The following is a 288,358-nucleotide window of genomic DNA, read 5'->3' on the forward strand; positions in this document are numbered from 1 at the left end:
TATCCTATACTAGACTATAATATTCTATCCTATACTCTACTATACTAGACTATACTATACTATACTAGACTATACTATACTTTACTATACTACTCTATACTATACTATACTATAGTATACTATACAATACTATACTATACTATCCTATAGTATAATATACTATACTATACTATACTAGACTATCCTATACTATACCATACTATACTATCCTTTTCTATACTATACTATACTATAATATAATATACTATTCTATACTATACTATTCTAGACTATACTATACTATAATATACAATACTAGACTATACTATACTATACTATCCTATACTATACTATCCTATACTATACTCTACTATAATATACTATCCTATACTATACTATACTATCCTATACTATCCTATATTATACTATACTATATTATCCTATACTAGACTATACTATACTATACTAGACTATACTATACTATACTAGACTATACTATACTATACTTTACTATACTATACTATCCTATACTATTCTATACTATACTATACTATTCTATACTATACTATACTATTCTATACTATACTATACTATACTATCCTATACTATACTATACTATACAATACTCTACTATACTATCCTATACTAAACTATACTAGACTATATAATACTATACTATACTATCTTATACTACACTATACTATAATATACTAGACTATTCGATACTATACTACACTATACTATACTATCCTATATTATACTATACTATAATCCACTATACTATAATAGACTATACTATACTATACTATCCTATACCATCCTATACTATACTATTCTATCTTATACTATACTATACTTTACTATACTGTACTATACTATACTATACTATACTATACTATATAATCCTATACTATCATATACTATACTATACTATACTATACTATCCCTTACTATACTATACTATAATATACTATACTATCCTATACTATACTATCCTACACTATCCTATACTATACTATACTATACTATCCTATACTATACTATACTATACAATACTCTACTATACTATCCTATACTATACTATCCTATACTATACTATCCTACACTACACTATACTATCCTATACTATACTATGCTATACAATCCTATACTATACTATACGATACTATCCTATACTATACTATACTATACTATACTATCTTATATTTTACTATACTATACTATACTATGCTATAATATATTATGCTATACTATCCTATACTATACTATACTATACTATCCTATCCTATCCTATACTATACTATAATATACTATACTATAATATACTATACTATAATATACTATACTATACTATACTGTACTATAATATAGTATACTATCCTAAACTATAATATACTATACTATACTATACTATACTATACTATGCTATAATATATTATTCTATACTATCCTATACTATACTATACTATACTATAATATACTATACTATACTATAATATACTATACTATACTATACTATGCTATAATATATTATACTATACTATCCTATACTATACTATACTATAATATACTATCCTATACTATACTATACTATACTATAATATACTATCCTATACTATACTATACTATACTATACTATACTATCCTGTACTATACTATACTATACTATCCTATACTATCCTATACTATCCTATAATATACTATACTATCCTATACTATACTATACTGTACTATACTATCCTATACTATACTAGATATGCTATACTATCCTATACTATACTATACTATCCTACACTATCCTATAGTATACTATACCATACTATACTACCCTATAGTATACTATACTATACTATAATATACTGGACTATCCTTTACTATACTATACTATACTATACTACACTATACTATCCTATACTAGACTATACAGTGCTATACTAGACTATACTATATTATAATATACTATACTATACTATAATATGCTATATTATACTATAATATACTATACTATAATATGCTATGTTATACTATAATATACTATACTATACTATACTATACTATACTACACTATACCATACTATAGTATACTATACTATACTATACTATATAGACTATCCTATGCTATATTATACAATACTATACTAGACTATACTATACTATCCTATACTATATTATCCTATACTATACTATACTATACTATACTAGACTATCCTATACTATACTATACTATACTAAATTATACTATACTATACTATACTATACTTTACTATAATAACCTATACTCTCGTATACTATACTATACTATACTAGACTATCCTATACTAGACTATCCTATACTAGACTATCCTATACTATACTATCCTATACTATACTATCTTATACTATACTATAGTATACTATACTATACTATACTATACTATACCCTACTATACTATACTATACTATACTATACTATACTATACTGTACTATCCTATACTATTCTATACTTTACTAGACTATACTATACTAGACTATACTATACTATACTATACTATACTATACTATACTATCCTATACTATACTGTATTATACTATACTATACTATACTATACTATACCATACTATACAATCCTATACTATACTATACTATACTGTACTAAACTAGACTATCCTATTCTATTCTATACTTTACTAGACTATACTATACTATACTAGACTATACTATACTATACTAGACTATACTATACTATACTATACTATCCTATACTATACTATACTATACTATACTATACTAGACTATCCTATACTATTCTATACTTTACTAGACTATACTATACTATACTAGACTATACTATACTATACTATACTATACTATACTATCCTATACTATACTATCCTATACTATACTATATTATACTATACTATACTATACCATACTCTACTATACTATACTATACTATACCATACCATACTAGACTATACTAGACCATCCTATACTATACTATCCTATACTATACTATACTATAATTTACTATACTATACTAGACTATACTGTACCATACTATACTATACTAAACTATACTATACGATACAATACTACACTATACTATACTATACTATCCTATACTATACTTTATTATACTATACTATACTAGACTACCCTATACTATACTAAACAATACTATACTATACTATACTATACTATACAAGACTATCCTACACTATACTATCCTATACTATACTATACTATACTATCCTATAATTTTCTATACTATAATCCACTATACTATAATAGACTATACTATACTATACTAGACTATCCTATGCTATAATATACTATCCTATACTATACTATACTATACTATAATTTACTATACTGTCCTATACTATACTATATTATACTATCCTGTACTATAATCTACTATAATATCCTTTACTATACTATACTATACTAGACTATCCTACACTATACTATACTACACTATACTATACTATACTATACTATACTAGACCACCGTATACTATACTACACTATCCTATACTATACTATACTATATTATACTATACTATTATAGACTATACTATACTATATTATACTATACTATCCTATACTATACTCTACTATACTATACTATCATATACTATACTATATTTTAGTATCCTAAACTATCCTATATTATACTATACTATATTATCCTATACTAGACTATACTATTCTATCCTATACTAAACTATACTAGACTATACTATACTATACTATACTATACTATACTATACTAGACTATCCTATACTATACTATACTATACTATCCTATACTGTACTATCCTATACTATCCTATAGTATCCTATACTATACTATACTATACTATACTCTAATATAATATACTTTCCTATACTATACTATATTATACTATCCTATACTATACTATACTATACTATACTATACTATACTATACTTTGCTATCCTATACTATCCTATACTGTACTTAAATACTCTACTATACTATCCTATACTATACTATACTATAATATATTATCCTATTTTATCCTATACTATACAATACTTTCCTATACTAGTCTATATTATACTATCCTATACTATACTATACTGTACTGTACTATACTATACTATACTATACTATACTAGACTATACTAGACTAGGCTATGCTAAACTATACTAAACTAGACTAAACTATACTATACTTTACTATACTATACTATCCTATACTATACTATACTATACTATGCTATACTATACTATACTATACTATACTATACTATACTATACTATACTATACTAGACTATACTATACTATACTATAATATACTCTATTATACTATACTATGCTATGTTAGACTATCCTATACTATACTATACTATCCTATACTATACTATACTATCCTATACTATACTATAGTATACTATACTATACTATCCTATACTCTACTATACTATACTATAATAGACTATAATCTACTATACTATAGTATGCTATACTATACTATCCTCACCTTTCATTTCTATAACAAAAAATGTCACATATGAAAGTGACTTCCACGCGACTTGACTAGAAGTCATAATATATTTTTTTAGCCTTAGTTGAACCTATAATAAAATATGGAATTATAGAACAGGCTGGATAATCACAGAGTACCACTTTTTTCAATTAAACCAATACTATAAAGAAACCAATGTTTTAATTATCAAACAAATTTAAATATAAGCCTATACCATTTTGAACTTCTATCATAAACATAAAAAATGGCATCTTTCAATAATGACCACGATACAAGAAGATAAAGTATTTCGTTTATCCTCATTGAACCAAAATGTGAAACTGAAACAGTAGTAAAGCACAGTTATAATTTTGGTCCTAGGTTGTAAAATAATTTTATAAATAGAAATCCAAAATTGACATTACTAAAAATAATGAATGATGAATTTATAAACTAGTTACTTTTGAGTTGTACTCTTGCAATATTGTCTTTATACATTTTCTGTTTCGTTTGGTTTTTTACATTGCAAGGTTATTGATTTATGTTAATTTAATTATTTATTTACATTTAATTTTTATAATTTATTTATTTACATATTTATTTATTGATTTATATTTAGTTTTATTTAATTTATTTCTTTAGTCATATTTAATTTAATTTTATTTTATTTTATTGTGTCTATATATTTATATTTTATTTTATTTAATTAATTAATACCTTTATATATATATATATATATATATATTTATACTTAATTTCATTTGATGTATTTATATTTAATATTTTAATTATTTATTTATATTTAATTTTATTTAGTTTCATTGATTGATTTACTTATTTATGTTTAATTTTATTTATTTATATTTAACTTTATTTATTTTTATTTATTTATATTTAATTTTATTTATTTATATATTTATAGATAGATAGATAATATAATAATAGATTTAATAAACACATTGTGTATATCGAGCATTGTGAATATGTCGTACACAGTTCTTTGTCATTCATCTTTAGCGTAATATGACAGCGGCAATGTTCTTAGTGAGCACTCAAAGAGGTGATATAGCGGGCAATGCAGTCCACAGATTATACACGCACAATCACTGGTCACCTGGTGAAAACCTTTTCTAGTACAGATGCGGTAGTGAAAACCCCTTGTGTAATGGTGACGTAGCTCGAAGTTGGCTGCTTTCCATTCCTCATTGTTCATCGCTGGGGTGCGGAAAAATGCAGGGTCAATTTCTGCGGCTTTCTGTCGTCGTTCGTCAAAAAACTTCGTACTGGCTGGGGTTGGTGTCAGGTTGTAGGTGGCCATTAAATCTTCTATGAAGGACGTTGTTCCTGCCAGCTGGTACACGAGTCGGGTTGGAGCGAACTTGGAGATGCAGAGTGTTCTTTTTATATATCTGGACTTAGCCCTGTCCAAAGTTTTCAGGTTTTGGTAGCTCAGGTACGTCCATATTATCTCAATGGCATATGATGCTACTGGTGCGACTTTGAGTTTGAACAATGCAATTGAGGTTCCGAGTGATAGGGACTTGAGGTTTCGTATCCCCATTGTGGCCTTGATTGCCGCGACTGTTCTGTCCTCAATATGCCTGGTGAACGTGAATCCGGTTACTTGCAGGGTCACCCCTAGATATTTGAAATATTTTACTATTTCGAGGGTTTGAGTTTCGCAGATAAACTTGTCCTTTGAGGATAATTTTCCTCCTTTTCGAAACTTCATTATTTTCGTCTTGTTTTGGTTTATCTGCATGTCGTTGTCCTGGGACCATACGACTAGGTTGTTGATTGCCTCTTGGAGTGAGGTCCTGGTGTTGCTTAGCACAACCATATCATCTGCATACAGATACATTTTCACGTCTTGGGTTGCTACCTTCTGAACCACATCGTGCGTAACCAGATTGAACATTATGGGGCTCAGAGGATCCCCTTGCAATACACCATTCGTTTGTATGATGTCTGGTGATTTAAGAAGACCGTCGCTGATGTTTATTATATTTGTTTCCATGATGTTCTTTATGAGGCTGAAGAACTGATCTTCTGGGCCTAGTATTGCCTCAAGTTTCTGCATTATGGTGTTTCTGTTTATACCATCGAAGGCTTTCTTGTAATCGATGAAGGCAGCGAAAACATGGCCTTTTGGTTTATTTATCGAGTCTTTAATATATTCGAGTACACGTTGCACTGCCTGTACCGTTGACTTGCCAGGTACGAAGCCATATTGCTCTGTTGGTATTACCTCCATTAGTCGGTCAAGTATCCTATTTCGAATGACGCTGGACAACATTTTAAAAGCGGCGCATTCTAGCGCAATCCCCCTGTATGAATCAGGAGAGTCCTGGGATCCTTTGCCTTTGTAAAGCACCTTTATCAGTGACCTCCTCCAAGAGGTTGGGATAGTGCTGAGTTCCATGCACTTGTTATACACAGCTGTCCAGATCCTCACAGTGTACGGAAGGGATTCCTTCATGAGTTCATTCGTTATGTTGTCTGGTCCTGCTGCTTTGCGGGGTTTGCTTCTTTGGACAACAGACCACACTTCTGCTTCTGTTATGCGTGAGTATACTTCAGTTTCAGTGTGATTTCTTCTTGTGTCCTGTTGTGCGAGCCTCGTTCTCTGTAGTAGCTCAGCGTAGTGGGCTTCCCAGGTTTCCATCGGGATATGGGATGCCATCGTAGGTCTTCTGACTTCCAGTATCCTGTATGGCTTACATTCCGCGTCTTGTATTAGTTTCTGTTCCGTTCTATTTGCATATTCTTTTCTCTTTACGTGGAGCAGGTTCACGTACACCGTTCTCTCTTCAATATACATTCTCCTGTTTTCCTGGTTTGGTATATTCTTGAATGCATGTAGTCTTTGAAGGACCTTGTTCCTTGCTGTGTAGCACTCTGAATCAAACCATGGTTTGCTTTTCCTTTTAGTGGGTGGGTCTGCTGCGTTAGTTAGAAGGCATTCCTGTAATATATGTACTGCAGTGTCAAGCTGACCTGATTCTATATGGTTCATCACCCGCTCTTGATCAAGTGTCTCGCTGAAGGATGCTACGTCTAGTGTCCTCGGAGTCCACCTTTGTGCGACTTTGAGTTCCTGTTCTGTGTTGTTCTGTAGCAAGAAGGCCGCCATTACTGGAAGGTGCTTTCTGATGGTGGACCAGGAATTTGTACCTAGGACTGAATGTGTCTTTGCTGTCAATTTATCACCTCGGTAGAGAATAAGATCAATGGCACTAGTTCCATTGTGTGCTATATAAGTGGGTTGATCGGCTTTGTTGACGACCTGAAAACCCTCTTCTTCCATCAATTCCAGAAGGGCTCTGCATTTTCGATCTGGCTTATCCAAGCGGCAGTTGAGATCCCCTGCTATTGTAGTTGGTGTTGCGGGGTCTACGAGCTCGAGGATCGTGACCATACATTCGATCATTTCTTCGACTGTTGTTTGAGGCCGAAGATACATTCCTATTATTGTGATGTCCACTAGTTTGACTATAACTGCGTTCTCGGTCACTCTGGTTTCTTTCGCTTGTCCTAGTGTTGGTTTATAGAAACATGAGACACCGCCTGAAGGTCTACCTTGGTGGGACGGTTTTGCTATTGCGTGGGTCGAGTAGTACCCAGGTATCTGCAGGGGTTCAGGAAGGAATGTTTCACAGAAGACTAAGATATCTTGGTTAAAAATTGCGTTGTCAGGTAACATCCGCAGTACAGATTTGAGCCCCTCAACGTTCCAGGTACAAATTCCTGTTCTAGTGCTTTTCGCTCTTCGGTTATGAAAACAGATAGGGGCGAAAAGTGATACCTTCCGGCCAGAAGTCTTCTGTGTCTATCTTATCCGCTTCTTCTTCTGGCATTCCTATTTTGAAGGCTTTAGATCGGCCGCGGGTTCTTATCTCATGACAAGCTTTGACGGTCATGATGCCTTTGTCTTTCATATATTCGATTATGTCATTTTCTGTTGTTGAGTCATCCAGTCTGCCGATAAACATCCATTTCAGCTTAATGGCGGGCTTCAGTCCGTTCGTTTTGGGGCCGGTTCCTACTTTAGGGGCTGGATATGTTTCCCTGGGTGCGGCTCTTATTCTTTGATGGTTTTCTTGGCGCATGTTGTCCTCTGTAGCGGTTGTAGTTTGGGGGGTGGGTTGCCTCCTTCTTTGGATTACTTCTGTCCATTGAGTTTCTCTCTGGTGATTCTTCTCGTTGTCATCTTTTGTTTCAATGAGATTTGCACTAGTCCTACTGTTCGTGATGATGTCAGTCTCATTTTTTCTTTCCATTTCAAAAGATTTTTGTACTAGCTTTTGGTTGATTTTATCTTCAATCACGGTGCCAAACTTATTTGTAAGAAAGTCCATTATATATTCTATGTTTCCCTTTATGTTTTCCAAGTTTACATTTTCGTTGACATGTGATGCGCTCTGCGAGCTGAGGAGCGTTACTGTTTGTTCAGCTTCTTGCGATATGCCGACGGGTGGCGCGGTCTGTAGGCCTTGCAGCGTATTATTTTGCTTGGCTTCATGTGATGTGCCAATAGATGACGCTCTCGGTGCGGGCGTAGTCTGTCGTTCACTTGTCTGTAGATGGTCTCTTGACATGTGGCGCGCTCTGCGGACTCTGGGGCGTTGCCGTTTGTTCATCTTCTTTTGATATGTCACGAGATGTCACTGATGAAGTCAGCCGTTTTCTCGTCTGTGGCTGCTCTCTCACATCCTCTAGTTCTGCTTGTATTCTTGACGCGCTCTGCGAGCTGAGGGGCGTTACCGTTTGTTCAGCTTCCTCCAGTGTGCCGGGAAGTGGCGCGCTCTGCAGTCCTTGGAGCATACTACTTTGCTTATCTTCATGTGATGTGCCGGAAGATGACGCTGACGGTGCGGGTGAAGCACAGTCTAAGACTGTCTTAGACTGTGGGTGAAGTCTGTCGTTCCCTTGGCTGTAGAAACTCTCTTACATGTGGCGCGCTCTGCGGACTCGAGGGCGTTACCATTTGTTCTGCTTCCTACGATACGCCATGAGATGGGGCTGATATAGTCAGCCGTACTCTGGTCTGTAGCTGCTCCCTCACATCCTCCAATTCCGTTTGTATGCTTCTGATTTTGTCATTTTTCCTACCTAATTCTATTTTTAACTTATTAAAACATTCACGTAGTGTACTCACAGCTTTAACAATGTCCTGCTTCAAATCTTGACGGAGATTCTTGCCTTCCGTTGGCACATTCAGCAAAGATTTAAGAGCACTTTCAACACACTGTTCTATCTGATCCGCCATCTTGACCTATTGTCATAATAAATAAATAAAATAAATTGAAGGCAACAAAGTAACTAAATAACTTAATTATATCAATTAAATTAAATATATTAAGTAAAATAAATTAAATTAGTAAAATACATAAATAAATAATATAAGTAAATAAATTAAATAAATCAATTAATAAATTTAATAAAATAAAATAAAATAAAATAAATAAATTAAATAACATCTATGAAATAAAATAAATAAAATAAAATAAAGTGAATTATATTATTAAATAATGTTAATAAAGAATTAAATATATTAAATTACATAAAAAATAAAATTAATTAATTAAATTGAATAAATAAATTAAATTAAAATAAATAAATAACATAAACTAAAATAAGTTAAACATAATAAATAAATAAAATAAATAAAAAATTAATTCATTAAAACAAAAACTAAAAGAATATATATGAAGTAAATAAAATAACTGAAATAAAATAAAATAAACTAAAGTGATTAAAATTAATTAATTAAATTAAATATATTAAGCAATATAAATTAAAGAAATAAAATACATTATGAAATAAAATAGATTAATTAAATAAAAAATAAATAAAATAAAATGTATTGAATTAAATAAATAACATATATAAATTAAATTAATTAAATAAAAAATTAAATTAATTCAGTAATACAAAATAAAGTAAAATAAATAAATAAACAAAAAAAAGAAAAAATAAATAAGTCCAATAAATTGAATAAAATTAATTAATTATAAAAATAATTAAATTAAATTAAATTAATAAATTAAAGAAATAAAATAAAAATAAATAAATTAGATTCAATAAATTAAATTATAATATATAAATACAAATAAATAAAATGAATGAATTAAGTAATTAATTAAAACAAAATAAATTAATATATATTAAATAAATAAGTAACTTAATTAGTTATTTTTTTAACAAATTGAATGAAATAAATTAAATCAATAAATAAAATAAATACATTAAATTAAGATTAATTAATTAAACAAATAAATTAATAAGCTCAATAAATTCGTAAAATAAATAAATACAAAAAAATAAGTCAACAAATATAAATGAATAAATACATTAGTTATAATAAATTATGAGATATAAAATAAATTATATAAATAAATTTAATAAAATAAATGAATGAATTAATCAACTATTGATTTAAAGAAATTGAATGAAATAAATTAAATAAATAAATAAGATAAATAAATACATAAATTAAATTGAAATAAATAAATAAAATAAAATTAATTAAAATAAATAAATTAATTCATTAATTAATTAAAAGAAATGGATTAAAATAAACAAATTAAAAGAAATGAATTAAATAAATCAATAAATAAAAATAAAATACATTTTATATGTAAATTAATTAATTACAATAAAATAAATCAAGATGAATAAATTAATAACTTCAAATGAAAAATTAAATTTAATAAATTAAAATAAAATAAATAAATATAAAAAAATTAATTAAAATAAATAAATGAATAAAATAAATTAAATAAGAAAATAAAAATAAATTAAATAACTAAATTATAATAAAACAAACTTAAAATAAATATAATAAAATAAAATAAATTTAATCAATTAATAAATAATTAAATTGAAATAAATAAGTTAAAATTAATTAATTAATTAAATATAAAATTAACTACATATATAAAATGAAATAAATTAGACTAATTAAATAAATTAAATTAAAAATTAAATAGAACAAATAAATGGAATTGAAATAAATAACAAAATAAAATAAGTAAAATAAAGTAAATAAATAAATACTTAAAAAAATAAAATAAATTATATAAATCAATGAATTAAATTAAATAAATAAATAATTGAAATAATATAAAATAAAACGAAATAAAATAAATTAAGGTAAATACAGTAAATAAATAAATTATATTAAATATCTTAAGTAAAATAAATTAAATGAAATACATAAATAAATTAAATAAATTAATTAGATATAATATATAAAATAAAATAAAAAAAAATTCAGTAAGATAAATTAGAATAAATGAAATAAATTATATAAAATAATTAAATCAAATTAAATTAAATATATAACATAAAATAAAATAAGTTAAATATAATAGATAAATAAATAGAAGAAAAATAAAATAAATTATATACATAGATTGATTAAAATAAATAACTATAAGAATATACAAAATAAATAAATAAAATAAAATAAATCAAATAAATAAAACAAAATATATAAATTAAAAAAATCAAATCAAATCAAGTAATTAAAATAAATGAATTAATTAAATATTTAAACTAATATAAGTGAAATAAATTAAATTAAATAAGCAAATTAGATAAAATATATTAAATAAAATATAATACATTTATTAAGTTAAATAAATAAATAAACTTAATTAATGAAATAAATCAAAATAATAAAAAATTAATTAATTAATTAGTTAAATAAAATCAATTAAGTGAATAGATAAATAAAATACATAAATTAAAGTAAAATTAATTAAACTAAATTAATAAACAAAAAATAAGAAAAATAAATAATTACTATAAATTGAATAAAATTATTTAAATGAATAATAAGAGTAAATAAGTAAATAAAATTAAAATAAATGAATTAAATAAAAATAAAATAAATTATATAAATAAATAAATTAATTAAAATAAATAAATTAATTGAAATCAATATTGAAACATAAAATAAATAAAATAAAATAAAGTAAATTAATTAATTAAATTAATTAAATTAAATATAATAAGTAAAATAAATAAAATAAAAATAAATAAATAAAATGAAACAAAATAAATAAAATAAATAAATTACTTATATTATATTAAATTAAATAAATAAATGAAATAATTCAATAAATTCAATTAAAAGGAATAAAATAAATAAATAACTAAATCAGTAAACTAAATTAATAAAATAGATTAATTAAATACAATAAATTAATTTAATTAAATTAATAAAAAAATAATTAATTAAATTAAATAAATGAATAAAAGTAAAATAAGTCAAATTAATAAATTATAATAAAAGAAATAAAAATAAATAAATAAAATAAATTTAATAAAATGAATTGAAATAACAAATTAAAATAAAATAGAATAAATAAAATAAAATAAATTAAATTAATTAATAATTAATTAAATTAAAATAAATAAATTAAAATGAATAAATAAATTAAATACAAAAATGAAATACATATATGAAGTAAAATAAATTAGAATAAATAAAATAAATAGAATTAAAATAAATAACAAAATAAAATCAGTTAATTGAAATAAATAAATAAAATATAAATAAAATAAATTATGTAAGTAAATAAATAACCAAAAGAATATATCAATTAAATAAATTGAAGGCAATAAAGTAAATAAATTAATTAATTACATCAATTAGATTAACTATATTAAGTAAAATAAAGTAACTAAAATAAATAAATAAAATAAGTAATTAAATTAAATAAATCAATTAATAAAATTAATTATATCAATAAATAATTTAAATAAATTAAATTAAATAAAAATGAAATAAAATAAATATATAACGTTAACTAAAATACGTTAAACATAATAAATAAATAAAACAAAAATAAAATAAATTATATAAATAAATTAAGTAAAAGAAAAAACTAAAAGAATATATAAAATAACTAAAATAAAATAAATGAAATAAAATAAAATAAACTAAAGTGAATAAAATTAATTAATTAAATTAAATTACATATATTAAGCAATATAAATTAAAGAAATAAAATACATTATCAAATAAAATAGATTAATTAAATAAAAAAAGAAATAAAATAAAATATATTGAATTAAATAAATGACATAAATAAATTAAATTAAATAAGTTAGAATAAGTAAATAAACAAACAATAAGAAAAATAAATAAATGCAATAAATTGAATAAAATTATTTAAATAAATTAAATAAAATAAATTACTAAATAAAATAATTAAACTAAATTAAATTAATTAATGAAGATTAAATAAATTAGATTAAATCAATTAAATTATAATAAATAAATACAAATAAATAAAATGAATAAATTAAGTAATTAACTAATTAAAACACAAATCTAAATCAAATAAATAAGTAAATTAATTAGTTATTTATTTAAAGAAATTGAATAAAATAAATTAAATAAATAAATAAGCTCAATAAATTCATAAAATTAATTAATTACATAAAACATATAAAATAAATTAAATTAATTAAAATAAAATAAGTAAACAAAAATGAATGAATTAATGAAAGGAAATGAATTAATATATTACATTAAATAAAGAGAAAAAATAAATTAAATGAATTAAAATAAATTAAATAAATAAATTAAATAAATAAATTAATTTAATTAAAGTGAATAAATTGAATTAAATAAATAAAAAATAAATAAACTAAATAAATTAATAAAAAATTAATAAATTATATAAATTAAATAATTAGAAAATAAATTAAGTATAATATATCAAAATAAGATGAAATAAAATAAAATAATTTAAATAAAATAAATAAATTAATTAATAATAAATAACTAAAGAATATATAAAATAAATAAATAAAAATAAATAAAATCAAATAAATTAATTGAATAAAAAAATTAATTACATGAAATCTATTATTTTAAACAAATTGCATAAAATAAATATAATTAAATAAATAACTAAATCAATAAATTAAAATTAAATAAATTAAAATAAATGAAGTGAAAATAAAAAATAAATGCAATAAAATAAAATAAATTGTTTAAATAAATTAAATTTAATTAATTAATCATTTAAAATAAAATAAGTTAAAATAAATAAATAACTGAAATTAAATGAAATAAATTGGAATAAAAGAAATTAAAATTAATTAAGTAGGAAAATTAATCAATTATTTATTTAAGGAAATTAAATGAAATAAAAATAAATAAAGAAATAAAATAAATGAATTAAATTAAATTAAATTAATTAAAATAAAATAAATTAAGAAAAATGAAACATAAATGCAATAAAATTGTTTAAATAAATAAATAAATTAATCAATTGAATTAAAATAAATTGAAATAAATAAATAAATAACTTAAATTAAATAAATTAGAATAAAATAAATTGAAATTAATGAAATAAATAGGCAAATTAATTAATTATTTATTTAAGGAAATTAAATGAAATAAAATTAAATTAATAAATAAAATAATTAAATTAATTAAAATAAAATACATAAATAAGACAATATATCAAAATAAAATTAATTAATTGAAAAAGTAAATAAAATAAAATAAATGAATGAATTAATCAACTATATATTTAAATAAATTGAATAAAATAAATTAAATCAATAAGATAAATAAATAATAAATTAAATTGAAATAAATAAATTAAATTATATTAATTAAAATAAATAAACTCATTAATTAAAAAATGAATTAAATTAAATAAATTAAAAGAAATTAATTAAAATAAATAAATTAAATGAATAAATAAAAATAAAATACATTTATTAAATAAATAAATTAATTAAATAAAATAAGTCAATATAAATAATTAAAAACAATAAAATAAGTAAATAAATCAGCTAAATAAATTAATAAAATAAATTAATAACTTAAAATAAATAAAATAAATTAAATTAATAAAAATTAATGAATGAATAAATTAAATTAAATAAGAAAATAAAAATAAATTAAATAACTAAATTATAATAAAACAAAATTAAAATAAATAAAATCAATAAATTAAAATAAAGTAAAATAACATAAAAAATAATAAATGAAATAAAATTAATTTAAACAATTAATAAATAATAAAATTGAAATAAATAAGTTAAAATAGATTAAATAACTAAATATAAAATTAACTAAATATATAAAATAAAAGTAAGTAAAAAAAATAAATTAGAATAAATCAAATAAATTAAATTAAGAAATTAAATAAAACAAATAAATTGAATTGAAATAAATAACATATAATAAAATAAGTTAAATAAAATAAATAATTAAATAAAATAAAAATTAAATAAATCATATAAATCAATAAATTAAAATAAATAAATAAAATAAAATAAAATAAAACGAAATAAAATAAATAAATGAAACACATGAATAAATAAAATAAATTTAATTATCTTAGTAAATAAAATAATTAAATAAAAAATAAATTCAATAAGATGCATTAGGATAAATTAAAAAAAATTATAGAAAAAATTGAATAAAATAATTAAATTAAATTAGAATAAATTAAAAACATAAAATAAAATAAGTTAAATGTAAAAAATAAACAAAATAAAAGTGAAATGAATTATATAAATAAATTAATTAAAATAAATAACTATAAGAATATTTAAAATAAAATAAATAAATGAAATAAAATCAAGTAATTAAAATAAATAAATAAATTAATTAAATATTTAACCTAATATAAATGAAATAAATTAAATTAAATAAGGAAATTAGATAAAATATATTAAATAAAATAAAATAAATATATTACATTAAATAAATAAAATTAATTAATTAAATAAATCGAATTAAATAAAAAATAAATTAATTGATTAAATAAAATCAATTAAATATATAGATAAATAAAATAAATAAATTAATTAAAGCAAAACAAATTAAACTAAATTAAACAAAAAATAAGAAAAATAAATAAATGCAATAAATTGAATAAAATTATTTAAATTAATTATAAGAATAACTAAGTAAATAAAATAAAAATAAGTGAATTAAATAAAAATTAAATAATTTGAAATAAATAAGTAAAAGAATATATCAAGTAAATAAAATAAAATCAATTCAATTACATAAATAAATAAATGAAATAAAATAGAATAAAATAAGTAAGTAAATAAATTAAATAAATTAAATTAAACATAATCAGTAGAATAAATTAATTGATTAATTAAACGATTAAATAAATCAATAAAATAAATAAAGAAATTAAACTAAAATGAATAAATTAAATAATTAACTAAATCACCAAAATAAATTAATAAAATAAATTAATTAAATAAAATTAATTAATTAAATTAAATTAATTAAAATACATAAATTAATTAATAAAATAAAATAAATGAATAAATGAAATGAAATAAATAAATAAAAATAAAATAAATCAAATAAATAAATTATAATATAAGAAATTAAAATAAATAAATAAAATAAATTGAATAAAATAAATTAAAATAAAATAAATTGGAATAAATAAAATAAATAAATAACAAAATAAAATAAGTTAATTGAAATAAATAAATAAAATATAAGTAAATTATATAAATAACTAAATTAAAATAAATAACTAAAAGATTATATCAAAAAAATAAAAGAAATTAATTTATTTAATTAAATAAATAAATGAAATAAAATAAATAAAATGAAATAAAATAAATTGAAGGCAATAAAGTAACTAAATAAATTAATTATGTCAATTAAATTAAATATGTTAAGAAAAATAAATTAAATTAATAAAATACATAAATAAATAATATAAGTAAATAAATTAAATAAATCAATTAATAAATTTAATAAAATAAAATAAATAAAATAAAATCAAGTAAATTGAATGAAATAAAAAATAAAATAAACTAATTAAATTACATATATAAATTAAATTAAAATAATTAAATAACATAAACTAAAATAAGTTAAACATAATAAATAAATGAAATAAATATAAAATGAATTATATAAAATAAATAAAATATAATAACTGAAATAAAATAAAATAAACTAAAGTGAATAAAATTAATTAATAAAATTAAATATATTAAGCAATATAAATTAAGGAAATGAAATACATTATCAAATAACATAGATTAATTAAATAAAAAATTAATAAAATGTATTGAATTAAATAAATTAATTAAATTAAATAAATAAAAAATTGAATAAATTAATTCATGAATATAAAATATTTTAAAATAAATACATAAACAAAAAATTAAGAAAAATAAATAAATGCAATAAATTGAATAAAATTATTTAAATAAATTAAATCAAATACATTATTAAATAAAATAAATAAATTAATAAAATAATTGAATTAAATTAAATTAATTAATTAAGACTAAATAAATTAAAGTAATTAAATAAATACATAAAAATAAATATAAAATAAATAAATACAAATAAATAAAATGAATAAATTAAGTAATTAATTAAAACAAAATAAATTAATATAAATGAAATAAATAAGTAAATTAGTTATTTATTTAAGGAAAATGAATAAAATAAAATAAATAAATAACTAAATAACATAAAAAATTAAATTAAAATTAATTAATTAAATAAATAAACAAGCTCAATAAATTCATAAAATAAATTAATTATATAAAATATATAAAATAAATTATATTAATTAAAATAAAATACATAAATAAGTCAATAATTAAAAATGAATAAATACGTTAATTATAATAAATTATGAGATATAAAATAAATTATATAAATAAATAAAATAATATAAATGAATGAATTAATCAACTATTGGTTTAAAGAAATTGAATAAATAAATTAAATAAATAAGAAAAATATAAATAAATAAATTAAAATAAATAAATGAATAAATTAAATTAAATAAGGAAATAAAAATAAATTAAATAACTAAATTATAATGAAACAAAATTAAAATAAATAAAATCAATAAATTAAAATAAAGTAATATAACATACATTATAATAAATAAAATAACATTAAATTCATTTAATCAATTAATAAATAATTAAATTGAAATAAATAAGTTAAAATAAATCGATTAATTAAATATAAAATTAACTAAATATTTAAAATGTAATTAAGTAAAATAAAATAGAATAAATCAAATTAAATTAAACAATTAAATACAACAAATAAATTGAATTGAAATAAATATCGAAATAAATTAAGTTAAATAAAATAAATAAATAAAATAAAAATAAAATAAATTATATAAATCAAAGAATATATCAGATAAATAAATAGAATAATTAAATTAAATAAATAAATAAGTGGAATAAAATAAAGTAAAACGAAATAAAATAAATTAAAGTAAATACAGTAAATAAATAAATTAAATTAAATATATTAAGCAATATAAATTAAATAAATGAAATACATAAACAAATAAAATACATTATATTACTAAATAAAATAATTAAATAAATCAAATTAAATAAAAAACAAATTCAATAAGATACATTAGAATAAATGAAATAAATTATATAAAAAATAAAATAAAATAATTAAATTAAATTAAAATGAATAAATAACATAAACTAAAATAAGTTAAACATAATAAATAAATAAAATAAAAATAAAATAAATTATAAAATAAATTAATTAAAAGAAAAAAATAAGAGAATATATAAAATAAATAAAATAAAATAACTAAAGGAAAATAAAATAAACTAAAGCGAATAAAATTCATTGATTAATTTAAATTAAATATATTGAGCAATATAAATTAAAAAAATAAAATACATTATCAAATAAAATAGATTAATTAAATAAAAAATAAATAAAATAAAACGTATTGAATTAAATAAATAACGTAAATAAATGAAATTAAATAAATGAAAAATTAAATAAATTAATTCATTAATATAAAATAAATAAAAATAAATACATTAACAAAAAATTAAGAAAAATAAATAAATGCAATAAATTGAATAAATTGATTAAATTAAATTAAATTAATTAATTAAGACTAAATAAATTAAAGTAATTAAATAAATAAATAAAAATAAATATAAAATAAATAAATAAAAATAAATAAAATGAATAAATTAAGTAATTAATTAAAACAAAATAAATTAATATAAATTAAGGAAAATGAATAAAATTAATTAAATAAATAAATAAGCTCAATAAATTCGTAAAATAAATTAATTATATAAAATAAATTACATTAATTAAAATAAAATACATAAATAAGTCAATGAATAAAAATGAATAAATACGTTAATTATAATAAATTATGAGATATAAAATAAATTATATAAATAAATAAAATAATATAAATGAATGAATTAATCAACTATTGATATAAAGAAATTGAATAAAATAAATTAAATAAATAAGAAAAATATAAATAAATAAATTAAAATAAATAAATTAATAAATTAAATTAAATAAGAAAATAAAAATAAATTAAATAACTAAATTATAATCAAACAAAATTAAAATAAATAAAATCAATAACTTAAAATAAAGTAATATAACATAAATTATAATAAATAAAATAACATTAAATTAATTTAATTAATTAATAGATAATTATATTGAAATAAATAAGTTAAAATAAATCGATTAATTAAATATAAAATTAACTAAATATTTAAAATGAAATTAAGTAAAATAAAATAGAATAAATCAAATTAAATTAAACAATTAAATAAAACAAATAAATTGAATTGAAATAAATATCGAAATAAAATAAGTTAAATAAAATAAATAAATAAAATAAAAATAAAATAAATTATATAAATCAAAGAATATATCAGATAAATAAATAGAATAATTAAATTAAATAAATAAATAAGTGAAATAAAATAAAGTAAAACGAAATAAAATAAATTAAAGTAAATACAGTAAATAAATATATTAAATTAAATATATTAAGCAAAATAAATTAAATAAATGAAATACATAAACAAATAAAATACATTATATTACTAAATAAAATAATTAAATAAATCAAATTAAATAAAAAACAAATTCAATAAGATACATTAGAATAAATGAAATAAATTATATAAAAAATTAAATAAAATAATTAAATTAAATTAAAATAAATAAATAACATAAACTAAAATAAGTTAAACATAATAAATAAATAAAATAAAAATAAAATAAATTATAAAAATAAATTAATTAAAAGAAAAAAATAAGAGAATATATAAAATAAATAAAATAAAATAACTAAAGGAAAATAAAATAAACTAAAGCGAATAAAATTCATTGATTAATTTAAATTAAATATATTGAGCAATATAAATTAAAAAAATAAAATACATTATCAAATAAAATAGATTAATTAAATAAAAAATAAATAAAATAAAACGTATTGAATTAAATAAATAACGTAAATAAATGAAATTAAATAAATAAAAAAATTAAATAAATTAATTCATTAATATAAAATAAATAAAAATAAATACATAAACAAAAAATTAAGAAAAATAAATAAATGCAATAAATTGAATAAATTGATTAAATTAAATTAAATTAATTAATTAAGACTAAATAAATTAAAGTAATTAAATAAATAAATAAAAATAAATATAAAATAAATAAATAAAAATAAATAAAATGAATAAATTAAGTAATTAATTAAAACGAAATAAATTAATATAAATTAAATAAATAAGTAAATTAGTTAGTTATTTATTTAAAGAAAATGAATAAAATAAATTAAGTAAATAACTAAATAAAGTAAGAAATTAAATTAAAATTAATAAATTAAATAAATAAATAAATAAATAAGCTCAAATTCATAACATAAATTAATTATGTTAAATAAATAAAATACATAAATACGTCAATAAATAAAAATGAATAAATACGTTAATTATAATAAATTATGAGATATAAAATAAAATATATAAATACATAAAATAAAATAAATGAATGAATTAATCAACTATTGATTTAAAGAAATTGAATAAAATGAATTAAATAAATAAATAAGATAAATAAATACATAAATTAAATTGAAATAAATAAATTAAATTAATTAAATTAAATAAATTAATTCATTAAATAATTAAAAGAAATGGATTAAAATAAACAAATTAAAATAAATAAATTACATGAATAAATAAAAATAAAATACATTTAATATGTAAATTGATTAATTAAAGTAAGTCAAGATAAATTAAATAAATACAATAAATAAAAAATTAAGCTATTTAAATTAATAACTTAAAATCCATAAATAAAATAAAATAAAATAAATATAAATAAATAAATTAAAATAAATAAATGAAGAAATTAAATTAAATAAAAAAATAAAAATAAATTAAATAACTAAATTATAATAAAACAAAATTAAAATAAATAAAATCAATAAATTAAAATAAATAAAATCAATAAATTAAAATAAAGTAAAATAACATAAATTATAATAAATAAAATAAAATAAAATAAATTTAATCAATTAATAAATAAATTGAAATGAATAAGTTAAAATAAATCAGTTAATTAAATATAAAATTAACTAAATATATAAAATAAAATAAAGTGAAATAAAATAAATAAAATAAATGAAATACATAAATAAATAAAATAAATTAATTATATATAATATATAAAATAAAATAAAATACATTATATTAGTAAATAAAATAATTAAATAAGTTAAATTAAGTAAAAATAAATTCAATAAGATACATTAGAATAAATGAAATAAATTATATAAAAATTTGAATAAATTAATTAAATTAAATTACAATAAATTCCTAACGTAAAATAAAATAAGTTAAATATAATAAATAAATAAATAAATAAATAAATAATTAAAAATAACATAAATTATATCAATAAATTAATTAAAAAAATAACTATAATAACATATAAAATAAATGAAATAAAATAAATAAAATAAAATATATAAATGAAATAAAATAAAATCAAGTAATTAAAATAAATAAATTAATTAAATGTTTAAACTAATATAAATGAAATAAATTAAATTAAATAAGCAAATTAGATAATATATATTAAATAAAATAAAATAAAAATATTAAGTTAAATAAATAAAAAAATAATTAGTCGAATAAATCAAATTAAATAAAAAGTAAATTAATTAATTAAATAAAATCAATTAAGTAAATACATAAATAAAATTAATTAATTCATTAAAGTAAAATAAATTAAACTAAATTAATAAACAAAAAATAAGAAGAATAAATAAGTACAATAAATTGAATAAAATTACTTAAATGAATAATAAGAATAACTAAGTAAATAACATTAAAATAAATGAATTAAATAAAAATAAAATAAATTATATAAATAAATTAATTAATTAAAATTAAATAAATTGAAATTAATAAGTAAAAGAATATATCAAGTAAATAACATAAAATAAATTCAATTACATAAATAAATAAATGAAATAAAATAGAATAATGGCAATAAATAAATAAATTAAATAAATTAAGTTAAATATAATCAGTAAAATAAATTAATTGATTAATTAAACGATTAAATAAGTCAATAAAATGAATAAAGAAATTAAATTAAAATAAATAAGTAAAATAATTAAATAAATTCAATTCAAATTAATAAAATAAATTAATAACTAAATCAGCAAAATAAATTAATAAAAGAAATTAATTAAATAAAATTAATTAATTAAATTAAATTAATTAAAATAAATTAATTAATTAAAATAAATAAATGAATAAATTTAATGAAATAAATAAATAAATAAAAATAAAATAAGTCGAATAAATTATAATAATAAGAAATTAAAATAAATAAATAAATAAAATAAATCGAATAAAATGAATTAAAATAATATAAATTAAAATAAATAAATTAAATACAAAAATGAAATACATAAATATAATAAAATAAATTAAAATAAAATAAATTGGAATAAATAAAATAAATAAATAACAAAATAAAATAAGTTAATTGAAATAAATAAATAAAATATAAGTAAATTATATAAATAACTAAATTAAAATAAATAACTAAAGAATATATCAAAATTATAAAAGAAATTAATTAAGTTAATTAAATAAATAAATGAAATAAAATAAATAAAATGAAATAAAATAAATTGAAGGCAATAAAGTAACTAAATAAATTAATTATGTCAATTAAATTAAATATGTTAAGTAAAATAAATTAAATTAATAAAATGCATAAATAAATAATATAAGTAAATAAATTAAATAAATCAATTAATAAATTTAATAAAATAAAATAAATAAAATCAAATCAAATAAATTAAATGAAATTAAAAATAAAATAAACTAATTAAATTACATATATAAATTAAATTAAAATAAATAAATAACATAAACTAAAATAAGTTGAACATAATAAATAAATGAAATAAATATAAAATGAATTATAAAAAATAAATTAATTAAAACAAAAACTAAAAGAATATATACAATAAATAAAATATAATAACTGAAATAAAATAAAATAAATTAAAGTGAATAAAATTAATTAATAAAATTAAATATATTAAGCAATATAAATTAAAGAAATGAAATACATTATCAAATAACATAGATTAATTAAATAAAAAATAAATAAAATGTATTGAATTCAATAAATAAATTAAATTAAATAAATAAAAAATTAAATAAATTAATTCATTAATGTAAAATAAATTAAAATAAATACATAAATAAATTAATTAATTAATAAAATAATTAAATTAAATTAAATTAATTAAGACTAAATAAATTAAAGTAATTAAATAAATAAAAATGAATATAAAATAAATAAATACAAATAAATAAAATGAATAAATTTCGAAATTAATTAAAACAAAATAAATTAATATAAATGAAATAAATAAGTAAAGTAGTTATTTATTCAAAGAAAATGAATAAAATAAATTAAATAAATAACTAAATAAAATAAAAAAATTAAATTAAAATTAATAAATTAAATAAATAAATAAGCTCAATAAATTCATAAAATAAATTAATTATATAAAATATATAAAATAAATTATATTAATTAAAATAAAATACATAAATAAGTCAATAAATAAAAATGAATAAATACGTTAATTATAATAAATTATGAGATATAAAATAAATTATATAAATAAATAAAATAATATAAATGAATGAATTAATCAACTATTGATTTAAAGAAATTGAATAAAATAAATTACATAAATAAATAAGGTAAATATATATATATTAATTAATTAAAATAAATAAATGAATAAATTAAATTAAATAAGAAAGTAAAAGTAAATTAAATAACTAAATTATAATGAAACAAAATTAAAATAATATCAATAAATTAAAATAAAGTAATATAGCGTGAATTATAATAAATAAAATAACATTAAATTCATTTAAGCAATTAATAAATAATTAAATTGAAATAAATAAGTTAAAATAAATCGATTAATTAAATATAAAATTAACTAAATATATAAAATGAAATTAAGTAAAATAAAATAGAATAAATCAAATTAAATTAAACAATTAAATAAAACAAATAAATTGAATTGAAATAAATATCGAAATAAAATAAGTTAAATAAAATAAATAAATAAAATAAAAATAAAATAAATTATATAAATCAATAAATTAAAATAAATGACTAAAAGAATATATCAGATAAATAAATTGAATAATTAAATTAAATAAATAAGTGAAATAAAATAAAGTAAAACGAAATAAAATAAATTCAAGTAAATACTGTAAATAAATAAATTAAATTAAATATATTAAGCAAAATAAATTAAATAAATGAAATACATACAAAAAATACATTATATTACTAAATAAAATAATTAAATAAATTAAATTAAATAAAAAACAAATTCAATCAGATACATTAGAATAAATGAAATAAATTATATAAAAAATTGAATAAAATAATTAAATTCAATTAAAATAAATTCATAACATAAAATAAAATAAGTTAAATGTAATAAATAAATAAATAAATAAAAATAACTTAAACTATAAAAATAAATTAATTAAAGATAATTATAAGAATATATAAAATAAATGAAACAAATTAAATCAAATAAGTAAAATAAAATATATAAATATAATAAAATAAAATCAAGTAATTAAAATAAACAAATTAATTAAATATTAATACTAATATAAATGAAATAAATTAAATTAAATAAGCAAATTAGATCAAATATATTAAATAAAATAAAATAAATATATTAAGTTAAATAAATGAATAAAAATAATTAGTCCAATAAATCAAATTAAATAGAAAGTAAATTAATTAATTTAATAAAATCAATTAAATAAATAGACAAATAAAATAAATAAATTAAAGTAAAATAAATTAAACTAAATTAATAAACAAAACATAAAAAATAAATAAATACAATAATTTGAATAAAATTATTTAAATGAATAATAAGAATAACTAAGTAAATAAAATTAAAATAAACGAATTAAATAAAAATAAAATAAATTATATAAATAAATAAATTAATTAAAATTAAATAAATTGAAATAAGTAAGGAAAAGAATATATCAAGTAAATAAAATAAAATCAATTCAATTACATCAATAAATAAATGAAATGAAATAAAATAAAGGCAATAAATAAAGAAATTAAATAAATTAATTCATTAAACGATTAAATAAATCAATAAAATAAATAAAGAAGTTAAATTAAAATAAATAAATAAAATAATTAAATAAATTCAATTAAAATGAATAAAATAAATGAATAACTAAATCAGCAAAATAAAATAATTAAATAATTAAATTAAATTAATTAAAATTAATTAATTAATTTATTTTAATTAATGAATAAATTTAATGAAATAAATAAAAATAAAATAAGTCAAATATATAAATAATAATATAAGTATTTAAAATAAATAAATACATAAAATAAATCGAATGAAATGAATTAAAATAACAAATTAAAATAATTAAAATAGAATAAATAAAATAAAATAAATAAATAATTAAATTAAAATAAATAAATTAAATACAAAAATGAAATACATAAATATAATAAAATAAATTAAAATAAAATAAATTGCAATAAATAAAATAAATTGAATTAAAATAAATAAATAACATAAAATAAAATAAGTTAATTGAAATAAATAAATATATAAAATAAATTATATAAGATTCTAAATTAAAATAAATAACTAAAAATTATACCAAAAATAAAAGAAATTAATTTAGTTAAATAAATAAATAAATGAAATAAAATAAATACAATGATATAAATTAAATTGAAGGCAATAAAGGAACTAAATAAATTAATTATATCAATTAAATTAAATATGTTAAGTAAAATAAATTAAATTAGTAAAATACATAAATAAATAATATAAGTAAATAAATTAAATAAATCAATTAATAAATTTAATAAAATAAAATAAATAAATTAAATAACATCTATGAAATAAAATAAATACAATAAAATAAAGTAAATTATATTATTAAATAAAGTAAATAAATGAATTAAATAAATTAAAGTAAATAAAAAATAAACTAATTTAATTAAATTAAATAAATAAATTAAATTAAAATAAATAAATAACATAAACTAAAATAAGTTAAACATAATAAATAAATAAAATAAATATAAAATAAATTATACAAAATAAATTAATTAAAACAGGAAAATAAAAGAATATGTAAAATAAATAAAACAACTGAAATAAAATAAAATAAACTAAAGTGAATAAAATTAATCAATTGAATTAAATATATTAAGCAATATAAATTAAAGAAATAAAATACATTATCAAATAAAATAGATTAATGAAATAAAAAATAAATAAAATAAAATGTATTGTATTAAATAAATAACATATAAATTAAATAAATTAAATAAATTAATTCAGTAATACAAAATAAAATAAAATTATTAAATAAACAAAAAAAGAAAAATAAATAAGTGGAATAAATTGAATAAAATTATTTAAATAAATAAAATAAAATACATTATTAAATAAAATTAATTAATTATTACAATAATTAAATTAAATTAAATTAATAAATTAAGACTAAATAAATTAAAGTATTAAATAAATAAAAATAAATTAGATTCAATAAATTAAATTATAATAAAGAAATACAAATAAATAAAATGAATAAATTATGTAATTAATTAAAACAAAATAAATTAAATAAATAAGTAACCTAATTAGTTATTTTTTTAAAGAAATTGAATGAAATAAATTAAATCAATAAATAAAATACATTAAATTAAGATTAATAAATTAAACAAATAAATTAATAAGCTCAATAAATATAAATGAATAAATACATTAATTGTAATAAATTATGAGATATAAAAGAAATGATATAAATAAAATAAAATAAACGAATGAATTAATCAACTATTGATTTAAAGAAATTGAATAAAATAAATTAAATAAATAAATATGATAAATAAATACATAAATTAAATTAAAATAATTAAAATAAATTAATTAATCCATTAATTAATTAAAAGAAATGGATTAAAATAAACAAATTAAAAGAAATGAATTAAAATAAATAAATTAAATGAATAAATAAAAATAAAATATATTCAATATGTAAATTGATTAATTAAAATAAAATAAGTCAAGATAAATTAAAATGAATACAATAAATGTATAAATCAGCTAAATAAATTAATAACTTAAAATGAATAAATTAAATAAAATAAATTAAAATAAAATAAATATTAATAAATAAATTAAATTAAATAAGAAAATAAAAATAAATTAAATAACTAAATTATAATAAAACAAAATTAAAATAAATAAAATCGATAAATCAAAATACAGTAAAATAACATAAATTATAATAAATAAATTAAATAATATTAATTTAATCAATTAATAAATAATTAAATTGAAATAAGTTAAAATAAATCGATTAATTAAATATAAAATTAACTATATATATATATATAGATATATATATGTATATATATATATATATATATATATATATATATATATAAAATGAAATAAAATAAAATAAAATAAATTAGAATAAATCAAATTAAATTAAACAATTAAATAAAACCAATAAATTGAATTGAAATAAATATCAAAATAAAGTAAGTTAAATAAAATAAATAAATAAAATAAAAATAAAATAAATTATATAAATCAATAAATTAAAATAAATAACTAAAAGAATATATCAGATAAATAAATAGATTAATTAAATTAAATATATATATAAAATAAAATAAAACGAAATAAAATAAATAAATGAAATACATAAATAGATCAAATAAATTGCATTATATTAGTAAATAAAATAATTAAATAAATTAAATTAAATAAAAAATAAATTCAATAAGACACATTAGAATAAATGAAATAAATTATATAAAAAATTGAATAAAATAATTAAATTAAATTAAAATAAATTAATAACAAAATAAAATAAGTTAAATATAAGAAATAAATACATAAATAAATAAATAAATAAAATGGAAATGAAATAAATTATATAAATAAATTAATTAAAATAAATAACAATAAGAATGTATAAAATAAAATAAATAAATGAAATAAAATATAATAAATCAAGTAATTAAAATAAATAAATAAATTTATTAAGTATTTAACCTAATATAAATGAAATAAATGAAATTAAATAAGGAAATTAGATAAAATATATTAAATAAAATAAATATGTTAGATTAAATAAATAAAATTAATTAATCAAATAAATCGAATTAAATAAAAATAAATTAATTGATTAAATAAAATCAATTAAATAAATAAAAATATTAAAGTAAAATAAATTAAACAAAAAATAAGAAACATAAATAAATGCAATAAATTGAATAAAATTATTTAAATGAATAATAAGAATAACTAAGTAAATAAAATTAAAATAAAAGAATTAAATAAAATAATTTATATAAATTAATTAATTAAATAATTTGAAATAAATAAGTAAAAGAAGATATCAAATAAATAAAATAAAATCAACTCAATTACATAAATAAATCAATGAAATAGAATAAATTAAATAAGTAAATAAATTAAATAAATTAAATTGAACATATTCAGTAAAATAAATTAATTGATTAAATAAATCAATAAAATAAATAAAGAAATTAAACTAAAATGAATAAATTAAATAACTAAATCAGCAAAATAAATTAATAAAATAGATTAATTAAATGAAATTAATTAATTTAATTAAATAAATGAATGAATGAAATGAAATAAATAAATAAAATAAGTCAAATAAATAAATTATAATATAAGAAATTAAAATAAATAAATAAAATGAATCGAATAAAATGAATTAAAATAACATAAATTAAAATAAATAAAATACAATGAATAAAATAAAATAAATTAAATAAATTAATAAATAATTAAATTAAATAAATAAATTAAAATGAATTAAATAAATTAAACACAAAAAAATACATAAATAAAATGAAATAAATTAAAATGAAATACATTAGAATAAGTAAAATATAAATAAAATAAATTATATATATATATAAATAAATTAAAATAACTAAAAGAATATATCAAGCAAATAAAAGAAATTAATTTATATAAATAAATAAAATAAAATAAAATAAATTGAAGGCAATAAAGTAACTAAATAAATTAATTACATAAATTAAATTAAATATATTAAGTAAAATAAATTAAAAAATTAAATAAATCAATTAATAAAATAAAATGAAATAAATAAAATAAAGTAAATTATATTAATAAATATAGTAAATAAATGAATTAAATAAATTAAATTAAATAAAAAATGAAATAAAATAAATGAATTCAATAAAATAAATAAATTAAATGAAATAAATAAATAAAATTAAAATAAATAAATAACATAAAATAAAATAAATTATAAAAATAAATTAATTAAAAGAAAAAAAATAAGAGAATATATAAAATAAATAAAATAAAATAACTAAAGGAAAATAAAATAAAATAAACTAAAGCGAATAAAATTAAATGATTAATTTAAATTAAATATATTGAGCAATATAAATTAAAGAAATAAAATAAATTATCAAATAAAATAGATTAATTAAATAGAAAATAAATAAAATAAAATGTATTGAATTAAATAAATAACGTAAATAAATGAAATTAAATAAATAAAAAATTAAATAAATTAATTCATTAATATAAAATAAATAAAAATAAATACATAAACAAAAAATTAAGAAAAATATATACATGCAATGAATTGAATAAATTGATTAAATTAAATTAAATTTATTAAGACTAAATAAATTAAAGTAATTAAATAAATAAAAATAAATATACAATAAATAAATAAAAATAAATAAAATGAATAAATTCAGTAATTAAAACAAAATAAATTAATATAAATTAAATAAATAAGTAAATTTGTTAGTTATTTATTTAAAGAAAATGAATAAAATAAATTAAGTAAATAACTAAATAAAATAAAAAATTAAATTAAAATTAATAAATTAAATCAATAAATAAATAAATAAGCTCAATAAATTCATAACATAAATTAATTATATTAAATATATAAAATAAATTAAATTAATTAAAATAAAATACATAAATAAGTCAATAAATAAAAATGAATAAATACGTTAATAATAATAAAGTATGAGATATAAAATAAATTATGTAAATAAATAAAATAAATGAATGAATTAATCAACTATTGATTTAAAGAAATTGAATAAAATAAATTAAAAAAATAAATGAGATAAATAAATACATAAATTAAATTGAAATAAGTAAATTAAATTAATTAAATAAAATAAATTAATTCATTAATTAATTAAAAGAAATGGATTAAAATAAACAAATTAAAATAAATAAATTACATGAATAAATAAAAATAAAATACATTTAATATGTAAATTGATTAATTAAAGTAAGTCGAGATAAATTAAAATAAATACAATAAATAAAAAATTAAGCTATTTAAATTAATAACTTAAAATGCATAAATAAAATAAAATAAAATAAATATAAATAAATTAATTAAAATAAATAAATGAATAAATTAAATTAAATAAGAAAATAAAAATAAATTAAATAACTAAATTATAAAAAATAAATTAAAATAAATAAATTAATTAAATTAAATAAATGAATAAATTTAATGAAATAAATAAATAAAAATAAAATAAGTCAAATAAATTATAATATAAGAAATTAAAATAAATAAAAAAAATAAATCGAATAAAATGAATTGAAATAACATAAATTAAAATAAATAAATTAAATATAAAAATGAAATACATAAATATAATAAAATAAATTAAAATAAAATAAATTGGAATAAATAAAATAAATAAATAACAAAATAAAATAAGTTAATTGAAATAAATAAATAAAATATAAGTAAATTATATAAATAACTAAATTAAAATAAATAACTAAAAGATTATATCAAAAAAATAAAAGAAATTAATTTAGTTAATTAAATAAATAAATGAAATAAAATGAAATAAAATAAATTGAAGGCAATAAAGTAACTAAATAAATTAATTAAGTCAATTAAATTAAATATGTTAAGTAAAATAAATTAAATTAATAAAATACATAAATAAATAATATAAGTAAATAAATTAAATAAATCAATCAATACATTTAATAAAATAAAATAAATAAAATAAAATCAAGTAAATTAAATGAAATAAAAATAAAATAAATTAATTAAATTACATATATAAATTAAATTAAAATACATAAATAACATAAACTAAAATAAGTTAAACATAATAAATAAATGAAATAAATATAAAATGAATTATAAAAAAATAAATTAATTAAAACAGGAACTGAAAGAATATATACAATAAATAAAATATAATAACTGAAATACAATAAAATAAACTAAAGTGAATAAAATTAATTAATAAAATTAAATATATTAAATAATATAAATTAAAGAAATGAAATACATTATCAAATAACATAGATTAATTAAATAAAAAATAAATAAAATGTATTGAATTAAATAAATTAATTCATTAATATAAAATAAATTAAAATAAATACATAAATAAATAAATTAATTAATGAAATGATTAAATTAAATTAAATTAATTGATTAAGACTAAATAAATTAAAGCAATTAAATAAAATTAAATAAATTAAATTCAATAAATTAAATTATAATAACTAAATGAATAAATTAGGTAATTAATTAAAACAAAATGAATTAATATAAATTAAATAAATAAGTAACTTAATTAGTTATCTATTTAAACAAATTGAATGATATAAATTAAATCAATAAATAAAATAAATACATTAAATTAAGTTTAATAAATTAAATAAATTAATTAATAAGCTCAATAAATTCGTAAAATAAATAAATACAAAAAAATAAGTCAATAAATATAAATGAATAAATACATTAATTATAATAAATTATGAGATATAAAATAAATGATATAAATAAATTAAATAAAAGGAATGAATGAATTAATCAACTATTTATTTAAAGAAATTGAATAAAATAAATAAATAAGATTATTAATTAATTAAAATGAAATAAATATGTTAAATAAAATTAATTAAAATAAATTAATTAATTAATTCGATAATTAAAAGAAATGAATTAAAGTAAATAAATTAAAAGAAATGAATTGAAATAAATCAATTAAATGAATAAATAAAAATAATATACATTTAATAAATTAATTAATTAAAATTAATAGGTCAAGATAAATAAATTGAAATAAATGAAATAAATAAATAAACCAGCTAAATAATTTAATAACTTAAATTAAATTAAATTAATTAAAATAAATAAATAAATAAATAAATAAGTTAAATTAATAATAAAATAAAAATAAATTAAATAACTAAATTATAATAAAACAAAATTAAAATAAAGTAAAATAACATAAATTATAATAAATAAAATAAAATAAAATTAATTTAATCATTTAATAAATAATTAAATTGAAATAAATAAGTTAAAATAAATTAATTAATTAAATATAAAATTAACTAAATATATAAAATAAAATAAAGTAAAATAAAATAAATTAGAATAGATAAAATAAATTAAATTAAAAAAATTTAATAAAACAAATAAATTGAATTGAAATAAATAACATAAAATAAAATAAGTTAAATAAAACAAATAAATAAATAAAATAAAAATAAAATAAATTATATAAATCAGTAAATTAAAATAAATAGCTGAAAAAATATATCAGATAAAAACATAGATTAATTAAATTATATAAATAAATAAGTTAAATAAAATAAAAGAAAACGAAATAAAATAAATTAAATTAAATACAGTAAATAAATAAATTATATTAAATATATTAATAATAAATAAATTAAATAAATGAAATACATAAATAAATAAAATAAATTAATTAAATATAATATATTAAATTAAATAAAATACATTATATTACTAAATAAAATAATTAAATAAATTAAATTAAATTAAAATAAATTCAATATGGAACATCAGAATAAATAACATAAATTATATAAAAAATTGAATAAAATAATTAGATTAAAATAAATAAATAACATAAAATAAAGTAAGTTAAATATAATAAATAAATAAATAAAGTATAAATAATATAAATAACTATAAGAATATATAAAATAAGTAAAATAAATTTAATGAAATAAATAAAATAATATAAATAAATGAAATAAAATAAAATAAAGTAATTAAAATAAATAAATTGATTAATTAAATATTTTAACTCATATACATGAAATAAATTAAATAAAATAAGCAAATTAGATAAAAAATATTAAATAAAATGAAATGAATATATTAAGTTAAACAAATAAATAGAATTAATTAATTAAATAAATCGAATTAAATAAAAATTAATTAATTAATTACATAAAATCAAATAAATAAATAGATAAATAAATTAATTAATGAATGAAAATTATCTTTTATCATAATGAATATATCTTAGAACAATATTGATTATTAATTAATTAAAATTAAATAAATTGAAATAAATAATTAAAAGAATACATCAAATAAATCAAATAAAATCAATTCAATTACATAAATAAATCAGAAAAATAAATTAAATAAATAAAATACATAAAGAAATCAAATAAATTAATTGATTAATTAAACGATTAAATAAATCAATAAAATATATAAAGAAATTAAATTAAAATAAATAAATAAAATAACTAAATAAATAAATAACTAAATCAGCAAAATAAATTAATAAAATAGATTGATTAAATAAAATTAATTAATTTAATTCAATAAATTAAAATTAATTAATTAATTTAATTAAATTAATGAATTAATTAAATTAAATTAAAATATAAATTAAATGAAATAAATAAATAAATTCTAATAAAGGATATGAAAATAAATAAGTAAATAAAATAAATCTAATAAAGTGAATTAAAATAATATAAATTAAAATAAATAAAATGGAATAAATAAAATATAATTAATTAAATTAATTAATTAATAATTAAATTAAAGTAAATAAATAAAAATGAATAAATAAATTAAATACCAAAATGAAATACATATATAAAATAAAATAAAATAAATTAGAATAAATCAAATAAATTGAATTAAAATAAATAATAAAATAATTACTTGAAATAAATGATATATAAATAAAATAAATTATGTAAATAACTTAATTAAAATAAATAACCAAAACAATATATCAAATAAATAAAAGAAATTAATTTAGTTAAAAAAATAAATAAATAAAATAAAATAAAATGAAATAAAATAAATTGAAGGCAATAAGTAAATAAATTAAATAAATCAATTAATAAAATTAATAAAATAAAATAAAATAAATTAAATAACATCTATTAAATAAAATAAAATAAAGTAAATTATATTCATAAATAAAGTAAATAAATGAATTAAATAAATTAAATAAAATAAAAAATGAAATAAAATAAATAAATTAATTAAATTAATTAATTAAATAATTAAATTAAATTAAAATAAACAAATAACATAAACTAAAAGAATATATATAATAAATAAAATAAAATAAATGAAATAAAATAAAATAAACTAAAGTGAATAAAATTAATAAATTAAATTAAATATATTAAGCAATGTAAATGAAAGAAATAAATAACATAAATTAATTAATTCATTAAAATACAATAAATTAAAATAAATAAATAAACAAAAAATAAGAAAAATAAATAAATGCAATAAATTGAATAAAATTAATTAAATAAATTAAATAACATACATTATTAAATAAAGAACATTAATAAAATAATTAAATTACATTTACTTAATTAATTAAAACTAAATAAATTAAAGTAATTAAATAAATAAAGTTAAAATAAATAAAATTGATTAAATAAATTAAATTATAATAAATAAATACAAATAAATAAAACAAATAAATTATGTAATTAATTAATTAAAACAAAATAAGTTAATATAAATTAAATATATAAGTAAATTAATTAGTTATTTATTTAAAGAAATTGAATAAAATAAGTTAAATGAATAAATAAGATATATACATTATATTAAAATTAATAAATTAAATAAATAAATAAATAAGGTCAAATTCTTAAGATAAATTATATAAAAGATATAAGATAAATTAAATTAATTAAAATAAAATAAGTACATAAAAATAAATTAATTAATTAAAATAAATGAATTAATATATTAAATTAAATAAATTAAATATATAAATAAAATAAATAAATAAATTTAATTCAAGTAAATAAATTGAATAAAAGAATAAAAAATAAATAAACTAAATAAATTAATAAAATAAAATAAATAAATTATAAAAATTAAATAATTATAAAAGAAATTCAATATAATATATAAAAATAACATGACATAAAATAAGTTAATTAAAATATATTGTATAAGAAAATTAATCAATAATAAATAATTAAAGAATACATAAAATAAATAAAATAAACTTAACTAAAATAAATAAAATAAAATAAATTAATTGAATAAAAAATAAATTAAATGAAATCTATTGACTTAAATAAATTACATAAAATAAATGAATATAATGAAATAAATAACTAAATCAATAAATTAAAATTAAATAAATTAAAATAAATAAAGTGAAAATAAAAATTAAATGCAATAAAATGAATAAAAGTGTTTAAATTAAATTAATTAATTAATCAATTAAAATAAAATGAGTTAAAATTAATAAACTAATAAATAACTTAAATTAAATGAAATAAATTAGAATAAAATAAATTAAATTTAACTAAATAATTAGAAAAATTATTCAATTATTTAAGGAAATTAAATGAATTAAAATTAAATCAATAAATAAAATAAATAAATTAAAATGAATTAATTAAAATAAAATACATAAATGTCAATAAATAAAAGTAAATAAATACATTAATTATATTAAATTATAATAAATAATATAAATAAAATAAAATAAATTAATTGAATAAAAAATTATTTAAATTAAATATATTAATTTAAATAAATTACATAAAATAAATAAATTAAATTAAATTAAATTAAAAAATAAATGCAATAAAATTGTTTAAATAAATTAAATTAAATTAATTAATCAATTAAAATAAAATAAGTTGAAATGAATAAATAACTTAAATTAAATCAAATAAATTAGAATAAAATAAATTAAAATTAATTAAGTGAATAGGTAAATTAATTAATTATTTATTTAAGGAAATTAAATGAAATAAAATTAAATTAATAAATAAAATAATGAAATTAAATTAATTAAAATAAAAAACATTAATAAGTCAATAAATAAAAATGAATAAATACATTAATTATAATAAATTGTATAAATAAATACAAAAATAAAATAAATTAATTGAAAAAATAAGTAAAATAAATATTTATTTAAAGAAATTGAATGAAATAATTTAAATAAATATATCAGATAAATAAATAAATAAGTTAACTTAAATTAATTAAAATATATTAATTCATTAATTAAAACAAGTGAATTAAAATAAATAAATTAAAAGAAATGTATTAAAATAAATTAATTAAAGGAATAAATAAAAATAAAATAAAATAAAAAATTAAAATAAAATAAGTCATGATAAATAAATAAAATAAGTAAATAAATCAGCTAAAAAATTAATGAAATAAATTAATAACACAAAATAAATAAATTAAAATAAAAAAATGAATAAATTAAATTAAATCAGAAAATAAAAAAAAAACAATAAATTAAAAAAAGTAAAATAACACAAATTATAATAAATAAAATAAAATATAATTATTTTAATCAATTAATAAGTAATTAAATTGAAATAAATAAGATAAAATAAATTAATTACTTAAATATAAAATTAACTAAATACTTAAAATAAAATAATGTAAAATAAAATAAATTAGAATAAATCAAATAAATTAAATTAAAAAATTAAATAAAACAAATAAATTGAATTGAAATAAATAACAAAATAAACTAAAATATATAAATCAATAAATTAAAATAAATAACTAAAAGAATATATCAGATAAATAAAATAGATTAATTAAATTAAATAAATAAATAAGTGAAATAAAATAAAATAAAACGAAATAAAATAAATTAAATTAAATACAGTAAATAAATAAATTAAATAAATTAAATTAAATATATTAAGTAAAATGAATAAAATAAATGAAATATATTAAATAAATTAAAATAAATTCCATTTAAATTAAATAAAAAATAAATTCAAAAAGATACATTAGAAAAAAATAAAATAAATTATATTAAAAAATTGAATAAAATAAGTAAATTAAATTGAAAAAAATAAGTAACATAACATAAAATAAGTTAAATATAATAAATAAATAAATAAAATAAAAATAAAATAAATTATATAAATGAATTAATTAAAATAAATAATTATAAGAATATATAAAATAAATGAAATAAAATAAAATGAAATCAAGTAATTAAATTAAATAAGCAAATTAGATAAAATATATTAAATAAAATAAAATAAATTTATTCAGTTAAATAAATAAATAAAATTGATTAATTAAATAAATCATATTAAATAAAAAATAAATGAATAAAATAAAATAAATAAATAAATTAAAGTAAAATAAAGTAAACTAAATTAATAAACAAACAATAAGAAAAATAAATAAATAGAATAAATTTAATAAAATTATTTAAATGAATAATAAGAATAACTAAGTAAATAAAATTAAAATAAATGAATTAAATAAAAATAAATTAAATTATATAAATAAATTAATTCATTAAAATTATGTAAATTGAAATAAGTAAAAGAATATATCAAATAAATAAAATAAATAAAATACATAAAGAAATAATGTTTATTGAAAAAAAGTCTTTATTTTCATTTTTCCTTTTTTTTTAATTCTTTTAACCGATCAATTTTTGCAATTTTATTCAATTTTTCTTATTTTTACATAGTTTTTTTTTAAACTTTTCAATAATTTGTTTATTAAATTAATTTTTTGTTCAAAAGCAAAGGTTTTTTTTTTTGTCTTTTATTTTCAAAAGTTTATACTTGAAAAAATTAAGGGTAGGCCTATTTATAGTTTTTATGGTGATTTGAGTTACGTGATTTGAGTTGGGGTTGTAACGTGAATAACTTCGGGGAACGTTTAGTGTGGGGTAGTTTGGGGTGGGGTAACGTCGAGTAAATTTGAGGTAACTTGGTGTAAATTGGGTAACTTGGGTGTAATTCGGGTAACGTAATGTAATTTGAGGTAACTTAGGGTAAGTTTTTGTAATTTGGGGTAATTTGTGTTAATTTGGGGTTACTTGGTGTAATTTGTGGTAACTTGGGGTAATTTGGCGTAACTTGGGGGTAATTTGGAATAGCATGGGGTAATTTGGGGTTATTTCAGGTATCTTGGGGTACTTGGGACAATTTGTGGTAACTTGGGATAATTTGGAGTAAGTTGGTGAAATTTGGGGTAACCTGGGGTAACTTGTATCTTGAAGTAATGTAGGGTAACTTGGAATGATTTTGGTTTACAGGGTAATTTGTGGTAATTTGGGGAACTTAGTGTCATTTGGGGTAACTTTGTAATTTCGGTTAATCTGGGGGAACTGGGGTCATTTGTAGTAAAATGGGGTAACTTGGGGGTAATTTGGGGAAACATGGGGTAATTTGGGGTAACATGAGGTTACTTGGGGTAATTTGGGGTAACATGGGGTAACTTGGGGTATCTTGGTATATTTTGTTGTGACTTAGGGTAATTTGGGGTATTTGGAGTATTTTGGGGTAATTTGAGGTAACTTTGGGTAATATGTTGTGACTTGGGGTAATATGGGGTAGCTTAGGGTATCTTGGAGTAATGTGGGGTAACTTTGGGTAATTTGGGGTAACTTGGTGTAATTTTTTATAATTTGGGGAAATTTGGGTGTAAATTTTAATTTGGGGTAACTAGGTGAAATTTGGAGTAACATGGGGTAATTTACGGTAACTTTGGGTAATTTGTTGTGACTTGGGGTAATTTGGGGTCGCATGGGTCATCTTGGGATAATTTGGAGTAAATTTGGGTAACGTTGGATAATTTGGGGTAACTTGGAGTATTTTGGGGTAACTTTGTGTAAAATGTTGTGACTTAGGGTAATTTGGGGTAACTTTGAGTATCTTGAGGTAACTTTGGGTAACTTGGGATAATTTGGGGTAACTTGGTGTAATTTTTTATCATTTGGGGAAATTTGGGTAACTTTGTGCAATTTGTGGTAACTTTGGGAAATTTGGGCGTAACTTGTAATTTGGGGTAACTTGGTGAAATTTGGCGTAACATGGGGTAATTTAGGGTAGCTTTGGGTAAGTTATTGTGACTTGGAGTAACATGGGGCATCTTGAGGTAATTTGGGTAACGTGGGGTAATATGGGATAACTTGGAATAATTTGGGTTAACTTGAGATAATTTGGGGTAACTTGGGGTAACTTAGGGTAACTTGGGGTAATTTGGAGTAATCTTGGGTTACTTGGTGTAATTTGTGATAACTTGGTGTAATTTGGGCGTAACTTGTGGGTAATTTGCAGTTGGTAAAATTTTGGGTAATTTGGGTTAACTTGGTGTGATTTGGGGTAACATGCTGTAATTTGGGGTAACTTGGGGTAATTTGGTGTAGCTTGTGGTAATTTGTTGTAATTTGGGATAACTGGGGTAACAGTGTAATTTGTTGTAACGTGGGGTAATTTGGTGTAACTTGGGGGTAATTTGGAGTAACATGGGGTAATTTGAGGTATCTTGGGGTAATTTGGGGTATCTTGGGATAATTTGGGGTAACTTGGGATAATTTTGAGCAAGTTGGTGAAATTTGGGGTAACCTGGGGTAATTTGTATCTTGGAGTAATGTAGGGTAACTTGGAGTGATTTTGGTTTACAGGGTAATTTGTGGTAATTTGGGGAACTTAGTGTCATTTGGGGTAACTTGGGGCAATTTCTGTTAATCTGGAGAAACTTAGGGTAACTGGGGTCATTTGTGGTAAAATGGGGTAACTTAGGGGTAATTTGGAGAAACACAGGGTAACATGAGGTAACTTGGGGTAATTTGGGGTAACATGGGTTAATTTGGGGTATCTTTGTGTATTTTGTTGTGACTTGGGGTAATTTGGGGTAATTTGGAGTATTTTGGAGTAATTTGGGGTAACTTTGGGTTATATGTTGTGACTTGGGTAATATGGGGTATCTTAGGGCATCTTGGGGTAATGTGGGGTAACTTTGGGTAACTTGGGCTAATGTGGGGTAACTTGGTGTAATTTTTATAATTTGGGGAATTTTGGGTAACTTTGTATAATTTGTGGTAAATTTTTGTGTAATTTGTGGTAACTTGGGGAAATTTGGGCGTAAATTTTAATTTGGGGTACCTTGGTGAAATTTGGAGTAACATGGGGTAATTTAGGGTAACTTTGGGTAAGTTGTTGTGACTTGGGATAATTTGGGGTCGCATGGGTCATCTTGGGGTAATTTGGAGTAAATTTGGGGTAGCTTTGAGTATTTTGGGGTAACTTTGGGTAATATGTTGTGACTTGGGGTAACTTGGAGTATCTTGGGGTAACTTTGGGTAACTGGTGTAATTTGGGGTAACTTTGGGTAATTTGGGGTAACTTGGTGTAATTTTTATAATTTGGGTAACTTTGTGTAATTTGTGGTAACTTTGGGAAATTTGAGCGTAACTTGTAATTTGGGGTAACTTGGTGAAATTTGGAGTAACATGGGGTAATTTAGGGTAAGTTGTTGTGACTTGGGGTAACATGGGGCGTCTTGGGGTAATTTGGGTAAATTTGTGTAACTGGGGTAATATGGGGTAACTTGGAGTAATTTGGGTTAAATTGAGATAATTTGGGGTAACTTAGGGTAATTTTGGGTTACTTGGTGTAATTTGTAATAACTTGGGGTAATTTGGATTAATTTGGGCTTAACTTGAGGGTAATTTGCAGTTACTTGGTATAATTTTTGGTAATTTGGGCTAACTTGGTGTAATTTGGGGTAACATGCTGTAATTTGGGGTAACTTGGTGTAACTTGTGGTAATTTGTAGTAATTTGAGATAACTGGGGTAACAGTGTAATTTGTTGTAACGTGGGGTAATTTGGTGTAACTTGGGGGTAATTTGGATCAACATGGTGTAATTTGAGGTAACTTGGGGTAATTTGGGGTAACTTGGGTTAATTTGGAGTAAGTTGATGTAATTTGGGGTAACCTGGGGTAACTTGGAGTAATGTAGGATAATTTGGAGTAATGTATTGTAACTTGGAGTAATTTGGGGTAACTGGGGGTAATTTGTGGTAATTTGGGGAACTTTGTGTAATTTGGGTTACTTGGGGTAATTTCGGTTAATCTGGGGACACTTATGGTAACTGGGGTCATTTGTGGTAAAATGGGGTAATGTGGAGTATTTAGTGGTAACTTGGGGGTAACTTGGAGTACCTTGGGGTAATTTGACGTAATTTATAAGAACCATATTTAATTTGGGGTAATTCAGGGGAATTTATAGTAAGTTAAGCTAATTTTTTTTTTTATATTTATTGTAACTTACAGTTACTTTGTGTAATTTAGGGGAACTTAGGTTAACATAAGATAATTTTGAGGTACAGTTACCCTGAAAAAGAATGAGACGATTCTTGGTCGTCGGAAGTTAAAGTTCTACAGCGCGGTTCACTCGATATCGACGTCACGATATATAACATGACAAATAGTACAAGAATTGTTACAAGGACCACAACAAGGACAAGGACCAGAATAAGGATCACGAATAGACAGCCATTTAAGGCCAGGATTTCACAACATAGCTCGAGTCACAAAATATCATTGCTTCACTGTACCGAATGGCAAATGCCTGCTAAGGGATCTACATTCTGGACTGCTGCTGTCACTGTCTTGTCTCGTTAGCTCATATAGTAGCGTGCCGGTTCCATTGTATAACCGAAACGTCTCGTGTTCGATCCCGGGTAAAACTTTTTTTTTATTGAGGTGTAATTAATTTGTTCAGAGTTCCTCGACTGTCTAATTTGTCGAAAAATATGGAATAATTTATGCCCAATTTCTGGGTCTTACAAGTGGGCTGAACCTCGTCAAAAAATAAATAAATCTTACTTGGAAGTTGAAAGTATTCTTCCTCAAACAAAAATCATAAGAAACAAAAAGAGACATGTTAACTTAAAATCTTGTCCACATGCCATCAGCTTCTATTACAGCTCTAAGTCGATCCGGCATGGATGTCACGAGATTGTGGAATAAGTTCTGATCCCCGGCGAGATCTTCCCAGGTGTCAACAACTTGATCCCACAATTCGTCTCGATTTCGAGGGCGTCGGTGGGCATAGGTGGCTATCCCTCTCTTTTTCAATTCCGCCCATAAATTTTCGATGACATTCAAATCAGGTGGCTTCGGAGGCCAATTAATGATTTCGATCTCGGGTCTCCTTTGAAACCATCTTTGAATGCTTGCAGCATGGTGCACGGGATGGTTATCTTGCTGGAACAGCAATGTTCCTTCGGGAAAACGTTCTCGGGCGGAGGAAAGGAATATATTTTCCAGAATGTGCTCGTAAGTTCCCACATTAAACCGGCCATCGATGCGTTCTATAACGCCAGGTCCATCGTAAGACATCAACCCCTAACACGATATGCTAAAGCGCCCCGATCTTTCACGTCGGTGCACATAGCGCTGATCATGTCGAAGACCATCCTCACGATAGACACGGACAGGACCTTCGTAATCACTCGAGATGATTGTTTCGTCGGAGAAAATTACATTTCTCCAATCGAAATCCACTCGATTGGTAGCGAAGGCAAGATGGTCGACAGCTTGTGCTTCCCCCAATATTTCCATTTGCGCAGCCCTCCGGCTCCTAATACCGCGGTTCCTCAACCTGCTGATCACAGTCTGTGAAGAGCCGGGAAAGTTAGATGCTGCTCTTATTTCGTTAGCAGTCAGAAAAGGGTCCTGTCGAACTGTCTCGAATAAAAGAGCATCCTCTTCCAATGAAGATATCCGCGAACGCCCAGGAATAGGGCGATTTTCGACCTCCCCTAAATTTTGGTAACGATGAACCCATCTCGCGGCTGTACTTCCAGGAACACCGACCAAACGGCCAGCAGATCTAGCCCCATATCCAGCCTCAACTAGAGCTATAACTCGCTGTCTCATGTCACGTCGGTTCGCCATTACGATGAGAAATGAGGGATGACGATAATACTTTAGTGTAGACAATGACTATTTAACGTGATATAGAATTATTGAAATAACAGGCATCTTGCATAGTAAGAGTTAATAAATCAACCCTAAATTAAATATCTAAATAACAGGATATAACAGGAAGTCCAATTGTTGCGAAACTAATCAAGTTAAATCTAATTACATTAAGTAAACAAACCCCAAGTTATGACACCACATTGCTACAGCTGTTAATAAAATATTGTAATAATTACTTAACAAATGACTTAACCTAAGGACTCTAAACCTTTGTAAAAGTTTGTCCATTATTACATATATTTTTTAATTTCATTTTAATTGTTAGTTTTTAATATTATATGCATTTACATTTTATATGTGTGTATAAATGCATTCATTAAATTAACGTTTATAATATTATAACTTGTAATTTTGTATTGTTTGCGATCATTAACACTTAATCTCAGGACTTTGTAAAACTCTATTTCAACGTTACTTAGCTATTTCAACGTTATTTAGACCAAAAAAAATCGTTGTGTAGACTAAGGATCGAACTCGCACTCTTCTACACAACACCCAGAAGTCTTACCGTCTGAGCTATTGAAACGATATGAAAGCTTTCCTTTCTGTGCGGAGTGTCGATCTAGTCATGAAGGTCCATTGTCGATTTAACTACACGATTTATGTATATATTTATCTTTTATTTACGTAATATTATCATATTTTTTGTAGTTTTTGAAGTGAATTTCGGAACGATGCTACTAACAAACCAAATAGCCTGAATTTAAGTAACTCAATATTCATAATCTTGTGTATCAGTGCTCTGGTCTCCGATCATGCGCAGTGTCTTACATCTGAGACTTAGGAATATTCAATCGTCTCATCCTTTTCCAGGGAAACTGTACATAATGTAATATTGGGAAATTGGGTAATTCAGGATAATTTAGGGTAACTTGGGGTACTTTAGCGGAACTTAGGGTGAGTTCGTGATAATTGGGGCAAAATGTGGTAAGTTATTTAAATTTAATTAATTCGCTTATATATTTATTTACTTATTTTGATCAATTACATTATTTATTTATTTGATTGATTTAATTCCTTCCAGTAAACCACTACAGGTTGCCATCGACAAAGAGTACCATGATACAATGCCTTGAGGCTTAGTGATAAATTGTTGTTAGAGTGAAAAATAAACAATTTGAATTATATTGAAACACATGATATTAAACGAAGTAACGTCAAGGAGATGCGAATTAGTCATGGTCCATATGCATGATGCCTGAAAGTAGCTATTGAGCCTTTGAGTGCTGCAATTGTTAGATCTCTTAAAATATTTTTATGCAGGCCAAAAGATTTACAGAAGTCGACTAGGAACCGGGGTATGGTCCCACGGGCTCCTATCATTAGTCCCGTAATGACGAGAGATTCCAGATGGTATTTGTCCTTATAAAAACTGATGGAAGGTTCATATATATTCCTTTTTTCCTCGTGTACTTCTTCTGGCTGGTGTTCGTGCGATTCGAATCTCACAGTAGGGTCTATGATGTAACCTTCAAGAGAGGGAGGTTTAAATGCAATTATGTCGATTCTTCGATTACTGCCCTCACTGGATATGCCGTGTACTTCTTCATATACTGAATAGCCTTTGTTCCTTAAGGCAGTTGCTATTATAGATCTTACTGTATGATGCCGCGTATTTCGTAGAAGTTCACCGTGTGGACAGGCCCCCAGAACATGGGCAAGGGTTTCAACCTCCCTGTCGCAACGTCGACAGAGGTTACTGTCCGAAGACCTGCCAGGTACACTACGCACAGCTGATACGTTCGCATTCATCTTGATTGCTTCCCTCCACTCACTACAGGAAAGACCCTTGTGATTCCGGATCCACTTATTGGCCGGGGTATATTGTTGGTATAAGAGCACGCCTTTGCCTTTATGTTTTTTCTGGCTCCAGTTCTCAAACGCTTTTTCTCTTAATACTTGCCGTACTTTTCGCGTATCTACAGTGCCGTACTTGTCCAAAATATTTGCTGATTCGGTGATATTGAGTTATGTGAGAATGGATGTAATTTCTTGGGATAATTCCCTTGTAGCATGTAGGAAGAAATTATTGGATTTAAGCAATATCTTACATGCGTTTATATTTTGTAAGTATAATTCTGAACAGAATAAACCTAATCCCTTGAATTTTGTGTCTGTATACAACATATCTGTAGGAAGGTCATTAGGCAGTTGCAGTATTTCTTTCAGCACACCCCTTATCATAATATCTGCATCCTCTATGAATTTATTAGAATTTTTTTTGGAGGCACTGTCTGAAATGGATATATTAGACTAGGACAGATTGAGGTGTTAATGAAGTTGTATTTTTGATCCGCTTGTAAGTGTGGTGAAGAAATAAGCAATTCTACATTTTGTTCGTAGTTTAGACAATGTTGAAAGAGGATCAAAATTAATCTCGTCATAGAAATTGACTCCTAGATAGCGAATGAAATCACCTTTTTGCAAACCAGCTATTTCATTTCCAGACGAGATGTGGAAATTTTCTTCAAACAGCTGACCCTTTTTAATACACATGCCTTTATACTTGTTAATGTTAATATCTAGTCCGATTTCATGGAATTGTTGAACTGCGTGATTGAAGAGTGTTAAAGAGGATTTTTTGTCTTTACCAATGATAACAATATCATCTGCGAAGCCCATTACAGTTAATTGATCTTCAGATGGACTTAAGTTAAGGTATGTGAATACCTCTTTTTGTAAAATGTTTATTATAAATGGTACACTTTATTATGTTTGAAGAATTAACAAAAGATGTGGATGTACAGCTGTAAAAAAAAAAAAGTGGCCGCACTCGTGAACAGCGAATATTTTCAAAGTCCACTTCGGGTCGCGGCGATGTTACACGATGCATGTGCTTGTACAGCTGTCAAAAGAAAAAGTGGCCGCTCTCCTGAAATTAAGTTCCCTTCGGGTATCTTCGCTATAATTCGGAGACAGGCGATGTTACATGTTGTTGGACCACGTTGCCTGATATCTACAGTTATAATTGAAGTATTCTCTCTGTGAAAAAAGATTTTATTCTCAATAAAAATATCTTTCGTGGCATAAACAAAACAAATTTACTGGCGTCGGCCTTAAAACATTCAAACAATTAAGCGTTCAAAAAACACAACAAAAAGCCACAATTCAATATTTAGTCTATCTTCCTCTTATCTCGATCATCTTGCAGTCGAGTGGGCATGGAATTGACTAGTCTTTGCAAATAGCGACTGTTCTTAGACACGATATTCCAGGAATTCTGAACATACCCACATACATAAGTGTTCTGTCCATGGGCAGGTCTTTCATTGCAAACCCAGCAATCTCCAATCTTTCCTATTTTCTGCCTTCCTCTTAGTCTCCGCATATGATCCACATATCCTAATGTCGTCTATTATTCTTTTCAACCAGAGACCCAACCAATTACTTTTTATCTTTCTAATCAGTTTCAGCATCATTCTTTCTTCACTCACTTTTTCAAACACAATTTTATTTCTTATTCTGTCTGTCCACGTCACACGCACCGTTCTTCACCACATCCACATTTCAAATGCTTCAATTCGTTTCTCTTCAGTTCGTCGTAATGTCCATGTTCCTTCCCCATACAATGCCACACTCCACACAAAGCACTTCACTAGTTTCTTCCTTAGTTCGAGAAGTACTTGTACAAGCACATGCATCGTGTAACATCGCCGCGACCCGAAGTGGACTTTGAAAATATTCGCTGTTCACGAGTGCGGCCACTTTTTTTTTGACAGCTGTACAAGCAGTTCCAGAACTATGAAAATGTTCCATATCTGCTCCTCGCAGACCAGCGGTAGAGTGCTTGTTTAATGATTCAAAGGTTCTGGGTTCGGGCCTTCTTCAAGTTTTCATTTTATTTTTTAATCGTTCTTTAGCGATGTAAATGATATTCAAATTATCATTTATATCCAGTTATCGTTCTTGATGGATATCACGTTATTTATATTTTGTTATCGTTCTTTAGAGATATGAATAAAATTCAAGTCATCATTTGTATTCTGTTATCGTTTTATAACGATATGAATAATAATAATAATTATTATTATTATTGTATCTCCAATGGGGGTTAGCCCTATTTTACATATGTATGCTAGGGCTATAGTTTTATACACAAAAAAGATAAGCATAAAGAGAAATGGAAAAGAAAATTAAATTAGCTTACGCGATGTAAACAAAACATAAACAATCCGTAAATTAGGCATTGCGATTGCAAAATGAATATCAGTTATCAATTTGAAACATACAAAAATATTAACAACACACATACGTAACACTTCTGTAACACAAATATGCAGCTTTCCGTACCATACATAATAAATTAATACACAATAGTCACACAGACACAATCAAACTATAATTACGACATAGCGACGACATCAAGCATCCCATAACTGACTCACATACATAACAAATCAAGCATCCGTTGCAACACATACACTTCAACATAGTAACCACACTTTTAGAAGTTACAAATTTGGCTCCAAGAAGAATAAATAGGATACTGTTACTAATTACTATTCTTCTACAATTTCTTAAATACATCTGCAATAAATCTGTGAAATTCCGATATGAATAATATTCACGTTTTTTATATTGTTATCGTTCTTTAGCGATATAGGTAATATTCAAGTTATCATTTACATTGTTTTCCTTCATTAGCATTATAAAATAATATTCAAGTTATTTATATTGTTATTGTTCTTTCGCAATATAAATAATCTGTATTTTATGTAAGTAATTATTATAACACAAATAAACATCTTTCTTTGTAAAATAGGTTATTTTATTTAGATAATTAAATACGTACTATATAATATCTTATATTAATTAAACAAACCGATATTTATCATTTATATTGTGTTATCGTTCTTTAGTGATACTGTATAAATAATATTCAAGTTATCTATATTGTAATCGTTCTTTAGCGATATAAATAACATAAATTTAATATTAGGTTTGTAAAAATCCAGTTGCATAATACTGGTATTAGTTTTTCTTCGTGTATTATTACATTATACTATCTTGAACCACAATAAAATGAAAAGGAGTAACGAGGAATTGAACCTGAGACGTTGACATCTAAATTCCGACGTTCGTCCGCTGAGCTACGAGGGCAAAAGTGTGGAAACATTTTCGGAAAAATTGGCCCAATCACACTCTAAGATTTTCTGATGATTCGTAGAAGCTAGTCCAGGATGCGGGAGGCAAAGGCTAATTGAGATTTCCCGGTCTCTGATCGGGTCAAACATCCTGATAGAATTAATATTTAACCCTTGCCGTGACTTTCGGTGAAGTCCGGAGGGCCCAATTAGTCAAATCCACTCTCCTCATCTCCACGCTTGGGTCCCCTGGAATTTAATAAGATGCGAAAGAGACAGTGGTGTGCGGAAAGCAAGGGGATGTTACCGCATTTAGGCCTATCCTTCCCAAGAAAAACTGCAAACATGAACAAAGGAAGCTTTTAATAGAAGAAGAAGGATATTCTGCGGACCTCTGGGAAAAGAACTAAGGAAGAAACTAGTGAAGTGCTTTGTGTGGAGTGTGGCATTGTATGGGGAAGGAACATGGACATTACGACGAACTGAAGAGAAACGAATTGAAGCATTTGAAATGTGGATGTGGTGAAGAACGGTGCGTGTGACGTGGACAGACAGAATAAGAAATAAAATTGTGTTTGAAAAAGTGAGTGAAGAAAGAATGATGCTGAAACTGATTAGAAAGATAAAAAGTAATTGGTTGGGTCTCTGGTTGAAAAGAATAATAGACGACATTAGGATATGTGGATCATATGCGGAGACTAAGAGGAAGGCAGAAAATAGGAAAGATTGGAGATTGCTGGGTTTGCAATGAAAGACCTGCCCATGGACAGAACACTTATGTATGTGGGTATGTTCAGAATTCCTGGAATATCGTGTCTAAGAACAGTCGCTATTTGCAAAGACTAGTCAATTCCATGCCCACTCGACTGCAAGATGATCGAGATAAGAGGAAGATAGACTAAATATTGAATTGTGGCTTTTTGTTGTGTTTTTTGAACGCTTAATTGTTTGAATGTTTTAAGGCCGACGCCAGTAAATTTGTTTTGTTTATGCCACGAAAGATATTTTATTGAGAATAAAATCTTTTTTCTTTCCATTTGCAGCCACAATATCATAATGATAAAGTCATGGCATAATATATTAATGAACCTGATGTTAATTACTAAAATAATCGTAAAAGAGAAAGGAGCCATTATGTATAGTTTGTCTCTCTCAAAAACATTACAAAAAAGAACATAAAAAGCACGTGGTTGTAGTCGAACGCAGGACCTCATGTATAAGAGGCCTGAACGCTACCATTGTGCTATCGAATCACAGAGAGAATACTTCAATTATAACTGTAGATATCAGGCAACGTGGTCCAACAACATGTAACATCGCCTGTCTCCGAATTGTAGCGAAGATACCCGAAGGGAACTTTGTTTCAGGAGAGCGGCCACTTTTTCTTTTGACAGCTGTACATGGATTAACGTCAATTTCATTCATGACAACATTATAATACTGGTTGCCAATGTAAATAGTTCTTTCATGTGGTTATCAATATTCTATATTGGAGAAATAAATATATAACACATTAATTTTATTCTAATGTATTTAATTTTATCAACTTGTTTATTGATTTACTTATTTACATATTCAAATTAATTTAAATAAATTAAATTAAATTTAACTTCATTTAATTTATATATTTATTCATTTATTAAAATTTTTAAATTTAATGGTATTTAATTTAATTTATTTATTTTTATTTAATTTATGTATGCACTTATTTATATATAACGTATTTAATTAATTAATTAATTAATTTACTTATTTAAATTTAATTTAATGTAATTTATTTATTAATTTATATTTAATATATTTAATTAATTTATTTATGGAACTACCTCGCGTACTCCAATCTCAAACGGCTGGAGAGAGTCAAAGCAGCCTACCTGAAAAGAATGCTCTGCATCTCAAAATACAGGCAAAGCAGAATAGCATATATCTTATACCTGGTGAGGTTTAACTTGTCTCAGTAGCAATAAAACCAAGTCCCTTCAAATGAGGGTGGAGATTATAGGAGGGTTGTAAATTCTCAGTATTCCTTTCAAAACCTTGTTATTGTGCAGGCTACCGGAACTCAGTTTCTTGAAAGACAAGCTCAGTGACGGAACTACACATTACGAAGAGAGATATTTTGTTACTGAGTATTCTATTTTGTGCTACAGAATGTATCAACTTGTAAGTGATTTTTACATCCCTTTTAATTTATTTGTGTTATTTGTGCTTTTGATTTTGATGCTCCTAGCTGGTGTAGGCAAACAAGGGAAACCGTTACAGTCAGACGCTAGGGAAATCGTATGTTTGGTGCATAAGTTCTTTGAAGAAGAATTAGACGCACTGAAAAACGGAAGAGAAACAATATCAGTATCAAATGTATTGGGTAGAACGGCGGTTGCGACTGGTGTAGCTAGGCGAACAGTTTCTCGTATTTTAAATCAAAAACAACAGGCGGAAAAAAGTGGAAACGTTTTGTCAACACCAGGAAAGAAGAGACCCAACAGAACACCAAATAAAACTGTTATAGATTCGTTTACCGGTTCTGCTATTCGCCGTACAATTTACAATTTGTATCAATCAAGGTTTTTGCCAAGTTTAGATAATATGAGGGAGGCTCTAAAAGAGGCGAAATTGTTTGATGGTAGCAAATGGACTCTTCGAAAAATATTGAAGAAAATGAAATTTCGCTACGTCAAAAACAATCAAGGACGGAAAATGCTAATGCAAAGGAGTGATGTTGTAGTAAAGAGATTTCATTTTTTGAGGAAAATAAGAGAATATCGATCTTCTAACCGCCCCATTATCTATTTGGACGAGACCTGGATCAACGTAAATCACACTAAAGATAAAATATGGATGTGTGAAAATTCTGAGGGCGACCTAGAATCACCACTACGAGTCCCCATAGGCAAAGGCCAACGATTTATCGTGCTTCACGCTGGATCGCAGACTGGATTTGTACCTAATGGTTTATTGTGTTTCAAATCCAAATCTACACGAGACTACCATGAAGAAATGGACGGGAATGTTTTTAAGAACTGGTTCCTCCCTAACATATCACAGAATTCAGTGATAGTAATGGACAATGCATCTTACCATTCAGTTGAACTAAATAAAGCTCCCGTTTCTTCCACTAAAAAAAAAGAAATGCAAGCATGGTTACGCTATCACAATATTCCGTACGATCCGTGTTATACTAAACCAGTTTTATATGATATTGTTAAAAGATCAAAAGACAGATTCAGAACATACGAAATCGACACAGTTGCTGTTCAACATGGACACACCGTACTGCGTTTGCCACCATATCATTGTGACTTTAATCTAATAGAATTGATATGGGCGCAAGTAAAAAGTTACGTAGCAAAACACAACACTGATTTCAAAATTAGCAAAACTAAGGAACTGTTTGAAGCCGCGTTGGAAAAAATAACACCTGAAAATTGGAATAGTGCGTGTGAACATGTTCGGTATATTGAAGATTTCTATAGGAGCAAAGATGGTATCGTGGATGAGCTCTTGGACAGTTTTGTGATAAATTTAGAAGAATCGGATACAGGTACAGATACAGATAAGTGTGAGGAGACTGACGACATCTCTATTTTCATGGAAGCAGGCCCTTCCGCCACTGGATGTATGGACGGCATCGCTCCATTGCCCCAATCACCATAACAATACAGACATATCTCCTTTCTCTCTCTTTTCACAGTGAGACAAGATACATCACATCTAGTATAGCAGACACAACCTACTTCATAGGGGACCTGATGGCAACTCACAGCCTGGTACCAACACCACAAAGAGCGTATTCCGAATCTCACGGTGAGCAATCCGATGGCATCACGGTGTTCCGAATTCCACCGATGACGTCATTGATGCTCCACCGGTGTCGCACCGGTGCCATCAACTTGCAGAGGTGGTGGCAGTCTCCATCAGCCGCCATCAGCGAATCTGATTGGTTCTTGTATAGGGCGGGAATTAGCAGACGAATAACATCGTGCACTGTTATGTCATGGCGGTGTGTTCTGCTGTATTGTTTGTAATGAGCACAACGTAAAAACAATATGTTAATGGCTTATGAGCGAACATGTCAACGGACCCGTTATTACTACCGGTTCAAGAAATAAATTGTTTATGCTATCTTTTCTTTGAACGAGATGGGAGTACGAAAATTTCGCAAAATTTTGCTAGCGTAGCACAGACAACTTGTACAGTCGCCATGACAGCCATCGATCCTTCCAGCAGTTTTGTTCCTTATTTCGCTGCAACGTAACGTCATTGATGCCACCGGACCGGTGAGATTCGGAATACGCTGAAAGCATCAGATTCCTGGAAGACAGGCGACAAAAAGCAACAGACATTAACCATAGACTCCTCAGCACCCCAGCGATGACGAACAGCGAATGGAAGGAAGCCAACTACCACCTGCGCCATCTGTACAGCCCATGGACTACATCACCGAATATGCCTAACCAAGGGATACCACAGCCCACCGACGGATGTCAGTGCACCGTATGTGGAGGACCCTGTGATACGTATCACATCATCGAATGCAAAGAAAGAACATTGACACTGTCCCACTATGCAAGCAATGCTAACTTTACTTAATCGTACTTATGTACACAGTGTGTTCAATAAATATATTATTATTATAAATCATTTATCTAATTTATTTATATTTCATTTTTTTATTTATTCATCTATTTTATTTATTTACATATTTATATATCTTATTTATTCAGTTATATATTTATTTTCTTTAATTATTTAAATTTAATTTCATTCTATTTATTCATTTATTTACATTTTAATTACTTAATTTATTTAATCAATTAATTTATTTATTTATATTTAATTAGGTTATTTATTTATTTACTTATTTATCTATGTAGTTTATTTATATTTTATTTATTTATTTATATTTATTAACTTTATTTATTTTATTCATTTATTTAATTAATTTAATTTATTTATTCACTTAAATTTAATTTATTTATATTTAATTTATTTAATTAATTTATTTATATTTATTATTTATTTAAATTTTATTTTATTTATTTATTTCTCTTTACTATATTTAATTATATTTAACTTATTTAATTTAATTATATATTTATTTATTTATAAAATTTATTTATATTTAATTAATTCATTTATTTATATATTTTATTTATTTTTTTACTTCCATTTAATTTACTTAATTTATTTATTTTGATTTAATTTTTTTACTTTATATACTTATATTTAATATATTAAATTAATATATTTAAATTAATTAATTTATATATATATATTTAATTTATTTGATTGATTTATTAAATTAGATATTTACTTATTTATTTTTATATTTAAATTTAATTTTATTTATTTATATACTTATTTATTCATTTATTTAATTAATTCATTCATTTAATTATTTATTCATTTATATTTTATTTATGTATTTATATATATAATTATTCATTTATTTATATTTTATTTATTTATATTTAATGTACTTTATTTACTTATATATCTAAGTAATTTGTTTTTAATTAATTAATTAATTTATTTATTTATATATTTATTTGGTTATTTCTTTAATATATAGAATTAATTTATTTTGGTATATTTAGTTATTTATTTAATTCATGTATATATATATTGTTTTTTAATTAATTAATTTACATATTTATTTTCGTTTGCTTATTTTAATTAATTAATTTATTTAATTTTGTTTATTTATTTATTGTATTTTAATTTATTTTATTCAATATCATTTATTTACTTATTTTATTTTATTTAAGTTATTTAATGTATTTATTTTAATTTAATTAATTAATTTTTTTAATTATTTATATATTTATTAATTTTATTTACTCTAATTTCTTTTATTTTAAGTTATTTTATTGTAATATATTTAATTTAAATAATTATATTTAATTTATTTTTTTATTTATTATATTTACTTAATTTGTGTATTTATTTTATTTTATTCATTTATTTACTTTATTTTTACTTATTTATTTTTACTTAAAATTTATCTGTTTTATTACTTCTTATTCATTTATCTTATTTTATTTATTACAACTTAATTTATTTAATTTACTTTATTTTAATTTATTGTATTCTATTTATGCTTATTTATTTATTTTTATATGTTTAATTATTTTATTTAACTTATTTCAATTTCAATATTATTTAATTTAATTTAATTAACGTATTTAATTTATTTATATTATTTATTTGATTTAATTTATTTTATTTATTTATTTCTTTAAATCTATATAAATATTAATTTTATTTCAATTATTTTATTTTATTTATCTAGATAATTTAATCATTTATTTCATTCAATTTAATTTATTTATTTTAATTTAATTTATATTCTTATTTTATTTCTTTCTTTAATTTATCTTATTTATTCATTTTTATTTATTTATTCTTATATTTTATTAATTAATATATTTATTTATTCTATTTTATTTATTTTAATTTATTTTATTTTATTGATTGTATTTAATTTATATAATTTATTCTAATTATTTTTAATTAAATCATTTTAGTTTATTTATTATTATTTATTTTAGTTTATTTCTTTATTTTAATTAAATTCATTTACTTATTTTACTTTTCATTTTATTAATTTACTTCATTTATTTATTCATTTTATTTATTTTAATTTTTAATTTATTCATTTATTTTAATTTACTTCAATTCAATTTATTTTGTTTTATTTAATTCATATATTTTAATTTTATTTATTTACTTATTTCATTTATTTAAATAGTTTTATTCAATTTATTGTATTTATTTATCTTATTTTTTAAGTTCTTTATTTAATTTATTTTACTTCATTTAATATGCTTTATTTAATTTTGTTTATTTTATTTATTTATTTTATTTATGTTATTAACTTACTTATTTTATTTACATATTTAATTTATTGTCTTAATATCTTTAATTTAATATATTTAATTAATTTATTTATTCTATTTACTTTAATGTATTTTTTATTTCATTTTAGTTTATTTATTTCATTTCATTTATTTTTTTATTTCATTTTATTTCACTTATTTTATTTTATTTATTCATTTTAATTTAATTAATTTATTTTATTCGATATTTTAATCTAATTTATGTTTTATTTATTTAATATATTTATTTATTTTAATTAATTAATTTATTTATATTAATTTATTTATTTTAATTTAATTATTTACATTTTATTTATTTTAATTTAATTTATTTACTTATTTTATTTATTTATTTTATTTTTATTTACTTAAGTTATTTATTTTTTTTCTTTATTGTGCTAAAACAGCATGATCGACTACTTAATTTATTTATTTTATTTCATTTATTATTTACTTTATGTATTTGATTTATATATATTTACTTTAATTTACTTTATTATAATATATTTAATTTATTTAATTTAATTCAATTAATTAATGTAATTATTTTATTCATTTATTTATTTTATTTATTCATTTTATTTCTTGATTTATTTAATTTAGTTAATTAACTGAATTTAATTAAGTAATATATTTATTTTATTTTAATTTATTTAATTAATTAATTTAATTATTTTAGTTTATTCATTCATTTAATTAATTTAATTTATTTTGTTTATTTAAGTAATTTAATTATATATTTACTTTATTTTTTATTAAAATTATTTATTTAATTTATTTAATTTAATTTATTTAATTATTTATTTATTTTATTTTATTTATTTATTTCATTTATTTAATTGATTTACATTATTGATTTAATTTAATTTATTTTCTTTATCTATTTTTTAATTTTATTTATTTTATTTATTTAATGTTATTTATTTACTTTAATTTATTTAATATAATTTATTTATTCATTTATTTGTTTATTTTATTTTTATTTATTTATTTTATTTAATGCATTTATTTTATCTATTTAATAATTTATTTAATTAGTTTCTTTATTTACTTATTTATTTAATCAATTGATTTATTAATTTATTTATTTAATTTATTTAGTTTTACTTATTTATCTATTGATTTTTATTAATTAATTTCATTTTATTTATTTATTCATTTATTTTATTTTTTTAATCTACTTATTTTACTTTATTGATTTATTTATTTGATTTAGTTTATTATTTATTTTAATTCATTAATTTTATATATATATATGTATATATATATTTAAATTATTTAATTTAATTTACATAATTTTTTATTTTATTTTGTTAATTAATTTATTATTTATTGCATTGTATTAATTTAATATAATTTATTTAGTTTATTTTATTTATTTACTTATTTGTTTATTTATTTAATTTAATTAACTTAATTTATTTTATTTATTTAATTTACTTATTTCATTTATTTAGTTCATTTATTTAATTTAATTTATTTACTTTATTTTATGTATTTATCTATTTATTTTATTTATCAATTTTTTATTTTAATTCATTCAATTTTATTTATTTATTTAAATTATTTTATTTTATTTATTTAATTCATTTATTTTATTTATTTAATTTAATTTATTTAGTTTATTTCATTTATTTACTTATTTGTTCAGTTATTTAATTTATTTATTTTATTTTATTTATTTCATTTAAGTTATTTAATATATTTAATTTAATATATTTATTTCATTTTAATTATTTATTTATTTACTTATTCATTTATATATTTATTTATATTTAATTTCATTCAATTTTATTTATTGATTTATATTTAATTTTATTTAATTAATTTATTTACATTTAATTTTATTTATTTATTTATATTTAATTTTGTTTATTTATTTATATTTAATTGTTTTTATTTTATTTATTGATTAATTGATTTATTTATTTATATTTAATTTCATTTAATTTATCTATTTTTGCATTTATTTATATTCAATTTTATCTTAATAACCTATTTGTTTATATGTAATTGTGTTAAATTTATTTATTTATATTTAATTTTATTTAATTGATTTATTGATTTGATTTAGTTTCTTCCCGTAATCACTACAGGTTGCCATCGACAAAGAGTACCACGAGAGACAGACAGACAGACACATAGATAGTTTATTTTATTTTAATTTATTTAATTAATTTATTTATTTAATTATTTTATTTTATTCATTTATTTAATTAATTTAATTTAATTTATTTAGTTTATTTAATTATTTTAATTATTTATTTATTTTATTCTTTATTCAATTTATTTATTTAATCTATTTAATTTAAATTATTTAATTATTTAATTTATTTTATTTATTTATTTCATTTATTTAATTGATTTACTTTATTGATTTAATTTAATTAATTTTATTTATCTATTTTTTTAATTTAATTTATTTTATTTATTTAATGTTATTTATTTTATTAGTTTAATTTATTTATTTAATTTATTTAATATAATTTATTTATTCATTTATTTGTTTATTTTATTTTAATTTAATTTATCTAATTATTTAATTTAATTTATTTACATATTTATTTATTTTATTTAATGTATTTATTTTATCTATTTAATAATTTATTTAATTAATTTATTTATTTACTTATTTATTTAGTTACTTATTTAATTTATTTAATTCAAATTTTTAATTCAATACATTAATATTTTTTATTTTTTAAATTTTATTAATTAATTTCATTTTATTTATTTAGAACACTTTAAAAATGTGGACATATTGCAGGAACTAAAAATGGATCCTATAGTTAATATTGTTCAACAATATCGACTTCAGTGGAAAAAACATGTCGAAAGGATGGATCGCACTAGATGGCCTAAACAGATTTTTACTTATGTACCAAGAGGAGTGTCATTTACAGCAATAGTGAATAGCATGTCTGACCTTGAAACGAGAGGTCCCGGGTTCAAATCCTGTTTGGGACAAGTTAACTGTTTGAAATTTTTTTACGGGGTTTTCTCTCAACCCAATAAGAACAAAAGCTGGGTAGCTTTCGGCGCTGGACTTGTAGCCTACTCATTTTGCTGGCATTATCACCTTCATCTCACTCAGATGCTAGGTAACGATCACATCTTCAATTAAAAGTTATTTATTATTTTTTATTGTAATTATTTACAAGACTATAAACAGTGAGATCATTATGTCCCTTTTCGCACTGCATATTGTGATATTTCTCTCTGTGATATTAACATTTTATATAATGAAAAATAAAATTAGTTAGAATCAGTGTCTGCAGCTTCACGCACGTGCTGGTCCCTTTCAATTGGTTTCGGGGGACTTTAAATTGTTACAGCACCAAAATAAGTACGGATTTAGAAAACTGAAACATTGCTCTTGAATGTTGCTTCATGTGTGCAAAGAATACTGTGATGAAACCGACGTCTTTTATGTGACAATCAATTGTAGAAAACCACAAGACTCTGAACATCATCTCCTTCAAGCTGCTGGTGCATGTTGATGTGGTAAGGAACCCTCCACACCGTTGACTGACTAATATCAGATTCCCTAGCAATTCTCCTGGTCGAGTCGTGAGGATTGACAAGAACGGCAGCAATGACATCAGCAGATCTCTCGTCTGTCACATCTATTTTGACTGGTTAGGCTGCAGCTGTCCAGTTGCTGTACATGAAAGTATGCTACTTTGTATTGTATATATTTGTATAGTTTTGGCCGATGAATTGTATATGCTTTAAATTGAATAGTAATCTATATAGCTCTACTGATAAATTGTTTGTATTTGTAATTTGAAGTAGTTTGCATGATATGTATTATCAATTTCTGTATATCACAATTGGTTGAATTGTTTATGCCTTAAATTTAATTAACTTGTTTTGTATTATACATATAGCTCAACTGATGAATGATCGTTTGCATTTGTAAATTTAATAATCTGATTGGCTATGTATTGTATACTTTTAGTAGAGCCATCAATGTAGCTCAGTCGGCAGACTCGCTGGGCTGCTGATCTGGAGCTGCGTTTGGGCTTGGGTTGGATCCCCCTTTGGTCTTTGGTTTCTTCCGAGGTTTTCCCCAGCTGTGGGACTGAAGCCGGATGGTCTATGGCGAATCTATGGCATCAACCCCTTTGATTTGATTACCTGGTTGGGTTTTTCCGAGGTTTCCCCCACCAAAAGGCAACTGCCGGGTAATATTTTGGCGAGTCCTCGGACCTCATCTCATCTCACTACATCTCGCCAAAATGTAAATGTAAAAAAAAAAAAAAAAAAAAAAAAGTAACAAAAAATGTAAAAAATTGCACACAATTGTAAAAATTGTAGAAAATTATTAAATTGTAAAACTATAAAAATTTGTAGAAATTGTAATTGTAATATTGTAAAATGTTGACTTGTTCCACATCTTAAAGCTTCATTGCTCATGTAAGATCTATGGAATAAAATAAATGAATGAATGAATGAATGAATGAACGAGCACAAGACTGACGAGCACTTTGCGGTAATAGACGCTGGGCAGCCCGGAAGCTTCTACGAGATTCGCCCACTATCACCAACATAACAAAACTTCTTGAGTTGTGTAAACCATTACTGTTTGTAGTACGTAGTAGGTATTTGTAATCATTCTTAACTTTTAGATATTTATTTTATTAGTCACAAAAGTAATTGCATAACTTGAAAAATGTACTTACGTAGGTACAGAGAAAACAAAATACTTTCTTCTTAATGTAGGCCTACATTGTTGGGCAATTCCATCTGAGCTTATTACCTGGCTAAGTGCACTGGCCGTACTGTATTGTGGTGACTAAAGGAAATGCTGCTGTGCGAACAAAGGGAAGGGGTAGTTTACTTGTATTCACCCCTCGACGGTGCTGCCGGCCACCAGGTCTAGACTCAGCCATGTAATTGTGCGTGTGTAGGCCTACTGTGTTAACATTAAATGAAATAATCTTGTTTATATTTTTTTCTTGTAACATTTCTCAATATTAACGATTAGCTTCTCGTACGTTTCCTTATGGGAAGATCAGGAATTGGTAAAAACGTTTCTTACGTACGAAGCTGTTTGTTTTCAAGAGCTCTATCAAATGCTATGCTATTTCACCCGACTCCCATTTGAAATTTGAAAGTGATACGCCACTGACCCTACTTCCTGTTAGGGCTCATTGATGAAATCAAGCTCAAGTGAAAGTTCACATGTGGTTTAGTTTAAATATTTTTGTCTCGGAAAATTTTAATGCACTAGTTTTCGAAATAAATGACTGTTACGGGTGGTCTGAATCACCCTGTATAAGTATATTTTAATACTAAACATGTTTCTGTATCCCAAAACATTGCATTCATTACATGAATTTTGATCCCTTCTACAAGAGTAAAAATTAAAGAATATTTTTAAATAGCATAATTCTGAAAGAAGAATGTATGATGTAATGTGGAAGAATAAATTAAGCGAGTCTGATTAAATTTACGTACTGTAGCAGAAGAAATTAAAATTAACGAAAGAATACAATTTAAAGACGAAATACCAATAATACCAGCACTGTACTCGTGGGACTACAGATCCAAATTTCTATGACTAGAAATTGTAAATCCTTAATTGTATTACATTACATTGCTTCTACTCACTGTTATGCATAATGTGATTTTATAGCAGTGAAAAAGCTGAAAAAGTAATAAACTTTGGAAATCTAGTTATAAATCTGTTGAATTCTAACAAAACTCTAGCAAAGTCACATAAAATAATCAGTAATCGATTTATTAGTTCACATTTCTAGTTACATTAGTCATCCAAATTAATCTGAATTAAAATGAAAAGTTTACAAGTAAATATGATGAAAGTACAATAATAATTTTTGTGCGAGATCGTGCGTATTTGCTTGGTTGCCGCACAAAACCAACCCACGGAAAGTCTAAAATTCCACATTCAGTATTCCCAACCTAACACACATAACAATTTCCCTCTTCTTACCGCTTAAGTGACATATTGATTTTACTGCTTAGGCTTTTAACATATTATTTTTAGAGACGTTCAATATAGTAATAATTATAAATTGGAAACTTACCACTGCAATTTCACCTAAATTGCACTGTTAATTATTTTTTTAAATATTTACAAAAATTAAGTAAACTCTACAACTCCACTAAAGTTACTGCATTCGTGATGCATTAAGGAAGCCGTGAAAAAATCAACAAGATTCCAGACTCATCATAGACTGGGGGAAAAAAAAGTCAGATGTATATCACGGCCTGCTGGAGTATAGTAAACAACACAGAAAACATTTTAAAGCAACAATGTTGAAGATAGATATTTTTGTTTTGTAAATTTGCCGTCATTGAACAGAAACCAAGATGGAGATTTCATTGCAACTAATTAGAAATTCCTCTTTCAGGTATGTAATAAACGATCTTCGCACAAAATAATGTACGATACACGAGCGGTATGTTTTCTTTCAATTCTCGGAAATTCTCGGAAACTTTTCCTCTAACATGAAAACTTCAACATACCGCTCTTGTAACGCATATTACTGTTACAGTCCATATGTACATTATTCTTAATAAATCAGTCTGCATTGTTATATAATCAAGATCATACATCATACATCCACTGGTTTAGTTGCACGTGAACGCATCACAATGCCATTCCGAAAAATAAAAGTGTATGCATATCGGAACGTGAGGATGTCAAACTTGACACCCAGTACGAGTTCATTTGGCGATTGCAAAATTGATCAGCATAGTTCCTGCAAATATTCCTTCCAACTAAATCACTGCATGCTTCAATACTTACTGGTATTGTGATGCAGACATTTCAGTTCGCACTTCCAGTACCTCGAAAATTGTGATTTGTGTATTTCCTAGTAAAATACTGCTGTAAAATACTTGAACAAACAGGCACCAAAACCTTTGATAATGTACTATTTCGTTATTAGAATTTCATACTTCCAACTAGTAAAACAGCGTTGGAAATAATTTACAAAACTAATATGTGATTTTCGACATATGACAATATTTCACTACATGTGTGAATTACAATATGATGTACATTAGCAATACCTTTTCCAGTCTTTATCTAAGCGAATTCAACGTTTCTCTTACTGGTATGAAATTTAGTGCATCTTTTCCAAAAATATAATATTTTCAAAAAGAGGAATGTGTGTGAAGAAAACTATGAATCACTATATTACTGAGATAATGTATTAATCAGACAGTGCAGAGGATTTTACTGAACGTTAAGCATATGTCAGTTGCAGGGGGGTCTCTCCCTCTGCATGCCAAGGACATGATGTCTTGTCACTGTGTAGGGACCGAAAATCCGCTGTCTGGTTGCGACATACAGACGGAATGATCAAATGATATGAAATCTAAAAATATTATGATAACAGTTATAATGAGAACTGATGTGAATGAAATTAATAATGTATAGTCAGTGGCGACTTGCTTTATTGAACATATAGCAGAGCATCATCTCCTTAAATCGAATCAATCTTACTAATGTTAATAGAATACACACCAACTTATGCTACACATTACGTAAGTCTTTGAAAGACACTAGAAGAGCAAGTGCAATTGTGTAGTTCTCTCAGAGGCTCAGTTCAAATGTGCCATATTCTTCTATTCCAGTCCCTAAGCAGAACAGAATGAATGTTACCTACTGACATTAAGCGGATGATGATTCAACACCAGACATTTAATTCCTTGGTCATGTTAGGATGGCACCAGACCATCACTTGACACAAACATATGATAAAGAATACATTCCAGGTTATTGTGCAACTAGTTCAGAGTTGATATCCATAGTGATATTCCACAAAAACAGCGAAAAAAACAAACACAATAATAATGATGATAATAATAATATGAATTTATTTTTATCGCTGATATGGTGCAGCTCACTATACGCAGGTATTGAGTACAACAGGTTCCTGAATAAGGATTGCAGCTGTTTGAGTTTTAAAATTTCTAATTGTTCAACAAGAGTTCGCAAAACAATCCAAACTATTGAAATTATGAATTGGATATATACAAATTGTCGTTTTTCTGTTATTATTATTATTACTAGCCGTACCCATGCGCTCCGCTGCACCCGTTAGAAATAAATATAAAGTAATTACATAATTAAAACAGGACATTTGATCCAGGGAACATTCGTGTTTGATAGAAGGATAAATCGTTTAATATGTTACTTAATTTAAATTGCATCCAAATAATTAAAATGCGATCATTTTGGTCCAGAGACCTCATTTGGTGCAATGACAATTCTTTTAACATGTTTCTTAATTTTTATTACATGCAACCATAGTTTAATGAAGACTGACATCATTTAGATTTAATGTGTATACTTTATTTTACTTGTTATAGGTTTCCATTGAATTATGGTAATAACTTAATTTTAACCCTTGTTTTCTACGTATTCAGTAAATGGTGCTTGGCCCACTATGGTACTGAACCCTTCAAATAACTTAAATTATAATATATAATATTACATATTATATTATATTATATTATATCAGAAGTTACTGTAATAACATTATAGCATTATGTCCATCTAGAGAAACTACACTTTCCAGTGGTGAAATAATAATTAATTATACAAATCGGTTAATTTAGTTTCCGATATTACTTCATACAAACACAGAAACATTCGCTGTAGGCTATCTTTCATACCTTTCGATTGTTGCTGTCCAAGGCCCCTTATAGACGAAACCATTTGTTTTTTAATTCATTACACGGCCTTAGATGGCAGTTATTTTAATTTTAAAACTCATTTATCTCATTAAATATCAGTCCTATCAAATTTTTTCAAGGAATAAAACTTATCGCAAATTATTTTTAAAGAAACTTTTGTTATGTAACATTTTTCACAAAAATCAATAATAAGCGAGATATTTCGATTTATTTAATTCAGGCCCCCTTATAACCCCCCTTTTAAATAATGTATTTTGAATGCCATATAGCCTAAAATCTAAGTTACAACGAACTTAATTTATATTCCAATTTTCATCGAAATCCGTTCAGCCATTATCGCGTGAAAAGGTAACAAACATACAGACACATACAAACAAAAATGTCAAAAAAGCGATTTTCGGTTTCAGGGTGGTTAATTATATATGTTAGGACCAATTATTTTTGGAAAATCGAAAATTACCAGAAAAATTTCGGCTACAGATTTATTATTAGTAATAGATTATTATTATTATTATTATTATTATTATTATTATTATTATTATTATTATTATTATTATTATTGATGCACTACCGAATTTCTGACCACAAGATGCCACTGACAAAGAATTTATCATAGCAATAAACACAATTTAAGAAACCCATTACAGGTACTATCAATTTCTCAAATTCCATAAGATGCTATATATTATGATATACGATAATGACAAGAGATTCCATATGAATGTGAAATGTTTCAGAAATACGTTAAACATAATGAATATGAAGCTTTAATGAGGAAAGTGCTTCAGGAGAAAATGTCCAAATTTATGAATGGGAGTAGCCCCTAATGTTATCAGTCTTATACAGAAGTGTATGTATGAATTAATTTGAGGAATCTTATTTCAAAATAAACTTTACCCTCTGAATCTCTTTTCGGCTGTTCAGATGTGAAAGTTATTCTTGGTGCTAGGGGATATGTTACAATTCTGGCTGACAAGAACAGACACTTTTTTCACAGAAAGATGATGGACAATTTTATTGAGAACCCTAGGACCAACTTTTCCAACACTGTCTTTGTCCTAGATTTTATTTTAACCCATTATGAGTTTGTGGTAACACAAAATTACACCATTGGAAACATTTTTCAAGCTCCCTTTCAAAATTCTGTACATTTTTGCAAAATTATCCACGGATCTAAGTAAAAGAGATTTCAAGCTTTAAAATGATGTATTACACAATTGTCTTTCACTCACTTTATGTCTGGTCTCTTCTGACTGTGGCTTCACCCCTAGCCAAAAGTGCCATTGTTTTGGTAGTGCCGGTTATTTGGGTGCTGGATATGAAGGATTTTACTGTATATAGATACAAGCTTAGATTAGATTAGGATAGATGGGATGGATTGGATATATCAGACAGACAAGCAGATATAGATACAGATATAGGTGGACGGGCAGGCAGATAACAAGAGAGAGGGGAAAGTGAGTGAAGAGTTCTATACTAAGTTTAGTTAATATGTAAAAGATACATTATGTTGCAATATTTAGTTTTATTCATAACACCGTTCTGCATGGATTTTGTTGTTTTGAAATAAATGAGCGTTTCTGATTCACAATTTCACACTGATTGCAAAAATGAAATCTGTTTTCGCGTACCACATCAGAATATTTTACAATTCAAAATGTTATGTTTTCAATATTTTTCGTAATATAGTAATATTACAACGTGCTTGTCGTTTGTTAAAAAGGCACGACAGCTTATAATTTAAACTTTATTACTTAAAATGTGACATAATATATTTTATTATGTTTGTATTTGATATTTATTAAAATCTACTGACTGTATCTGCCCTTAGGGGATGTACAAAATTGTACCCTTTCCCTTAAAATGAACCGAAGTTAAGACATCCGTTGTTTATTCTTGGAGATTTTTATCTGTCTGCACCCAACGTTATCTATAGACAGGATGTTGAAATGTTTAGTGTCTCAGGTCATAAAAAATTATGAAGGAAATATTTACTTTTAGAGATTGCTATTGAAACTAACAATGAATTAGAGAAATGACATAGGGTCCCTGCATATATATATATATATATATATATATATATATATATATATATATATATTTATTTATTTATGGAAGTGCAATCCAGCTTATGAGGCTACAGATTTCCTTACTGAGATAATAAACCTATCCCCTTTTAAAAGTTTTAAAATTAGAGGTTCAATTTTGTGTTGTTGGTTGTCATGTAAAAGTGAAGTGTGTAAGTTCTCATTTTTCTGCGAGAGTACGACATAATAGTGTTGTTTCATAGAAATGTCGAAACATGGTTGTGTAAATGATCCAAATTTGTTTTGCTATATATGTGGGTCATATACGTCAGTAAAACAGAGACAGAATATAACAGCTTTTGTAAAGAATACTTACTTTCAATATTTTGGCATTAAGTTAGGAGACCAGGACAAATCTTGGTGCCCCCATAAAGTATGTCGTAGTTGTGTTGAAGAGTTGAGAAGTTGGAAAAATGGAAAAAGGAAGTCATTGCCCTATGATTTGGAGGGAACCTACAAACAAGAAAGATATTCTATATCCTAACATTCCCTCTGCCATTCGGCCCATACCTCATTGTCGTGATATTCCCGTTCCACTACCCCCTGAATCAGATACATTGCCATCTGGTTCCAGAAGCACTGAAACTGAATCTCCATGCATCATACTTACGAACCAGGCAATACTGGTGATGATAGATGTTTTAATCAAAGTGAGCTTAATGATTTAGTGAGGGATTTAAATTTGCCTAAAGAATCAGCAGAACTATTAGGTTCTGAGTTAAAAGAAAAGAAAGTATTGGCTGAAGGTACATATTTTTCATGGTACTGGCATCGTCAGAAGGAACTTGTCCCTTTTTTTTTGCTGAAGAAGAAAATTTAGTGTATTTCCAAGACACCCTTGCCATCTTAAAATTTTATAACATATACTATAATTCCAAAGAGTGGAGGTTCTTCATAGATTCTTCTCAGAAAAGTCTTAAACGTGTTTTGCTTCATAATGGAAACATTGCGGACTATTGCTGGATATTAAAAAGGGACTGCTCTGAACAACATGCAAGGAGGTCAAGGAGGACAAAATTTGAAGTGCAATATTGAGGTAAGGTTATGAAAGTGCTTATAATTAATAATTAATAATAATTAATGATAAATTAATGACAAATAGCAAATTGTGGCCTAGTTTTTCTCACAAAAGTCTTGTTGAAAATAATTTTTATGACGTTTCACAAAGCTATAATTTCATTTCTAGTTATTCATGAATTGTCTGAAAACCTGATGTGATGGGGAAAAATGGAAATTATTTTCGAATTCAGTTCTGAAATGCAGAGTGGTGTAATCATTCTTATAACTTTCCACGTGTCTTAATGAATTCCTCACGATTTGTCAATAATTATGCAGCTCATTTATCGTCTTGGATAATCGGAAGTAAGACATTATAAAATTGTAGCTGTACTTTTTTTTATTTATTACAATTACAGTATTCTGTTAAATACAAAGTTCCATTCTTTTACTTTAATTACACATTTCAATCCTCTTCAAAACTGTGAAAAGGAATACTTCAGAAACAGATTGAACATCCCTGTTCCCTCCATCACTGGCTGTCCAACCATTAGACGGCTTGTAGGCGACTGCAAGTCATCTCGTTTCCCTGCAAAAATGAAAGTATTCATAATTATACAACTAACATTAATATACTGTATGTGGTAAAAACAGCAGTACAATACAGTAATTTCTAGTACTGATGATAATCAAGGAAATAATTAATTGTAGTAACTATTAACAGATTATGATGGTTAATAATTGGTAGGCCCACTTTGTACTTCAGACAGAGATACAGCAGAACCTCTATTATCCGTGCCAATGAAGGGACTGACTCAATGGTTAATCCATACCATGATGAGAACCGATAAGCTAATACATTGAATTGGATCCGTCTATGCTTATCTACATAACAAATAATAAAGTTTTCGCACAGGCTTCTGCGGCTGGTGTACATGGTGTGTGGATAAGCTTCGGGGCTTCTACCGCCACCAACACCAAAATAACGCGGTGGAAGCCCCGAAGCTTATCCACACACCAAATAATAAGGTTATTTGTCACATTTTATTAGCTTGAACGTTTTCGGCTCCAAGGAGCCATCTTCAGAAAATTATGCCTGAGAAAACATATAAATAAGAACGATGAAAGAGTAATGGAACGGAGAAAAATTCTCTCCGGCGCCGGGATTTGAACCCGGGTTTTCAGCTCTACGTGCTGATGCTTTATCCACTAAGCCACACCGGATACAACTCCGACGCAGGTTAGAATCGTCTCAGATTAAGCTCCAACTCTTGGATTCCCTCTAGTGGCCGCCCTCTGCACTACGTCGTAGATGTCTATGAACACAGGACCGAAGTCCACACATGTGCTGAGGTGCACTCGATATGAGTGACTAGTTGGCCGGGATCCGACAGAATAAGCGCCGTCCGGTGTGGCTTAGTGGATAAAGCATCAGCACGTAGAGCTGAAAACCCGGGTTCAAGTCCCGGCGCCGGAGAGAATTTTTCTCCGTTCCATTACTCTTTCATCGTATGATGAAGCAGAATATCTGCATGGAAATATCATATGTACTTCGGTACATTAAAATAATATATATAAATAAGGGTTGGTACATACGTGTTATGTGATACAATGTGAGCAATAAGCAAATTATGAGCCTCTGCTATAAACAATTATGAACTCCAAAGTGATTAAAAAGTAGTTAAAATAAGATAAAAGCTTATATAAGCTGTGATCAATAAAATATTAAAATAGAAAATGTTGTTCTGATTATAATTTGCTGAACCATCTCAGACAAAGGCTCCAGCATGTTGTCTTGAATGGAGACAATTCAACTGTAATACGGAATAAAATGTGACCAAAATAATACATGCATAATAGGAAATTACAAACTAATAACAATGAACTGTACTTATGTAAGGCTTAACAATGTTGAATCCTATACAAGCTTAATATAATATCTGGTTACAAGCTTCGCGTACCGAATTATGGACGGAACAGTTGCTATTAATCTGAGTAATGTTTATGAAATGATTTAAGTGGGGTTTAATAAGTTATAAAATAATTATTAATATGTCTAAACAGCGTTATCTTGGGTTATAATGAATGAACAAACTTACAATCGTGTGTGTAGTAACGGTGGTTCCGAAGCCTATGATGGTAGAGAGCCAACTGTTGGGTGCGCTTCATTTACAGGTATTACTAAGCTTAGGTAGCAGCTGACGGTGGAAGGGGGGGAGGTTGGTTATAGGCTGACAAGCAGGCACGTGGGTTGTGTATTCAGATTGAAAAGTGGGATATGCAGATTGGGAACTTGTTCATTCAAAAGCGATATTTGCCCGGGCTATATGAAAGTGTTCAGCTGCGTTGATGTATGTGCTAGGGAGAATAATGTGCAAAGCCTCATTTATATTGGTTAATTCATGGCCTTGCTCGATCAGATGGTTGGCGAACTTAGACTTTCTCCTGTTATGCTTAAAGTCAGCAACATGTTCGCTGTACCTTGTTCTAAAGTTTCTACGAGTCTGGCCAATATATTTATGTGAGCAGTTCTTGTATTGCAACAGGTATATGCCTCCACTTCGATTTTATCACTGGTGTTGAGCTTATTTGGAATGATGTTATTTCATTTGTTATTTGAGCAGAAAGCTATGCCAATGCCGTGTTTTTTTTTTTTAAATTACTGAGTTGGTTAGAAACTTTACCGAAATATGTCATACTAACCCATTCTTTTTTTTTTTGGTAGTAGGGGGGAAAGGGAGAGAGGGGGGATGGAGGGGAGGGGAGAGGGAGGGAAGGAAGAGCGTGGGAGAGGGGAACAGGGAGGGTGGGGAGGGGAAGATATAGGGGGAGATGGGAAGAGGGGAAGCTATAGGGGGAGGGGATAGGGTGCGAGGGAGAGAGAGTGTGTGTTGGATAATCCGCTGATCAGTTAATAGGGTGACGAATAATCGAGGTTATACCAGCGAATACGGATTATAAAGAATGGACACTTAGCGTCGGTACCTTTGATGTAGCCGGACCGATTTCAATGACCTTCAAGCCAGCTAGAGCGTGAGATTCTGCTTTCTCCCTAGAGTTGGCGCTGACATCACACCAGCTAGCAGTCGACACAGCGGAAATATAACACATATAATTAATACATCTAGGTACATTATGTACTCAAAATAAATTGGATCCATAAAATAATAAATCCGTCATTGACTGTAATGTCTAGACTCTAGAGTTCCTTTATAAAGAGAGTTGAGACGTTGACCCCAACAACAATTAAAATATGTAATGATTTGATAGCGCTGAAAATGGAAAAACAAAACTCTTACGAGAAGTAAAACCATATACCTATATTGTATTATACACAAATATTAAACGAATTCGATACTTAATTTTATAATGTATTATATTATTTTATAATATAATTTATTGTATCTGAAATATAAAATATTATTATTACAACTAATTTGTCACTGAGAAATAAGGAAAAGCTGTTAACTTGAATTTATTTGAAGCAAAGCGTTACTGGATTATGCAATAAGGTAGGCGATGTTTGGATCCTGTGGCTTAATTCTATTCTCAATTATTATCTCAGCGTATGCTCGATTACACTACCTCTAGCACTTGAAAGTGGAACTAGCCGCTGGCGCACAGAGAAACAAAACACAGGAAAATTCGCTCAGTGTCCATTCTTTATAATCCCTATTCGCTGGTTATACTGTAAACATGAGCTAATTACTGTACTTTTGAGCATTGTAACACGTTTCTTTTTGATGTGGTTCTTGAAAATTTATTTCTTGCTCTTGATTAGGTCCGAAGTAAATTTTATGAATAAGAAAACTATGACTTTGTAAAAAAAAAAATAATAATAATATACATATACCCAAATCCCTTTAACCTTTTCGGGGAATCAGGAGGGGTGAGCGGTGTCAGGGAAAGATTTAAGGGAAGGAAAGGTAAAGGGGAAATATTAAAGTGAAGTTTCACATTCTATTCACCATAGAATACGATTTAAAGCAGCAAATATTGCAGGAAAGCGTAAGAACAATGAAATAATGACCCACAGAAATAACTCAGACGTTACATTATTTCACTCCAAAAGTGTAGGAATGTATAGATGAATTCAATGTGTGAACTGTAATGGGTATTAAAATACTGGCTTGCCTCGTGTCACAGTCCTTCTCAGAAAGTTCACCGACGCCTCAAAAGACATTTGCTGCAGAGGAGACACATTATGTTCCATTTCTTTTCTGCTGAATGGATCATATTTCCCACTGACAGTCATGTAGTCTGCCACCAGAAGCAAGTGTCGTGGATCAACAGTGATGCCATACACTTGGAACACATCTTGGATTTCCTTAAAATAAATATACAATTTAACAATTGAGTATAACAACATTATTTATTTTTTGGAAAAAAAAAAAATACAGAAAAATAAACTGAGCTGTTTCAATTTGCGTACCTTAACTATTACTCTTCTAGCTGCTTCTATTCCGAAAGTCTCTGCCATTTTGTGGACATCATTTGTATAGAGTCGGTTGAGATCAAGAAGTTTATGAAATTTATACATTTCCTGAAAATTAAAAACATCATACAAAATCAGTAATCAGTTAGAAAAAAATAAGACTTTTTTGCTTGTAATAAATATAACCTCAGTACATTACAATACTCGTATTACGGTACCAATCTGAAATATCTGATAAAACGTTAGCAGATGGTTAAGACCGTCAGATCTTCGTACTGGAAACCTGAGCACAAATCCCAGCAGAACTTAAGGTAGGTAAAAGCAGTGTCGGGGCAGGTTTTCTCGAAATATTTCTCATCTCCCTGCCAGCATTTCATAATCTCTCGATAAAATTATCATTAATATCAGTGTGAAAAGTAAAATGAAATTAGTATACTATATTACTTTCACGAAACATCAATCCTATAGTAAATCTAAATGTTCCATACAAATTCACAGAGTTGCTAATTTGTGTCATTCAGGTACGATGTAGTGAACTGTAATCTCATATGTCATTTTTTTGTTAAATATTTACCTATATGACCAGCCTTCCTCTTGCAGGAATACATGTTGAAATGGATGACCAAATATTAAACAATTCGATGGCTTTCTTCATATTATCTTGTTTTCCGATGCTTCATCATCTGCTATGGTTATCTAGCATCTGAGTGAGGTGAAGATGATAATGCCAGCGAAATGAATCCAAGGTTACCCAGCATTTGCTCTTAATGGGTTGAAGGAAAACTCTGGAAAAAACCTCAATCAGGTAACTTGTTCCAACTGGGATTTGAACCAGGGCCCACTCGTTTTTTCCAGGGTTTTCCCTCAACCCATTAAGATCAAATGTTGGGTAACCTTGGATTCATTTCGCTGGCATTATCATCTTCACTTCACTCAGATGCTAGATAACCATAGCAGGTGATGAAGTATCGTAAAAAAGATAATATGAAGAAAGCCATCGAATTTTTTAATATCTGCCCATCCATTACTCCAGAGAGGTGGACATATTGTCTTTCTTATATGCACTTTCAAACAATATGATTCAAAATATTTTACAATAAAATTTCCTCGTAGTGTATAAATAACCATCTCTTATTTACTGACTCTGGTAGAGCTTACAGCAGCATTAAACAAATTTTATTTGGACAGCTCTGTATGAATATGGTGCCTCTCACAATTATTAGAGACACTCAAATTTCGCGACTCTCGAAAATTTAAAAACATTGCAAAATGATGGGAAACGTATTTTTAAGTAATTTGTAATATATTTACATGTATTTCGACACATCCGCGATTTTTTTTTAAATTTGTCTCTATCAGCAAATTTCTACTTTTACTCGAGAAATTGAATAGCACTAGCAAAAAATCGTAAATTAAAGTCGTTATTCCCCTGCATTTTTTCTTCCTCCCCCCCACATTCAGCAATTTATTAACAAATCAATCAATCAATCAATCAATCTTCTTAATGTATCCAGCTGTTTGCTGACAACATAAAGTCCAATATAGTCCACTGTAGTCTATTCAGTTGTTGTTTTTCACGAGAAATAAGGGGTATTTTGATTGGTGTTCATTATAGATGCCTGTTGCTAGTAGCCAGAGTTGGAGTGTAGTCAATATATACTGTCAATATATACTGCAGGGGTTTATGGATGGAAGTATAGAAGAATGTGTTCCAGATCTTCATTTTTATTATTACACCACAGACAAGTAGGATTATCAGAAATGTAAAATCGGTGTAGGTACCTGTTCTGGCTCTTGTTAAAAATGTTTGAATATGTCTGGGCAAGTTTTTGTACATTTCCAGGTCATTTGTTCCATTTGATCCATAGATTTGTAAAATGATACTTTAATGAAGCAAAAGCACTGGATAGAGATATCACTTGAAGAGGTCTTGGTTGCAAATATGTTGCCTGTTTTGCAATATTATCGACTTTCTCGTTTCCAGGTATACCACAATGACTAGGTATCCATTGAAATGTTATTTCCTTTTGGAGTTCTTTTAGTTTACTTAGTTGTTTTTGAATTGGAATAATTCTATGTGCATGTAGGTTTGGTACATATTTAATTATATTAAATATAGCCCCGTTGGAGTCGGTAAGTATGCAAATAGATTTTTCAGAAATTTGAGTAACACACTGAAGAGCAGCATCAATAGCTAGCAATTCAGTGTCAAGACTGGAGGAGGATGAACATGGTATGAAATAACTTTCTTGATATTTTGGAATATAATACCCTGCTCCTGATGTCCCATTATTATTCAGAGATCCATCTGTATAAATTTGAAGGTGATACTTATTTATGTGCTGCAGAGTAGTTCCATGGCATCTAACTTAAGAATGTATGGAGGATCATTTTCGGAATGATTTCCTGGAATTTGTATGCTTTGTTCTGGAATCTGGAAGTACCAAAACAAATATGTTGCCGCTATTAACAAAGTATCACGCCAATATAGATAAAATGCCACACTGACTCAAGCAAATTAGTGCTGACCGTTCCGTTGGTGATGTAACGACGATATCCGTGAATACCTGAAAGTGAACGCTATTTTCATGATGGTGTAACGAAAATATATGAGAATACCCGAATGTATAAAACTACATCTCGGCTCGCATGCCCATTATCTCCTTATCTCCACGCACTCCAGTTCCATTCCAGCAGTATAAGGAGAAGATTGATGTAGTACATTCATTATGCCACCGAAACTCAGTTTAGATGAACGGATCAAACAATTCTCCCAAGATGGAATGAAGAGGTCTGGAAATAATATTACAATGCTGTGCAATAAGCGAGTGCATGGAAAGCTACTATTTCTTTTTCCCCTTGCATACTATTAGAACTGTGAACAATACCTGTTGGCATACTGAGCTCTTTTAATTCAGGTATAGATGATCACAGAACCCAAGAATTTTCCTTTTCACCCAAGAAATTTAGGTGATTTTATTCAAGAAATTTGAGGCTCCCTAACAATTATGTATGATTAAAGTTTGCATAGAAGATTCAAGATGTAAAATTAAAATCTATCATTAGACGAGTATTACCCTCCAATAGTCGTCCTCAGTGGTCTAGTGAGTAACATGCTTGCCACTGGAACCGAGGTTTGTAGGTTCAAATCCAGCTGAGAATAATGGATATTTAAGGATGATAAAAATCTCTACTATGGCTTCCTTCAGAAGGAAAGCAAAGCTGTGGGTCCCACATGAGCCTCAGTCCGTTGCATCTCCAAATAGCTTATGCCACAGTCCACATGTCTACGTCCTCTTGGTTTGTCTTGTAGTCTGTCATCTTTTATACAGACATGTGGTTCATCCATTACCTTTTTGGAGTATTGTTGTTGTTTGGTCAACTGTCTGAACCTCACAAGTGATACCAAGAAGGCACCACTTATGAGGCAACTAGGCCAGAAGATAATGGAGTAGGGTAGCCAGTTCCTTTCACCCTCCATTGCATATATCACCCACAAGCTACATATTACACTAGTCAGACTTCAGATGTATACAAATAATTGTTCTTCCTCTGACACACATCGTCAAGTGAAATGTACCATTTGATAATAGACGTACATATCAACCAGAACCTCAATCAGAGGATTTGAAGTATCTGAGTATTAATAATCTCCCCATAACTAACCTGTTGCAGGGATAGTCTGCCTCCTCTCTGCTTGCAGCCAGCTGCCGAATTATTAACCCTAATCAGAGGATTGCCTCTTTCACCTCAGTTTAATCATAGAGCCATTGAGGGCTTCGCCCTCATTATCCCAGTCATGGGATCACGTAACAGGGCCCTTAGATTCAAAGTAAGGTTACCAGACATCCCTGTTTCCCAGAGACAGTCCCTGAATTTTGCTTTCTGTCCCTGGATTTAATAATTTTCCCCCAGATATACCCTGATTTTCATTGTTAATTATTATTGATGTGGTTTAATGATTCTTGCACATTGCTGTGATAAATTTTGCTAATGCACCTTTGCTGCTTTTTCATGATACCGTAATTAAAACTGAAGGTGAAAAAGTAACTGCAGTTGAGTCAAGAAGGTACATTTATTCAACTATAGTAAAATCCTTCATAACCGGCAATATCGAAACAACATCACTTTTGGATAGAGAAAAAAAAAAAAAACTAGATTTTAGTTTCGTTTAAATGGTGAAGGAAATAGTTCCTTCAACATCAGTCTTCTCTAGTGTCAATATGGCACCAGTTGTGTCCTCGTTAAAATCGAGGGCTGCAGTTGATGAGTGATGGTAAAGTAGTGATTGGCAAGTGTGTAACAAACATATCGCATGTTCTATGAAATCCCAGCTTGAACTACATGTACAAAGTGGTCAGCATAGAAAAAACCAACAAGAAGAAACAAATACTTTGAACACAGATGAAGAATCCTTCACCTTCAAGTAATCCTTTTAATAGAGACTTATGCAGTGCGATCATTGCAGCCAATATTCCATGGTATAAACTTGAAGTGTCTGAATTCACATCTTTCCTGCAAGCAACATGTTCCTCATCAATCAACACTATGCAACAATTGTCTGCAAGTCTGCTATGAGCAGTGTACAACATAAGAGAGTACATAGGAAATGCTTTCATATGGGTTGCTGTTGATTAAATTAAATTATGGTTTATTTAATGATGCTTGCAACTGCAGAGATTATATCAGCATCGCCGGTGAGCTGGAATTTTGTCTCGCAGGAGTTCTTTTACATGCCAGTAAATCTACTGACATGACCCTGTCGCATTTAACCCATATATGCCTGAAATATTTTTTTTGCAATTTTTGTGTATTTTTCAAATCTCATTTAATGCAGTATATAACTGAAGTATTTGTATGGTGTCTAAACATTCTAGTTGTAACTGGTTGAGCTAGAAACAGGTGTCCTTTTAAAAGGACAGTAGGCATATGAGCATACATTTTGAGGAGTAATTGTATACTATGCTTACATGAAAGGAAACAATGTAATTGTTGTAATTTACAATTATTATTATTATTAACAAATTATTAAGTTGTTACTTTATTACAGTTTATTTATTATTACTACTAATATTATTCTGAAGAATGATGCATTGTAGCTGAATTCGTTTTAACTCTAGAATGCTTTCGTTATTGAATAGTACCGTATTGCTATTGATACGTAAAAATAAGTAATAGGCGAAAAGAGTCTTGGAAGTTTCGAGGAGGAAGTTATATTGGGAGAGAAGTGACGATACATATAATGAAGCAGTTGCTGTGGCAATGTCGAAAGACAGGTTTCAGTTCATTTCTAAAATCTACATTTTTATGATAATGGCAATTTAGATAGAAAATAAGACGTCTTCTAAAAATACTAAATGAAAAACAATAGAAACTTATGTCCGTTCAATACCTCCCTCCAGAACATCACCAGTCCTCTACTTGAAAACAGATCTTGCTGTGCAAATCTGGATTTCAGGTATATCTCCCTGTAAAGCAGACTTGAATAATTTCAAAGGAAAAATTGTTCCGGAGCCGGGTATCAATCCCAGGACCTTTGGCTTAGCGCACCAATGCTCTGCCAACTAGCTACACAGCAACTACACCCGACACTGTCTCAACTTTTCCCTTCATATCCACACACCTCAGCGGACTGACAAGACGCCAGAAACCCAATTTTGAGTGCACACGAACTCTGTGTGGCATTTGTAGGCTGCATTATAGTGATATATCTGTATTTGAGATGAAATTTTGCCCGTAGCATAATTTTCAAACGTAGATAGCATTTTATGCAGGGAAAATCCACTAATATTGAAAAAGCGAAACAATTTCAAAATATATGAGGATTATGCCTACTGTCCTTTTAAAAGGACACATAATTTTTCGTCATTGTCATGTCGCAATGAATAGATATTTGGAACGCATTATGGTTTCACTTTATATTTATGTTTATTAGGAGTCATTTGGGGTGAAGAAGGGATAGTGACGCGAAACATACAGCCTCTCCTATCCAAATGCCATCCTCACCTTCCCGTGGTCCACCCTGTTTCTACCAACGAGGAAATGGCGACCGAGTCACAGCGGTATAACTGTTTCATCAAATGCAGAGGAAATGCTGCATTACAAGCCTGTCCAGAGGCTAAAAGTGGCAGCCCCACTACTGGACTACCTAACGATAAGGCTAGTAACCTATCTTAGGGAAAACTACATTACTTTCAAGCCTCAAACAAGCAGTATAAGGATAGATAATTTGATGACAACCCAGAGCAAGTCAACGGTTAAACGAAATTGGAAAAAACAAAATATGTTCACATACGCTACTTGGAATGTTAGAGGGATCAATCATAAAGAAGAAGAACTAGATGAAATATTGAATAAAAAGCAGATTAAAATAGCAGCAATAACAGAAACAAAAAAGAAACTAAAAGGTACAACTGAAACAAAAAACTACATAATCATATATAATGGTGTTAATAAGAAGACAAGAGCACAGGCCGGAGTAATGATTTGGATTCATAAATCAATAAAAAACAAAATAAACAATTATACATACTGGAATGAAAGAATATTAGAAGTACAACTCCAGATAGGAAGAGGCAAACTAACTTTCTTTAGTCTTTATGCTCCAGAGGAAGGAAGAGTTGAAGAAACTGAATTGTTTTATGCCCAGTTGCAAGAAATTTTGAATAAAGTAAATAAAAATAATTACATATTATTAGCCGGAGATTTAAACGGTAGAATAGGCAACATCGAAATAAAAAATACCATAGGAAAATTTGGAGAACCTACCATAAACAATAATGGAGAAAAAGTAAGAGATTTTGTATTATACAATGAAATGAAAATCATGAATTCATTTTACAACCATAAAGATATTCATATGTATACATGGTCAGCACGTGGCTCAAAATCTATCATAGATTATTTTATAGCAAATAGAAAATTATCCGAATTATTTTTAGATGTCAAGGTCTTCAGAGGAAGTGACATTGGATCAGATCATTACCTTGTATTAGCAAAAGTGAGATATACACCAAGATGGCTACATTTAACAAAGATAAATGCCCCCAAAAAAGAATTAATGCGTTACAAAATTAGATTAATCCATGACGACAGTGTACGCTGGCTTTATCAAAAAAGACTTGAACAAAAAATGTTAGAAATACCTGAAGATGAAGACATTCACAAAGAATGGGAAAATATTAAAACTCAAATATCACAGGCAGCCACGGAGAGCATCGGAAAATATAAGGCTTTCACACAAAAGAAAAAATTAAGATCTTGGGATGATGAAATTAAGGAGATCATAAAAAATAAAAATATAGCTTATAGAAAATACCTTCAAACAAAATCCGTTAATGATGAAATAGATTATAAACATAAAAGGGCGATAGCTAACAGAGAAATTAGAAAACGACACAGGCAATCATGGAAAGAGTTTATATCTTTTTTAGAAACTGACATTTATAAAATGAAACCCAATACATATAAAATTTTAAAATACATGAACAGAGACATAAAGGAATCCGCCAAGATAAACCCTTGCCCCAAAATAGAAACATTCCTAGACTTTTACAAAAACTTATGGAACAATCCTACTTTTGATTCAAAATTCTGGGACACAAAAAACCCAGATGAACAATGCATTACAAAAGAAGAACTACAAGAAGCATTAAAGAAGACGAAAAATAGTAAATCACCTGGAGAAGATAACCTAAATTCAGAATTGTATAAATATGCAGGAGATCTATTTCAAGAAAGATTACTAAGATTTCTAAACAGAATATATCTGACTGCCACTTTACCGGAAGAATGGAAAAATAGTGTAATTATTCCCATATATAAAACAGGAGATAAACAGAATGTTGAAAACTATAGAGGGATTAGTATCCTCAACACATGTTATAAGATATTTAGTAAATGAAAAATTAAAAAAATTTTTTTAAATGAAAATGATTTTAAATGAAAAATTAAAAAAACATGCTGAAACTTTCCTTCTGGAGTGTCAAAATGGCTTTAGAAAAGGAAGATCATGTGTAGATCCATTATTTAGTATCAAACTATTGTTGGAAAAAAGAAGAGAATTTAATTTAGAAACCCATATAGCTTTTATTGATTTTGTGAAAGCTTTTGATAAAGTCCGAAGAGACCTTTCATTTGACATATTACAAGAAAAAAATATTCCAAATTTGCTATTCCAAAATATAATAGAAATCTACACGGACAGCAAAATAAGTGTCAAAATAAATAACTGTATATCCGAAAGAAAATTAGTTAATAATGGAGTTCGACAAGGTTGTCCACTATCACCAACTTTATTTAATATTTATATAAATGAAATTATTTTAAAATGGAACCAAATCTACACATCAGGAATCAAAATAACCAGTGCTCTAACATTAAATACCTTACTCTATGCCGATGATCAAGTCATAATTTCCAATTCAGAGGATAATTTACAAAGAGGATTGTATACATTAAATGAAATATTAAAAGATTTTGGGATGGAAATTTCAGCACAAAAATCAAAAGTAATGGCATTTTTAGGACAAGACCCAGTGAGAAGTAAGATAATACACAATAACCAATGCCTCGAACAAGTGCAAAATTTCAATTATCTGGGTTGTGAAATATCTTATCAAAATGAAAAAGATGTGAACAAGAAAATTACCAAATTTACACAAATTCTAGGAATAATAAACAATACATTAAAAGCTAAATTAGTACAAAAATCTACAAGAATAAAAATATATAATACACTAGCATTACCCACCCTTCTATACGGAAGCGAGATTTGGACATTAAAGAAAAAAGACATGAACAGAATCAAAGCAACGGAAATGAAATTTTTCAGGAGAACAGCAGGATATACTCTTTTAGACCGAAAAAGGAATGAAGAAATTTTAGAACAATTAGAAGTAGAGTCAGTAGAAGAAAAAATCACCAGATACAAATTCAATTGGCTAGATCATGTAAGAAGAATGGAAAATTCAAGAATCCCAAAAATTATGATGCAATATAAACCTAGAGGACATCGTCGACCAGGAAGACCGTTAAGAAGACTGCTAGATGGGGCCGAAACAGGTCTACAGAGTCCTAATTCGTGAAGGATGATGATGATGATGATTAGGAGTCATTTGATCTACAACAATTTGTAAAATAATTCCGAACTGTAAAAATATTTAACATTCTTATCTGACTTGCGTCTCAGATGCCATAGCTGAAATAAACGAACAATTCTCACGTCCACATCTCAAACTCAACGGTGACCAGAACTCTCATTACCAGTCTTACCACACCTAGCAAGCCTCTGATTAAGACCAGTAATAGTGACAACTGTGAAAAAGCAAATGCGTTAACTGTAGAGAGGGTAATTTGAAACATTGACCACTGTCCTTTTAATAGGACAGTAGGCATATCTGGGTTAAACACTCTTAAGTGCCATCGACCTGGGCTGGAATCGAACCTGCAACCTCGAGCAGAGAAGGCTACTGGCGCCGACTGGTTGCTGTTGATGAAACAACAAATTCTAAGGGTCGATTTATTGTGAATCTTGTGGTGGGGAAGCTAGAACCTGACAGTGCCTCAAAGCTGTTAGAGAGCTGGACTATACAAATCACTCAACTATTGCGAGATTTGCGAATGATGGATTAAAAGTTCTGTGGCCAACTGGAAGGCAAGAGGAGAAGGTATTATAGTCGCGACGCTGTTATTCCCAGCGTGACTCCTCCTCTTTCCTTATGTCTTTGGAAGTGAAGGCTAGGTAGGTAGTATCGTTCGCCATTTTTGTTCTTTCGTTGCCGAGCTACCAGACGAGGAATCTATTTGCCACACCGTTAAACATTATCATGTCGTAGCTCCTATGATAATAAATCGAACACAATGTAATTCAGCAAATAACTGAGTGGCAAATAATGTCCTCGTGTGCTTTCTGTGAACGCCAACAAAAGAGCCAAAATGGGGGGCGATTATATTAAGTATTTATCGAGCCTTAGGAAATGCATAACGTCATCATCAGCGAATAATAAGACGTGCACATTTAAATGTAGCCAGAAGTAAGAGCGACGGGACTATAGTGATGTATTCCGATATGCTTAAAAGCTGTAAGTGCTCTTAAAGTGTTTACCCCAATGTGCTTGACCCACAGACTGGAACGTGTTGCTGAAGATATTAGAGCTAAATTTACACAAGTGAACAGTGACAAAAACATATTTTCTAAAAGCCCCACAACAAGTGCTACCTTACAAACAGCAGTTGCCAGAGATACTACTGCCCCTGGAACCAGTGTTAAGACTGTTGTAGATTCTTTTGATCCTGAAAGTGCCGCATCTATTTGTGAATCCCAGACTGCCTTCAGTGACTCCAAAGTGGTCTCCTCAATTGCCTACATCAGGGCAACTTCAGCTGGCTTCCAGAAAGAATCAAATGTCTAGAAACATCAGGACTTACTCTGCAAGATTCTATTGGTGTCATAGAGAATGCTAAGTGCTGTGCATGAAGAAACTGTTGCAAGTGTATTGAGTAAATTGCAAAGTTTTGAAAAGAAACCCCGCCGAATTCCAACTGGAGATGATGTTGATCCACCAAGGACATTTCTCCAGGTAAAATTCCTCTCCTAAAATTTGCCCTAGCTACATCATGTGACGTAGAAAGATCTTTCTCTGCATATAACAACATTCTGAGTGACTAATGTCTTTCAATGACCCCAGAGAACATAGAAAAATACATTATTGTTCACTGTGCTACAAAATTTAATGTATAAACGTGTTTTGAGTGCTGTAACTAACAAAATAATAAGCTTGTATTAAATATGTGATATTACATATTTTTCTCATTTTACATATTTTACAACATATTTCACTGTTTTTCACTACATATTTACATACATATTTTGCTAAGTGATACTACATAAAAATCCCAGCTCTATTTATAACCATCATCATCTACACAGAACAGACAATATGTCTGTCCAGATTTAGAACAGTTGGGATGACAATACTCTCTTTTTTTTTGTGCGCCCTGATCTCTTCTCTAGGGATGTAGTACAAGACTGCTCTTGGGATTCTTGTCTGTTCATCTTAGGATGTGATCACTCCATTCTTTCATGCAGCTCTGTACTCGATTTTGAAGGACAGTTATTGAAAGTCCCCATTTATTTATTTTTTTAATGTTCAGTCCAGCAATGCACATACATCTTTCAACTTCTTTCTGCTGATTGTAGTTGTTTTCAACCTTTAATTCTCAACACCCAGCTATCACAGATGCAATGTAGAACTAGTATAGCTGTGATTTTATAACATTTTAATAGAGTCTGTTTTTGTATTTTCTTAGATAATGCTTTTATTGTTCCACAGATCAACTGGAATTCTGAGAGTTTATTTTCAAAATTATATATACTCACATATACTGGTTGTTACAATGTCAATCATATCTTCTGATTACCCATCTGCTGTTCCACTGATCCTCCTCCAGATATAGTTCTAGCATAGCACACCTAATACCAGTGGTTTGCAAACTTTTTAAAGGTGCGACCTACTTTTGGGTGAGACATTCGTTTGCGACCCCCATCCCCCCTTTATCATACCAGTAATTAACCCATTTGAAAAATACAAACGCCAGTAAGATCGTGAACAACGATAATTACTCAAAACCAGAGATACACCCAACTTTTAATGTGTCAATACCTGCAAGACGAGAAATTGCAATATACAAACCTATTTTTTGCACGATCGTGTTTTTTGCTGTATTTACAGCTATTGTTGTTAGGCCTTGAAAGTTAGAATTCTCACACAAAAACTTGTTGCTAGGGAAACCATTCTTCATAACAAAACTACACTGAAATAGACCCATTACAGTGCACTTATCGTTACTTAGCTGCAATTACAGTGCAGTTTTGAGAAGACTTTGGAATAATAATGCTCTAAATTTTCAATGCAAAATATAAATGTATTGTATTTGCAATTTTAAAAATCTGAACATGCAAAAAATGTTGAACAACATAGTCTGTGAAGTGCATTACAAAATCTCGGAAACTCGCTCTGCTCGTTTTTCAGACTTCACCTCGATTTTGTAAAAAGCACTTCCCAAACCTGTATCGTAATGTAATATTTCAATTCTTTTGGCTGATACACTGATACACTTAGAACACTTGAAATAGTAGTTTGGAAAGCCAAGATGTTAGCATAACAGCCAAAGATAAAATCGACGGATTTATAAGGAAACTTGTTTTCTGGTAGACATTACTGGATAAAAAGAACATTTATTCATTCCAGCGCATTAAAGAAAAGAACTCGAGGAAAACTTAGCTATATATCGTATGACACGACAAATTCTTAGTTAGTTTTCGTGGACATACAATTGACTTTGCACAATTTTAAACAACAGTTCTTTTAATATCTTCCGGAAGAAACTCAAAACAATCATGACAGTGACAGATAGATACTGAATCCGATTCTAACAGTTGCATTCAGTTGGCTGGGGGAAAAAAAAAAAAAAAAAAAAAAAAAAAAAAAAAAAAAAAAAAAAAAAACTATTAAAATATGTGCTTACTGATGGAAGGTTAAAAGTATAATTTTTTGATAAATTTGCAAACTCGTATTTATGCACAATAAGTTTCCAGTCTATGATTTCTATCAAAACAAAAGTGAGAAAACTCCTTGAAATTGGAAATGATACAATTGGGTGAATATTGAATACAGAGCGAAGATTTGAGAAGCTACTTTCTCAAAAACAGACACATTTACAGCACTAATTATTTTTTACTTTAGCTATACTTAACTACTGAAACTTTTTTAACTTTTAGGCTCTGAGGATGGTGTGAAGAAGCACCGAAAGAGCTGTAAGCCGCACAATCTTACACAATTAACACGAGTAAGATCGCCATTTAATCAATTATTTATATTCAAGTGTTAAAAGTAGTGTACGAAAGATTCAACATGGATTTTTTAACTTTATTTTCATGTTAATTTTGTTTCTGAATACAACATAAATGTGTTAATAAGGCATTTCTGCTTTATTTTCTAAAACATCTCGCGACCCCCTCAACTCTTTACACGACCCTACAGGGGGTCGTTGGGAAACGTTGCTTTATACCATCCCTCCAAGTTGTTTTTGATCTTTCTCGCTTGTGCTTTCCATTCCAGTATGCTTCTCTGTAGTTGTTGCTCTTTGATCCCTTTTAGGTGGGCATACCATTGTAATTGTTTCATTTTAATGTAGTCCAAAATTGTATCATCTATATTAATATTTTGTTCAGAGTAATCCTTAAAAGGACAATTCGTTGGCTTTCTCACTTTCTTTGCCTCATTATAGACCATTTTGCCGCAAAGCGTTGTCCAGGGTGCATTTTGTGCCATCAACAGGAAGACATGGACAGACATCATCTTGCACAATGCCCTGCTCTGAAATCCTCCAAGGAAGTCGACCGCTACTGGGAAGCCAGAGCCCGAATGTTTTTTATTACTTACTCTGTAGTTTTGTTCACCACTTTCTTGTTTTTCGCTCAGTCAATGATAGTAAATATCATGCACTAGCCATTAGACAAATAAATATTCATTTTTTGTTTGATGATTGTACTTCTAATTTTATCTCTTCTCGCTAAATGAAGTGCTCTAATGCTCTGTAGCAAGTAATTTTAATTTTGTTCTTTCCGTTAATGGCCAAACTTCTGCTCCGTAAGTAATTATACTCACTTTGGGCTTCTTAGTAGAATATTATTTTACAATAAATAGCAAGCTGGCCTATCGCCTCAACTCCCAACTTGGAGGGCCAAAATTAAAAAAAAAATTATGTTTATAATAATTCAAGGATTTCTTTTTTTCCAAGGAAAATTTATTACTAATAATTTATTACTACTAATTATAATTGCCACTGAAAACTATTACATTTGTTTTTCAGTTGAGATTTTAAATTTGTATTTCAGTGCTATGAGGCACATCCATAAAGTAACTTTCCCACTCGTCCCACAGCTAGCAAACCATATGTTGCGCAAAGCGACTGCGTGTACGTGATAGAGTAATGTCCTGGCATGGCGCATGCGCTAGCGGAACTTCCCGAGTGCTCTCAGTAGCTTCATTGCATTGGTTGAAGATGGACGTTCCTATTCCAGCTCCCGCCGCTTGTGAAGTGCGGTCAGTGATAAAGTTTTTGAATGCTCAGGGCATAGCGCCGATTGAAATTGATCATCAGCTGTGCCAGGTCTATGGGCCTAATGGCATGAGCAAGCAGATGGTGCGTTGCTCCACAAGGTCGTCTGTGATGATGGTTGGCCTCCCACTGCGCTCCTCGTCATGCACATTTTGGCGTCCTGCTGAAAATTGTCTACAGCAGCAATGCACCATGTGCTTGTCCATAGACCTGGCACAGCTGACTATCAATTTCAATCGGCGCTATGCCCTGTGCATTCAAAAACTTTACCACTGACTGCACTTCACGCGGAGGGGCTGGAATAGGAACGTCCATCTTCAACCAATGCAACGAAGCTACTGAGAGCACTCCGGAAGTTCCGCTAGCGCATGCGCCATGCCAGGACAGTACTCTATCACGTACACGCAGTCACTTCGCTCAACATATGGCTTGTCAGCTGTGGGACGAGTGGGAAAGTTACTTTATGGACGCGCCTCGTATTTTATCAAGTATGTGTAAAATGTGTTGTCTGATGTTGTCAGTATTATTTCATTGCAGCATCTAAAATATTATTTAAGTAAAATATATTATTTATTTTTACTTGTATTCCTTTCCTGAAAGAGAACCCTTGAATGAAAAGAGAATCCAATACAAGAATAGTGGTTGTCTCATGTGAAAAAAAAATTACACTTAAGAAGAACAATGAAAAAGCACTATCACATAAACCTTAAAGCAGGACGGGCATCAAGTGGTCTACAAAACAATGCCAGGATGTGAAGACAATTAAAGAAATAAAAGAAGAAAGTTAACGAAGAATTTACACTATAAAAAAATTAAAATCTATACTAATAATAAATCTGTAGCCAAAATTTTTCTGGTGATTTTCGATTTTCCAAAAATAATTGGTATTAACATGTATAATTAACCATCCTGAAATGGAAAATCGCTTTTTTTTCATTTTTGTTTGTATGTCTGTCTGTCTGTCTGTCTGGATGTTTGTTACCTTTTCACGCGATAATGGTTGAACGGATTTCGATGAAAATTGGAATATAAATTAAGTTCGTTGTAACTTAGATTTTAGGCTATATGGCATTCAAAATACGTTATTTAAGAGGGGGGTTATAAGGGGGCCTGAATTAAATCGAATTATCTCGCTTATTATTGATTTTGGTGAAAAATGTTACATGACAAAAGTTTCTTTAAAAATGATTTCCGATAAGTTTTATTCTATGTAAAATTTTGATAGGCCTGATATTTAAGGATATACAAGACTTTTAAAATAACAATATTATAATACATTTTCACCGCCGCCTCAGATTATAGTGTTATTGTTCCTGCAATAACTCCTATGTGAAACACATAAAATTCTGAGTAGGAAGAAAAGACACATTTATTCATTCCATGGCAATGGTACATAGGAGATCGTGAATTCTTACATTTTCAAAAGAAAGAAATATAATTACATATCACTATATATGCTGTATCACTATTTAAGTTATTTGAAGGGTTCAGAACCATAGTGGGCCAAGCGCCATTTACTGAAGACGTAGAAAACAATGGTTAAAATTAAGTTATTACCATAATTCAATGGAAACATATAGCAAGTAATATAAAGTATACACATTAAAAATAAATGATATGTCAATCTTCATTAAACTATAGTTGCGTGTAATAACAAATAGGAAGCATGTTAAAGGAATTGTCATTGCACCAAATGAGTGGTCTCTGGATCAAAATGATCGCATTTTAATTATTTAAATGCAATTTAAATTAAGTAACATATTAAACGATTTATCCTTCTATCAAACACGAATGTTCCCTGAATCAAACGTCCTATTTTAATTATGTAATTACTTTATATTTATTTCTAACGGGTGCAGCGGAGCGCACGGGTACAGCTAGTAAGTAAATAAAACTAGTATCAAGGTGTCTAAAATAAATCGTATATGAGTAAAAATAATGATCAATTCGAAGAAATTAGTGCCTGTTATAAAACGTATGAACCTTTGATGTTACATTTCGAGAAGAATGGATTGATCTCCAGTCTCTTGATGTTATACAATAAGACATCTAAACAACGATAAGGCCTCTTGGAAGCATTTGAATGCACTTTACTGCATAGCTGGAAGGGGGAGAAGTCGGACACATAATAATAATAATAATAATAATAATAGTAATAATAATAATAATAATAATAATAATAATAATAATAATAAGTTAAGGCCACGGCCTTCTCTAACACTCAACCAGGAGAAGCACGATTATTAAAGGAAAATACAACGCCAATTCTATCTTTAACTCAGTATGTCATTTGAAAAACACACAAATTTACTAATTTAATCATATCTTATAAACATCACTACAATTTTTACAGTACCTGAAAATTTATTCCCTCAGTCTTCAAAGTAAGCCGTTGAGTTTCTTGGTTCACATATGTGATTGCACGCTTAATTAGGGGCACTTCCCAGATGACGGACTTCTCAGAAACTTCTGTCAACAGGTTTGTTAAATCAATTCTTTTGTATTTCACTGGTAACTGCAAAGAATAAATTCATTACAATTGGCTGAAATAAAATTTACATTATTATCTAAGAATTACATATGAACAGCTGAGTGGAAAAAACTTGCAAGCACCAAATTTAAAGTTTTACAGGAACATAAAAAACACTTCATGCGTTTTTTCAACAACCTCCTAGATTCTACTGCCTATACTGGAGGTTGTACTTCCATTTTCAAGCAACAGAGTTCGCTACAGTATAAAACAGAGTACGTGAAACTTGTTTCTATTAAATACTGTATTAGGAAAAAAAGTCGCAATGTTTTTCCATTCTGGTATTCATATAGAAAATCTTGAAATAATTTTTCTGTTACATTTTTTTATATGATAGATAATTCTTTATTTTAAAGTCCCTTTTCAAAAACAGATATTATTCAGAGATGTCAGGATAATGACAATGGCAATATTAATTGAATAAAACAAATGTAATACTTACAGCAAACTTCACTTTACACCAGAGTTCCTCTTCAGAGTCATAATCATATTCAGTCACACTAGATATTGAGCAGACTACTGCCTTTCGTCTGGCTTCATATTCAGCTGATACTTTGGCCTCTCTCTCTCTAAACTTGAGCAAAGAGACATGAAATGCTATTTTCATATTGTTTGTAAAGGTGTATTCTAATTTGTTTTTAACAGTGTTCCTTATATAATCTATTGTTTATGTATAAAGAATAAACGTGTCACATGCAAATATAAAACACTAATTTCTACGAAAACAATAAACATACGAAAAAATACGTGCATCAAAACCAAGTTGTAATGTAATGTAATATATATTAACATTAATGAATATCTTGCTCTGATGGTATTTTACATTTAAATAACTAAAATGCTCTCTCAATTAATATCACTCAATAAAAGAATTGTATTCCAATGGATACCATCCCATTGTGGAATCCTGGGAAACGAGAATGCGGATGCTTTAGCAAAGAAGGGCAGCACTGCTACTTACAGACCTGTTACTAAATCTACGTATTACTCAGTGAAAAGATTTATTAAATCTACATACTTAGACTTCAACAAACAAAATTTGATAACACACTCTCAAGGGAAAAAATGGAATTCTATGCATCATAATTCACAGTTAATTCCCGATTTACCACGAAAATCGTCTGTAGCTGCATTTAGATTGGCAACAGGCCATGATTGTTTGGCCAAACACCTGCATAGAATTGGAATATATCAGTCCCCTAACTGCCCATTGTGCAACTCAAACCAAGAAATCGATTCGGAACACCTCAAAATCTGTGCTTCAGTGGTTGACCATGATAATATCTTTGAAAAATATTGGAGTGCAAGAGGTCAAATGACTTTATTGTCAAACGCCTGGCATTAGAAAACAACAACAACATTTAAATTTTTTATATAAAAACACAAAGAATTTCTTTTTTGTCCAATGGCAGGGCCATATCTGCATTAATTATTGTTCTGCAAAAATGCAAAGGAATGAATTACAAAATTAACTTTTATTTCATTGCTGTGTATACTAGAAGAATCAAAGGAGCCTGCAGCACAATAATTAACTTCCATTTCAGTTTCATGTGGCGTGCGAAAATTATGAAAATATTCAACAAGAAAAAATTATGGGCATAAATGAGTTAACATGTCGTTACTTGTCCTGGCTTAACAAGTGTGCTCATAGATGTCACTAGTGCCGAAAAGCATAGACCACTTAGCTCATCAGAGACTATCCAGAGTGCACCATCCACATTGCACTTGTAATGCATGGTGACAATGGTGAATTGTTGGGATGTCACCAGATTCAAATCCAATGCTTTTCTATCTCTAGGGACATTTGAAATCCATAGTCTATGCAACTCCTGTACCTAATGCTAAATACATTTGAACAAATAAGAAACACTGCAGATGTTTTCAAAGCACGGAATGCAGGATGAGGCCACTTTGAGCAAATTTTGTAATAAGTATTTTTTAAACAAGTTGCTTAATAGTATCATTTTTACTGTGAGTTTGTTAGCATTAAGTCTGAAATTAAGCATTTTCAGGACTATGCTTATATGAAAGTTTTTCAATGTTTTGTTGTTAGGAATATAATCATCATCATCATCATCATCAATAACTTCAAGGTTTAGGCCGATAGCCTGTTTCGCCTCCAGAATTTTATCTGTCAAACTGGTCTCTCCAACGTCTCTTTGGTCTTCCCACTCGTCTTCTTCGTGTAGGTCTGTAACACCATGTTCTGAAAGGTATCCTGTTGTTGGGCATTCTTGTTATATGGTCGTACCAATTATTTCTATATTTTTCAACTATAGTTATTACACTCTCGATATTCAGTTCTCGACGTATATCTTCATTTCTCTCATGATCCTATAGTCTAAATCCTGCTAGTGGCCTTAAGAGCCTCAATTCTTCTCTGTTGGGCTCTAGTCAGAATCCACGTTTCTGAACCATATAACAATGTCGGAATTGCCAGTGTCTTGTAAAATTTGAGTACAGTTTTTCTGTCGACTTTATTTACGAGTGTACGTTTAATTGTACCAATAAATCTTAAAAATTTATTTAACTTGTTTTCTACGTCTGTGGAGGATATGTAAGAGAGCTCGCATCCAAGGTAAGTAAAAGAATTTACTTGTTCAATCATCTTATCCTCTATTACAATATTAGTTCTTATTGTATTATTTCCACAGAAGCCAAATACTTTAGTTTTCCTGTGTGATATTTTTAGATTGTAGTTATTAGCAACAATTCTTAACAGATGGACTGCTCTCTGTAGATTGTCTTCAGAATCAGCCAACACCAACTGGTTGTCTGCGAAAAGTAAGTAATCTAAAATGATATTATCTATAAAATAATGTGTTTTGAAATTGTTTTGCCATTCTCTTACGGCTTCGTCTAGGTACAAATTAAAAAGAGTAGGTGATAAGGGACACCTTTGTCTGACCCCTTGGTTAACTTCTCGCAAGTTGGTGGTAATCTTGTTGATATTCATTTTGATTTTTGTATTTTTGTACATACTTCCCTTATTAGATGCTCAGGAATTCCTTTCTTTTTTAATATCATCCACAATTTTGTTCTGCTAATCATATCAAAATTGTGGATGATATTAAAAAAGAAAGGAATTCCTGAGCATCTATATAATATAATATGTCCCCAAAATATTTGACACCAATTTGCATACACTCTGTATAATATCGTGCAGTATAACATAGATGTGACAGCCTATGAGGGCAAAGGCCTGCCAGCCAAATGCTGGCTGCCTCAGCAGAGGTGAATGTGTACAGATACAGAATTAAAAACTGGGCCGAGTCTTGGTAGCTGTCCTCCTCTATGTAGACAACAAGCTTCGCAACACTGTCCACAAGTAGCATACATTTAGGCGCTCTTGTTTACTGCACATCTGGAACTTGGTAAAATTAGATGGCCCAAATTTTATTTCTGGATCTATACAACTTTCAGCTGTTTTTTATTTGCTCTGGAGGTCTTGTTTTGGACCTCGCAGAGTGAGGGTGACTGTTGAGTATTGGTGGAATGGTGATAATTAAGAGGGAAAATGGGGGGAACCCCCTTGCACCTGCTTTGTCCACCACAAATTTCTTTACGTCTCAGATGGGATCGTAATCGGGTTGCTACAGTGGAAGACACAAGGCCACAACATGTTTTGTTTAATATAATATATTAAAGTTATATCCATAACAAGAGGATTATTATCACAAAGATTTTGATTCTCATATGTTCTATTTCTTATTTTTGCAGGAAGTATACTAGTATTATTCATGTATGTCACAAGACTCAACTGTTCAAACCTTGATATCTTGTAGTGCAGTGGTTCCCAACCTTTTCCAATGATGTATCACTATTTTCAATTTAGGATATTAGCTCTACCACCAACCAAATTTATTATGGGAAAATGTCATATATTGTTCTCAGCGTCATAATTTCATTTCCTATGCTACTATACCAATAATTGCTTTATTTAGGCATGTTTAATTAAGAAACAGCCCCTCTTCGAACTTAATCAATGGAATGCTCTATAAAATACACAGAAAAATGCATATAGGTCTAGCCCTACTTGTTACATAATGGTAAATGATTAAATACTAAAAAATTACATCATAAACACGTAGTATCCCTGCTGATGCTAACTAAAATAAACAAACACAGTTTCAGTGTGAAGGTCGTGCTTGTTAGCAGAACACAACTTCTTATGCCAGGTTTCAATTGAGTTAATTTCAGTCTTAAATCAGGTTCAACATTCAGCTTATTCCTGTACTTACTTTTAAAATAAATTAGAGGAAAAAAACCACATTCACAAAAGTACGCAGTTGTGAAACCATAAAAAGTTTTACAGCTTTTTCTGAGATGACAGAATATTAATTTCCTGTTGCCAACCAAATAAGGATTCTGGCAAGGTGTCGTCAACAGAAAATGGGTCACTGAAGTCACATATTATTGAAATCATTTAACTTAACTGTTCATTGTTTGAAACTTTGAAAGCAGGTATATATTTTTATATTTTATGATAATTCAAATATTTATTTCACACTGTGTTGAAGTGTCACCCAGCAGTGACTCATATAACACCAGTAGTCAAGAACTCGAGTTACCAGATATCTGCTACAGAACAGGGCATATCAAAAGTCCGGTAACACTTTCAATATTTTATTACACAAAAACTACAAATGATAGCACTTTCAAACACACGTCAGTTTAAAGTCAAACTCTCAAATACTACCGCATAGTTGCATAATTTACCGACAGTTGGCGTTAGTTACAACAATGGCGAATACTGGCGCTGAGCGAGCTTTCTGCATGTTACAATTTCATACAAACAAGAGTGCTACCAATGTGCAACGAAAATTCCGGACCAAGTATGGAAAAGAAGCACCAAGTAGGAAGGTAATTTACCATTGGTATCGTAAATTTGAAACCACGGGTTGCTTGTGTCTGCAAAAGAGGAGTGGCTGTCCCAGGGTGAGTGAAGCGAGCGTTGAGCGAGTCAGAGAAGCATTCGTAAGGAGCCCAAGGAAATCAGTGCATAGAGCATCCCGTGGGCTTCAACTTCCTTCAATGACTGTGTGGAGGCTGGCTATGAAAGCATACACACTGCAGCTTCTGCATATGCTAAATGAGGATGACAAACGCAAGCGCTACGAGTTTTCTTGCCAGCTACAACAACAGGCAGCAGATGACGACTTATTCAGCTGCTTAATTTTCAGCGATGAAGCGACATTCCATACAAGTTGGAAAATTAACAAGCACAACTGTCGTGTTTGGGGTACATAGAAACCTCACAGAATCATTGAACATGAGCGTGATTCACCAAAGGTGTATGTTTTCTGCACGTTGTCACAACGAAAACTGTACGGACCTTTCTTCTTCATCGAGGCTACTGTGACTGGACATTCATATCTGGACATGTTGGAGCAATGGTTGGTGCCTCAACTTAGACAAGATCTCGATGACGATTTTATCTTTCAGCAAGATGGAGCTCCGCCACATTTCCACAACGCAGTTCGTGCTTACCTGAATACGGAGATGTCTGATCGTTGGATAGGACGTGCTGGAGTAAGGGACAGATGTTTCATGACATGGCCACCAAGGTCACCCGATATGACTGCATGTGACTTTTTTCTATGGGGGTACCTAAAGGACCGTGTGTTTGTACTGCCTTTGCCACGTGATTTAGAGGAACTAAAAACCAGAATTCGAGAAGCTGCTGCCACGGTCACAGAGGATATGTTGAAAAGGGTATGGGAAGAGTTTGATTATCGTTTGGACATATGCCGAGTCACTTGTGGTTCACACATTGAATCTCTCTGTAAGGTGTAAACAGAACTTTGAGAGTTTTACTTTAAACTGTGTTTGTACCGCCTTTGCCATGTGATTTAGAGGAACTAAAAACCAGAATTCGAGAAGCTGCTGCCACGGTCACAGAGGATATGTTGAAAAGGGTATTGGAAGAGTTTCATTATCGTTTGGACATCTGCCGAGTCACTCGTGGTTCACACATTGAATCTCTGTAAGGTGTAAACAGAACTTTGAGAGTTTGACTTTAAAATTACGTGTGTTTGAAAGTGCTATCATTAGTAGTTTTTGTGTAATAAAATATTGAAAGTGCTACCGGACTTTTGATATGCCCTGTATATTTGAATCATGTAATTTTATTTTATCATTCAGCAACATTCATTTTATGTGTCCATGTTCATATACAATCTAGTTTTAAATATTTTAATATGTAATCAACATGTATAATGTTTCCACATGAAGTATTCATATTCTTGTATTGTTAGGTGTTCTGAAGATGGCAGCTTATGCCGAAAATGTTTATAACTGTAAATGTTGTAATATTTTGCTAATTATAGTATTGTGATTTTGACGGACATACCTGTACAATTATTCTGTACTTCTGCTTGATACAATATTCACACATTTCAAGATTTAATGTAAAATGCTTTGAGATAACATGAAATCTCAATTACCGATATTTTCAGCTACAGAGCAAAATAATTTGAAGTATGTACAACATAAGCACAAAATGAAAACTGCTTCTATATGCAGAAAACTTCAGTTATGGAGCTTGCACTGAGCATGCATACACAAACACAGACATGAATACCCACATATGTATATGGAAATTAATTATACTTACTGCATCGGAGAACAATTCATGATCTTCTTGTTCATTATCACTTCCATGTTCCCATTCATTTGAATATTCTCTCTTTATCTTAATTTCATTTTCATTTTCATCATTTTCAGCCTCTTCATTTTCAACTGTAAAATAGTTATGGAACTACGTATTATGTATATTATTATGATATGATATAACATGATATATGATACGATATGGTTTATTCTCACATTAATTTCTCTGGTCCAGCTGGCCCTTTGCATTTCTGTAATTGGGCCAGATCTCCGGTTGGGAGCTGGAAGAAGCCTTAATATATTGCAATGGAATGTCGGTGGCCTAAGTTAGATAAAGAAAACAGAATTGTCGAAAATATTAAATGATGAAAAACTGGACTCTTTTGTATAGTAGAGGCTAATATATTATCAGAAAATAATATAAAACACTATGAGATAAAAGATTACACAATTAATATGCTTCCAAAATCTAGACAAGTGGCCAGTGGGATATTAGTTGGAACACACAAAAAATTACCTCTAAATTAATATTGTAAAGAATATCTCACAAAAAGATAAAAGTGAATTAGTTAAAATAGATGTTTGGAAACATAACAACCATATAAAGGTGTTTTGTGTATATAACCCCCGCAGAAGAAATTACAGAAAGAATCACTCGATATCCATAACAAGACTGTCTTATTAGGAGACTTTAATACCAATTTTGATAGTGTAGAATATAATGATTGGAATGATACTGGTAAAATTATCAAAGATTTGATTAGTTTCAACACTATTGATTTTAATTTATTGTGGTGGCAGGCCGAACATTCTAGTTGTGTCTGGCCGCATCTCGGGAGAAGGAAGGTGTGGGAAAGTGGAACACGCGACACAGAACATTCCAGAAAATCGTGATAAATAAATAAAACTGCGGGTGCCGACGGAAGCCAGTGTGTGTGAATCAGTAGCGAGAGGGGAGTCAGCCTTGGCAGCGAGTGAGGTGGACCTGAGTTCGAGTTAGTCTTCGGAGCAGTTAGTCAGTAGTGAGAGAGAGTCACCCTTGGGCAGCGAGTGAGGTGGGCCTGAGTTCGAGTTAGTCTTCAGAGCAGTTAGTCAGTAGTGAGAGAGAGTCACCCTTGGGCAGCGAGTGAGGTGGACCTGAGTTCGAGTTAGTCTTCGCAGCAGTTAGTCAGTAGTGAGAGAGAGCCAGCCTTGGCCAGCGAGTGAGGTGGACCTGAGTTCGAGTTAGTCTTCGGAGCAGTTAGTCAGTAGTAGAGAGAGCCAGTCTTGGCCAGCGAGTGAGGTGGACCTGAGTTCGAGTTAGTCTTCGGAGCAGTTAGTCAGTAGTAGAGAGAGCCAGCCTTGGCCAGCGAGTGAGGTGGACCTGAGTTCGAGTTAGTCTTCAGAGCAGTTAGTCAGTAGTAGAGAGAGCCAGCCTTGGCCAGCGAGTGAGGTGGACCTGAGTTCGAGTTAGTCTTCAGAGCAGTTAGTCAGTAGTAGAGAGAGCCAGCCTTGGCCAGCGAGTGAGGTGGACCTGAGTTCGAGTTAGTCTTCGCAGCAGTTAGTCAGTAGTGAGAGAGAGCCAGCCTTGGCCAGCGAGTGAGGTGGACCTGAGTTCGAGTTAGTCTTCGCAGCAGTTAGTCAGTAGTGAGAGAGAGCCAGCCTTGGCCAGCGAGTGAGGTGGACCTGAGTTCGAGTTAGTCTTCGCAGCAGTTAGTCAGTAGTGAGAGAGAGCCAGCCTTGGCCAGCGAGTGAGGTGGACCTGAGTTCGAGTTAGTCTTCGGAGCAGTTAGTCAGTAGTGAGAGAGAGTCACCCTTGGGCAGCGAGTGAGGTGGACCTGAGTTCGAGTTAGTCTTCGCAGCAGTTAGTCAGTAGTGAGAGAGAGCCAGCCTTGGCCAGCGAGTGAGGTGGACCTGAGTTCGAGTTAGTCTTCGCAGCAGTTAGTCAGTAGTGAGAGAGAGCCAGCCTTGGCCAGCGAGTGAGGTGGACCTGAGTTCGAGTTAGTCTTCGCAGCAGTTAGTCAGTAGTGAGAGAGAGCCAGCCTTGGCCAGCGAGTGAGGTGGACCTGAGTTCGAGTTAGTCTTCGGAGCAGTTAGTCAGTAGTGAGAGAGAGTCACCCTTGGGCAGCGAGTGAGGTGGACCTGAGTTCGAGTTAGTCTTCGCAGCAGTTAGTCAGTAGTGAGAGAGAGCCAGCCTTGGCCAGCGAGTGAGGTGGACCTGAGTTCGAGTTAGTCTTCGCAGCAGTTAGTCAGTAGTGAGAGAGAGCCAGCCTTGGCCAGCGAGTGAGGTGGACCTGAGTTCGAGTTAGTCTTCGGAGCAGTTAGTCAGTAGTGAGAGAGAGTCACCCTTGGGCAGCGAGTGAGGTGGGGATGTTCAAGACCAGTATTGAATACAACTTATGAAACCACAAATTCTTTATGAACGTGAAAACTAACTTACAGCATCAACAAAAACATTGACAAATTAGAAGTGACATAATATAATGCTATGATATTAATTACTGGTGCAGTTAAATCTACCTCAGTAACAGCAATGCAAATAATAACAAAGCACTATCCCATAAAAGAGAAGATACATAAAAGATCACTGTTGCAACATGAAAGAATGGTAAGGTTACCACATGACACATACTCGACAAGCTACCAATTCAGGTTCAGAAAATTGAAAACGCGAAATGGGTTTCTAGAGGCAATCCAGAAACTTATACTTATATTTAATTTTAATTTAAAACCAGAAAAGTCCCTATTACATAAATCACCATTACAATGTGACAGTATAAATTATAATACAAATTTATTTAAGGATTTGAAGAAGAAGAAGAATCGTCTACACTTTAATAAATAAAATAAGTTGCTCTTGAAACTATAAATACATTCCAGATGGCTGCAAATATCTAAATGATGAACCAGCCGAGGCTGGGATATATTCCAAATTATTCAATTTTTATTTGTCTACAGGGAGTCCTTCTACTCACTTTGATTAGAAATTGCGGAAATCAACAGGGCATTAACACAACTTATTTATTAAATTAATATGTTCAAAAATGCTGTTATATTTAGCGGCTCAATGTCTGCAATCCAAGTCATAGCTTCACTCAATACTCCTATAAATTCCAAAATCGCAGAAATTCAATCATTCATACACATACAGGCAAATCAAAATAAAACCTGTATCTGCAATGGATTCCTACCCATTATGGTATTATGGGCAATGACATTGCAGATTGTTTGGCAAAGAAAGGAACTAGAACATTACAAGTACCCTTGAAAAAGATATCTTATCACTAGAGCTAGGATTCGTATGTAGTAAAGCTAATATAAACATGCAAGCCATGCCCCCCACTCCTCATACTTGCCAGTCTTGTCATTCAGTACTTCCATTAGTTAGCGCTAAGGGTCTTTAATCCTCTTACAAAACAGGGGGGGGGGGGGGGTTTAAAAGCTGCCAGTCTTGTCAACCAGGTTTAAAGCCTTCTTAACAGGCATCACACTGACTCAACAATACTCGGCGTCGTTCTTAACTCATATAAATCCTAGCTCTACTTATCACAGTGTCAAATTCTTCATACACACAATTTCAAAACAAAATTCTAAAGAAATTTCAAGAAAACAGTAATAATAAATCTTGTTCAGTATTGCTTACTGAGAAAGAACATTTATACCTGATTCTCCTCAACATGATGCAGTAGCAAAATTTCGAATGCTAACTGGCCATGACTGTGTAGCAACACACCTGTGCTTAAATGCGACAGGCTCATGTCACTAGATTTAGTGGCATGTAAAAGAACTCCTGTGGGACATTATTCCGGCACACCGGCGATGCTGATATAACCTCGGCAGTTGCGAGCGCCATTAAATAAACCATAATTTTAATTTAACTCATAACGAACAGATTATTTAGTGCAGATAGAACATATTTCTTTGGAGCTATTCTGAAGAACTGTTGAGTCTTTCTTTGTAAGTTAATTATTTTTCTCGTTACTCTGTCTCCTGTAATGTGATGGAATGCTTTGCAAATGAATGATCTTTTAAAGGCCCTGTTTTATGGCTTTGGTGAGAAAGAAGCTCCACTGTAGCTATTTGTAAGCAAGTAGAAAAAGTCATTATCAGTAATAATACTTGCTATTTATTTTGAACACTTCAACTCATTTAGACTCACTACAGTTTCTCAATAATACAGCAAAATGTCTATATGTTTTGCACTTCTTTTTTCACACTTCTGTTTCCTTCTGAAGTCCTGGCAAAATTCCTATACTTTCTATGTTAATTTAGTTTGGTTATACATTTTTGTTTATGCCTTTTCTTACACGATCATATTTTAAATCTCAAGAGATACGGAACTTGATTTATACATCCTAAATCAATTTTGTTCGAAATTAGATTTGCTGTGAAAATACAGCAACCCACTCTGCAATTCATGAAAACTCGAAGCTGCCCATGCTTGATCTGCTGTTACATTTCGTAATGCACTATGACTAGTCATTTCCCATTGGCTAATCCGTGATGTCGGAGTGCGTTTCCCCTCTTTGAGCAGAGCTGGTAGAGCGCGTGAGGGAGGGTAATGTTGTGTCTCTGCTATTTAAACATTTTCATCCCTTCCACTGCCACTCCCCTTACTTTGCTCTTTTACCTGCGCTTCCCCTCCTAAGACGCTCGAGAGCAGAGACATGTGACGTTACAGAGCTAGCACAGAAATGTATGATGTAAATGAACAAGTTATGGAACAGTTATCACAATCTGAGAGCATGGCTTATTCCCTGTGGGCAAGCAGTCCAAAAATAATTGACTTTTTTATTGGTAAAATAGTCACATGGGAAGAACAGGGTAAATCAATTTCGTAAAATTTTCTGGACTGCAGTTAGAAATGTAATATATATCAGCCAGTTTTGGTTCTAATCAGTAAGATTTCCTACAAATAACCTTACATTCTTCAAGAATATGTGTTATAAATTTGAGTATGCCTATCATAGACTCAAAGATGGCGTAGCTCTAAAATTATAAATTTGTCTTGTGAAAATTTTGCTAAATTGATTTAACTCGTTTTGCCCATATAGTCTTCAAATGCTATTTCAGTTGTTATTAAATATCATTTCATTTATAAGTTTTTCTTACTTTTGTGTTTTTTTTTTCAAAACATTCCCCCCCTCCCCATAAAAACGTATAAATGAAATCTGTATTAAGTTTTTGAAAACTGAGAAACTAACCTTCTTCTTCTTCTTCTTCTGGTTCTTCATACTCTTGATTTTCTGTATGTCTCTGTCTAGTGCGAGCCATTGTTGCATCATCATCATCACCCTGAAAAAAATTAGAACACATCTTTATGTTAAACACTCGGCAGGTATGATGTATTCATTCAACTGCTCCATTAAAATTACTGCGCTGTGATTTAGAAATATTAGAAGATGATATTCTTATGGATTCATTTTAGAAAAAGAAAGGTGTTTAAAAACTTGGTGTACTTGAAGAAATGAAATAGTACTAATTACTCTGGAAGGAATGTTTTGGGCGAATCATTATCTTTCAGGAAATGCTGACTAATGCAAGAAATCAAATGTTAACTACTGGTCACAATATTAGTTATCAAATATTTTAAGTGAGTGATTTACGTGAACTTCTATTTACATCTCGTGCATTAGACATGACTGCATTAGATATGATATGATAACTATAGTCTAAAGATCTATCCAAAAAGATCCAAAACTTTGCAGTGTCTAGCAAGTGGTACATTCTAGCAATGACTTTCATGAGTTGCTATATTATGGACCGTAATTCCCCGCAACTATGGTCCACGATACAATCATTCAAATTTTGCACTCTAAAACGTGGTACCTCGTTTATCCATATTTTTGCTATACTGAATTTGAAGTTAAGTCACTGCAGCTATCTATGACTGGTCTACGATACTTCTACAATGATCTTTGAATGGTTGTATCGTGGACCATAGTTGTGAGAAATTACAGTACATATCTTTCTTTGTTTTTACACCAAGCCATTTTAGTGAGTGCAGATTTAACATATAGTGACTTTTCTGCTATTTAAAAATGTCTGATGTAGGGTAGTACATGAATGTTTTTTTTTTTTTTTTGGCAGGTACTTGACTGTTCGTCATTCACCCATATGAAGCCAGTTGTGTAAACCATTTACAGAGAGAATCATTGTCCAGAGTGTCCTACGCTACACCAGTGATGATGGAGACTTGTTAGAATCTGTAAACTGTGTTTCATTCTATATTAAGTCGCCCATATTGTCGTATTTTTAGTTTTTAGCTAATTCGTCAAGAAAAAAAGTAATATAAATAAATCTGCCTAGTCAAGTGAATAAGAATTAAAAAAAAAATCCCTCCAAAGTCATTATATTACTCTCTGAGTCTGCTTTAAAAAGACATGTTGTTGAAAATCCTACCACTAAATGTCTCTGAGCAATGTTCTTCCAAAACTAAGAATTTTATGAAAGTACGATAAATTTGATGCTCTATAAAATGAAAAGTGATACTAGTTGGGGATATTTTAACCCACCATTAAGCTTGTCCAGTGAAGGCCTTTCAATGACAGAAGCACCTTACTTTTCTTTAAATGTGAGGTCAAATTTTCTGAAATTTTCTCCTATTTCATATGGAACAGCCCATAGTATCTCGTTTATCCACATTTTTGCTATACTGAAGTTTGAAGTTAAGTCACTGCAGCTATCTATGAATGGTCTACAATGATCTTTGAATGGTTGTATCGTGGACTACAGTTGTGAGAAATTACAGTACATATCTTTTTTTTGTTTTTACACCAAGCCATTGTAGTGGGTGCAGATTTAACATATAGTGACTTTTCTGCTATTTAAAAATGTCTGATGTAGGGTAGTGCGTGAATGCGATTTTTTTTTTTTTGGCAGGTACTTGATTGTTCGTCATTCACCCATATGAAGCCAGTTGTGTAAACCATTTACAGAGGAAATCATTGTCCAGAGTGTCCTACGCTACACCAGTGATGATGGAGACTTGTTGGTGTGCACAAGAGGAACTGGAGCTCCCAGAGAAAACTTCTACATCACCTCGAACACGGGTTTGACCAACACAAGTTATAAATCAGTGCGTACACTGGGGATCGAACCCAGGTCCAGCACTCTAGCCACTAGATCACCATGGTGGTGACTAAGTGTTTAGTGCTGCATCAGATGTATCAGTCTACAAATGTGGATAGAAGACAACCCATGGTTAGGACGACCTTCCTTGTTAAATAGCTGACGAGATCTCAATTCAAATTAGAGAGACTAACAAAGCAATTATTTAGTCACAGCAGGACACTCTCTCAGGCCGGCATCTCAAAAATGTTTTTTCTGCGATTTTAACAAAAAATTTGGAAATGTATTATGTTGCAACAAAATATGAGTCATATATTTTGAATAATAACAGTAGCAGAACTGTGCTATGCTGACGTCAGTCAACAATTTCTTATTGAAGGGGTTGTTTACAAGGACAAGTTCAATGACATCCTAAGAAACATACTTCATGTTTGTTCTGTTTTTCCAATTAACTCTTTACATGAATCACGATTTTCTTCAAATTTAAACTTCGAAATCTCATGATAGCATTAATAAGTTTATTCGAAACTATTAATAACTGTGGCCGCCATTTTGTTACTGATATCGTACATTAAGAAGTCTCAAATGTCTGGTCAGTAGCTAAGTAAGGGGGTGGATAGATATTTCTTTTTTTATTTAACCGATATTAATCATATTATTATGTATGGAATTTTTGTTTTCAACGCATACAGATCTGTGTTAAATATTATATTAATGGCTCCTGCTTCATGAAAGATTCCACCAAAGCCAGTAAATCAAGAGTAGCCAAGTAGTTCCCTTTATTACATGAACATTGACTTTCCTGATGACCTCTGAACAGCAATTCCTGAATACTTCAATGACAAGCAACGTCTAGTAATCTGCTGACAATTTTCCTATTTTTTTTTAAACCATTTCATTGTGTTTAATGGCCTCTGAAGTGGCATGGTTGATACGGCACCACCCTAACATATGAAATTTCTCGGCGCACTTTATATGATTCCCAGATGCTGCGTGTTCTTTAGCTTTTTTTTTTTTCGAAATTGTTTATTGTTTTTCTGCGCCAAGAATCTTACCCGTCAATGCCAAATATCAAACAATAAAAACACATTAGCTTTTGTTCATGACCTTTACCAGTTCCACACAACCACTGATATTTATTATACCAGCTTTTCTGAAATCTTCGAACAAATTTTCCGTTCTCTTGCGATAACGTTAGGTCTGCCGTTTCTCTAACGTTTTTCTCGTTACCTTTTGTTCTAACAACAAGGAGGAAATATCATTGTTAAGTAAATACACAACTGAATCGAAGTCAGGACTGTTAAATTCAGAAGTCATTAGCCTATATCCTGAATAAACACACAGATTGCCACACGAGAAAACAAGAATTACACTTTATATTTTATCAGTAATTATTCACTATGCCTATATAAAGCAAAATTATCACTTAGGGCTATCACTTTATTATAACACATTAGCATACCCTATTAGCCACCTTGCTCTCATGTTTCACACTGTACTCGTACTTTGAAACTTTCTAAATAAGAAACTGTTTGTTTCCATTATAATACTGTAACTAATATTGGCGGGCAAGAAAAGGCATGTACAGTACCTGAGGGGTCTGATGCTATCATTTCAGACCTTCTGGTGAGTAATAATTATATTTTTCCCGGCCAAAGATCAAAAATACTTTTGGAATAGATCTTGTATATCAAAATATTGCAAGAATTTCATATACAAATTTGGGCTCTATCATTAACATATAATCTTTCAAGCACATGAAAAATGTTAGTAGCTACAACCCACATCATCAGTGAAGAACTTCCTGTATCCTATTTCCACAGCAGTATAAAAATAAATTTCTGAGGTGTGCATCTATACACTAAAATTCATTATCCCTAATAACTTGTGAAGAACATGTGGAAATAATTTGTATGAAGCCGTTTGATTTAGAGACAGGGTCCTAAACATATGACAAAGGATTCCACATTTATTTTTCTTCTGAAGCCATTTAAAGGATTTTATCATCATCTTTAAAATGAAATGCTCTGGACCGAGATTGAACACACAGGACTCAGATTTAATGGCAAGCGCGTTGGCCATTCAGTCACCACAGATGATAAAGAAGTCAAATGTGAGAGATTACATAATTAAATGTTACCGGTACTCATTGCCCCCAATTTAGACAACTGTGAAGTTTATCAGTGTGATAATATGTAATGTCAACATTTACAACTCTCACTGAAATTAATTTATACTGCACTTTTTCCATGCACAAAACTGTTTGTGTCTTACCCCTTCATCTTCGTCAGAACTTTCATGCTCTTCTCCTATTCCAGCATTCTTAATTTTCCTCGTAAAGTCAGGGTCCACTTCATCTTCCAATTTTATTTCAGTTTCGTCAGCTTCATTCTTAAAGGACTTTTCTGCTGTTTCAGCTGCACTTTCAATTCTAAAATAATAATAATAATAATAATAATAATAATAATAATAATAATAATAATAATAATAATAATAATAATAATAATAATAATAATAATAATAATAATAAATTTATTTCATTATTTATTTATTCATTATTAATATTAATCTGTTAGTCATCAGCGGTTGGCCAATGATAATCCAGCACAACTGAGACGATAATAATGCAATAATACAGAATAAATTGAAAACAATATTTACAATGATGACAATAATAAAAAATTTTATAGGCCTACATTGGATTAATATTATATTGTTAATTAATAGATACAAGTAAAACAATGCCAAACAAAAAATGAGTCGCTAATCAGTGATATGTTGTAGCATGAAAATACCATAAAAATTACAATAAAAAATTGAAGACAACTGTTTACGAGAATAAATAAAAGATTATGTAATTGTCAGGAACAAACTAAGTCCATACAGTGAAAGGATCAAATTCGCAGCCATGCATGTTCGTATTTTTAATGCATCTGGAAACTGGTGAAAGAAATTTTGAATTCTATTATAGAAAAGTTTGTGAGCTCTCATATCTTTTGCAGAATACGTAAGATAACGTTTCTTAAGGAGTTACAGGATATATCACCTTTGAGGACCTTGCAGAATAGATAATCGAGCTCATGGCGTCTAGCATATAGGCTTCGGCAATTAAGGTAAACGCATATTATCTCGTAGCTATACCCAGAGTTAGTGGGCAGAAATCTGAATCAACATAAGGATATGAATTTCCTTTGGATGAATAATAATAATAATAATAATAATAATAATAATAATAATAATAATAGTAATAATAACAACAACAAGTGTACATATAATACTTATGGTTGGGTGCATCAACATCAGTTAAGAATTAAAAGTCCTTAACTTGTGACTCAATGCTCGCTAGGCCGCATATACATGGGCGCGCAACAGCAGTACAGTGGCGCTGCATGTAATGCGCGGAGTAAATTGTGCAAGTGTTGCACATGATACAAACCACCTGAGTAGGACGCACAAGCCTCGAACACATTTCTAGTTTCATTCTACTCGCATGATGGACGACCATGGAAAACGAGAAAGCTTTGCTAACTGCTATTTGCACTTTGGTAACATAGCATACATTTTCCCGGCAACTTACTCACTAGTAATGAGTGCACCTCTGTACACAGTGCGTTGGACATTGTGCCACTGTCACATATTCCGTGACACAGTACATGAGGGTGGGCCACCAAAGGAAAACTGGGAGGAAGAACTTAAATTGAGGGGATTTGATCTGACACCGGAACTGGAATCCGGTGTGGCTTAGTGGATAAAGCGTCAGCACGTAGAGCTGAAAACTCGAGTTCAAGTCCTGATGCCAGAGAGAATTCTTCTCTGTTCCACCCAGCCTTCATCATGTGGTAACGCAGAATTACTGCACGGAAATATCACATGTATTTCGGTACATCGTTATAATATTTATTTTATAAGATTAACAGCTGACATGACATCTCTAATTTACTTCTCAAATATTGCATACTTCAATCCATCATCAGAAATGACGATACAGTGAACATTCACCAGTCCACTAGTAAGTAGTGACTCATGCCAAATGCACAAAAGTCTGAAGCAGGAAATAAAAGATCTAAGTAAACGAGTATAAAAATAAATTAAATTAGTGCTTACAATGTAGCTTTTATTTTCAATATTTTCTTCATGGCATAGAAGATCTCCTTCAGAAACTTTTTCTCGACATGCTTCAGAATTTCTGATGGTTTCACAGAAAATTTGGACTTGTATACTTCACGTGGAAGAAACTGCATATGTATCATATATACTTGGTTCCTGAAATAAGAAAATGAACAAATTACAATACTGTATTCATTCTCTTGACACTTCAGTTTCAGAAATTTAGTCAAATTAATTCACCAGTAGCAGGTGTAAGATCTGGGGTTTTCATGCATGGTGGGCACTGCCTCATTTTATTTTCTTTTGCTGCTGTAATGATTCTAGGTCAATGATTCTCTAAGAAATGAAAAGATCACGGGGACCAACATTCTGGTCTATTCCTCCTTACCTCAAACCACTGAATTTTTATTTAACAGTCATTCCACATCAAATCGCAAACTGACAAAGTATGACCTTTTCATAAATGGGCGAATTTTTTTTATGAATTCCAGGCATCAAATAAAGAGATCCATATTGTTTATTTCCACAGTTATTTACTATTTGTGTAGTTATGACTATTTGAAACTACGTGAAGTATGTGCGCACTGTAATAAGATCGCTTAGTACTCTTGAGTCTATATATAGTTGAGATTTTGGGTTCAGTGCATTTGAAATATTAAATGCAATACTTTTTAAATTATTTTTCTTTCAAATTAAAATGATTACATTAAATAGCATAGTTAAAAAAAAATACAAACCTATTCCCTGATGTATTATCTGTAACTAGAGCATCAAAAGTGTGGGATATGCATACATACATTTGCAACAATTTATTTTCTGGATGCACGTGCTCGCAATACACCACTATGGAATTATTTTCATACATGTGTATGCGAAAAGACTGGCCACAGAAAATTTTACGAAATTAAGTTGCGTATAATAACTGTCTGCACCTCTACAAAGTAGATCATTGCTTCTTAGCTTGGAAAACACTCACCTCATTGGTGGGAGCCATGAAAGCCTACATTCGAAGACAAATGATTAATACCTTAAGAAACAGTAAACATCCTATCTGAAGTTATATTATTATTGCCAACTCAGCTAGAGGGGAGCCTGCTTTTTAATATATTGCATAAATTATAATTATATCCACTGGAAGGCTTTCTATCTGAATGTTAATTTAATACCATGTACGCCATTTAACCACTTTAAGAAAAAGTATGCATGGTTAGACTATTTATTAGTGTTTTATAAATGTGTTTAAATAATATTTTTCACCATGTTCAAATGTTTGTTTGTTAGTAAACTATCACCTGAAGATGACTTGAAAGTAAGTCGAAAATATTCGTGACGTATATTAATATTGTATCCTGATGTAACAGAATTCATTTCTGCCATCTTAACATGATAAGTGATTGAGTGAAAATAAAAACTGATTTATATGATATTATTCATTATGCTGCTGAAACTCAGGTTAGATAAACGGATCAAACAATTCTCCCAAGATGGAATGAACAAGTTTGGAGATAATATAATGCTGTGCAGTTTCTGCAATAAGCAAGTTGTGCGCGAAGCTACTATTTCTATTGTCCCTCACATACTAATAAAACTGTAAACAGTACCTGGTGCCATATTGAGCTGTTTATTCAAGTATAGATGATCACAGAACTCAAAAATTTTCCTTTTTCATCCAAGAATTTAATTATTTTACTCAAGAATTTTTACCTTTGTCACTCAAGAAAATTTAAGGGATTTTATTCAAGAAATTTGAGGTCCATAGTTATGATTAAGAATGTGACATCACATCATAGTCTGTCTTTCTTGTTAGTCACAACTGCAACCGTGGTTTGCGTTGTACAAGTTCACAGCTGCTTAACACTTTGTTATGAAGAGAAGAACGGTATTGGACATGAATTATAGTGAATGTAATGTAACTAAAGCAACGATGGACTTGCTGTGTGCGGCATAGCAGTATGATGTCACACGTTCAGAGGTATGTTGCTTGGAAACCATTAATTGTAGAAAGGTCTAGTTTGCTTCATTGCATGTTGTTTAGAATATATCATCCCAGAATGTGATTTTGAGTTCAGTACTCCTTTAAGACTTTTCTCTCAATGACAAAATCCTATTTTTGAAAAAAACATCATATTAAAACTCCTAAGAAAATCCCAAACACTTATATTTACATAGTCCATGTAAAATTCAAACATCTGGAGCAAGAATAAAAATGGGACACACAGTAATAGAATTATCCCGTTTAAAATGACTTCACATTACAGATGCTCAAAGAAATGCAACATCAGCATTTATGAAACACAGTTCAACCAAATCTTAAGGTTGACGCTCACTGGCACGAACCGACCGGAACGGAACGAACCGGAAATATTCTGTGAGAGACGTATGCATGTATTTTAAACGGTAAACGCTCACTTGTCCGAACGGAAGCAACCGGCTGCCGGTCCTGACGGACAGGGTTCTCGCGACACGACCCTAGCGGAATTTCCGATGACGATCGGCTGCTTTCGTATGTCTTCGCTGGTCTTCGGAGAAAAGTGTGTTGGCTATTCTCAGTACTTTCCCACTCAACATGTGCTGGTGCGTTGTCCAGACAGATTATTCTTAAAATGGGTGATGAAAAGTTAATTTTAACAGTGCTAATCGCGCTTCTGTGCTGATTGGCCTTCGAAATGTGATGTTTCCCTTCATTATTTCAGATGCTAATAACAGATGAAATTTTAAACATTTTTCTTCGCTCATACGAAAGTACTAAAAAAAACCATTACTCGATCTTTACACAAATGTGGGCAAAGATGGTTAAATTAATCAAAACACTTTTTTATATTGTTATGACTAGAGCCCGGATTGTATGTAATTACATATTCCGTTCCTACATATGTAGCTATAAGGAAAGCTAAAAGTTCGCGAATCGTATTAAATTTAAATTCAAATTTAAATATACAGAATAAAGAATATAATTACAAACAAACAAGACAAATAGAAATAAAATAATACCATCAATATAAAAAGGAGATACAGTAGTATTAACAAAATTTGAGACCGAATGAGCAGCGCTCGTGTTCGATCGCAGTTAAGATATAATATTAATAGGCCTGTAAGAGAATATAAAATAAAATAGGAAATAAAATTAAAATTACAGTTACAGAAATTATATAATACAATATTAATATAAGAGAAATACAGAAAAAATAATAAAAATAAATAAGTAAAATAAAATAGGAACTAAAATTTAAATTATAGCGCCAATGGAATTATATAATATAATATTAACACTAGAGAAGAATAATATCGCACGTGAAAAGTAGGACAATGTATAAATTATAGAATACAAATATAATATAGGTTGATTAATTCATACACATAGGCTATAAATTTATTTAATCAAATTGAAGATATTAACACGTTTCTAATTTTCTTGTTATATGTTAGTGGGTTACATGTTAGAAGTTCTGGGTGTAATTTAGTTAAAGCATTGTACAACCGAGGGCCAAAATTTATGCTATGCTTTAGACCAGCAGATGTGAGACATTTAGGTTCTATTAATGTTGAATTAATATTTCGTCTTGTGTCATAATTATGTGTCTGTAATACAAACTTATTACGATTTTTATAATAAAATTTTAACAGCGTATGCTTATAAATTTGTTCAATATTGAATACATTAAATTCAGAATAAATTAATTTAGTTGGATAATCGAAACGTTTCTTCAAACAAATTTTAATTATTCGTTTTTGTAGTAAATTTAACGAACTAAGATTAATGTTTGTACTTCCACCCCAAACAATTATACCATATTGAATGGTAGACTGAATAATGGCCAAATAAACATTTCGTAGAATTCTAATGGGTAAGTAGCATCGAAGATTAACGAAAGGGATCATTATTTCGAAGTTTTAAATGTTTTTACATATTTTGGTGCATAATAAATATTTTGGCATATATTATATATTTTAAAATATTTTGAAGGATATTGCATATTTTGAAAGAATATATACATTTTTTCACTAATTTTCTCTCTACGTAATGATTAAGTTATTTTTAAAATTGTTTATGAAGCTTATCCCTTCGTCTCTAGTGCATAAATATAATTTGATAATTGAAAATAATAACGTATTCTGTCAAAAAATGGACATCTCTTTGCAATGCTAATAGTTTGTATCCCTTGAGAAGTAACGGTAAAGTAGGTACAAATACCAATGCGAATGGTAGTAGTGAAGGAAAGAATGAATCAGTTGCTCTAAAAGAAAACAATAGTTTTTTCTGTTTTTTTAAGAAACTTATTTTGACATCAGGTAATATAATAGCAAGCCTACTGTCATTCGCATCCAAGTTAAAAGACTGGATTTCAATTGACGATTCCTTTACTAAAATGGTAAAATCGTGCAGTCCAAAGTGTGTGACAAACGCATTGGGTGCTCCATGAAGTCACAATTAGAATAGCATTTAAAAATTGAACTTCATGTGAGAAATAAAAAACGTGCTCCGTCGAAAAGAAAAAGTTCTTCTTACACAAGTGGTGCTGAAACATTCGTCTTCTACAAGTGAATTTAATAAAAATTTGTGCATGGCAATGGTTGCTGCAAACATATACAGTGGTATAAACTTGGAGTTCCAAAGTTCCAAGCATTCCTACGCAAATACTGCAACTTCAATATTTCTCATGAATCAACACTCCGGAAAAAATATTTGAACTCCTGCTACACTGACACAATGGAAACGATTAGAGATGGACTTGATGATTCCTACGTATGGGTTGCCGTTGACGAGACGATCAATCACCGTAGAAAATATGTAAAAATATTCAATTATTAATTGCGCCTCCAAACAATGAGGTTCAATCACATGTGCACCTGTAATTTTTTATTAGTGTGCACAAATACATCTAATAAAGCTTAGATTTTAAATTACCAACTTTCTTTTATTTATTACATATTTATCTACATACTTTTTTAGCTTCATATTTATGTAGTCTACATAGTTCTCATTTTCACATTACATAAAATCCGGGCTCTAGTTATGGACCCATATTTTCTTTTTTCCTTCCTCATCAGCTAAAGACTGAGTAAAATAAAATAATCTTCGGAACTACTATCCCACTCCATGTTTAAAACAGACTACCTGTCGACTGTACCGGAATATTCCGAGCAGTGAGCGTCAGAGCTTCCGCGGAAGACGGACTGCTGTAGATTTCCGTTCCGGTCGGTTCGTGCCAGTGAGCGTCAACCTTTAATCATCTGAAAGCTCTGAATACACAGAAGCTTGGAAATAAAGCCAAGTAGTAATTTAATAAGAACCAGTGCCAGATTTCTAACGGAAAACAGTAAGTTTCGAACCTGTATTTATAGACTTGATAGAGAGAGGTTATAACACAAGTAAACGCAAAGTTTTATCAGATGACGATTACTGAAAGTCTATCTGATACCTTGAGAATAAGTATAATCATAAATTGGTGAAGAAGTTTACAACGATTACAGACTAACGAGAATAACCAAAATAAAGTATTAATCAACGTTTCTAACGTATTTGCTGATATCTCTAAAAACGTGGTCATACATTTGTACGTAGTATTTTATAAACATTGCGTACTTGGTGAAAGAAAGTAGTATGCAAAAAAATTGAAAACAGCTTTAATTTTCATATACAGCAATTTGTTCAGCATAAATGTTATATACATTTTCACTTCTTACCTTTCAGGAAAAAGTTCAATTTTGTCCTTTACATCAATGTACTGCAATATGTCAGACATTGTAACTCTACACAATTTCAATTTCAAATTATTTTCTTTTTTCTCTAGTTTATGTATGTCAGGAAGGAATGGTATGTCCATATTTGGAGTCTTCATATTATGTGATGCTGTCATCAGCAACTCTCGCAATCGAGGTATACCCAATGTCACATTCATCTCACCACGACCAGCAAAGTGAAATGTGTTCAGAGTCATTTGAGTGGATGGCTCTCCGATGGACTGAAATAGAAAAACCATGTGTATTTATAGACTCCTTATGCAGACAGATTGTATATTTAAAATAACTTACTTACAAATGGCTTTTAGAGAACCCAGAGGTTCATTGCCCCCTCACATAAGCCTGCCATCGGTCCCTATCTTGAGCAAGATTAATCTGATCTTTACCATCATATCTCACCTCCTCAAATCCATTTTAATATTATCCTTCCATCTACGGCTTGGCCTCCCCAAAGGTCTTTTTCCCTCAGGTCTTTCAACTAACACTCTATATGAATTTCTGGATTCACCCATACGTGCTACATGCCCTGCCCATCTCAAATGTCTGGATTTAATGTTCCTAATTATATTAGGTGAAGAAGACAATGAGTGCAGTTCTGTGTTATGTAATTTTCTCCATTCTCCTGTAACTTCAACCCTCTTACTCCCAAATATTTTCCTAAACACCTTATTCTCGAACACTCTTAACCTCTGCTCCTCTCTCGAAATGAGAGTTCAAGTTTCACAACCATATGGAACGACTGTAATATAACTGTTTTATAAATTCTAACTTTCAGTATTTTTTAAAGTAGGCTGGATGACAAAATCTTCTCAACAGAATAATAGCACGCATTTCCTATATTTATTCTGCGTTTAACTTCCTCACAAGTGTAATTTATAAATAATAATAATAATAATAATAATAATAATAATAATAATAATAATAACAATAATAATTTATTTACTAATATTTATTGTGCTGTACAACAGCCTGGAGCCAACAACAGTTTAGCACAAGATAAAAGTTAGCACAAGATTTACAATACACAAGGAATTACATAAACAGTGCATAAAAATAATTATTAAAATTAGAGACAAATAAAATAACCAATAATGACAAAATTAATAGATAACTGCAAAATACATGATACAGAATAGCTAAAAAACAACACAAACGAATGAAACTGAAATGAGTGTGATTTTAACGTGTAAACTCAATATAAAAATAACCAAACAGCAAGCTACACATTAAACGGATCCGAATTAATGCAACATAAATTGGCAGCTTTCATGCATCTGACAACTGGAGAGATTTCGGCTTATAGGTATAAACAATTTTTTGAAATCTTAAATCATTCGAAGGGGCCCGAAGGTAGATATTGCTTATGAAGGATTCACAATCAATATCACCCTTTACAGCCTTACAAAAGAATAAATAGTCAAATTCAAGATGTCTAACATAAAGGCTAGAAAACTTATAATATTTACAAGTACTCTCATAATTGAAAATAGATGAATTTGATAAAAACCTGAAAGCAAGTAGGGACATAAATTTTCTTTGAATGATTTCCAATTTAACCAATTCAATAGAAGTAATAGAATTCCAGACAACAGATGTGTATTCGAGTTTAGATCTGATTAATGTATAGTATAAAATTACAATAGTAGCTGGAGTAGAAAAAGAATAAGTCATAGACCTTATAAGTCCGAGCATTCTAATGGAATGATTATAAATATATTGGACATGATTATGAAAATGTAATTTGGTATCGAGTATAACTCCCAGGTCTCTAATACAGTCTTTCCTTATTATGTTGATATTATTAAGAGTATAATTGAGGACCGTTTTTGCAGAACTTGCTAACTGCAAAATTTGCAAAATTGAGATTTTGATGGATTCGTTAACATAAGGCAGGCCTCTACATGAGGTTCAAAGCATCTTAGTAAAATTGGGTTATTTCTCTTCATTGTAGCATGTCAAAGTGTGATCGTTTTTTCAAAACTTGCTTTCTGCTACAAGTGAGACATACAGCAAAACTTGCTTACTATAGTGTTTTGTCTCTCCTGTAAAATTTAGTTTTTTCAGTTAGCAAGTTTTGTAAAAACGGTCCTCAATTATTAAATTTGAGAGAAGTGGTTTTTCTAGAGAAGGAAATGACTAAAATTTTCGATTCATTAATTTTCACTCCATTACCAGCAGGCCATAGCTCAACAGCGTTTATATCATTCTGCAAAGTTACGCAGTCTGCCAGACTATTAATTTTGCGAAATATTTTCAGGTCATCAGCAAATAAAAGGCAGTTAGAACTTAGTCTAGTACTGGTATCATCTATAAATAATAAAACTAATAGAGACCTCAAAGTGGAACTCTGTGGAAGTCCGCATAAACTAATATATGGATCAGAGTAAGAATTTCGAAGTCTAACACAGGATTGTCTATCTTTTAAAAAATTTTCAAACCAGTTCAGGTAGTTAGTGGTAGGATCAAAAGAGTTTAATTTACTCAGTAACATATTACGGGAAACAACACCAAATGCTTTGCTAAAGTCAAAATATATGGAATCAATTTGACCCTGAGTTTCAAATATAGGCATAGCAAAATTGAGATATGATACTAAATTAGTAGTCGTAGATTTCCCGTTTGTAAAACCATGTTGGGCCGAATTCATTTTGTTTTTCACGTAAAAAGAAATATGTCTTTTAATTTTTTTTTTTTTTTTTTCAAAATTTTTGAGAAGTTATCAAGAATGGAAATAGGTCTATAATTACTTACAATAGCTTTATTACCATTCTTAAATATGGAAATAACAGATGCTTCCTTTCAAAGAGAAGGATATTTCCCTGTTTTCAAACTCAAATTGAAAATGTAGGTTAAAACAGGTAGGCCTATAAGAATTTCAGAGCATCCTTTAATAATAAAATTAGGGATGCCATCCGACCCATAGATTTATTAGGTTTGACATTTTTTATGGCCTTCCTGACATTCTCACAAGATATTACAGATAGGGGTAAAAAGTCATTAATGTTAGAATAACAACTGAGAAAATTAGAGTTATGACTGATCTGAAATGATTTAAATTGACTAGCAAATGCATTGCAATGACTCTTTGATCAGCGATGTGAACCCCATTAATAATAAATTCATTAGGAATGTTTTTCGATTTCTGAAAAGATTCTACATATTTCCAAAATTTATTAGGCTCTTTTTTAAACTGTCATCAATGGATTGTAACCAATTACGTTTATCAGAATTAATCAAACCCTTGACTTGTTTTCTACAGTAAGAGAAAATTTGATAGTGTTGATCAGATTTATATTTTTTTAAATTTCTATGTGCTTTGTTCTTTTTCTTAATGAGTTGATGTAGACTGTTTGAAAACCATTTAGGATAGTGCGACATTTTCACAAAGGTAACAGGGACAGCTTTAGATATAGCATCATTTACAATTTTAGTCAGAGAATTAGTAGCAACATTGACATCGGTAGTAAGATATACCGTATACAATCCCAAACAAAATTGTGGAGAGTGGATAAATACAGTGATAATCACCTTGAGAATAGTTTAATGGGTGATGAACATCTTCCAAAACTAGTGAATGATTAGCAAGATTAACTGAACAGTTACAGACATTTGTAAAAACAAGATCAAGAAGAGTTTTACTATTTCTCATAAGATTAATTGGTTTAGTCCAAGAAGACAAGAAAAGGAATGCCGGTATAAATCCTGAAACTTAATTTTAGCATAATAATGAATATCATTAAGAATGCAACCATGCCAGGAGCATTGAAATCCCCGAGGATAACAATTCTAAAGTTGTGGGTATCAAGATTGTTTTCTATAAAATTTAGATAAGACTTTACATGTTTATGATCTGTATCGGGTGGGAAATAATGATTTCCAATTAGCATTTTAATTTCAATCCAAATGCATTCATTAACGAATTCTAAATCATATCTCCGACGTATAAAAGGTATCCATTAAGACACCCCCACCTTTTACTTTGTTGGTAACTTCAAATAATCTATCAGCACGAAACACAGTATAATTGTTAGGAAACAAATTTGTATTAACAACAGATTCGGATAACCATGTTTCAGTGAGACAGATTGTGATATCATTATTAATCACTATATTTTGGAAAATTTAATCACTTTTCATATTAAGTCCACAAACATTTTGATAAAAAAAATCTCAAGATGACTATAATATATATATATATATATATATATATATATAATGATATACTAATATGATATGCATAAGTAATCACTTTGTGATTCAAGATGATGCTCATCCTGTCGGATTCCGGCCACTTAGTCACTCATAATGAGTGCGCCTCTGTACATAGTGCATTGGACATCTTGCCACTGTCACATTTTCTGTCATACAGTACATGAGGGTACGCCACCAAAAGGAAAACTGAGAGGTAGAACTTAAACTGAGGGGATTCGATCCGGCACTGAAACTGGAATCTGGTGTGGCTTAGTGGATAAAGCATCAGCACATAGGGCTGAAAACCCGGGATTAAAATTGTATAAATCACTAGCCTCTCTGACTATCCTATATGGAAGTGAAACTTGAAGAAGAAAGACTTCAGTACATTAAGAGCTGCAGAAATGAGATATACAGTACGCACCGAACAGCTGGATATACTCTACATGCAGCCATTAGAAGAAAAACTTTTCAATTACAGGAAAAGATGGCTCCAACATGTCATGAATGCCACCAACTCGGATACCTAATGTTGCATTGTATTACACTACCAGCCAGAAGGAAGACGTCGAATTGGCCATCCACGAAAACAACTCTTACAGTCTATACAGACAGTTCAGCGGCTTCTAAGCGTCACCATGGCAACTGCCCAAACTAGCCAATCAGAGACCATGACAACAGGCCAATGTTGCCGACTGTTTCGCAGAGAGTACGTGTTTTGTTTGGAAGTGATGAATCTTCGTTACTGTGTTACAGCAAGTATTAGTGTTCTGTCGTGGCTATTGTTTTCGTAGATATTTTGTTGTTGATGAAGGTAGAGTTAGTTTGAATTTAGTTTTAAATTTAATTTAGCTGTGAGTGTATTTGTAACATGACTTATAGTGTCAGTGTGTTTCACTTATACAATGTTGCAAGACATCACTCCTGCAGTTAGCGGCACAAAACGAACCACGGGCTCAGAGGGAGAAAGGAGTGCTACAAGGGACAGCAAGTGGTCTAGAAATAACGGAAAAAGTGCTCCTCTTACAAGTCAGGTGAGAGAAATGGTTTGTAATGTGCAAGACTATTTCGAGAAAGAAGAGACAATGGCGGGCCTCTTATCCTGTACAACAGGTGGTAAATAGTACTGCAGAGGCTCTCAAAATAGGAAAGAACACCATCGTTACAATAGGAAAGGAAAGATTAAATTGAATGAGCAAGAGGATGGACCTTCCCGACTGGAAACCCTGGGAAAGAAAATGAAAGTGGAAAAGTGGATAACAAATCAAAGGCACGGTCACACATCGCTACTTTTGCAGCGCAACTTTTGTACTGCAGCTGCAATAGTTGTGTCTCTGTTCACACGTAAGCCAAGAGTAGCGCGCTGCACGCTACTTTTCGTGCTGCACAACCCGAGTGCTGCAAAAGTTGCAACTGGAGGTTGCGAGTCTGTTCACACACAAGGCACTACTTTTGCAGCCGCAGTCATGCTGCAGGTTTCCATCTCCGTGTTGACTTCTCAATATACATTTTGTGGTTATGTTCGCATTATTAAGAAACTCATGCGAAAGCTTACTTATCTATTATTTGCTTTTCTGTCCTAACTAGTATTCAGAAAGTGGCATTATTTTTACTATAAAGCTTTTAAAAACGCCTATATACTTAAATGATAACCAATAGTATATTCACGTAATCAATGTTGGCAACCCTCCTGTTTGGAACAACGCTATGGAAAGTTTAAAAAATGAATTATATCGTCAGCAATTATGCTCAGACTGTGTTGTGTATTTAATAACTGTTACAAATAATTTATTTTCATCACATTTAACATTAAAATATATTAAAACAATAAAAGTATCATTGGCACATTTGGGTGGTAACACTGGTTGCAACCGCAGCAAAAGTTTCAACAAAACCGATATCAAAAATGCTGCGGCTGCAACCCTGAGAACCCTGTTTACACGTCGATACTTTTAAGCTGCACGCAGCATGGAAAAGTAGCGGGCAGCAGGTTCGGCAGCCGCTACTTTTCAGGTTGCACCATTGTTCACACGTCACAGTACAAGAGTTGCGCAGTTTTTTGTACTGCATCGCTGCAAACGTAGCGACGTGTGACCGGACCTTTAGATGTCTTTCAGGAGAATGCAATCTGGCGGCATGTATGTTTATATTACTGACGGGAGGGGCAACCTAAATTACAAAAGCTGCAAATTTTGCTTTGAGATGCGGATGTTTTTCACGGCAGTGTTTCTTCCCTGCACACTGTCTTAAAGAATTCAGGTTTCAAGTATAAAAAAATCAATGGTCGTAAGGTATTAGTGGAGAGAACTTATCGCTTACACAGTATATACCATAATCGCATTCATTCATATGTTTATTATTATTATTGTTATTATTATTATTATTATTATTATTATTATTATTATTATTATTATTATTATTATTATTATATTAGTCTGGTCAAAGACTACCGTATGATACAAATTTATGAGTTTATGATTTCATGTCAGCTGCTTAGTTCCGACACGGCAGATAGGAGGCGCAAAGAGCCGCACTGACTACCGCATAACTTCACAACGTCGCTCCCTTTCCGCATGTGCAAGCGAGAACTGTCAATACCTTTCTAGTTTGTATAGACTGTAGATCCTGTCTAGCTGAGAGCGAAATAGGTCAACTTATGGCCTGAATTTGTGTTCGGTGAATGATGATGAATGCTATATTATTATACAAGAAACAACTTACTTGAGCAGCCAGAAGTCCGACGGGTTCCCCTGGATGTACGTGAGAAAGCATGGATTTCACAGACATCAGATGCCGGAACTCAGATTTCCTACAACTGTGACTTTCTTTCAAATAATCATCCATGAGACTGTCTAGCTTCTCTGTTATAGCACCGAAGTCACGGTCTCCTTGGAACTCTGCACTCACAGGATCAGCACATCTCAGTGCCTTGTAGTTATACCTGAGATTGAAACACAACAAGCTTCAATTCCATTTCAATCCTTACAGCAGACAAAAATCATATTTGCCTAGGCCATGTTTGGAAGCACGCATAATTGTATAATCTAATATTACCGTATATATTCGTGTAATAGACGCACTTTGTTCCATAATTTTTGGATTAAAAATCCAGGGTGCGTATTATATGAAAGGAAAAATTCTGAGTAACTACCTGACAGCCCACGTGATAATCACAGCAGATTTCGACATCAGACATTTCAGTAATATTGAAAATGATTGATTTTACAGGCCCAGAACAAAATTCAGGTGGCCCAAATTTTGTTTCTGGGTCTGTATGACTTGGAGAGCACCGACATATCGAATGCTTATGAGCAATAACAATGTGAAGTGCGTAACGTACGAAATGAATAACAAATGTAGCACAGTATAACCAGCGAAGAGGGATTATAAAGAATGGACACTGAGCGAATTTTCCTGTGTTTTGTTTCTCTGTGCGCCAGCGGCTAGTTCCACTTTCAAGCGCTAGAGGTAGTGCAATCGAGCATACGCTAAGATAATGATTGAGAACAGAATTATTGCACAGGATCCAAACATCGCCTACCTTATTGCATAATCCAGTAACGCTTTGCTTCAAATAAATTCAAGTTAACAGCTTTTCCTTATTTCTCAGTGACAAACTAGTTGTAATAATAATATTTTATATTTCAGATATAATACATTATATTATAAAATTAAGTATCGAATTCGTTTAATATTTGTATAATAATATAATATAGGTATATGGTTTTACTTCTCGTAAGAGTTTTGTTTTTCCATTTTCAGCACTATCAAATCATTACATATTTTAATTGTTGTTGGGCCCAATGTCTCAACTCTCATTATAAAGGAACTCTAGAGTCTAGACATTGCAGTTAATGAAGGATTTATTATTCTATGGATCCAATTTATTTTATTTGAGTACATAATGTACCTAGATGTATTAATTATGTGTGTTATATTTCCACTGTGTTGACTGCTAGCTGGTGTGATGTCAGTGCCAACTCTAGGGAGAAAGCAGAATCTGACGCTTAGCTGGCTGAAGGTCATTGAAATCAGTCCGGCTACATCAAAGGTACCGAAGCGAAGTGTCCATTCTTTATAATCCCTATTCGCTGGTATAACCTAAAACTGAATACAAATAAAGCAGAAACTAGGTATAAAATGTAATGCGGATTTATTTTCCCTACATATTACTGTAAAAAATTGGGGTGCGTACATTATGCAACAGGACCTATTACATGAGTAAATATGGTATTTGCAACTGCTAAATAGATAGAAAACAATGAGAACATTTTTAGAAACTAGTTCAAGCAAATAGCTACTCGTACTTTGTGTGCAAATGCATGAACATATATACTCTGCATGTACAGCCTACTGATGGTCATTTCAAATTATCCTTCTTACTACCAGAAGTAAGGGTGACTAACAGTCACTTGACGATAACATTAATTGATTCGAAAACCATGCTAACTTGATATACTGCTAAAATTCTGGACAAACAATTAGAATAAGGAATAAGTTGCAGAAAATTTTCAATTCGTACTGATTTTATCTACCACCTACTGCTCCCACTTCAACAAAATCTTTTGTTAGGCAGCAAGTGGTCGAATGCCAATACATGGACAAGTCCATACACACTTCCCTATGCAGGCTGATCCCACTCCACACTACTGGCACTGGTCTGCATTTCCCTATTGCCATTGGATATGCATTCATATTAAAACACTCTACTCCACATCTCAAATTTGTAAAAATCACTTCCGAATACATAATAAACCTTACAGGACTGAAAGAAAGTTACATTTTAAATGGTTCACAATACTCACGTTTCAATTGTATCAATATCGCTCTCTCTCCAAAGCTTGCACATAGTTTCAGCAAATCTTGGTCTTCCTGTTTCCTTGTTCAACTTTGTATACTTTATGATCTTTCATATCAGCAGAAAACAATAAAAATGGACTAATTCTATGTTTTTGGAAAGGATTTCCATTCTTTTTCTTCCATTTACGAATCTGAAAAAAAGAAAGCGGCACAAAGTGAAGAAAAAAAAAATCATGAGAAAGTAAAAGAAAATCAGAGGAGTAATGACTGATGTCTATAAAATATTAGTTCATGTTACTTTTATAGGAATAATTAAAATCAATTTTCTCTACAAGAGAGTAGTGTTTCCATAATGGCCTTGTAACAACCTACACCCAGGCCACTGCAACATTGCACTTGGCAGTTTAGTGTTACGTTGGTAACGAGAGACGTGACCTTGCCACAGTGACCCTCACTACACAACAGCTGACTTAAATTATGCGGAGTTTGCTATTTTGCTCCGTTAAATTAAATGGTAATTATTATGTGACTCATTCTTTATTACTGTTATCTTGGAGAGACCTGAAGTTTTTTTTTATGTCCGCTGTATTAAATTATCTGCACAAATGGAGGGATGCCCATATATATGGACAAATCCCATCACCTGCTCATAAAATTGAAGAATCATTTGCACCATTCTGACGCCTGACTATTTACGCATGGATTCCCACTACATGGGTTACCATTTTTGAACACCTTTTTTCTTTGCAACATTTCACACCAGTGCTACAAATTATTTATAACTTTATAACACTAACAAACAAATCACGCACATGATAGTAACACTATGTAACATAAGCAAATCGACAACACAGCAGTGCTCCATGTGGCAACATGAGCAGCTGATAGAAAATGCTACGTTCTGATTGGCTCAGAAGGCTACTGCATAGCATTCAATTTTTTCATAAGAAGGATTGCCAACCCAACTGTACGGTGTTCGCCAGATTTGTTGACATCAATCTTGTATATGCTGACGAAGTATTTCAACAGTGGGAATGGGTTCTGGGTACACAATTTCTTTCAGATAGTTCCACAAATAAAATTCCAGAAACGTGTTCAATGAACTATATCCTAACAAATGGATAGGACACGGAGGACCCACTCGATGGCCTTCGCGTTCCCCAGACTTAAATCCACTGAATTTTCATTTGAAAGAGTGTGGCATTCTACACAACAACTGTACACTTGCATTCAAGCCACAGGGAGTCATTCTGAGCATTTCTTGTAATGTTACGCCTATCATTGCTGCAACAGAACTGTACTGATAACTTGGAAATGCGGTACAAATGGACACTGTTCATATAGCATTTTTCACTGTTTTAGTGTGTCCTCCCCCCTGGTGACGTGGGTCCCACATATTAAGACTCACCCTATGTATGTAAACAGAAGAGAGTCTTGATTTTTGCCAAAGAATCACATAATAGAGTGGTTGTCCAGTAATTTTTTTCCATCCCTTTTAATTGTGATAAAAACAGATGCCAACCCCAACACATACTGGACTGCTTACAATAAAAAAAAGTACAGAATCTTCTCAAAATAAATAATGGACTAAAAATGTCGAAGCTTATGAATCTGATCCATAGACTACAGTGTAACATGAGCAACAACAGCAGTAGCAGCAACATTTCTTTCACACTCAAATGTCTCATAGCTATAAATAAGATTATAAATGTATTTAAGTTTGCCAATTTATTTAAGTACCGTGCCTCTTGCTTCTTCTGAGATATTTTGCAAAGTGCTATATTACAAATAAAATTATTGCTAAATCAGGATAAAACAGTTTCAAATAATCACAGATTTTAATGCTCTCAAAACTAACTTCAACATCTTAGAAAACATATTTTTTCCAGTTTATTTCTATTCACAATATTAACTCCTTAACGCTCTACAAAACCTCTGCATGAATGGAATCAAACCTAATATGTTGCTGATGAACTGACATACAGTAACTATAGTAAAACTAGTTGTATTTAGTTAAGAAATTCGAGATTCTCAGGTTAATATCTGGATACTGTGATAAAATAAATTTAGGATTTTTTAGGTGAATAAATGTTTTTTTGTTCGTGATTACTTGTCAATTAAGTTAAAAATTTTAGACATGATGTCTCCAGCAAAAATATCAAATTTTATCATCATCATCATCATCATCATCCTTCACGAATTAGGCCTTTGTAGACCTGTTTCAGCCCCATCTAGCAGTCTTCTAAAAGGTCTTCCTGGTCGACGATGTCCTCTAGGTTTATACTGCATCATAATTTTTGGGATTCTTGAATTTTCCATTCTTCTTACATGATCTAGCCAATTTAATTTGTATCTGCTGATTTTTTCTTCTACTGAGTCTACTTCCAATTGTTCTAAAATTTCTTCATTCCTTTTTCGGTCTAAAAGAGTATATCCAAATTTTGTATCGCATAAAAATACAAATTTTCAGGATAAAAATATGCAACAAAATATTTTCTGCAGTGATGTCTTAAGCATATCATTTTAATAGTGTTAAATTGGTAGTAGATGAAATGGACAAAGACTTCGTTCAAAATGTATTGAAGAAATAAATCTCCATGTATTTCTGCTAATTTGAGTGTCTTATCCAACTCCATTAAAAACTAGAAGAAATAACAAACCTCCTGAAAGAAACTGTTAAAAAAGTACACGATACTGAAAGAAAAATATTTGCTTAGAGATTAAAAAATGGCAAGTTTAAAAACAAAACGGAAAAGTTTTAAAAAATAATCCAAACTTGTGTTTAGAAAAAATATTGAATTTGAAATTATGAGCAAAGTTGCCCAAGCTCTAGAATATCAACAAGTAGACAACGAGAACCTGAGAGTTAATGTCTGACATCCCTCTTCTGAAGTACGTTAGACTGACTTCATTTGATATAGAACAGTCGTTTTCCCAGTACCGACTGTGTTCTGTGACAATCAACAGAGATTTTTAATGGATAATTCGGAGATGTCATGTATTGTGAACTGGAACTCCAAAGACATTTCAGCAATAGACTGATGAGGCATGGTTAGTGAGTACCCAGGCTTTTACTCGTATTTGACTAGGTTAGGATTTTTAGGTGTTAGGATATTGAACATTATTATGCGAAAGATGAAAATATTTTTAAGGTTTAGCAAATATTTTTTAATTTTTTAACACATAAAAAAATTAGTAATTCTCAATTTTTATCACCTAAAAATCCTAAACCCAATCATAACACTGACATCTGAAAGTAAGATTATTTATTTTCCAATGGCTAGAATTGACGATCAAGTCATTTTCCCTCTAGCTTCCCAGTACAAGCTAACAAGGTCCCCAGTCTGTTGTGCAGGTGGATTTCAGGCTGGGCAGGACAGGAGGTGTTGTTTGTCCATGATTTGGTCAGGGTTGTTGCACAACACATCTGTTGGAGTGGTATATGCCTACGGTGAGCCAGGCAGTCATGTCCTGACATCAACCTAAATTTTGCAACAGCTTCCTTGCGGCCTTCATATTTTACTTCCATTGATAGTTCATCAATTTTTTCTCATGACTTCCCTCTGGCAGCTGTAATATTTTCTTGCGTGTTTTCCATTTGAAATGCTTTCTTGATTTCTTCAATCTTCCTGCAGAGGTTTGATTTGGAGTGGATTATTGTTTGGATTTTAGTGCCTTTTTTGAAAAGTTGATCTGCCATTTCATTGTCAAATAGTCCAACATGTGAAGGTGTTATTATATATTGTTGTATATAATTAATTAGTTATATGATATAATTAAGTCTGTATATGAAAATCAAAATTACCTGTTTTTTTCGCTGTGCTATGTCAGCAGTAGTTTGTTCATCATCCAACATTTCTGACGAAAAATTCTTAATCACTTTATAATTGTCTGCAAGAAATGGGATTTGTTTCTTCTTCAGAAACTGGGCTTTCATGACATCTTTCCCATCTTCACCATAAGCAAACTAAAAACAGAAACGTAATATCTATGTACATTCTTGTATTCCATGTTGCACTTTCAATGCAATTGGAAAACAGACAAGAATAATGATAAAACAAAAAACTGGCTGAACATGGACGTGCTTTTTTTAAATCTCCACATTATGTTTGAACTTCATAAACAGCAGTTATTATTTAGTACTTATGTATGACACGTTGACATAAAAACTGTACACACACGTACAATATACAGTACGTAGGTGAGTTAAATGAAAAACTAAAAAATGTATGCAGACATAAAAACTGCCATCCACACATATATGCAGATGAGTAATTAACAGAAAAAAAATAATATTGAAAAAAAAAAATGTTGTTCTAAATTCAGGAACCATTTACTAAGAAACTACTTAAGATAAAGGGCTGAAATTGTGTATGCTAATGTAAACTATATACTTCAAATAAATGGACTGCTATTTTTAAATATTTAATTCAAGTAGTGAAAATGTGGAGAGACACATCATATTTTTATAGGACAAAATAAACGTATGGACATTTGTCACATTGTCCTTGTGTAATTGAATAAGTACTGTTTTTATTTCCCTCATTTTTTCAAATAATATGCTTTTGACAAAGGGCGAAACTTTTGAAAAATGTGAGATTAAAAATTTTTGTAATAGATGTTCCTAACTGTTGACAATCGCAAATTTTCTTTTCCAACACACTTTTCTTTCTGCCATGTCTATATTAAAACAATGAAAGATAATTTGTTTCTGTGGCCAGCTCACAACTCACCAACATTTGTTTATCACACGGTGTATAGGACATTAGTCTGTCTTTGATAGAAACAGAAGAAAAAAATATCTTATATATTCATATTTATAGGCGAAAATACTGTTAACAGCACTACCGAGTTAACAGTCATTGTGACTCAGTGAAACATACATCTGCATATATATATATATATATATATATACAGTATATGTCTGTGGATCATGTTATGTTGAAATGTACAAAAGCTCTGTTATTAAAGCAAAATAAACAATTCCTAAATTCACTGGCGAATATGCCCCAAGCACTAATGGAAAATAGTAATGGTTTGTCAAGCATGCAGCAAACATCTAAGTGCAATTTTTATGCGTAACTTAAGTTTTGTATACATTGCACAATCTTCAATAAAAGATGCCCCTTTCCTAGTAGGCAGGCAACACATTCAGACCAACTTGTTATGAAGAAGATTACAAGGAAGCAATGACTTCGAAAACTTTTGCATCAAAGCTAACCCCGAGTACATGAGCTCTGGAAAGACATGTGCAAGGACTTGATTTCAAAAAATGCATTTCGGAATTTCTTTGAAAAATACTGCGAAAAAAAAATTTCAGAGGAACCAACATTAAATACACACTTCATTCAAAAACAAGTTGTAAGTTATTTCATCAAGATAACCTCCCCCCCCCCCCCCAAAAAAAAAAAATATATATACATATATATGGTGGGAGTGAAATAACCCTGCAGATTTTTAGAGTGAATAGCTCATGTTGCATGTAACAAAAAACTGTAATACCAGATTGGTGGAGAGTTCACAGTTTTCTCAGAAAAAAATGTTTTTTCCTAAATGTTTAACACCCTCTTATTTGGTAACTATTGCGAATTGGATTGTAATTCTTGTCCATACTGATAGAAAATCTAATAAAGAATCATTTATCCCTCTGTCCTATTTCAATAATGTGGGCGCTTTTCGAGTAAATTTAATTAAAAAACCACTGATCGATGCATCGCAACATTGTAGCTAGAGAAGGGAGCGTAATATAGGTTTTCTATTCATTCAGCATACCCTATCGTCCCTTTCAATCTGCAAGGTTATTTCACTTCCACCCTGTGAAACCTGTTCAAGACGGAAGTGACATGGTCCTAATTTTTTTTCCGTTGTGGATAGGTTTCCGTATTATTCAGGTGTGACATTAAAATGGAATATTTTGTCATTCATTTACATGAAAAACAAAATGGCATACCGCAACTGTAAGAAGTACAAAATATTCCATTTAACACTCATCACATTAAATCAGCTTTGTGTCACTTATTCCGTTCGTGAATCATCTTGATTAAAATCTCATTTTCTGTATAAATGTTATCGTAACTCCCTCATTAGTCATTAAACATTACTAAAGTTTACTAATCTCATTCTATTTAATATCTAATACTGTGTGCAGAAATACTGTACTGCATATCACTGCACATTATTAATTAATTGGACTAGGAGCCATCTATTACAAGCCTTGAATTCTGGTTTATTTAATTTCTTTCCCAGTTCAATAGCTTGCTTTGCAGAATAGATCCAGAAATTGGCTTGTTCTTTGAAAGGTCATGAAGAACCCACTCTCACAACAGTTCATTTATTTCCACATAAACAGTTGCTTTCTGGTTCCTATTGTGTCACCAATATTGGCCGCACACCACTCACTCATTATGATTTTTATTTTTTAAAGTGTCACACCTGAGTTTTCCACAACTGTACTTCAATGTTATTTCACATAGACTTCGTTTCTAATTTTCCTTTATCTCGATAACTTTTACTTCTTCACTTAATGTTAATGCCACATTTTATGCAACTTTTTTTTTTTACTTGGAAATCACTACACTTGCGCTCTGTTTAGCTACGACAGTATACGGGTGTGAAGTGTTGAAAATCTTTGAAGGGACTCATCTGCCTAGTCAACAGAGTAATAAAATTTATCACTGACAGGCCAACACACCCTCATATTATACCCTCTAGAATTTTACAAAGAAAACTTGTTTTTATCTTAGTGACCTACATATTTCGTATAATCCTTGAAATTACTCGCTGTTTCAAAATATAGTTACAAAATATAGTGTGTCCAAAATATTGTTTCCGTTCTGAACAGTAGCAGATAGTTTCCGTTTCCGCGTTGGACAGTTTCCGTTTTATTCAGGAAAAATTACACATAATACATACAAATTTCGCCGGGACCAATAAATTGTTTTGAAATAGACAGGATTCCGGATTATTCAGGTTCCGATTTGAACAGGTTTCACTGTATATACATTCAATACACTTAACATGACAATACATGCATATTTAAATCTTAACTCTAGAGACCACACTCTTCCAATAAGTACCATAATGGCAAAAATCTAATAGAAAATACTCAACATTAAAACTAAACCATGGCTCCAGAGCAATAGTTACAGTCGATAGCATTAAGGTAAGAAGTAAAAAATGCGTTCATTTCTTCAAGATCCAATTTAACTGTGTTGGGTTGGGCCTAAAAAATTGTCTGGCAGCAATAAAAAGAAGGAAGCCGTGGAGGCTACTGAATTGTTACATCAGCTAGAAAAATTTGACACCTTATTTTATTTGGTATTTTTAAACGATATTTTTGCTCTTGCAAATTCATTATTGGAAGCACCTCAGTCTCCAAAAATGGATATTAGTAAATGTTCGTCCTTCATTAAGGCAATGATATAAAACTTTTCAAAGCTCTGAAACGAAGAAAAATTCGACAATCATGTCAAGCAATACACTTTGTAATCTAGCAATTCTATCCATTGAGAGGGAGAAAAGTTGGGATTTGTTGAAGGATCCACCATCAGCGATCGACAGATTCATTGCTAGGAAATCTCAACAGCTCCAGTTCACCTTATGAAGCGTTTGTGTAGATATGCCTTGCATGATTGTTTATCATAATTTTGCATGTTATTAAATGAGACTTCCGAGAATGAGTTTCAAGAGAGTTGAAGGCAGCGGCATTGTCAGGAGATGGGTCAGGTACTTTCTAAAGCCTGCATATCTGACCCACCCAAAATAATTAGTCTGCCTATGCCACTGCTTGTGACCAGAATATTGTACGAAATGGAAATATAAAAATTGAAAATTATCCTCTGAAGAGGTGGAAAAATTCAAATATCTTGGAGCAACAGTAACAAATATAAATGACACTTGGGAGGAAATTAAATGCAGAATAAATATAGGAAATACCTCTTATTATTCGGTTGAGAAGCTTCTGTCTGCTCTCAAAAAAACTGACAGAACTTATAAAACACTTATATTACCGATTATTCTGTATGGTTGTAAAATTTGGACTATCACTTTGAGAGAGGAACAGAGATTAAGGGTGTTTGAGAATAAGGTGCTTAGGAAAATATTTGGGACAAAGAAGGATGAAGTTACAGGAGAATGGAAAAAGTTATACAACACAGAACTACACACATTGTATTTTTCACCTGACATAATTAGGAACATTAAATCCAGACATTACAATGGATTTGAGGGAGGTGGGATATGATGGTAGAGACTGGATTAATCTCGCTCAGGATAGGGACCGATGGTGGGCTTATGTGAGGGCAGCAATGAACCTCCGGGTTCCTTAAAAGCCAGTAAGTAAGTAAGTAAGTAAGTAAATCCAGACATTTGAGATGAGTAGGGCATGTAGCATGTACAGGCGAATCCAGGAATGTATATAGAGTGTTAGTTGGGAGGCCAGAGAGAAAAAGATCTTTGGGAAGGCCGAGACATAGATGGGAGGATAATATTAAAATGGATTTGAGAGAGGTGGGATATGATTATAGAGACTGAATTAATCTTGCTCAGGATAGGGCAACAATGAACCTCTGGGTTCCTTAAATGCCACAAGTAAAATAAAAATTATAAATTATGATTTATTTAACGACGCTCACAACTGCCGAGGTTATTTCAGCATCACTGGTGTGCCAGAATTTTGCCCCACAGGAGTACTTTTACATGCCACTAAATCTAGGGACATGAGCCTGTCACATTTAAGCACACTTAATGCCATCGACCTGGCCAGGATCGAACCCGCTACCTCAGGCACAGAAGGCCAGCATTATACGAACTGTGCTACTCAGGGTGACACCGTAAGTAAGTAAACCTGCCACAAAATGTCATCCTTACTGCTATCCATGTTCTTAGAAACATAGCACTTTTTGAAACGCTTCACAATTGACTCACAGCCATCCATGGTGTAAATATGTAATGGATCAGTAAGTGTCCACTTCGTTTTTTCCAATTTGCTATTGGCTACTGGTTTCAGAGCACGGTCCGTTTAAGCAATAGTCTTCAACCATTCTAAACACCCTGGTGTTCTATTTCAAGCACAAAATGGTTGCATGACTGAGGAATTTATGGTTGACTGCTTTAGGTTTGTTGTAAATAAACCCTTTAAGGATAACATGCGCAGAGTATATGGTCAGTTAGTATAGTCTCCACGTCCTATAAAGTAGACTTCTTTTATCAACAGTAATCTCACTAGACGTTTTGATTTATCTAGAGAAAATCAAAACTCTAGTGGGATTTAATTGACTATTACACGATTAGAAGAAAGTATATAAAGATTAGAAGTAACGAAGTACTCCAGTACAATAAAATATTAATTGACTTACGAAAATACAACTGTCTTCAAATGTATTATTGTACCATCTCAACATTACAAATATTACGCTAGATGCATGCTAGATGGCAGTAGTGAGCAATGCCTTCTCGTCGAGAAGTTCTCGATCTATTATACACGATGGCAATGTTACTATACTTGAGAAGGTCTATGTTGGCAGAGCTACCTGATGTCTTGGGAAGGGTCAGGGAGGGTGAGTTGAACTAATCCTATGACACAAACACTTGTATAACAGCACTTCCTCTTTCTTTCGTCCCTCTCCCTCATCAGCACATCTGGAAAGGTTGTCAGTGGTGGATGTTATTACAACTATGCGTTAGCGACATTTTTCAGTGTAATTTGAGAAGGTGCCTATAATCATTTTATAATTATTAAAATGTTAGAAGTGTTGTGCTTTATATTAGGTCTACTTGTCCTAGTGTTCGTGATTCTTGGTTTAGGAATAAGAGGAAAGAAACTGCAGTCTGACGCCAGGGATATAGTGTGCAATGTACATAAGTTTTTCGCAGAGGAGTATGATGCCTTGAAAGTCGGAAATCCTACAATAAGAGTAGTCGAAGTAGCGAAGCGAACTGCTGCTGCATGTGGAGTATCTGAACGCACTGTTTACCGTATTCTAATTGAAAAGAGAGAAGCAGATGAATCAGAATGAAAAGTGTCAACTCCGGGCAAAATGTGGCCGCAAAGAACTCCCACGAAAACCAATACAGACTCGTTCACTGCGGCCGCCATCAAGAGGCAGATTTACTCCTTGTATAAAGGTGATTTCATTCCGAGTGTGGAAGATATTCGTGATGCTCTCGATAAGTCTGGGTTATTTTCTGGCAGCAAATGGTCGGTATGGGAATTACAAAAAAACTTAATTTCCGTTACGCTAAGAATAACTTCGGATGGAAGCTTCTGCTAGAGAAACCCAACATAATTGCTAAGCGATTCCATTTCTTAAGGAGGATGCGCGACTTAAGAATAACCGGCCGCCCTATCGTTTACCTAGCCGAAACATGGATAAACATTAATTACACGAAGAGCAAAATTTGGGGTATGTGACGATAGTGAACGTGCCCTTAGGAAAAGGGGGATACTTATTATTGTGCGTGCTGGATCTTCCTCTGAATTTATACCAGGAGCCTATCACAGTTTTAAGTCAAAATCTACCAACGATCCCTATGAGGAAATGAACGCCGTTAATTCCAAACATTGGTTCGAAAACAACCTCCTTGCGAACATTCCACAAAACAGCATTATAGTAATGGACAACGCCTCTTACCATTCTGTACAGTTAAATAAAGCTCCCACTTCTGCATCTTCTAAATCAGACATGCAGTCTTGGTTACGTCAGAACAACATAGAGTATGACCCAAAGGCGACAAAAATCGTACTGTACGACATAATAAAATTAAATGGTAAGGTACGAACTGGATACCTTAGCTCAAAGTGAACCATACCGGCATACCGTAGTACGACTGCCATCATACCACTGCAACTTTAGTGTCATTGAGTTCATCTGGGCACAAGTGAAAAATGATGCCGCTAAACACAATGTATCTTTCAAATCCAGTGAAGTTCTAAAATTAGTTAAGAAGCGTTGTCCAAGATCACGCCAGAGAATTGGAAAAATGCGTGTGAACATGTTAAAAGGGAAGAGAATTTTTATTGGGAAAGGGATGGAATGATTGACAAGGCGGTGGATCGTTTCGTAATAAGTTTGGACTCTGATAGTGACAACATGAAAGTAGAAGAATCCGCCACTGCATATACAGATAATTTCATGGAGGGTTTCTGTCTCTTGCCACCATCCCCCCCGCAGAAGACCGGTCAGCCACGGAGTGAGTGAGAGGTAAGAACTATATCTTTCTCTGTCTAAATTTCTCTGCCAACTAAAGAATTCTATACTATAGTCAAGAAGGCTTTGTTGATTCAGTTTCATTTTTATTAAAATGCAACATTCCACTTCAATTATCCGAATCCCAGTAATCAACGTCACTTGACAGATGATTTTCAATAAATCTTAATATTAAACAATCTCTGATACGTGACTATCCATAATATCATATGGCAGAAGCTATAACATAACCTAAATAATATACACAAGTGTTAGAAAAGCTTTAATTAACGATGATGACATAAAAAATAAACATGAATAATTTTAAAAGGAATAATTATTGAATGTACAATTTTCAAATTTGAATGTGGTTGGTGCTTCAATTGATGTTATATTGGACGTGTGCGTAATAGAAGTGGAACTCGTTGATTTAGGCCTACATGGTGTATTCAACTTATTCAGGGTTTCCGAATGGTGCTCTTCATTTATTTGCAAATCGGATTTCAGAAGATGCACAGGTATGATAAGTGATTTTTATTAATTCATGTTCTTGAATGCCAATGCGAGTCATATTTGAAACTGCTGTGCATCGACTGGAGTGGTTTGTAATTTTATATATATATTTTTTTTTTTGATGTCCAGAGCAGCGCAGTTTCAAATGTTGGCAAACAAAGAAACAAATGCTAGGGACGCGATAAAATTAAACAAATGCTAGGGACGCGATAAAATTGTGCGATAAGCGGCCATGATTGGTTGAAATACGTCCTTTCGTACCGTTTTATTGGTCAAAAGTAGTATGACGTAGTAAGAGTGTAATAGTCACTGAAAAATGCTAGGCTGCGATTACAATATTATAAGAATGGTTTTCACACAGCTGTTTCTATGCAAAAACATCGTAATAGATTTGGACTCATATTGTAATCATCATTACCAATATCATTTTACTTTTGAAGGAATGAATGGTGACTGCTTCTCATTATCATACCTGCACTACAGTGCCATCACTGTCTCTAACTGTCATGTCGTAATGAACTACTAAACCTTCCAAATGTTTAACTAAGCATCTTTGGAGATATCCACTCCTACTGGTTTTCACAGCTGTATCAATTAAACCCTGAAAATAAGAAATGATTGTGTTTAAATACATACATGAAAACAAGTATCAGTATTTCCATGAATACTGTGAAATATTGTGGTTAAATACATACATGAAAATAAGTACAGTGAAACCTCTCATTTACGGACATCAAAGGGACGTAACAATCTGTCCGCATCTGGGAGGTGTCCTTTATTGGGAGGGAGGCTTCCCAATCGAACAGTAAATTCATAATATGCATTATATATCCCTCCACGCCTTAAATGAAATGTATTACTGAAGTTTAATTCTAAATACGGTCTACTGTACTGCAGTAAATTCTTTGCAACTTTGAACTACAGTAGATAAGACCGCAAAAGGAAAATACAGTACTGTACTATGCAATTTTATTCTAGGTCTACAGTTATGCAGTACTGTAATTTACAGTTTTCAACTTAACCTTTACGTTCAGGTGCCACGTCTCTTGAAACAGAACAACTGATTGAAGTGAAGAGAATAATCCTACTAACCCTATCATGTGTTGAATACAATTTCACGATCGCGGAAGTCTTGGACCCATCAGACAGGTTAAATTTAATGACTTTGTTTATCCACCCGCTTCCAGCTAAGAAGGGGTAGCCGGCTGGGCTAGTGGTAGCCTATGAGACCCTTATTGTCTTCTTTCACGTTAAGGAATTTCTGTGCAGTTCTCAAAACTACATTTTCCATTTTTGTAACACATTAGGTCTTCAAATCCAAGTTCTGTCTGCAGTCAGGAGGTAAAGCAAGTTTTTGGGACTGTGAAACAGCTGTCCGTGTCCGTGTCTGAGAGTGTCCGTAAACGAGAGTTTAATTTATCATTACTTCTATATTATTTCAGTTGGGACATAAAAATCTGTCCGTATTTGAGAAGTGTCCATATCTTGGGGGTGTCTGTAAGGAGAGGATTCACTGTATCAGTATTCTCATGAATACTGTGAAATATTGTGGTTAAATACATACATGAAAACAAGTATCAGTATTCTTATGAATACTGTGAAATATTGTGGTTAAATAGATACATGAAAACAAGTATCAGTATGCTTATGAATACTGTGAAATATTGTGGTTAAATACATGAATGAAAACAAGTATCAGTATTCTCATGAATACTGTGAAATATTGTAGTTAAATACATACATGAAAACAAGTATCAGTATTCTTATGAATACTGTGAAATATTGTGGTTAAATACATGAATGAAAACAAGTAACAGTATTCTTATGAATACTGTGAAATATTGTAGTTAAATACATACATGAAAACAAGTATCAGTATTCTTATGAATACTGTGAAATATTGTGGTTAAATACATGAATGAAAACAAGTATCAGTATTCTTATGAATACTGTGAAATATTGTGGTTAAATACATACATGAAAACAAGTATCAGTATTCTTATGAATACTGTGAAATATTGTGGTTAAATACATACATGAAAACAAGTATCAGTATTCTTATGAATACTGTGAAATATTGTGGTTAAATACATACATGAAAACAAGTATCAGTATTCTCATGAATACTGTGAAATATTGTGGTTAAATACATACATGAAAACAAGTATCAGTATTCTTATGAATACTGTGAAATATTGTAGTTAAATACATACATGAAAACAAGTATCAGTATTCTTATGAATACTGTGAAATATTGTGGTTAAATACATGAATGAAAACAAGTATCAGTATTCTTATGAATACTGTGAAATATTGTAGTTAAATACATACATGAAAACAAGTATCAGTATTCTTATGAATACCGTGAAATTGAAAACAAGTATCAGTAAAACAAGTATCAGTATTCTTATGAATACTGTGAAATTGAAAACAAGTATCAGTATTCTTATGAATACTGTGAAATATTGTAGTTAAATACATACGTGAAAACAAGTATCAGTATTCTTATGAATACTGTGAAATATTGTGGTTAAATACATGAATGAAAACAAGTATCAGTATTCTTATGAATACTGTGAAATTGAAAACAAGTATCAATATTCTTATGAATACTGTGAAATATTGTGGTTAAATACATACATGAAAACAAGTATCATTACTCTTTGTCCCTTGTGGCAGCTCACGAATAGCGAGATTTCTAAATTCTGTAACGGTTCTTTCAAACTGCTCTAATTTCTGTTGTAGCCATGACAGATCAGTGATTCTTTTTTTTAAAACTGCTGAATTTAAGTTAGTGCATGGCCTGTAGTAAAATGTAAGGAATGACGTTTGAGCCTACCTGGGGCCTCTTTAAATCTGCAGTGTTGCACTAAAATGCTTATTTCTCGAAAACCATGTATCAGTTTTACATAAAATAAACACATTCTTAACCTAAAAACCTAAAGAATTAAAGTACAAAATGAAGTCAAATTTAAAAGTGACAAAATTGATCATACCAGTCATACCTGAACTGTTGAAAAAGGCGTAAAATGAATAAGAAAAAAATGTGTCACGTTTATAATACCAATTTTTTTATCCGTACCTCTCTTCCAGCCATACAATGGAAAAAAAATTCCTGTGGCTTGATACCAGTCATGAACCTGCCATCCACAAATCCTCCGGCCCTTGGCGACGTGTTGTAGCGAGGAAAGCTTGGGAGTGCCTTGCCTGACGCCATGTGCGGAGGCCTCTTGCCTTCCAGTTCAATCTGACCCAGCAGGCAGGAGATCTGCATAGCATTCACAGCTGAACCCTTGGCACCAGTCTGAATCATAAGCTGCAAGTTATTGCGGGGAAATCTCTTCAAAAGCCCCCCTGGAATGCACGCCCTATAGCCAGAACAGATTAAATGATGTTAGCACATTTTAAACTTTTTTTTAACCTGTATTTAATTTCAAATTGTAATTTCATTAACATACAATAGTTACATGCTGCATATCAGTGCGGTGTGCGGTGTCTGCTTCCTTAGGGTAGGCTTTTCCTTTAGAGAGATAACTCAATGTCACTACTACGACAATATTTTATAATCCAGCTTTAGAAGTATATTATGTATTACTTACTGACTTTTAAGGAACCAGGAGGTTCATTGCCACCCTCACATAAGCCCGCCATTGGTCTCTATCTTGAGCAAGATTAATCCATTCTCTATCATCATATCCCACCTCCCTCAAATCCATTTTAATATTATCTTCCCATCTACGTCTCGGCCTCCCTAAAGATCTTTTTCCCTCTGGCCTCCCAACTAACACTCTATATGCATTTCTGGATTCGCCCATACGTGCTACATGCCCTGCCCATCTCAAAAGTCTGGATTTAATGTTCCTAATTATGTCAGGTGAAGAATACAATGCGTGCAGTTCTGTGTTGTGTAACTTCCTCCATTCTCCTGTAACTTCATCCCTCTTAGCCCCAAATGTTTTCCTAAGCACCTTATTCTCAAACACCCTCAACCTATATTCCTCTCTCAAAGTGAGAGTCCAAGTTTCACAACCATAAAGAACAACCGGTAATATAACTGTTTTATAAATTTTAACTTTCAAATTTTTTGTCAGCAGACTGGATGATAAAAGCTTCTCAACCGAATAATAACAGACATTTCCCATATTTATTCTGTGTTTAATTTCCTCCCGAATATCATTTATATTTGTTACTGTTGCTCCAAAATATTTGAACTTCTCCACCTCTTCAAAAGATAAATTTCCAATTTTTATATTTCCATTTCGTACAATATTCTCGTCACGAGACATAATCATATACTTTGTCTTTTCGGGATTTACTTCCAAACCTATCTCTTTACTTGCTTCCAGTAAAATTCCCGTGTTTTCCCTAATCGTTTGTGGATTTTCTCGTAACATATTCAAGTCATCCGCATAGACAAGCAGCTGATGTAACCCGTTCAATTCCAAACCCTCTCTGTTATCCTGGACTTTCCTAATGTCACACTCTAGACCATATTATGTATTATGTTCATTAAATTATTCTAGCAGATTTCGACAATGAGCACAAAACTAATCAAGAAATAACACAACATTTTAAAGAATTGTATATTGTTTACTTGAAGGAAAACTCCATTCTTTCCTTTTGCTTCATAAGCTCATTGATACCATCACTGTAAAATGTTGCAGAATTTTAAGTGCTTGTAGCTTCTTCTTCTTCTCTACTGACATCAAGGCTGGGTTGTTCAATCTTTCTTACTCTTGAGTCGATCGTTCAAGTGATTTCATTCGACTGATGCTAATGTGTTGGTTATGAACAAAACAAATGATGTCAACTCATACAGTTCAGACTGCTGTGTGTAGTCGCTTAAATTTCAGTTCATGAGGATATTTACCACGAATAATTTTTTCATATTGATTTATATTAAAATATTGAAAATATGCCACCTATTTTTTATGTTTTAATTTCACATCCACGATTCTGACATAGGCTTTCCCACAGTTACAATTTCGCTTTTTCATTGAAAGAACGGCAATCAAATGACTTTTTCAGGATTTATTCTATTGTGTACTTATTTTAAGTCATTATATGACACTCACCCTTCAATTTACACTTTTGCATCAATAATGAAACATTATTCACTTCTATTTTTACATACCAATACTCTTGGAATTAGAAATCACTGCCAAAGCACATCTGCTTAGCGCCTACTGGACCGACATAACAAACCAAATGGTTGCATACAGAGAGTAAGCAAGCCAACGAGGCAAGATAGAAGACAAGAGAAAACGAGTTGCGGCATACATGATCATGGTTCTGATAGCTGACCATACAGTAGAGCTCGTTGCATTGCCTGCAAGACAGCGCAAAGTTAGACTAGCTTTGAAAGAAAAAGTAATTTATGTAAAAAAAAAAAATGGATATTTATTAGCTTCTGAAGCTAGTAATATCTTTAAATAGAATTTATTGTTAATATTAATAAAGCCAGGTTAGGTGCAGCATACATAGCCTATCCTGAATGAACGCCATTGCTGTATGATTTTTCTGCTGTGTCTTATTCTGTCTGTTAAAGTATCTTGTATCAGGCAAGATATGAAGACATTTTAGACAAACTAAAGTTGCATTAACAATTTGTATATAATTAACATATCAACTATAATGGTCAATCACAGAATACGTATATGTCAGCACAATTTCAAAACAAATTTTATAATACAAGCCCACTGGAAGAAGTTATAAAAATGGAACAGAGCTATACACATTACTAGGCATCTATATGACAGATACTGTAAAATACCTCGTAACCGGCACCCAAATATCCGGCAATACCAAAACAATGGCACTTTTGGCAGGGCAAAAAAAAAGTTCAAATCTGTCACATTACTACAGTCTGGACTGTCAGTGTTGCCACATTAGGAAGTTCGCACAAACTTTCGTTTTCAGTGAATATTCAAACATAAAATTTGTTTATTATGTGTTTTGTGTATTGTGTGATGTGTTTTAACAAAAAAATCTACACAGTTTTTATGTTTATTTAATTATGTTTGGGCTGTCAGTGTTGCCACATTAGGAAGTTCGCATGAACTTTCATATTCAAACCTAAAATTAGTGTATTATTTGTGTTGTGTCATGTGTTTTAATAAGGAAACTCCACACAGTTTCTATGATTATTCAGTTATGAGCAAGTGATAGAGAAATAAGCTTCACATGGCTCCAGTTTCAACATTTGGCACCATGAAATACGTACATATTGGTATTTATTCAATTATCCAGCAAAATCTTGTATCCGGAACTAGCCTGGTGCTGGATATGAGGGATTCTGCTGTAATGATAATATGAAGTCCCTTTATGTGTTGCTGGAAAGGTCATGGTAAAATGATGAATTGGTAGGATGGCAGTCTAAATGGGAATAAAGCAACTCCACCCCAACTGTAATCCTTGCCCAAATCTCCTTCTTCGATATAGGCATAAGCCTGCTTTTCTTTCCAACTTATATACATAATGTATATATTGATAATAATACAAAGCTTTCTAATATATTCTCTTTGGTCATCCTTGTTCCCTTTTCCTTCCTAGCATCTTTTCCCCTTTTTCTGAGGAGGGCATGAAGGCTTGCACCTCAACCTGAGGCATATTGTGCCATTCATTATGGAAGTCGTCAGAAGTACACTGCTGTGAGTATCGCGATTCACTGTTTGGAGCCATGAATTTAGCTACAACCCCCACTCTGATGGACTCAGAAACTTCTGTCCCTTTGTGACTTCAGTAGTTTCCTTTGCTAGATGTTATCTGTATGCAAATAATGGTACTACCACAGTCTAGTATATACAGTCACGAAGCTTGAGTTGTTGAGGGTACTAGGAACAAAAGACTGTGCCAGTACTATTCCGTATTGTCTGTGATTAGGTGATAGTAGCGATCCCAGTGGTTAGCAACTATCTATGGATGGATATTCCCTACGTATCAAGCTTCGTGACTGTATATACTAGACTGTGGTACTACCTCCCTGCTGCATCCTATATATTGACCTAAAGATCATGTTACTGTAGGTATCGTGATTCACCATTTGGTGCCATCTATCGATTCAGTCGCACATCACTCATGTCCAACAGTCTGTTATGAAAGCCTCTCCAGCCCCCTGGGACTTATGCAGCTCCCTCATCTGTGTGGAAATAAAAGCACTACATCTGCTGCACCTTCGATCAGCCTGAAACTACTGAAAGGTGATAGACCATTCACAGATATGACAATAGTCACTATGTAGTGTAGTCTTATAATGGTTGTAAAAATCTCATTTGAGTGGAATTTTATACTTTGTATTCAGTATGTAAGTCTGACTGCGTACAGTCATGAGTAATGTTACGCAGAATATAATGTGTGAAGTAATGGGAATCATTCATCTGATGATACTGCAATCATTATGCGTAATGTTCGAGATGATTCATCACCTGTTAGTTTTTCCTATTGTGACAGCGACGTGAGATTCGAACTCACGACCAGCGTCCCGCATGAAAGCAGATCGCGCAGGCTCCACGGAACATTGAGTGACGTCGCGCGGTGGAGAGAAGAGAGAGGGTGTATTACGTCACGCGACGAGTTTGCGCGCGCATCTGGTGCTGGTAGAGAGGAGAGGCCCCTGGATTTCTCTGGAATGCCATCTCTAGAGACGGGTGGAACCTTCGAGGCTACGTCGCTGTAGTTATAAATTACGGTCGCGAAGGAACGACAGCAGTTTCAGAGTTTTCAGTTATTCAGTCAGTGAGAAAGCCAGAGCAAGCAAGCCAGTCAAGCCAACCGGAGTTCGACTCGAGTGTGCGTCCGCATCTGCGTCAGCATCCGAAGGCCTGAGTTCGAGTGCAGTGGATCGCAGTTGGAGGGACCTGAGTTCGAGTGCAGTGGACCGCAGTTGGAGGGACCCGAGTTCGAGTACAGTGAACTGTCTCTGAAGGTCTGTGGTTCGAGATACTGTGGACTCGAGTGACTGAGATAGAAGAACTGTGAACTGAGAACTGATAGTTCTGATTTGTAAATAGTGCTTTGTAAATATTAGTTAAGATTAACAGTTCATTGTTGTTCGTACTAGTCCAAGTAAATTGTCATTGTCGTCAGTGGAGTGCTATAACGAATACTGTGTTGAGTGAAAATCCAATTGTTGACGAGAGCGTTAAGGTGAATTGTAGAAAGGAATTATTGTTGTGACGAATAAATTACATTGTTGTTACTAAATAAAATTCACACTGGTGTCAGAAGTGGGATATTATCGACAATGGAGAACCTACAGCAGATCCTGCAAGCCATCGCAGAAATGAAAGCAGAAATGAACATGCACATTAGTGAAGTAAAAGATAACATGAACAAGCACATCAGTGAGGTTAAGAACGACATAAGTGATGTGAAAACGGAGATGAAAAGTGACATAAGTGAAGTGAAGGGCGACATAAGTGAAGTGAAAACGGAGATGAAAAGTGACATAAGCGGAGTGAAAGGCGACATAAGCGGAGTAAAAGATGACGTCACTACGCAAATTGAAAGCGTTTCAGCCCACGTAGATGGAATTGTCGCCATCGTGAAAGACGAACTCAAAGCCGACCTTGACAACCTAAACAAGAATTTTACAACTATAAACGAGGCAGTAACCGAATTGAGGCAGGAGGTAGACCATTTCGACGGCAAAATCCGCGATCTCGAGCGCCGTCAAGAGCAGACGAGCGAATTGCTGGACAAGACGAGTGAGGTGATGGAAAAACATGCTGAAGAAAACAAGCACATCCTCGCGTTGGTGGATCGCCAGGCTAGAGAACATAAACAGATAGTTGCCGAGGAGGTTCGACGTGCCATGCAAGATGCGGCCACAGAGTTGAGGACTCCATATAGTGCCCCTGCGGAACCATCGGCTTCAGCCAGACATCACAACGTCAAGACGCCGAAGTTCGACGGTACGACGTCTTGGGCGATATTCCGTCGCCAGTTCGAGGCCATCGCAGAGCACAATGGGTGGACACCAGCAGAGAAAACTACTCAGCTGCTGGCCGCGCTTCAGGGACAGGCGTCGGAGATTCTTCACAGCGTTCCAGAAGATGGGACAGCCGCTGAGATAATGGCGGCCTTGGAGGGACGTTATGGTGACCATCAACTTGCGGCAGCGTTCAGGACCCAACTGAAAACGAGGGTCCAACAGTCAGGCGAGTCCCTGCAAGAATTCGCGATGGCGGTGGAACAACTTGCCCATAAGGCCCTCAGGGGCCTACCTAATGATTTCATCGCTGGAGAGGCGGCCTACACCTTCGGCAGCGGAGTTCAAGACCCGGAAATAAAACAACAGCTACTCTTAGCAGAGCATCGCACCATCAACGCAGCTCTGGCGGCGGCCCTCAGGATGGAGGCAGCCAAGTTGGCGGCGGGAGTCTCAACACCGCACTGGGTCAGGAGCGTCACGGCGACGGATGCTGGGGGGCGCCAACCGAAGCCACCCGAGCGGCAGAGGAGAGGAGCGTCAACCTGCTGGTCCTGTGGCAGACCAGGACACTTGAAAAGGAACTGCGACCGATCTGACCACAAGCAGGAGAGAGATGTGGCCGACGTCGAGGAGCGCCAACTGTCAACGGAGCGGCGGAGACGACGGGCGCCCACCTGCTGGTCCTGCGGCAGACCGGGACACCTGAGAAGGGACTGTGACCGATCCGGTCACAGGCAGGAGAGAGAGGTGGCCGACGTCGAGGAGCGCCAACAGTCGACGGAGCGGCGGAGACGACGGACGCCCAACTGCTGGTCCTGCGGGAGACCGGGACACCTAAGGAGGGACTGCAACCGCCCCAGCCACCGGCAGGAGAGAGAGGTGGCTGGCACCGAGAGGAGTCAACAGTCGCCTGAGCAACGGGGACGGGTGCCCACCTGCTGGTCCTGCGGTGAACCTGGGCACCTGCGGAGGAGTTGCGACCGACCTGGCAACAGTCAGGAGAGAGAGGGGGCCGATGCTAGGAGGAGCACGTCGGCGCCATCATCACCGTCCCCTCGGCTCGTCCTGGAACCGGTCGACAGAAGGTGCGACGATGGGCTGATTGCTGAAGGACGGATAAGAGGCCGTCCATGCAGAGTACTGGTGGACACCGGGGCGATGCTCACTATCGCCAGACCAGACGTCGTGCGTGGCCTACCTGGGAGGACGCTGCTGCGCCAATACGAGCTACGGACTGCTTCAGGCGAGAGCTTGCCCATCCAGAGAGAGGTCTTCCTGGACCTGACCTTGGGGAAGAGGAAACTGGAGATGTGGGTGTTCGTCGCCAACATCACCAAGGATGTCGTCCTGGGACTCGACGCCATGCGGTTACTCGATGCGACGGTGGACATCCGGCGCCGTATACTCCGTCTTGGTCGGGATGAAGTGTTCCTGATGGACGCCGAGGACCAACCCGTGGCCAGCGAGCTCTCCTTGGAGGGCCAAGGGGAAAAGCAAGATGGCGCCCACGCAGTACGAGTATTGCTGCCCAGCCTAGCCAAGGATGGGGTGGCACCACCATAAGGAGGGAGCAGCCGGAGGACCCCAAACGTTGGACCGACTAGCATCCTACCAAGGGACTGCCCGAGACGAGCAGTCCTAAGGAGGGAGCAATGTGACAGCGACGTGAGATTCGAACTCACGACCAGCGTCCCGCATGAAAGCAGATCGCGCAGGCTCCACGGAACATTGAGTGACGTCGCGCGGTGGAGAGAAGAGAGAGGGTGTATTACGTCACGCGACGAGTTTGCGCGCGCATCTGGTGCTGGTAGAGAGGAGAGGCCCCTGGATTTCTCTGGAATGCCATCTCTAGAGACGGGTGGAACCTTCGAGGCTACGTCGCTGTAGTTATAAATTACGGTCGCGAAGGAACGACAGCAGTTTCAGAGTTTTCAGTTATTCAGTCAGTGAGAAAGCCAGAGCAAGCAAGCCAGTCAAGCCAACCAGAGTTCGACTCGAGTGTGCGTCCGCATCTGCGTCAGCATCCGAAGGCCTGAGTTCGAGTGCAGTGGATCGCAGTTGGAGGGACCTGAGTTCGAGTGCAGTGGACCGCAGTTGGAGGGACCCGAGTTCGAGTACAGTGAACTGTCTCTGAAGGTCTGTGGTTCGAGATACTGTGGACTCGAGTGACTGAGATAGAAGAACTGTGAACTGAGAACTGATAGTTCTGATTTGTAAATAGTGCTTTGTAAATATTAGTTAAGATTAACAGTTCATTGTTGTTCGTACTAGTCCAAGTAAATTGTCATTGTCGTCGGTGGAGTGCTATAACGAATACTGTGTTGAGTGAAAATCCAATTGTTGACGAGAGCGTTAAGGTGAATTGTAGAAAGGAATTATTGTTGTGACGAATAAATTACATTGTTGTTACTAATAAAAATTTACACTATGAATACAAAGGCATTCATAATACAGTACATTCAAACATCTATGAATGCGAACCTTATTTATGAACCATCTCTAGAATATCAAAACAATTTATTTCCATGATTATTCCAAAAGTGTATTAGGCAATTAATGAAGTTTTAACTTTTTCTAATCACTATTATTTGTAATAATGTATGCATCTAATTCTCTTGACTTTGCAATAAAGTTGTGCTTTTCAATATTTTGAGTCTATGAATGTTACAGATGTCTATATGGTACATATCCATCTCTGTTTCCTGATGGCACAGAAGACCATGGTGCAAATTGATAGGGAGGATACCAGGGATTGTCCCTTCTGGAGAATTTGGTGTCTGTTGCTGAAATGACAATAATTTATCCCTGCCAGGGACAGCATTTATCTCCTTTAGGTGCCTAATTTATAGTTCCTTAGACAATAAGATATATAAACAATTATTAGATGATTTATTGCAATGTTTTGAATTAAGATGTACATCTTCAGAACCTACTCGAATTTTTGTAAATAAGAACAGTCATATGTCATCGTCTAAGATTGATTATATAATTACTAACGCTTTTGATAGCTCTTACACAAGTTGTTCAACCTAATCGTGGTGACCATCTGGCTTTAATTTATAATATCAATCTAGCTAGTCAAATGATTCCTGTCGAATCGGAAGTAAAAAGTTTTAGGAAAATAACAAATGATGGTTTAACTGGTCTAAGGTCTACTGTTGATGCTTTAGATTTTGATACGATGTATAAATTGAATATTAATGCAGACAACTTGTTTACTAAATTAATGAATATGATTACTGGTGCTATTGATATAAATTTACCTATGTTGACTGAAACTTATACAAAAAACAAATACCAAAAAGTATAACCATTGGATTACTCCTGAGGTTTTAAAATTGAATGATGAAATTAGGAATATACTTTTGTTAACAAACAATTTCCATAACAATCTTGATTTACTTCAATTATATAGAAACAAAAAGAAGGCTTACAAGAAATTAATCTTTAGTGAAAAAAGTAAATACTTTGATCAACTTATTTGTAATTCTTCTAACAAACCAAAACAAATTTGGAAACTGGTAAATAGTAAATTAAACAGAAAGAAGCCTGTAGAATGTATTACTATTGTACATAATAATGACAGGGTATCAAATAAGACTGATGTTGCCAATGCATTTTGATTGTATTTTTCAACCAATGTGGAGGATGCACTGAATGAATATTTTGGTCCAAGCAAATCTACGTTATGCACCAAATCTTTAGGAATTAATAATAGTTTTGTTTTCTATGATACTGATGCTAATGAGATTGTTAAAACAATTCAATCGTTAAAAAATACTAATAGCACTGGTATTGACAGTATTTCCTTGAAACTATTAAGAGTGATCAGTGACATTATTGCATCTCCTCTAGCCTTCGTATTTAATCACTGCATTAATAATGGAGTTTTTCCATCATTATTAAAAACTGCTCTTGTTAAACCAGTTCATAAGAAAGGTGATTCTACTGATGTAAGAAACTATAGACCTATATCATTGTTAAGCACGATTTCTAAAATATTTGAACAGTTAATATATAATAGAATGTTACAATTTTTATTGAAATTTAATTTAATTACTCCTGATCTACATGGTTTTCTCCCTGGTGAATCAACAGAAACTGCTCTTTACAAATTTAATAACTATATTTATGAAAACCTTGGTGAAGGTAAACATGTAGCTAAGGCATTTGATAATTTGGACTTTAATTATATATGTATAAAATTAAAAGCCTTAGGTTTTAGAGGTACATTTTTAGCATTTTTAAAATCATACTTGTCTGATTGAAAAATATGTGTAAATATTAATGGTATTCTTTCTAATGAGTTTTATATAAATATGGGAGTCCCTCAGGGTTCTGTACTTGGACCTCTTATATTTTTACTTTACGTAAATGATTTGACTAATTATATAAAGGAAGGTAAAGTTTTATTATACGCAGACGATACTTCTATTACTGTTTATTCGGAGTCTTGTAATGATTTGATAAGTAAAGTTGGCTATATCTCAGTTCAAAACGTGGTGTGATTATAACAAATTAATTGTTAATATTAATAAGACTGTATGTTTAAAATTTGTTAATAGACCCATGAATATAAATTTTCCATGTCAGTTGGGGGATATATCGACCCGAAGCCAACACAGTACTAAATTTCTTGGCATAATTATGGATAATCCATTGACTTGGAATGAGCATTCTGATTTTATTGCTAAAAACCTTGTTCTGCTAATTTTGCTGTATTGCAACTGAGAGCTATACTAAACACCAAAATATTGATTTCAATTTACTATTCACTTGCTTGACAAGCATACTGAAGTATGCGGTATTGGTCTTCTTTAGGTTTTATTATGATACTCTCTCTGATCGAAGAACGAAGATATTTCTTAATGAAGATTCTCCACGAGCATCAGCTATTTTAAATCAATAATATAATTAAGCAATTGCGATCGTCTTCTTTTCTTTTCTAGCAGTAATACCAATTGTATTCCACTATGGTTTAACTTAACCGAGACTCTGTAATACAGCACGTAGAGTTAAACTCACGGTTAGGTTTAACATAATCTTTATATTAACCATATTTACAAAACCGGGCCTTAAACAATCATCCCTATCAAAGGAGGTAAGCACAATAACACTCAGGCTGAGATGCAAGCCATCAGACACTCCTCTGTGACAAAAAAATACAATGAAAATGGCTGTATTACAGATTATTAAAATTTAATTATATGCGAATTTGGCCTTCACTCATTAAAAACATTTACTATTTACAGTATTTTCAGCATATTTATTACAGCCAATTTGATGGGACAAAAGCACAACGATGTTACAATGGCCTTCATGTTTCAAGCCATACTCTCCCATCAGATTTTCACTGTACTTGTTCCTCTAAGATATCCAGATACTCCAGCACCTCTCGCTCAGACTTGTTCTTCGAGTCCTATTACTAATAACTTGTTCCATCCCTTTTCCATTTACCTCGTGTTTGCTTATTTGTTCTTCAGATACTGTTACGAATTTTTTTTCACCTAATCATATTTGTTAATTTGTTATGCACACAGTCACTGGTGTTTATGTCAGTGGCAACTATAATGACAGCAATAGTGATGGTGGTAATGTGTACACACAAGCCTTCAAATCTATTGTGACGGCAGGCCGAATATTCTAGTCGTTCCTGGTCGCTTCGGGGAACTTCGTGCGCATCCGGCAGAAGGGAGGGGGCGCGAGGAGGTGGCGCGGCACGTGGTGAAGGGAGAGGGGGAGAAAACCGACTGCGACGGACGTAAAGGAAGTCTGGAGTCTGAGTGATGGGGAGACCGAGAATCGCCCAGAAACAGAAACTTCCAGGGTCGAAGGTTCGCGAAGTGTGATTTAACTAATAAAAATCGAGCAGCCTTCGAAGAGAGCCAGTTCAGTTTAGAACAGCGAGTCAACTTGTGAGGCAGCAGTGAACGTCAAGGAAGCCAGCCTTCGAGACCTGGGTTCAACTTGAGGAGGACCGCAACTGTGACAGTGACCACGGAGTGCGGCGTATCCAGAAGTCTTGAGTTCGAGTGCAGTGGACTGTCTCTGGAAGTCTTGGGTTCGATATACTGTGAACTTGAGTGAATGAGCTAGAAGAACTAGCTAAGGCAATGAACTGTGAACTGAGAACTGACAGTTTTGCGTTGTAAATAGTGCTTTGTGAACATTAGTTGAGATTAGCAGTACATTGTTGTTCTCAATAATCCAAGTGAATTGTCACTGTCGTCTGTGGAGTGCAATAACGAATACTGTGTGTGCTGTGTGGAGTGAAATACCTATTGTTGACGGGAGTGTTTAAATTCAGTTATAGAAAATCATTATTGTTGTGAATAAAAGTTACATTATTGTTTGAATTAAAAGTCACACTATTAATAAACGAAAGCTACAGTGTTTCAGAAATATCTCACTGAAACATACCTGTTTATTTTATTTGTGTAGTCATCAAGCAAATTCTTATATGAGCCATCAATAATTGCTCTTCCTATGGCTTTGTCCTGATACACTTCATCCATTTTCTGATTCATCTCTTCTCGTGATGTTGTTTCTGGAAGGTTAAGTGCAGTTTTCACAGCAGTGTCACCTATCTGAAAATTGTGAGACATATGTTCATTAAATAAAAATTATTTATATATAAAAAAATTATACAATCTTTGAAAAAAAATCTTTTATACTATAGCATCAAATGTAAGAGTGAAGGATTTTAACATTCATTTATGGAGACGACTTTGTACAAATTCTAAAAATCCTAAAATATAAGAAAGATGAAACAAGAGGATGCAAGAAAACATCTTTAAAAAGCTATGTCAAATTTTATATTTACTATTTTAACTGTTATATTTGCAAAACTTTTCATATTTACATTATATAAAAAAAAGTTAATTTATAGCTCTACTGATGAAATCTGATCCTTGTTTCTGCATCATTTTCCACTTTTAGTTGAAAGGAATACTGTCACAAAGTAAAGTAAAACTTACATTTCTAGCATCTCTAATGATATTGGACCTCCACTTTTCTGCAGCATCCACAACAAGAATGTCTTCAACACCAAGTGAGAAACCTTCAATTTTTAGAAAAGCATTGAAAAGCTTTGCAAACGAATTCAACAATGCACCAGAATATGTTCCACCATACAGCTGGAAAACACAATGAAATATAAACAAGTTTCTATTAACAAAAATGATCAGTCAAATATAAAGCAAGAACAGTCATTTTTCACCATTCAAAAAGTTGTGAAGTAGCATTATACACCTAAGCTTGCTGTGTATCTTCAAATCTCCTAACAGCACAGTTTTTATTAGCATGGACACCATTAACTAGTTGGATGTATTCAATACCGTTACTAGAATACAACTACTAGATAATTCATTGATAGTTTTCGCCCTTCCTTCTGATTTGTAAAACGAATTCAGTCAACTATTTTCATATTATCGCACAATTTGAAAATTAATTATACAACAATTTGAATTGCATGCTTTTGTTGTAATCATACGAGGGTGGTTCGATATGTAAGGCACAGATCCGACTTATATCAACATATTTCACAAAATCTGGGGCAGGGAGAGGGGAAATAAAACAAACATTCCACACAGTCACCATTAAGATTCAAACAAGTTCAAACATTCCTTCATAGGGTTTTCCTGTCCAAGGAAAATTAAATAATGCAAAACTCCAGTTTTCAATGTGTTTTAATCCTTAAATAATTTTCTGGATAAGAAGTTCTTGAATGGACCAAAGAGGTGAAAATCTGATGGTGCCAGATCAGGACTACGAGGTGGATGCAGCAGAAATTCCCACTTGCACTTTTCCAAGCTTTTGCCTGGTTTGATGTGAGGTAGTGCACCACCATGCAGAAATCTCTCACGAGCATGTAACCCTGGCTTATTCAATCAATATGTTGAGAGTGTCACAGTATGTCACCATTGAAGGCCTTAAAAATCCTAGAGTAATCGCAATTATTATCACAGAAGTAAACACTGAAATAATGAAACAATTGTCTCTAGAGACAATTAATATTAGGTACCCTCCACAAAACTGGCTTCATTTATACACTGACGGATCCTTGATCTCCAGAGAACAAGGTGCCGGTGCAGGTGTTACGTGCTGTCTCTTCTCACTTTATAGATCTCTTGGGTATGGAACAACAAGTTTTGATGGTGAAATCATTGCAATAAGTGAAAGTCTCAGGAATCTTCTATGCCACATCAATAAATTTAGGAATGCAGTTATATTGTCAGACTCCAAAGCAGCTATTCTATCAATAGTCTCTAAACACACACCTTCATCTCAAACAGCAGAAATAACTAAAATGCTCTCTCAATTAATAACACTCAATAAAAGAATTGTATTCCAATGTATACCATCCCATTGTGGAATCCTGGGAAACGAGAATGCGGATGCTTTAGCAAAGAAGGGCAGCACTGCTACTTACAGACCTGTTACTAAATCTAAGTATTACCCTGTGAAAAGATTTATTAAATCTACATACTTAGACTTCAACAAACAAAATTTGATAACACAATCACAAGGGAAAAAATGGAACTCGCTGCATCAAAATCCACAGTTAATTCCCGATTTGCCACGAAAATCGTCTGTAGCTGCATTTAGATTGGCAACAGGCCATGATTGTTTGGCCAAACACCTGTATAGAATTGGAATATATCAGTCCCCTAACTGCCCATTGTGCAACTCAAACCAAGAAATGGATTCGGAACACCTCAAAATCTGTGCTTCAGTGGCTGGCCATGATAATATCTTTGAAAAATATTGGAGTGCAAGAGGTCAAATGACTTTATTGTCAACTGCCTGGCATTAGAAAACAACAACTTTTTTTTTTTTCAGATGACTGAACTTCGAATTTCTTACATCACTGAAGCGAACTCTAAACCCATGTTTCATCTCCCATAATGCTGCTTTCCAAAAAAGGGTTTTCTTCCTCTCAGTAGTAATGGTAGAGATTTTGCAGTGATGCAACCTTTCTTTTGCTTTTGTGTTCCTCAGTCAGCAATTTCAGAACCCAGCACGTGGATACTTCACATAAATTTAAGCCTGAGATTATTTCATGAAGAATCCCCTTTGGAATGTTCATCACTGCTTCAATTTCACGGACTTCGATTCTTCAAATGTCCCTTATCAAACCTTCGACAACAGCACACTTGTCATCTGTATGCAAGGTTCCTGGCCTGGCCCTCTGTTGCTCTGGACCATCATTCAGTTTCATTTGATCATCTTGAAATTTGTTGCAAACACACACGTACTTACTTCTTTTCAACATAAAATGTCTTGCCCATAAAAGTCACTAACCTGCGATGATATTATAAATTTGTGTATAGATAGAGAGCAGCTGCTATGGTGAAAAATTTTCAGGGGCAGGAAATTTTTAAATAACAAATCTATGTCTTAAATTGGAAGACCACTATTATTCGTTTCTTAATATATGTTGAATTAACGTGCTATCTAGACTACAAGAAGAGTTTCCAATAGTCGACTATGGAAACTTGTGTTTTTCGACAATTTTCAGTGCAAATAACACCTATTATTCATTTGTAGCACTATATGAACAGCGTGTAGTTATTCAATTATCTACAAAAATAAAATGTAGATGTGGGAATTTTCAGATAATTTTAAGATAACTGTAATTTGCAGATAACTGTGTTTATAAATGATAGTGGCAGCTGTTCTTTTGTACACATGGGACAGTGGATAGTTGAACACTCACACTAGGTCACATGTGGGAGAGATCAGACTGCGGCATGTTTACATCTTTCAGCTCTCCACTGCGCCAAGTGCTCAGCAGAGCACACCTTCTCACGGCTGAGAAGATAAAAAAATGATTTGCGCACAAACATAACTCAGAACTACCTCACTAGCTATCATCTCCATAGAGGACAACATTTTGGAGAAAATGAGCTTGTCCAAATTCAATGATCAGTTTGCTCAGCAGAAGATGTTAGAAAGCTGTATATTGTCATACAGAACTCATAGGGTTTGACACAGAATATGTCTTTCCCCGCAATGGGTATGGGAACCTGTTCCAGTATCCGTGGCGAAACAAAAAATGACAGAATTTAAAATGCTTCCTCTAACAAGACTATCTGCCACAGCCAAATGCTAACGTTATTAGTAGTTAGGCCACGCAGCAATGTAACTTGTGTGATCACAACCAATGTTGCCATCTTCCCTTGTTACGAGCATGAGAGCACAAAAGTTGTGTGTAAAATGAACAGTGCCACGCAGTCTATCTCAACACTGAGGGCAGCTACAGATGTGTGCAACCGCTGGTTTGATTTGTAATTGCGAGTTCTGCAATATTAAAGTGATAATAGACATGTACGATACACTTTGAGAGAACTACAGTGAAAAATTTGTTGTGAACTGGGACTAATTTCAGAATGTTTCCTTATATGAAGTGAAAATATATTGTTGTTCAAATGCCTAGATGTTTGGCAATGAAGCCATTAGTCCTCTTGCACGCCAATATTTTTGAGGTATAGAATCTTCTTCTTGTATTGCACAACATACAAAAGGGAGAGTGAAGCGAAAATATGTTGCATGCTTCACATTCATTACTTCTGTTATCGTATCTTCCATTAGAAAACCGACACGAAAATAAAACATTCAAACCAACACAACTGAGGTGGGTAGACGCAAAGAGGTGTAAGTGACATTTTAAAAAAATGATTTACGTGCCTCCAGGGTAAACTAAAGCATTTAAAATTTCAGTGGTAAAGGGATGTCTTTTATCCACATTGCACATTAACATTTAAAATTGTTGTTGTTGTTGTCTAGTGCCTTGCATTTGGCAATGAAGCCATTAGCAGTCGTGCTTTCCAATACTTTTGAACTGTAGTTTCTTCTGATCTTAATGCTTCACAGGTCTTCAAGTGGTCTTCATTCATTTCTGCTGGATCGTTACACAGGATACATATTGGTGAAGCTGAGATACCTATTCTGTAGAGATGACTTGCTAGACAGTCATGATTTGTCAATAGTCTGAAGGCTGCAACTGCTGTTTTCCTTGGTCTCTGGGGGATTATATCTGGGTTGGAAAGTAGTGTAATCCATTTTTTGTCTTTAGCATTTGATTCTATTTCTTGTAGGTATGAATGAGAAAATTTTGTAGTGATCAAGCGTTTTATTGAGGAATATGAGAAATTAAATTTAGACTTTTGTTTTATTGTCGTGCCTTTCTTGGCAAGTGTGTCTGCGGTTTCATTCCCTATGACTCCACAGTGTGCTGGAATCCATTGGAGATGGACAATCTTATTAACTTTTTGGAGTTGTGTTAACATTTTGTAGCATTCTCTTATTTTTGTTGACTTCTTTGTAGCATTTGAACATATTCCCTGAATTGCAGCTTTAGAATCTGAAAGAATTACTGTCTTGTTATATTTATTTAAGGGAAGATTTAATAATTGGCGGAGAGCAATTAAAGTTCACAGAATTTACGAAAGCTTAGTAACTTTTAATCACATTTCTAGAAAATAACGTAAGTGCACTTATACCCCTTTGCTTCTGATGCCTCAATTGTAATTTCTTTCCAGATAATAGGCGACATATTCTGTGTGCTGGCATAACCCTGCCAACACAGTGGAGAAATTTTTTATTTCAACTTTTATCGAGGATGAAAGTGGAGGGGCAAATGTTAAGAAAAAAGGGGCAGGATATTTTTGGGTTCCTACAGGTAACAGAATTGTAAATTCGCCACTAATTGTCACTCTGATTTTATCATTCTGCTTGCTAAATCTGGTAACTATGCGCACTTCAAACTTGAAACACTTTTCAGCCATATTTACATGCAAAATTCAGACTAGTGGCTGGAAGACAACATTCGCGTGGTTATTACTCCACTTGCTGGTAAATGCACAGGTAATTTATACCTTTCATATTGAATCAACTTTACAGACTCTTTTCTATGCATGAACAGTGGAGGCCAATGCCAAAAACAATTTTCTCTGCTGTACAAATACTGTGTTGTAGACTGGGTACTGCACTTACTCAGACAAGAAAAAAATACATAAATAATATTCCTGTGGAGTAACGGTTAGCCTTCTTGGCGATGAAACGAGCGGGCCTGGGTTCAAATTCTGGTTGGGACAAGTTACCTGGTTGGGATTTTTTCCTGAGGTTTTTCCTCAACCACTCGAAGCCGAACTGCTGGGTAACTTTCGACGTTGAACCTCGGACTCATTTTGCCTTCATTAGTATCAGTTCACTAATCATCTTAACAGTTTACAGGTTGACAAGGAGGACATGGCGGATGTGGTCCAGGATCTGCCTATAGGAGACATCTGTCTGCGGGAGCTGCACATATCCAGTGAAGCTACAGGGACTTGTAAGCGGACTGTGGGCAACCGGGGTAGTGTAGCACCCCTGGATAGATGGCACCTTGGTAAGTTGTGGAATCGACTGCTACATGTTCCTCTGGTTAAGGATGTAACACATTCAAGTACATGAATTGCGAACAGATGCCATCGATCTGAGGAGACCGCAGGATAACATCACAGGAAGGCGGAGGATCAGTCTCCAGTCAGGACTGGATGCTGTGGATGAATCGATATGATGAACCATGCAGTGAATCACACGTTTGAAAAGCGATCCTTAATGGATTCAACAATCATTCCAACATAAGGAGGCTGCTCAATAAGCCCAAGGCTGTGGTGCTTGCCCGCGGGCCCTCTTTCGAGGAAAAAAAAAAGTAATATTCCTAGCATATGAAAACATCATTCTGCCAATGATATGAAAAATCGGAGCAAGGTTCATAATTCAAAATAACACAGCACAATTCTATCTACACTGACTGGCCAAAAAAGTGGATCACTTAATTTTTTTTTAAGAACTACAATTTTATAGCTTATGCTTTATTTTTACTGCATCCTGAAAAAGGCATATTGTAAATTGAAGTAAATATGTATCCTGTGCACTTCAATTCCATCATCAAAATGTTTTTGTTATTTATTTTTAAGTTCGAAAGTGTTGTAATTTATGCAAAATTTCAAATAATGCATTTCATTAAGTTAGAGGCAATGGCTCACATTATAACATATGGTTATGCCACTGTGCGCGCACCTTGTGTGTTGCAAGCTCTAGTGGTGATGACGTTCTCCATTCATAATGCGATGCTGACCACATTTCCTGATGGTTGAAAGCCCACTTCTCCAACAATGCTGCCTACGTTTCGTTCAGGGTGTGGAAGCTGCAACGTCGGACACTTTGGTCGAGCTTATCCCACAAGTGTTCAATAGGATCTAAGTCTTGATTGCGTGCTGACCAATCCAGAGTTGGTATCCTGATGTCACGTAGTGAGGAGCATGGGAGTGGACACTGTCATGCATAAGAATGAAATTTTCACCAGCGAAGAGAACAAAGGGGATTACATGGTCTATTAACACATCCATGAGCATTCAGAGTGCCTCCATCGATGAAAACAAGCTCTATTTGGGCCTCAAACTGATATTGCCCCATACCATGATTGAGCCGCATACAAGCGCCGTTCTTTCGGGGAAGTTTCAAGGCGAATATCACTTCCCACACTTCCTCCATATTCTCTCTTTATCATCAGCTGACCAGAAGCAAAATCGCGATTCATTCATGAACAGAATCATTGACCACTGGTTCATAGTCTAGTTCCAGTAAACAGTAATCATGCTGCTTGGTGTTGGAGGGGGCTGTGGAGAAATTGCTGCTCTTCTTGAGCAGCATAGTAAAGCATTGAATAGAGTTAGCTCATTTTTATATTTTAATCTCACTTTTAGTCTCATATCATTACATCGTTCATAATATTGTTCACATGTGATGACTTGCAAAAAAAAAAAAATCCATGATAGTATAAGTATATTTTAAATGTTGACATTTGGGGTATCCACAATTGAACATTATAAAACTATGCAAATCAAACTTTCAGATAAGCTCCCTGCATAATATATACGTCACTGTGTACGTTAACAGAAAACCACAATTCCAAGTCACACAGAGTTTGTGTGCACTCGATGTGGGTCTCTGGCATTTCGTCAGCCCACGCGAGTTGTGTGGATATAAAGGGAAAAGTTGAGACGATGTCGGGTGGAGTTCCCGGGTAGCTCAGTTGGCAGAGTGCTGCTACGTTCAACCAGAGGTCCCGGGATCGATACCCGGCCCCGGAACAATTTTTCTCTTGAAATTATTCATTATAAAACTAATTCATATAATTTTTAATAGGTTTTATACCCATATGATAGTAAACATGTATTGTATGTGTAGATTGTGTAGATAACACTGAGAGTATTGATATTGTAAAATGACAGATTGTATCTGATGATGTTGACATGCTCAACGAAAACGTTCATACATCACACAACTTATTATGTAAAGGTTAACACCTAACAAAATATATAAAGTAGTAAAGTCAACGACTGAAAAAATAAATTTCTGACATAGCTCTTCTTGAGGTCAAATTGGCTTCCTGGAGTCTTTGTCTAACATTATTCTCAATCACAATGACGATGATTTCTGGCCTAGACCACAGTCGTGCGGAGATGTCGCAAGACACAGAGAATCAGTAATCTGTTATCCCTGGTGGACGTAAACCTACTACAGCCTGATTCCAGTCGTCTATGGCAAGTACCCAGTTCACAGAAATGCCACAGGGCATGTTGAAAGACACACCGATAGCATTAGCTTCAAAACGAATGATTCATCTACCCACAACCAAAGCAACAGATCCAGCAAAGTCTTTTCGAATAAGAGGCATCTTAACTTATCAAATTCGAAACAGTAACTAAAGAAAAATATTGACTTATGACAGAAAATGTGCCTGACACACAATGATAATTCATCAATAGGGGTTACTGCACCATTGTTTTATTGCTGGTCTCTGTTGTAAAACCATGAAGCACCAGTCTGGTAGAAAGTGGCTCATACCGAGACATCTTATCATCATATTCATCTCCAAAAATGTTGGATGCATCTTTCCTTACTCATAAAACATATTCAATTTAATAATACTCTCTCTAAATTGGTGGTTTATTGACGATGAATCGGTTTTTACACAGTGATCCACTTTTTTTTGCCGGTATAAAACAGTGGACACTCAATCTGTAATGCAACAGACTTCAAATAATGTTGTATCCAGTTCCTGAAATCGAAATGAGAAACAACATTTAGCCCTATTAATAAAATATCAGACAAGTGTTCAGTCCTTCACAGCACTCGATTGAATGCCTGTCCAGAGCAATAAGCTAACAGCTCGGGTTCGTTACAAGTTTACTCATTTTAGCCTCAGACTGGAGTTGGAGAAATGTTGTAAGACTTACACATTCTGATAATTTGGCTTACCTCGAACATGCAGTGAATCAAACTGTACGGAGTGGCACCATAATGAGCTTTGTCCAGAACCCCACATAAAAGCTCACCATCTCGAATTATGACTTCTGCTTCTGACATTGTTTTCGGATCAGTAAACGGGGTTCCTCCAGCTTTCCACGATCGAGGTCTCTTCACTGCCCATGCCTATCGTGAAATGAAAGTACAAAGATAATCTTTAATGGGGGAAAACTAATTACTCATATATGAAGCAATTTGTTTCTAATATCTTAAAAAAACACCCTCTGATTTAGGTCCTAGCTGATATGTACTTCTATTATCAGGCAGCACATCTCACGTGACGATATGTGTCAGAGAAAGAACAATTATATGCATCTGAAGTCTGATTAGTGTAATATGTATCTAGTCAGCGATGTATGCAATGGAAGGGAAAAGGAACTGACCACCCTACCCCATTATCTCCTGGCTTAGTTACCTCATGAGTGATGCTTTATTGGTGTCACTTGTGAGGTTCAAACCTGTCTTTGGGCAGCTGACTAAACAATAACATCTTAGAAACTCGTATACAAACTATTTATTTTTTTACTTCTGTATTTTATTACTTAAAATTACTGTTCGTACAATATTAACATTTCAATAATTTATTAAACATTACATCAGCAGGAAGTTATATCTGCTCGCATAATTTGGGTCCCTGCATACTTTGCACACCTTAATTTTTTACAGATTATTTTGTTTTTGCTCTGCACTGATATTAAGTACGGTATGAGTTTTACTTTGTGTAAACATCGATTTTACTGTTTTTAATAGGTAGTTTGCCAGTTGCATGAAGGGTGCATCAATCAATTATCAATCGATTACCTACGGTGATCTAATTAATTATAGACTATTGAATTGATCATAGTTTATACATTACATTCACTATAATTACAATTAATTTAATTATTGCTAGACCAAGATTATGAAAACTTCTTATTGTTACAGAATTGAAATGACAGAACTTACCATACTCTCATACACTAGAATAAAAAAATTGAGATCAAGGCCTCCGAAAAAAAACGCGGATTTCAAAACATAATCACGAGAATATGAAATTCATATAAGAGAAATATGTAATCAGTGATTTACTAGTTATCGTACCATTGGCTCCAAACTATATAGATTTGATTACGCCTGAGTTTAGTGGATTTATAGGCAAGATGGAGAGTATAATTATAGCAGATGAATAAAGGCGAATTTCTTTGCCCAGACTCGCTGGTACTACATTTAAACTCTTGGTAACAGATAACATGTCGCATTGGAGAGCACTCTACTAGAAAATGGGAACATATGAATTCATAATCTTGCTGTATAACGATTCTCTCGAACATACTACTTCGAGATCCTCAATTGAAAAAAAGTCAATCATATATAAACCAATCAACCATGAGAGAAGTATTGCCTATCAAAATCGTTTTCATAACAAAGACGCTATGAAGGAAACCGTAAGTATACAGACTTCACAGACTGTACAGGAGACCTCAGCATGCGGAATTGGTAAGGTAATTTGACATATAAAACAAGCCAGGGGATTCGAAAAGTAATGGCAACACTACATTTATTTAGGTTTTTTTGACATTACACACTTCAAATACAGTCCCCTGCAGGGGCGAATGCTAGTCATGAAAGTTAGGCTTGCTCTTTTATTCATAGAGGAAGATCGGAGGATATAATAATTCATAATTAATAAAAATAATCAGACCGACATAAATAATTTATTTTATAATTATGAAATCATTATGAGTCATGGATCATATTCGCTTATCAGATGTAGAAGTTCGATATGATATAACAAACATGGCCAACAAAACAGTTTATTTAGTTTTTTTGACCCTGCCAACCAATGCACATTGTTGTATTGAGCTGCACTGAACGAGCGCACATATTCTCTATAATGTCTGTCTTCTCTTGAATAGTCCTTCGGGAAAATGGATTTAATAATAAGGTTTCAATGACACACAATTCCGAACTCATTGCAATACTTCAAATTAATGTTTAAGAATTAATAATACATGCAGCAGCTAACACATGCATTCCGCTCATACAATTACATTGCACAGCACATTCCCGCTGTCAATACTGCTCTGTGTAACGTTAAATAGGCGTTGGTGTAGCTCTCGGACCAGAGCTTCAAACAACACACAACAGGACGGACCAAGGAGGAAGGACTTGCGCACGCATCATATTCTCGCTATTTCCACATCTTTCCTGTAGCTCCAAGAAACGAGCAAGCGTTGCGATACTTGCGGTGTGCAACCTGCAGATGGTATTACGCCTATACAGTATTCCAAAAATCAAAATAAATTTTAATGTAAGTAATCCCATTTTGAGAAATACACATTCTACGAAAATATTGGGCTTGCGCAGCAAGCATAGCATGCCCTGAGAAATCGCCCCTGGTCCCCTGCCATGTTGCCAAATCTTTGAAAGACGATGGATTTCATCTGCAGCATCATTTTGTGGAGCTCTCTCTCACTGATCGATCTAAAGCTCTTCGGATGTCAACTGTTGATTGAACGCGAATGCCTCACTTCCACCCAACTTGCAATAGTGCAGTGTGGTTGGACTACTCTCCCACAAGCTTCTTGTAATGCCATAAAGCGCTGAGTTGCATTTTTCCCTCTTGCAACTTATATTTTTATGATGCATCTTCGTTCATACCTACTGAACATTTTAGGGCGGTATTACTTAATACAAATCAGAAACAGTCCCTGTATTCACAAAATGTGGTTACTTACAGACTTTTAATATTCCACATTTATGCAACAATCGCTCCTCTATTATGCACTAAAAATTCCGATGCTCACTGCTAGGAGTGCTGATTTACAGTATTGCTGCCATTACTTATTGAATGTCCTCGTATATTTCTTTCATGTATACGTATAATATAAAACTACTTCAACTATTTTACGCTTTAGATTTAAATATTATACATATATCGGTGGCGTGGTGTGAATATTATTACATGGTATTACTGATGGACATTAATCAATACAATTTAACCCCTAAGTACGATATTACTATAACTTTATTTAGTTACTGTGACATTATAGACTACTTGTATTGAATTTCGATTCGACGATTTTTCTGTAAGAAGAGATCTATGATAGGATCATTCAACATTGGCCCTTTCTTCATGTTCAAGAAAAAGAGATATTTCTACTGACATCAAGTATAGCCCATAGTCTATTCTTTCCTCAGGTATTTCACTGGTAAGTATCTATGTATATGCAGCCGAGCACATCCCGAACCTCCTGCAGGATGGCAGTATCAACAATTAGAACAGAAGATCAATGTAAATGAAGACTGGCCTGCTGCTGCAATGTGTGAAAATTTAAAATCATGAATTCACGAAGCTGATAAAAAGCCTCTGGACCAGGGAGTGAGAAGTAAAAGAAATCTAATTGGATGACATGGAAAATTCTAGAGGCAACAGAAACGTAACAATGAACCTATAACTCAAAATGTGGAGCTGATCTGGGCTGTTGCAGGAAGTGTATTAATTACTAAGGAATGGTAAAAACAGGAAAATTATGTTACAAGACAGAACATACTGTGGGATTTGGAAAATCAAGACATGCCTGCAAAACAGTTACAAGAATCTGTGTCCCCAAGTCCTAACACCGAAAAGCAGAATTAAATAGGCAACCATTGCTCAGTGATCCAAAAAGACGAAAAAACCGGCAAAAATCAGAGAGGCAAAATTATTTACAAAAATCACTTCAAAACGATTTTTTAGAAAGAAGTGAAGAGTATTGCATGTTTTATAACCAATATAAACCATTTCATACTAGACTACAAGTCCTGTAAATTATAGGCTAGTACCACATTTTATTAATTTCATGTTATTATCTATATATTAGTATACATTATTTTCATACTGCATGTTGCAATCCATTAACATAGAGAGATTGCTTTTGGGTGGCTTAAACATTCCTTGCTATTTGAATAGATCAGTTTTCTCCACTTCTGCATTTTCTTCTTCCTCATCGTCCTCCTCCTCTGAAGATGGAAGTTCTGTTGCTATTCTAGTAGATTCTGGTGCATTCATAAGATTAACGACATCAGTAGAGAGTGATCCCATAATTTTCCTTGGAAAATGTCTGACAGAAGACATAAGGGGTCGGATGTTAGCAGAAGCCTTCGAAAAACATTCTGATTTGTAGCAGTTCTGGAAATTTTTCTGAAGTGATGTTCTTTGTATGATTTTATATTTTTGTTTGTTGCGTCTTGAGCTTCATTTAACATCTGATCAATTGGAAGAAGGGCAGCAGAAATGGCCGCTGATGCATGTACAAGCACCTTGTGCAATGATGCTGGCATGTAGTACCAGGGGTACTTCACTACAAAAATACGCGCAGTTTGTACGGCACATTCTTCATAATCTCCCTCATTGATGTCACAGCCACATGGCAGGTTCTAAAATTTGTGGAAAATCTTTCAATTGGGCACACAACAACCTGTGCAGCTCGATCTACACTGTAAGAAATGACCGAGCTTGTTCCCTCGTGACCCCAGACTTCAGGTTGGTCCACAAGTAAGCCTAGTTCAACTCTTAATCCAACCTTTATGTGGGTTTTTCCCGTTTTCTATATTATTTTTGTCTCCTTGCCATCTTATTTGCCACTTCCTAACATCAAGACGACAAATTAAGAATAGATTTACATTTAAAAAGTCTAATCCGCGCATTAAGTGTAGGCAGGCCGAATTAGAGCAGGTTGGCAGTTTTTGTTTTCATTTTCACCTATTTTTCCTAGTTATTCATTTGTCAAGGGTTGGCTCCACAGATGTAACCTGATTCTATCAAAGAGGTATCGCTTATAGCACTGCAGGCCTTAACACTGATCATCGTCATAACAAGAATGTGTCTGAAGGTACGGTCACACGTCGCTGCTTTTGTAGAGGTGCAGTACAAAAAACTGCGCAATTCTCATACTGCGATGTGTGAACAACGGTGCAATCCAAAGAGTAGCGGCTGCCAAACCTACTGCTCGTTACTTTTTCATACTGTACATAGCTTAAAAGTAGCGACGTGTGAACAGGGTTCTCAGGGTTACAGCCGCAGCATTTTTGATATCGGTTTTGTTGAAACTTTTGCAGCAGTTGCGACCAGTGTTGCCACCCAAATGTGCCAATGACACTTTTATTGTTTGGATATATTTTAATGTTAGATGTGATGAAAATAAATGATTTGTAACAGTTAGTAAATGTACAACACAGAGTATATTTGCTGATGATATAATTAATTTTTTTCTTATTTTTCATAGCGTAGTTTCAAACAAGAGGGTTGCCAACATTGATTATGTGAATATGTTGGTTCTCATTTAAGTATATAGGCGTTTTTTAATAGCTTTATAGTAAAAATAATGCCAATTTCTGAATATTAGTTAGGACAGAAAAGCAAATAATAGATAAGTAAGCTATCGCATGAGTTTCATAATCCAAAACTCTAATGTGAACATACTCACAAAATGTATATTGAAAAGTCAACATGGATATGGAAAGCTGCAGCTAGACTGCAGCTGCAAAAGTAGCGCCTTGTGTGTGAACAGTCTCGCAACCTTCAGTTGCAACTTTTGCAGTATTCGGATTGCACAGCACAAAAAGTAGCGTGCAGCGCGCTACTTCTGGGTTACGTGTGAACACAACACACAACTTTTGCAGCTGCAGTACAAAAGTTGCACAGCAAAAGTAGCCTTAATATGGAGCTGTTGCCCTGTATTTTTAGTAACTATTGTTGACTACAGTGTAAATATCTGGTTTTCTACCTAGGCCATTTCTTCTTCTAATGACAAATCAGTTGTTTCCTTTTTCTACTGCCATTCGATTATCCCCTTATTGTCTACCTGGTGCCACCATCATTATTTTAGTGCAAGTTTTTCTTTCTTCCTCGATCGCTTATTGACGTCATCCTTGCTTGCCGCTGCAGCTGTGCTGGTTGCTGGCCTCTCTTCCTGGTCGCTGTAATTCACGGACTGTTTCATTCCATTGCTTGCTATTCTTTCCTGTGTGACGACCTCTCCATCTTCTAATTTTCCAAATAGTTCTCCCATCGTATATTTTACTGCAATGCTCCTTATCTCCTCTTTCGGGTCTCTTTCTTTCATCTCATCAACATTTGTCCCTATCTCTGCATGGTTAAAATTTTCCAAACAGAATTCCACACCAAACATCTTCCTATTTATCTTTAAGTTATATGCTATCTTGTATTTTAGTTTTTTGAATGAAGCTGCAATTTTGTGTGTTAGTATTGTGAAGCATATTAAAACAATATGAAATCCACAAACACACAATAGCACATCCATAACATATACTTAATACGCAATTACAATTCAACAAACACACATTATTTGATCTAATAACACACAAAATACAAACAACCCCCATCGTCATACGAACCACAAACGACAGTGAACACTAAAAAGCAAGACCAGCTAAAGTCTCAGACATGACAGTACCACAGTCTACTAAATATAATCGCGAAGCTTGAGGTGATTTTTTGCAAATCTCGCGATAAAGCGCTCCAAGCGGTTAGCAACTAGAAACAATAGACTGTCCACGGTCGATTTTGGATTTAGAGTGGACTGAGTCGTATTTCCATCGAGTGCTAGGTCGTTGCGTATTTCGCACTGATGCTCCTGAAGAAAAATCCTAACATCTATTTCTTATTTTACTTCTAGATGCAAAAAGTGGTTAATAAACAGCAGGAGGGAAGATCTAATGACAAAGAATGAAGCATATCTTTATAATAATATAAAGTTTTGCTTTCTTCATTTCGAAAACACACAATTTATGAATGAAAACAAAAATAAATTAATCTGGAATGCTGTTCCAACTTTATTTGATGTTTCAAATAAACCTGCAGCTGAGAAACAAAAGCTTTGCACTAATTCTACGTCTGTATCAGCTGATTCCTTGAATAATTCTGTGGTGTTTGGGTAAAGGGAGATAAGTCATAAAAATGAGTTCGGAGATAAATGAAAATTAAACTTGGAACCCGTATTACAAAAATTTTTCTACACAAATAAAACACATCAACTGCTAGTATTCTTTGATTTTTGCACACTCACTTGTGTAATTTAACTTGTGTGTTCATCTGGGCAAACAAAAGTCCACCTGGACAAAAAAATAACTTATACTCCTTTACCCGAACACCACAGAATTGTACATTTTCAGAAAACTTAGGCCTATTTTTTTTTTCAAAGGATATGTTTAATTATAGCTGTTAATTTTGTTGTTATTTTTATTTGTTACTTTACTAGAGACGTAGAAAAAGTAAGTCTGTTACAATAAAATTTATTGATCACGTTTTATTTCCAATTCTGGTGTGATTATTATTGCTTAACCTCATCCCACTTTGTTAACTACGTAAGCCTACACTACAAGTACCGGTACACATAAGTTACTCCATTAATTCATATTTCCATTATTATTGTTATAAAGGGAAATGCAAATTAATATTTATTGGTTTCATAGTTAATTATCGCTATAATCTCGAATGAGTGAAGCGATTATAGTAAATTTCAGTTCGTTTTGCACAAACAAAAATAATATTAACCTATTTCTTGCAGGTATCTTCGGGCCCTATTCATAGACATTCTTAGAGCGGGTTAAATAGCTACTTCCGGTGGATGATCAGCGAACTAACGTTTTTCGTATTCATAAACTAGTGTTAGCGATAATACGTGTACTAAGATACTAAGAGGGGTTTAGCTGGCTAAATTTTAGCCCCCGCCGGTAGGGTAGTTTAGAGGCCGACTAGCTTAGCAAGATGGCTGTTATGATGCAGTGAATGTGGGTTATGTACGTCGAATTCGTGATGTGAGACGTAGGAGGAAGACGTACCTACCGAGATTGGACATATTTAGAAAATATGAAGTACACAACATTAGTCAGGCTTCTGTAAGCCGTATAATAATGAATGTGTCAGTAGCAATCACTGGACTTGCGCCTCGTTACGTACGTTTTCCTAGGGAAGAAAAACGAATAACACTGCGAGAAAGTTTGACGACATCGCGAGATTTCCTCAGGTAATTATATTTCATGATTTGAATATTGTATGTGAATGCTTTCTTAGAGAAATTTGTACTGTACCGGTACCATATTGGTACAGTAGGCCTATTGTGATATTTCATCATTTTTAGGTTATTGGCGCCATAGATGGCACGCACATACCCATAACAAATGTAGGAGGAGAACTGTCACAAACATATATCAACCGAAAGGGATGGTATTCTCTATTAAACGTTCAGGTACGTTCTGTAAATGAAATTACAACCCGTAAGAGGTTATGTAGACCTAGGCTGAAATTTTTGTGAAACTAGCGCTGAGGTAGTTCCGATGATTTCGATACTGAAAATCGTTGAATTTGTGAGATATTTTTGTAGAGATGCAGTTGGTCATATATGCAAGGCATTATAAAAGCCTAACCTAATCTATCACAGATTCGTATATGCAAGGTGTATAAGCAGAGTACGAAGAGAACCACCTCAGTGCTAGTTTAGCTTTTAATAACTTTATTTACATTTTAGATAGTAATGCATTATATTACATTATTTCAGTTAAATGGTACAAGAAAAAGATTTGTAATTTGTAATTCTCCAGAAAAGCTACACTGAAGAAGACACAATAAAAAATCGCCTCAATGTTGTTGCCCCCCCCTCCTTCTAACTAATTACTAATATAACATGCGAGAAGTCCAGGGAGAATTATTAGAGAAATGGTGTTATATTGGTAATAAGTGGGAGTGTGGGAGCTACAACAGTGCATTACAGTATGTAAGTAACAGTACCCAAGTAACTATTAAACGATTTTTATGTTGAAAGTATTTGTGGCTGCTGACTAAAACCACATGTTTATTTGGCCTACTGTATATATGTCACGGAAGTCAGTGAAGCAAAGATCTATTGTTCCTCCTTCAATGTAGCTTTTCTGGAGAATTACGAGAAGGTCAAGCAATACATCAACATAATACATAGATGAGCAAACCTAAGATAAATTTAACTAATGTCATCTCTTTGATAAAAAAAAAAAACAGCACCTTTCTATTGCTTCATATGTTACTGAAGGCCTTACTTATGAAAAGACAAATATTTTGTGAAACCTGATAATTCATTTTATGTTACTGTTTTTATCACAGCTCTTCTTTGTGGTGGAGTCAGTGGTAATTATTTTTACTTACAGCCTTGCCAAATGACCTGTTTCAACTATAACTTTTATTTCTCTAGAGATGGTATGTTTTCATTTCTTTCAGGTGTTTTAAGAATTTGTTGTTTCAGTTTGTTGTTGTATTTCCTTTTACACTCCATTTTAGACAGTCTCTTCTTTTCTAACACTATATGGTACTGCTTGCATACTTGAATGTAACATTTTTTCTTTGCTTACCACATTCTCTCTTTCAGGTAACATATGCAGGATAAGACTGAGGATTTGCTTTTAATTTCTCTCGAAATTTCCTCACTCTTTCTCGGTTTAGTGATGCTGAAGATGAAACTATGAAAAATATTATGGGATCATAATGATGGATTCATAGAAATATGTTTCAAGTTTATAGGTTAACTAGCTACATGTTTTAGGTTACTTTTGCAAAGCATAAAGAAAATCCAAAGTATAGGCGTAGAATTTAAATTAATTACTGGAATGTTAATTTTTGCGTTATGGGTGAGACAAACATTATATAAAAGTGTTGCAATTTATATTGTGATGTCTTAACTTCAGAGTGGCATGCTTACACAACTGCTGTAGGCTGTTAGCAGCTCTAAATATCAGATTGAAAAAATCTCAAAGGATAAAAACTATTGCTTAGTTAAAAAACTTCAAATTTTTTACCAAATTGCACAAAAAAAAAAAAGGGCTACATTTCACTTATATGAGTGACAAATCACATTCGTAGCTTTAATTTGTGTACCCACATGAGTTTTTTTTTTACCAGTTTTAATTTTTTATAGAAATGTCCTTTATGAAATTGCTAGTTAACAAATATATTACCTTATTCATTTAAGGTTATAAGTGATGCAAGTTTCCAAATTCTGGGTATAGTGGCACGTTGAAGAGGAAGTGCCCATGACTCTCGCATTTTCAATGAGATTAGAATTAAGAAGCGATTTGATCAGCATAAATTTGGACGCTTCATTTTGCTGTGGGATAGTGGTTATGGTGTACACAAATATTTGTTAATGCTTGTAAAGTGAATTATTCTACTTGGAATGCATTGTGTATTTTTGTATAAGCTTAACTGATGAAGCCTACATGCTATAATTCATTAAATTTGTTTGATAAAATGTCTAAACTTGTAAATTGAATTAATCTGCTTGCTATATACCTAAATTATTGTGTAGTTCAACTAATTGTTTATGCCTTTAAATTGAATTAATCTGCTTGCTAGTTATTGTCTTAATTCAATTGCCTATGTATGAAAATTTAATTGAGCTGCTTGCTATCTTTTTATACTTTTTTATATCATTTTAATTGTTTTTATATCTATTTGCAGCTGCTCTCGGGCTTGGGTTAGATTCCTGCTTGGACTGATTACCTGGATCGATTTTTCAGAGGTTTTCCCCAACATTAAGGCAAATGTTAGGTAATATGTGGCGAATCCTCGGCCTCACCTCATCTTGCCAAGAATTTGTGTAACTCTTGACTTTTTCCACATCTTAAAGCTTCTATGGAACACAATAAATTAAATAAAAAAAATTAAATATTGTGTTATTATTCTAAATGATCATGGACAGAATCCAATGAAAAGTAAGGGAGAATGTTAAACTTTTGTATACCACATAATGTAACTGTGTACACCAATCACACTATTACTTTCTTATATTATATGTTTTTTTTTATTGTTTAAGTTTGAAAGAGTATCATTTTGTTGGAAATTATTTCATTCTAATATCTAAGAAAATATAAGATACTATAAGTTATGTGAACTGACTGCACAAATCACTGGTGTGCACTTTGTATTTCATGTCAATTTTATTTCTTATGAATCACTTATACATTCGTTTCTTGGGTTGCTATACCTGCAATATAACCTCAATTTTTAATATTCGAATTATTATTATTATTATTATTATTATTATTATTATTATTATTATTATTATTATTATTGCAGCAGTCCAGTACTGTTTGTATCACTGAGCGAGTATCCCCAGCTTAGTTTGTGCAGTTCATTTTTGAAATGTTAAAAAAATGGACTCCAGAAAATTACAATTTACAAAGAGAGTTATCTTCAGCCTTAGCCACCTGCACACGTTGGGAGATGCAAGATATGTCCGAGAAATAGGGATGGGAAGTGTAGTACAGAATGCCATGTGAGTGCAATGACCATTCAGACACTACACAGTAAAGGTGTGCATAAATTGTAAAGAAATTATTTAGAAAGAAAAAAGAGAACTGTTAATGATAATTTCTTTATAATATAAACCTTTCCTCGATAAAAGAGAAGTAGTACCAATTTTTCATAGGGCATTTTGTAAACCTGTACTCATTTGCAAGCATTTTCTGGGGTATACATGTAACCAGATTGGTGTAGGCCTACATTTAGAGGTTGGTATACAGAAAGTTAATATACATACTGTACCGTGTCACAAATTACTTTCTATGCTTCCTTATTTATAGAAGTCACTGAAAACCATTATAGTCCATATATTAACATCTTCGTCAATTCGAAGTAAAACAAAAAGTTGAAGTATGTATAACATGGAATGTTGCTAATAAACTTATATTTGAATCAGTAATTTCTGAAAGGACTTTATTTCAAAATCTCATCTCCATAAAAATCGCCTTACTGCAGGATTAGGGCCCTCTGAGAAGTGCTGTGAATATTGTGAAGCCTGCATAGATCTGAATAAAATACATGGAATAATGCCTATCATCAGAAAGGCGTATTCAAGTGAGAATATGATAGCGTTCTAAATTGATTTTAGCAAAAAGATTGGATAAAGTCCTTTTAGAAATGACTGATTTAATTATAGAGTTACTGTCTAATAAAAAAAAACTCTCACATAAATTACTCCAAGTATAAATAGTGCATCCAGTGCTAATGCCCACACGTCACTGAAACAGATGGCAGAATGCGATTATTTTTTTATAGGATTTTATGATAATATACCTTTCCATGACGTACAATAAGTTCAATATAAAAATATTTGATTTTAGGTACTGGCACCATAGATAGCACATTCTTAAGTCTTGGAGAACTTTCACAAATAAACAACAAAGAAAGGTTAATATCTGAGGAGAAAAATTCGCTCCGGCACCGGGGATCGAACCCGTGTCCTTGATTCTACATACCAAGCGCTCTGACTACTGAGCTACGCCGAATTCAATCCGCAGCACCAGATGGAACCCTCCTCCTTCAATATTTCCCTTTGTGGCCTGACTCCAAGTTAGGCATATATGTTGACGTTTATGTCCAATGTCAACTGCCATTATACTAGGAGCGCACTCAGTTGAGTGACTTGTTTGGCCGGGAATCCGCAGTTAACTGCACAGTAATCTGTACATAAATATGCACTGCAGCTATGAGAATATTATAGACTTATTAATTGTCAATATTACAGATATTATTCTGCAGGACAAATTAATAAGTTTATAATATCAAAGAAAGGAGTAGTATAATGGAAACTCAGGGGTTCTGTTAATTAAATTAAAACTCGTATGTAGGTTTAAACTTCGCTTCATACAATAATTTTATTCATATTTTGCATATTCACTTATTTCTAAGTTACAAACTATTGTACATTCTAAGGACAAAGGGGGAAAAGCCAAACAAAGCATATCAACATAATACAAGAATAAGCAAACACCATTACAAAAAAAAAAAAAAAATCGTTTAGCATAGAGTGAGAGTATTAAGAAAATAAATATAGACCTTTATTTTTCTCCTCATTCCTAAGTTCCATATTCATTTCAGGTTGTAAGTGATGCAAATTAGTAACTTCTGAATGAGTTTCATGCAAAAATACAGACGAGTCAACAGTAAAACGATCACAAGAAATGAGTGAAGCATTGCAGATTTAGCCCTGCATTGGAAAGAATCCTGCGACCAGATATTTACTCTAACATACAAGCTACATTTATTCAATTTACCTGAAGGGGTTAGGTACAGCTTACAGCAGTAAAATTTTGCAAATATTCAACATTTTTTCCACCATTATTGTATCTTGTACAATTATGAAAATTAGTACGTGTAAAACACTGTCCTTCTACTATATGAAAAAAATATTTTTACGATTGGATAAAATATTTATATATATATATTTTTTTTCTAAATTCAAAATGTTGACAGTTCACTGTGCAGTGATGAAGCATTTCCCTCATAACTAAAAAACTATCCATGCAAAATCATATCTCTACGTTTGATAGACTGTCTGATAAAAAATAAATTCATTTAAAGAAGTGGTGAAATATAAGTATTTTCTTCTAACACAAAATAAAACAAAATATTATTTATTAAGGAATGTAGTTGAAAGAGCATGATATTGTAAACATGAGTTTCAGCAATGTAATAAAAGAGAGAACATTACACTAAAGTACTACATTTCCAGTTTTTGTCCATTGTGCAACTCAAACCAGGAAATGGATTTGGAACACCTCAAAATCTGTGCTTCAGTGGCTGACCATGACAATATCTTTGAAAAATATTGGAGTGCAAGAGGTCAAATGACTTTATTGTCAAATGCCTGGCATTAGAAAACAACATTTCCAGCTTTTCATGAGGCCCTCCCCCTATTCTTTTCTTTCTAATTGTGTTTTCTTAACATTTCGATTTCTAATAATAATTTTGCTTTTTTCAATTCATGGATCAATTCATTAGAGACTTCCAAGCCTAAATTAAAGACTCTGAATTAAATTTCTCTACTAATAACACCTTAATTACATAGTTATAGACATACGTGTAACTAAATTGCTTTAGGTAGGCACTTAAACCTCCATCAGGGAATATGTTCCAACTCAGGAACTACAGGTTCGATGAATGATGAATCCAGCAAAAACAAAAAAATAAATAAATAAATAAATAAGTAACCTGTCTTATAAATCAGCAAAACTCTTAACCGACATTAAAATAAGAAAAAGGAACACACACATATGTATAGAATTCCACTAAACAACAATGTGAAAATAAAAAGTTGAAAACACTACTAGAGCCCAATATACAGTAATACTAATAGTCCTCAATCTGATGCAGTTGCCCCATTCAGCTTAGAAACTGGCCACAACTGTCCAGCAGCATATCTCCATCAAATAAACTTGTTACACTCATAACACTATGTAGCATGCAACAACACAAATATAATAATGAACGAGGAATACTTACTACTCTACACCAAACTCCAGAAAATGATTGGGAGAGAAGAATTTCAAGTTCCTATATACTGCTGGGAAGCTGCAAGGAAATGAAGTAGACAAGAACTCAAGAAAATTTCACTACTAGTGCTACTATTACCATCACCACCACCATTACCACTACTACTAAGTTACATTTCTAGTTCTTTCATTTGTCCCAGATAATTTTTAACTTTGCATTTAATAATATTTTATTTCTAATAACAATTTTGTTTTCTGCAATTCATAGAACTTCTCATCACGTTTAATTTTTGGGCTTCATGCTTAGGAGGAACACTTCTTCATACTCTGTCATTCTCGACGATCTTGCAGCAGAGTCCTATGGAAAGACGAAAAAAATGTTACTCATTTGCATACTACTGTACACAGAAGACACTAATTCTTATCAAAACTGTGAATTTTTTTAATTGTCTAAGTTTGAAAATTTATCACATTGTTTGAAATTATCCATTTGATCCAAACAGGCAAGAAAATTTAATTTTCTGCAAAATGTACTATGATTCAAATGCATCCCACTTCATATTCCAGATCATAAATTTTAATTGTTATGAAGCACTTATACATTAATATGTTGGTTGGGTTGGAATAACTGTCATACAATGTATCACTCAATTTCTACTATTCAAATTAATGTTCCCTTGTTTAACCTTTTCATATTAGTGATACATTGTAATACTATTGTTGCATTTAGTATTTATGTCTTAATACTAACTAAACTGTCCTTCATTAAAGAAAAATAGCCATAATTTTTCATCATGTACACAGTTGTAAAGTCCCATTCTGACCCAATGGACTGCCTTGAAATAATATACAGTACATTGCATGATTATTATAAACCACAAAAAAAGTAAATTAAAATCATCAGTACCAGTTGCAGAAGACACAGCTCTGCTGGATACATTAAGAAGATTGATTCATTGATAATATTGTAATCATAAATAGGCCTAGCAATATTCTTAGGTATGAATGAGATCTTAAAACTTACCTTTTGTTGATTACTGTAGAGACTGTTAACGCCCATTCACCTGGGATTGTGGAGACAGGATTTATTGCAGACATACGTGGGATTGATGATGATGATGGTGCAATACTGACATCCTGAAATAAGCATGTATTAATATTAAATGAAAACGTAAACATAATACTTATTGCATTATATAGATCCTACATCAGCATTGCAGCTTTGAAATGTGGAACAAGTAAATTAAGCAGATAGCCAAAATATGTTCATTAATACATAGTAAGTATTTAAAACATAATTAAACTATGCATCATTTTGCAAAAATGAATATAAAGCAATTTTGTTCATTTCTTTTCTAAATTTTTCCTCTTGACCCATCAAAGCTTTAAGATAATACATAAACAGTGAACGTTTTATAACAGCTGAGAATAATAGAGGTTAAATGGAAATCTAATTTGTCTTGTATTATATACACAGTGTGTTTAATAAATCATAATATTATATTATGGATGTTTTGATTTCTGACATGAAACATCATGTAGGCTATTCAAAGAAAGCCTAAGGTGGAAAATCTTTCTTGCAGTCCTGTCATTATTCTTAGGGCTTTCTATTGTAACACAATAAGAGGTAATCTATGTTTACATCACCACAACTACAGATTACATAGGCGTATGAGGTTTTGTCTTTTCAGTGCTGTAATAAATATAAGTTTGATATATATTTTATAAATCACTTACTAGCGTTCTATAAACACACAAGATAATGAAATTTTATAGCTGACCATCAATTTGGATTCTACAAATTTCTTATGCTTATGTAGGTAATTCTAACCTCAAATAATGCTATTTCTTTTGACGAAGTAGAAAAGGATATCTCAGAAATCTCTAGGCGTTCCTACTGCCCTTTAAAATAAGGTCACAGTTTTGATAATTCTTGTACACAAGATATTAGGCCTACGTTAAGGTATGATTGATAATTGTGTGGGTTGACATCAGATGTTTGTGGCCCAATCCCCTACGGGTATTTACAAAGCCATATTATCCAAACTGCATTTATGGTAGTTGAGTATAGGCGTAGCTTGCATTTTCACGATTGTTGTGAATTACATTTTACTAGCATTATCAGCTATATTCCTATAAGATATATTATTTACGTTATATTAATTAGGCTACCAAGTACCTATTCAGAGTAGCCTTAGGTGACATAATCATACCAGAGCCACATTAAACATTTACCATGAAGTAATAGGCCTATCTTACTTACAAAAACATGTCCTAAGAACCAAAAACACATACCTCATATGTTAACATTCCATATCGTTTAGTAGGCCTACGTCATCAATGTCGGGAGCAGGGCATCCTCCACCAGTTGTTTTTAGTTATTTCAAATAAAAGTAAATAAATATATACTGAATTAGAATAATTCACTTTTTGAAGTCCAATATTTCATAATAGTTACGTCTAGGCCTAACCTTAAAATATTACGTATAATATTATAACATTTCTACTTACATTTTCGACATTTCTTCTTGTGTAGTCGAATTCCCGCACGCTGCCATGTATATTTCTTGCTTTTTTTTACCACAGAAGAAAAAACAAATAGTTTATTGTAGTTTAATATCGCCAATAACCTCACAAATAAACAGAAACGATCCGGAATCGCTTGCGTCTGAGCATGACAATTGCCAGTCTGCACATGCGCAGTAGCATTTTCAGCATCGTGTAACAGTTTCCAAAGCTAATACGCCGACTAATGTAGCCACTGATTAATCGGCGTCTCTGAATCCTGTAAAAGTAACCTGACTATAACCGGGGCTAGTTTAGAACGCTCGTAGCATGGGCTAGCGCGATGTCTATGAATAGGGCCCTTCGAGTTTATGGTGGAATTTAATATACTTCATTAAAATAATAAATTAACTTTATCCATTTAATATTTCAATAATGGAAGGAAGGTGTTAATTTTTCCAAAAGAACACGACAACGAAAGTGTAACATTTTGTCATCTGCTATACTAAAAGCCAGGTTATGAACCGACTAAACCAGAAGCAACGTTCTGTTGCTCTCTTTCTGAGCTCTGTTGCCACATAGTGGCGTGAGATTCAAAGCTTCTTCAGCATTTATCACCGATATGTTTAAAATAACTACTGTATATAGTTCTCGATAACACTATCTACAATATTAGTAATTAAAATTACTGTTTTTAAGAAAGCACGAGCTAATGACGCTGGTACGAAATGCGACTCGTAATGCATGTGGTACTGCAAATGAACTGGCTACACTGTCTCCGTGATTCCATTGCCAGATTTTCGTTAGCAGACGACATTTTCACGCGAGGTCCAATGAAAAGCTCTGTTCTCGTTTTCCCCTCCACCCCCCATACTCAACGTGCCATCACTGCACAGGCTACCCCTCTAACCCGCACTTTCCTCTCGCCCTGCCAACTACTTCCTGTTTCGTCGGTTCATAACCTGGCTTTTAGTATAGGAGAGATCTGTGATGATGAGGCGATAGTAGCGATCCTAGTGGTGGGCAACTATGCATGTTTGCATTTTTACTACATATTGAGCTTCGCGGCTGTATATAATAGACTGTGACAGTACCATCTGTCAATAAGATATATTATTAAAGTTTTAAGTTTTAATAAAGTTTTATATTTTATAATAAGTGTTAAAGTGAACATCAGAGACAAGCAAAAACTATATCCGATGGAAATGGATGGATTGCAAAGGAATTGCCTAGTTTCTGCATTACAATGAATTTGAAATTATGTAATAAGAGAAAAGATGAACCAAAGAGAATCAGTAGCTGAATGATTGGGAAGTAAAGCTCTGCAGTAGTATCAAAGGATGCCAGAACGCAGATCTTGTCACGGTCACAGCAAGGATGCAGGAAAGACAAAGACCTGCATCAGCTGAAGAGAAGGAATTGCCAAGGCAATACGGGAATGTAATCTTGACGAGGCCAATGGAGTGACAGAAGCCTCTGATGTCAAGCAATAAAAGGCAAACAGGGGCAAGTACAGTAACCATTAGAACATGATGGTGCATTGAGCACTTACAATGGACAGTACACGTACCTGGTCTGAGACTTTTGATGAGGAAGTCAGAGTAAGTCGGTGCTGTCCCTTAGGCACGTTGTTTATAATTATTGTAGAAATTATTTGTTTCCCAGACCAAAGAGGAACTGGTTTCAATATGGCTGGTGACAACAGCTTGATCTCGCCCTTCTGATGCCCCAGTCCCTGGAAGACAAGCTGCTGGTACTCTTCTCTGCAACACAGATTCAATGTTTGTATGTAATGTACATTCCGCCTGCTAGTCTGTAGGCTACAATGGTATTAATGTTGAACTTCTGAAATACATAACATCAAAAATAAATACAATAAAACTTGTTCAAAGTGGGGGGAGGGGGGGGGGAATTATTTTCCGCATTATACAAAATTTAAACACGTAACTATCTACTGTATTGTATCTCAAGGAGTCACGCCAGACAACACTCTAGCAGTAAGTTTAACTGTTCTTAGGTTTACATTTAATCTTTTGTGAAAATTACAACTGCCAAGCACTAATTTATATTACATGAACATTTTATCAATATGAGAATTAAACAGTATTCCACCATTAGCAAGAGAAATTGTGCATTGTAGAATGAAAGAAATTAGACCTTTACGAATATAGATTAAAAAATGAAAACAATGACATTTTAAGGAAGCAAAACTCCATGTAAGATAGAAAATAACATTACAGAGCATGCAGCAAATGTTCATCATCTGGTTTTTAATATATCACAGCACCTCAAACAAGATGTTAATATGGAATTAATTATACATCAAAGAATATGTGGAACCAAGAGGAGTAGAATAGAAGAGAGGGGCTCAAGAGGCGGATTAAGTGTAATCTGTCAAGAAGCTTCTTTTTACCAGCAGTGGAGCGCCACATGCACAAAAATGGCGGTATTTTCAAATGACTTCCTGCGCCGGAAATAGCGGGAATTTCAAAATACTTCTTTGCACATCCCCGTTACATTCATATTAACATGAATGTTTGAAATGTAACCATCCCTATTACAATTCCTTTTTTTTTTTTTGTTTTAAGATCTTTAGCCAGAAACCTTTTTTTGTATATTACAATACCATAAGTGTTTTCAGAACGAGATATCTCATGAAGTAGAGTAGTAGAGGTAGGAAATGGACTGTGAAATTGGAAATGATTTAGACATGACCAAGCAAATCTGTTATGTTGGAATGTATCAGATTTATTTATTAACAATATTTCATTTTGTACATAAACACAAAGATCTTTATTGAAATTAACTGTTTGATGTTTTACTGTAATAGAGAAAAGATCGTGAGCTCACGATAGGTACTATATATATATAATATTAACAACATAGTAGTAAATGTTACACAAAGAAAAAAATCATACCTAAACATTCTTAACACTCTACATATTTATTAATGAAGTAATCTCTGCTCTTTGAAGTTAGCTAACCGCTTAATTTTCTGATATTTTCAGATATACTACCATTAGTTATTATTGTGTTGTAAGGAAAATAATTTCAAATTACCCTTAGTAGAAATTGGAGTCTACAATGCTGTGTTCTTATTGTCTCCAAATAAGTAGCTATAATGTGTAAAGTCTTCTGGTTACATTGAAGGCAATCATGCACAAATATTTTTTTTAAGATTAACACTTAATGACATTATGTCAGTTTGTTCATGAACTTCTACATTACATTTTGGACTATATGTGGGGAATATTGGAAAATATTGTATTCATTAGTGTAACTTTGTGTTCAAACATTACGAACATTAGTGTTGTGGTTAGTTAATTTAAGTTCCATTTCTCTGAGAAACACAAATATAACAAACTGAAGAAATAAAATCATACACAGTACATGATAAACATAAAATTAAAACAATAAAAATTAATATTTAATGACATTATGCCAGTTTGTCTGTAAACTTCAACATGAAATTTTAAGCTGCCTGTGGGGAATATTAGAGAGTAGAGTAAGAGAGTTAATGGGTTTATTGCCAAAAACTCAGCATTTGTTGATTTCAGTTAAGTTGTACAGGTTTAAGAATTCCAACGTATATGTAGCACCTACTACTGTATTTATTTCCTCAATGGCATAATTTGTCATTTAATATGAAAATATTCTAAATTCTAGTGCAGAATACAATAACTTTATGTTCCAACATTGCGATTATGATAAATAGAGTCTACAGTACATTTCACAGGCTTTGTTGAAATATGCCAACAACATCGGTCCTGTGTTTGATATTATGATGTTATTTCAAGAAAAAAAAATTATTATTGCCTTGAGTTACTTCGTATTGTAGTTAATTTAGGTTCCTTTTGTTTGAGAAAAATACCAAATCATAACAAGAAACATAATGTAACAAAAATACAAGAACAATACAAAATAGCAATAAATAGCAACTAAAATTAAACATGCAAAATCTTAAATCAAAAATACACAAAGAAAACATACTCATTTGGCCACAATACCACAGTATCAGTAAATGTGCACATCACTTTTCTGCATCCAGTTTCACAAGCACATTAGGTGCAAAACTTCTCACATCTGCAGTTCTCGTTGACATGAAGAAGAGGAGTGCCAGCGAAGATAAAGTTGTATTTGAAAAGTAATGTTAATATTATTTTACATATACAATCCTGCAGACAATCCTCTGGTTCATGATTTGTACAGGAATGTCCCTGGTTAACAGAATTCAAATGTAAAGCCCTTAATATCTACTTACACAGTACAAGTGAAACAGAATTGTTAGAAAATTATCGAGTATTCCTTGTAAAGCCACTCTTATACGAAAGTTTGCCTTATATACAAATGATGTTGGGTTTTGTGAGAAAATACTGGATAAGCTAAAATATGCTTGTGACAAAATGAGTGACATAGATGAGCTGTGCTGTCTCATATGCGATGAAATACCACTAAAATCAGCTTGGCTTGTAACAATAATGATGATTTTGTTGATGGGTTTCAAAGATTTGAAAAACACTTGTCAGGTAAACCTGCAAATCAGATGTTTGTGTCTATGGTGAGTGGTCTATGTCTTTATTACAAGCAGATAATGAATTACTTCTTAGCAAATTCTGCTACTCATGGTATATGTTCAATAGTGCAACACGACATTAAGCCATTTAGTTGCTGCAGACATTTATTGTTTGTCAACACTGCTTTTAAATATATTTCATCCCACATAAGGCAACCTACTTTGTCAGTGTGAGTCATCTTACTATAGGCATTCCTTAGCATGTTGAATAATTTGTCACTAAAACCAACATCAGTGGTATACTTTCGCAAAACTCTAAGCAATGTAGCCTTAGAAGGGAAATTTAATAACTTCCTAATCATTCTATAGGCACTTGGGCTCTGTAAATAAATATTAAGAGCCTTTGCTTTCAATTCCGGTGACCACCGAACTCTCTGTACATACCTTGCATTTGAGGAGACACAATTTTTTACCAATTCATATAATGGCCCGGGAACCTTCTTCCTTAAAGTTGCAAGGGCAATGTCAATCTTCAGATCTCTCTGTGTGGTCTTGAGGACTCTTCCTCTCAGATGATGCAGTTGTACTCGAAGACTGCAAATTTTCCTCCTCTTCATGTTACTATCGATGTGGCCGTGGTTTGCATTTTTGGGGACTCCCCAGCCTCTTCTCACTGCCTCTCCTCTCTTGGGGGGTCACCAGCCTCTCTGGCGGGGGTCCTCTGTTTCTTCCCGTACAAAATAAAACAACCAAAAGGTTACAATTATGAACTGACAGCAAGAGTAAGTAGTCCTGTACCACCAAGGATAGAGGTTACAATTGAAGCGTTGGGCCGAATAATGGTTTATGTTACAATTTTTGCCATTATACTTTATCTTAGAATGTTATCAAGTTATTTCGTTTCAGGAACAGATTTGCGGAAATTCTTTCAAGATGTGCTCACAGCTTGCTCTTGATGTCAGAAAGGAACTGTTTAAAATGTGTTACTCTCTTATAGTCAACATTTAAAAACTGTGTTTGTCATTGTCTTCATTATTATTCTGTTCATAATGTTACAAACTTCTCCGATGTGTAATATGACTTTCAGTAACACACAATCTATACTTTGCTTAGTGTACAAAACATATTGATGGAATAACGGTGTATGTTGCCCGTCCAATAGTAAATTATTTAGGAGTGGAATGACGATGTAACATTTTCGTTCCTCCTGCCCAGTTAGCAGATTGCAATACAGACCATTATTCGCCCCAAAGCTTTAATTATGGGATCTACTTAGCCTGATACTTCACTATTTGTGTGAATGGCTTTTCTTTATGTATTCATTCACAATTTGCAATTACGACAGAATTTATAGGTATAGATATGAAGCACTGAAATTGCATAATATAAAAGGCTTGCAGTTACTTAAGTAAGTTACCTTGACCATTGGAGATAGCTTCAACTTTGCAAGGTATAGCTCCCGAAAGCTGTTGTGCAGTTTGTTGGGCTCTTTAACCATCAGATCTTATATGCCCAATGCTTCTAGGCATGCCTTGCATCTGAAAAAATTGAAATAAAGTGTAAAATAAATATAAATTATGAGCACAGGAAAACCATTTCATGGCACTTAATAAAATCACTTTGAGAACCAAGAAAAATTAAAATAAACTCCTCCAGTCAGCTTCACGTTAAAATACTAATTATCTCATCATTTCTATTGTAGGCCTAATTTTGGTCCAGGAAAAAATTCGTATTTAAAGACAACATTTGTAAAAATACAATGTAGGCGAAACAAAAAATAAAATAAAATATAGGTGGATAAAATATGTCATAAAATGGTTTAAGTATAAGCTACATCATCATAGCTCACTGCAGCTGTTCCCTTTCACTTTATAGGCTATTAGAGTGATTTTATAAAGTGCCACGAAGTCACGTTCCTGTGCTTACGGTAATTTCATACACATATACAGTATAGCCTATATAACATTTAATTATATCATAAATAGACTTGTATTATTATTATTATTATTATTATTGCAATTTATTATTATAAATATTACTATTATTTTTATAATAAATGTTATAAATATGTAAAGGTCTCAAGTAATAATACCACGCGGGGAATATTCAAGGAAAGGGTCTATTACTCTATTTTTTTTCTATTGGAATATTGAAACTCCGGTACCAAGCTGCACACGACACGACGTGGTTTGCTGCAATTTTATTGGTTATATTCAGTGTTTGAAATAACTTTTTTTCTCCCGTGCGTGGTGCGCAAAACAGCAAAGTTTCTCTTGCACTGTATAAAAAGCTTCGAAAATAAAAACAAAAAATGCATCTTCTATATATATATATATATATATATATATATATATATATATATATATATATAGAAATAATAATAAAAGTCTGTTAATATGTAACTAGATGTTACATATTCTGTATATGTGTGTATGAATTAATATCTGATAACCTAACCTATATAATTGAAAATGATGCACGTGGCTAGCAAAATTTACAAGTATATCAAATTAGTTATAAGTGATAACATTGCTATATATTGTAAATGAAAACGCACCTCTCACTATCCCAGGTATTTTGAAGAAACATTTCGAGTGGTGACTACTCTTCTTACTTCCGCAGTACGGATATTCGCATTTAATTCGTCCGGCCATCCTTCCCTTGCCTAGGCAAGAAAATTCAATATGTCTTCTTCTTCAGTTCTTGAAAGACGGCAAGAAATTGTTCCAGGACTAACAACTTAAACCAAGAGCACGCAAGTTCATTCTCCATTTCCAGGAGTCTAAAATCAGTGACGGAATGTTGGTAAGAGGCGATGTTAGCGCTCATCGTGGCAGTGCCATAGAATTAACAGCGATTAACAGGGAATAGATACGATTGACCCCTTCTCTTCTATTTCTACTCCTCTTGTGTGGAACATATGAAGAATATATAAACACATTTTGAAAAGCACAAATGAGAATGTTATACCTATGCTGACTTGTGTGAGCTGCAACAAACACAAAGAAAGGAAAAAGCTAATTAGGTGATAGAATAGGCCTATAACGCTTTTATATATACAAAACAAACAGAATTGCGTATTTTCCATTTACTTGAGTGTATATTAACAAACAGAAACAAGACTGGTACACACATATTTTAAAAATGTCAACCGAGAGATACACCAAAATATTACTAGATTTCAAACTCATATGATACTGGCACCTTCTGGCCACATGGAAATTGAATTCTGTTGAAATAGGATACAGGCTTAAACCTCTCTTGAAGGAAGAAACAGGCTTAAAGCTATGAATTATATGCACTGATAACATCCTAGTCAAAGTAAGTTCAGGACAATTTGGCATCTTGAACAGTGGCAAAGCATGCATGCACCATGCAATTGTTTTAATTTCTCTCAAGAAAGTTGGCGTGATTAGACATTATTCCTTATATTATTATTATTATTATTATTATTATTATTATTATTACACAGCATAAAGTTCTATTCTTTAACTTCCAAAATGTAATTCTGTAGATTTACCAGTATATTTATATTTGAAATCCACCCGCTGTTAATTTAGGCACTACGGGCCGCATTCATAGACATTTTTAGCGCAGGTTTCCAGTGGATGATCAGCGTTTTTCGTATTCATAAACCAGTGTTAGCGATAGGATATGATTTGAATTCTGTACTAGTAACCAGAGGATAGCAGGGGCTAGCTTAGTACGCTCGAAGCGCGTGCTGCGAAATGTCTATGAATAGCACCCTACTAGACTGTCCTGAGAAAATAGGCTATAATTTGCTTTTCCTCAAAGTTCATATGTTGGAAAGGTTTCAATTTATGTTTTCCAATGTAACAACACCTTGTCACAGTCACCCATGTTGACATTAAACAAAACAACAAAATACAACTTTATCTTCTCGATGATCTGAACGAAACTTGAGCACTTGAACTGTCACGAAATCATGCTACACTGAAAGCTAAATTGTAAAAGGTGCGGATCTTTGAGTGGTGAATAAACTATGTCCATTTGCTATTATGCTGAAAAATATCACTGTCAGAATAACCATAAAAACGTAAGGTCAAGCAGGCAGAAAACTGTGTGTCAGTCCGTCACTGTCGTATAGCATGCAGATTTACACTCTGCCTTTACGGCATCCGAACTGACAGGTATTTCACCCTAACACATTCTTTGTCTGCTCAACGCTTGTATGAGATCTGTGAACAGTAATACACCCTGAGGCTTCAGAAGGCATTTTTGTCAAATGCTGGATATAGGCCATATAAATTATATGCAGTCTAACCTGATTAGATTTAAAGTGAATACAGCATTATTTAATATTTGCGCGGAAAATAAAACAAGAAAAATAAATATAATAATAATAATAATAATAATAATAATAATAATAATAATAATAATAATAATAATAATAATAATAATAATTCGAATTATAGGTATTGTGTTTTTAAAAATAATAATAGGGCATGCTCTGAATATTTGCCACTGATCTTGAAATGAAAACGAGAAAAGTGATATGTTTCACACTGACTCTAGGAAATTATTAGTTTACTCACTTTACAAAAAATCGTCCTCTAATAGACAGCAGTACTCCTGCCACAATATGGTCTTGAATCAAGCCACTCAATGGCGTTCCATCTTTTGGAACCAGGTACTGATTATTTACACTTACTGAAAATGAAACAAAATTCAGAAATGGAAGCCAAATGTACCTGTTTGGGACGAAAGAGCAGGTGCAATTCAAGCAAACTTTTAAGAACATAATTTCTTACAACCAGGGTCGGATTATTTACTGCGCACAAACTTTGCTTTTTTAATCTTTCAATTGACCATTACAAAATATACTAAACATGTTTCCTTGATTCATTCAAGGACATGCTACAGAGTCAATGGCATAGTATGGTGGTATCAAATATCGAACACTTGAGAAGTAGATCAACGAGTACTCTTGTCTGGTGTCATCTTAATTAACACAGTTTGTGTATCGGTATGCAGAAGGATGTGTACTAATAAGATCTTAATCACTCTCACTCTTTCCTACAGTAAATCGTTAAGTTGTCATGGTGATACTTGTTACCAAGAGTTGAGACTGAAGAATAATAGTAGAATTGGATACAGAATTTTGTCTTTATTCGTCATTATTTTTGAACAATTCAATCTCCAATATAAGTAAATCTATGAAATGGGACCAACAACTCTACTTTCTTAATCAATGGAAGTAACTATGTTTTGCAATTTTATCCACTTAAAAAACTACTATGTATGGGTTTGAACTTAGGATACATAGGTCCAAAGGTAATTCTGATAACAAGAAAAGTGTTAAAATACATTTTATGATCAATTTCAATGAATACTTAGGTAATTAAATATAGAAAGTTTTAAAAAAATCTAATGTCACATACAGACACAAGTAATGTAATGCATAACACCCTAGATCATATATGTAACAGATAACTCATCGCTATGTTAAAATCGGTAACACTTTGAAGAGAACAACCGCCAGGATCGCCACCTGTCCGCCGTAAACGAACACGAGATGGCAGTACTGTTGCTAATGCAATTCAAATGGGAATTATGATGTGACTCCTTATGTAACAACTAGATGGCAGCGTAGTAAACCTGATAAAAGTTGTTAACGTCAAAGCCTATAAGGCCGACCTATCTGTTACATATATGATCTAGGATAACACGTAATATAAAATGAATTTGTGCGGATGTTGCATTAGCACACAGGGAATGTTATTGCAAATTACTGTCAGTTCAAGCAAACATGCCCAATATACAAGTATTCAAGTATGTTACATGGCAGTGAACAGTTTAATAGCCTTCCTGTGGATATAAAAAAATCAAAACTTACGAATATTTAGGATCAAATTAAAGAGGTACCTAATTTCTCATACCTTCTGTTCTGTAGATGAATTCATGACATTCAACAATGCTGAACGTATATTTTTATCTTGTATTAAGTATCGATACTAACCCCTTGTGTTGTATTAGTATAATGTAAAACCCTTCTGTATATACAAGGGCATTCGAAAAATAATGGCAACATAGTGTTTCTCCCTAAATTTATTCAGGTTGCTTTTGGCATTACATACTTCAAATAAAGACCCCTGCCAGTCAACAGTACATTGACAAACCCTTGGAAGATGATGGACTCCATCTGCAGCATCATTTCTGGATCTCTTTTTCACTGATCAATCTAAAGCTGTTCGGATGCCAACTTTTGATTGAAAGCAAATGCCTCGCTTCCACCCATTTTGCAACAGTTCGGTATGGTAGGACTTTTCTCCCACAAGTTTCTGAGTTGCATTTTTTCTTCTTGCAACTTGTGTTTTTATGATGCATCTTTGTTCATACCTTACTGAACATTTTTAGGGCGGTATTACTTAATACAAATCAGAAACAGTCCCTGTATTCACAAAATATGGTTACTTACAGACTTTTAATATTCCACATTTATGCAACAATCGCTCCTTTATTACATACTAAAAGATTCCGATGCTCACTGCTAGGAGTGCTGATTTACAGTATTGTTGCCATTGCTTACTGAATGCCCTAGTATTTCAACTAGACTTTCGCTATGGAATAAGTACTATTACGAATTTTCTTTCGACATATTCCATATTCTAGCTGTGAAGCGATGGAATGTAAAAAATACAATACAATTGTAACTATGCACCTGACAGCTTTGTGTAATGTAGATAGTGAGAGACCCGATGTTGTCACAATGACCACTACACAACAGCAGAAGAGTCCTTTGCACAATTCTGATGCCTTACTATGTAAGATGCTATTGCCTTTATGCAAAGGATTCTCAGTCTGTGAGTCATCACTCTCTGAACAACATCTTTTTTTTTTTTTTCAGGATTTCACAGCAGTGCATGTCATAGTAACAACATGAAGCAAACTGACAACACAGCAGTTGATAGAGTATGCTACATTCCTATTAGTGGAGAAGGCTACTGTGCAGTGTTCAATTTTTTCAGCGTGGGTATATTTTCGTGTTGATGTATTCGCGAAGTCTGAATGTACATACTATTACATCATTATATTCCTTTATTTGTATTCAGTTCTAGGTTATACGGTGCTATATTTTTTATTCATTTCATATTATTACTGCTCCTTGATATATCAATGCTTTTGAAGTCGCACAAGTCGATTTTCAATATCAGTTCAATGTTCGATGTCGAAACAGCTGTGATTATCACGTGGAATGTCAGATAGTTATGATTTTTTTCGCCTAAAATTTTTTCCTGGCATATAATACTTATGCCTGGATTTTTAAACCAAGAATTATGGAAAAAAGTGCGTCTAATACACGAGGAAATATAGTAGTGGCTCTAATACTCAAATTATTGGCCAAGCAAACATGCCCAATATACAAGTATTCAAGTATGTTACATGGCAGTGAACAGTTTAATAGCCTTCCTGTGGATATAAAAAAATCAATTATTTATTACTTACTTACAAATGGCTTTTAAGGAACCCGGAGGCTCATTGCCGCCCTCACATAAGCCCGCTATTGGTCCCTATCCTCAGCAAGATTAATCCAGTCTCTATCATCATATCCCACCTCCCTCAAATCCATTTTAATATTATCTTCCCATCTACGTCTCGGCCTCCCCAAAGGTCTTTTCCCCTCTGGTCTCCCAACTAACACTCTGTATGCATTTCTGGATTCGCCCATATGTGCTACATGCACTGCCCATCACAAAGTCTGGATTTAATGTTTCTAATTATGTCAGGTGAAGAATACAATGCGTGCAGTTCTGCGTTGTATAACTTCCTCCATTCTCCTGTAACTTCATCCCTCTTAGCCCCAAATATTTTCCTAAGCACCTTATTCTCAAACACCCTTAACCTATGTTCCTCTCTCAAAGTGAGAGTCCAAGCTTCACAACCATACAGAACAACCGGTAATATAACTGTTTTATAAATTCTAACTTTAAGATTTTTTGACAGCAGACTAGATGACAAAAGCTTCTCAACCTTATTGTTAGGTTTCGTAACTAGCTGTTTTTTACGGTGATGGGTTGTTAGTCCTTCGTGCAACCCCCAAGCTGGAGGACCACCCACGACTGCTTATTCAATATATTCGCAGCTACCCTCCATATCCATATTATTTATTACAACTAATAAATAAAGTGCTTGGAAAAATTATTTGAATGTATAAATAAAGTGTTTCGAAAAATTATCTGATTGTTTTCTTTTAAAATTAAATGCCAAATATACTTCTGGAATATGTTTAATCTGTGTGAAGAATGGGAAGCTATTGACTGATATGAGTCAAGTGAGGGGATGATAGAGGAAAGAAGAAGGAAAGAGAGGGAGAGGAATCCAGGGTTGGGATAATAGGAGAATAAGTAGAGTGTAATGGAAGAAGTCTTGACGAGTGCAAGTCCAAGTGTAAGTTACGAAAGGGAGTGAGATGAAGAGAAGAAAGAAGAAGTCGAGAATATAAGAGAGAAGAAGAGCAGAGATGATCCAAGTCCAGCGACCATAAGAGACATTGATAGGGTGCGAAAAACTAGAGGAAACTTGTAAAAACAGTTCAGCGAATATTAGTTAAAGAAACAGGGATGTGTGAAGTGTAATAAGTGAACTAGAGGAGATATCTGACATAGTCTGAGGTATTGATGCCATCAAAAATGTGATAATTAGATCAATTAGTGTAACTGAAGTGGATCTGAGAATAAGATAGAGGAATAAGTAGTGAAGTGTTAAGGAGAAAATGAATAGAATAAACAGTGAGAAGAAAAGTAATGACGGTAGTGAGGCTAATACGAGTTAGGAAAAAATAATACTGAGTGTTTCATGTAACTGAGAGAGGAAGAATATGAAAAGTGGAGGAGGTAGAAAGTGAGCAAAAGTAGTGAGAGCGAACGGAAAAAGTTATCCAATAAAGGGGAAAAAAATGATTAATTTCGAGGGAAAAATTGTTCCAGGGCCGGGTATCGAACCCGGGATCTTTGGTTAAATGTACCAATGCTCTACCAACTGAGCTACCCAGAAACTCTACCAGACACCGATCCAACTTTTCCCTCTATATCCACAGACTTCAAAGTGGGCTGACAACCTCGAAATTATTCAAATCAACTTTACAGGGAGTTATACCTGAAAGCTTAATTTGCATAATACACGTCACTGTTCGTTAACAGAAAACCACAATTTAAGTCACACAGAGTTAGTGTGCACTCAATGTTGGTTACTTGACGGTTGTCAGTCCACTTTGAGGTCTGTGGATATAGAGGGAAAAATTGGATCAGTGTCTGGTAGAGTTCCCGGGTTCGATATCCGGCCCCGGAACAATTTTTCCCTCAAAATTATTCAAATCAACTTTACAGGGAGTTATACCTGAAAGCTTGATTTGCATAATACACGTCACTGTTCATTAACAGAAAACCACAATTTAAGTCACACAGAGTTAATGTGCACTCAATGTTGGTTGCTTGACGGTTGTCAGCCCACTTTGAGGTCTGTGGATATAGAGGGAAAAGTTGGATCGGTGTCTGGTAGAGTTCCCGGGTTCGATATCCGGCCCCGGAATAATTTTTCCCTCAAAATTATTCAAATCAACTTTACAAGGAGTTATACCTGAAAGCTTGATTTGCATAATACACGTCACTGTTCATTAACAGAAAACCACAATTTAAGTCACACAGAGTTAATGTGCACTCAATGTTGGTTGCTTGACGGTTGTCAGCCCACTTTGAGGTCTGTGGATATAGAGGGAAAAGTTGGATTGGTGTCTGGTAGAGTTCCCGGGTTCGATATCCGGCCCAGGAACAATTTTTCCCTCAAAATTATTCAAATCAACTTTACAGGGAGTTATACCTGAAAGCTTGATTTGCATAATACACGTCACTGTTCATTAACAGAAAACCACAATTTAAGTCACACAGAGTTAGTGTGCACTCAGTGTTGGTTGCTTGACGGTTGTCAGCCCACTTTGAGGTGTGTGGATATAGAGGGAAAAGTTGGATCGGTGTCTGGTAGAGTTCCCGAGTAGCTCAATTGGTAGAGCGTTGGTGCATTTAATCAAAGGTCCTGGGTTCGATACCCGGCCCCGGAACAATTTTTCCCTCGAAATTATTCAAATCAACTTTACAGGGAGTTATACCTGAAAGCTTGATTTGCATAAAAAATTATGTGCATTGAACAAGTAATAGTAAGGAAGTATTATAAACAGTACAACATTGGAACAATAAATGAAACAAATAATATAATATGGTAATGTAGATGAGAATGTAGAAAAATTAGTGAATATTAGTCAGAGAAGAAAGGGTTTAAGATAAACAGAAAATTAGGGATAACAGTAATGGAAGATGACGATGATAATAGAGACGGATGAATAGAATGTTTGTGAACAAGAGTAAGGTAGACAGTGTAGCATAGTATTCGGGATAAAGAAGGTGAAGAGTTGAAAATACTGTACAGCATATCAGAAAGGATGGAGGAAGAAAACAGACTGAAACAGAGTTGAACTTTAGGTAATGGAAGATATGGGGAGATATAGATGAAAGGAAAAATATTTTAGGATATATGATTGAATATACTCAAGTGTCGTGGTGAACCGTATACAAAAATCTGAGGGAAACCACCATCTCTAAGTCGTATGATAATAAATATGAATAGAACTTGTTATATTGCCTGCACTGAGCGTGAGTGTCTAGCATCACATATATCGCATGAAAATTTATAACTCTGAACACTGCACCATCTGCAAGGACCAAAGCACTAAAATGAATGGAGAACATCTCTTCAATGCCGAAAACTGGATCCCACTCTCCAGAAGACGAAGAACCTCTCAAAACTGTACTGGAATGCCAGAAGACTCATGGATTGGTTCCTTATGTCCCACCAACATAGATAAAAACAACATATTGCCTGTACTTGCTTTTATGCAATTCGAGTGAATAATAATAACTCGGTAATCAGCCAAGCACAAAAAAATTAAATAAATAACAAAGACAAAATGTTCCGATATTCCGAAAAAATTTCACAAATAAGGTTCCATGTCACACATGTCTGCACTCATAGACGTCCACACATACCATGTGAGTCAAGGACAAGCACTTCTGTGTTCCGGAAAAAACTGACAGCTAATGGATCAGCTCAAACTGTTAGTGAACATCCAGATAAACGATTCCTGTTACATTACTCATGCCTGCACGTGACTCAAGAAAGCTGTGTTTCTTACATAACATATTATTTTAAATTTGAGTGGAGTTATTGGAGCACAAAGAAAATTTCCTGCATTAAACAGTGGCACCTTTTGACAGGCAATAGCAAGTGTTAAATCTATAACAGAATACTACAGTGCTATTTAAAATTAATGAAGAGGAAAGCTGTAATTAATCATGAGATTATTAATACATACAAATATTGTAGGCTTCACTGCGAGCAACTTCGTTCTGGGGAAAATGAGCATTCATTTCATCACCATCAAAATCAGCGTTGTAAGCTTTGCAGTTTGCATAGTGCAACCGTATAGTTTTCTCTCCTTTCAGGATTCGTGCAGTATGGGCCATGATGATGGGTCTATGTAGAGTAGGCTGCCTGTTTAGAAGTAACACGTCTCCATTGCACAGATGTCTGTGAACCTACAGAAAAACAATGTAATAGATTATATAGTTCAAACAAATGCTATAGAACACACAAAAGTATTTTAGATTCAAACACCTCATGTCATTATTAAACACATTATTATCAGGAAACGAGAGTAAGATCAATGTTAAAAATAGCCTATATTATACAGAGCATTCACCTACGGGTGAGGCCAGGAAAGCGGCATGTACTGATACACCGCTTTGTGCAAGCAGTTGTTGAGACACGCTCCATAATCAAGGACATCAAGGTCGACAAGTTATCAGTTGTGAGCCAGATGTTGCAGTATTTAACACGTACAGTGCAGTTTCTTGACACAGTTGCTTAAATATTCAGCATTGTGTAAAATTTCTTAACAATGCAAAACGCAAAATTAACGCTTGAACAAAGAGTTTTTATGTATGATGCATATGTGAAAACAGAGTCATGTAGAGAGGTGCGTAGGCAATTTGAAGTGAAATATCCGGGTGCTCCAGTTCAGGGTAGAGAAACTGTTAGATGTCTTGTTAACAAATGAAGGACAACAGGGTCGATAAATGCTACAATTCCTAAGCGAAAACAAAGAGTACTGACGGGAGAAAAAATTGATGAAATCAGTGCATAATTTACACGCTCTCCTAATAAATCTCTAAGATGTGTTTCACAGGAAGTTAGTGTTTCAAAAACATCAGTCTTTACTGCTGCTAAACTTTTAAAATTAAAACCCTACAGACTATAGTATAGAAAGCGGAAGCTTACGGATAGACAATTCCAACAAGCGACACCGCAGGCAGGCCGCTTTCCTGGCCCCACCCGTAGGTAAACGCTCTGTATATTACCAATCTGTTTCAATTTTTGTATTTGGAACATGCACACATAAGTATTTTTGATTCAAACACCTCATGTGATAATTTAACACATTATTATCAGGAAACAAGAGTAAGATCAATGTTAAAAATAGCCTATATTATATATTACCAACCTGTTTCAATTTTTGTATTTGGAACATACCTACTTAATTTTATTCCCTGAACTTCTTCAAACATTATGAAACACTTCACAGAACGAGAAAAAGAAATATTCTGAAAAAACAAACTCATATTGTTTGCTTTTATTTTTGTGAAATAAGTCATAAAATCAGTAATTAGAAATCTATAAAGTAAACGAGTCTCATTGTAAGCCAAACATACTTTGGTTCAAACCAGTAATTACAACAATTAAAATTATTATTAGGTAAAAAGGTAAAGGTATCCCCTTTGTATGTCAGTCATGAAGTTACTTGGGGCGTGTCGAGATGCTTTCATGACCTTGGTACTGGAATGAGGTGGTGTGATCAGAATCATGCTCCAACTGCCTTCACTTTTGGAAAAAATCTTGTACTCAATTTGATAGAAGGGTGAATGAACCTCAGGACTGATCTGCAAGTTTAGGCAACGAGAAAAATCTCGCCACCACTTGGAATTGGACCTAGAACTTTCCAGTCCATAGTCAGTTGCAAAAGTATTATTAAGATCTATTAAATAAAGGACCAAATGTATACAATTAAGAAATTTTTCATAACCTGACACAGTAAAACTTCATTTATACATTTTTATGGGGTCTGGAGAAAAAAAAATGTATGTGAGGAAAACATATAATTAAAATGACATTCAATAACATATGAAATAACATTTAAAGATTTTATGGGAAAAACAAGTTAAGCCAATTCAGTAAAATTTCCATAAAAGAAATTTAGAACTTCACAATTAAGCCATCTTAGTCTAAAAGAAGAATCTTATTCAGAGGCTTGTAATGCCCCATTTTGATTATTGCGATTCCTTGCTAACTAATGTAAGTTCACTCTTAGCTGAGAGACTACAACGTGTTCATAATGTGTGCATACGATTCATCTGCAATACTCGTAAATTTGACCATATAACACCTTCCCTCCAGTTACTTTCATGGGTGCGTCTGAAGGAACGAAGAACAATACATTCCCTGTCTCTTCTGTTTAGAATCATGCATACTTCTACTCTGAATTATCTGTTATCATGCTTTCATTGTCTTACAACTCTTCGAAACCGACATCAAGCACTTCTTTCTATCCCTCATCATAGAAAGTCTTTATATACATCTTCCTATACTGTAGAAATACCTCGCCTCTGGAATTCGTTACCTAATGACGTCAGGGACTGCCGGACTTTATCACAATTCAAAATTAAATTGGAAAATTTTGTCTTAGTTAATGTTTTTTAGGTATTGCTAGAAGTATTGATTTGTGTTTTTTTTTTTCCTTTTCTTTTTTAACCTAGATTAAAATTGCAAGTTTCTTGTGTATGTTAGTTAATTAGTTAGGATACAATTTATTATGATACTTAATCACTCATTTAAAGTTTGTGTGACTGCAACCTGTGTATATTTTTGTGTGGCTTTACTTTGTTTATAGTGTTTTTTTTCTCTCTCTATTTCTTGTGTAGCTTTACTTTGTATATAGTGTATTTTTTTACTACACCAGAATAAATAAATAAATAAATAAACAAACAAATACATAAATAAATAAATAAATAAATAAATAAATCTTTGAGTCTATAATACGATCCTCAAATTTATAACACGATTCTCGAATAATATAAATTTATTTGTAGGAAATCTTAGTTGCTCAGAGCCACAACTCCAATCCAGGCAATTTTACAATACTGACTTACCTCGTTCTTCCAGTGTGATCTCCATTTAATAACATGTGATTATTTTACAAACACGTCAATCATTTTGGATTGCTAGCTCCTAAAGAACAAACCATATCCTCAAATTTTGATAATTGTTCCATAATTTGTTCAATTACATCATGGTGTTCACAAAATATTTCACTGTTTCCAAAGCAGTAACGTAGGTGCACAAAACTGGGGGAGGAAAGCATGGGCAGTTTCGAATTTCTGCATCTTAACAATGAACACACACTGTATTTTTATGGCAAACCTAATTTCGAACAAAATTCATTTAGAATGTTTAAATGATGTTCATTATCTTCTGGGGTTTAAAATGCGATTAAGTTGTATAAAGATTCGTTCCAACAACAGTCAGTAACCATCCGTAACTACTGTAAGCATGCGCAGTACAGAAAAGACATTCCAACACACTCCAAACCAATTCTGAACCGGAAACATGTACTTCAGTTGAACGTTCCAACAAACTTTTGACACGGATCTGGAGCGATCAGAAGTAGTTGGTGCACTGAGGCATGTACTGTCTTGGACATGTGCATATGCTCACTAACGTCTCCTGGATACTGAAGAAAGACAAGATCGACTGCTTATGTCTTTCACATCACAATTTAGAGGTTAAGATGGAAAATGAACTGCAAATAATAAAAAGGATAAATCGCAATATACTGAACGCCGGTAGGGTAAGTTATCCCCACCCACATGAAATGTGCATTCAACACAACACTCGTCTATCACGTAGTGTGTCTGATGAGCTAGTAGGGGAAAAGTGGAAGGGGCCATGGGCCATCGCTATATTGCGATTTGCCCAATAAAAATTAAAGATTTAATTTAAATTTTCACCAAAAAGAAAGAGAATGAAAATTATTTGGGTAATGAAATAGTTAATTACATTTTTTACCTTACAATCTTTTTCTTATCTTTTTATATAAAATTATCGAAATTTTATTTTTTGCAATTTGAATTAACTGCAACACGATAATAATCAAGCAGCCCATTCTCAGGCAAAAATTACAGAATCTCTGGTTTTAGTATGTGATGATCTGAAAAAGTGTTTCAACATCATTCACTTCTATTTCAATCCCATAGTAGGTACCTAACCAGCACACGTGCATAAGATGATACAAGGTTCGTACATGAATTGATACATAAACTACTTGTTGGAACGAACTTTAAGTGTAAAAATTGTATAAAAGAAATGTGTAACCAAAATAAATTAACGTGAAAAGTATAGGAATTTTGCTGGGACTTGAAGAAAAAAAAAAACATTTGAGTATGAAAATTATAAAAAAGTTTTCCTGTACAATTTAGTGTTTATAAATTGGATTTAATGAATTTCGTGCAACCACAAGCGACATTTCTAAAGTGTCAGAAGAGGTAAATTTGCTCCAGAACACTATACACACCACTTTCAACCTCTGGGAGTTGTGAGTTGAATCACTCGGCGTCAAGAGGCGTTTTGCAACACTTTCTCGCTGGTTAGAGTTGAAAGCAGACAATCTTATCACAGAACCATCTTCATTTTAGACTATCACAGCTCTGAAAAGGAGCATCATGTAAGGCACTCTTTCATAATCACACTGAGTTAATTATATGTATTTCAATTTGCTTCACAACAGATTTTCCACAAACTCATTACTTTATTAAGAAAAAGGAAACGAAAGTAAGTGAACTCAAGAATCTCCAAAAAGAAATATTATTTCAATGGATACCTAGCCACTGTGGTAAGTTGATAAAACTGCATAACATGCAATGCATTTGTAGCCAAGACCTTTGCAAACAGTACCTTTATCCAGTATCTTTACTTCAATCGACTCTCATTTTATAAATGTATGATAAAGGTAAAGGTATCCCCGTAACATGCCATGAAGGCACTTGGGGGGCATGGAGGTAGAGCCCCATGCTTTCCATGACCTCGGCACTAGAATGAGGTGGTATGGTCAGCATCACTCTCTGACCGCCTTTTACCCCCGGGAAAGACCCGGTACTCAATTTTATAGGAGGCTGAGTGAAAGTTTGGCAACGAGAAAAAATCCTGTCACCACCTGGGATCGAACCCCGGACCTTTCAGTTCGTAGCCAGCTGCTCTACCAACTGAGCTACCCGGCCGCCATACAGTAAATGTATGAAACAATAATAAAATTGGTTCTCTTCTAACAAAGACACAATCTTGAAGGCCATACAAAAGAAACAAAATTAGCTGTGACATGTTACTTATCTTACCCTGGATGCTTATTGGGCCCATTGAGCACCATGTTCTGTAACTCTGCAACATTCCATCCCGTGACAGGCACAGGATATGTCAGACATTTGGCAAATTCCTCGGGAAGACCAATTTCATCAATGTTTAAACATGGATCTGGAGTTATAACAGAGCGAGCTGCATAATTTACTCGCTTCCCCATCATATGCATACGAATAATACCTTCTTTTTTCTCAATAATCTGTATAAAAAAAGAAACAACATATCTGTATAACACTTTATTTTGAATTGACGTGTTAGAAAAAAACACACGCACACCTGCCCACACACAAAAACTGAAGTTTCTCTCTTGATTTCGCCACCTCATAGTCAACAGTTTTTTGACTGTCCCATAAATGCTAACTGTCTAAGCCCGACTAACAGACACAAATGAGCACTTCTGACACTTTCATAAAGTCATCATTCACATAGCAAATTCATCCATGAAAACTGTCATCATCGATGGAGATATTAGCAGCAGCAACAGGAGTAGTACCATTCTACTTAACGATACTTCCAATTCCAGAGGCTATTCAGCATTAAAGTTCAACTGAGAGAGAAATAGCCTATAAATTTTGCCTGAACCCTGTATTAGGGAAAGAATTTTCTTGTGTGTTGTATGTAAATCTATGACATAGTCCGTTCCCTCTAAGAGGAATCTGCGCTAAGGATTTTATTGCCTTTTAAAATCCATTGCCCTTGGCTCTGTCAGAACCAACGAATCCTAGATCCAACTACTACTACGGTAACCACAAAACCACCAAAGACGACGAAATTTATGTTTTATTTATCTGGATCAAAGACGTTGTAGTTATATATCTAGACACGCAGGTTTGTGCGACGTCATGTTTTGGGGGCAGAAGCACTTTGTCAAGCATCAACATATGCAGATTCACGTGTTCATTTGTGTTGTTCACTTTCAATAGAGTGTTGATTTGTGTTGTCTACTTTTAATAGTGCATTAAAGTTAAAGTTAATTGGAAGTTTAGTCTTTAGCATTGATGGAGTACATTAATAGCAGTTTCTCATAATAAAATTAGTGTATTTTAAAAATGCGTAATATCTTCGAAGCGTGAATGTGTTCCTACAAGTTAGAGATACATGTTGCTGATGTGTAGATATGTTATTGTTTAATTATAGACCTACGTCTAAGTACTGAATTTAATTGGGTGACTAGTACCATTCTTTATGGTGAATTCGTCTACGTTTAATTGTAGGTACACGTACAAGAAAGGAACTGGAAGCACTTCATCAACACAAAGATTCATGTGTTCATTTGTGTTGTTTATTATTAATAGTGTGTTAATTTGTGTTAGTCTACTTTTAATAGTGTTTTAAAGTTAAAGTCAATAGAAAGTTTAGTTTTTCAGTCAGTGATGGAGTACATTAATAGTCATTTCTAACAATTAGTGTATTTTAAAGGCGTGTAATATCTTCGAAGTATGAATATGTTCCTACAAGTTAGAGTTACGCGTTGCTAATGTGTAGGTTTGTTATTATTTAATAAGTACTATGCCTAAGTAGTAACCTACAAAACATTTATTAAATCCATCTCACTGTACAACTGTGGGATTTTGTTAACTGCATCTCAGCAGATTATCAACTGACAGAATAGTGCAAGATGAAGCACTGGGGCTCTTAATATGAGCAATAAAACCCACTGGAAGGTGACACCTTCACATTGTGGGATCAATGGAAATGAACAGGCTAAAAAGGAACAGAAATCTGTCAGTTATCAAATGCTAAACTTTCGTACGTATCTTCCAAATTGAAAAGAATTATATAAAATAAGAAATCAGGCAACATCTAAATGTCAACAGTGTGGAGGGCGCCAAATTTCCACCCAGACTTCCAAAGATCACAAGCAGTGACTTTCTTCAGGTTACATACAGGTCATATCTATCCTGCAAAACATTTACAAAGGCTATCCATCTATTCATCTGACTGCATCGATGTAAAGAACCAATCAGTACTATACAATGGATAAAGAATATCCCTTCCAATATCCAGCCATGAAGAAGACAGAAGGAAGCAGCTATCAACAATTGACAACACACTATTGGGGTGCAAGAAGGCAACCCAGCTGCTGAGCTCACATACATTTCATTCCGTACTTTTACAACAAATTTATTTATTCTTCCTTTGATGGAAGTCAAGTCGCACTTAAAAGAATTTTTCTGCCTAAAGCTCTATGGCCCTCAACTGATATTCAATCAATGTACCTTGGATTATGTGCAAATCCAGTGAGCACTCTATCACCAAAGTCAATTATTTGTTAATGAAAATATTTATACTTAAAAGACTCTATTAGTTAATGGAGAACTACAATAAATGACTAAATTTACAATACTAACATCAACAATAAGCTGTGCTATCTAAAATAAAGCAATAAAACATGATAAAAGCACCCCACAACAAAAGAAAATGAAATGTGTCATGCAAAAGAGGCTTACAAGGAAAGGATTACTAATATGGTTTCAATTAAGATAAAATAACTGAAAAATCTAAATGACAACTTACAATATGTAATGACACATGCCAGCAATAGCAATGAACTGATGGAGTCATAACAGTTCTTGTCAATTAATTAATAATTCTGTGCCTCAAAAGCAAAATGTGATGTAAGGCAAAATGTGATGTATCACTTCTTGCAGTTCTTCAGGAGCGAGCATTTAAAGTTTGAACAACTGCATGAAATCATTGCAATCGTGTTTCATAACAAAGAGTTAGAAAGAAAAATAATAGATATATGCATACCATCTTTTGTCACAATAAAGTTATCGTCAGGATGCACAACATATCGTAAAATATCATTTTCGTCAAAAATTAACATATTTGCCTTGGAACCACAGAATTGTGGGTGTGAGCATAATAAAAGCAAACTTGTTGTAATGTTTTACCTGTTTTAAACCAGGAGGAATTTTCAATCTATTTGCTGCCTTATCCATGTCATTATCCATAAGATTATTCACATCAATTTGCAAGACATCCCAAGCAAAATGCAGCTTCTCTTCCAAGGTGTTGCCACGGAGATCTTCCACTACGCTCTGATGAAGTATTGAGTTAAATCAAACAGAATATCAGTAAAAAAAAAAAAAAAAAAAAAAAAAAAAACTGCATTTACAATTACATTCGATAAAATGTACTGTATATCTGAAGAAGTGCAATATAAAAATACGAAAAATGATCCATTTTGAATCTTGCATACACTACTTTTAACACCTGCATATAAGTAATTGATTAACTAGTGGAACTTACTCATGTAAGATGGTGTGATGATACACTGAAACAGCTGTAAGCCGCACAGACTTCCATAATTAACACGAGTAAGTTCCACTAGTTAATCAATTACGAAAAATGAATTTTAAAGCGTGGTATAGAGAAAATCAGATTCAGAAGAACTCTGCCTAACAGAATGCGAAGTGAATAATCAGCTACCAAGTGGCTTCTATGTTGGAATTGTTTGTGATCAGTCAATGCCATTTGGATAAACTCAATGGTACATGACTCCAAAAAAATTGTATAAAAAAACTTGACACATAACAAACGTGGCGGTGGTGGTGGTGCTGGGAGCAGACAGGGTAGTAAAATAAGAAGGGAACAGCAGGAATAGAAAAAGGAATTGAGTGAAGGAGGAGGAAGAAGGCAGGGAAAGAAAAAAAGAGAAAAACAGTAGCAAAAGAAAGGGAGAAAAAAGAGCTTTTACCTGTCCTTCTCCTGTTAAGTTTTCTGTGTTGCCATCTCGCACTGCTTTCATCACATGTTGGACAATTATGGAATCTTGAAGAATGGCTTTGAGCGTCTTACTTTGTGGATGTTCTATTATCTTATCGTTAATAAAATTCACCTGGACACAAAATTGGATTTAAGCAATATTTTGTTTAAATGTCTCTCTACCATTACTGGAAAAAGGCTTTTTAATACATATTACAGCAGCTAATATAATTTCTTTCAAAAAATGAACATAAAATAATAACCTGAGATTTTCTGAACACTGTGTTTTGTGCAGCCTTATGTTAATTAGACATCGAATGTTTAGATGCTAAAAAACAGGTTTCACTTAAAAATGTCAAATAAAGAAAAAAAAAAAAAGCATTAAAATTTTACAACCTTCCACAGCACACAATATTAGTGCCAGCGAATTTTAAAGCTATTAATAACTAATTAATTTTTATTTCCATAGGTTGAATTTTATTGTAGGAGGAACATGCTGAAAGTAACAAGTAAGAACTTTTTATTGTTGAAGCAGCAAATACAAGCTGGTAAGCTGTGGAAAATCAAATAAATTATTTTTTATTTAAATCAGATATGATTATTAAAAATGTTCTGGCACTTTTCTAATGAAGTTAACATATGCATTAGGTAGTACATATCCCTATATTTCTAAATGTGCTATTTTAAATACTAACAACGTTCATTGTTTTTATCATTCACTTTAACACTTGAATAAAACAGTGTCAGGACACTGAAGATGACACCACACCAGTGTTGAAATGGGGCCTGTATGTCATAAAGGTACATTATCTTTTAAAAAAATTGTAACAATTTTAACGTTTTAATTCTAGAAAGTTTCATAGACTAATAACATTGCTTAAAATATGTCTTCATTATGTTTATATACAATTAAAGTTACAGCAATAATAAACTATCCTTCATACATTAATACTTGCATCACATTATTAGCTTAGCTCTGGGCAAGATATTATCTAAAGTTAAATTGTTATTCTATAAAAAAATGAAACTATTTAGATAGATTATTATTATTATTATTATTATTATTATTATTATTATTATTACTACTGCAAAAAAATTAATCAAAAGAGTGTATCACATTGTGTATAACATTTCCTTAGAAATACCAATCCGAATGCTTTTTCTGTCCTTAATTTAGGCCTAGTTTAAGTTTGGGTGCACTATTCAAAATGTCGTAAAATTCTTTATGCTCGACCATGCCGAAATGTAGTAATTATACACTTGGTAGCAGCCCTTTAATGGACCTCATTAAAGTACACCTATTCATTAAAGTTCAGGTGTTCCACAAATCAAAAAACACCATTGTAGCAATATGAAAGCACAAGTATCAATTATTCTCGGATATGCAATCGAAAGACAACTAGTGAAACGTCACGGAGGCTGGAAATCCAATACTGTCGCAGAAGGTTAAGTTCTGTTACTATAATAATTAGCGTTAATCGTAAATAATATTCAAATAAATTCAATTTGTCATCTCGTTTTTCAATGTCCAAATCAATTTCAAGGTTATATCAAGATTAATGTTCATTTTACTCTCTAGATTATATCAAGGTCAATGACATTTGTTCCTCGGAAAAAATCAATACTTTCACGTCTGCGCACATCTCACAATTTACGAGATATTGCACAAGGTCAGTTCTGCTCCCCAGTCAGATAAGAATAACATGAATACTTATGAATAATTTCAAGTTAGAAATATAGTCGAGCATAAAAAGTCGTATGAAACTTGCTTATAATGGTAATTAAGACGGTCGTATGAAAATTATGAAACTCGCTTGCACTTGTTTCATAAACATACTCGCGTCTTAATTACTACCAATATAGGTGCGTTGCATAATGTACTATTCCACACTGTTGATGATGCAATGATTGTTACCAAATAAAATTGAAAAACTACATCTTTTTCAGATTGTTCTATCACATTGGTGAATATAGTGAAAAATAAGTTCCACCAATCATAAACACTCAATGCTATGTGACCCCTTGAAAAGTGGTAGGTTGCCTTGAAATTTTAAAATCAAATTGAAAATTTGAGAGCCAAAATTACCCTACACTAATTCCTGTCCTCGGTTTTTTCCTGTAAGGTATAATTTACTGGATTCTTTGCTATCAACATGGGGGAACTTACCGGTATTAAGCAAGCAGCCAAATGGACATCAACTATAGTCAGGGTGCGAATTAAAACTTCAAATGAGGGGGATAGAAAATATCCTACATAAAATTAGTATTATCCTCATTCGATACGGCTCAACGCTTGGTCGCACTGAGTTGCATCTTGATCATAATAATAATAATAATTATACCCATGAGCAGGTTTAAGATAAGATGTGTAATTCCTAAGTTATTTATTGTTGTGAGCTTGTCGGTAATGATAAATACATCAATATTATTTTTTTGCTTACTTTATACTGTACTTTATAAAGTATACTCATATTAAAACAATTATATTCTGTGAGGGGGATAGAAGTTATCTCTGGCAGGAACGTAAATATAAATTTATGAGAGGGAGATAACTTTCCAACAGGGGCGGAAATCCCCCCCCCTCCCCCGTTAATTCGCACCCTGTTATAGCTGAGTCATCATAGAATTGTATTTCCTCACAACTTCACAATAACTGAGTGTTCCCAATTTATCAACAAGTGTTTTCCAAATAAGTACACAAAGTAAAAAAGGCAATTGATGACCATGAAGAATTTACACCAAAAATGGAAAAATAGGGAATATAACACTTATAGCCGATTTCATCAAGCTTTACTATGTTTTTAATGATTCATTAATTTATTTATTGGTTCATTAAATTATTTTTATAGCTCACCAAGCATCTTTAGCCCTAAAGAACCAGTAAAGCTATCGCATCAGTTTAGTGATAGAAATTGTTTGTATGTATGTATGTATGTATGTATCCAATGCCTACCCACTTCACTTTACGTGATTCGGGTTCCGCATATTGCGGATAGATGGCAGGACTGTGATCCATTTACCCTAGTTGCACACCACTTTGGTGGGCCACAATGTACATGATGTGTATCTGTGGAGAGTTATGTCGTGTACTAGGGTGAGAGTATGTGTAAGTGTAGTGTCTGGAATGAATGATGATGATAAAGATGAGGAAGGGAGAAGGGGAAACCTGGTGCCGGCACGTAGCCAACTTCTGTCGAATAGCACCAAGGGGCCGTGAGGCTTAATATCCCCGTCCGACGGACGAATCACTATCAACAAATAATGACATATGCCTTCTCTTCATATGCACTGCGGAGAGATTTGGGATTTAACCCAGGCATATTGGTGCAAAATCCAGTGATTAGAAGTTGTGCACTGCCATCTCTCCTAGTCCCGAGGTAGAAATTTTACATTTTCGCCAGGAATCGAACCCGGGCCAGCTAGTCCGTAGGCAAACACACTACCACAGAGCTAACTTGGCGGACAGTGATAGAAATTTCTGTCTTTAAATTTTTAATGGTTCATTAGTTGCAATCAAAAATGGTGGAACGTTTCGACGCAGAATTGTTACATCTGTAACTGCTCGAAAATCAAGAGCCAGATGGAGAAATTTTAACTATTTAAGAAAGGATCATTTTGAAAATCTGAATGACACAAAATTTCACGAAAGATAACACATCATGAAGATCGTTCATTTATTTATTTATTTTATTGGGTTATTTTACGACGCTTTATCAGCATCTTAGGTTATTTAGCGTCTGAATGAGATGAAGATGATAATGCTGGTGAAATGAGTCCAGGGTCCATCACAGAAAGTTACCCAGCGTTTGCTCATATTGGGTTGAGGGAAAACCCCAGAAAAAACCTCAACCAGGTAACTTGCCCCGACTGGGAATCGAACCCGGGCCACCTGGTTTTGCAGTCAGATGCGCTAACCGTTACTCCACAGGTGTGGACATGAAGATTATGGTACCGGTACTCAAAATTTTAGAAGAAACTGATCATAGGTTAGAATATCATCAGAATGACTGAGACAACGCTGAAACTAGTCAATTAGGTAACATACAACTTAATTTTTATTTCAACACATGAAAGTGGTTATTATAACTACGTCATTCATTTAGTGTTCTGTCCAAGGGCAGGTCTTTCACTGCAAACCCAGCTTTCTCCAATCTTTCCTATTTTCTGCATTCCTCTTTGTAAATTCATATGATCCATATATTTTAATGTCGTCTGTCATCTGATATCTTCTTCTGCCCAGAACTATTCTCCCATTCACCATTCCTCCCAGTGCATCCTTCAGTAGGCTGTTTTTTCTCAGCCAATGACCCAACCAATTCCTTTTCCTCTTCCTGATCAGTTTCAGCATCATTCTTTCTCCACCCACTCTTTCCCACACAGCTTCATTTCTTATTCTGTCTGTCCACTTCACATGTTCAATTCTTTTCCATATCCCCATTTCAAATGCGTCTAGTCGCTTCTCTTTACTTTGTCGTAATAAATGTTAGTAAATTAATACACAATGTACATTCAAACATAACGAAACTTAATTGGTATAGTAACTTCCATTTATTAGAATTAAATTTACGCACACAGGTTCTTGACCCTACTATCCGTTTCGAAAGGAACCTAAATCAGGCCGCCGAAGTTGATATTGAGAACAAGTCTATATATGAACCTTGTCTGCCTTATCTTTCTCAAAAGTACAATGTCCCTCTTAAACAATGGTCTGTCATTGGTTTGCCGTTTGGCAGTAGAGGTTCTATTACAAAATTCACATGGAATTATCTTAAGGAACTTCACATTCCTTTTGATTATGTAATGTCTATTCTTATAAATATTATCAAGGATTCTCTTCAAATATTACATCATCATCTCTATTTCAATTAATCCACTTATATATTTCCCTTCAACAATTAACTTTCTTTTTTCTTTAATGTTTCAAATCATATTATGTTGTACATGTTTATTGTATCCAGGATCCTTATGGTCACTCAAATTCTTTGAGCTGATTTCTCCAATGAATATATAAAATAAATACAGCATATTATGTAGGCATTAAGTTTCTATTTTCTTTTTCTACTTTCTTTCAGCTTTGCAACTGTACTTCATACTACAATAAATGCATGAGTCTCTTAATTTTTTTTCATTTTGGACAATAGATTTCAAGAATATTATCTATACCTAATTGAGTTCATATAGTATGTATCATTCCTCCCTCAAATGATGCGACCACTGGAATCAGGAATGCAACAATTACAACAGCTATAACAGCAGCAGCAGGACTATTAATAATAATAATAATAATAATAATAATAATAATGATAATGATAATAATGATGATGACAATAATTATAATAATAATATAATAATAATGATAATAATTATAATAATGATAATAGTGATAATGATAATAATGATAATATTAATAACAATAATAAAAACAATAATAATAATAATAATAATAATAATAATAACAATAATAATAATAACAATAATAATAATAACAACAATAATAATAATAATAACAATCATAATAATAATAACAATAATAACAACAATAATAAAAATAAAAATAATAATTATTATTATTTATTTACTAATATTTTATGTGCTGTACAACAGCCAGGGGCCAATAACAGTTCAGCACATGATAATATCATTACAAGAACATTAATAATGATAGAAATTACAATAAAAGTACATAGGAATAATTATTATTAAAATAATGGCAATTTAAAATATGACAACTGAAAATAAAGGATGGAATCTTATATATGAATATAATACGAATGATAAGAAATATAACGAGAATACCCATAATACAATACATATCTAAATAAAAGACATAAATTAATAACAACTGCCATAAAACTCCAAAAGTATATGCTACACATTAAATGGATCCAAGTTTAATCCATGCAAATTAGCATATTTTATACAACTGCTGACCAGAGAGAGAGATTTAGAATGTCTATTGCAAAAAATTTTAGCAGGAATATGAAGAGTGATATTGCTGAAGAAGGATTCACATCAATACCATCCTTAATGATTTTACAAAAAAATAAATAATCAAGATCTTGATGTTTGACAAACTATAGCAATTACAATATTTGCAGTTAATCTCATATTTATAATCACTGGAATTGGGTACAAATCTATAAGAACACAAAGAAATAAATTTTCTTCGGATATTCTCCAATTTATCCAAGTCAGTAGAAGTAATGAAGTTCCATATTACAGATGCATATTCAAGCTTGGATCTAACCAATATATAGTATAAAATTAATAGACACATAGCAACAGAAAAAGAATAAGTTATAGATCCAATTAGACCAATAATAATAATAATAATAATAATAATAATAATAATAATAATAATAATAATAATAATAATAATAATAATAATAATAATAATAATAATAATACTTTTTCCTTCATATTCCATATTTTATAACTGTGTTGCTTCATTGTTGGCTCATATGCGAATGATATAGCAGGTAACAAGTTGCAACATAGTAGGTTGTGGTTTCATGAAAATGTTGTTGTTGTTTTCTAATGCCAGGCGTTTGACAATAAAGTCATTTGACCTCTTGCACTCCAATATTTTTCAAAGATATTATCATGGTCAGCCACTGAACCACAGATTTTGAGGTGTTACGAATCCATTTCTTGGTTTGAGTTGCACAATGGGTAGTAAGGGGACTGATATATTCTAATTCTATGCAAGTGTTTGGCCAAACAGTCATGGCCTGCTGACAATCTAAATGCAGCTACAGACGATTTTCGTGGTAAATCGGGAATTAACTGGATTATGATGCAGAGAGTTCAATTTTTTCCCTTGAGATTGTATTATCAAATTTTGTTTGTTGAAGTCTAAGTATGTAGATTTAATAAATCTTTTCACAGAGTAATACGTAGATTTAGTAACAAGTCTGTAAGTAGCAGTGCTGCCCTTCTTTGCTAAGGCATCTGCATTCTCGTTTCCCAGGATTCCACAATGGAATGGTATCCATTGGAATACAATTCTTTTATTGAGTGATATAAATTGAGAGAGCATTTTAGTTATTTCTGCTGTTTGAGATGAAGGTGTGTGTTTAGAGACTATTGATAGAATAGCTGCTTTGGAGTCTGACAATATAACTGCATTCTTGAATTTATTGATGTAGTATAGAAGATTCCTCAGACTTTCACTTATTGTAATGATTTCTCCATCAAAACTTGTTGTTCCATACCCAAGAGATCTATAAAGTGAGAAGAGACAGCACGTAACACCTGCACCTGCACCTTGTTCTCTGGAGATCAAGGATCCGTCAGTGTATAAATGAAGCCAGTTTTGAGGAGGGTACCTAATATTAATTGTCTCTAAAGACAATTGTTTCATTATTTCAGTGTTTTCTTCTGATTTCAGTATTTCTTCTGTTAAATTTAGATTATACTCTAAAATAGTCCCCCAATTGGATCTCCAGGCGGGGACTACTTTAATGGTACAGAATCAACTAAACATCTTACAATGGAATGCTGGCGCCATAACATCAGCTAAGAAGACTGAACTAGCCGATATACTCTCAGATAATAATGTAGATATCTTCCTTATTCAAGAAGCAAACCTTAATGCTGACCAATTAAAATATTTTGATTTTTAAAGGTTTTAGTATGAAACTGTTACCCAAAGGTAGACAGATCAGTAGTGGAATTCTCGCAGGCATATCAAAGAAATCAATCACAAATTTCCAAATCACGAAAATGTTGTGATATATGTACTTGTGAAATATTCACTGAACCCACTTATTTATTTGTAATGAAGCATTACTAACTGTTCATTAAATGTTAAGAAAATCTGGTTGGTGAACAGCTCGCATTTTAGTGAATTGTTATATATTTTAATGTTCACTAGTTAATACACTGGTCAAAAAAAGTTAAGCATAATTAGGCATATAACGGTTTTTATTAATTAAAATAAAATAGATAAATTATAATTGGGTTTCTTGGTTCCACAGAATAAACTTAAAAGTAGAAATACACTATTTGTTTACAATGGACTCAATATGAAATGAAAAAGTTGCATTGTTTGGAAACAACGAAAAGATAAGGTAAGTTGAAATTCGTACATCATCAAAGAAAAGGAAATGGTGCTTTCAGTACCCTGTTTAAAAACGCGTTGGTCCTCCACGAACCCTGAGGCAATCTTGTATGCGAAGGGGCATACTCAGTACCAACGCATCTAAGCTCTCTCGCAGGCATATCAAAGAAATCAATCACAAATTTCCAAATCACGAAAATGTTGTGATATATGTACTTGTGAAATATTCACTGAACCCACTTATTTATTTGTAATGAAGCATTACTAACTGTTCATTAAATGTTAAGAAAATCTGGTTGGTGAACAGCTCGCATTTTAGTGAATTGTTATATATTTTAATGTTCACTAGTTAATACACTGGTCAAAAAAAGTTAAGCATAATTAGGCATATAACGGTTTTTATTAATTAAAATAAAATAGATAAATTATAATTGGGTTTCTTGGTTCCACAGAATAAACTTAAAAGTAGAAATACACTATTTGTTTACAATGGACTCAATATGAAATGAAAAAGTTGCATTGTTTGGAAACAACGAAAAGATAAGGTAAGTTGAAATTCGTACATCATCAAAGAAAAGGAAATGGTGCTTTCAGTACCCTGTTTAATAACGCGTTGGTCCTCCACGAACCCTGAGGCAATCTTGTATGCGAAGGGGCATACTCAGTACCAACGCATCTAAGCTCTCCTGAGGCAAATTGTCCCATTCTTCCAAGGCAGCATTCCTGAGTTCTTGAATCGTTAATGGGTGATGTGGACGATTGGAAATGGCTCTCCTGAGAAAGCTCCATGCATGCTCTATGCAGTTCATATCCGGTGAGCATGCTGGCCAATCCATTCTTCGGATCCCATGTTCTACCAGACACACTATGAGCACGATGAGGCCGAGTATTATCGTCCTGTAGAGTGAACCCTTCTCCTACAGTCTCTGCAAAACCACTTACTATGGGTTGGACGATGTTGTTCTCATACACGGCACAGTCATGTTTCCCTCTATTGAAACCAGTGGTGTGCGACGGCCAAACATGACACCTGCCCAAAACAAGATTGAACCACCAAACTGTTGGTGACGTTCCATGGTCATTGAGGGAATATTTCGTTCCCCTGTTCGTCTCCATACGCGAATAGAGTTGTTGTCAGGGTGTAGGCCCATTCTCACTTCGTCTGAAAATAAAGTTCTGGTCCATTGGTCTCGTGTCCAATTCTCATGTGCTCTAGCCCATCTTGCACGAGAACCCCTGTGATGTGGACGGAGTGCTGGAGTCTTGAGTGGTCTTTGAGCATACAACCCTATGTCATGAAGTCTACTGCGCACAGTTTGGCTACTTACAACAACACCAGTGGCTTCGCGCAGGTCATGGCGCAGAGTTGTAGTTGAGGCTATAGAGTTCCTACGTGCAGATAACCTTACATACCGGTCCTGATCTGGTGTTGTTTTGCATGGATGGCCCTCGCGAAGTCGATCTGCTATTGACTGGGTTTCCTGGAACTTTCTCCACAGTCTGGAGACAATACTCTGATTCACATGAAGGATGTTAGCAACATCAACTTGTCTCATGTTTTGTTCCATCAAAGTGATGCGGTCTGCCATTGTAAGGGTGTTCCGAGCCATTGTACTGCACTATGAAGCAAAACGACACTGATTGAACTTTGCTCGAATTACAGACTTTGTTTACTGCACTATGAAGCACTATGAAGCAAAATGACACTGATTGAACTTTGCTCGAATTACAGGCTTTGTTTACTAGCCGTGATTTGGACGTTACCTAGTGATGCAGAATAAAACAAATGAAAGAGTTTGAATTGGTAAACATAATACGTGCCACATAAAACCAAAAGAAACATAAATATCAGGTATTATTGGGTAAACTGGAAATATGCTTAACTTTTTTTGACCAGTGCATTTAATTTGGATTGATTTATTGAAGCTTCGTGAAATGGGGCATTAGGGTACTTAATATTTAAATGATGCATACATCTTAGATTTTCAAACTGTTAGTTCATATAAAACACGCACTTGCCTGAACATCCAATGTCTATTGCTAAAACGTAAGCAATTTTCACACTGACTGGCACCAAACAATCCACTTTCTTTGTGCGTGCGTCCATACCATGATATAAATCTAATAATTGTTAAGAAATTAAAACATGTGACAGTGGAAAGCATAATTTTTCAGGAGGAAGGAAATAGTACATTATGCAACGAGCCTATAATGATAGTAATTAAGAAGCGAGTATGGATATTTATGAAACGAGGGCAAGCGAGTTTCATAATTTTCATACGAGCTTCTTAATTACCATTATAGGCGAGTTTCATACGACTTTTTATGCTCGACCATATTTCTAACTTGAAATTACCAATATTCAGATGTATACATTTTATTTGTATCTGACAAGATCGGAAGTGACCTTGTTCTAGGTCGTGAATTGTGAGATGTGTGCAGAAGCGAAAGTATTGATTTTTTCCGAGGAACAATAATGTCATTGACCTTGATGTAGTCCCGTTAAACTTGATAATATTATAACCTTGATTATTGAATTCGACATTGAAAAACGAGATGACAAATTGAATTTATTTGAATATTATTTACAATTAACGCTAATTATTATAGTAACAGAACATAACCTTCTGTGACAGTATTGGATATCCAGCCTCCGTGACTTTTCGCTAATTCTCTTTCGATTGCATATCCGAGAATAATCGATACTTGCGGTTTTATAACGGTACAAAGCTGACTTGTCATTGGCTGAACACATGTAAGCTGAGTTATCATTGGCTGAAGACCTGTACTTTAATGAGTAGGTGTACTTTAATGACATACATTAAAGGACTGCTACCAGGTGTATAATTAGTACATTTCGGCATGGTCGAGCATAAAAGTAATTAAATATCAATAGCCCTACACTGATCCTTGATGCAGTCATCGTATTCACCAATGTTTTCTACCGAATTATATAATATTCTTCTGTAGACCTATTGATATTTAATTACTTTTTCCTTCCTCCTGAAAAGATTATGCTCTGTACAGTGGATATAGGTGGTTACATAAAATTAAGAATGACATAATACAGTATTCAAACAGCAAATGACTTCCAAGAGCAGCTTACTGTTAGAAAGTGCTATCAATTTTTATGAAAGAGGTTAAGTAAAATTCTTCTGACACAAGTACAATTATTTACTTACTGGTCTCATTTTGGGTGGTGGAACAGGAATGACTGTGAGGAACAAGGCATCTGTTGGATACTGTGTATCGCAGTATTCCAATACTGTCAACAGAGCACACATGAAATTCTTCTCATTCTGCCACAGCTTGCGTAAATGTGTTCTAAAATGAAACAATCACCATTTACATAAAAATTAATTAATTCTTGAATATATTCCAACCACTGACCAACTCAAGAGGTTACTCAGGGAGTGGCACGAGGAATGGTAAAATTTTCCCATTAAAAATAATCCTAGAAAATTACAAAATACAGTAAAAATATTAATTTTTCTCGTTCCTGAAAACTGTAGAATTTATTATAGGAAGCAATAATCACTACACTGTTCATACAGTAAATTATGTTCTAATCTGTATGCTAGTTATATTCAACTATTCATAAGTTTTTCTGCATGCTTACTTTGCATTGCAAAACAGAACCAAATCACTATCTCAAATGGACAGTAGAACATTTTAAATGTACCAGTTATAAATATAATTGCAAATATAAATCTTCAGTTCTTCACCATCATTATTTGACACATTTTACTTTCTAATTATACGGAGTACAGTGAGCAAAAAATCGATTTCGAGATTTCATTTGATCTCTTTTTCAGCATCTGAGATACCGAAAAATTAATTCTGGATATGTCATCTATCTGTCTGTGTATAATAATTTTTTCTGAATTTGAGGACAAACTTTGTCCATATTCTGTACACATGAGTACGCTTATCCAAAAATGATGCATATGAAATACAATAATTTTCAATAAAAATTTGTTTAAAATCAACAATATAAGTTCTACAGACCAGATTTTTGGTTTGGTCGTTTGTGCATTGATAACTTATTTACACTACAAGAAAAAGAAAAAAGAACCGATTTGTAAAGATAATTATTGTGCATTTATTGACCTTGCATGCAATGTTCCCAAATCGAGATATGATTTGTCTTGGAAAAATAGCCCATAACACGTTCATGAAAATTAAGGAAATATGGGATAATGCAGAACATATTATTCTGCATTCTTTGGTAATTCATTTTGGGAGCACATCTCCCTGCTCTGCTGTGTTCATTCTCGAAGGAAGTAAGGCCTAATAATGATAGATGATGTTAAACCACACCAAACTGTAACTTCTACAAAATGAAAGAGAACCTTCTGCACTTCACGAAGATTTCCTTTTCTAACGAAAATCCTGCCTGTTGACAAGTCCAAAAAAATGAAAGTGTGTTCTATCAGACAATCCTGTTTTACTGAGTATGTCTGATTAGTCTGGTTTAACCCTACAGAACTCCATGCAACTCCTTCTTAAACTGCACTCTGCTAGTCAAAGTGATAATGCATGTCGTGCACAGATTACACTTTGTGTATTTTCAGACGTTATGTTCGTCCAATGAGAAACACAACACTTGTCTCTTACTGAGTGTGTTAAATGCCATTTTCTGACCCAATGTAGCATGGTATTGCGAGGAGCTTACTGTATTGAAATATAAGCTTCAAGCACGTGTCTGTAGCCCTTCCTAATGGCTACAGAACAAAGAGCCTCTTTATGGCACCTAAAACACGACATTAACTGCAGTAAAACCTCGTTAATCCGAACTTCGCTTAATCTAGATAGGAAAAAAAAAAATTGAAGAATCTTGTTTTAAAACTTACTTTTATACATTAGAACTGTGGAACTACAATAATGTACTACATTGTATGTATTGCTTTACATTTTGCAGTACTGTATAGTGTATTTAGCCCTATACCCTTTAAATACACTATAATAAACATGGTTTTTGCTATAAACGGAGTTTTAATGCACTTTCTACTGTTCTTTTAGGTTATTTCAGTCAATCTGGACCTTCGTTAAATCGGTCAACTTGCCCCACCCCACCAATTAGTCCGGATTAACGAGGTTTTACTGCAGTTCCCTGTCTGAAAACACACCTGTTGGTAAACTTGCTGGTTTTTTAAACATTATATTTCAAGTAGTTTGAAAACTAATTAAGACTGTCACGAAAGAATGTGATTTGTAAATGGGGTCGATCACGGACTGTTGCAATGAGACATGATAACATAACAAAGAGGTTGTGTAAGGTGCATCATCACTCAAAACACTAACCCAAACAGAGTAATGGAAATTATGGCCAATCAATCAGTTTCTGTTACTGTATTATAATGCTGTATCAGTGATGTGCTGTGTTGTTGCTGGGAATTCAGGCCTAAAATGTCATAAGGTCAACAGGGGATACCCGTTCATAATGTAATACATTCTTGTAAAAATTCCACATGCATTCTATGCTTTATGTTAAGTTATTAGCTTAAAATAATTTCTATTATGTCATGTGTCAGTCAATATAAATACATGCCTCATTTTCCAGCACAAACATAGAACCGATCAGAAGTTGGGGAGCCGGAAGATTTTGTGGTATGTTTGTTGATATGCAGAGTCTTTTTGTACAGAATGAGGATTATGTTAAATTACTTTAATACAGTTATTTTGCATAAAGAACTCGACACAAACTTCTAAATTGTCAAATATTTTGAAACTGACTAAGCAGCCATCCCTTTTGACCTTGCAAACTGATGAAAGCAAGAAAATCTAAAATTACTGAAATTACGGTAATTTCAAATGTATCACAACTGTCCGTAGTATCCTATAATATTATATCGTCGCCTGAATGCAAGAACTAGGTAACTTGATTTTTCATATTTTGTGACATTGCCTATTTACTTATTTATTGCACTAAGGAATATGTCTCGTTTTCTTTTACCTATTTGTTACATTGGAAAATAGATGTCGCTGGTATCGTTCAATCAGTTACCTAGGTCCTGGATTACATTTTGTGCGATTTTTGCTATGCTATAAAAGAGGTAACTAAAAACCGCAAATTTCGAGTTACCTAGTTCTTGCATTCAAGCGATGATATGAAAGTACAGCCACAAAAATAATGATTCAAACATTTTAAAAACATAAAAATTCAGCACCAGCATAGGGTATATTACTCTGTTTAAGATTTGGGAGGGAAAAAAACAAAGTGATAACAGAAGAAAATTAAATCTTATCATTTATGTGTACCTTGATTCATCTGGTAGAATTACAGTTGTAACGAACTTCCCCCTATTTATTCCACTAGATGCTTGGTTCCTGAAACAAAAACACCATCATGTAATCTAAGAGGAATCAAAATTTATTTTTCTGGATGAAAAGTAAAAACGTTATTCATATCACACGATCAAAACATATAAAGATGTTTACATTAGATTGAAAGGATTATAACAACCCAAAAATATCACTAATCATTCTCATCAATATCTTAATCCCTGAACCAGGGAACTTACAGAGAAAGTAAATACGAGAAACCACTGACACAAGAAGTCAGGCTGTGTACCCAAGGAAAAATTCAACTGTATCATTAGTCACACGAGAAACCACAAAAATAACAAAGAAAATTTAGCACAGCCTTCGAGAAACACAATTACCTGCTTGAATGTACAAAAAGATGCAGAATGCAGCTCTTTCGTATCAACCAACATTAATGGCGAGTTTACAGACAGGAAAGAGGGAACACTTGGTAATGATTCTTATGGATTTCTTCTTAAAAAAAAATGGAGCACATAACAGTAGCAGTAGTAGTTACAATTAAAAAAAAAAAAAAAAGATTTTCGGATGCACAGTCTTACCTACATATAGCTACTCAATTAGTATAACAATACAATCAAAATTTCCAGTACCAGCTAGCCTTTAAAATGAACTTGTAACAGAAGCTGCATGGAATATAGAAACTAACCAGCAACTGTAACAGAAAGACAGTTGACTACACATTCAGATAGTCTAAATTTTCTTCATCAATGATTATTAGCTCCGAAAAAAAAATCATTTGACAGAAGACACACATAAAAACAAGCCACTCGGCCGGGTAGCTCAGTTGGTAGAGCAGCTGGCTACGGACTGGAAGGTCCGGGGTTCGATCCCAGGTGGTGACAGGATTTTTTCTCGTTGCCAAACTTCCAGAACGGCCCCGAGGTTCACTCAGCCTCCTATAAAATTGAGTACCGGGTCTTTCCCGGGGGTAAAAGGCGGTCAGAGCGTGGTGCCGACCACACCACCTCAGTCTAGTGCCGAGGTCATGGAAAGCATGGGGCTCTACTTCCATGCCCCCCAAGTGCCTTCATGGCATGTTAGGGGGATACCTTTACCTTTACCTTTTACTAGATGGCTTTTAGAGAACCCAGAGGTTCCATGGATAAATATATAATAGGATGCGAAACTGCGGTCAGCACCATCTGGCAATGGGGGGCTGAAATAAGATGATCAGCGTCCAACGTCGTAGGTGGTGAACATTAGAACTATGTGTTGGGTACATTACCCAGAGTTCTCTATTTATCCGGTTGAGATATTGCTTGAGGACTAGATGAGGAGCCAAGATGGCAGACAGAAACTTGCTAATAAGTGAACATAAAGTGATACGTGTGTGTATAAGCAGTGTATGTTAAACAGTGATGCTTATGGACGTTGTAAAAATAGTGTTGTTGAATGTATTGTAAAGTAATAGTAATATAATAAATTGAACTATCTACGTAGTTCTTGCAGACTTTTCCATTGCGCTGTACAATAAATACCCAAAGAATACAGTCCCAATTATCTAACCTTTTGCTTTATTTTTTTGTCTGTGTCTGGTTATATTTTAATTGGGTTGTGTAAAATAGATCGTCTCTTTTATCTTCCTGTTGGCTCCGGTAAGAATTTTCAGTAGAAGATGCTGTGAGGAATAAAAATGTAAATGTTTTATTTTAAATTGGGTTAGTTTTGAATATCGATGAGGGTGGGAGGGAATACTTTCTGCACAGTTTAACATTTTCGTCACCAGGTGCACTGCTAAATGCATGGAGTAATTAGTTACTCTTTTCGCTATTTGGTGCGCTGCTAGATGTAATAACGCCCCTCCCTCTAACAGGTGGCAGCAAGATCATTTTCTACAACAGCGCCTCTAGTATGTGTTACAGGAAACTGTAAGTTTTGCATCCTATTATATATTCATCCATGGAGGTTCATTGCCACCCTCATATAAGCCCGCCATCAGTCCCTATCCTGAGCAAGATTAATCCAGTCCCTACCATATCTCACCTCCCTCAAATCCATTTTAATACAGTGCAATCGAAAAGTCCCTCCGCAGCTCTGTTAATTGTAGTAACCCTTAGAAAATTGGCATTCCCCCACTCATTCCAGTTTGACAGCCTCACCCCCCAGTCCGCTGTGTGCTGCATGATAGCACCACGGGCTACACAGCATTCCAGAGAGACTTCTCGACTGCGCTGTGTTATCCCACTAGATGTAATGAAAAACAGTGTTACAAAATACACTTGACAAAACGGTAACAGACAACAGAAATATTTATCCTATAACACTACTAATTTATCCACAAAGAAAAGCCATATTACAAATATAAACTTGACCACTAGAAAACATATACAGTAAGTCAAATTGTTGGGTCTGAGAAATAAAAACGGACAAAAAGAAATTCATGTGAACTCTCCGAACACAACACAGGAAAAGACAGGATGCTGTAACTGCTACAGCAGTGCCAGTTGCAATCCACATAAACTTGTCAAACCAACAAATTCAAGCAAATGTGAAAACAGATTTAGTAAATATTTATCTACTCTAATGAAAATTTCAATTCTAAATACTCTTCTCTAGCATTAGAAATTTCAAAACTGCTATCTATTAAATTAAATGTCTTGTCAATGAAGTGTAGTTATGTCACAATTAAGGAGAAAGATCATGATGATGATGATGATTATGATTCGCTAATATGTTTTCGCGGGATATCAGCCGAGTTAAGATTTTGGAATGCATTCCAAAATCTTAACTCGGCTGATATCCCGCGAAAACATATTAGCGAACCAACGCCGAGAAAGCCTCAAATCATACATGATTATGATTAATAATAAGACAAAAGAGAGGAAGGAAAAGATGAGGAGGAGGGAGAGAAGTAAGATGAGTGGAAAAGAAAACGATGAGGGATACTCTAACAAATAAATTGAAATTGCAGTAAAACCTGATTTTAACATTCTTTGAAAAATATTGGAGTGCAAGAGGTCAAATGACTTTATTGTCAAATGCCTGGCATTTGAAAACAGCAACAACAACATTCCAGTTTTCAAAGAATAATCTAGTAAGTTCCAGTCAAATTACCATAAAAACAAAGTAATAATGTAATTGATTCTCCTTTTAAGAAAACCCGATTTAAGGGAAATCCTGCTTTTCAGGAATATTTTTCAAGTGGATTTTATGAAAACGAAGCACAAAATATCGACCTGGCTTTCAATAATCAATAGTACCAGCTTAGCAGTCTCAATTTATGGCAATGCAGTGCCATGTGGCAGCATTATTCTTTATCATTGCTTACGGTCTTGCTTTGTGTTGCTTTCACAGAGTGGTCGCTTTGCTTGCTTTGTTCTCGCGAGTTGTGTGGATGTTATGTTATGTTTTTGTTTAACGACGCTCGCAACTGCAGAGGTTATATCAGCGTCGCCGGATGTGCCGGAATTTTGTCCCGCAGGAGTTCTTTTACATGCCAGTAAATCTACTGCATGAGCCTGCCGCATTTAAGCACACTTAAATGCCATCGACCTGACCCGGGATCGAACCCGCAACCTTGGGCATAGAAGGCCAGCGCTATACCAACTCGCCAACCAGGTCGACGAGTTGTGTGGATCCTGTTTCCAAGTTCTTTTGTTAGTTTATGCATCATTATAATGACAACTAACTGGAAGAAATTAACTATCGGACAGAAAGTGAAAATAATAAGGGATGTTGAGGCCAATCCTCAAATAACACTATAGCATATGGCAAAAGGCATGGTTTGCCAATTACTTCATTATGGGGAACAATGAAGAAGAAGAAGAAGATGAAGAAGAAAAAAGACATTTTTCAATGCTTATTTTCAGTACGGTTCAGGTTCAACCAAGTGAAAAAACATTTGTGCCTACCACTTGAAGAGTTACAAAAATATAATAATGAAGTGTATTGTAAATAAAATTGTAGGCCTAATTAAATGATTATAATGTTTGGTACACAACACACGTGTCAGTACTAGTTATTTTAGCCTTTCCTTTCCATTTTATGTAAGCCCCTTTTAACAAAAACTCCTACTTAAGGACGAGATTCGTTAAAAAGGGGTTGCTTGCTTTCAAATTGTATTAGTAATTATAAATCCATTCTTACCTTTCTGTTTCTGTCGAAGCTTTCTGGACTTTGATCATCAACTTGTTTTGGTACATTGAGATTTTCTTCATAGGCGCCTTACAATTTGGGCAAGCCTTCAATTCATTTACAGATTTCTCTACTGCATTAACAAGATCATTTATTATGAACTCCACAAACTTTGTACGTGAACGTGGTTTTTGAACATTTTTTTCTGAAAATGAATAAGCTATCTTTAGGAGACATACATATACTCATACATAAAGATAAAAAAATATGCCTGATGTTCATGGATATGATTTCACTGCATCAAAATTCAACATTGTTATTTCAAAGAAAGGAAGAAAGGGTTAGAAAAGAAAAAAAGAAAGAGAGAGACTACTCAATGAGAAAGGTTTGCCACCAACCTTGTAATTCCTATTGTTACAAAACAACTAGTTCATTTTGACAATTTATTCAAGCATTGCTCCTCCTCTGGTATTACGGTTTCAGGATTGACCCGAACTTAATTTTTATCTTCCTTACATCTCAGTCGGCCACTTCACAAGGATATTGAAAGCACAGATAGAATTTGTTTCAGAGGTCAATATTTCGATGCTTTATCACTATTACTGTTATTACTCACAATCATGAATTTTGATATTTTATTTGAACGTATTAGTTAAAGAAGTGTAGAAATATAAATATATTTATATTTTCAGGACAAATGCATGCACTGTAACATACATAACGCACACCATTTATTCTCCTGTGCTCAGTTCAAATTCAGAACAGATGTGAAATATTACACCAATATATAAAATATCACTGCTGCACCTCCAAAATCCACTATATACATTTAAACAGATTTTTCTGGAGAGAGAAAAAATAAACATGATCACTTTTAATCACCTTGATTTTCAAAGCTACTTTTGGTACGGTACAGTTTCATCATTTTTCATGTAATGATTGAATGTAGCTTTGAAATTCAAGGGAACTGAAATTGACAATGTTTTTTTTCTTTCTCTTAAAAAATCTGTTTAAATGCATATAGCGAGTTTTGGAGGCACAGAGACGATATGCATTCTCTCCTCCAACTCCATATTTCTCTAACTCAACCAACAGTATCTTCTACGACTTTCTCTTCAAACAAGAAGTAACATCTCAAGCAAGCACAATTCAAAAACAAATTTTCATATCTTTGCTTTATGCGAACTAAAACTTTAAAATTCACTTAAGAAACACAGAATAAAAATATTTAGAATCAAAGTTTTAACAATTTCAACTATACGTTAAATTAAAAATTGAAATAAGTTACTTTAACATAACAAATTTTTTGATAACACACGATTTGATACAATTTATTTAACACCTAGAATCACAACTGTACTTTGCTTACCGTCACTGTGCCTGTACACACTACTGTGTGATTGGAAGTCGATTTTGTGGGGGAGTAAAAAACTTCACAAAAAATTGGTTGTGTGTATGTCACTGTGCTAAAGTAAAAAAGGGAAAAACGCTGGAGGAGAGGGGTTCGATCCGGTGCTGTGGATTGAACTTCTGTGTAGCTCAATAGTGAGAGCGCTTGGCACGTAGAACCAAAAACCCAGGTTCGATCCCCAGCACAGGCGAATTTTTCTCCTCTAATATTAATTATTACCATAACAGATGTATTCTGTAGGACCAAAAAATAATAATCTTTAGTAGATTCTTCTAGCAACAGTGCATATTACTGTACAGATTACTGTGCATATTACTGTGGAATCCCGGCCACCAAGTGACTCAAATGAGTGCGCTCCTTGTATAATGGCAGTTGACTTAATAAAATGTCAGCATACATGCCCAACTTGGAGTCAGGCCACAAAGAGAAAAACACTGGAGGAGAGGGGTTCGATCCGGTGCTGTGGATTGAACTTCGGTGTAGCTCAATGGTGAGAGCACTTGGCATGTAGAACCAAGGACCTGACGCTATGGACAGTACTCTATAACAGAGTCGCCAGTATGAAAGAATAATTCCGAGCCTTTGGCATGAGACGAACTCGATAGCTCAGTGGTAGAGCACCTGACCGGAGAACAGGAAGTCGCAGGTTCGATTCCCGCTCGAGGTTGTGAAATTTTTCTTTCATACCATGGCATGATTGTGACTATAATTGTATTTAATTCATCAATATGTCACATCAACGGACGTATATACGTCATCCAAACATTGTAAGATGAAGATTAAATTTTTTTTATATTTGCAAGAATATTTCCAAGACAGAAAATGTGACAGTGCATTATCTCTGTGACAAAAATAGCAAATTATGTTGCTGCTGTTCTTACATTGGAATGAATATTTTGAAAAGAATCATAATAGGAAAGTACCTACAAAATCTTAACAAATCAGCACTAATCAGGATTTCAGCACAACAAGTAACAATGTAATTTTCTAACCACTGTTGAAAGCAATCTTAATTCGTAGACCATAAAATTGTTTACCTGCAAGATTTTGTAACAATAAACTGTTTCATCAGAGATCGACTCGGTCTGACCCAACTCTAAAGAGACTAAAATTGGTTCACAAGACAATTTAAATGGCAAATTAACGAATATTCCAAACTCAATATTGAGAGCTGAATTATTTCTGTTCTAATGTGTTCTGACTTAAATGCTTCAATGATTCTGTGGACTTTTCTTTGCAGGAGAATCTACATAGTCTCACCACAGTCTAGTATATACAGTCACGAAGCTTAATACTTACTAAATATGCAAACATAGACAGTTGAAATGTGCATCCATAGATAGTTGCTCACCACCAAGATCGCTACTATCGCCTCATCACAGACTCTTTCCCTAGCAGACCATAAAATGTATTGTATGTTCTTTTGAAAAAATTAACGCCTTCCTTCCACTATTGAAATATGAAATATATAAGGTTTATATATTATTTTCATAAAATAGCCTATATATTCTATAAACTCACCTTCCTGGATCTTTCGGAAGAAGCATAATCTAACCTATTTTTCTTACAATTTATAGTACTACAAACGTCTCCTTTCCCATATTATTATTCAAATTATTGTATTTTAGCCATTTACAGTTATTACAACCGATAACGAAGATTTCATAGTTTACATAGCTTTTCACAAAAATGCGAAATATGGCACAGTCAATGCCTTTTCAATCTAGACCAGGCCGTAATCTTTGTTCGGGTTTTCTACTTCAGCGTAAGAGCTCAGTGAAATATTATATTATAACTTTATTGCTCATCATTGCTAAGCTTTATTTAGTGTAATGTGTCCATAAGTTCCGTTTACTTCTTGTTGCATAATATGTTGCAGAAATAATTACAAAACTGTGTTATTTTAATATGAAGAGAATTTTACATGTTAACATAATCTGTTCGCGTCAACATTTCAAGTTTAGAATGGAAAGTATTTTGAGGTTTAATAAAAAAGAATTTATATTGTGATTTCAATTTAGCACATCTACCTTCCCTAATTTTAGACAAAACATTCACCATACCACTCCTATGAAATTCGTGTACGTACAATTGTGTTACTTCGTCTCTTAAGCAGTAGATAAATACAATTCAATTGTAGTATTAAAATACAGACAAATCGACTGTCCGGGGTATCTCACATGACATTACGCTTAATTATAATGTATGATTGCGAATTTAGGAATATAAGTTAAATATAGTAAACATAACCTATAATTTTCATATGAATGGCAGGGCATTGGAGATCACTAAATTTAGACAGAAAGAGGCAACTGGTACAGTAAACATAACCTATAATTTCAACATATCTAAAGATCCGTGCGGTGCAATTGAAAATTATTGAATCGTGCATAAATGAATGTACAAGAATTTCGCGACATTTAATCGAAATAAAGGCAGGTATTACACATACGAACAACGTAATTTTCACACAATAAATAATATTACATCTTAACTCGCAAGTGAATTATGTCTGAAGTGTCTCATAATCATTGTTTTAAATTTTATTAATGGCATTACACTACATTTTAGAGAAACATATGTTACTGTTTATGCATTCCAACTAATTTATATGGTTGAAACGCCCCCCTTTGTGATCGGGTTAAGAGAGTTACATGGTCTGCCTTACGGCCTGTATTAGATCATGATGGCTGTGGTACAGTCTATTGTTCCTGATACTCACAGCACTCCAAGCGGCTAGCAACTATTGCGAGAATTGCAAAAAATCATCCCAAGCTTCGTGACTGTATAGTAGACTGTGGTCTCACTGGGCTTCATTACAGATTCCTCTTTCCCCTCCATGAATAAAGTTACAGTGATTTTAAATTTTATAAATAAGTATACTATGAACAAATCATTTATGAAAGTAAATTTAAATGAAGGACAACTAACTTTTCTTCATTCTGCTATAGTACTCTTGCAATCTTTCTTCCACCAGAACTGTAGTAGCTTCATTTACTACATTCGTTGGATTTGAAGATGAAAGCAGATCTGCAATGACTTCTTCCACTTCCTGGGCTTCAGTGATAAGACCATCATCAAGAAGTCTTAACTTTGTTACGTAAAGATGCTTAGAAACTCCTGGAAAATAAATTAATGCTTTATGTAGTTACGTAGAAATATAAAAAATCATAATTATCAGTATTACTATGAAGATAAATTCAATAAGTGCCCAAAGGGAAATGATCCTGTATCCAAGAAATATCAATTTTCACTTTCGGAGATAATTGTAATGAACTGAAGCCAAATACTATCTTTTTTTTTTTTTCGTACCTGAAAAACAGACTATTATTTGTCAAAAAAAAAAAAAATACTCCGTGTGCCGTTCATATAATACAAAGTCAAGATAAAGTAGTCTGACATAATATTGTCTATTTTACAGGAAAAAGCCTTCATGGTTAGCAGTAACTGTAGTATTAGCAGCACAAACAGTAGCGGTGGTGGTCATTAGTAGCAGCAGGAGAAGTAGCAGTAGTGGTGGTGGTGGTGGTAGCAGCTGCAGCAGCAGTACTAAGCAGTAGTAGCAGTATTAACAATAATAGCTACAGCAGTGGTGGCGTTGGCGGTGGCGGTGGTGGTGGCAGTGGCGGTGGTGATGGTGGTTAGCAGCAGCAGTAGTAGTAGCAACAATAATAATACATGTGTTCTTTTGATTATTCTTATAACTTAAGTTTATTTTACAACATCGAAATCATTACCTTCAAAGCACAGTAGGGAAGCATGAAAATAACAGTTCTAAGGTAAATGAAAAAGTACAAATCTGAAGTCCATACTTGAACACTTTCATGCACAGACCTATGTAAACCTACTTGTTGCAAAGTATGGTGCTAAGTTCATAAACTTTGCCTAGGGATCCAATGTAAAAGCAAAACCATATAAACACATCTGGCTATTATAACTTAGTTTGCAATTCGTTTTTAAAGAAGATCAAGAGTGTTACCACGTTCTCTCAAAAACGGTGATGCACCTTCTTCTTTGATAATCCACATAAGATTGGTTGCTAACTGGGAGGCAAATTATTGATGCAGAATATGTGTAAAAATTAATAATTTTAAAAAGTTATAATAGCCATGTGTGTTTATATGGATTTGTTTTTACTTTTGATCCCTAAGCAAAGATTATGACCAACCCTGCACATAGTAAGTCATTGTATTTAACTGAATATATTAGAGCTACATGTAAGCTAATCTACTACTAAAAATAGTCTACATTACCGGTATATATTGAAATATACTGATCCTCTCAAAACAAGATTGATGTTGTTGATGTTTTCTAATGCCAGGCATTTGACAATAAAGTCATTTGCCCTCTTGCACTCCAATATTTTTCAAAGATATTGTCATGGTCAGCCACTGAAGCACAGATTTTGAGGTGTTCCGAATCCATTTCTTGATTTGAATTGCATAATGCGCAGTTAAGGGATTGATATATTCCAAATCTATGCAGCTGCTTGGCCAAACAGTCTGTTGCCAATCTAAATGCAGCTACAGACGATTTGTGTGGTAAATTGGGAATTAACTGTGGATTATGATGCAGAGAGTTCCATTTTTTCCCTTGCGATTGTGTTATCAAATTTTGTTTGCTGAAGTCTCCATTTTTTCCCTTGAGATTGTGTTACCAAATTTTGTTTGTTGAAGTCTAAGTATGTAGATTTATTTTATTTTATTGGGTTATTTTACGACGCTGTATCAACATCTAGGTTATTTAGTGTATGAATGAAATGAAGGTGATAATGCCGGTGAAATGAGTCCAGGGTCCAACACCGAAAGTTACCCAGCATTTGCTCGTATTGGATTGAGGGAAAACCCCGAAAAAAACCTCAACCAGGTAACTTGCCCTGACTGGGATTCGAACCCGGGCCACCTGGTTTCGCAGCCAGATGCGCTGACCATTACTCCACAGGTATGGACTAAGTATGTAGAATTAATAAATCTTTTCACAGAGTAATACGTAGATTTAGTAACAGGTCTGTAAGTAGCAGTGCTGCCCTCCTTTGCTAAAGTATCCGCATTCTCGTTTCCCAGGATTCCACAATGGGATGGTATCCATTGGAATACAATTCTTTTATTGAGTGATATTAAATGAGAGAGCATTTTAGTTATTTCTGCTCTTTCAAATTATGTTGTTGTTGTTGTTATCTAATGCCGGGCTTTGGCAACGAAGCCATTAGCGTTCTTGCTCTCCAATATTTCTCTGTGGTGGATCCATCAGGTAGAACTTCACAGGTTTGTAGATGATCTTCAGTCATAGCTTCTTCTTTGTTGCATAGAGGGCAATTTGGATTTGTGTAAATTCCTATTTTATTCAAGTGTTTGGCCAAATAATCGTATTCTGTAAGCAGTCTGAATTTTGCTACTGCAGATTTATGTGGGATTTCTGGAATAATTTCTGGTTTTTTTCTTAAAATGCTCCATTTTTTATCTTTGGCTTTGGTACATAGCGCTTGGTTTTGCTTGATTTTATATTTATTTTTAATTAGTCTTTTGATGGATGTAAAAGGTAGGCTTGTATTTGTATTCTGAATTAAATTGGATCCTTTTTTGGCAAGAAAGTCAGCAGTTTCATTTCCAGTAATTCCGCAATGTGCAGGTATCCATTGCAAAATTATCTTGGAGAAATCATATTGAAGCAGTAGTAAACAAATCAACAAAAAGACTTCCAATTTTAAAGAGATTAGCTGGAGCCAAGTGGGGTAGTAATCGGCAGACTTTGAACATCACGTACAAAACATTCATCAAGCCAATACTTCTCTACAATGCGGAGGTATTAATTACAGCAAATAATTTCAACCTGAATCGACTAGAAGTATGCCAAAATCAGGCCCTGCAACTAATAACTGGTGCAGCAAAATCAACCCCAATCACGGCAATGCAAGCCCTAACCCAGAACCTCCAATATATCTCACTCTAGAGAAGCAGGCACTAACACACCATGAAAAAATGCTGCGGTTAACAACAACAAAATGGGAAAAAAGACTGTTACAACCAACCAAGTTGAAAACACAAACAAGTTTCCTGTCCAAAGTCACGGAAATAAAAACAGAATTGAATCTCCCTAAATCTAAAGAAAACATTTTAACCAGAGAAAACCCTCTAACCTTCGAACCAATTAATATTCAGCTAGATTTAGAAGAACCAGTTACAAAATCTGAAACTTCCAAACCTGTACTAAAAGCGCTGGCATTAGAAGCTGTGAACAACAGATACCCACCAGAAGAATGGTTACATATCTACACAGATGGGTCTAATATCGATAACAACTCAGGATCAGGAATTACGTGTGCGTTATTCTCATTTTATCAACCAGCAGGACATCATATAACAAATTTTGATGCGGAAATAATGGCTATTCATATCTCACTCCAACACCTACTGTACAGAATAGATAAATTTCAAAATGCTGTCATTCTCTCTGATTCTAAAGCAGCACTATATGCAATAAATTCATATAAAATGATGTCAATCCAAATTAAAGAATGTCACAAAATGATCCAACAACTTCAAAAACTACAGAAAAGAATTCAATTGCTGTTTGAAATTAAGACGTGTGTCTAGAGACTATTGATAGAATAGCTGCTTTGGAATCTGACAATGTAACTGCAATTTTTAATTTATTGATGTGGCATAGAAGATTCCTGAGACTTTCACTTATTGCAATGTTTCTCCATCAAAACTTGTTGCTCCATACCCAAGAGATCTATAAAGTGAGAAGAGACAGCACGTAACACCTGCACCTGCACTTTGTTCCCTGGAGATCAAGGATCCGTTGGTGTATAAATGAAGCCAGTTTTGTGGAGGGTACCTAATATTAATTGTCTGTAAAGACAATTATTTCATTATTTCAGTGTTTACTTCTGATTTCAGTACTTCTTCTGTTAAATTTAGATTATACTCTATATTTAATAGAGTTAAAGGATTTGGTTTAATTTGTAAGTTTTCTTTTAAATTCGGGATGTTGATTTTCTCTTTTAATTCTTGAACCATGGATATGAAACTTTCAGTTTTTAATCTACAGAGAGGACTGTATGAATGCCAATTGTTTTATGGTAATCTGATTAAATTTTTCATATTGAATCAGTGGTTTTTCTTCTGTTGTCATTTTGATGCTGTTAATATTAGTGAGGAATCTCATAGAATCTATTGGAGTTGTTTTGATTCCCCCAGTAATGAGCCTGAAAGCTTGCTTTTGAACATATTCTATTTCGTTTATGAAAGGTGAAGTAATTAAAATTTCTCCACAGTACATCAGCACTGGCTTTATAAACATTTTGTATGTAGTGTTCAAAGTACTCCTAGAGCATCCCCATTTCTTTCCTGCTAGTCTTTTCAGAAGGGAGAATCTTTTACAAGCTTTTTCAGAAATATATTTCAAATGGGTGCACCCATGTTAACTTACTGTTGAATGATTAATTGATATGTATGGTTTTAACAGCATGTTGTACGTGTACATTTAAAACACTAGTGAAAGTTTTGTTGTTCTGAGTTTATGTAAATTTTTTAATAGAGCCATTAGATATAGTTTGCTTTATAAAGCATAGTTTCTCCCTTCCCTCCGCGGATTTACTCATTCTCCCCTCCTAGAGAACAATGTCTGAATTCGAGATTACTAAGAAAGAAGACAAGACTCCAAGTCCATTACTCACCTTTAATTCGGAAGTTATGGCAATTCAAGCATGCCAACTTGAGAATATTATAGATTACTTTATGAAACAATGAATTAATTACTGGAAGAGGTAGTTCTATATGTCCAATGTGACCAGGACATTTGTACACATTGTTCGAACAAGTCGTGCACGGATCGCTGCTATCACTTACAGGCCCTGCAACATAAAAAAAATGCATTTCTTATGTTAATAATGCTTGTTAAGTGGCAACCCCACTACTAGACTATCTATAAGATCTGAGAACATTTTATTAAGTCTGGAAAACGAATACAAGTGAATTTTATTGTATTATATATTACACTCTTCCACATATTGTAACCAAGATAAAAACAAAACACATCCGGTCCCTATGGAAAAAACTTAAATCTTCACTTCTTCACTACGTATTGAAACTGGATCCCCTAAAATTGCATCTGAATATGCACTGAGTTGCCAAGAAAAGTGGAATATAGTTCTTATTTTTAATTTTAAGCAATTGTATTGTGTTCCACAGATCGTATATCATAATTGAATACCTCCACACTGGAATAGGGGTATAAGTACGTAGGGAAACAATGAGTCATATAACCTTATTCGGGGGGGGGGGGGGTATTCAATTGTTGCTTTGAAATTTGGAACAAGTAAACAAAATTATATAAAAATATACAGGACGGAAGTAATGTACCTGCGTAGATTTTAACAGCTTTTTGAGTACAACAAAAAATTAATGAGAATCTTAAAATAAGAAACACATAGGCCTACTAACCTCTAAAGAAATCAAAATGACGAAGGAAGAATTTAAAACACGTGCAAATCTTTGCAAAAGTAAAGGCAAGTAATTTGATAGGTGACAAAGAAAAAATCAAAAACAGAAGATCGAATACTTCCAAAGCTTATGAATTATACTAGTCTGGAATGTGTCTTAGCAGCCCCTCTAATAACACATAGTATTGAGATAGAAGAAGGAAATGTAGAAAATCCAGAGAAACTACCTAGGCCTACTACAGAAGAACTACAGAAAGTAGTTATCAGCACTAAAAAATAATAAAGCTTCAGGATATAATGAAATTCCCTCAGAAATATGGAGGAACAGACCTCCTGAATCTTTTGCATAGTTTGGTAGTTAAAATATGAAACATAGAACAAATTACCACAGACTGGGAGAAATAATGCGTCCAATCTACCAAAAGGCGATAAGCTCAATTGTGGCAACTATAGGGGTACATCCCTGTTCCTAAAGTTTTTACGAGCATCCTGAGAATGAGACTCGAATCATATGCTAAGACGATCCTAGGGGAATAACAAGCAGGATTTAAGAAAATAGGTCAACACAGTGAAATTGATAATGGAAAAATTCTGAGAAGGATGTATGGATCTATTTCAGATTTTCGTGCACTTCCAACAAAGCTTATGACTCAATTAACAGAACCCAGATTAATAAAATCTTACAACAATTTCAAATTCCTGAAAAGTCAAGCTAAATGAAACAATGACAGAAACTGTCTCATGTGTGAATATTCAAGGAGAATGTGGAACTTTATTTTTCAAGTGAACCAAGGATTAAATTAAAACAGTACTATACTGGCCCCAGTACTATATTGGAATATGTAATTACACCGCACCCTTAAATATAAATCTCTACAAACTGTAGACGACTCAATCTGATGGGCTGTAAGTTACACACATTTCATGCTTTTACTGTGTTTCATACCTAACAGTCCGATGTGCATACTTACCCAGTGCGGGATCATAAAGCCCACACTTCAATGGGTGACCAATAGAATTGAATGACAATGGAGTTGTTATCTTCAACACACTCAGTTTCTCAATTTCTTCCGGTGTGAAGAAAGAAAATGTTAGTCCTGATACAGTAAGATGTTTCACCGATTGATCTTGCATTGTGTCAAATCTGCAATGAAAATGTTAGTTTTCTTCTTTATACATTCCAAAATTTTAAGATAGAATGCATAACTGTCTTTCGTGTTCCTCTTCGAGCTCCTGTTGTAGTTCGTTCAACAAGGTTTGACAGAAAATCCTTACCAGCAATACTGTTCATAAATCGTTTGTCCATAGCAGCCAATTTACTTTCGGATTAAAATTTCTATAACTCCTTGCAGTTAGTAATAGCCTATTTCAAAGGCTACATTTTCTTAAATAAACAATGAATGATGGAAGTTGCGGGAAAAAAAATCCGGGTTTTCTATAGCACGTGACACTGAAGGATTTTTTTACAAAAAAAGTGAAAAAATGGTCTAATTTTCAGAGGGAAGATAGTTTGGAATGTGAAAAAATCATACAGGACGTCTGTTGACTTGTAAACATTCCATTAGGAAATGAGTAAAAACGGAAATAATTGATCAGTGTCCACAACTTACTTACTTACTTATAGCTTTTAAGGAACCTGGTGGTTCATTGCCACCCTCACGTAAGCCCACCATAGGTCCCTATCCTGAGCAAGATTAATCCAGTCCACCATCATATCCCACCTCCCTCAAATCTATTTTAATATTATCCTCCCATCTGCGTTTCGGCCTCCCCAAAGGTCTTATTCCCTCCAGCTCCCAACTAACACTCTATATACATTTCTGGATTCGCCCATAAGTGCTACATGCCCTGCCCATCGCAAATGTCTGGATTTAATGTTCCTAATAATGTCAGGTGAAGAATACCAATGCGTGCAGTTCTGTGTTGTGTAACTTTCTCCATTCTCCTGTAACTTAATCCCTCTTAGCCCCAAATATTTTCCTAAGAACCTTATTCTCAAACACCCTTCATCTCTGTTCCTCCCACAAAGTCAGAGTCCAAGTTTCACATCCATACAGAACAACCGGTAATATAACTGTGTTATAAATTCTAACTTTCAGATTTTTTGACAGCAGATTAGATGACATAAGCTTCCCAACCAAATAGTAACAGGCATTTCCCATATTTATTCTGTGTTTAATTTCCTTTTCCTCCCGAGTGTCATTTATATTTGTTACTGTTGCTCCAAGATATTTGAATTTTTCCACCTCTTCGAAGGATATATCTCCAATTTTTATAGTTCCATTTCGTACAATATTCTGATCATGAGACAATCATATACTTAGTCTTTTCGGAATTTACTTGCAAACCTATCGCTTTACTTGCTTCAAGTAGAATTTCCATGTTTTCCCTAATCGTTTGTGGATTTTCTCCTACCATATTCACGTCATCCGCATAGACAAGAAGCTGATGTAACCCATTCAATTCCAAACCCTGCCTGTTATCCTGAACTTTCCTAATGGCATATTCTAGAGCAAAGTTAAAAAGTAAAGGCGATAGTGCATCTCCTTGCTTTAGCCCGCAGTGAATTGGAAAAGCATCAGACAGAAACTGACCTATATGGACTCTGCTGTACGTTTCACTAAGACACATTTTAATTAATCGAACTAGTTTCTTGGGAATATCAAATTCAACAAGAATATTATATAAAACTTCCCTCTTAACCGAGTCATACGCCTTTTTGAAATCTATGAATAACTGGTGTACTGTACCCTTATACTCCCATTTTTTCTCCAATATCTGTCGAATACAAAAAATCTGATCAATAGTTGATCTATTACGCCTAAAACCACATTGATGATCCCCAATAATTTCATCTACATATAGAGTTAATCTTCTCAAAAGGATATTCGATAAAATTTTATAGGATGTCAACAAAAGTGATATTCCTCGAAAGTTATTACAGTTAGTCTTGTCCCCTTTCTTAAAAATAGGTACGATTATGGACTCCTTCCATTGGTCTGGTACAATTTCCTTTTCCCAAATTGCAAGTACAGGCTTATAAATTTCGCTAGATAATGCCCTTCCACCCTCTTGTAGTAATTCTGCTGGAATTTGATCAATATCTGGAGACTTGTACTTTTTCAGATTTTCTATCGCAATTTTGACTTCAGAAAGTGTGGGTTCGGGTATAAATGGCTCAGCAGTTTGTATTTGAATTCCGTCCCGATCATTTCTATTTGGCCTATGTATATTTGGTAATTGTCCAAAATAGTTTTTCCATCTATTCAGGACTGTCTGCAAGCAAGTCACCATTCTCATCCTTGATCACGTTTACCTTTGCCTGATATCCATTTTTAAATTCCTTTATACCCTTATATAAATCTCGAATGTTTTTATTCTTACTATTTGTTTCTACCTCATTCAGTTTTTCCTTCAAGTAATCTCTCTTTTTATTCCTAAGTGTACGACTTGCTTCCCGTCTTTCATTGAAATAATTATCTCTATTCTCCTCAATTGGGTCCTGTAAGAATTTCAATTTTGCCTGTTTCCTTCTATCTACTACAATGGAACAATCATCAAACCATGGTTTCCTTTTCTTAGTTTCATGATAACCTATGCTCTGCTCAGCTGCAATTTTGATATTATCTCGGATATTCTCACACACGTTATTGACATCTAACTCTTCCTCATCTCCGTCGGACGTTGCTAATATGGCAAACCTATTTGAAATTTCGACCTGATAATGTTGCTTACTTTCCTCGTCCTTTAATTTCAGAATATTGAGTCTGCTAATATTAGCTTGTAGCTCTACTCGCTTGGCTACTGATAGTCTTTCTCTTAATCCTCCAATCACCAAATAATGGTCAGAATTACAGTCTGCCCCCCTGAAAGTTCGAATGTCTACTATACTAGTATGTTTTTGTTTATCTATCAAGATGTGATCTATTTGGTTGTGTGTCATTCCATAACTTAAAAATGATTATTTAACATGTGAAATAAAAAGGTAGAATACGTCAAAATGAACGCGAAATGCATATTTCACTTCACTTAGTATATGCAAAGCATACAAAAGCCTAAATTAACCAAACCTAACCTGTTGCAGATTCGTATATGTAAAGCATATTAAAAAAACCTAAAATAACCAAAGCTAACCTGGCACAGATTCGTATATGGAAGGCATATGAAAACACTAACCTAATCTGTCACAGATTTCCGCACTGTAGAACTTAGAAAAATGCAAGTTGGAAGTTTCAGTGTTGCGTGCTATAGAAAAGCCAAGTAGCCTATCCAAATTTAAAATTACTGTAAAGATTTTCGGATAAACGAATGACGGTAGGCCTATCATTCGTTGTTGGAAATAGCATAGAAAACTGTTACAAATTTGTGATGAGTTCTACAATGAAGTTAAATTAGTGTGAATAGTTGATGTATTACCCCAGATCACATAACAGATTGATCACTCTTACGGGCTTTGAAGGCAACAACTTTCACTATGCTGCCATTTAACGACAGTAAAAGAAGACTCTCATTTGAATTGCATGGAGCAACTATACTTCTATCTAGCGGTCGTTACTAATCGATCTTGGTGGTTGTTCTCTTCTTTATGTTACCGTTTTTAACATGGGGATGGCCAATCTGTTATATACATGTGATCAGGAGTAATACTTACAAACACCAAGATGCCCTCCAAAAAATGAAAATATATTTAATTTTTCGCCTTTGATTATTTTTGGCGTTTCGTGGCATTCGAACGTCGTAGTTGGTAGTACTTTTCTGGTAGTTTTCATCCGCACTTTACCCCCAAAAATCACAAAAACACACAAAAAAAAAAAAAAACATAATTTATCACCTTATCAAATAAAATTCAATTCTCATTGACGTCTTCATCGACAACCACTTCACTTCCAGTATAAATGACGCAGGCTTTGAGGCAATCTAACAAAAAACTAAACCAACACTTTGTCGTACAGTCAACTTTGCATAAATAAACCACGTCTTTACACTAAATGAAATTCTCTTCGAACACTTATTACACCTTAACATCTACAGAAAATTCAGTAAGTAATTTCTTTAAACCACAGAAAAAACAGTTTTCTCCTAAACATTCAACACAATCCTTAATCACCAGCGAAAGAACTAAACCAAAATCGACACAAAATTTAATAAATAATTTCAGAACACGGATTCCTTCCTTTCCCTCTTACTTCAAAGTTCCAACCTTGTGCACACAAAATAAATCATTGGCACTGAAAAGTGCCTTTTCGTAAGCATGATGATGCGCATTCGACAAATGCAGACAAATCTACAATGTAACATCACTCACGTCAAACAACCAGGAACAACTGACAACATCATTATCCATTAAAAATTAGTGAAAATTCTAGAATAAATTACAACTATAACCAATCAAAGCGAAAGAAAATCATAAAATGACAAACTTTCAATAGCTTTAGCCATCAGACACAACATAACACCACTCACGTCAAACAACCAAGAACAACTGATAACGTCATTATCCATTCAAAATTAACGAAAATTCTAGAACAAATGACAACTATAACCAATCAAATTAAAAGAAAATCACGGCGACACTTTTTAAACAAAATAGTGGTATAACTCTGGAAGGTACACATATAAGACCTATTCAATTTTTTAACTCCCTATTCTGGGTGTTCCTTCAAAAGTACTCGGATATTCAAAATGATACGTTTATCTTTTAATATTCACCTTCAAATTTATAACTTCATATTAAACGCCTGGTTAAGATAAAATATTTTCAATGCAGCAGAACTTTTGACATGCAACATTATAGGTTAGATTTTCAATGGACACAATAACTACTTATAAAATAAAGACTTAAATTTCTGTAAACTCGACCTCGTAAGAAGAGTAACATGGAGAAGTTACCACATACTTTCGTATCTAAAATATACATAGCATAACTACCATTTGATATATTACACACCAAATACACACGTGTTTACGTGCCCTGCTAATACTTGTTTCGACTCGAATCTTCCGATCAGTGTTGCCAACTCAGAATTCCATTTACCGCTGCACAAGCTTAAAAAAAACCGCTAAACTGTACTTGAAAAACTCCAGATTTTTCTTAACACATCACTTCCATATTTAAAATACAAACTATACAGCTTTAGGAACTGGAGAATTTTATAAAAATATAGATTAAATTATGGAAAGTGTTTATCACTTCTTAGGCAAAATCTGAATATTTTGCATTCAATATCACCTTAAATCATCGAGCTTTCGAACTATCACTGGCAACTTCTTCCACTCAATCTTTCAACACATATTCTTTATTATTATTATTTTTTTTTCACATCTCTAAACTTTTGTACGTGTGGTGTTTTACGCGGCATATTTCCTCAAAATTGAATGAATTAGGTCAAGAATAATATTGTACTGGACACTTCGGAAACAATCACATTCACAATCACGCCAGTTCAAAATCTGATTTCACACTGAGCTGGAGACGTGTCTGCCAACAATGAGTCTGGTTTTAAGAATGTCTTAGACAGAATGTCTTAGCCGAGCCCCTACAGCCGAGGCTGCGCAGAAGTTTAGAGTAGGGACAAATTGAAGCTTGCGTCCGCCGCCATCCTTTGGGAGAAGCGCCGGCTAGCAGACGGCTGCACTATACAATGCTGAATGTTTAATATATATGTTTGGTGTCTCTAATAAATCAATCTGAATGGATAAATGAAAAAAAAATCTTATTAACATTTAAAGCGACCACGTTAAAGAATTAATCAAGCTTAGTTACCGTTAATTTGACATGAAACGAAAGAAAACTGTAACAATTTGATACCGTAACTAAAGATGTTGTATAGTTATTTGACAACAGAAATACAAATGCATATTGTAGTCATAGTTCAGATGAAAAGAAAATTATTAGTATTAACTATTATTAACAAAACACTGCCTGTATAAGACGTTACTTTGATGTGGACGAGAAATGAACAATTTCGCTTCCATATCACATAATATAGACCTACACCTGTAAAATAGAAACATGTACCTAATGTTTTAGTTTGAAATTTAAGTAGGTCTACCGTGCAATACCTCATTATCACAGCTGTAGTATGAAATAAACGTCACATGCATGAATTAGTCAATTAGTCATATACGGTAATAGAACTCATGCCTAGTGTACAGAACATCTTGCCTATTGATTTATTGTTATTATTATTATTATTATTATTATTATTATTATTATACCAACTACTAGATTATTTAGCATCGATGGAATTGATGATAGCGAGATGATATTTGGCGAGATGAGACCAAGGATCCGCCACAGATTACCTGATATTCACCTTACGGTTGGGGATATAAGAAAAAACCCAACCAGGAAATCATTGGGTATCGAACCCTTGACCGAGCGCGACTCCAGACCGACAGTCCTTAGCCCACTGAGCTACGTCAGTAGATCTTGATGTACTTTTATGGTCAGTTTAATAAGTTTAAAATATGATTCTCGGGAGGAATCTGGGATCCATTTTCTAAAATATGTTCCTATAAGTGTAGAAATATTGTACAAGTGTTCTACTTCTGGAGCACATTGTTTTCACACGATGTAGGAGTGGGTGGTAATATGCCATTGAACTGTCAACATCTGTATAATCGCTCTTTCACTTAAGCGGCATATTTCTATAATCTCAGATGATTGGATGACAAGACTCCCATTATTCTTTCGTTAAAAAAATAAAAGACATTTTGTTTACTGCTGGTAGGCTACGTACCATAAATTGAGTCATTAGATTTATTACACCATATTTTTCTTAATGATTTAATAACTAAGCTAGCAATGAACACAATCACATTTTGACAATATTGTGTCATTGAGAATGATGTAAGAATGAGGAATTGCAATCGATGTCTGCAGTAGAAGAGTCATATCGCCTCTGATTCTCAAAACACTGAGGATTATTATTACAGTGCGTTAGGTGTTTGGAAAATACCATTGGGCATAATTATAGACATTTTTAGCGGACATCCCTCTCTTTGTAACATAATTTAAATAATTTTTTTACGTATTTTCTAACGTATATAAAATAACATAAGTAAAAATATTCCATGTATTGGGTCATAGGAAATAGAAATAAACTAATGTCTATTTATGAGCAATATAAGGCGTTTGTATTTAAAACAATGTTTAGTTACAATATTTAGATTTACTTCTGTTATTTTATATTATACGTTAGAAAATACGTAAATAAGTTTAGCTATATTACAGTGAAGGAGGAAATCCACTAAGAAAACGCCTATATACTCAATTGTATTTTCAAAACTCCGAATGCTTTATAGAAACAATCATTCGTGCTCCCCAAACATGGCGTCGCGCGAACCTGCGCGAGAGGTTTCAAATTTGTACACGACACCAGCGCCAATTGTGTGTCTAGATATATAACTACAACGTCTTTGGTCTAAGCCCGGTTCAGACGGTGCGTGTTTCTGTGATGGATTCCAAGGTGGCTGCGCGGATGGGTCGCCTGCGTGGTCACTCACCGGAAGTAATGCGCTCTGGTGGCTCCGTGGATGGCTAGCTTGCTGGATTTCGAGGTTAGGTTCCTTGCTATTTTTCCTGCGTGCTTCTGTGCTGGTTCAGTGTTACCAAAATAGTTGTTTTCCAACAAAATCTTTTTTTATGTATTTCTTAGTTTCTAAAGCCTGGTTCAGACGGTGCCTGTTTCTGTGATGGATTCCAAGGTGGCTAGCAGGCTGGGTGCCGTGGTGGCTACGGTGCTGGGTTCCGTGGTGGCTGCGGTGATGGTTTTCGTTCATACGGAGCGAGCTGCCTTGCATGCTGGATCCAAAGAGTTTGAAGTATTACAAACTCTTTGGCTAGTTTGGAAGTTGGAGATGCTGGCGCGGTACGATTTGTAAACATCAAATATGGAAGCTGTATGTGAAGCTGTACGAAGAAGACGTTTAGCAGCCTTTGCTGTTTGGTAGCTTTGAACGCTGAGGAGACGGATCAAATTAAAAAGAGTAGAATGTGGAGCCGAAAATGGTTACTGCGTAGAAATACGGGCCAAGATGTCTTAACAATGCTGTTTGTATAGCACATAAACATGTTTCTTCTCTGTACGCCTCAATTAAAGTTCTAACTTGGTTTTGGTCCAACCGTGGGAATTCATAATCAAAATTTTCGACTTGCTCTCTTAAGGGGAGAGGATGGTATTTTTCAAAACTCTTTTTCCTATTTGGTGTAAATTATTAATTTTTTGTATGTAGAGAGCTCATAGCTGTGGCAACTCAACCAATTAAAAATATTTTGAAAAAAAAAATATACCCAATGCAGAATTGTACTAAAACCGATATATCTAAACCGTTTTCAAAGATAGATTCAAACAGTTTTTGCAATGTATTTGAAAAAGTATGTTCTACAAACTGTCTGTAACAGAATTTTGATATTAGTCCCTACGTTGGTAAAATAAACAATTAAAATTTAATAACAATTTTCTGATTTCCTTTCTTGCAAACAAACGCACGTATTTTTAAAATGAAATTAATTAACAAAATTCTGTTACAGAGAAAAGTTTCCTAATAGTCTAAAGAATGTGTGTTCTAAATATCATGCATGTATCTTTAATAGTTCAGAAATTATATTCATTTTGTCTGGCAATGTAGCAAAAAAAAAATGAAGTTACTGGAAACCAATAAACGCGGGCGTGTGATTTAAAAATCCATAGCGCAGGAAGTTTAAAAATGACGTCTCAACATCCGATAAGGGCACAAATACCCACAAAATGTTATGCAATGTATTCCACACATATCAAAGGGTATTTTAAAGAAAAAAGAAAAAACAATTTTTTGAAAATTTAATTTACCGGAAACAACAATAAAAGTGGGCGAATGATTTAAAAATCCATAATGCAGGAAGTTTAAAAATGACGATGCACACATATCACAGGGTATTTTAAAGAATTTTTTTTTTTTAAATTTAGTAATTTTTCATAAAAATACCATCCTCTCCCCTTAAAATAGTAGCTTCTGCAACCTTCCCGAGGTTGATTCACACTGTTGTTTTCTCGCTCCCAAGGTCCCAGAACAGTCTAGATAACATTCATGATAAATAAGAAACTAACCATAAGTGGAAAACAACTAAAATTCTACATTAACAATAGTAAATGTTGCAACAAAGCAATTAAACAAGAAGTTTAAAACAACTAAAGTTCTATATTTGATTATTCTCTCCTTAGAAACTAAGAAATACATAAAAAAAAAGATTTAGTTGGAGAACAACTATTTTGGTAACACTGAACCAGCACAGAAGCACGCAAGAAAAATAGCAAGGAACCTATCCTCGAAATCCAGCAAGCTAGCCATCCACGGAGCCACGAGAGTGCATTACTTCCGGTGAGTGACCACGCAGGCGACCCATCCGCGCAACCACCTTGGAATCCATCACAGAAACACACACCGTCTGAACCGGGCTTAAGTTATCATAAATGAAAGTAATTAGTTCATTATCTACGCTTTATGATTAAAAATATCAATTTATTTACAAAAACTATGCCTACATGATTAAACTAAAAGTTTACGAATGTAGCATACCATTATTTGTACAACAATGGATGAGGCAGGAAATGGACATGGTTGTACGAAATCGAGTTATAAAACATTGATATTTTATACTTGCACAATGAAAAATTGTGATAATACCATATTAATCTCTGGTTTATGATTAACTAATGTTGTTGTCCGCAATATAAAAACAATATAACATCTTTACAGAAAAAAAACTTAAAAATATCCTCTCCTTTCGCCGGAATCATCAAAGAACGCCAAATAAATAGCTAGCCGCTGGCGGTAAAATTCTGTAGCTGACCATAGTCCTGAAAACACCAGATTTAGCTACAAAACCGCTGACTTGGCAACACTGCTTCCGATTAAATCCTGAGCAGCGTCGCCAACGCAGAAGAATGAAAAGCCGCTAAAATTCCCTCGAAAAAAAAAACAGCAGAATCCGAATAAAAACCTCCAGCATCCATGCGTAAATATTACTCGACCAAGGCCAGGGGAGTCCTGCAGCCCGGAACCGTGGCGCTACTGCTCCTGCGTTCGTAATACCCTATGAGCTACTGCGCACACCGACGCGGGAGCGGTAGCGAATGCGAAACCAGGGGGATGCAACTTGTATTGAGTTATTTACAACCAGAGTCCGTGGATATCTACGGACTGTGTTTACAACTGCAGTTTACAACCAGAGTCCGTGGATATCCAGAGTACCGCAATCGTTTGAGCCGGCAAATGCCGACAAATCCGCCATTGTTTGTCCAGCGCGCGCTATGCAGTATACAGTTGCATAGGGAAAGAATGCAATTTAAATATGAAAAAATGCAATGCTACTGTATTCAGAACTGTTCACAGAGAACTGAAAAAAGCGCACATTTGTTTTCTCTGTGACAAAGTGAAAGAAATAAGGAAAAAGGAAAGAAGTGACTATAAATATAAAAAGGAACGATCCGCTACCTAAGCGAGCATACATTGTGAGATTAATGAATGACTGTATTTTTATATTTATTTTTTCAAAATTTGGGCCCCAAAATATTTTTATAAAACTAATCTAGAATTTAAGTTGATTCAGCAATGATATTTCTACATAAAACAAATGAAAGTCACGTACCAATTAGTATCAGTGTCAAATTTTTACCATCTTCTCCCTTTCAAATCAAGCATTTCTGAATTTGATCCTATTTGCTATTTGCAAGAATGACAAAATGTATTTGTGAAGTTCTGAATTTGTTCTTGAGACAAGATTGTATTGTTTGGCTCGATTAGAAAATACAAAGACCGTGGAAACTAGAAACCCTATTAAGGTTAGACTGATGTGAAATTTCAATTTTCTAAACTATTCTAAGTAGATCTATGAACTTTTGTACTTTTAATTTGTAATTTTAAATTGTGCAAATTTAGGTTTCCAAAAATTGCTACTATTTTGGCCACAATTTTTGTCTACATACGTGTCAGACCTTCAGAAACGAAACTTACTATACAATTTTCCTCTTTATTTTACTAAAAAATAATTAAACATATTTAATGCACTAAAAGTGTAAAAACAGAAAAATTCAACTCGAGCATAAAAAACAATATTAAAAAATACCTCTTCTGGCTGATATGCATATAGATATAATCAGGCAGTACATCTCACTTGACGATATGTGTCAGAGGAAGACAATTGTTTGTAAGTATCTGAAGTGTGATTAGTGGAATATGTAGCTAATCGGCGAAGTATGCATTGGAGGGGGAAAGAAACTTGCCACCCTACCCCATTATCTCCTGGCCTAGCTTTCTCATGAGTGATGCCTTATTGGTGGTACTTATGGGGTTCAAATCTGTCTTCGGACAATTGACTAAACAACAAGAACAAAAAAAAAAAAAAAAAAAAAAAAAAAGAGTGTTAGGTATAATACTGATAGTAAGTTTTGTTAAGAACATATTCAAAAACCTCTACAAAAAAATCATGCATGTAGTACAGAATCTGTAGAAAGAGTAGCATTTTTAGCAATGCAAAATTTACAGAAAATTAAAAAGGAGAAAATTGACTTCAAAAGTTTGGGATAATAATAATTAACCAGGTCTCTGTCTTGTTTATTTTCTAGGCATTTTGAAACATGTAGAACTATCATATTATATACAGAACTTATCCTTATATACGCTACCACGCTGTGCACACCTAACCTACATAGTAAATAAAAAGGACTAAAAATTATGTAATCTTATGAAAACACTATAATAGATAAATATTATTTACAAATCACTATGGACTATAGACACTATTATAACACTAACAATAAAACTGTTAGAAACTTGCAAATATTTCTTGTATCACAAACAAAAACCAAGCATGGAAAACACGTTGTTATGGCTACTAGCAACAAGTGGAATTTTCCTTTAGATAAGAGTTGTGCTCTCCTTTGTAACTGAATATCTTTTAAAGGAAAGCAGCCTTTGAAGTACGTAGGTCTAACACCTGTTGGATTCTATGAAGAAATATTTCGAGAAGTCAAGAAGCTACACTGGCTCAATCGGAAATCTAAGATATAATAAATAATGTATGAAATATAGCGTAATTTCCAAAATGGTCGCAGAATTCAGAGTGGGGGTCGTGGACGGAGAATTTAAATTAACAGTCAGAGCTCGCAGCCTTTTAAAAATGTGACCCTAAACAGCTGATAGACCGGTCGTATGATCATGAAAATTGGCAGAGGGCATCTTTAGACCATAAATGAATTTGTAAAGATAAAAACAAAGAAACGATTTTCTTACCAAAAAATGACAAAATCTCACATCAGTGTATCCTTGGGGACATTATAATGAAATTACTAACTTCCATACTTTTAAAGCTAAACTCACAAAATGTTTATCACTAGTATTCTGGTTGATAATAACACATGTACAAACTTTCGTCTCTCTCTATGATAAGTGGTTTGCACTTTATTAATAACTTAATTATATAGTGTATTGCTTAATGCAAAAAGTCCCTTGCGTCACAATTTACATTATTTTTCATTGATATTCACTTATAAGATTCTGTATATACCTAGAAACAAACATTACTATTGGAATTTTCTGTACAGCGAATGGGTAAATTACTAGGAATTTTTATGACTATTAATTTTTTTCATTAACTAAAAAATTCTAGCAATTTACTTATTAATTTTACAACAAAACCTTATAGTAAGCTTTGATTCCATGTATGTAAGGAGCCATGTAAGTGAAAATCACTTAAGAATAATGTCAATTGTAGTGCGACTTTTTATATAAAGCGGTTCAATATTTTAATAAAATAATTAATAAAATGCAAACCACGTATCATAGGCGGATGCAATTTTGTACACTTGTCACTAATAAGCAGATATACCAGTGATCAAAATTTGGTGAATCTAGCTTCGTAAGTATGGTAGTTATTGGTTTCACTGTTGTGAACTCTTAAAACTAATAAACTTCGAGAAATTTCAGTATAGTGTGCCCTTATATGCGGAAGCCGGAGAGCTTGCACGAGGGATGCAGTTGGAAATGTTTAGATTTATTGTTATTTTATTTGCAAAATTGTTGTTTCCATTTGTTACTTGTAATTTATTAAGTTCATGCTGCTGTGATGCTTATGAAGGAGTATATTGAACACTTAAATGCGTATTTATGCTGTAATAATTATTAAATGAAGTTTTTATACATTAGTATGTTGACTGATAATAATGTACTATAATGTGAGAAGATCCTTTAGACGTTTTTGCCCTTCAAATTAAAAATATCTGAGTTTTACTTCAAATATTCCTATCCGTAGCGTGTTGAAAAGGACTAACAATGGCGGCCGACTCGGTGATTGCGCTACTCTGTATATCCACGGACTCTGTTTACAACATGAACTGAGAGACATCTACCGATGGTGGTAGGCAATAAGTCCTCGTTCCTTCAATAACTCCTCAATAGATGGCAACAAATCGAATTGTGCGTCGATGTTTTGCATAGACAAATACAGATGTTTTGCGTACGCTCTGTTATTTGTCTATGTGCGAAACCGACGCGAATTATTGTGAGTACAGCGGGATTTGAATCCATTCACACAGCAGCAACACAATCCCGCCTAGATGGCGGGACTGCAGCGTTCTACCACAGTCTAATATATATTTCAAACTACATCTGGTTCATTTACTTTGGAAAATTGACTGTTTTCATGTATGATTTGAGGCTTTCTCGGCGTTGGTTCGCTAATGTTTTCGCGGGATGTCAGCCGAGTTAGGATTTTGGAATGCTCCAAGCTTTCGACTGCTATCTTAGCAGCCATCTTCCAAGGAACTCAGAATATCTACAGGTAGGCCATTCCGGGGGTATGCGTTATCATTGAATCCAGTACTGACTGTAAGGTTGAATGATCGTCCACCTCTGCTTCGGCATGTGGACGTGAGGCCAGCAGCCGGCTGGTCCGTCTTGGCCCTTCATGGGCTGTAGCACCATGAATTTAATTTATTTGACTTTACTTTTACTAATACTAACTATGAAAGCTAACTACACGTGAACCAAAACAGAAGAGGCATGATAAGAGCCTGCCATCCTAGGAGCAAGCTCACGTTGAGCCCGACTTACATACAAAACAACACACAAACTTGCTTCTACTGTTGGGTTAAGGGGAGAGGATGGTATTTTTTAAAACGTTTTTCCTATTTGGTGTAAAATATTAATTTTTTTATGTAGAGAGCTCATAGCTGTTGCAACTCAACCAAATATAAATATTTTGAAAAAAAAAAAATATATATATATATATATATATATATATTTGGTGGCTCAATTTGAAAAAAATATACCCAATGCAGAATTGCACTAAAACCGATATATCTAAACCGCTTTTAAAGATATATTCAAACAGTTTTTTGCAATGTATTTGCAAAAGCATGTCTACAATCTGTCTGTAACAGAATTTTAATATTAGTCCCTACGTTTGTAAAATAAACAATTAAAATTTAATAACACTTTTCTGATTTCCTTTCTTGCAAAGAAACGGACGTATTTTTTAAATGAAATCAATTAACAAAATTCTGTTACAGACAAAAGTTTCCTAATAGTCTAAAGAATGTGTGTTCTAAATTTCATGCATGTATCTTTAATAGTTCAGAAATTGTATCCATTTTTGTCTAGCAACGTAGCAAAAAAATGAAGTTCCTGGAAACCGATAAAAGGGGGCGTGTGATTCAAAAATCCATAGCGCAGGAAGTTTAAAAATGACTTCTCAACATCCGATATGGGCAAAAATACCCACGAAATGTTATGCAATCCATTTCACACATATCAAAGAGTATTTTAAAGAAACATTTTTTTTTAATTTAATTTACCAGAAACAACAATAAAAGTGGGCAAGTAATTTAAAAATCCATAACGCAGGAAGTTTAAAAATGGCGACTCAACATCCGATAAGGGCACAAATACCCACAAAATATTATGCTATGCATTCCACACATATCACGGAGTAATTTAAAGAAATTGTTTTTGAAAATTTACTCATTTTTCACCACAAAATACCATCTTGTCCCCTTTGTACGCTCTTGCCTGTTCACCAGTCCCAGCAGGTCAGGCAGGCTGAATGTTGCCGCATGCACAGCTCTAGTGGGCTTACGCATTTCGCAACGGGAGAGAGGATGTTCATCACAAACCTGGAGCTGGAAGACCGCAATCGGCAAATGATGATGTGCATGTGAGCACTGCTGGAGCACCTATGAAATGTCAGATGGAAGTGGAATTGGGAGAGGAGTACATCGAAGATGCACCTTATCACCTACTCTGTTCAACATCTATTTGAATGATTTAGTGAAGAACGGTTTTCAAAACATGGGAGGAGTGATAGTAAGAGGCAGAAGAATAAAGTGTATAAGATTTGCTGCTGATATGGCGTTGTTAGCTGAAAAGGAGATGATACAAAGGGATATGCGACCGGAGCTAAATGACAGCTGTGAGCAATATGGGATGAAGATAAATGTAAATAAGACGAAGATCATGTCATAGGAAGAAAAATAAAGAAGATAAACTTGTGAATTCTAAATGAGACAGCACTGCAAGTGGACAGCATCAAATATATCCCTTGTTTGATGTTGAAAATAATAACACGTCATAATAAAAATGAGTTTGTTTTCTGGGAAGCAATGTTTTCTTCTTTTCATAATGGGTTTTCTGATTCTCATCACATAAAACAAAGAAAAAAAATTGAGAAACTTTCGGTGGCCCGTTCCCCCCCCCCCCCCCCCCCCCCGGAGAGTGTAGTTGTTCATTATTGCAGGAAAATGACTTTCAGATTTCACTTGTTTGTGTTTTTTATGCAGTGTGTACTAATAAAAAGAATCCATGTAGTCTTCTTTTCATTAAATTTTTAATATTTCTGTGCTAGATTATGTTTCTACCCTCAAATTAGAAACTCAATGTATGCTATTGATTAACGAATAATTACACCTCTAGCTATAGTCCATTCGTGCTTTCAATCATGACTATATGATTGGACCATAATTGGGCAACTCAGAATACAACTATATACCAATGCTTATTATTTCTTTAACACTTGTAATTAAATAATTTGAAACATGTGTATCAGTAGTCTACTTATTTAATACACACTTACAAGAGTCCGAAGCCAAAATTTCACTTAATCTGGAACAATAGTAATGAATATACAAAGAAAAATGTGGACTATAGTTAGAGGATACTACGGTACTTGTAAAATGTAGAACACTATTCGTAACTTTAATTTCACTGTGTTTACGATGATTAAATTGCTTAATTTTTCCGCCCTTAACACTTCAGAGCGTATCAAACATTGAATGTGGTCCTCCTGTCCACAAAAAAAAAAAAAAAAATGTTCTTCCCATTCTTTCTTATATAATATATATATATATAACATATTTATTTATTTTTATTTATTTTTTTTTTGCTTGCGAAAGCTCCTTAGAAAGAGACATGTTTGTTGCGTTAAACGATACCTATCCTCATACGAAACGATACTGAGAAAACGATCAATACAGCATGTCAACCATCCCGTAGGGAGGGGATAGTTTTCAAGATTCGAACCGAGTGCGACGTCTGGCCATACCTGTGTAGTCTCAAGTTTCGTTCGCGGAGAATACGATTGGACATATTCTCATTCTGCGCATGCGTGAACTCTGCCGTCTGCTAACTCACTGATTTGCTGTATGTCCTGTGTGGGTTGTATTCAATGGTAGTATAATATTCTTAAATTGTATTTCCGTGTATTTTGGAAGTGAATTTAAACTTGATTCAGACGCAGACACACTTGATCATGTGCATGCAAGGCATGGAAGGGACAGCATGAGAAGGGCCAAGTGCAGAGAGTTCTGTTACATAATATAGCTTGACCGTGTGGCGCGTGACTTGCACGAACATCATGCAACACGTGACAAACCGTCTTAAGCACGCTCGACAGTCCAGTTGAGTCTCTCTGTAGAGTGGTTGTGTTGACGTTACTTTCCGTGTAATTCTTCAGTTGTGTTGGTGAAGTGTTTAGATTTAGGAGTGGTGTGTTGCATGGCCTTCGTGCCACGTGGAAAACTGGAGAAAGACGGGATAGGAACCAAGCTGCAGTCTTTCCAGCGACAAGAGTTACTACATGAATTTTTCACATGACATTTCCAAGCCTTACCGGGACTCGAACACCATGACAGGCGGATCTTTAACCACTCAGCTACCTGAGTGTCTGTCTGCACAGGCCGGCCGCCTGCTTGCCGTGAGCTCTATACCGAACTGGGAACACCACTGCAATGCTCTTTCTGTCTGAAAGCGTGATTGTAGAATCACTGCGACGCCATGTTGGAAGTGCTATTTCTCTCTCTTTCTAACTAATGTGTATCAATCAGTCTTTCACGGAGTTCATGTTTTATAGGCGCAATAAAAATAACAAACATGCATAGAAGTTGTATGATATTCGGTTGTTCAGAAAAACAAAGAATGAAAGCTGGTATCCATTTCCATAATTAGACCTAAGTTTATTCTGCAGAAAACCGAAAGTAAACGAAGCGATACTGTAGGCTTAGGCTAGTCATAATTCGTTTAAGTAATTTTGACCAGGTAATATATTCATTTTCCGAGGTGTAATTAAGTAAAAGTTTGTCCTGTGAAACTGCCGTTAACTGAGGGAGTAAGAACTTGCAGTCTTGCGACATTTTATAAATGCACGAACACTAAATCGCGTTAGAAATACTCACACAGCTAAATTAAATTTAAAACTAAACCCAAAATAATGCTACCTCCATCAAAACAAAATAACTACGAAAAGAATAGCCATGACAGAACACCAATAATTGGTGTACCACAGTAACGATGATTCAATTCTTCCGAACAAAACAGCTGCCTACCACATAACGTGCAAAAGTCGCGACTTGTCAGGATGGACTCTGGGTGGCTGTTTCAGCGGTTGCCATGGTGACGACTTGAAGCTGTTGCAGTAGTCCTATACTGTATGTACAAAAACCTGGTTTCTATTCACAAAAACTTGAGGTTTAAAATGGGGTTCGAAACACTTCTCTGTACCAACGAAAGTTTTTATGAACACTGTCCTACTTTCCTACGGATCGCATGAAGCTTTATTAAGGGTAACTATCTCGTAACAAACACTGGAGCATGGAATCTAAATATTTATACTTCATAATTTGTATAAAATACTAACCAAAAGATAAAATTTAAATATTTAAATAGGCCATCCCCTTTTGTAAATAAATAATGAATAAACAGTTCAAAAGCTAATAGCTGTGAGCAGTACGAGATGCATACAAATGCAAATAAGACAAAGACCATGGTCGTAGGAATAATAATAAAGAAGGTAAACCTGCGAATTCTAAATGAGGCAGTAGAGCAAATGGATAACTTCAAATAATTGGGGTGTACTACGAGAGAGAAGCTATGTTGGAAAGAGTGGGTGAAGAAAGAATGTGCTGAAACTGATCAGGAAGAGGAAAAGGAATTGGATGTGTCATTGGCTGAGAAGAAACTGCCTACTAAATGATTCACTGAAAGGAATGGTGAAGAGGAAAAGAGTTCGGAGCAGAAGAAGATATCAGATGATAGACGATGTTAAGATATAGATCATATTATGAGGAGATAAAGAGGAAGGCAGAAAACAGGAAGGATTGGAGATAGCTGGGTTTTCAGTGAAAGACCTGCCCTTGAGCAGAACACTGAATGAATGAAAGAGTTCAATTTGAAATATATCTTGCATTGCGAGGAATGACGCTTAGTACGGTTAAACGAAGTACTTCACTAACATATCGTTAAACTTGGAGGTACCCTGGGATGTCGAATAACTCTTGTATATTTTACAACTGGAATGTTAACTTTATACACGAGTAGTAGGCCAATACCACAAAAATTATAATAAACTCGTTTGAATTAATGGTATCTTTTAATAATAGAACAAGATGAAAACGAGTACAAAATACAGGCCTAATGTTATTATGGCTCCTCTATTTTCGTGATCCAAAAAGATTCCATCACAATCTATCTGAGGAAGCCAAACTGGAACAAACAGACCAATTAACTAGTATTTCATAATATATTATCTCTCTTACACAAACGCAGAACGGGTTAACGAAAATTCTTAAACGTTTGGTCTGACTGGTTTCTTCCAAAGATATCCTCAGACGTGGGGAGGATGCCGAGTGATCTATAGCCTCACCTCACTTCATCCGCGTTTGGTCTGATTACGTCGTTGGTTTTTTCCAAGGTTTTCCCCAACCATAAGGCAAATGCCAGGTAACCTGTTTGCGAATCCTCGGCCTCATCTCACATCTCGCCAAAAATAATTGTAATCTTGTAAAATTTTGACTTGTTCCACATCTTATAGGTTCATTTCTAATGTAAGATCTATGAAATATTATATATATATATATATATATATATATATATATATATACACATACATACATATATGAATGCATGAATGAATGCCACATTTGTATCAGTAACTTAAGCGGTGTGAAAGCTACACTATGAAAACATGGACTGCTATGATCTTATAACCCAACTTTATGCTTTGCAGAATATAGTTTCCAGGCAACTGTACGCACACAATGTAGTCCTACTTATCTTTGGTTTTGGAAATAACCCAGTCATACCACGTTGCATTTTACCATACACACCCATACATACGCACGCACACGCAGACACGTATCCATGCATAAAATCTGAAACTAGTAAAAATTCGAAGATAAATAAATTAAAAAAATTTACTGTATTATACCTCTTTATTTAACTTCAAAGAGCTCTATTTTTAAACGGTTGTGTTACATGCAAAGAAATGCATACATGATACTGAACTAACATTCTTGTTCTATCATTTATCATAGTTTTAAATAGCTAAACTAGCACTGAAGTAGTTCTCTTCGTACTCTCGATTAGGCCTATACACTTTGCATATATCAATCTGTGACAAGTTACGTTTGGTTAGTTTATGCTTTTGTTATGTAGTATATACCATCAACCAAATATCCACAAAAATCCCTTCCAAATTCAACGATTTTCACTTCCGAAATCACGGGATCAACCTCAACCCTAGTTTCACCTTTAAAATTACCAACGCAAGATTTTGACAAACAATCATCTATAGAAAATGTCAAATATAGTCTAGGCTATAACAAAAGTGTGTCACTAACCTTTCAACTCGTGAAGATATTCTCAGGCTGTACATTTATCCGTATTCCCAATATCCAACACAAAAATTAATCCACGCACTCAACACTTCACCGGTTACAAACAACCATGAACTACACATCTGCGATCCCCACTCGAAATTAAAATGAGGAGCGTTCGGTATATCATCACTCAGCGGTACCAATAGTGTCATGCTTCTAATAAAACAATAAAATTGCACTGCGATGCGCTTAGTACGTCCATGTGAAGCAAATTGGTATATTTAGAGCAGTTAATTCCATTTATGTATGTTCCTATTCCTTTACTTATTAAATATTCAAGAAAACGTGAAAATTTACTAAGTGCCTGAATTGTTTTCAAATACATTAAGTTGGGCATATCTTTCCACTCCCTCTACTCCATTCCATCAACCAATGAGGAGCAACTTTATACTCACTCTGTGTTCTTTTTCTTGCAAGTAAAAACCGTCGCGTTGCTTACGAATAATCAGTAAAAACATACACAATGCAATATTAGAAGTGAAGCTTTAGCAAATAATTAACAGATTAACCCTATAGATACACAACTTTTAAGTGAAAATGTATTTTCTGGGCATTTATTCATTACATTTAGAAGTATAAAAATAAAATTGTTTCGTAGATACAGCGAATAACAGAATTATTCTGACACTTAATATTCCAAATTTTTATGTGTATGTTACTAAACATGTTTGCAAAAACGCAGAAATTACGCTTGCGGTTACGTCAAATAAACCAATTTGCATAACATGGACATAAAAAGAGCCTCCTAGTGAAATGGTATGTTGATATATTTATATAAAAATAAAAAAATATACAATTTACTGAGTAACAAATATATTCGGACATTCCTGTTGGTCCTATTCTGTACACCCCTGTTGATCACTTACATTACACAGTAGGTGGAGGTACCGATTTTCAATAATATGCGAGAGTACTTAGTCTTACTTGTGCTGTCGTTTCAGCAAGACGGAACACAAAATGGGGCGTAAAGGCAAGCAAACAACATTTAATCAGAGGCAGTTAGTGATGTTCCATCACGAAAAAGGGAAAACCATTCGAAACATTGCAGATTTACTTCAGATGAATGAAAAGTACAGTGTCTGACATAATTCTCAGATATAAAAACGAGAACAGAATAGAGTTGAGAAAGCAAACAGGTCGCCGAAAAGTCCCCACAGACAGAGAAGAATCTCTTATTATCAGATTAAAAAGAACCCTCGTATAAGTGCCCCGAAGTTAGCTTCTGAAATTGAATCGGCTACGGGTAAAAAAGTGCATGTCCAAACAATTAGAAGGGTAATACATAAACGGGGCTACAACGGAAGAATAGCACGAAAAAAGCCTTATGTTTGTGAAAGGAACAGACGTAAACGACTTCAGTTTGCTAAGGAATATGAAAATAAAGGCGTAGATTGGTGGGAAAAGGCTCTTTTTCCTGATGAGAGCAAATTCAATGTTTTTGGCAGCGATGGTAGACAAATGGTGTGAAGAAAGCCTAAGGAGAAAATGAAAACCAAGAATTTGCGAGCTACTGTTAAACACGGTGGAGGAAATGTGATGATATGGGGGTGCATGTCAGCTTCTGGGGTTGGTGAATTGGTGTTCATCGAGGATATCATGAAGAAGGAAGACTATCTACACCTCCTGCAACATAATTTAGTGAAAAGTGCAGAAAAGCTTGAAATTTAAAAAGGAATTTATATTTTACCAGAACAACGATCCCAAGCATGACTCCTATATCGTACAAGAATTTCTGCTCTACATATGCCCTAAAGTGCTTCATCCTCCTCCACAATCGCCGGATTTGAACTCTATTGAACATTTATGGGAAGAACTTGACAGGAGGGTTGGATCAAGGCCTATTTCTTCTAAAGAAGAATGGGTGAAAATTCCTATAGACATAACAAAAAAATTAGTAGACTACATAGCATGCCATGCCGAGTGAAAGAGGTTATTAAACAGAAGGGTGGTCCTACAATGTACTAATAATAACGAGCTGGAATAATATTATTTGTTTTCAAAAAGTGTCCGAATATTTTTGTTAGTATTAGAAATCAAATGTTTTCCTTTATGTTTTAATAATTAGAAGAAAATTAAGTTAATTGGAATTGTGTTGAAAATGTTTATATGAAATGCGATGCTTTTAGGAAAAAAATAAGAAAAGCTTATTTTTATATATTTATATGTAAATATATGTCATTGAATTGTTAGTTGACGGATGTCCGAATATTTTTGTTACTCACTGTACCAAAACAAACAAAATAATAAGATTAGCTCAATTCAGAGATTAGAGAATACTTAACATATGAAGACCAATTCTCTTGACTACAAAAAATTCCATGAGATTAGTCTACGTGTGTGTCTGTGCTATGCGACACGAAGTAACTGGACATGCAGACTTACAAAATAAAGAATAAAAATAGCAGGCACGTAAACAATGCCAGCACGACAAGATTACAGTACGCCGGCATCTCAAATGGCTAACATTAGTCGTCTGACTTGCTCAACATTATCATCGCAACTATTAATAATAACGAAATAATATCAGTATTATTATTATTATTATTATTACTACTACTCAGAATTAAACTTTCCTCGTTTAAGGAGGCTATCCCAAGATCTTCAAGCCCACTGCTGTGGAGTAACTGTTAGCATATCTGACCGCGAAACGAGCGAACCCGAGTTCAAATCCTGGTTGAGAAAGGTATCTGAATGAGATTTTTTCCAGTTTTCCCTCAACCCATTAAGAACGAATGCTGGTAACTCTGGGCGCTGGACCCTGGTCTCATTTCTCTGGTATTATCATATTCATCTCACTCAGACGCTAGATAATCATAGCAGTGATAAAGCCTTGTAAAATAAACCAATTAAATAAACAGATCCTGAGTCATTTTATACGACCCTCTTCTACTACCAAATCGTACATATTAGCATGTTTATTTTTATAGTGGCGCTCCACATTATATTGGCCATGAAGTACCGCATATCAGGCATCTCGATCGTTCATCTATTTTAAGAAAGGATTTTTTTTTCCAATCTATATCCTGGGTAAAGGAACTTGCGCGTCTCCTCTCCAATCTGGATTGTTCGAATCCATATTATTAGAGCGATCGGTGTTCAGAAAACACCATTTGGTAATTATATACTCTAGGAGTTTTCTTAGCCAACATCCGCCTCTTTCTATATTTCTATAATTTAAATAAGTTATTTGCGTACTTTCTAACGTTATAAAATATCATAAGTAAATCTGTTTCATTTATTCGGTTATCGGAAGTACAGATATAGTAACATATAGGCCCACGTATATTTATGAACATTATAAAGCGTTTATATTTGAAGCAATGCTTAGAATGTATTAGGTTTACTTCTGTTGTTTTATATAACTTAAGTTAGAAATCTCTCAATTAACATCACTCAATAAAAGAATTGTATTCCAATGGATACCATCCCATTGTGGAATCCTGGGAAACGAGAATGCAGATGCATTACCAAAGAAGGGCAGCACTGCTTCTTACAGACCTGTTACTAAATCTACGTATTACTCTGTGAAAAGATTTATTAAATCTACATACTTAAGACTTCAACAAACAAAATTTGACAACACAATGTCAAGGGAAAAAATGGAACTCTCTGCATCATAATCCACAGTTAATTCCCGATTTACCACGAAAATCGTCCGTAGCTGCATTTAGATTGGCAACAGGCCAAGATTGTTTGGCCAAACACCTGCATAGAATTGGAATATATCAGTCCCCTAACTGCCCATTGTGCAACTCAAACCAAGAAATGGATTCGGAGCACCTCAAAATCTGTGCTTCAGTGGCTGACCATGATAATATCTTTGAAAAATATTGGAGTGCAAGAGGTCAAATGACTTTATTGTCAAATGGCTGGCATTAGAAAACAACAGCAACATACACGTTGGAAAATACTTAATCAACTTTTTTAGTTATATATTACAAAAAGAGGGAAAGTCCGTAATGTACTACGTCCGCCACATCACGAATCTCTCTATATTCCCTGGGAGCTGAATGCCCCCAGTAAGCAAGCTTGTTCTAAGGCAGTATTGTCAGAGTTGTAAGCTCCGAAACCGGTAGTGGAGCTAGAGACGTCCAGTCGGAGTGTGAACTTGCTTATGTCTGTGGAAGCACCGGAGCACGCAACGAGTTATAGTGGAGCGCTCCGCTCCGTTTAGGCTGTGTCAGACAACGCTGTTCTAAGGCATCATGCCTGAACTCGCGTTACGGAATGAGCGCTGCGTAGAGTCATGAAATTTCGGCCAGTGTATGGGACCGGTGCTACCCAGCAACGTGATGTGTTTTGGGAGCTACGATAAGTAGCGAAATCCAACTGATTACGGAAATCAACTATAACAGCTGAGGGGATCAGTGAATTTGGGGACCTATGATAGGTAGCGAAATTCGGTTGCGGGAACTAGCTATAACGGCTGGAGAGATCATTAAGGTAACCACACGACTGGTTCAATGATCATTCATCAAGCTGAAATATGTGTACGTGAGGTCAGCAATCTGCTGATCAGCCTTGGTCCTTCATGGGCTGTCGCGCGCAGGATCAATTTTTTAAATTTTAATACAGATATAGGCTAAGTATATAATAAGTAGACTTCCAAATTGAGACACATTATCTCTTAAGTTATAGGCCTATGCACACAGGATACAACAGTGTTTGCAAAGCAACTGGCAAGGCAGTCATCTGCTCTCATAATAGCTATACATACCATGTCAGCTGGAGTTGGTGCAATACGTAATACAGGACACCAAGAGGAAAAAATAATCTTTCGCATAAATATTATGTTGCAGAGAATACGATGCATTATCATTCTGCTTAGGTCTATAAACAGTTCTCTAGAACAATACTATTTAAAATAAATGGTACTTCGTAATAATAATGGTAATAATAATAATAATAATAATAATAATAATACTTCATTATCTAACAAAATATCAGAACATGCATTTATAATGCATATGAAATGTTAAAAGATTGTACTATTAAAAACCATGTAATGTTTAAAATAATAATAATAATAATAATAATAATAATAATAATAATAATAATAATAATAATAATATCACGAGAAAATCTTCAAGCAAAAATAAAAAAATGAAATAGTGTAAGTTCTTACAGTCAATTACTTAAGAATATTACATGCATTGAACCTTTATGTTATTACATGAAGTAATATTTACAAATTATGACAAACGTTTTCACCAATAAATTTGGCATCTTCAGGTCACATTAAAAACATATTAACATAAAATGGACACTTAAGATAATCCAGTTAAACACAATCGTTAAACATTAAAAAATAGTATAATAGGCAGTCTGAGCAATATGCCATTAAAATACGTGTAGCAGGATGATGTAACCTAGATATAGTGGGATATGCTGATGACACTGTATTAACATAGAAGTGTACATATCGAAGAAAGAAGGTATGACAATCTTCAAGTTTATGCAGGTGCAGTTCCCAAAGTGATGTAAATATGTTACAATATATAGGATGATCGTGTTGCTGTTTATGGACGTATGGAATTAAAGCCCTGTAAAGTATAAAAGGGTATTGTGAAAGAATTTTTTAATAGAAAATTTAGAAAGGAAATCTGTAATCGTCGCGCAAATGTTGCTAGGAATACAATGTAGCCAACATATCTTGCAAATTTGTAATCGCCGCACATCTGTTGCTGGGAATACAATGTAGCCAACATATTTTCCACCAATCAAATTTTTAACACAGACTTAGTAAATAACCCCTAGCCCGCTCACTGGCGCTAGTGTTATGCTCCCAAATTGAACAGCCGACGAGTGGCCATTTGTTTGGTAGAGCTGAATAAGTATGGTTCTTTCGTGTGCTGACTTTAATTACAGCAATGCACACGGATGTAAAGATAAAGAAGGAAGGAATGTTATATTTTACTGGCTAGTTAATCCATAATTTCTGCGACGAATTTTTCTCCATATTATATCCATATATTTTTCTGACAGAGGAAACTTGAAGCATGAAGAGTCGCATGGAAAGTACAATAGTTTGTCTTCTGTAACATAATATGGAGAAAAATTCGTCGTAGAAATTATGGATTAACTAACCAGTTAAATATAACAGTCCTTCCTTCTTTATCTTTACATCCGTGTGCATTGCTTCTGAGTAAAGATTAACCGAAAGTGGATAGGTGCAAACCGCAGATACAACTTCTACTGTACAATGAATCATTCAAAATAGTTGTTACCTTTCAAACTACGTTATTACACATTGTTATTATCCTTCATTCACTCCATATCATTCATTTTCTTCAAACAGCTGTTGTTTCAGTGCATACGTGAACAATTATTCACCGAATTTAAAGATACCGAAACTGCATGAATTATAAAATGGTATTTTTTTAATATAATGGTTGAAAGTAATTCTTGTTAGTAATGGATTAATGAAGCATTTTCTTCTACTGTTGCTGCTGCTGTTGTTCCCACTGCTAATAATAATAATAATAATAATAATAATAATAATAATAATAATAATAATAATAATAATTGTGGTGTAGTGGATATTCTTTTACTATCTTCGGGATTGTGGGTGGGGTCCTTGGACCCAAGGAGACGAAATAACGTAGAGTAGAATTTCTAAGTTGAGTAAATAAATGTAAGATGGTTTATTCTGGTATATAATCCTGGTACTTCTGTCACAGGATCACAGATGTACCTCACACAAGCAATGATACAGAAAGACATTATTTTCCCCTTTACACTGATATTTATAGACTAACTCTCAAAGTCACCCAAGGATTAGATCAAAGTACAATTCTGATGAAATGATCTCAAAAGTTTCGTGGAGATCTTTCGAGAGTGTTCTATCAATAGCTGATGCAACATACCGACTCAGTATCATCACTGTCTGTGATTCAGGGTTCGATATTACGCTGGAAGAATGATTGAATTTCGTAAGAATATATACTAAGTTGAATCTGGTTCTCTTTTTTTGGTACCTCATTCACAGTAGATTTTATGAATTTTCAGGACGCAACATTGCAAATGGAAATAACCGACCTGAGATACGGCTGTAGGCTTCCTGAAAAGTTCATCAATGCATCAAGTACTGATCTAATAGAAAGTTACAGAGCACTTCCGGACTCACAATTCGCAAAGCTGAAGAAAATTGCTGCAAGAATAATAGCCATGTTTGGAAGTACATACTATAAGCCTGTGAGCAGGCATTTTCTGTTACGAAACTTCTAAAAATTCAACAAGATGGAGAATGAGTGACAATAATCTGAGAAATAGTTTGTGTATATCTGTTGCTAATAATATTCATCCCGACTTCAAGAGCATAGTAAAATAAAAACGAATAAAAAAAAAGTGTAAGAACAGAAAGGATCAGTCAAAACACGGCTCTCGCCTACAGTGACAACAGTACCCCTGTTGGATAGATAACCGCGCACATCATATAAGTCTACCGACATGCCATCTGTACCACATAGTCGTACGGGTGGCAGGAACGTTGGCATCACTGCTGTATTTGAATTGGAGAGTTGCAGAACAGCGCTTATATCGGTTTGTATTCGACCGGTCACAGAACAACCGGCGAGGGTGAGCATCCGACCGAATATCCGGATTTCAAGCGCTTGTGTCTGATGTCTTGCTGGCTAGACAGAACCACAGATATATAGGACAGAACACCAAGTGCACTTCATCATACAGGAACTCTGATGATATTTTGTAACTACGAGAATGGAGTAACAATTGAAGGAAATTTACTTTTAAATGTGTTAGCTTCAAATAGGATTATATTTGATTGGACACTTTGGTACATTTATCTTCAACTAATGGACACCGGTAACAACAAAGGAAATAAGCGTAATGCATAGAGGAAGTCTGACATGTAAACAAATACAAGAAGAAAATAAATTACAATTACTTACAAAATAGAAGAGCAAATAAGTAGGCCTACTATTGTAACTTTTGTAACGTTCATACTTCAAACTCAAAATGCTTTGGCTGCCTCTGAAAAAGTAGTTGTTAATATAGTCTGTCTTTTAATTAATCCAAGTGGATGAATTATTATTTCACTAATAAATCAATTTTAAGGACATAAAAAGTTATTAGCGAAAAATAAAAGCACCCTCAAGCTCTAACGATTGCAGCTTCATGATGCGTGCTGTTCAATACCTGGACTGCTGAATAAATGAATGAATGATGAATAAATGAATGAACGAATTAATTAATTAATCCAATCAATCAATCAATCAAACCGACAGGGAGAGAGGAGGATATATCAATCGAAAGGTACACGATGATAATCGCGTCCTTCCAACGATTCTTGGAACTCAATATTATCTGTCTTTCATGTTCCAGAGCCGTCCACCCGAGAAGCATTTGGACATTCGTTAAACCGAACACTGGACTACTCCGCGAGACGGAAGAGCTTCGCATACTGTCTACAGCGCCGGGCGTTCAGTAGCAATATATAAATTATATTTTCCCTCGAAATTATTCAAATCAACTGAAAGCTTGATTTGCATAAAACACGTTACTGTTCGTTAACAGAAAACCACAATTTAAGTCACACAGAGTTTGTGTGCACTCAATGTTGGTTGCTTGACGGTTGTCTGCCCACTTTGAGGTCTGTGGATATAGAGGCAAAAACTGGATCGGTGTCTGGTAGAGTTTCCGGGTAGCTCAGTTGGTAGAGCGTTGGTACGTTTAACCAAAGGTCCCGGGTTCGATACCCGGCCCCGGAACAATTTTTTCCCTCGAAATTATTCAAATCAACTTTACAGGGAGTTATACCTGAAAGCTTCATTTGCATAATACTGAGTTTGTTTTGAGAACAAACTATAAAATTCGCAAAAATCTAAACAGATTTTTAATATTTTCCGAAAGAAACTAAAAAATACAACAGTCACAGATGGATAGTAAATCCATTTTTAGACAATTGCGTTCAACTGGCTAAAATATTATATATATTTATAACTTTTTATTTACGCAAAATAAACTTCTCGTCTGTGATTGATATCAAAACAAAAACGAGAACTGATAAGCAGGCATATTTCTGCAATAGTATTATTTTCACTTTAGTGTATAACTAGGTGTCCTCCCATAAAAAGTGACAATCTTAAAAAAATATATACTAATATATCATTTCTACTAATTCATTCTGTAATAAAATATATTAGGATATTGTAAGAACTGAAAACAAAATTATGGTTTACTTCTATTTTCATTGACTTTATACATAGGTATTTGAAGTTGATGGTCGGTGTATGACGGCTTTAGGAAAAGTCAAATTGGCATACCTATCCAACTTCCCATAACTTACTTACTTACATAGGCTATGGCTTTTAAGCAACCCGAAGGTTCATTGCCGCCCTCACATAAGCCCGCCATCGGTCCCTATCCTGTGCAAGATTAATCCAGTCTCTATCATCATATCCCACCTCCCTCAAATCCATTTTAATATTATCCTCCCATCTACGTCTCGGCCTCCCTAAAGGTCTTTTTCCCTCCGGTCTCCCAACTAACATTCTATATGCATTTCTGGTTTCGCCCATACGTGCTACATGCCTTGCCCATCTCAAACGTCTGGATTTAATGTTCCTAATTACGTCAGGTGAAGAATACAATGCGTGCAGTTCTGTGTTGTGTAACTTTCTCCATTCTCCTGTAACTTCATCCCGCTTACCCCAAATATTTTCCTAAGAACCTTATTCTCAAACACCCTTAACCTATGTTTCTCTCTCAGAGTGAGAGTCCAAGTTTCACAACCATACAGAAGAATCGGTAATATAACTGTTACATAAATTCTAACTTTCAGGTTTTTTGACAGCAGACTAGATGATAAAAGCTTCTCAACCGAATAATAACACGCATTTCCCATATTTATTCTGCGTTTAATTTCCTCCCAAGTGTCATTTATATTTGTTACTGTAGCTCCTAGATATTTGAATTTTTCCACTCCTTCGAAGGATAAATCTCCAATTTTTATATTTCCATTTCGTACAATATTCTGGTCACGAGACATAATCATATACTTTGTCTTTTCGGGATTTACTTCCAAACCGATCGCTTTACTTGCTTCAAGTAAAATTTCCGTGTTTTCCCTAATCGTTTGTGGATTTTCTCCTAACATATTCACGTCATCCGCATAGACAAGAAGCTGATGTAACCCGTTCGATTCCAAACCCTGCCTGTTATCCTGAACTTTCCTAATGGCATATTCTAAAGCGAAGTTAAAAAGTAAAGGTGATAGTGCATCTCTCTGCTTTAGCCCGCAGTGAATTGGAAAAGCATCAGATAGAAACTGGCCTATACGGACTCTGCTGTATGTTTCACTGAGACACATTTTAATTAATCGAACTAGTTTCTTGGGAATACCGAATTCAATAAGAATATCATATAATACTTCCCTCTTAACCGAGTCATATGCCTTTTTGAAATCTATGAATAACTGATGAACTGTACTCTTATACTCCCATTTTTTCTCCATTATCTGTCGAATACAAAAAAATCTGATCAATAGTCGATCTATTACGCCTAAAACCGCACTGATGATCCCCAATAATTTCATCTACGTACGGAGTTAATCTTCTCAAAAGAATATTGGACAAAATTTTGTACGACGTCAACAAAAGTGATATTCCTCGAAAGTTACCACAGCTGGTTTTGTCCCCCTTCTTAAAAATAGATACAATTATGGACTCCTTCCATTGTTCCGGTACAATTTCCTTTTCCCAAATAGCAAGTACAAGTTTATAAATTTCGCTATATAATGCACTTCCACCCTCTTGTATTGATTGATTGATTGATTTATTGATATAGTTCACAAGTACAAAACTTAATAATATAAGAAAAGATCTATAAACAAATGTAGTTCTACATACTAAATATACAATTTCCTAGACTCATTATTTTAACGCAAATCTCAATAATTTATTGGTTCAAACTTGCACTTACGTCTGGTTTTAGTGCATGTTTAAACCAATAATGATAACCATTAAGACATTAAACCTTATTTATCTGCTCCTTTTCACAATTTAATTGTATTATTTAGGTCTTACATTACATAATAACTTATTATTCCAAAAAAATGTGATCAGATGTCGACATAATGTAAGTCATGAACCTAAATTAGCTGACTCGATACATTCTATATGTAGGTTAATCTTTATTTCTTACAATATTTCCTTGTCAGCAAAAACGTTTGCGTAACTTCAATGAAGACTATCACATACCAGCTTAAACACAAACTTGCCAAGTTGCTTACATAATCAACCTCAATTTAGTTTCATAATTGTGTCTCATGTACTCATTATCAATTCATTACTATTATAATGCCTACTAAATGTATTATAAATGCAGTATTATTGAAATAAAAACATATTAGTAAAGCAATTTATAAAGTCAAAATTATCTTCTGAACCTTCACTAAATACGAGTAATATAGCTATCGGAATACATTAATAACTACCTTAATTCTCTATTTTCAATTTTTATTATTTTAAAACTTTGACGTAATTCTATCTTATTTACAAAACCTGTCTGCTTATCTAATTTAATTAATAATAAGTGTTTCTAATTTTAGGAAAATTCCCTCTTGTATTAATTCTGCTGGAATTTGATCGATACCTGGAGACTTGTACTTTTTCAGATTTTCTATCGCAATTTCGACTTCTGAAAGCGTGGGTTCGGGTATAAATGGCTCAGCAGTTTGTATTTCAATTTCGTCCTGATCATTTCTATTTGGCCTATGTACATTTAGTAGTTGCGCAAAGTAGTTTTTCCATCTGTTTAGGATTGATGGAGAGTCTGCAAGCAAGTCACCATTCTCATCCTTGATCACGTTTACCCTTGGCTGATATCCGTTCTTAAATTCCTTTACACCCTTATATAAATCTCTATTGTTTTTATTCTTATTATTTGTTTCTACCTCATTCAGTTTTTCCTTCAAGTAACCTCTCTTTTTATTCCTAAGTGTACGACTTGCTTCCCGTCTTTCATTGAAATAATTATCTCTCTTCTCCTCAGCTGGATCCTGTAAGAATTTCAATTTTGCCTGTTTCCTTCTTTCTACTACCATGCAACAATCTTCATCAAACCACGGTTTCTTTTTCTTAGTTTCATAATAACCTATGCTCTGCTCAGCTGCAATTTTGATACTATATCTGATATTTTCCCACACGCTATTAACATCTAATTCTTTCTCAACTTCGTCGGAACTTTCTAAAGTGGCAAACCTATTCGAAATTTCGACCTGATAATTTTGCTTAGTTTCCTCGTCCTTTAATTTCAAAATATTAAATTTGGTAATATTAACTTGTTGCTCTACTCGCTTTGCTACTGATAGTCTTTCTCTTAATTCTCCAATTACCATCACCGTAAAAAAAAAACAGCTTGTTACGAATCCCTACAATAAGCCTCGGAATAGAACTGATTCTCTGGCACTACCACAGCAAAGGAATAAGGTTTTGAGTTTTTGAGATCCAACTTCCTATACAACGTCAAAATTGTATACTTTATATAGGCCTACACGTGTTGTTGTACATAGTTTTAACTCATCACTCAAGCAATAAAAAATTGTTCAGGTAAGTTTCTTTCCTATGATAGCAATTAATAAGTTAGTAGACTATGTATTAGTGTCACACCCAAAACGAAAAATGTGATTAAGTTAAGTTTATAACCTAAAATTAATAAGTTTGTTAAAATTGGCAAAAGTAAGGCTAGAAGTGAGTTTATCACCCCGAAAAAAATGAAATGTCAAACTTTTTAAATGTTTCTTACCATATATTTTCTGTCATACCCGTAACAAGAAAGCCCAGGAGGAATGAATTGTTGCTTGCCTTGTTGTGCTATCCTCATGTCAGTTGGCCTAGGTTGGCCTAGCTACCTAGACCTTTGAAATGACTCTCTATATATTTTTATAAGCGTAGAAAAGACTCTTCTTTTTTCTTTAAATTATAAATCTGTTTGTTTAATGCTACTTTTTAAAAGGTCTCTGATATTCTAGGAATTTAGTCTACGGATTTAAGCATAAACTTAAAATGTTTTGTTTCGTTATTAATCGTAATAGACTCATTGCAGAGTAGGTGATGTAGATTTATTCAATAAAGTCCCTACAATAATGCAACTTGTCGTGGATATTTCTGCGTGTAGATGCCTCCTGTAAAAGAGTCGTTGATTGGAGGAAGAAAATAATGGCTGATTCGGACTTGAAAGGAACTTTCATATTGACAGGAAGAAAAAGGGATGAAAAACAAGAAAAAAGTGAATTGTTATCTAACTCTAAAAAGTTAAAAGATTAGCGAGCAAGAGACAATGCTCGTCAGAACAAATGTCCAGAAAGAAAAAAACTTTATTCCATGCAACAGCCAGCTTAGCGAGAAATTTCGCCATGGGTTGGTATCAGTCCATTCAGTTACTCAGAAAGGCTGTCAGCAGTGTAAGTCAATGCTCGAAAGTCCATCGAAGCAGCAAGCTGTTCTCATGAAATAAACTTCGGACGTTAACATGTGCTTTTAAAAAGACTGAAAGCAGTAAGCGTAGGTCCTAAAGAGCTATTAGAAAAGAACAAATTTAACTTGCTTACAACTTTTATTGCAGAGGTGACAGTTACCAGGCCCCGGGGAAAAGAGATACAAAGTCTGTCAAAGATCCAAAAATAGGCAAGTGACATATTCTCCAGAAGAAATACATGTTTGTCATTGCGTCATTTGCAGAATTTGTGTAACAAAAATGACGTCCATCAATTCACACCCTTCCCATTGTTGCATTTATAATGATAGAGTTATAAAATTCCTAACAGTGAGTAGTTACAATACTAATGTAGTAAAGGTCACAAGAATTATTTCCTTTATGTGAAATATTTCACGAGAATAAAATAAAATTCTTATAGTGACGTCTAAAATGCCGTGTCCATACTAGTTAAGAATTTAAAATGGAGCATGATTATGTTCATATAAAGATTTGTTTAATAATGTAATTGAGAAAAAAATTAAAGAAACATTTGATATTACCTATCAAAACTTCATTTATGTCTGATTTTATATATCCTTAAATATGATTGCATAATTACTCTAGACCAGTAAATCAGTCAGGTCTGTTACACCATTCTGTTCCTATAGATACAAAGTTGAAAAATAAATCCTACAGATGTCAGCACAAGCCATGATGATGCACAAAGAGTCATCTTGATTATACCACAGTCTATTGTATAGAGCTACCAAGCTCAATACGCAGGGAATATGCATCCATAGATAGTTATTAACCACTAGGATCGCTACTATCGCCTCATTACAGACAATGCGAAGTAGTACCGGCACAGTCTATTGTTCCTAGTATCCTCAACAACTCAAGCTTCGTGACTGTATATTCTAGACTGATTATACTGCTATGTTCACCCATTTTAATTTGGCGATTTTGTGTGCCATAATTTTGTTTTGTGTTTTAGTCTAAGCGTGCATTTTTACTCTGTCAAATCTGTTTGTGTTGTGTTTTCCACAAATAACAACATATAAAGTCAATATCAAGAGGACATATTAATATACGTGTGCAGTAAAATTCCTATTTTGAAGATTTTTAAGCAAAAAATTTCAGGTTATGACATGCTTATGTTTGCTTTGTCATGTCTGATACCTGTCAGATTTGTTACTCCATCTCACGTCCGTTACATTATTCAACCCGGAAACTCGGGCACAAAAGAACAGCAATATACCGACTGCGCCACCCAAAATGACTTTTTTTTTTTTACTATTAGTCTCTTAAAGACGATAGACAAAATGATAGGAAGTGGAAAGTGTTGGTGGAATGAAAGAGGTAAATGGGAGTACTCCGAAAAAATACTGTGCAATGTGTATTTTTTTCCACCACAAATTCCATCCAGACCGGAACAGGATAGAAGGCCAGCATGGTAGTACTGTAGCCATAGACGCGGCATTGCAGTTCTAAACAGTGGAATGCAGCCATGTGAAGTCTGTGGGTGGAGATCACATAAATTAATATGCAGTGACAAATAAAAGCTATTTCTTTCAATAATATTCATGTTAAAAAAATTGAAGATGAAATCTGGATTTACACATTAAAGCTCCTAATCTCGTAGTTCACCTGCAGTATCTAGCATTATTCTTCAACAGTGAAATAATAATAATATTACGAGAATAAAATACAATCTGTGTGACAATAGTAACAACATATTTAATCACTTTCAATACATTTTTCAACTTTCTGTCATCCATCAGATTTTAGATCATCCTGCTCTTATGTGTTCTTTAATACACTGTGCTAATATTCTGGGCATGAAACACAATCGGAATTATTATTATTATTATTATTATTATTATTATTATTATTATTATTATTATTATTATTATTATTATTATTATTATTATTATTATTATTATACAGTATTATTACTAACAAGATTGCATTAAATTTTGGCATTTCCATGTTTTTGGCCTTCAGAATTCACATAAATGTTTTAACACCGCCTTGTACTTTCCCATACCATACAGCCGTTCTCGAGTTACGAAGCACAGGTCACTTCAACCAATCAGACAGCCTTGTCGTCTACGAGCGGCTTGAAAACATAGGCTATCTGCTACTCAGCCTGTGAAAAACGACAGTGCAAGTGGCACGGCCTATAATAACAATGAAAACCAAGCCACGATTTTTTCTTCGATTTTGCATTATCTTACTTCGAGTTCAATAGACCTCCTCGAACATCAATATGCAAAGACAATTTTCAAAACCTTATGGCATTCTCAACCGTAGCCCTCAGCAGATTTTCTCAACTCTATGGTGCAAGGATAACCCATGGGTCACATGCGACGAGCGTCAACACTACGTTTTTCCTTCATCTAAGACAGCCGTGGCTAGAACGTGACTCGCGAGACATTGTGGCTCGCAGTGATAGCTGTGCATTTTGCTTTCTTCTAACCTCCACCAACCCCCACCCTCAAACTCACTGGAGTCAAACTCCGTTCCATTTGTATTTGTCTCTGACCTGCGAGTGACATATGTCTCTCTCGAAACCATGTACGAAAGTTCCAGGTAGGATGGGAGGACGCATTTTTTTGTTGTCAATATGATGAGAATATTAAATGTATGATTTGTTCACAAGTATTACGAGGAAAACGGTTGTATAACATAAAACGGCATTATAACTACATGTTACTGATGAAACATTAAAAGGTTGTGTTATTATTGTTGTTGATATAATAATAATAATAATCATCATCATCATCATCATCTCTGTACGTCGACCCTTTTTCAGCAGATGTACGAATAATGCGGTTAGCTCTTCAATTTTAACTCACAGATTTACAATGTGATGTCAAATGAAAGCTAGATGTAAGGACTTAACAAATGTTGACCTTTCAAATCTTTGCCAAAAAATAAATATCCGAAGCTTCGTTCTTTCGCTTGCTCTGTTGAAGCCATGTTCGCTACAACTTACGTTTGTGAAAAATTATTTTCAACAATGAAAATAGTAAAAACCAAATTTAGATTACGAGTGACAGACAAATACCTTCGTGATCAACTACGACTGGCAGTGAGTGACATAATTCCTGATTTTGAAACTTTGTCGCAGAGACATTCTGAAGACAGTTAATTTTAGGTTGTGATATTGTTCATTTATTGTTCATTTTTTTCTTCGTTACACGTACTAAACATTAGTTTGTAGTCTTGTACTGTATAAAATTATATTTAAGTGCTTGACGTAAGGAAAATGAAAATCCGTTAATAAGTCAAACAGTTACTTCACTTCCCCTTCGGGTGTCCGCCTAGGTCAGCGGAAGACAGTTTCAGACTGTGTGACGTTTGTGGAGGAAGAGCACTTCCCTCATTTCGTGTGACGTCAGGCGAGAGCACGTAATGCAAAGTTGCCTACATAAACGGCGTTTCTTTGAGTTAAGAAAAGAAATAGCATTATTCATGACTAGTCTAAATCAGCCTGTCCCCGAGTTTTAAGAAAAAACCTGAATTTGTGACTTGGCTTTCCATGCGGATTTAACAGATCACTTAAACGATTTATATACCTCACTTCAGAGCAAGGGTCTCATCGTAACTGATATATACTATAAAGTTGAAGCGTTAAAATTGTCTTAGGCTCTATGGATAAATCAACTGCTGGCTGGAAACTGTGCATTTTTCAAAGTTATCGCAAGTGCGTGGTCCGGACATGTCTCTCATAAGAATATGTGCAAATTATACAAGATCTTCTTCGCCAGTTGAGTCGAAGTTTCAAGATGTAGAACAGTTTCTACTATATTTCAGCTCTTTGCAACCCCTTCCTAGCAGGTACCAATTGGACTGTTAAATTTACAAAGTGACGATTTGTTGAAGGACAAATATAAACACAACAAGGACTTGGTTGACTTTAACAGGAATTTCTACCAAGCCAGATTCCCGAGATTGTATGCATTTGCTGCACAGGTATTATGTATGTTTGGTTCGTATGGTTGTATGCGAACAATTTTTTCTGTTATGAAACTTGCTAAACCTAAATCAAGAAGTACCTTGTCAGATCACACCCTAACATGCAGTCTTAATTACATATTGCCCAGCCATTATGTCCCAATATTGATAAATTAGTTAAAGAAAAAAGAAACAAGAAATGCAGAAAAATGTCAACATAATTAATCGTTCTGTGCCTTTTTCCAAATTACAGAGAAAAGGAAATGTAGTTTGTATGTATTTTTTCATAAAATACAGCAAAGGTTCATTTATTTCTAATTATTTTTAAACGCGTTGTGTGATTGCAGTCATTATAAATAAAGGCTAGCTTGACGTACGAATGAACGGGCATAATAAAAACTTGTATTATTTTACTATATATTTGTTTCGCCAAATTAACTGAAATGAAATACTACGTGACTATTAGATACAGGAAAGTGTCCATCGTATGAGACTGTCTTTGCTATAGATTGATTTTCGCATAATATAGTAGAAAATGAATTATTTATAATCGGTACACAAGATGTTCAATTGAGTTAACATTACAATTGGGATATCCAGGCATTTAACTGTGATATTAACGCAGATCACTTTTATTTATCGCCTAAATCACTGCTACCTGCACGCCAAATACCCTCTCCACCCCCCTGCAAACTGCTGTCCACATTTCACAGACCCTGCACAGACGTCGAATGCGAGACGGCAGAGCGGAGAGAGGTGACGTCACAGTGCTGTATCCTGTCCTGGTGTGGCTATGCACGTTGCAGGTTACACAGTGGCTCGGCGCACGATTGCGTTTTCGCCACCTCTGATCTAAGACAACACGTGACATTAGGACGGGATAAACAGCCTTGCCTAGGCGGGATCTGAAAGTCAGCGAATTCTATTCCATGCTTGAAGTACCGAGCATTAGCTGCTGCGTACACCACGACTAGCCCGGAGAATAAAATAACTTAATCAAAAACAATATTTTGTACATTCTTACTACAGATTTGACCCTTAAGACGCATGTAGCATTCGTCATTCATAGTCGTCTCAATACACCTTTCTTAAAAAACTAGTCCACACCTGTGGAGTAACGGTTAGCGCGTCTGGCCGCGAAACCAAGTGGGCCGGGTTCGATTCTCGGTCGAGACAAGTTACCTGGTCGAGGTTTTTTCCGGAGTTTTCCCTCAACCCAATATGAGCAAATGCTGGGTAACTTTCGGTGCTGGACCCCGGACTCATTTCACCAGCATTATCACCTTCATTTCATTCAGACGCTAAATAACCTAAGATGTCGATAAAGCGTTGTAAAATAACATAAAAAGAAGCTATTCAATGAATAGCACATAAAATATTATTGCATGACTGTTATTCAGTCGCATGGGAAAACGCAATTACTAGATAATGCTAGGTTTACACGGCGACAGTTTAGAGCGAGAGAAGATCTAAAGTATCAGGAGAGCTCTCTAAAGGAGTGTTTACACGGTGACAGAATATAGCTTCTCTAAACCCATTACCGAGCTCTCATGAGATTTATATAACTCTAAACTCTAATGTTACTCTCCGGACCGTTTACATGGTGCAGACAGTTTAGAGTGTGAGAAAGTGTTACGAGCATATAGAAAAGAACAGGCTGGTCAGTGCGTTTAAAACTATGGCAGAAACACAGCATTTTTCTGCCGCTGTAGTGTGCAGTTCTTCTGAATTGAAAGGAGAAATAGATCTACGTGGGAAAAACCCTGGATATCTCGTCGGAACACGCATGGAACTTACACATCGGACCTGTAATTGGCGAAAAAGACACAACTATGAGGATGGCCATTAGTATAAAGGAAAGGCTGTTGGTCACATTACGCTTCCTAGCAACAGGTTTATACCCTAAACACATTATTTTATTGTTCTTAACAGAATAAATTATGAATAATAATAATAATAATAATAATAATAAATAAACATATGAAAATGGTAGATTACATAGCTCATGTAAAATGTATTAAGTTTCTTTCATTATGTTCGAAAAGGTATGGTGTATGAATTAAACAACAGGAAGGCAGTGTCTGAGTTTATAATATGTAATATCTTTTCATATAAAAAATGACAACCATTTATTTTAATATAATTGATACGTAGAAGTTTTGATTGACCATAAAATACTGTACGAAGCATTTAATACGCAACGATGAGTCCTTTAAATGCCCCAAATGTCAATGTCAATAAGTGTTCTGCTACAAATATCTAGAACCGAACAGCGCTCTGAGCGGCGGAATTGCGTCTCTACATTACACGCCGAGAGTTTAGAGAAGAGAGGGCTAGAGATTATAGCTGAGTATAGCTCGTGCGGAACCTGGTGAAACTTGGAGGGAGAGAACAGTATTGTGGTGTGGGCTCGACTACCGACCGATGTTATGTGACGAGATGCAAGCGAGACTGAACAAGCGTTACCCCCTCCACTCTTAACCGCCCGTAGAACTGGTTTCTCCATCAAGGTTCACCAGGTTCCTTTCGAGATACATCACCGTGTAAACGGTTTTGAGAGTAGGTATCTCGTTGACTCTAATTAGATATTAGAGAGACTAAATAGAGCGGCCTTGAAAACTCCTCTCGCCGTGTAAATACCCTGGACAAAGAACTCGCATATGCTCTCAACTCTCATTATAGTTATTCTAAATTATTCAACTCAGTTGAACTTTTTCATATACTCTAGCGACAGAAGCAGTATAAATGAAGGCCAAAAACATTGGAGTGTCGAAGACACGAAGATTGATTGAAGCATATGAATGGGAAAGTTGTTTGTGGAATGTGTTTAACAAGAATTACAAGAATAAGGACCTTGAGAAATCAGGCATTGTCAAAATTAGCTGAGACTGTTGAGGCGTCTGAATTTGGCTTTTAGTTTTGTTAATTCATTGTAATTTGGGCGTAATTTTAGCAAGGTACATTGTTTTAGTTGTTAATTATTTTGTGGGTTTTATTCGTGCTCATTTATTTGCTGGAGGAGGTACAGCGAAAGCTCCATAACCTCCAGTAAGTGCGAACTGTAATGATGATAATAATAATAATAATAATAATAATAATAATAATAATAATAATAATGAAATAGTGATAGTAATAATATTATATTATTATCACTATTATGTTATTATCACTATTGTTTTATTATATTATTATTATCATTATTATTATTATTATTATTATTATTATTATTACTGCTGTGCCATTATCACCATTCACTTGATGTGGAATATTTTCTATATTCCTTTAATATTGTTGATAATGCATCATATTAATAATAATAACGCTCACCTAGTACATTATAAACAAATCACATAACTGGTGCAGTGGGGTCTGTACCGGTATCTGTTAACAAGAATATAGTTATAATTTAACAAAACGAAATAGGCACAACTATTACACTGTATTAATAGAATCATTATAAACACAATATTATAATGAAGAAGATGAACAATGGTATGTGAAAAATTGTTTTTTTTTTTTTTTCTTTGAACACTCGGTCTCTTTTAAGGAACTTAAACGCAATCAATCATTTTCATCGCAAATTCTGCACACTTCTGTTTAACATTGGAGGTAAATTGAACTTCGGCCCTTGTAGCAAGAATATTTTTTTCCTCTTTAATTTTGGGGTGCACAAAGCATATCTTCTTCTTCTTCTTCTTTTTCTTCTTCTCAAGAACCACTTCTTCAGCTGCATCCGTTGCCTTTCTTTCATCAGGAAGCCTGAAAATTGTCTTTATACAGGGTTCCTACAAAAGACCTTTCCGGTTTCGAACACATGTAATTTACGTGCTATGAATCTGAGGTGCATGAAAATAGTACCAATGGAAAGAGAAACTCCAAACGTTTAGTTTCTTGACTTAAAGATGTTCAATGTGTCCCCCCCCCCTTAGTAACACGGCACACATCAAGCCTATAGTCAAGTTCCACGTAGGTACGCGGATTTTCCGATCTTCAGATTCTGAGATTATGTCTGTTCACCTTACCAGAAAGTTGAAAAGTGACGTCGTCAGAAAACACCACGGAACGAATAAATTCATCATCGATTTCAATTAAAGTCTACATACTTGTGCAAAAATTTCTTCGTAGCACTTTGTCCTCTGGTATTAGGGCTTGCAGCAACTGTAGTAGGTATGGATGGATTCGCAACCGCTTGCGAAGAATCGTGCCTTTAAATATGTGTACCATTAACGGATTTTAGGCCCACTGGGTGAATCTGCACCAAACTTTGTTCAGTAATGCTTTTGCACATTAATAACCGACTGGTTCACATGAAAATTAAGCTTTTCTGTCGTCTATAGCAGCCATTTCTCCTCAACAATGAACAAATTTGTTTATATGCACTATTATGAGGCGTGTTATCAAGTAGGGAACAATGTTAATACAACTAAACTTTTTGAGTTTCTTTTTCCATTGGTACAATTTTCATGCATCTCTGATTCATAGAATGTAATTACATGTGTGCCGACTTGAGCTATAATTTGCACATTTTTGATCAAGACTGTCAACTCCGTCCTTCGTGCAATTATAGTATTCTATATAAATAATGACTCACCCAACAATATTAGTAACGCAAGTGATATGCGCGGTCAGGTTACACAACTGCTGACACACTGCTCAGAAGTTAGATGGGTGATGATGTCATAAAAACGCACTGACCAGCCTATTCTTCTCTAAATGCTCTCTCGCAACACTTTCTCTCACTCTAAACTGTCTGCACCATGTAAACGGTCCGGAGAGTAACTTAGAGTTTAGAATTATATAAATCTCATGAGAGCTCGCTAATGGGTTTAGAGAAGCTATATTCTGTCACCGTGTAAACACTCCGTTAGAGAGCTCTCATGATTCTTCAGAACTTCGCTCTGAACTGTCCCTGTGCACACGCAGTATGATTGTTACTTCAGACTGCATTTCAAGAGTTATGCGCAGCTTGTATAATCTCGTACGCAGCAGTCGCGAGAGTTAATGAAAAAGTTCAACTTGGCTGACTAATTTAGAGTAGCTATAATGAGAGCTGACAGTATATGTGAGTTCTCTGTTCAGGGTGTTTACACGGCGAGAGCAGTTTTCAAGGCCGCTCTATTTAGACTCTCTATTTAGCTATTAGAGTCAACGAGATACCTGCTCTCACAACCGTTCATACGGTGATACTCAGCTATAATATCTAGCTCTCTTCTCTAAACTGTCGCCGTGTAAACGTAGCATTAGATGTTGTGCTTGCGGTTGCAAACGTTGTCAAAGAACTTAGAGCTCTGGAGGAGAGAACACATAGAAAAAAGAAAGAAGTGTGGGTGAGAAAGTGAAGTCCACGTAGAAAAATACAAAAGTGCATCAGAAACAAGATGTTAAAGATATCTGAAAACATAAATTACCTATGAAACCAAAATTCAGAGAATCCCTGATAAAATGAATTACCATCCCTGCACATATAAATAATTGAAAATAGTGAAATGAAATGAAAGATCCTTTATTGGTAATATATTTTTATTCCTACTCAGAGAGATGACATTGGAAGATTCTCGGTCATTTAGCAATTTTCTAGGAATTTATGAGAGTACGTTCAACAAACTTCTAACACGATATAAATCATTTTAGTGCCGTGAAATCAATACGTTCACATTTGGAAACAATTATTATACTTTAATTGTCCGCGTTTCAATTATAATATAATGTAATACGTCTAAACCCCCTCAATAACATATTTTTCATGTTTTTTTTTTTCATCGTTAGATACAAAGAGAAAACCATACCGACTTTTATTAAACTTTTTAGCAAACTAATACTCTCTTGAATGTATAATGGCTACATTCACTAAAATGCGCTCTCAACGTAGAAAGTATCATAAAATTCATACAGTATTTGCAGTTCTAAATATATGATCGTGCAAAAATAGTTTACAATACACGTGTGTTAAGTGCGTAACACACTCTACTTCGTCTCGTCTTTTCTAACTTTTCTTTGATTCTGTTATAATGCGTCCTTCAAGAGAAGGAAGACAAGAGATGATGCGAAGTCTAAAATCTGGCGATATTTGTCCCACAAGTAGTGACACTCGCGTGTGATTAATAGAATCATCCTGTTTATGCGTAAGTGTGAGTGTGAAGCAGTATCTGCTAGGTGTAGATTTTTGCTAATTTTTTCGGCGATGTATGTAATGGAGGGGGAAAGGAACTAGCCACCCTACTTCATTATCTCCTGGCCTAGTTGCCTCATAAGTGGTGTCTTCTTGGTATAATTTGTGAGGTTCAGACTTTTCTTCGGAAAATTGACTAAACAACAATCCTATAATATTGTATTTAATATTTAAAAATGAATTGCAACTCGGTTATTTTAACATTATGTAGACAAATATCGCATAATAAAGTAAAAATATTAGCTTAAGTCCAAAACATTACCAAACGCGAGTACTAATGTTAGGAGATACAGCGCAAATCCGTAAGGTTTAATGAAAACAGTTATAATAGGCCTATTTATGTTTATTGAAACAACTCTTCTGTACTAGCTAATACAAAAGTTCCTAGAGTATTTCATAGGAATAAAATATGAATGAGATTAGCTTTGTCACACAATTGCTATTAAATATAGGCTTATATGTTTGCTTTTAAGAATGAAATCTTCCCTAAACTAAGAAAATAATTAACTTTGAACTATTAAACCTTAGTAAGATGTCAAATGACGCAAAGTTCATATAGGTAGGTTCTCTAGAAATATATTTCTGTACTAAGCATGCCATGACATTCTGAGGGACTGATAAAAGTCAACAAAGATGCGAATATGAAATCATTCCTTATAGACAGGCCGTATGTAGGCTAGAATTTTTCTCTTAAGATATTGTGAATTTTTTTCAACTCAACAGTAGGATTTTATTCTTCCAACAATAATTCCTTTCTACAATTCACCTTAAACGCTCTCGTCAACAATAGGATTTTCACTCAACACAGTATTCGTAATAGCACTCAACTGACGGCAATGACAATTTACTTGGACTATTACGAACAACAATGAACTGTTAATCTTAACTAATATTTACAAAGCACTATTTACAAATCAGAACTGTCAGTTCTCAGTTCACAGTTCTTCTAGCTCAGTCACTAGAGTTCACAGTATCTCGAACCACAGACCTTCACAGACAGTTCACTGTACTCGAACTCAGGTCCCTCCAACTGCGGTCCACTGCACTCGAACTCAGGTCCCTCCAACTGCGGTACACTGCACTCGAACTCAGGCCTTCGGATGCTGACACAGTCGCGGACGCACACTCGAGTCGACCTCCGGTACACAAGACTGGCTTGCTTGCTTGCTCTGGCTTACTCACTGAATGGCTGAATAAACTGAAAAACTCCTCGCGTTCACTTGCGCGCGTAATTTATAACCGCAGCAACGTAACCGAGAAACTTCGAATTCGCGATTTTTCCCCTTCGACGGGCTTCTGGAAGAGTCGGGAAGGTCCGTTCCCCATTCACTGCGTAAGTAGTAGCTGCGCGCGCAGCCTCCCCTCGCGTGTAGGCCCTTTCCCCACTTCTCTCCGCCGCGCGCCGTCCCTCCGTGCTCCGCGCGATCTGCTCTCTTGCGGAACGCTGGTCGTGAGTTCGAATCTCACGTCGCTGTCACAATATGTTAAAGATGTGAACAACTTACCACTTTCATTAAATTCTAATTCAATTGCATCTCATATTGCCCTTTTTCCTTACTTACTTGTAATCCCCTAGAATAAATCGTATAAAACTGGATGTTTCCTTACACTTTCTCACAGAACACTATCAAAAAATTCGCGGCGCCAGCGAAAAAAACCGCGCAGGCGGCGAATCTAAATTTCAACGCTGCAGATTCGCAGACGTCCGGCGATACTTTCGCGTCGGTGTGGGCACACTCGTATACCGCAATGTACACTGAGACAGTGGCAACTTTGCGAAGTGAAAAATTCGCCACCGGTGCGAATATTTCGCTTCGGTGTGGGGAGGCCTTAATACTGGTGAACGGAATCTTGAAAAGAGATGGTCTTGATTCTAGAGCATCGGCGTAACTACTTACAGAAATTTAAAACTCTTCCTAGTCTTGAAACAAATTCAGCACCATAATATACGGTGATAATTAGATCGCGGGATTGGGGGCCCTAATACGGCGATTGCAGTTGACTATGCAGACGGGTATTGAGTATGACGTAAGTCTCTATCGCCTTTCGCCGTACTGTTCCGTACATCGAACTCGAAACATTCAGAGTTTGTTTAGCTGTCATACTGAAGAGTTGCGTGTATGAAATGCCATATTGCAATACCTAAAACAACTCGTTCACGAAGTGCAATACTAAATAATTTAGTCGAACAATTCGGACGCGATATATTTAAGCTATTATAGAAGGAGAAAGTGTTGTATGTGTCGTGTGTACTTTCAGATTATTGCGAACTAAGAAGTACTGTTTTGAAAGGCACTGTAATAGTAAAGCACACAAGGAAAATATTGAACGCAATTCAAACAAGACCAATCGAGTCCAAATAATCGGTCACAATTCAATACGGGTTTATTTGACATGTTGGTGCACACAAACATTCCATTCAGAACTTTGGACAATCCCACTTTAGATCATTTCTGGAAAAATACACAAATCAACATATTCCAGGAGAAGCAAAAATACGTAAAGAATATTTACCAATTAGCGACACGTACCAGAATACGATTGGCAAAATTCGAGAAAGAATGAACGATTAGAAAATATATGGGATTCAGCTGACAGACGTTAAGTGTCGGACATGTGGCAAATGTGGTGGTCGGTAAACTTTCCGAGAACTCTGCAGGGAAAAAATTTGTGCTAACTTCAGAGAAATTGGAAAAGGTAAACCATGCAACTATTGTCCAATTTTTTCTAAGACTATGCGCCTTTTATAAGACGGAAAGGATTAAATATGATAATGTACTTCTTTTCGTCATTGATGCAGCTTCATATATTATTAAGGCAGAAAGCAACTTAAAGAGCGGTATTCCAACATGGGGCATTCAACTTGTCTGGCGCACAAACTGCATAGAGTTGCTGGAGCTATTCCTGCTTTATATAGCGATGTGGACTGTTTTATAGCGCATGTGAAAAAAAATTCTCAAAGCCCCTTCAAGAATATTAAAATTTCAAGAAATTACACCAGATCTCTCCCTTCCACCTTAATCCGTAGTTACAGGATGGGGCACCTGGCTTGAAGCTGCCTTATGTTTCGCAGAACATTACAATAGTTAGTCATGCTTTAGATGGCAAAGATTCAGCTGCCATCACAACAGCAAAATCCCTGATTTCAGAAAATATGCACCAAAATCTACAATTCATAAAGACCAATTACGGAAACTTGCCACAAGTTATAACTCAACTGGAAACGTCTGGTCTACAAATGTATTAAATTAACTGAGAAAGTATCGGAAATAATTAACAAGGTACACCAAGAACTGCATCCTGATAAGGTAAATGACAAATTAGGTAGTGAAATAAAAAAAATAACGGCTATGCAGTGCTGAATAGTTTGGTGAAAAATCAGGACAAAAACTTAAATGAAAATGTAAACCTTTTCACGTATGCTTCATTAACCTCATGCGATGTCGAAAGAAGCTTTTCGCAGTACAAACATATTCTAACTGATAAACGCTGAAGTTTCTCCTTTGACAATCTACGTTGTACATTGTAATTCCTTATTGTAAAGAAAACGATTCCGTCAATATCGCATCAATTAGGTAAGTACGAAATATATGATTATTGTATGTATGCAATTCATATACTCAAGCCTGTACGTCTGAAGCACGCACAGTGAGTTGCTTACCTGAGAGTTCAGTACACTCGCCACGGAACGCTCCAGTCATACTTAACTGGACGGTGAAGGGCTAGCACTCCCGCGGTTTAGTGATAATGTGTACGTTACGGCACATACTTCAATCGAACGCAAAGAAACCACACAGGTGAAATACTGTGAGCTAGGAAGTCGCTGTGTAGAGATGGCGTTGACATCAGTTTACCAGAATAAGGCTCTGCCAATAGACATACGAATTCACAGGCTGTTTCAAAAGTCATTAAACTCGAAATATTAACAACTGAAATGTTACATTACATCAATTGTCTATCATTTGATCGCCAATGATCAGAATAACGTCAACATCGTTTAGTATGTGTACGGATATCAGAGTGAATAGAGAAATATAGAAGTACTAGCGGATACATGCCTGGTATAGGTTGCACAAAATTAACAACCCGACTTCTTACTCACTGGCAGAATTATCTTAGCGACAATTTAAAATTTATCATAATGAGATGTCCAGCCCATTCACTTGTACCTGCTTATCACGGAATTCTATTACGTCACAGGAGTAATTCGCCTGCCTGCCACGCACACCCATGTCACTGTCGACTTAAACGGCATGTGCGCATAATAACAATGAAGCAATAGAGTTATAATGAACTTAACATGGTAAAGTAAACAAATTTCGACGTTAATACGTCTATAATTTCGGTCCAGTAGTAGGAGGCCATTCCAGAATGTCGACTAGCACATTTTCAGGTCATCTTTGTCGCGCCTATAATTCGTGAACTACAAGACATATTCCAAAGAGGTAAACGGCGATCGATAGCCGAAGAATCAATGTATCCAACGTGATCTTAAGTTTGAGAGAGTGACGTCATCTAGCAATACGCGGAAGGAACGAAATTGAGGCAAGAATTGTCGGATCGCACGGCTACCGAGGCAGTGTAACTCGAGAATGCCAAGTGGTAGGACATTCGCAGTGATGTCAAGCTAATTGTAACGCAGCAGGTTAGAATAACAGTTCAGCCATCGGCGTAGTTAAGTGGCTAAAGCGCCTGCCTGCCGATCAGGAATTGCACTAGGGCACGGGTTCGGTTCCTGCTTGGACTGATTACCTGATTGATTTTTTTTCTGACGTTTTCACCAACCGTAAAGTAAATGTCAAGGATATAAACTCTGGAAACTGTAAGCCCTATCCCTTAAGTAAGAAAATCTAAACCCCCTGGGCGTAAAAGCAAACAGCGGACGTCCTATCGCCCCTCACGACGCGATGTCAACGTCCTTGTTAACCTATAGATCTAGCTTACTGATGCCGATAACACAAATTTTATTATTAATGGTACAAATCTTATAACTTCATCTTACAACTGCGAATATGTCGAATAAATGCTTTCAATGTGACCAAGTTTGAAGAAGCAATTAAGCTTGAAATCTCACAACTTACATTACGGCCATGTATAGATCCAGAATGTATTACTCCAATACACCTTGCACCAATCAAATTTGTAATAGCCGCGCAAATGTTGCTGGGAATAAAATGTACCCAACAAACCTTGCATCAATGAAATTTGTAATCGCCGCGAAAGTGTTGCTGGGAATAAATTGTAGCCCACTTATATTGCACCAATCAAATATTTAGTCGCGGGGCAAGTTTTGCTGAGAAGTCAATGTTTCCAACAAACCTTGCACCAATCATATTAAGTAATCGCCACGCAGGTGTTGCTTGAAATACAATGTAACCAACATTCCTTGCAACAATCAAATTTGTTATCGCCGCGCAAGTGTGGCTGGGAATTCAATATAATAATTATCCAACAAACACCAATCAAATTAAGTAATCGCCACGCAGGTGTTGCTGGGAATACAATACCTAGCACCAATGAGATTTGTAATCGGCTCGCAAGTGTTGCTGGGAATAAAATGTAGTCAACATACATGGCAAGAATCAAATATTGCTGTGTCAGTGTTGCTGCGAATTCAATATATCGAACAAACCTTGCATCAACCAAATTTGTAATAGCCGCGCAAATATTGCTGTGAATACAATTACTGCTAGTTTTTCTAGGGTTGTTGTTGTCTGAATGCGTACTTCACTTATGGTAAAAAGGAAGAGAAGGCTTCGTGGCATTAACTGTACCGGAATAAATAAATAGGTAGATAGATGGATAAATAAATAAATAAATAAATAAATAATTAAATAAATAAATAATAAGGTAGATACGTAAGTAAGTAGATAAGTAGACAGACAGGCAGACAGATAAATAAGTTAATACATAAATAAACAAATATACAAATAAATAAGCAGGTAAATAAGTTAATAAAAGAATTAATAAATGTACAAGCAAATATACAAATAAATAAATTCAAAACTAAGTAAATATAAATAAATAAAATACTAGTGGCTTGTGCAGCCAATGCTGCAAAGTAAGTTCATTAGACGTGCAAATAAAAATTTTTCAGATTTATTTTCAATGAAAAATACCAGCCATTTTGAAAGTTATTTGCTTCCATAATAATGAAACATACTCCCTCTGAATGGTTTTTATGTCAAATACGTTTTCATGAACCTGTGTATCCTATGTATCTGGAGTTTCAACGAGAAAACGCAAGTAACAATGTCAGGGCGATCAGTGGGTTTTTCATATGGGAGTGAAGCAATAGCTATTTGGGGTCATTGTCGATTGTAAAAGTCAGGTTTGCTATGCTTTCGAACAATGGCGTTTTGGTATAGCTGCTGCATGTGGAGCTTGAAATGTAGAGGGAAAAATCACTTTATCCTGTTAAGAGATCTTGCTGAAATGATCGAGAGACTACAAAATCTTGTAGGCCTCTTATTTTATCAGTAAGTAATACCGTCTTTCCTTAGGAACTGTAATTTTTGCGCTTTCTCGAGCCAATACCGAAGAGAATGGCGCATATAAATATCTACACCACACCGCCATTAAATATATGAAAAAGACCCAACCCCACTTGATTAATAACTATAAAAATATTTTATTTTTAATAAAAATATTATTACCTTAAGTAAATTATAGAAATGAAGATCTAATTTAACACATTCTCTATCCTATCTACTTATATAAGCCCAAAACGTTTTCACTTTGATATCATCAGTATAACATTAATATGTATAATTAATGAAGAACAGTCACATCATGGTATTAACTATAATAATATTTCATTTCTAATGGTAATAATGTCATCAAACTACTTCAAGTTTTGTAGATATCAATATCCAATACACAGCTGTAATCAGGAAATTACACACCACAGAATCAGACCAGTAAATTATTTTTAGTAAGTCTTGAAGTTTTTAATAACCAATTGAATTTTAACTCGTCAGCAATCCTGCAGGTCCTGGCCTTCGTGTAATAGCTATTGTTTATTGTAGTGTGTGATTTGTTTTATTCTGAAATGACGGCCGTGCTGAAATGCAATTAGTTCTCAAAACTGAAGAAAGATGGATCTTGGAAAATAATGTAGGAAAATTGATATTTCACTGAAAACTACTATTTTCCTGAAAAACTTTGGGTTTCAAGCTTCAAAATGAGGGGTGATTTATTAAAATCCGTTCAGCCGTTTTCCCGTAATTTCCATTACCGGTTCAAATTATATATATAGAAGATGAATAGCGCAAGTTCATACTGAAAAGATATTATAATAAAAAATACAGTTTATATACTCGAAACTTTGTAGACCTATATGAGATATGAAGCAGTTCACAATTGCCTAATAAAAATGCGTCGATATTTCGCTCATTGTGTCTCAATAGCTAACAATATAGCACATTATACTGAAATAGCCATTTAAATTTCCTTGTAGGCCCATATCGGACGACAATTGTGGTCCTTTATTCTAAACTCGTTTTGGTGTATCATCGTTGTAACGGAGATTCCGTTGTACCGAAACTTTTCGGTTGTTGCCGAAGAAAGTATGTTCCTAGTTTTTGTGTGAATTCGCCCATGGGTTGACCAGTTGCCCTCATTTGCAGCCGATGATGGGGGTACATTCAGAAGTTTAAATGCCAGAGAACTTTTCGGTTTTTGGCACACAATCCCTTCCACCAGGTAGAAGGTGAGACACGTTGAGCAGCAACCCAAAAATTGTCTCGTGAAAAATTGCCTTTGCTTTCTTTAAATTCGGCTAAGTTAGCATAATTATTCCACTGTCATGACCTAGCACGTTGCTACATCAGTGACGTAGTCGAATGCTTCGTTCTCCTGATTTGCAATCCGTGGATCCAAAAAGTTCTCTGCAGCATGAACGGGCTTACATGTGAATTCCTTTCTGTTCTTAATTGCAGCCTTTATAATTAACCGATCGGACGGAGAGAACATTGAGCTATGTCATAGTACTAGATCGGCTGATTTGAAATTTGAGCGAATTGCTCGTGGACATCAGACAAAACAGCATTATCTGCGTCAACAGCGTTAATAGCTGCAGACAAGGGTTCTTTCAGACAGGTTCTACTGTAGAAGCATCTTACTACTTGAAGCAAATACTAATTCTCAATTTGAGACAAGTCGCCTGATGTTTATGCACAACGGAGAACGTTACGGTATACAAAATTGCGTCGTTTTATACGTGTTATACCATGTTTCATACTGTGTCATATAATGCTTGTTGATATTATAGGGTATTTTTACAAGTGTACCCCTACCTATTACATTAAGTTAACATTGCGAATACACCTTCTATTTGCTCACTGTTTTCTCTTTCTGCCTTGCTATATCATCAGTTTGCTGGTACTGCCGTCAGTTATCTTGTTTCAGGTATCTTTTCCCTTCTCCCTCGGTGCAAGTGTCCCATCCTCTCTGCAGTTGGTCCACCGTAAGCCGCTACTGCCTGTGCGCATCTCCGCACCTGTTCTCGACTACGCTGGTAGCCCCTGCACATCATACCCCGGCTGCATAGATTCTATTCCTGGCATCAGGATTTGGATTACTGTAGGATGCATTTATACTCTATCTATTGAGTATCTATAATAAATCTATCTATCTATAATAAATCATTGGCCATGCGTCTAACTTCATCTTATGACATTTTCAGGTTGAAATATATGAAACTGGCTGTGGAAGTGTTACTCCTACTGCGAGGGTTGGAACAAATTACTGTTGTAAGAGAGATATTGCAATGTTGCATGCAAATATTTACTTATAGCCCTATATCTGCAGTGCTTGGGAAAAGGGACATAAGTCAGCTTCCACAAACTTTTTTTAATAATTTATTGACAACTTACGGAACATCTGCTCGCTTGGAAAAAGAAACATAAGTATTTCTCCCATTACAATAATTCATACAGGAAGAAATAAAATCGGCATAAACCAGTGTGAGTTGTCAATAAATTGTCAAAAAAGGTTTGTGAAAAAAAAAACTGACTTACGTCACTTTTCCCAAGCACTGCAGATGTAATAATAGAATAGTTTGAAACCTTAATTTGTTACAATTAAATTGATGCTGAAAATATCTTATATTCCTGTTTAACATATCTCACATACCAACATCGTCAAAACTCAAATTTTTTGCACCATAATATTATGTACAGACCCTGAACACACTTATGAGAGGTCAGTCAATTTTGTATCTTATTTTCTCTTCTAGTTTATAAACTATTACATCACTGCTGTTGTTTGCATTATTAAAAGCTTACGGCAATCCTGAACAAGTCTATTAGTTTTCTTCTTATTCGAGAACCATGAAAAAATAAGCATAGTATATATTATCTATAACTTTGTCGATGAAGAGACAAATGAACTTCTCCGTTCTAATTGTGTGACAACTAATTGTTTGCTTATTACACATATAGTAACAGCTGTTAGTGACTGACCCAGAGCTATACAATAAAGTGAATTATACCAGATGGATATCAGAGATTTTCCCTGCATTGAAATGTAAAATGCAGGGACGATACGTAGTGACTGATGAAAATTAAGAATTAATTACGATAAAGGTTATGAGATTATGAAATTAATATTACTGGTCTACTGTATTTGCTGTAAGCTTCATCTGAGTGGCTTTAAATGCTGTCAGTTGATATGTGTACCTTATATTCCCCTCTTTTACCCCAGGTACGATTTCCTTGTCCTTTGAGCCAATAGCATCGGTGTCAGACACTATTGGTATTAGAGGAGTTGTACTCAATCCTTTTCGTTCATATTTAGAAAATATATATCAAAAAGTTATAATTGACAATTATAATAACAATTATAAATTGATCGTTATTGGAATTCCACAAGGTACAGTATTAGAACCAATCTTATTTATAATATATACGAATTAATAATTTGTTGAAAATTGTTCTAAAGAAATAAAGTGGTAATCTATTTTGTTTTGCAGATAATAATGTACTAACATTTAATGGGGAAAATTGGGATAACACTTACTTCAATGCTAGCAATGGAATTAACGTAGTGAAAAATTGGCTTGACTTTAATCTCCTGTCCTTAAATACCAATAAAACTACCTATATTCCATTTTCTTTAACAACGGAAGGTTTACCTCCACCTATGAATAATTATCACTTAGTAATACATAATATTACGTGTAATGAATTAACAAATAATGATTGTAATTGGCCACATCTAACACCTTCCACACAAGTCAAATATTTAAGAAATATTGTAGATCAACATTTACGTTGGAATAAACAAATTGATTTTATGTGTACAAGTATAAGAAAGACAGTTTATTAATTCATAATCCTTCGAAATTTTATCACTAAGGAGGCATTGAGAATAATATTTTATTACACAGAAGATTAATAAAAATTTGTCTAACAAAAATATGGATTACCCAAAAAATTTAATTTATTCAGATTTTGAAGTATTAACTATTGAAGAAATTTATAAATACAGTTTACTAACTTACTACCACAGAAATCAAATAAAACTTAAATCTAATCGACACGAATATCGTACACGAAGGCAAAAGTTTACTTTCTCATTAATTGAACCTAAATGTCATACAAGTGCAGCTCTTAAACATGGTGCTAGTTTCGGCTCAATAATTATAACTAATTACAAACCATTTTCCAAATTTGAAATATTCAAAAATTGAAGCTTTTAAAAAAGAGATTTATAAAATTATTCATGATATGTAATATAAAAAATGTGTGTATTTTTTCACCTTTTATTTCTGTCGACTATATTCATTTCTTTATTGAATATCACTGGCTTCTGTCTGATTGTCAACTTATATTAAATGCTTTTTTTTTTCTTTCTCTCTTTCTTCCTTTTTTGTTTTTGTGTGTTATTTAATGGCCTGAATTAAGTTGCTTATTTAGTACACTGCCCTTGTAAATTTAATGTTACATTATTGACTAAGACCACACCGTACACGAGCCTGCCCCTTAGGGTAGTTGCTAGAAACATTTTTGTTTTATAATTTTAATTTGTACTCACTAGCTACCTAGTTAAATAAATTATTACTTGACTATTTTGAATCAATAATTACATACACAGTATTCAGTATTATTATTTCAGTACCGGTATATCTTGCAGTGATTTTTACAACTTTTCTCATACATAATTAGGTTATAGTTAATACTGTAATGTAAAAAGGTAGATAAATAAATAAAGGTATGAAAAATATAATTACTGCCTGCAGAACACTGTGTTCATTAATGCTGTTCTTTCTGCATTTCCATTGTAACGGCCAGGCTCCACGGCACATCTGCCACCTCATTAGCTATGTTGTGCAGAACTGCTGTCGCTACAATGGTCGCCAATGTTGAGGAATTTTCGCCCTCATTTCTAGTGCCAGAACAGGACAGTTCCTCTTCCAAACTTCAAATAATCTCTCTACTGGGATTTTGATACTATGTAAAAAAATAATTGGAATATTCATTGATTTCCAAATTTTGCACACTGAAGGCAGGTATCAAATATAGTACTGTCATGTACTGACCCAGACTAATGTGCAGTTACATCAAGAATCCTCCGATTTTTGGTGCAGATATATATATAATATTTATATTTTATTTATATTTTACTGTGTTATAAAGTGTATACAGGCCTATGTACTTAAACTATAATAAACGTGTTTTATTATTATAAACGGAGTTTTAATGCACTTTCTACTGTTCTTTTAGGTTATTTTACTTAAACCGGTCAGCTTATATCCCAATTAGTCCGGATCAACGAGGTTTTACTGTATTCATTTTGAGTTAAAGCTAGGTTCTCATCAATAAGGTGTTAGCTATTAACTTGTGAAGTGAAGCGACATAGTTTTATTTCAAAGATTTTCCAGTAGAAAGAGCTTAGATCTTCTTACACCAACTGGAATCGCCGCACCACTACCGGTGTAGTCGTATAACTCACACAGTGGCGATTCCTCCATGAAGGACATGAGAATGATCCTACAGTTTAATTTCGTGCCTCTCAGGACAGAAAACATTTTAATTACATATTTTGATCTTCAATGCAGCTGACGTAATAATTTTATTTAAGCTTCCAATTTCTGTGGAAGGGGAGGATGCTGAGGGCGGAGTATGGCTTGACTTTAACCGCGTATGAGGATATGACCGTGAATCCTAATACTACACCCTTCTTTCTGGGTGATGAAGACCCTGTCAAAGATTACAATAATAATTTTCAAGTACCCTTATAGCCTTCTCAAATGCATTTCAGTGGTTATTTTAAAAGAATGGAATAAACGAAATAATAAATAATTTAAAATAATATAATCATGTAAAATTTTCACTGCTTGTTTACTTTGTGACCTGGTAGAGTGTAAGAGAAGGTCCTATGGCCTTAACTCTGCCAGCATAAATAAACAAATTATTATTAATGTATTATTATTATTATTATTATTATTATTATTATTATTATTATTATTATAAAATATAAAAAGAATAAAAATAAATTACATAAAAGTAAATAAAATAGGCCATAATAAATACAAGAATTAACTGGATTTTCAGATGACATGACAGCCGAAAGAAAATCTGAAGTTGCATATCATCATTTAGAAGAATTTAACTATAGCAAGAAATTAATTGCGCAAACTTACGACGGAGCATCGGTAAATATCGGGCAGTACAGTGGCTTAGGAGCCATCTTTACAAGTAAAAAAGAGGAGGAGAATCGAACTTCATTACAAATAAATTGCCAGTTCCAGAATGGTGAGTCAAAAGCTAACATAGTCCTATTTGTATTGAATTTGATTGCTCTATTATTATTATTATTATTATTATTATTATTATTATTATTATTATTATTAGTTTGTGTCTTGGTCATTAGTCATCAATTTCATATCCTACATAAAAAAATCACGAGTCGCCACTGAACTCCCAATGTCTGCTAGTAGCTTCCCCAAAAGTCGTCTGCTATCGCTGTTATTGTTTAGGTTAAGTTCTATTTGTTTAAATCTACAAAATTGCTACCTATTTAAATGCCACGATGGGTCACGTCTACTCCCTCTGCAAGGCTTCTCCTCTTTTTATTTCAAAATTACTGTGGTTTCCCTTAATTTTCTAATACTTGTTCGCACAATGAGACAAAGAGTCCGTTTCAGTTACTACATATATGAGTCCAACTGATTGCAGACTTTCAGGATGTATGTAGAATGCATTTAAATTTCGGTGTCTATTTTCTAGATTTAAATGTTTTCCACGCATTCACATTTTTCAAAATTTATCTACTACCACATTTATTGACACATTGTTTTGATTTTTTTCCGCTCCTTCAGTATATTCCATTATTTGATAATTAACATTCAATATTATGCAATTGTAGAGCATGATTGGGTCTAAAATATGTAATTCCCTATAATGCATGCTTTCTTTTTAATTTTGAAATGATTAAATTCAATAATTTTCAATTCAAAACATAATTAAAGCTTCAGCTAACTAAAGGCAATTATATTATCCAATGCCATAAGATAGCTTGTGAATAAAATTTATTGAAGAATTTGTGAAATTATGGCAAAAGACAGGAAATATATTGATATAAAAATATTAATATAAAATTGTTATAATTAATTAATAATGTCAATATTACTTACACTACAGCTTTGAAAATCTGCACTGTATGTACCAAGTATTGCTCAGAACTAGTATGCAAAAAAAATACAGTTACTGTATGTTTTATAGTTTAGAAATTATCAAAATTCAGTTCAGCTCCTCCTTAAGCACCATAACGAAACAAAACTAAGAACAAAGCGTTAACATGTAATATCTTCATAAACAGGACACTCGACTATGCCAATCCCAATCCTTCACACCTCTATATTATATATCTACCTTGCCTTCGCTTCAGTTACATATCATCGAACCACAATCTCTTCACACGCACCCAAAATAGCCGCATACTAGTCACACCAACACATAAGACATCATCGTATTCGTCATCATACACAATCTCGCTATCGCGCTTGTGGAATAGCCACCCAGTGACATCATAGCTTGTAGGAATTAAACAGTATTCAAAATAAACTTAGTAAGCATATTCTTGCTGGGAAGAGTACAATGCACTAAACTGAGTATTCTATCTTCATTGTAAATGTTTCGAAATTGATACTGTTTCATTTCCATTAAAATATTACTTATTCATACCCGTTTGCGTCCAATAACGTGCATTCATCGTCGTCTCTACACATTTCATATTTCGATAATAAAATCTGTAGTATGCCAACACTCCCTTGTCAGTATAAAATATCTTATGGAACAGCAGAATTAAACAACATAGAAATTCTCTAACATTTATCACTGTATGAAGTCAAAACGAGTAGTAACCCACCCTGAATACTACCTATGTATAAGTAGGCAGATTGCATTCTAACAAAATATTATAATTTCTACATGTTTGTGTGTCAGCATTTAGTACTCGTCTAGCTATAAAATAGCAACCAATTTTTAAGTATGAACGAAGTGAATAATAATATCTTAAGGATAGAAGACGTTCACATCTTTTATTGTATCGGTATTTCAACGTACTCGCGCGTTTGGGTATTGTCGTCCGACGTCATCAACAATGGCCGACAGACACGACAAGACGGATCGTTTCCATGGAAACACTGTGGTTTGCCATTTTCTATGAAAAAGTTAGAAATGATGCGAACGGCGCTTTCGGTTTTGAAAGGAGTATCTGCGATTGCGGGACGCCGAGAATTTTCGGGAGGCGCAACGCGTTTCTCCTTAGGGAGACCAGAGTTGGTCAGAATTGTGACGATGCTTGGGACGGTGGGAGTAGGAGGCTATTGTCTATGGAATAGTCGTAGCCTAGCGAACAGGAATGATTCCAAGATTCCTGATCCAACTCCTTCCTCACCCACGTCGTCACAACCAGAACACCCCCGGTATGTCACCCAATTTAAATACTATTACGCACCCCCCACACCAATAATCACTGCCAAATGACAGTCATTCCCCCCATCCCCATTACCTTCCTCATCAAAATCACCTCCATCCCCATCCCCACCGCCACCTTCACCTTCACCTTCACCTCCACCTCCCCCCCCCCGTTCTATCCTTAAGAAAGATAAAAAAGAAGATCGGGATCCCGGTCGCCCTCAGAAGACGGTGACATTTGACCTCCCCCCTGAGTCTCAAGAGACGATGGGGAAAGGCAAAGCAACCCCGGGCAAGAGCAAACGCAAGACTCCCCGACAGGGCACCGACGCTGCTCCATGGGATCCTGATCGTCCTCTTCCTCCGATGAAGGACGCATGGCGCCAGAGGCCATTGCACCCTTCTGACTGGGAAGACCAAGACGACTACGTGTACATCGACGCATGGCTCAGGGAACAGAAGCATCGAATGAAGGTTTTGAAAATCCTTCGGGATCTACAAACACCTTTCGATGATGACGATTTACCGGGACCATCGTCTAGCAGCGGTGGCGGGCAGAAGTAGGGGAGCAAAAGGAGGTAAGAGTCAATTCTACTTCTTAATTATTACACTTATTATTATGTGAAAAAAATATATAGTCGACCTGGTTGGCGAGTTGATATAGCGCTGGCCTTCTAAGCCCAAGGTTGCGGGTTCGATCCCGGGCCAGGTCGATGGCATTTAAGTGTGCTTATATGCTACAGGCTCATGTCAGTAGATTTACTGGCATGTGAAAGAACTCCTGCGGGACAAAATTCCGGCACATCCGGCGACGCTGATATAACCTCTGCAGTTGCGAGCGTTGTTAAATAAAACGTAACATTTATATATATACCAAATTTTTAGTGACCGACTTTCTCTATCATTCCAAAAGTGACTGTTATAAAAGAGACAAAAAATATAAAATGGAAAAGTAAATATTAATTCAAGTCTAAGAATATGAACGTTAATTGCAAACCACAAAAAATTAATATTCGATTGCACTTGCCCATATATGGTAGGGTGGTTGGGATGGGCAGGGCGGAACTCGACATGCAGCCACCTCCACGTGGTGAGTTCTGGGTTGTTTCAGTTCATACAGAATGAAACAAGCGAAGAGCTGCATCTCAACTGTGAAAGGTGGTACAAAAATTTATACAGGGTGGAAGATGTTCAATAACAGTAAGTTCACACACTAAATGCTTAAGATAAAAATAATAGAATCTTCCTTCTCCATTTTTTTATTTTTATTTAGTAAGAAATAGATTTTATTTCTAGGAAACATCGCTATATCGCAGTGAATTCAGTAGCAGTTGCCAACAGACGGAAACAATCTTCCCTGCAGCACAGATGGCAGTCACGAGGAGATCGCCCTTATACCCTGTACCCGCCGTGCTCTGGCTTAAGATGAATGTAACGAAAACATTATCGTCGTTGTTCTAC

General features: G+C 32.3%; 2 long non-coding RNA genes and 1 pseudogene across 2 annotated transcripts; 1 reads left to right on the top strand and 2 right to left on the bottom strand.

The window, feature by feature from the left end:
- Nucleotides 1-68,154: 68,154 nt before the first annotated feature.
- Nucleotides 68,155-232,170, bottom strand: LOC138705798 (DNA-directed RNA polymerase I subunit RPA1-like; annotated as a pseudogene).
- LOC138705800 (uncharacterized) lies at nucleotides 164,400-168,029 on the top strand. Its single transcript, XR_011333791.1, has 3 exons — nucleotides 164,400-165,363; nucleotides 165,478-165,585; nucleotides 167,823-168,029. It is a non-coding gene; the product is annotated as an uncharacterized lncRNA (long non-coding RNA).
- Nucleotides 170,760-175,703, bottom strand: LOC138705799 (uncharacterized). The gene is made up of 3 exons (XR_011333790.1): nucleotides 173,933-175,703; nucleotides 172,662-172,774; nucleotides 170,760-171,995 (listed from the first exon to the last, which is right to left on the bottom strand). It is a non-coding gene; the product is annotated as an uncharacterized lncRNA (long non-coding RNA).
- Nucleotides 232,171-288,358: the final 56,188 nt, after the last annotated feature.

This window comes from Periplaneta americana, chromosome 9 (assembly GCF_040183065.1).
Source record: "Periplaneta americana isolate PAMFEO1 chromosome 9, P.americana_PAMFEO1_priV1, whole genome shotgun sequence".
In the NCBI taxonomy this organism is placed as follows: Eukaryota; Metazoa; Arthropoda; class Insecta; order Blattodea; family Blattidae; genus Periplaneta; species Periplaneta americana.